Source organism: Cavia porcellus, unplaced genomic scaffold (assembly GCF_034190915.1).
Source record: "Cavia porcellus strain 051 isolate PalLab524CR breed Dunkin Hartley unplaced genomic scaffold, mCavPor4.1 scaffold_27, whole genome shotgun sequence".
Classification (NCBI taxonomy): domain Eukaryota; kingdom Metazoa; phylum Chordata; class Mammalia; order Rodentia; family Caviidae; genus Cavia; species Cavia porcellus.
The window spans coordinates 20876866-21115636 of record NW_026947510.1 but is presented as its reverse complement, the minus strand read 5'-3'; the positions used below and the strand labels follow the sequence as shown (position 1 = coordinate 21115636).

The following is a 238771-nucleotide window of genomic DNA, read 5'->3' as shown; positions in this document are numbered from 1 at the left end:
GGACAGAGAGAGCAATAGCATAAAGTGCGGGGTCCCCTGAGGTGAGGCTGTTACACTCCTAGCTTTTGGAAAAGCCCTTTGGGAATCCCCTGTCCTTGGAACTGATAGAAATTCCACCAGAGCTGCTTGTCGTGAGAGTTACTGGGCAAGGTCGCAGGCTGAACAGGGCTCTGCAATCCTGGTGTGGCCAGCAGAGTGATGGCCCCAAGATGTCCACACACTCATCTCCAGATGCTGTGAATATATTGCCATACCAGGCAGCAGGTGTAATTAAATGTAGGCCCTCAAGGTGGAGAGACTGTCCTGGATCATCCAGGCAGGCTCAGTGTAACCACAGTGATCCATGGAAGGAGGAAGTTAGTAGGTGAAAATCAGAGCAGCAGGACGGATGATGAAGAGTGGTCATCACTACTGGCCTTCAAGCTGGGGAGAGAGAATGGACACCAAGAAATCTAAGGGGTCACCAGCAACTGGAGAAGGCCAGGAAACAGTCTGCCCTTGAGTCTCTAACAGGAATGCAATTCTGCTGATATTTTGACTTTTGCTTAATGAAAGTTATTTGGGATTTCTGATTCCCATAACTATTAAATAATAAGTATGACCTATTCTAAATCACTAAATGTGTGGTAATGTACAGCAAATAAATAGGAAGTGAATACCTAAAGATGCCAATGAGTCAAAGAGGAAAAGACACATTTCTCCTTTGGGCATTTATTCCACAAATTCTTCTTGGGTGGCTGGAAGTCACACAGCTAGTGCTCATTAGTTGGCCACTCTGTCAGGCACTATCCTAAGTGTTTGGCATGCATTTCTCAAATCTTCAAACCCATCTTTTTAATATAGATTGCTGACATCTATTGAACACCATGGGCTAGGCACTGTCCCAAGCATTTAACATGCACTACTGTATTTAATTCTTATGACTCTTTGAGGTAGAGAACAATCATGCTCTCATTTTACATAAGAGCAAATAAGCTTTGAAGGATGTAAAGTGGTTTTTCAGGGTCAAATTGCTAGGAAGGGATGCAAATTTTAACTTGTCTTCCTCCAGAGCCTGCTCTGATGTCATGCATTTTCTAAATAAGTAAATTAAAACTTGGGTAAGTTAAATACCTAGCTGAAGTCAAAACTGATGTTTTATTCACTGCTTGACAGACACTTCCCCCTGGCCCACCCTGCATGCTCTCCCCACTCGTGCAAAGCCTTCTGATTCTGGTCTGCAACTTGTTAGAAACCTTTGTGTTCTGCAGAGACCAGATCTCTCTTTGTACAGAAATTTGCATTTAGGCTGCCCATGGCTGGATGGTTTGAGTCCTTTAGCTCTCTCAAACTTGTACTAACTCTGGTATCTTCACAATTCCTTTTTTTTCTGAGGAGCAGCCACTATTCCCAAAACTCTCTTCTTTCTTCCTCCACTCTTGCCATAATCTTTTGGGATCAAAAGCTTTCCATATGGAAATATCCTGGAGATCCTGAAACACAATGGTTTGTAGACCTTGACTCCAATCCCCAGGCTAACACAAGCCTATACTGTGAACTTGCACACTGCCACAGAGACTGCTCAGAGGAGACATGCCATGAAGGCATGTTTGCAGCATGTAAAACATGTATTCAAATATATATTAGTATGTGTCTGAGCCACTTATGGTATCTTTGCAGGATCTCACTATTCTTCTAAAATGTGTTTTTTACCATCAGACATCTGAAATTTGAAAATTGATGTATGTATTTAGAAGCCAATATATGTTTTCAATGTCCTTTTCCTTTCTTTATTATTTTCTTCTTCTTTATTTCTATCCCCTAATGTTCCTTTCTTTTTTCTTACTTGTTTGTTTGTTTGTTTTTTCAGATTCAGGTTGGCTTTGAATTCACTACATAAACCAGACTAGCCTTAAACTTGCTGCAATTCTCCTGTCTTGGCCTCTAGAGTGCTGGAATTACAGGTGTGCACCCCCATGTCTGGGCCCTAGTTTTTCATTAACTTTGTTTTCTTCCAGTGTTGGTTTGGCTGTGCTGCGGGAAGGGATGGCTTGTGTCGAGGACACACCATGTGCTGTCAGTACCAACCAACAGCCCGTGGAACATTTAGACTGCTGTCAGCCGGAGGGCTTGGAGGCGGTGGGGCAGCTGGGATCCTCCTGCCTCTTTTTCTCCTCTGAGCAGGCTCTGTGGCAGTGTGCAAGTTCACAGGGTAGGCTTGTGTTAACCTGGGGAGCAGGGTCACAGTTCTATAAACCATTGCTTTCTGGGACCTGCAGGAGACTTCTGTGTGGAGAGCTCTTGATTCTAAAAGGATTATGGCAAGAGTGGAAGAAGAAATCAAATAATAACAAATGCTGGTGAGATTGGAAGGGAAAAGGAACACTTTCGTGTTGTTGGTTGGAGTGTAAACTAGGACAACCACTCCGGAGATCATTATGGAGATGCCTCAAAACACTCAATTCCCTTTGGGTCAGCTATTCCCCTTCTAGATAACTTTCTGAAAGAGTTAAAGTCATCATATTATACTGTTATATGTGTACTCATGTTTATAGCAGCACAATTTATAGTAGCTGAATCTTTCAAACAGTCCATATGACCATCAACAGATGAACAGATAAAGAAAATGTGGTATTTATACACAATACAATACTACTCTGCCATAAGGAAGGATAAACTCAGGCATTTGTAGGTACATGGATGCCCCTTGACACCTTACTGTTAAGTGAAATAAATCAGGTACACAAATTTAAATATTGCATGATTTTTCTTCTATGAGAAACCTAAAAAATAGATAAAGAAGAAAATAAAAGATATTAAGAAGTAGGAAGATCTTTCAAAAGGGAAGAAGGCCAAGAGATGGAGAGAGAGGGAGAGAAGGGAAAGGAGATGGAAAAAGGAATTGAAGAAAAAATGGTGTTAGAGATTTTGTAAATGGGAAGGGAACAAGTAGAAATGGCAGAGAAAGGGGACCAAAACCAGTTAAGATGTGTTACAGACATGCCCAAACTCTCCAAGATAAATGCAATTATCTTGTACTGCAAACACGTACAAAGAAAGAAGGAAGGAAGGAAGGAAGGAAGGAAGGAAGGAAGGAAGGAAGGAAGGAAGGAAGGAGAGGCGGGGCCTGCAGAGGGAAGGTTACAGGTGTGCCCTTGCAGGAGATACTGGTAACAGGCCTCTTCCACTCTCTCTTCCTTTTACTTCCCAGTCTCCATGAGGTGAGCTCACTACCTCCACTTCCATGCCTGCCTGCCATGATGGACTGTGTTGCCGAGGCCCAAAGGTAACAGGACCCGGGGAATATGGACTGAAACTCCTGAAACCCTGAACCAAAGTATTCTTCTCCTCCACTGAAGAGGATGTTCTCAGGTATTTTGTCACAGCGACAGAAAGGGGACTAACAACACTTACATGAGGATAAAGCAGCCAATGTGGACAGCAGAGCAGCAACAGCAGTAATGAGTGTGTTTCTCTGCGTGAGTCAGTGACCAAGTAGAATAAGCTCAGTAATTTCATTCAAGCATTTAAAATCCATGAAACAAACATTGGTCATTTACTGCTTCTAAGAGTTCCTAGCCTTTTTACTTTTCAATGCTGGAGTGATCACATTTGTGTACAAACACATTCTTAATGTCCTTGAGCTCACCCTCTTCCCTAGTCTGTAGTAAAAGGCTCCAACACCGTTCTGCACCGATTTATGGCGCCCAGTTAACAACACTGTGATCATCAATGGTTGCAAATGCGATCTTCTGGGAAACCATCTAGGTCATTTCATTGTTTTGCATGTAGCTGGTTTTGTCTTTTAGGACAGGGCAGATTCTCGAGGGTCTCAGATGTCAGAAGGTTAGCTACCTTGAGCTATGACAGGAATGTCTTAGGTTTCTTTTCCTGAGCTCATTTTTCATTACCTGTTGCTACACAGATTCTGGCTCAGCCAAACAAACCTCTTTGTTGCTTATGATCACAGCTCTCACTCATTTGGGCTTTGTTCTTTGGCAAAAGTGGTGTTCCCCGACTGAATGCTTTTTGCTTTCTTGCTCCTGATTCACCATCCTTTCATCTCGCTCCCTCTGGGTTTACCACCATCCCACCCAGCTAACCCTTGAGTCAGGTTGTCCTTCTTCTCATATGTATACTGACTTTGTGAGGTAAAAGTTTACCTTTTTGTGTCCTTGGGGAAATTATAAGCCTCAGAATGGTAAGAATAAGATCTTCTATTTCTTTCCCATCACTTCCCTGCTGGGATGTTTTCAATCTTTACTTAGCAAATGGCACTAACTGGGTTTGTTCTATTATATAGGTGCAGAAAGGAGACCTTGAATTTAATCTTGGGTCTGCCTTGAACCCCCAGAGTGGTACGAGTTGGGCTGCTTCACTTCCTGCTCCTCAGCCTCGCAGCGATAATGCAAGGAGGTGGATGTTTGACCTCTAACAGTATCACGTGTCCTGTAGTATGCACACATGCCATTTCTATTTCTTCAACCCTCTCTCCAGCCTGCCCTCTCCTGCCACTGCTACTATGGACTCCTCCAAGATGCCCAGCATCTTGCACATTCTCTGCTCAGTAGATGCTCAGGAGATGACCAAGCACCTGTGATGACCAAGACCATTAGTGACACCCTCAGTGCACATGGTGTGGCTCTCTGAGCAGAGCTCCCAAGGGTCTCCTTATGTGCCTGTCACCCCTAGAGGTGAGCAGTGTGTTTTCGGGATGTATTCCCTTCTCAGACTAGCACTCAAAAGAACACAAAGTGCTAACAAGAACCATCAGAAGCTTCTTTTCAGTCCTTTATTTCATCCTCCTGCAATGCTCCCTACCCTAGAAGCCCTTTCAAGGGCCTGCCTAGGGCAGAGCTGTAGGTGCTACTTCATCACATCACAGTGTGCCCCCCTCACAGAGGTGGAGGGGGCAGTGGCTTGTGCTGGTGGCTGCAATGCTACTCAGCCAAGTGCCATCTTGGGAGACCCTGGGTGTGTATTTGACAAGACTCAACAGGTGTGGGCTTGGTGTGTTATTGGACTGTATTAATTTGATTGGCTTGGAAGCCACTGAAAGGATTAATAAAGCATGCTTCCGGGTATATCTGAGGGGGTCCTGGAGGAGTGACCTTGGGCTCTATATCTGGTTCCTCACCCCTTCCTATCTACCACTGGTTCCCTGCTCTGCTTCCTGGATGCCAAGACTCAAACATCCCTGTGCCTCCATAATCTTCCATCATAATGTTTCAGCCTTGGAGCCAGCTAAATATGGAGCAAATCCCCTGAAACCATGAGCCAAGATAAACCTCTCCTTTCAATTGTGGCTATGCAGTATCGTATCCAGCAACAGGAAAACTCACTAATACATTGGGCAACTTTCTTTGAGCTCTTGCTGCCTTAGTTCTTCATATGGGGCAACTGTGGGACTCACCTCATAGAGTTCTTATAAAGATTTCTGCAATTAGGACTTGAAGCTATACAGCACACACTTCGCAGACTTAGTTATTCTCATTGGCATTCTTATGCCTCTCTTAAATCAATTCCCAAAAGGACAGAAGCTCAGCCAGTGCAGGCAAGTGAGCTCGAGTGAGAGTCAGGAGCTTGCTAAGTAGCAGAGAAGCCTGGGCCATCCTATGTTAGCATTTTTTTAGCAGTGATGGTGAGTCGTGAGCATTTAGTGTCAGAAAGACACAAAATTAAAGCTTTGAACATCTCTACAGTATTTTTACCACACTGTTTTATCTGGGTATAAAAAGCATAGTTTTAATTAAATCTTGCTCTGCAGGAGTAGAAAAGGAACCAATCACTTGCTATTTTTCTTCTCTCTGTTTGTCTTTCATTTGTAATGATGGAATCCCATGGAAGGCTGCCATGGTCAGGTAGAGCCGGCCCACAGGGCTTCATGAAGCCCAGGGTTAGTACAGGAAATGAGTGCCTTGTGCTGAAGGCTCTTTGTCACCCATTGTTCCGAAGCCCAAGCCGTGTGGGACTGTTTGTACTCCGGCACACACAGCAGCCATTGTGAACCCTGCAACATCCGACATGCAGCTGTGAACAGTTGTGCCAGAGCCAGTTTATCAGTGGCGGAATTCACTCAGAAAGCAATTGCAAACAACATGCAAAGTCAGGGCTCTGCTTTTCTCTGGGAACGTCCCACACTCTTGAACATTCCTCTCCCACTTAGCCAAGAAAAACAAGCAAACAGAGGCTTCCTTTGATGTATGTGGCCCTGGGCTATTCAGAGGTGAGATTTAGGGAGCAACAATTTCCAATCTCTGCAAGAAATCTCCATTCACAACTTTCTGACCCAGAGCAGAGGTGATGTGGCCAGATGTGACTTTCCTAAGGCAGTAGAGTTTAAAATACTAAGCACTGTTGAACTAAGGGGTGCCCCTCTCTCAAAATATAAAAATAAAGGACTGGGGATGAACCTCAGTGAGAAGGCCCTGAGTTCTGTCTCCAGTGCTGGGGGAAAACTTTGTGTATACTTTTCAGGATCAACATATAATAAATGCAGTTTATCAATATTCACCAATAAATTTTGAAGTAAGGTAACTTCTGAACAGGACTTAAGTATAAATATGTAGATGCAAGTTTTTCTGACCAAGTCTCTGTTAAATGTGACCAGGACAGAGGAGCAAATGACCTTAATTCACTCCAATGTTTTCTTCAGACTCTAAAGCTTTCTAAAGGGTTTATGCTTGACTTCAATGCACAGCTTCGGCATTAAAAACTCCCTGTTTGGGCTAGGGATATAGCTCAACAGCACAAGCGACTGCCTGGCAAGAGCAAGTTTCTGAGTTCAATTTCCAGTACAGGAAAAAGAAAGAAAGAGAGAGAGAGAGAGAGAGAGAGAGAGAGAGAGAGAGAGAGAGAGAGAGAAAAGCCCAGCTCCTAGTTTTCTCTGCCACTGGCATCAGTTGATCTTCTACTTATGTAACTGCCCTAACAAAAGAATGTTATCTCTTTGATCGGTGGTCCCAAGGACCCCACTTCTCTGTAGTTCCCTTGCGTAAGAAAGTACCCATTGATAGGTTTTTCAGCACAGCTAGGAGACAGAAAATATAAAGTAAAAGTGGCTTTTATGTAAGGATGTGGAGAGAAGCTCCATGACCGCGGGGTCTGGCTTTCTCTGCGGGACACGCGGTATGGGGGACATACACATAGCTGTGATCTGGGGTGCACCTAGAGGGGCACTGCTGATGTGTCAGCAGCCCGTCGGAACTCATTTCAGCTACAGGTAAGTTGCCTGGGGGCAGGGCGGCCTCAAGGTAAAGCTCCTTGGTTTGCCTCCCACTGCTCTAGAGTCCTATTTAGGACAAAATCCTTTCACCCATCTGCTCTCCATTTCCAGACTCTGAATGCTGTTTCTTTTGCAACCAACAGAGTGTAAAGATATTCAGGAAAAGTGTGTCCCTGTGAGCCACTTTTTCTTGGTCAGGTATTCTTTTTCCAATTAGGAAATTATTCTCTTGATAATCCAGTTACTCTCTCAACTCTTCACTCTCAATTCATAATTTGAAGCCTAAAATGGCAATAAAAAATAACTTTACTTAGAAGGCTAATTATATTCCTTTCCCACTCATCCTCCTGGCCAAGTAATTTTAGGTTTTGCCACTTTTTTTTTTAACACTAACGAACAATTCAAAAGAAAGAAGAGGTAACAGAATGAGAACAGAGTGGTTTTTAAAAATACAGGCTGTAAGGTGATTCCCGGCAGGGCGCTGCTTCTTAAGCCAGGAAGCTGAAGTCTCTCTGCTCTCTAGAGTCCTAAGCAGCAGTGAAGCAAGCACTGCACAAAGGGGAGGCAAGTGAGCTAATTTAACACGCTCCTCTAACATAATTAATGTCTTTCGGGATTTCCAGTGAAAAAACAAATTTATATGAGTTTCTAACAAAATATAGATGGACAACATATGAAACAAATTCATGGAAATTAGTCAGAGCCTATTTGCCACACTTTCTGAAGAGGAGATCCTCAGTTTCTCTGATCTGCCCTTAAAAAATTATGAAAAATTGCACCTTTTTCATCCATTTTAAGTAACATTCAGCAGATTTTAGTGTAAGCTTAAATAGCTACTAAAGATGTAATTTATAGCAGATAGCAAAAATCTGAAAATTTGAAACTAAAACTGCATATCACATTTACATGTCTGATGGAATCTAAACATCTAGACAATTTAAAATCCATTTTCATTCACTGAAATGTATATGAAGACTGTTGTTTAATATTTGGAAATGACATGCCCTTTTTATTCTTCTTGAGTTTATCATTCTATTTCTCCACATAATTTTGTTCTTTGCTTTGTTGGTTTGTTTTGTTTTGGTACCAGAGATGGAACTCACACCCTTTCTCTTGCCAGGCAAGCACTGCTGCACTGAGCTATATCCCCAGCCCTATTTCTGTCCTTAAAAATCCTTTATTAATCATAGCACCATACTTCTCTGAAACAAAGTAGTTATATAATGCTTGTAGCTGGAATTTGGAAGAAGGGATTGGAGGTGGATTGATGCTCTGAGGGATTGTCTGAAAGCATAAAGTAATACTGCTTCAGCTAGAAATCTAAAAGTGTGTAAGGTTCAGAAAAGCTTATGCCTGCTCCTGCTGGACTGTTCCAGCATGAGGAGATATGGACCTTTTAAGACTGCAGCTCCACAAAACGCTGCAAAATATTAGCATTTGTAGCCTGCAGGCCAGGACTCATTCTGGGGAAGGTGAAGAATGGTAAGGAGGCAGATTAGAGGGGCAAACTGGCTGGACAAGTAGGCCTGACCTGCCAGTCACAGAGAGGCAGTACAGAGAAGCAGAGCACAGTTTCCAAGTTCTCCTTCTGGAACCAAGCAGAAAGTGCCATCTTCAGTTCTTTTGGTCTGAAATCCAGTAGTTTTTTGATAGGACAAGCTAAATCTGGGCTGAAGAATGAGATAAGAAAGACTTCCATCAGTAGCCTTGGGCCACTGTGAGCTTCTAGCTCGATGTCACTCTGCCAAAAATATTTCTTTTCCCACCTTTAATAAATGTAAATCTTTGCCACCTTTCTCCATATCTCTCGTTCAATTCTTTGATCAGGACCCCATGAAACTGAAAAGGGTCCTTGAAAAGAATCTACAGGTCTCAAAATCCAGTACAGTAGAACATACCCCCACATGCAAATCTTGAGCAGTAACTGTGGGGAACAGAGCCTTGTTGGGTCCAGCAGATTGGTACTGGCTGTCCTGGTTCAGTGTTGGCAGTGATACCTCAGTATTGGGCACAGCAGTCCTGGAGAAACAGTGTCTGCAGTGGTTGCCAGTGGCTTCAGCAGCAGTTGGCAGCAGCTCATGAGAATACTCTTGACCAAGTATCAGCACTTCGCTCAGACAAGGTGCTTTGCTGCAGCTTCCATGGTAACATCCTCTAAGGGAGCCACATAGGGAGCAAACAAACAGCCCACCCTTGAGAAACTTATTTGGAACCCCATATGACATACCAGCTAGTCAATTTTCATGAAAGAAAGAAAGAAAGAAAGAAAGAAAGAAAGAAAGAAAGAAAGAAAGAAAGAAAGAAAGAAAGAAAATATCAGCGTTGACTTTCAAGAGTTCTAGATGTACTGTAATAGAATGGAAACCAAGAACCAAGAAAGTATTGTTTTTCTACATGGGTTTGCTTAGTAAGACACAAACTAGGAATTTTCCAGAATGGAAGACTACCAAATCAAACTAAGGAGAAGCACAGTATTATTACAGTCGGTCAAAAGAGGATCAAGGCAGAGGTGGTAAGAAAAGCAGAAGTGTATTATCCAGCACAGAAAAACCTGTCTACAAACAGAGAGGGGAAAGAAGAGGCATGTACTGCTAATTAACTTCTAGTTCCAATAGCAATAACCTTGTTTGAAGGGTGTTTGGCTTGAAATTATATAAATAAGAAGTAATATTGATGTAGCAAATTTTTTCTAATGCCTGAAACAAGTCTCTCCTTCTTTCTAAGCAAAATACAGTTGGGTGGGGCAGGCAGGAAGGGAATCCATGCTCTAGAAATGACTTCATGCTGTAAAACTGAGGCCCTACTTCTAGAAAATTGCCAAAATTAAAAATGAGTAGGCACTTAAGTCTGGGAGAGAATATGCTGTGAAAAGAGTTTGCTGTGCTTATGAGCATGCACCTATCAGGCCCTTTACTTCAAGAATATGGAGAAGGGGCCAGAGATTTAGCTCGATAGCATAACTGCCTGCCTGGCAAATGTAAAGCCGTGAGTTCAATCCCCAAAACCACACACACACACACACACACACACACACACACACACACACACACACAAAGAATATGAAAAAATAATTGAAATAACATGGAGATTCAAAAGCAGCTTTTGCTCCTAAAAAAAGTCAGCATATGCACATTCTCAAAAGCCCCAGCCCCACTCAACATGGAAACATGGCTTCCCAATCCCAATTAGCTCTGAAAGGGTAAAATCAGGTCAGCTGAACCCTTAGGCTCTTTGCACAGGTGGATGAAAAAGATCCTCAAAGCTCAGTCTCTCTTCTGAACTTCACCACATCTCTGGACTTGTCCACAGTCTATGAGTTGGTATTGTTTATAAAATGATAAGCTCTTTTCTTCCTTCTTTACATCCTCTAAACTATATAGGACGCTGTCAATGGTTTAACAAATTCTGTTAAATTATTTAGGTACACATGATTCAACTGCTGAGTACCACAAGCCAGCCATCGACAGAGATGATTTAGGACACTCCTGAAAGACTCATCCTCTGCAGAGCCCACACAAGCACAGTCTCCAAGGGCCCTGCACACACCAGTGCTGCCTGGGACCAGGTCCCCTCTTGCGAGGAGAAGCCAGAAGATATATTTGTGAACTGGTGGTCATGTTTCAAGGGAAACGGAGTCAAAGGAATTGTAGAATATGATTACATGTGCCAACTTATTCATTTATATGATAGCACAGAGTTGAACTCGTTTTGTAAGTGAAGAAAACAAAGTTTAGCTATGAGACACTGAATTGAATTAGGGATCCAAGTGGAACACAGATCAGACAGACGCAGGATCCCGGACTCCTCCCGGAACAACATGGATGGTCCTTTAAGAGGGAAGTCACAGCTGGTGCTTGCGGGTCTCAGAGCAGGTCCTGGCTCTGCCCGCCCAGGCCCTGCCTTCCCTCAGGGCGGGGCTGGAGCTGCACCGCACCGCTTCCCTCCAAATGGGAAGCTGGTTATGCCCTTCCAGGCACGTGGCATCTACTTATAGAAAAGGAACCAGGTGAAAAAGAAGACTTCCTAATGAAAATAGGAGAAGAGAGGCCGGAATGTCACATGTGCCCCTGAGGAATTCCTGAAGGGAGTGAGTGCTTTATTAGGCAAACTTGAACTTCCACCTTGCAAATTCTGACAACTAATATAAAAGGGCGATGTGGCAAGTCTGTTTTGTTTTATTTTATTTTATTTTACAGAACTGGAGGTTGAACCCAGGGCCATGGCACTGAGCTACATCCTAACCCTGATTTTATTTCTTATTTTGATAAAGGGTTTCACTAAGTCACTAAATTTCCCAGACTAGGCTTAAATTTGTGATCCTCCTACTTCAGTCTCCAAAAGTGCTGGGATTATAGGCATATGCCACCACACCTATCATTTTAGCCCCATTGCTAAGGAATTAGCTCCATGTCTTGCATTTGATCAACAACTGCCCTCCGGACCATTCTACTTTTGTTTTTTGAGTTCCATTGAAAATCAAAATAATACCCATCCTGTCATTTGAAATAACAACAGCAGTAATATCAGCACACATTATTACTGAAAGGATATGAGGTATCATTTTAATTTTACTTTCTCAGTGCTCCCTAGGAACTAGTTTCCATCGTAGCCCTATCTCACAGATGAGGAGACTGAAGCAGGGGAGATTCGGGCTCTTGCACGGGTCGAATGAGTGGGAAAGACAGGATCAGACCTGGGTGCCCAGGCTGCTCCTGACAGGAGAGAGAGAGAGAGAGAGACAGAGACAGAGACAGAGACAGAGACAGAGACAGAGAGAAATCAGAGAGAGAGACAGAGACAGAGACAGAGAGAAATCAGAGAGAGAGAGAGAGACAGACAGAGAGAGAGAGACAGAGACAGAGACAGAGACAGAGACAGAGAGAAATCAGAGAGAGAGACAGACAGAGAGAGAGAGACAGAGACAGAGATAGAGACTCTTTATCAGAAGGACATTCACTGCAGAAAGTATGTCAAGAGCTTTAACTGAGATACAGCTAAGCTTGTGGTGGCAAGAATTTTATTTTCTTTTTGCCATTGCTAAGGGTCAAAAAAGAAGAAAAAGAGAAACTCAGGGTCTGGCATCCTGAGAATGAGATAATATTGGGTTCTGATCTCCTGTTCCTGCTGTTGACTGGCACTCAGAACAGCTCCCAGCTTCATGTGCCTGAATCGGCCCAAGAATGGGAGGCAATGGATCCTCGACTCATCAGCAACCAAGGAAAGGGTTGGCAAGGAAATAGCAGACAAGACCTCAGGCCAGAGAGAAAGAAAGGCGAAGTCAGCTGATGTCACCTGCACCATTTGCTGCCAGGAAACGAGAAAAACCATGTATGCTTCTTCCATGTCCTATTAGGAAACACATTCTCATAACTCCACAGACAGCAAACTGATCATTTCTAGCCTCAAAGGCCTGCCCAAAAAGCACTTCAGTCTTCCAGTTAAATGTAACAGGTATAACACAAGCTGAATAAAGCCATTAAAATGTCAGAAATTTAAAAAGTGAAAAACTCAATGTTGTGGTACACACCTGTAATCCCAGCACTTGGGAGGCTGAGGCAGGAGGATTGCTGTGAGTTCAAGGCCAGCCTGGGCTACATGTTGAGTTCAAGGCCAGCGTGAACTGCATAGCAAGACCCTGTCTCAAAAAAGCAGAAACAAAGACAAAAAACAAAGAAAAGAAAAGTTAAAAGATCAAACAGATGATTTGTAGAAAACCAAAACAAAAGGGGAATAAGGGGTAAGACAGTATCCAGAAGGAAGAAGCCAACCATCTAAGCGCCTGTAGAGAGGAGCAATAAACAAAGGCAGTCAGTCACTTTGTCACCTCCTGCTCTGCACAGATCCCTGGAATGCCTCAGGCTTTGGAATCTCCGAGTGAAATGGAAGATTATATGAGACCACTGAAAAGACAGATAGGGGAACCCTTCCCCATCTTATCCACAGTTCTTTCTCCTGTGGTTTCAGTTATTCTCAATCAATTTGTGGTCAGAAAATACCAGTATTAAACGGAAAAGTCTAGAAATAATAACAATTCATAAGCTTAAAATGTTACTAGAGAATATTTCTCTATTTCATTTTTGCAATTGTTTCTGAGTCTAATTTATAAATTACTTTATCATAGCTATGTATTTATCATAGGAAAACTATACACAGGGTTAAATGCTATCCATAGTTTCAGGCATCCATGGAATATCTTGGAACATATTCCCCATAGATGAGTACAGCTACAACACTGAAAGTCCACATACACCAGGAAGTCTCTCTGCTCCTCCCCATAGAGCCAAACAAGCTATACATACCACCCACCCACCAAGCCACCCACCCACACAAGAAGTCATTTGCAATCTAAGACCCTAAGTTTAAAAGATTATGCTGCCCAGCATGGTCCCACATCTGTTATCCCAGCATTCAGGAGGCTGAGGCAGGAGGATCAGTGAGTTTGAGGCCAGCCTGGGCTACAAAGTAAGTTCAAAGCCAGTCTGAACTTCACAGTGAGACCTTGTCTAAAATAAAAATAACAACGTAAAAGATATGTTGAGTACTTATCACAGAAAACTAAAACTAAAACATCCCTGAGAAATCTTACCATATAAAAAGCAAAGAGGGGCAGGGATATAGTTCAGCAGCACAGCACCTGCCTGGCAAGAACAGATCTTGAGTTCAATTTCTGGCACCAAAAAAAAAAAAAAAAAAAAGAGGAGATTCTAAAAATGTTCAGAGAGGAAAAATTTACATGAAAAGTATCAAGAATCAAAATGGCATTGAATTTTTTTTCTTAAAAATAATAGAAATTTTAGGTCAATGTATCGTTTTGTGATCTTCAGAAAAATCTGAGGACCAGGGAATTAGCTCAGCAGCATAAGTGCCTACCTGGCAAGTGCAAGGTCCTGTATTTGATTCTCAGTACAAAACAAAAACAGGGAAACAAACAAACAAAAAAAGGAAAAATCTGAGAACATTTTTCAAAATTTTATTCTAAAGAGAATAAAACCAAATAAAATAAAACAGAACAAAGCCAATCAAAACAAAACAGTGAAAGTGATACAAGATTTCAAAACAGGATAATAGGAAATCAACAAAGGCTACCATAATGCCTCTGGTTCAAAACAGCTGCCCTTATCTACAGACATAGTAAAATCAAACGGGACAGAATAGGCCCACCTGCTTCTGCACAGGCCATGCCTCCAGCCTGGCTGGGATCATTAAGAAGCAAATCCTCAAACACTGTCCCAATCGGGCTCCCAACTAGGCCCTGGGACACAGCAGGGAAGAAATATAAATGTCAGTGCTGACAGAAGACCTGCCAGCTGGGGAGAAGCAGCAAGGAGACTCTGCAGCCTCTTACCCCTCCCCTGCTTCATGCCTCCCATACCCAGGCAACCAGACACGACACAGGCTGAGAGGACAATAAGTGAAGTGGGAAAACAACCTGGCATGTGTGTTGTCTGACTGACTGTACAGGCATGGGGCCAGTAGTCTGAGCAACTATTTAGAGGACAACAATATGCAATATAGTAAAGATTGTAGATTTCCTACTGTCCTATCAATGTTTGTTTTGTCTCATTTATTGTTCTGTTTTACTCCCTTTAAAATAAAAAAGAGCACAATAAAATCAATCAAAACAAAACACTGAATAAAACAAAAACAAAATGGAGCAAAACAAAACAGTGGGAACAATATTGGATTTCAAAAACAAGATAGAAGGGCCACGCCTGGCCACAGGTCTGCAGAGGAGGAGCTGGGCAGATCTGGGGTGCCCTCACTGGCCTCTCTGCGTGTCTGGAGGACTCTGGATTTCTGCGCCCAGACTGCTGGAGTTCCCTCAGGCTTCCAGGTGCAGTGAAGGAGAGAGGTGGGTTTAAGGCTTCCACATCAGCCTCCCCATTCCCGGCTTCATTTGGAGACCTGCTGAGCTCCCAATAGGTGGGCTGGCCCACACTACCAGCCTAGCCCAGCCTGTTTAGCTGCCGCGCCTGGCCACAGGTCTGCAGAGGAGGAGCTGGGCAGATCTGGGGTGCCCTCACTGGCCTCTCTGCGTGTCTGGAGGACTCTGGATTTCTGCGCCCAGACTGCTGGAGTTCCCTCAGGCTTCCAGGTGCAGTGAAGGCGAGAGGTGGGTTTGAGGCTTCCACATCAGCCTCCCCATTCCCGGCTTCATTTGGAGACCTGCTGAGCTCCCAATAGGTGGGCTGGCCCACACTACCAGCCTAGCCCAGCCTGTTTAGCTGCCGCGCCTGGCCACAGGTCTGCAGAGGAGGAGCTGGGCAGATCTGGGGTGCCCTCACTGGCCTCTCTGCGTGTCTGGAGGACTCTGGATTTCTGCGCCCAGACTGCTGGAGTTCCCTCAGGCTTCCAGGTGCAGTGAAGGCGAGAGGTGGGTTTGAGGCTTCCACATCAGCCTCCCCATTCCCGGCTTCATTTGGAGACCTGCTGAGCTCCCGATAGGTGGGCTGGCCCACACAACCAGCCTAGCCCAGCCTGTTTAGCAGCCGCGCCTGGCCATAGGTCTGCAGAGGAGGAGCTGGGCAGATCTGGGGTGCCCTCACTGGCCTCTCTGCGTGTCTGGAGGACTCTGGATTTCTGCGCCCAGACTGCTGGAGTTCCCTCAGGCTTCCAGGTGCAGTGAAGGAGAGAGGTGGGTTTAAGGCTTCCACATCAGCCTCCCCATTCCCGGCTTCATTTGGAGACCTGCTGAGCTCCCAATAGGTGGGCTGGCCCACACTACCAGCCTAGCCCAGCCTGTTTAGCTGCCGCGCCTGGCCACAGGTCTGCAGAGGAGGAGCTGGGCAGATCTGGGGTGCCCTCACTGGCCTCTCTGTGTGTCTGGAGGACTCTGGATTTCTGCGCCCAGACTGCTGGAGTTCCCTCAGGCTTCCAGGTGCAGTGAAGGAGAGAGGTGGGCTTAAGGCTTCCACATCAGCCTCCCCATTCCCGGCTTCATTTGGAGACCTGCTGAGCTCCCAATAGGTGGGCTGGCCCACACTACCAACCTAGCCCAGCCTGTTTAGCTGCCGCGCCTGGCCACAGGTCTGCAGAGGAGGAGCTGGGCAGATCTGGGGTGCCCTCACTGGCCTCTCTGCGTGTCTGGAGGACTCTGGATTTCTCTGCAACCAGGGAGGGTCCACAGGTTCCTGAAGCACTGCGGCCTGTGGTGAGTACCCTAACCCGGCTGCGATTGAAGAACTGTGGAGCTTCCAAGGGGCAGGTGGGCGCACAGTGTCCCTGAGGCCCAGCTTGTCTGGAACTGCGGAGTTCTGAGCAGGCAGAGGAGGGCCACTGGTTCTGTAGGCCTAATGGCTTGGAGTAGCGCGGCGCCAGAGTCCCAGTAGCTCCAAACATAGAAGGGGATTTTCAACAGATCCTGAGGAAGCTTTCAAGTAACACTTGAAACACAGAAATATAGGAAAATGACAAAACAAAAGACCAAATTACAACCTCAAACCTCCAGCCCATCTCAAGAAACCCTAGGAGCGATGTATATAGAAGAAAATATATCCCATCCACCTCATATATCGGACACAATAGCCACTGAAATTGACAAGCAACTCCAGGAAGCTTTAAAGAAATTCAAACTCGAAATAATCTCCCAGATAAAAGAAGAAATGATAAAAGAAATGAAAGAGATTCTAAATATATCTAAAGAAAACACAGATAAAAAATTGGAGGAACTAAACAAAAAGATAGAATCCCTAGACGAGCAATATAAGAAACAAACAGAATACATAATGCAGATGCACAGAGATATACAGGAAATAAAAAACTCCACTGAAAGTTGTAAAAACCGCCTTAATGAAAGTGAAGATAGAATTTCAGACCTTGAAGACAGGATTGCAGCTAGTGAACAGGAAAGGAAAGATCTTTTGAAAATAACAAGGAACCAGGAAACAACAATTCAACAACTGCAAGACGATGCAAAGAAGAATAACATAAGAATGATAGGGATTAATGAAAGAGAGGGAGACAACATGAAGGATGTCAGGAGGATATTTAGAGAAGTAATAGCTGAAAATTTCCCAAGCATGAGATCAGAAACTGACATCAGGATCAGTGAAGCATATAGAACTCCAAACAGTCATAACCAAAATAAAACTACACCCAGACATATAATAGTCACCATCCCAGAAATCCAACACAAGAATAGATTATTAAAAGCTGTCAGAGAGAAAAGACAAATCACTTATAAAGGAAAACCTATCAGAATAACAGCAGACTTCTCAGCACAAACGATAAAGTCAAGAAGAGCATGGAGTGAAGTATTCCAGATCCTAAAGCAAAATGATTTCCAACCAAGACTGATATATCCTGCAAAACTATCATTCAAAATAGATGGTGCAATACGATACTTCCATGACAAAGAACAGCTGAAGAACTTCATGAACACCAAACCAACCCTGCAAAAAATATTGAAAGACAGTTTAGATACACAAAGGAAAAAACCACTAAGCAAAGCAAATAATTAAACAGAACCGAAAGATAAAGATGCAACAGCAGAGAGATAACATTCCTACAATTAACCAGCATTTAACAGTAATAACCATTAATGTAAATGGTCTCAATGCACCAATCAAAAGAAACAGACTAGCAGAATGGATCAAGAAACAAAATCCAACCATATGCTGTTTACAGGAAACCCATCTAACCCAGAAAGATACCCACAGACTGAAAGTCAAAGGATGGAAAACAATTCTTCATGCAGCAGGAATCCAAAAAAAGGCAGGAGTAGCCATTCTGTTTGCAGACAACGTGAACTTTAAACCAACAATGACCATAAAGGACAAAGAAGGTCACTACATACTCGTAAGGGGAAAACTCCAAGAGGAAGAGATAACTATCTTAAATATATACGCACCAAACTCCAGAGCACCCAGTTATATAAAACAATTATTAACAGAAATGAAAACTCAAATTATCAGTAACACAATTGTAACAGGAGACCTTAATACACCACTGACACCAAGGGACAGATCAACCAGACAGAAAATGAGCAAAGAAATAACAGAACTGAATCACACCTGTGAACAAATGGGTTTGATAGACATATACAGAATGTTCCACCCAACAACATCAAAATACACATTCTTCTCAGCAGTACATGGATCATTTTCTAAAATAGACCATATATTAGCTCACAGAACATATTTAAGCAAATGCAAAAGAGTTGAAATCATCCCTTGCATATTATCGGATCATAGCGCTCTGAAATTAGAAATTAATGACAAAGGATACTGCAAAAATTCCGCAAACACATGGAAACTAAATAACACACTCTTGAGTAATCAGTGGGTCACAGAAGAAATTAAAGAAGAAATTAAACAATACCTAAAAGAAAATGAAAATGCAGATACAACTTACCGGAATCTGTGGGATGCAATGAAAGCCGTTCTGAGAGGAAAATTTATTGCACTGAGTTCCCACATCAGGAAAACAGAACGAATACAAGTAAATAACTTGATGCTACACCTCAAACAGCTAGAAAAAGAAGAGCAAGTCAAGCCCAAAGCCAAAAGAAGAGAGGAAATTATAAGAATCAGAGCAGAAATCAATGCAATAGAGACTAAGAAAACAATCCAAAGAATCAACGAATCAAAGAGTTGGTTCTTTGAAAGAATAAATAAAATCGATAAGCCCCTAGGCAACCTTATTAAAAAAAGGAAAGAAAAAGCTCAAATTCATGCAATAAGAAATGAAAAAGGTGAAATCACTACAGACCCAATAGAAATACAGAGGATCATCAACACCTATTTCGAAAACCTCTACTCTCAAAAGTTTGATAACACAGAAGAAATAGACAGATTCTTAGAAGCATATGAAGTACCAAAGCTAGATCAAGAGGATATAAAACTGTTGAATAACCCAATCTCTGCTAATGAAATTGAGAATGTAATTGGGTCCTTGCCCACCAAGAAGAGCCCAGGCCCAGATGGATTCACTGCAGAATTCTACAAGAAATATAAAGAAGACCTAATGCCGACACTCCTCAAACTATTCAATGAAATTGAAAGGGAAGCAATCCTTCCTAAGTCATTCCTGGAAGCAAATATTACTCTAGTACCAAAACCTGAGAAAGACCCAACTATAAAAGAGAACTATAGACCGATCTCCCTAATGAACACAGATGCAAAAATCCTCAATAAAATATTGGCAAATAGGATCCAGCAAATCATCAAGAAGATTATACACCATGACCAGGTGGGATTCATCCCAGGAATGGAAGGATGGTTCAACATACGCAAATCAATAAATGTAATCCACCATATCAATAAAGCCAAAAATAAGAATCACATGATCATCTCTATAGATGCAGAAAAAGCCTTCGATAAGGTCCAACACTTATTCATGATAAGAACTTTACAGAAAATTGGAATAAATGGTCTTTACCTCAATATAATAAAGGCCATTTATGACAAACCAACAGCCAGCATCATACTAAATGGCCAAAAATTGAAAGCCTTTACTTTAAAATCGGGTACAAGACAAGGATGTCCTTTATCACCACTCCTATTTAATATAGTACTGGAAGTACTAGCCAGAGCAATTAGGCAAGAAAGAGAAATAAAAGGGGTAAAGATAGGAAAAGAAGAAGTTAAATTATCATTGTTTGCAGATGACATGATACTCTACATAGAAGACCCCCTAAACTCCATTGAAATACTCTTAGATACAATAAATAAATTCAGTAATGTGGCTGGATACAAAATCAATACTCAGAAATCAATAGCATTCCTATACACGAACAACAAAATTACAGAGAGGGAAATAAGAGAAACTGGACTATTCACATTAGCAAGCAAAAAAATGAAATATTTAGGAATTACTCTTACGAAAGAAGTGAAAGACTTATACAGTGAAAATTATAATACACTGAAAAAGGAAATTGAAGATGATCTCAGAAAATGGAAAGACATCCCTTGCTCATGGATAGGAAGAACAAACATTGTGAAGATGGCCATTCTCCCAAAACTGTTATACAGATTCAATGCAATCCCAATAGAAATACCATCAACATACCTTATAGATCTAGAGAAATCACTCCTAAATTTCATCTGGAACCAGAAGAGACCTAGAATCGCAAAGGCAATTCTAAGCAGCAAAGACAAAGCAGGAGGCATCACAATCCCTGACTTGAAGTTATACTACAAAGCAACAGTAGTAAAATCAACATGGTATTGGAATCAAAACAGAGCTGAAGATCAGTGGAATAGATTAGAAGATACAACCACAACTACGAACACACTCAACCACCTTATTTTTGATAAAGGAGCCAAGCAGGTTCACTGGAAGAACGACAGTCTCTTTAATAAATGGTGCTGGAAAAACTGGCTCCCCATTTGCCGAAAACTAAAGCTAGACCCATGTCTATCACCATGTACTAAATTAAAATGTAAATGGGTCAAAGATCTGAATATTAAAACAGAAACACTAAATCTATTGGAAGACAAAATAGGTAGAAACCTTGGAGACATAGGAGTAGGTAAAGAATTCATGAACAGGACTCAAACCGCACGGGAAATACTTCCCAGAATCAATAACTGGGACCACTTCTTATTAAAAAGTTTCTGCATGTCAAAAGAAATCTCCAGCATAGTGAAAAGAAAACCCACAAACTGGGAAAAGATTTTAGTGAACTCTCTCTCAGACAAGGGCCTCTTGTCTAAAACATATAAAGAATTAAAGAAACTCAGACCTCCGAAATTCAAAGATCCAATCCAAAAATGGGCATCTGAGATGAATATGCAATTCTCAGATGAAGAAATGCAAATGGCAAATAAATACATGAAAAAATGCTCATCATCATTGGTCATTAGAGAAATGCAAATTAAAACCACACTGAGATACCATCTCACTCCTGAAAGAATGGCCAGGATCAAGAAAACCGACAACAAATGCTGGAGAGGCTGTGGGGAAAAAGGAACTCTCCTGCACTGCTGGTGGGAGTGTAGACTGGTACAGCCTTTGTGGAGATCTGTCTGGAGATTTCTCAAAAAGTTGGGACTGGAAATCCCATTTATTCCAGCTATTCCACTTCTAGGCATATTCCCAGAAGAACTGAAAGCATCATACCACAGTGATATATGTGCACCTATGTTTATAGCAGCACAATTTGTAATCGCCAGATCTTGGAAACAACCCAAGTGCCCATCAACTGAGGAATGGATAAAAAAGTTGTGGTATTTCTATACAATGGAGTATTATTCAGCTATAAAGAAGGATCACATTGAGATATTTATCAATAAATGGGCACAGCTTGAGACCATACTCATAAGTGAAATAAATCAATCTCGCATGTGTGAATACCGAATAGTTTCCCTAATGTAAGTAATGATTCAAATATATAAAAATATGTGGTAATCATGATTCCCCATTAGGTGGCCTTGAAGCCTTATAAAGTTTTCACTCATTAATTAGAAAGGCTTTATTCTGGGCTTCTTGATATGAAAATATTTGAAGCTAGAGTATATGAAGTTTTACCCAAATATTTCAAGGAAAAAGACACTATGGTAACTACTATTAAGTCAGGTTATAAGGTGGTGAAGTACTAGGTTATTGAAACAGTCATGCTGTGACCTCTATTGTTATATTGTTATGTCCTGTTTTATCTCAATCTCCCCCTTATTGTTTCAAAAAAAAATTATTTAGTCATTTCTTATGTTTGTCTTAATTAAAGAAAAAATTCAAAAAAATTAGGATATATAAATAGTAACTCTTTTCGATTTCCTATTAACTTGTTTTGAAGTCCTGTAGTACTCCCACGATCTTGTTTTGACTGATTAGACTCTGTTCCATTCTATATGATAGTATCAAGTTTGAAGACATAGGCAACTACTTTGAAGACAATAAGATTCACTAAGATACCCATTCTGGTTTGACTATTGTCTTCTTTGGAAGTCCTGTAATGTTTACAACGCCTAAGTTTTATTGGTCTTGTTCTCTACTGTTTTGTCCAACTTTATAATATCTAATAAGATAGACAATTCTTTTTAAGGAAACAAGGGACAACGTTGATAACCATTGTTGATAAACTTGTACTCTGTTCTACACCATGTGCTATGTCTATCCTTGGTATTGACTGACAGCTTTGTTTTGCCATATTTGACTGTATTCTCCCCCCCCCCAAAGAAAGTAATAAGCACTAAGGAGTAATAAAATCCAAGATGTGTAAATTTTGTTGTAAAAAAGAGAGGGGAAAAAAAAAAAAAAGAAAAGGAGCTCTAACGGATATAACAGCAAGTGTGTTTGGGGGTGTTAAATAGCTGACTTTATCAATGTTTTTGGAACATTGAACACAGCTGTTTGCAGTCTCCCTGTTTGAATGTCTACCTTGTGTTCTTTGATACTGTGATTTGAGGAACTATTTTCAAGAAAATAGTGTGTAATCTACTAGCAGGTAATTTCTTACTGTTATGGTTTTTTGTTTTGTTTTGTTTTGTTTTGTAGTTCTGTATTGCGTGTACCCTTACGCCGCTTTGGTTTGTTTTGTGTTTTTCTCTTTTTCCTCTTAAATTAAAAAAAAAAAAAAACAAAAAAAAAAAAACAAGATAGAAGGAAATCCCCCATAGTTGCTGTATTGCATACTGTCATCCTCTAAATAGATGCTCAGACTACCAGCGTTAGGCCTGCAAAGTCAGTCAAACAATACAAACATTAACTTGTTTTTGTACCTCATTTGCTATCAACTCAGCTGGTCCTCGAAATTAGCCAATTGTTTATGGCAGGGATAGGTTGTTTATGGCAGCCTCCATGCTGGCTGGCTCACAGAAAGGGCAAACTGGCTTCTTGTTTCTCTTTATTTCTTTCTTTCAGTTTAAGTATTAGTTAATTGTCCTTTATTCTCTCCACTCATCACCTTTTTTTTTTTTTTTTTGGTACCAGGGATTGAACTCACAACCATGTGCTTGCAAGGCAGGTGCCTCTTGTTTCTCTCTCTGGCCTACTGGCTCATGGGAAGGGTGAATTAGCTTCCTGTTTCTCCTCCCAACCCACAGTTACCACTGGCTCATAGGAGGAGCAAATTGGCTTCTTGTTTCTCTTTCTGGCCCACAGTTTCTACTGGCTCACAAGAAGGGTGAACGGGCTTCCTGTTTCTCGTTCTGGTCCAAGGCTGCTGCTGGTTGATGGGCCTGAGAACTTTGTGTAAAACCTAGACTTCCATATCTAGCAAAATTATTGACCAAAATAGAATAAAAGAGGCTGGCCTTGGATTCATGTTGTAGCACAGGCTGGCCTCAAATACACAGCAATCCTGCCTCAGCTCTCAGAGTGCTGGAGTTACGGGTGTACGCCACCACACCTGGCTCAAAAGACCTTTTGGAGATATTTAAATCCTCGAAAGCCTTATTGTTTTTGGTTGGTTTTATTTGTTCTTTGTTTGTTTTGTACCAAGGACCACACAACCTCACATTTGCCAGGCAGGCACTTATGCCACTGAGCTAAATCCCCGGCCCACAGACTTTTCTTTTTCCAGAAAAAAAAAATTACAAAATGTGCTTTGGAAAAATCAGAGACAAAATCGAGAGACTGAATTTACAGGAATCACAAAAGATGATAATTGCAAAAGATGTGATAGTAAGAAGCAAGCAGTTCAGGTTGAACTATGAGGTAGGAAGACTCCAGTGAGAAAATCTCCCAGATTAAAACAAAAACCAAACCAAATCAATCAAACAAGCAAATGTGCTTCATTGTGTAGAAAACAGAATCAAGTGCACACTCCAGAGCTATTGCAGCACTTAAAACTGATTGCACAAATTTAGAAAAGATATGAAAGAGTTAATAACTCCAAGAACATCTTTAACATTTGAATAAGGACAGAAACATGGTCATGTTCTACTTATCTCCACAAAACATACTTTACATAGTCATAATATTGTAAGCTGAGTATTGGGCTATCCAAAAATTATGATATAAACTAAGAAGAATGAGAAGTAGTAAAGCAGAGCTGTGCAAATGCCAAATCCTCATCTATGATAACAAACAATCGCATTTCAAAATTAAGCCCAGAACTGGAGGTAAAATAAACATATTGTTTAGAATCATGGAAGAAAACAACACAGGAAATCTTGTTGGTATAGATCTCTGACAGCAAAACTAGGACTGGAGAGTCATTTTCTGCTTTTAAAATTTTCATGTTTATCTTTTGTGTGATGGGCACTTCCTGTGTTGCCCAGGCAGGCCTTGAATGCCAGCTCAGGGGTCCTCCTGCATTGACCTTCCAAGTAGCTGGGAGCACAGCTGCACCTGAGGTTGCGCCAGCCTCCTGCTCTTAAAAAAGCATCTTGCTACTACTATGAGATTTACAAAAATTCACTCAGGGACTACCTTGATAAAAAATTAAAATTAATGCACTTTAAAAGGCAGCATTCGTGTGTTATTCCAGCCTCCTCGGTGGCAAATGTGTTGTTTTCTCATTTGTTATGCCTTGGAGGGGTCGTGACACACAGTTAAGGAAATAAAGATGTCTGAGAAACAAGCATCTTATGATTCACTACTAAGGGAGTAACTGAATTAATTGTAAGATAATACACAAAAATAATTCAAAGAAGAAAAAAAGTAACCAGCAGTGTATGCTTGGCTTGATTACTAAAATAATCACCTCCATTTAAGAGAGAACTCAAGGCATAGTCATCAGTTTGAAGAGTTTATTCTCATTCCAAGTATCTATATTCATAGCAGTAGCATGCCATGTAGGCATATGTTTATAATGTTATATAAATTTGTATTGTACACATGTACGTGTGTATTTTATACATATTTCAAAATATTGGCAGTGATAGATGCAGATGATAATTGGTGTCGATACTGTTAATGATATTGGATTTGATCTTTGTGCTATTATTGTTATAATTAGGGGAGAAAAACCCACAGCTTTGAAAGTCCTTTTTATGACTATATCTTTTCTGTTTACTTTTCCTTTTGGATTTATAAAATTATAATATTTAGAACTGAAAGAGACAGGAGATTAGATTAAGATGGTTAACCAAGCCCAGATGCCTAAAAATGACATAAAAGCAATTACATGTTTAAAATCATAAACCCATAATATAACAGGAGAACAGGAAGGGGGATGCTTGGTGAACTAGGAAGAAGGAATTTCCTAAATGAGAGAGCCGGAGGGATTCGGTCCACACAAGAAGCTATTTTTCAAAAAGCAAAAGGCTGTTATAGGAGGAAATCTAGAATTCTTTGAGGTCCAAAGCCAAGCTGGGAGGTGACAGCCATGGGGCACAAGAAGGGGACCTAGAGACAAAGCAACTGGCTCCAAAAATGCATGAGGAACATCAGAAAGACAGGCTTTGATCACAGCTTTCCAAGTAGAAGTGTCTGCCTCAGGGAGAAGTGAGGAAGGCAAGCGGAGGAAAAAAATACCTTGGAAACAGGTAGAAATACTGGGTCCTCATGCCCAGAGGACAGAACTGCGGGCTCCACCTGACAGCCTCCCACCCCTGCTTGAAGATGTGAGGAAGCAAAGAAAGAAATCACAGACAGGCTGCAAGAGGTTCCAGCAAGAATATGAGCTCACAGCTAAGGGTAAATCATTCAAGGAAAATGAATGTCCTGAAGAGTGATTCTGAACTCAGTAGGCAGGAGCTCTTTTCTTCTGAGAGCATAGGGTTAATATCCTCAGACAGATAAGAGAAGCTATTTCATCCTTTCAACTGAACAGAACATTTTTTAAAGGACAATTAAAGACTTAGAAATAAAAAACTATGATGGTCAAGAGAAGAATTGATGGGATCCAGTGTGCATTTCCTTTTGTACTGCATTCCTGGCTGTCTCTGCGTCCACAGGAGCTCACTATCTTATCAGTCTACTTCATTGTTGGAAAGATCAAATTTAAAACACTAACTGTTCTGTCTTACATTGAAACTTGTGTCCTTGCTCTTAAACCCATGAGTCCTAGAACTGCCTCTCAGGCAAAACCAACTCTGCTTCTTCCACAAGAAAGCTTTTCAAATATTTGCATTTACAATGCCTTTCTCCTTGTCCCCGAGCTAAACAGTTAGGTCATTTGGCTGTTTCTCACCTGACAGCTTTCAGTGTCTTTATTCTTCCATTGGCCTTTCCCCTGAACTCTTTCTAGATTATCCCCCTTGTCTACAATGCAGACTACTTGTAGCAAGCCTGGAATTACACATTTAAGAGATTTTGCCTAATTTTCTTCGAGTGGTATTATTACTTGCCCCAGTTACTCAGCTACTATTAATAACTGACATGAGAGTGGTGCTTTCCTTGAAGAACTCCAGGAAGCGAGTAAGCAGGTCTGTTTCTCTAATGTTTAAAATTAGGTTCATCTCCTTAATACACTTTTATTGACCCCAATCTCTGCTCCAGAGACTGGACTAGGCACGCCAAGAGCTTCCAGGATGGATGAAGCAGAGTTGCTGCCCTGGGAAAGTTTACAGTTTTAGAGGAAATGTAAGCCTCATATATGAATAACCTTCACTGTGGTACAGATGGTAGAACAGAACAGGTACAGGGCCATGGGGTCCTCAGGCAATGCAGAAGCGCTTCCTGCCAAAAATATTCAGAAAGCTGGGAATGGAATTCCTATTGCTTGCCTGGACTTGGATTCTTGTTTGCCCAGCTTCCTTTCCTGGTTCTTCCTCAGTTCCAGTGTTCAGTGTGTCTCGGTTCTAGCAGATGGGCTGGAAGGCCAGGCTTGCAGTATCAGCCCATTTAGCAATCCCATTTCTTATTGTAACAACTTGGAATCAGAGACTTGAAGGAACATGTTTACATCTGTGTTCACAGGAGAAGTATTCACAATAGCCAGGACATGAGAGTCCCCCAGCTGCCCACTAATGAACAGATGGATATGCAAGATGTGGTTCATACAAACAGCTGAATATTGTTTAATCTTAGAAAAGATGGAAATTGGGACCCATGCTCCAACAAAGATATTGTAAACCATGAAGACATTGTGCTAAGTGAAATAAGCCAGTCACAAAAGGGCAAATATTAGATGTTTCCACTTAGATGAGGGAGGTAGGGTAAGATAGTCAAATTTACAGAGTCAGAAAGCAGAATAGGTGACTGCATGTCAATGCAGGACTGAAGGACAGGAAAATAGTGTTTAATGGTACTGAGCTAGCGGAAGCAGAAAAGAGTTGTGCAGGATGGCAGTGAAGGTACTGATGCTATCAGGTTGTACATTTAAATGGTTAAATGGCAAAATTTTTATGCATGTTTTACCACTGTGAAAAATCCTTCCATCCTTGGCTCTTAAATATTACAAACTTTAATTTCATACCTCTTTTTCTGCATCTGATCCTTAACCATGATCTTTTTTCCCAAGTACCATGTGGACCTAGCAGCACTCATAACGGAAGATGATCCTGCAGTTGCTGTGACAATGACAAAATATTAGCCAAGGAAAAGTGTGTTCCCAGGGAAAGGGCTTGATTTTAGTGGCCACCGCCGCCCACAGACTGTTCCCAGAATCCTTGGGGCAGGACTCACACACTGCCCAGGACTTTGGTTTCTCACAGTCTTTCAGGAGACTGGCCGTTCACTCCCTGGGAGGCTTGCGCTGCTGTGGCTGCACTGGGCTTGAAATGAAACCCCATCGCCACCTTTGCCAACCTTCCAGGTCCCACGGAAGCTGGGGCTGGCTCAAGGCTTGCTCCATCCCCTGGAAGGAACCTCAGTTTTAGGGCTGGTAGCCTCAGCCTCTAAACCGGCAAACAAGCCAACAGACTTGAGGAACCCTAAGTAACCATATCATAAAGAGAGATATTTTTGTTTATTTTGACAAGTATTATTTGATTTAAATCTTTTATGATGCTTTATAGTCCAATAGGAGGCAGTTCCAAATGTAAAATCTTCTTTGCAAACAAATGTGTCTTTTTTAAGATTTATTCATTCATCCAACTAATGTTCACTGATATGGATATTACAATTAAGTGGCATAGTACAGTGATGGGCCTGTGGTTGCTGAAGTGAAAATTGACTAGTTACAGGTCCCCAGAAGTTCTGTTTGTATGTGAAGTCCAGTCCACCACAATCTCTCAGACCACAAAGCAATGGTATCCCTAGGGTACCTAGGGAGGCTGCCCTGTGGTATGATGTGACAGAGGCCAAATTAGGTCCTCCACTCCAAAGTTTCATGTTGAAATACTAAACTTCAGTACCTCAGAATGTCCATTTGGAGACAGGGTTCTTAAAGAGGTAACTAAGCGGGAGGATTGTTGTGAGTTTAAGACCAGCCTGGGCTACATAGTGAGTTCAAGGCCAGGCTGGACTGAATAGTGAGATCCTGTCTCTAAGTAAGTAAATAAAAATAAAGAAAGCAGTAAATGTTGTAGTCTATTGGAATTAGAATAATAAAATCACCTATACCAAGTGCTTGGAAACATGAGAAATTTATTCGTCATAGTTCTAGAAGCTGGGAAGCACCCCATCAAGGTGCAGATGGGGCTTAGTGTCTGAATGGGGACACACTTCCTTGTTCACAGATGACACCTGCTTCCTGTGTCATCACATGACAGAGGGGAAGGTGCTCTCTGGGTCTCTTATATGAAGGCACTAATACCTTTGAAGGCTCCATCTTCTGATCTAATCACCCTTTGTATTAGGCTATTTTTTCATTACTGTAATGAAATACCTGAGGTCAGATAAGTTAGTTGTTTTCAGTGCTGGGGGTTGAAACTGGGGTCTTCTTGGTAAGCTATATCACAAGTTGTTTTTATTTTTTTATTTAGAAACAGGGCCTAAAATTACTAAGTTGGCCGGGCTGGGCTCAGACTTATGGTCCTCCTGCCTCTCACGTTGCTGGGATTGTTCAAGAGCATTGGCACCAAGGCAAGCTTGGCTGTCTTGGCAGATGACACAGGAATGTCAGGAGCACAGGCGAGTGAGTGAGATCATGCCACCGCCAAGCAGGAAGCTGAGGAAAGAGAACATTCACGAGGACTAGCTCAGGGCCCCCCAAATACCTGAACTCCTTCTGTGGGCTCTCTCTAGTGACCTGAGACCTCCTGCTAGGCCACCCCTCCTAGAGTTGCCATCACTTCCTAACCTTGCCACACCAGGACTAACTTTTCACCACACAGACCACTGGGAGACATTCTCAAACTATCAATCCATCACACCTCCCAAAGCTCCAGGCTCCAATCTCCATGCCTCTGAGGGCTAGAATTAGCCCAAGCAAGCAAATACTCAATCACTGCCTAACCCACTTTTCTTAGAAATGAACAAACCGATTTCCTTCAGTGACATTTGTAGACAGAAACCATGTCCAACACCTCAGGACTGAACCAATTGTATTCATGAGGGAACTGAAGAAACACACAGCTAACAAACTTCCTTAGCCACACAATGTGCTTAAGGAAAGAAAAACAGTATGGTGAGGAGAGTGTGGGATGTGCTGGGTCACAACTCAGCAAGCTGTGGCACTACTGAGAAAGCATATTTGTTATGAGCACATTTCCTCCCTTTCGTGTAGGAAGGCTCTCCAGAGCTGGCATTGCTGTGTCTGTGCTCCACTCCCGGGCATCTATTTACCACTCTCAGTGGCAGTTTGTTCAAATCATGCACTCTTCAAATAAGACCTCACCTGGATTGCAACTCACATGAACATGAAAACTCCCCACTTTAATCCCTGAAGAAAGACCATCACCAGCAGTCAGAGAATGCAGCGCAGTGCTAGCAAACCTTTTTGAGCTTTCAACTATGCAAACACCTGGGCATAGCAGGTGTGCTGTAAGTTTGCCACCACTGATGTAGTCATCACCATAATTTGCACTCCTGCACATCTACTGTGTCCCATCACCATCACCCCTGTGACCATACAGGAGTCAGGGGTCTCTTCACTTGGGCATACTGAGGTTCAGGTTTGCTTCTTCATGGAACATTATAGCTTTGAGGCTGAAGGAATTTACTGGCTTGGGCATGCTTCTGGACTTACGAGCTCTACCTGTTGTCCAAATTTTCTGCCAAGAGTTTGAAGCATTTCCCAAGCTTTCCCTCAATCCAGTGTGCCTCTTAATTCACAGCTCCCGCCATGCCTGGCTTGCCCACGGCTAATCTGCCTAGCTAGGGCCTTCGGCTGTTTCCCAGGCACTGTCATCCAATTCTCACCTGCTCAGTGGAGCCAGTTGCATGAGTTGAACCTGTTCCTCACACCCTGACCAAATGCTGATACTGCCTCTGTAGATTGCGTAGAAACTGTCCACGCTAGGCAAATGCTCCAGGAGTTAAGGTTACCTTTTTACTCCCCGAGGCTGACCAACATTCAAATACTTCTCCTTTCTTCTTTTAAAAGGAATCTTTAAGGCCAACTCAGTGACAAAATTTCAATATTTGATAAAAGCTGGGCAAGAGATGTGTCCCTAATGATCTCTTTTATCAGCATAAGGGATAGTAAACCTGTCTGGAGAACCCAGGAACAGAGCTTTATTTCATTGGAATAGATGTCAGATGCAGCAGAGACACCATTCACAAAATGTTACTAAGATATGGTATGTGGCTTCCCACCATTGTGAGAACTTTCTTTACAGACTCCCCTTCTTGTGTTTTGCTTTGCCCCTTCCTCTTTTTCTTTCTTTCTCTTTCTTTCTTTCTTTCTTTCTTTCTTTCTTTCTTTCTTTCTTTTCTCTTTTCTAAGAGATAGGACCTCACTATGTTACCCAGGCTGGCCTTAGTCTCCTAAGCTCAAGTGACCATCCTGACCTCAGCCTCTCTACTAGCTGGGACTACAAATTTGTACCCCTGTGCTCCAGGCTCCTCTTTCTGTTTGAGAGGATTACATCAGTGAAGTAACTCAACCACCTTCTTTTGCATTCACCGAATCTTTCCCTGGCTCAGAAGGGATGACTGTTTCCCAGAGTCATCTGGCACCCATTTCTTCCCTCCTCGTCTAGTCCGCGCCATTCCTGCTGTATCACCTTGAGTTTGGGATCCCTTCGTGCTGTTTTCTCTGTATTTTCCAGCCTTGCTGTTGGTCTGTTCAAAGGCTGCACATTGTATGTGCAGAGCTGCTTCCGCCCAGGGCTGTGTTGGGCAGGCTGGGAGCAGAGCACACTGTGCTGCATAGCTCTGCACTAAGGAATATTAATTGCCTTTCTGATAAATTGAGAAGGAGGAAGAAAGCCTCAGGAACAAATCCAGGCCTATTTAGAGCAAAACCCTGCAAGTACATCTGCAGGAATATCAGTATAGATATAGACGTAAAGGAAGGACCTTTTCCTCTTTCCCCAATTTTTATTTTCTTCAGCCTCACCCTTTTCTTTCTCTTAGGCCAGGGAAGGCAAATCTTTCAGAAGTTTCAGTGGTAACAAACAGCCTAGGCGATTCATGTGTGCCATAGGTTTGCTGCACTGCCTTAGGCCATCCAGGCAGGAACATCATTTTCAAGACTCAATCAGGGAGAGCCAGCCAAAGCACAAAAACAAAAACCCAGAATCAAGGTCTCTGCTCTATTGTCAAGTTTAAGGTCTGCTGAAAAAGCCCTGCCTTTCTGGTGTTATCCTCCTCTATCGTCAAATGCCATTTTCCCAAGACATTCTTGTAATATGTCATCGTCCACCAATCAGAGAGTCCAGTGGGATGATATTTAATTCATGTCTGTCAATCACGACACAAAGAAAAGGCCTTCAGCTGGCCACTGAATGAATCCTCTGCCGACCAAACAAAGAATCTTTGGGGATCTCTGGTCCCAGCCGCAGACCACTCTTCAGGCTACCAGCACTTGCCTGGTTTCAGAATAATGTGGCTTGGGAAGGGGCAAGGCAAATGAAAGAGATTCAATCAGCAGAGCATCTCTGCAACGCTCTGAGAACCAAATTGGGATGCTTGTGCTTGAGCACCTCAGTCGCAGCTCAGCGTGTCCTTGGCATTAGATGACTTGGTCAAATTTAAATGTTTGAGTTTTAGTGGCAGCCAGTGCAACCTCCCATCTTGACTGGTGGTTATATCAGATCCATGGTTTTTAAATGGCCCTATCAGCAAAACCAGCAAAACAGGAGTACAGATAAGAATCTAGTGTGTGAGAATTCAAAGAGCTTCACTTCCAGGGCTGGCATTGATCGTTGTAAGTTGGAGGGATATGAATAATAAATAGATGAAATTAAACACTTCCATGGCAATTGTGAGTAACACAAACACCGGATTCAAAGGCAGCAGCTGGGCAACAAAGGAACTGTTTGGAACGTTCAAGATTAGTTCACCAAGGATTTTTCCCCCCTAAAAACAGTCGCTGTGAAGTATAACACATTTTCTCATCTCCCTGCCTCACTCCTATTAGTATCAGAATCAAAATGCTTCTCTTTCCCCCTCTTCCATTTCTTCAAAGTAACAATAAGTCCTTTATGAGAATAAACTCTCAGTGAACAAGATATTAAAGCAACCCTACCCGACCGACCGCTCTGTGAGCTGACATTAAGTGTGGGACCTGAGCAGGTGTTTCTCGGTGCTTCTCAGCGGGACAGAATCTCATCTCATTGTTGCTTTTTACCCCAGGAACTCTTTGTTTGTGTGTTTTCCTTTTTGTTTGTGTTTTCAAACACTTTTGAATCTGCTCCCTCCATTCTACTGCTGCAGGTCTGGGAGGCTTTGCTAGCCCTTCTGTTGGCCTTTTTTACAAATGAAAAAACCATGAAGGGCAGGAGTAAAGACAGAAGAGAAGTGTGGGGGTGGAAAACAAATTCCAAAAGCAAACGGGCATAGGGTCGGGAAAGACCTAGTTTTGAATCAGAACCGTTCAAATTTCTCTGCTGGGACCTTGGCAGGAGCTGAGCCTCCTCTCCAGCATTCTCTCCTGTGAAGTGGGGAGAATGTGTCTCTCTCAGAATTCTTGAATCAAGTCACACAGGGAGAATTTCTGACACCTGCTGTACTTTTAGAAAGTGATGATGCATCATGAAATCCCAGCACTCTGGAAGGTTGAGGCAAAAGAACAGAAATTCCAAACCCCACCTGGGCAACTTAGTGAGACGCAGTCTCCAAAAATCAAATAATAATAATAATAATTTAAAATAAATAAATAAATAAATAAATAAATAAATAAAATGAGGGAACTATGGTGTAGCTCAGTGTGAAGGCCTTGGCTTCACCCCCCAGTATCACAGACTAAAAAGTAATTTCTTCCTTATGCCCAAAGAAGGTTTCTAACAGCAAAGGAATCTGCCTCCAACCTGGATGCCCCCTAGACACAGCCTGCTCAGTGCACTGCCACACTGATACGTCTGGCTAGCACCCTTCCTTGGGTTCTACCTTGTGTCAGCAGCAGCAGCAGTCTTTCTAGAAGTTTCCATCTCTCTTTTTATCTGCTGTACCTCTTATGGCAAACTTGAGGCAGAAGAAATGTCAGGAAGAGGTTAACTTTGCTAGACTCAGGCAAAGACTTCTGTGCCCTCAATGTTCATATCATCTTGAGCCACAATTAAAATTTTAAGCAGCTGTAGTCCTAGCCACCTGGTAAGCTGATGCAGGAGGACTGCTTGAGCCCAGATTTTTAGGGCCAACCTGGGCAGCAGATCAAGACCTGGTTTCTTATTAAAAAAAAAAAAAAAAAAGCAAAAAGCAACATGTGTCTGGGGGGTGTAGCTGGGAGGTAGAGCTTCTCTGGGAAATTTTCTTTTTAAGTGTGCCTGCCTCCTAAAAGAGGAAGCCATGAGAGAGTTAAAAAGTGCCAGGTAGGCTGTGTTGAGGAAAGACCTTGGTGGTAGAGTACCCAGTGGCCACGAGGCCCTGGCCTTGATTCCCAGCACTGGAAAAAAGAATATTTGGTATCCTCAACCTTTTAGCTTGGTTTCACATATAAGCCCAAAAATTCAGTTCGATTTTCCAAAACTTTCCTTCTTCAGCTTGTAACTTGGGTTTGGTTTTGTTTCAGTTTGTTAGTTTTGCAGTACTGGAAACTGACCTCAGACCTTTCACACTAATCTAAATCCCCAACTCTTTTTATGCATTTATTTATTTTATTTGCAAGCAGAATCTTGCTCAATTGTCCAGGCTAGTTTAAATTTGCCATCTTCCTGCCTCAGCCTCCAAGAGTGCTGGGATTATATGTGTGAACCACTGTGTCCAGCTAAAATGAGATGTTTAAATGAGAATAGCTCTTTGTTATTTTCTCATTCTTTATGTAATTTTCATATTTAATTACTATTGGAGAAAGTAATACTTTATATGCAAGATTATTATGAGGCCTAAGTGAGATGATAAATTTAACAGGTATAAATTTCAACATATAAATTCTGATGTAAGAGAATATCATATTTATGCATACATACAAATTCACATATATATAATTTTTTTTAACAATCACAAATTCTCTGACTGTAACCCTCTGGGTTATCTCTGGGTCTGGGTTAACTTCAGACCCACTTGGACTGGTCTGACCTATATCTCCAGATGTAACTCCAGGGTCTTATATAATAAATCAGCACTTGATGTCCATGAGCAATTGATTCTGTAACTCCCTGTGGATACCAAAATCCTAATATGAAAGGATTTCATATAAATCCTTTTATAAAGTGGGGTTGTATTTTATACAACCAACATATATATCATCCCACATATGTCCAGGCACCTCTAGATTACTTATCATACCTAACAAAACATAAATGTTACATAAGTAGTTGTCATGCTATATTTAATGGATAATAATGACAAGAAACAAGTCTACATTTTCAGAATTGGTTTTTCAAATCCATTTTATTTCAAGGAGAAAAAGAAAAAAACTTAAAACTAAATTTCAAAACATGTCAATCGGGGGGCAACAATGGTACATACATTGTGCATTGTCATCCCCAAATCATTCACATTTTCAGAATTAAAAAAAATTAATTTCAATTCACAGTGATTGAATCCACAGATGCAGAGCTCAAGGGTACAGGGGGTGATGGTATTAGGTTGGGCACAGCTGGGGACAAAGGGCAAGGGACTCGCCTCTGTCCTCGAGATGTCCACTGCTCAGTCCCATGGACATTTCAACCACACTCCTGCAGCGGGTGAGATAAGCAAACCCTTGATGAGGCTGGGAAGCCCAGTGCCAGGGTCTCTCGTCTTCCTTGAGGTCTCCAGGTCACCTCCAGGAAACAGTCTTTGTCCCCATGGCAAGAAGTCTATTAATAGTCCAGGCATGTGATTCTTCAGCTATCGCCCTGTCCTGCTTTCACATAGCTTCTCCAAGGCATCCAGACCAAGGAGCTACTGTATGTCACCTGGTCTGCCGCAATCCCACTTTATGGCTTACTTGTGCAGTTGGGGGATATCTTCCCATGCCCTCCTCCCAATTTCATTCACTGCAATCCATTGTCAGACATAAGCTGATTCATCACCCTCTTCAGGGAGTCTTTTGTGCTGCCCCCTTCTTCTCGGAGCCACCTGCACAGCTCATGAGGACTGTGGCATAGATTCCTCCGCAGAGTAATGGCTCCAGTACATGGTTGCTTTCACCACCCAACTGAAAAGCGATCTCAGGTTCATCATTGTGGTTTTGGCTACTTCTTGATACATGGTAAAGTGCCCTGTTTAGGTTTGTTAAATTGACACTCTTTAACAGTAGCCCTAAGCCGTCTTTTCTCCTAATAACCAGTGCCCTCTGTATTTGAATTCATAGGCACACATTTAAGCCATTTAGGTATTAATGTGACCTCCAGGTGACCACAGGCTTGAATGAATTACACACTTCCACTACCAACCCATTCATTACAGTTGCAGGGAGTCTTATTTATCGGTCAGTTCAAGACTCACCTTATGAACGGTTACTCATCTCTGCCTAAATCATTCCTGGGACTTTTATATTAAGTGGATCTAGTGGAAACATATAAAAGCACTAGTGTGTGAATACATGTTAACAAGGATACATTCCAATGTAGAGGACCTGATTTACTCTGTCAATCAGGACAGGACTGTCTAAAGAAAAAACCAGGGCATTCTATCTTCCATGGAGCTTATTTTCCTTTAAGATTATGTTCTAGGCAAAAGGGAGACTTGACTGTCCTAATCTTGTGAGTTGTGCCCTGTGGGCTGGTTTTGGCTGCAGTTCTCCGGGTAAAGTGACTGGAGACTTCTACTCGTCTTCCAGGAACTTGTGTGATCTCCACAGTGAGTTTCAGGCTCTAACAGTGTTGGAGGTAAAAAAGAGAGGTAAGGACAGTGGCTCTTTGTGTTTCCTCAAAGGCAGCACTGTTCCCCAGGGTTGGCACAGCCCACTGACAACGTGCTGCCCTTCATACGGGATTGTTCTACCGCCCTGGCACACAGGCTGCACCACGCCATCTTTCACACAGGAGACAAAGCTGAGTATCCCCTGCAGTGCAAGGACAACTTACAGAGTGACAAGTGGCAATAACCTCCAAGGATGACTGTCAACAATCCACTGTCTCCTCTTCATCTCTGTGATGCAAGCATAGGGGATCCCTTCTGTTCTTAGTATATTATTTCCGATCTTTCTTACCTAGCAGCTGATAGTGGTCTTGAACTTAGCAGAAAAGGAGTTTCGAAGCCCTGGTTCACTTTTCTCCTTTAAACTGACTTAGCTCAGGTATTCTTTGTCATAGCAAAGGAATCAGAGCAAGACATAAATCAAGGACACAGTGCTGCCACAAAATATCCAAATCTCAGGAGGCTAGACCGTACAGTGCTCTTTTCCTAACCTGCACTTCTCAGGGCAAGGAAAGTAGCCATTTCTCTGTACTCCTAGAATCTCTGGCCTAATAGATCTATGGGAGTCCTCAGCACACATTTGTTGAATTAATGAACAGTCTGCGCTCTGAGAGTAAAGACATACATTTCTTTCATAGATTTTGTAATAGACCAAAGTGTTAGGGTGATACTTCTTTCATAGGTTTTGTAATAGACCAAAGTATTAGGCTAATATCAAAATATTAGGCTACTATTTCTTTAGATGTATATTTTCAAGCTCTGCATCTTCAGGTCCTTCATCTCGTGTGATGTGATTCTTCTCCACCATCCTTACTGAATTTGTTCTCATTTTCCACTCCTCCTTCCATTAAAATATAGTCCCAAAACCTACATAAAACTCCAGCTAAGCACAGAGAAGCTCTTTGATTGTTTTTCAATTCAGTTTTACCTGATTATTTTGGTAAAACTTAACACTGATGATTCACATTGTGCCTATAGTAAAGTCCTGAAATATATTCTACCTTTAAGGCACATCTGTCTCTACAAAAATAAAATAAAATTTTAAATATTTCCTCTGTTTACTATCCATAGTTTGTATCTTTTTTTTCTTTCTTTCTTTCTTTTTTTTTTTTTTTTTTTTTTTTTTTTTTGGTACCGGGTTGAACTCATGACTTCATGCTTGCTGAGGAGGCACTTACACCACCGAGCTAAATCCCGGCCCAGTAGTTTATATCTTTTAGACTTAAGAATACTTCTTGTAGCAACTTTAAATCTCAGCTTATTTTTTGGGCTCACTATTGCAGCCCAGGATGGCCATGTTGGCTACATCTTTCAGTTTCATGTCACCTGCAGACATGACTGGTGTTCAAGCAATGCCCTAAAAATGCCACCTGCAGAAAGACCTGCAGGTCTTAACTGTCTAGACCTCTGTACTGCACCCAAATGCACATGTCTTTCAGGTCACTGATTTTCAAACTATGGTGGTGATCCTGTGGTAGGTCACAAAACAATTTTGTAGGTTGAATTCTGCATTCTTAGTAAACAGCATAGAGTCAAATACATTATACTAGAGCTGACTGTGTGTAGTAAGGGCAGGTTTTACTTTGTAAAATTCTATTTGAGTCATATGCACACATTACTAAGGTCTGCATGACACAACCACTGACAGAAGCTAATAATGTCACTTTAATTGCATTGATTAATTTGGAGAATAAATATTGTACTACTTCTTTAACATTAAATAATTAGCACAGAAGTGAACTGAGAACCTCTATTATCAAACTTCTAACTTTTGGCCTCTCCAAACCAAAATTCCCATTGTTTAACAATCAGACAAACTTCTCCACTGAGAAGTGGTTCTTAAAACTGTAATGTAGCATATTCCAGTGTCTCAGGACCAGTCTGGGGTCCTTGGGCCACCCAGCACAGTCGCAGGTGCAAAGCTCAGCCCCGCTATACTGTTTTCCAAGGCTGTGATGCTATACAACATTCTATTTCTGAGTCAAATAGGCATAGAGAGTTTTCCCTGGTTTGAAAAAATAAGACATTGAAATATAGTAAAAAAAAAAAAAAAAAAGCTCATGCTTCCTAATAAAACAGATTAGGAATGTTTATTTTCTTGGTACAAATGCAAAAGGCACAGTGTAGAAAAATTTTCCTGAAATTTACGTTTGGACTATTCATGATTATTTGTGTCTTACTGTTCAATCTAAGAAATACTTTCTTTATATTCTGCTGCATTGATTGGCAGGAAATTTTAAAGGTTTCTTTTGCAGTTTACATATACTTTCCAGTTGTTATTTTTAATTCTTCTCTTGAACCATCTTTGCACTCGTGTTATTCATCTACTTGGTTTTGGTCAAATATGAATAACATCACAGATATGATGTTTATTCTCAGATATTTTAATTTGTCTCTTTTTCTAGGAATATAGTAGGATTAGACTCTATTAAAGCTGATCATGCCAAAGTAGAGGGGAAATGAATTAGAAAAGAAAGAGATAGAGGAGGAGGAGGAGAGGGCATAAAAGGAAAAGAAGAAGTAAAAGAGGGTGAAATGATCAAATTAGGTTACATGATGTACAAATATGCCAAAATAAAAACCACTAATCTGCAAAAAAGTACACACTAATAATTTATTTAAAAATAAAGTGAAGAGCCAGGCATGGTGTACATGCCTATAATCCCAGCACTTGGGAGGGTGAGGCTGGGGGATCATTGCCAATTTGAGACCAGCCTGAGTTACAAAGTGAGTTCAAGGCCCGCCTGAACTGCATAGTGAGATCCTGTCTCAAAAAGAACAAATGAATAAATAAATAAAAATAAAGTAATCATGGCTACATGTTCTGCTTTGGCTGATGACATACAACTGAAGATACTGTGAGGCTCATCTAGGGGAAGGCATCTCATGTGCGTGCTAGGTCCTGCAGTGTTCTTCCACCTCCCGTGTGGATTACGGAACTACTGTGAATAAGCATGGGACAGCTTCCGTGCACAACTATGTGGGACGTATAACACAGTGAAAAAATAAACGTTTGTTATCTTAGGCTCTGAAATATGGATTTATCCATAAGTAAAACACTGTCTAGTCCATCGTGACTAATATGTGGCTTATGAAACAGTTTCTTATTCTTTAATTCACAATTATTCTGTTTTAATTTGTGTCTTTGTTTATATAGTTGAATCTTCTGATGGCTCTGTGCTGCTTATTGAGCTCTAATAAATCTTTTCTGTTTTCCAGTGGCTTTTTTTTCCCCTGTGAAACAGTCACATTATAAGAATCTTTCTTGAATGACTATCAATAGCGGGATAATTGGAACTCATACTTTTTTCATTATATTTGGCAAAGAAAAAACATACTTCTTTGTCAAGGATCTCCACCCTTCAGCTGCAACTCATTACTGTCTACCTAAATGCACTAAACTAGCCAGAAAGCAAATGTTTCCCATTACGAATGACATTTATCAGCTAGTCTCAGAATAGGTTTCCTTCAAAATTGATCTAGTTTGGAAATAACAACTATGAGTCACTACTGGATCTCTCAGTACTTTCAAAGTGAAAAAGTACAATGGATGATGTGATTAACCTTGACACACTGCATCTTCTGTATGTATGTATCAACCATAACATTTATTTCTCCATTAAGATACTACTTTTGGCTACCAGTATCAGAATGTCTTCCTGAATATGCCTGACAGTTTTCATTTCCATAATATTTTGCATTTTGAGGGTTTTTATCATACTTTTAATACTTTTTAATCAGTAATTTTATTTTGCACTGATCTCCATAAATCAAATTGTACTGCCAAAAAACACTACCCAGGTCTTACAGCTGCTTAAAAGATAGGAAACCCCAATTTCCTCATGAGTTATGTTCTAAAGATTTATCTCCTGCTTTTCAGAACTTGGGTCATATTTCCTAGAAATAATTCTGAAATCTGTTGTTAGTTCCCATCCTAGCCACTGAAAGCCAAGGTAACTCCTAAAGTAGTTGAAATACTTTTTGGATGAGTTATCTTAGAAGTAAAATCATCCTTTGTAACAGTATTTGTTGGAGCCAATCCTTTGGTAGAAAAACATGCACACTGATTTGGAGAAACTGTTTGACCTCCTAAACTCTCTTAGGAATAGCGAAGAAATGAGGCAGACCTAGGAATACATTCTTCTTCCTCTCACAGCCATAAAAAAACCTGACTGCTGATATGTCTTTTTCAGAAAGAGTGTGTAAGTATAGAAACTTCTTCATATAGTTGAGGTGAGTCTCTTAGAACAGCTGGTATAGTAAGTCAAAAGTTTTGATTAATCAGATATTTCTAGTTGCAAATTTAATTTCATACAGTAGTTCAAAAAATGCTTGAAATTATGTTGAAGCAACATAATGCAAAATTAACTGAAATGGAAATTGACCTTATCATTCTGCTTTTCTACTTATAAAGTATGAATCACAACATAATAGGAAAATTAGTCTAACAATCCTTTTAATAAAATGATTCCCACCAGCCCATTCCTTCAGCATCCTGTGAAAAAGGATTGAGATGACACTGAAATGTCTGAATTTGAAGATGTGGGACAGATAGTCTCTGTGTATTTAGTGTTAAGTTGTAAGTGTGCTGGTGTCCTCTCAGCCTGGCCCAAAGATGAACTACCTGAAGACAGAGTCAGGAGAGATGCTTGTTTTGGGTGTCGTTTGCACCATTTTTGAAAACTGTAATGCTAGCTCATGGACAAGAGAGGGATATAGGAAAATACATAACTCCCATGAAGAATTTCTATGATTCTATCTTTCACCATAATAATTCAGTAATATAAGCTCAAGAAAAAGGGTTTTTTTTCCCCGCCACAAGAATTTTCCCCTATAGGAAAGGGAGAATGAGATCAAAATAAGTATTTTACATCATACCACAGTGACATATGTGCACCCATGTTTATAGCAGCACAATTTGTAATAGCCAGATCTTAGGAACAGCCTAAATGCCCATCAACTAAGGAATGGATAAGGAAAACTAAGGAAAGGAAAGTACCACATCTTTTGATGTGGTACTTTTATACAATGGAATACTACTCAGCCATAAAGAAGGATAAACTGGAAGCTTTTATAGTTAGATGGATGCAACTTGAGACCATACGCATTAGTGAAATAAATAAGACACATATATATTTAAACATCATATTGTCTCTCTAGAGTGAGAAGCTGAAAGCAACAACATATGTATATGTGTATATATATGTATATAAAAATACCTAAGATAGTTATAGTACTGATTTCTCTGAGTTCAATGAAGAGAAAGATTTATGTTCATATTGTTCAGACAACTGAACACAGATGCCTCGAGCTCTGAGTGGATAATTTGGGGATGACAATGAGCAATATACGTACCACTGTTGCCCCCTGACTGACATGTTTTGAAATTCAATTTTAGCTGTTTTCCCTTGAAATAAAATGGATTTGAAATAAATAAATACAGATAAATGTTTTAAAATAAGTGCTTTAATTTTTGAACTCTTTTAGAAACAGCTATAACTCAGATATTTAATTAGTATGATTGTTAAAGTTCTCGCTTCACTTCTTAAAGAGGGAAACTAGAGCAAGCAGGAGGACTTCAGAGGATTACCCTGTTGTTATAAAGCAGGAGACAAACGGAGTTTTCTTAGAGTTTTCTGTAAGTTGCAGTATTGGCCTGTTTGTTTGTTTGCTTTTTTTTTTTTTTTTTTTGAGACAGGGTCTCACTATGCAGCTCAGGCCGGCTCTGTGCTCACTTGTGTAGCCCACAACGGCCTCAAACTCAGGGCCATCCTCCTACCCCAGCTTCCTGAGTGCTGGGATTGTAGGCATCTGGCACCATGCTTGGCTGACCTATTTTCTAAATTGAATAAAGAATGCCAGAAAGTTTGAAAAAGTAAAACAAAATGAAAAGCATTGTAAGAGAGTACACAGTGTTATAAATTTTTAACCAAGAGGTCTTATTTCTATTTTCTCTCTTATATAAATTTCCTGATAATTTTGATGAAAGAGACTTTGTTTATCCCTCTGCAATCATATTTTGTTTGATTTCTTGCTCTATAATTGTATTCTAACTTTTGTATATCCATATCTCAATAATCTATCACTGATGTAAATAGTCAGAGGTAGATAAGATCCTAAAGGGCATACATTATCATATTAGTCTTAAATAGCAGTAGTAAGAGCAGATTCAACTACCATTCATTGAAAATTTACTGTGTGCAAGATTCTATGTTGAATAGACAAGGAAATCCTCAATAAGATACTGGCAAATGGAATGCAACAAATCATCTAAAAGATCATACACCGTGACCAAGTAGGCTTCATCTTAAGGATGCAAGGATGGCTTGCAAGGGTGGCATCTTAAGGATGGCTCAAATCAATAAATGATAATATACTATATAAACAGAAGCAAAGATAAAATCACATGATCATTTCAATAGATGCAGAAAAAACCTTTGACAAAATTTAACATCCATTCAAGAAAAACCATGAAGGAAATAGGTACAGAAGGACAGTAGCTCAATCTGATAAAAGCCATTTGTGACAAACCTTACTGCCAACATCATATTAAATGGGTAAAGACTGAATGAAAGCTTTTTCTCTAAAATCAGGGAAAAGCCAGGCATATAGCTCAGTGGTTCAGTGCCTGCCTGGCAAGTGCAAGGTCCCGAGTTTGATTCCCGGCAAAAATAAAATCAGGAAAAGAACAATGATGCCCACTATCAACACTCCCATTCAGTACAGGAGTTGAATCATTAGCCAGAGCAATCAGGCAAGAATAAGAAATGAAAGAGATATGTATAAGAAGAAGAGGTCAAATTATTTTTATTTGTAGATGGCATCATCCTCTACATAGAAGACTCAAAAATTTCACCAAAAGTCTAGAAATAATAACCAAATTTGGTAGTGTACCAGGATACAAAAGTAAACACAAGATTCACAAATGTCAGGGGGGAGAGAACCAGGCCTCACAAGGACGTGATCCCTGCCTAGAAACCAGTGCCATGTGCGGGCCGCTCCCAGAGTGGGGACAGCCACACACAGCACCATTCACAGACTGCAGGAGGAGAGAACCAGGCCTCACCAGGAGGTGATCCTCACCTGGAAACCGTATCATTCTCATTGTTTTCTTGGGTTGGGTTTCGTTCTCTTTTGTTTTGTTAAGTATATTAAATCTGATGGCATGGGCAGCTATTTAAAAGATAGCAAGACATATTATGGTAGCCATTTTGGATTTATTTTTAACTTGTTTTGAAATCTTTTATTGCATGCATTGTTTTGTTTTTATTGTTTCTGCTCTATTCTGTTCTGTTCGACTTTTATTATGTCTGAAAATATCTGCAGCTATTTTGAAGACAACAAAATGCATTGTGCTAACTATTGCTGATTTCATAAGGTTTTGAAGTCCTGCATCACTTATACTAGTTTATTTTGATTGGTTTTATTCTGTTTTATTTTCCTTGGTTTAATCCTGTTCAAAATTTAAAAATAGTAAACACAAAAACCAACAGTGTTACTGTACATTAATAAGTGCACTGAGAAAAAATTATAGAATACCATTCATAATAGCATCAAAAAATTAAATACTTAAGAATTAACCTAAACAGTGAAGTAAAAGACTTCTGCAAAAACCTACAGTACTCTGAAAAAGGAGATTAAAAAATACATCAGAAAATGGAAAGACATTTTTTCATTAGATAGGTAGAGTCAATCTAGTAAAAACACTTGCAAAACTGATATGCAGATTTAACACAATCCTAATCAAAATATAAATATTATTCCTCACAAAACTAGAAAAAGTCCTAAAATTCATATGGAATCAAAAATATCAAAAATAATTCTAGGCAACAAGAAAAAAGCGAGAACCATCACAATCTGGGTCTTTAATTTATACTACAAAGATACAATGATAAAAACAGTATAGTATTGGCACAAATACTACAGACCAATGGAACAGAACAAAAAATGAAAAAAGCAATTCGAAGCACATTCAGCTATCTGATCTTTGATAAGGGGCTAAAAACATAGTCTGAAGGAAAGACAGCCTCTTTTTAAAATGTACTGGGAGCAGAATTTATACCCTCTAAAGACTGAACTGAGATGCATACCTCCTACCATGTACTAAAGTAAAATCAAAATATATCAAAACTCTAAATACTAAAACAGAACTTATTTAAGTAAAACTCTTAAAAACATAGGCACAGACAAGAATTTTCTGAGCAGGACCCAAATTGCACAAGATGTCATATCAAGAACCAATAAATGAGATTATGACAAATTAAAAAGCTCTGACTAGCAAAGAAAACAATCAACAAAGTGAAGAGAAAATCTACAGAATGAAGAAAAGATTTCTGCTACACCTCACTCAGACAGAGGACTAACACCTACAATATAAAAGCAGCTTTCAAAAAAATTAGACTTCTAAAATAAAAGACTTCATCAGAAATGAGCTACTGAAATGAATAGACATCTCAAAAATGCAAATGGCTAAAAAACACATGAGAAAAACAATCAACATCTCTGGCCACTAGAAAAATTAAAACAACACTGAGATTCCATCTCAATCTAGAAATAATAATTGCCATGAAGAACGCAAATAAAAGAAACAGATCACTTACAAGGGAACACCCATCAGAATTACAGCAGACTTCTCGGCACAAACCATCAAATCATGAAGAGCATGGGGGGGAATAATTCAAGCTTTGAAAGATAATAACCTCCAGCCAAGATTGATATATCCTGCACAACTGTCCCTAGAAATTGATGGAAAAACAGGGTGCTTCCAGGATAAAGAGGAATAGGGGAATTTGCAACCACCAATTCAACTCTACAGAGATTACTGCAGGATATTCTAAAAATGAAAAATACCAAGATTCCAGAAACAGTGGCATAGTGGCCACAATGAATGGAACAGAAAGTGAAATGAAGAAGACAAACTGACAACTAATGACAGAAAAAGAGCTCAACAGAAATGAGGCAGAGAAGGTTGGATGGTAGGAACAGCCATTTTGGAGAAAACAAGACATCATAATAGGTAGTGCTGATTTAATATCATCTTGTTTTGAAGTCCCATCAAGCTTTTGTTCTTCTGTCTCCATCGGTTTTAACCTGTTGTATCTTATTGGATTTTATTATATGTGATAATATAAACAAAAACTTTTATAGACAAGGAGATTATACAGAAACCATTGTTCATTTTCTGTGAGTTGATTCTAAATACCCTGTAATTCTGTCATTCTCTTGAACGGTTTTACATTGTCTTGATATGTTTGATGCTACAGTATACGAAGTTATTTCCAAAGATTTTAAGGGAAGAGACACTATGGTAACTACTTTTATGTCGAGATTATCTTGTGGTGATACACTATTTTGCTTAAATGGCTATGTTTTGACCTGTGCTGTTTTGTTGTTATGCCCTCTTTTATCTCAATCTCCTTTTTATTATCTACTTTTTTATTTTTATCCTTTTAATTAAGGGAAAAATAAATAAAAAATAGCAGGATATATTATAGTAACCCACTCTGGTTTCCTATTAACTTGATTTGAAACCCTGTATTGCTCTCACCATCTTGTTTTGACTGATTTTCGTCTATTCTGTTATGTTTGATAGTACCAAGTTTGAAAGTATAGGCAACAACTATGAAGACAATAAGATTCATTATGATGCCTATTCTGGTTGACTATTATCTTCTTTTGAAGTCCTCTAATGTCTCCAATGTTTTGGTTTTATTGGTCTTATTCTTTACTGTTTTGTTCAGTTTTATTATAACTGATGATATAGGCAATTCTTTTCAAGATAACAAGAGGCATTATGGTAACCATTGTTGATCACCTTGCATTTTGTTTTTTATATTATGTATTATGTCCATCCTTTTGATTTGACTGACTCTGTCCTATTATGTCACATTTGGTTTTACTTTCTTCAAAGAAAAAATGTAATAAGAACTGTGGGAGTAATAAAACCCAAAATGTGTAATTGTCATTGCACAAAAGAAAGGAAAAGAAAGTGCTCTAAAGGATATAACTGCATATATATTTAAGTGCATAAGATAGATAACCATATTACTGAGTTTTGTTGGATCATTGAACAAAACTGTTTGCAGTCTCACTGTTTGAAAGTCCCCTCTATATGCTTTAATTTTGTAACTTGAACAACTATTTCTAAGATGACAATATGTAATTAACTAGTGATTTCCTACTGTTTATTTTTTCTGAAATTCTGTATAACTTATACCTTTTTTCTGTTTTTTTTTCTTTTTTCTCCTTAAATAAAATTTAAAAAAAAAGAACGCAAATAAAACAAGTGCTGGTGGGGCTGCAGAAATAAAGGGGCACTTCTACACTACTGGTGGGAATTAGACTGGTGCAACCACTGTGGAAATCAGCATGAAGATTCCTCAGAAACTAGGTTTAGGGGGCTGGGGATTTAGCTCAGCAGCATAAGCCCCTGCCTTGCAAGCAGGCAGTCGTGAGTTCAATCCCCAGTACCGATTAAAAAAAGAAAGAAAGAAAGAAAGAAACTGAGAGAATGAAACTAGGATTAGAGGTCGCATTTGGCCCAGCTATTCCTCTTCTGTATACCTTCCCAAAAGACTTCAAAATACCATTTTATGGGTTAAGAATGGTGCACATACCTATAATCCCAGCATTTAGGAGGCTGGGGCTAAAGAGGATCACCACAAGTTCAGAGCCAGCCTAGAGCACATTGTAAGATTTGTCTAAAAAAGAAAAAGAAAAAAGTATCACATTACATATGTCACATTCAGTGACATATGTGTACCTCTGTTTAGAACAGCACAATACTAGCTAAATCTTGGAAGCAGCCAATATGACCATCAACAGATGAATAAATAATGAAAATGTATTTATACACAATGAAGTACTTCTCTGTCATAAAGAAAGATAAAATTGAGCCATTTGTAGGCAAATGAATACACCTTGAGACCATCATGTTAAAGTGAAGTAACTCAGATACACAAGCTTAAACATTGCATTGCATTCTCGTAAAAGAAAAACTATAAATAAATTAAGGAGTAAAATAAAAGAGAGGTCATAGAAAACAGGGAATAGCTCTTTTGCATGAAGAAGGGGACCAAGAAATGGAGAGGAGGACAGGAAGGGGAAAGCAATAAAATAAAGGAACCAAGATGCCAACTCCCTAGTATGAATGTAATCTTTATGTGCTGCAATCATGCACTAATAAACATTTTTTTAAGATTCTATGTTGAATATTTACATATCATCTTAAAAATATCATTAGTGATTTTATTTTATTTATCCAAATCTTACCAGCTATAAAATGCCTACTGTGGAAAGGAATAATGGATGAAATATTGCTCTTTGATCATCTGCTCAGAAATGAATACCATGCTAGTTTAGAATGAAACCATACATGTGGTATATCCATTCTTACTGGAAACCTGCTGTCTATATGTTCCCAACAAATTTCAGTTTAGATATGGACCCGTGTGTGGGTATTATGTACACTGAAGCATACTCATAAAATCTCTTTCTGTGGGGGTGGAGGAGTGCTGGAAATCAAACCCAAGACTTCATGCTTGCCAGGAAGGTGCTGTGCCACTAAGCTATATCCCCGGCTATTCATAAAATCTTACCATGTAGAACTATTAGAGATCTTAAAGACTACCTCATGTTGTATTGTTCAATAAAGTATCCATAGCTATATGTGCTATTTAAATTTTAATTAATCAAATTAAGTTTAATAACATACTCCCTCCATAACTAACTACAACCCAACACTTAATGATAATATGTGACTGGTGGTTTTTACACAGGACAGCCCTGATAGAGAAAATTTCCATTACCATAGACATTCTTATTAGTGTGTCTATGGCAATTATATTCTAATGCAACTCCCCTGGAACAATTAAAATACTTTTGGTAACCTGGCTGAAATAGACCTAACAAGAATAAAAAGGTGGGGGATTTATTGAGTCACTCAATTGGATGGTCCAGCTCTTGACCTAGAGGATGCCAAGACCATATGGCTGCCCAATCCTGCTATCTGCTTACCTCATTTTTGTCTTCTACCTGTTCCCACTCAGCGCCTCAGCTCTTCTTACACCAAGTCACTTGCGGTCACTTGTGGTGACAACAATGGCTATATAGCTATTGTGGCCCTAAATTTACTCACCCTATCTAGATGAAGAAGAATTTCCTTTAGAGGCAGTTAGAAGAGTAAAGAAATGTTTTTCTCAGATGCTTCAGTCAATCTCATCTACTCACATTTGATAGTGGCCTATAAAAGGAAATATCCTGATTGGTTTAAGCCAACCAAGCCTCTGCCCAGGTGAGTCACAGTAATTACTGTGATTTCACAGCTGTTTACACTGGGAATGCGAAGATTCTTTCCCCAACTCCTCGGATACTTTAAGCAGAAGAAGAGAAGATAGATTTTAGTAGGCATCCTAACTATATCCACCGTACCCTTGATTTTTACTGTCTTTTCCTCAAATAAAGTACCATGTTGAATGTCAAGGAACTCAAATACTGCAAGAGCCTAAGTTTGTAAATACTCAGGAATATGCATCTCACAATATCACAGAGGCTCCCCCAAACTATTTTATTTGATTCCTATACAGTCAAAATCCATAATTTATTTTGAATGTAGTCTATAGGCACATGTACGTGTGCACGCACACATATGTACACAGAGGTAAATATAAGTTTAAAATTTATTAGAAGTTTAAAATTGTTAGACTCACCACAGTAATGGAAATTCAATCTCAAGAGGCCCCAATGAATGGGCGACTTCAAAGCCATGACTCTGTATAATCTCGGTAATTCAGAAAACCTTCACTAGTTAGGCTTTTATAGTACATATCTCCCCCTCAGATACCTATAAGGAAAGTCAAACTAACAACCACCAAATCTGAGTCTCTGGGTTGATATTTACATTTTCTAAAGCTCTTTGACATTCTAAACAAGAGTATACTACGTAGAATGAAGACTACTTTTATTCAATTTCACTTAAATGAGAGGGAAATGGTGACAATAGTGAATAAATACAGTTTCTTCAGGTCTTTAGTCTTAGTTTTAATAAATATGAAATTTGGGTCTTATATTAAAAGTTTTAAAGGTTACCTAAATTTATACCCTGTCAGGAATACTCTCAACCTGGTTTTGCTTCAATATAAATATACAAATAAAGAATCTGCACAAGTCTGTTTACAGTTTAGAAAGAAAAAAAAACATTAAAAGTCATGGTGATCAGTCCAGAATGCTCAAGCCAGTTTTCAGTGAGCCAGCCTTTGGGTTGCTATGTTTATTTTCTCCTCTGAAACCATAGTTGCTACAAAAATCTCAGAAACCCCAACTGCACTGAATCTACAGATTACTTTATTCCATCGAACTCCAGTCACCAAACTGTGATTAAATGGGTGTGAAGACTAAAGCAGCCCACAATTCACAAAATGTCACATATTTGCAATTTGACCAAAATGGAACAGAGCCTGTTAGCCTGTCTCATTACTCTTTGGAAAGACAAAATGGAATATCCATGGAAATGCTCCTCAAAGTGTCCTTGTTTTCTTCTGAAATGGTATCAATTTATGAAATAAATTTTAATCCCAGCAAATGATGATCACAGAACAGTCTCTCAAGGAAGAACCAAGCCACCCAAAACTCTGGTGTTCACTTTGTGCTTGGAGCAGCAGGCAATTGACACACACAGGTAAAATGTGTTCACCTTGATTAATGCAGGATTAATCACCCCTCCAGAGTGACACTAGGTGTTCAAAACTAGCACTAAAAACTGCACTTCTCTCTGAACTAATGAACCGGTTCCTTCAGACTAATAGCATTTTAATAACCCATGTTTATGATGAGATCAGTTTTCTATGTAAAAAAGCCCATTAATTAGTAGACTTATTAGACTACTCAAATATTTCAACAGACTCTATAAGCAGGACATAATAGTCTTGTTTGTTTCTCTTTTTATTTATTCTGGAAGTTTTTGAAGATGGAAATAGTACATATCCTATCTAAGCTCTCCATTTATAACAGCAATCCAGACTATCAGCTCAGTTCTCCCCAGTGCATTCTTTCTCAAGGATAAAACTGCAGATCAAAAAAAAAAAAAACAAAAAAAAACTGCAGATCAGTGATATAAAACCCCCTGAATCTGTTCTGCAGTCCTGGCTGCAACCTGTGAAGTTCAGGGCAAATATCTGACAACCCCAAGATGACAAACACACCTGGGCCTTAGGATATTATCATATATTCATGAAATATCACTGATCTTAAGCATTCTTGTATAACTTTCTTCTTTTCTTCTTGTATAACTTTTGTGTAATACTAGTGACTCATTAAGGAGAAAAAGTAACTAAAAACATATGTGAATATTTGATAAATTTAAATCTAAAGAAATATAGAGCATGCTTAATTTGTTCATAAAATTGGTGAGGAAAACAGATGTTTGCTTGAAAAGTCCATACTACTCAGTCCTATACTGGATTTTATAACACACGCCAGCGGTAAAAAGGCTGGCGTTTCAGACAGGAAAAGGACCCACGAAGCCGCCTTCACTAATAGGTGATGGGGTAGTCTATGTAGAAAATCCTGTGGGATTTATAAAACATGATTGAGATCATAAAGCAGGCCAAACACATCCAATAAGTTACTTTTCACAAAAGCCCCAATATGGAGAAAAGAAAGTCTTCTCAGCAAATACCTCGGCAATGTCTAAATAAGCATATAGAAAAAATGTGACTTTGTTACTTCAAGCAACACAGAAAAATTCATTGAACTTGGATGGTAGAGCTAAACACAAAGATAGAACTAAAAGCTTACAAAAGAAAACACTGTACAGGAGAATAATTGGACTTAAAAAATTAAAAACATTTATCAAAAAGTAGCTCCCCGCCCTCAGGGAAGCTGCAGAGGAAGATAGCAGGTTCCAGCCCAGCTTTGGCAACTTAGTTACTTAGTGAGATCCTGTATCAAACTTTACAAGGAGTTGGCAGGGTGGTGTTACTGGGAATGTAGCTCACTGAGAGAGTCCTGGCTTCTCTGCACACACAAAAGCATTTAGAAGATGTACACAGAAGTCACAAAATGGAAAAAATATATACATATAAGTACAGCATGGGTGGTCAGCAAATATATCGAATGTTTAAATTTGAAAATTTTATTACAGTAAAAGACACATTGTCAATAGTTTAATTCACCTCAAGATACTCTTCTTCAATTTTGAATGTGCTTGTCCTATTGATCTTGACACTTTTGGGAACAATTCTGAAAATACTGTCTTTACTTGTACTGCAATGACTGCCTTAATGTCCTGAACTGATTCAAAACATTTATCTTCCATGGTCATTTTGGTTTGTAGAAGAGTTAAAGGTTTCCAAATTCAGTGAATAAAGTGAATGAGGACACAGCATGTGTTTGACAGAAATTCTTGCAGCAGATGTAATATATGACATAAAGTATTGTTATGATTGGGAATGAAACCACTTGCCCATTTTCCAGGCTGTTCTCTCTACATATCATTTCTTGAATACTCTGATAAACCCTTGCAGTATTCAAAGTCCACCATAGTATTCCTGGATACAAACTCAGCTCACACAATTCCATTAAGGTCAAAAGACACAATCAATGTTATCTTGATATTGGATCTTAATTACATATGTCTTAGTTACTTTTCTCTTGTCGCTAAGATGCCCGACATGAAGGAAGGAAAAATTTATTTCTTATAATTTTTTGGAGGTTTCAGTCCATGTTCAGCTGGCTCCAAGGCAGGGTGGCGTGGCTGAGGGGCAACCATTCATGGTGGCCACAAAGCAAGAGTAAAAAAGTGAAAATCATGCCTCTTTGTCTCCCTTACACCATATGCTGGCTCCACTCCTGGGCAGGTTCAGCACTCACACCACTAATCCCAGCACTAGACAATGAATCAGTCACAAATGCTAGATTCAGCCACCTCCATGATTGCATGAGCCTTCAGGGGGCCTCTAGACACAAACAATAAGAACATGCTTTTTCATATGAAGAGAAATAACTCTTAGTATTCTCTAAAGTTTCTATATGGAAGGGCATGCCACTCTTTCCTATCAACAACCAAGCAACAATCATTACAAAATTACTAGAATTGTACACCTTCTTCATGTTCACTGTGACATCAGCATCAACTAATTTTAACATGTTATGTGTTTCTTTAGCACATTTTTGCAATTTAAAACAAAACATCATGCTAATATGTTCTCAACTTATGACTTCTGATATAATTTAAAATATACCTTCTTTCAACTGTAGCTCATATAACCAACAGATTGTACCAAACAAACTGAAATTTGTCACATGCCAATACTAAGGTTTGATGCACCATTTTTCACGTGAAAGACCCCTGCTTTTCATTGGATGACACTCAGCAGCAGTACCCACCATATTTTAGAAATCACATCTCATACACAACATATATACAACAAATATATACACACATGCACATTATATGTGTGCAAAATACATATGTGTAACAAATGTAAAATGACTTCTAAAATAATTTCTAAAGAAAAAGGACAAATAAATATTAAAGATAACTCTTTTTTTCCTTCTTTTTTGAGATGAGGTCTCGCTATGCAATTCAGGCTGGCCTTGGGTTCACTTTGTAGCCCGCTCTGGTTTCAAATTTGCGACAGTCCTCCTGCCTCAGTCTCCTGAGTGCTGTGACTACAGGAATGCACCACCACGCCTGACAAAGACGACTTGTTTTATAAAATGACAAAAGCCTGAAAAAGACATTTCTTAAGAAAGACCCAGGAAAGATAAATAAAACGTAAAAAGATGAGCAATAATATTAGTTATCAAGGAAGTGCAAGTTAAAATCAAAATGATTAAACTTAAATGACTAACAGCAACAAATGTTGGTAAAAAGGTAGACCCAGTAGAACTCTCCTAGGAGTGTAAAATAATATAACACCCTGGAAAAAAAGGTAAGTGTTAAAATAAAGCTAAACTTATACATAGGCTATTATTCAGGAATTCTTCTCCTAAGTATATACCCAAGAGAAATAAAACATATTCATAGAATTTATCCATAAGGAAGTATCTACTAGTATTCAGCCATAATAATCTACAATGTAAAAGAAACATAATGTGTATCAACACTTGAATATATGAATTGAATATATAGTGGAATATGCCTATAATGGACAACTACTCAGTAATAAAAAATGAAAGAACTACAAAAATACACACTTTCTCAAAAATCAGTATATCCTATTGATTTCTCTGAGTTCACTGAAGAAAAGAATTGTGCTGGCATTGTTCAGACAATTAAATGCAGATGTCTTATGTTCTGGGTGAATAATTTGGGAATGATAATGAGCAATTTATGTGCCATTGTTTGCCCCCTGATTGGCATGCTTTGAAATCATGTTTTATTTTTTTTCTTTCTTTTCTCTTTGAAATAAATGTATTTGGAAAAAAAATCAGTATATTAAGTGAAAGAAAACCATCACCAAAGTGTCAAACTGTTTCTGTGCATACATGAAGTTCAAACACAGTCAATCTAGTGCATAGTGATAGGTATCAGGGCATTTTATTCTCATGGGTGTTGAGAATTAACTGTAAAAATGTCCGAGGAAACTTTCTGAATTGATACAAATGTTAGTCTTAATTGGGATGGTGGTTTTATGATTTACTGTATTTATCAAAATGTATCAAACTGTATACTCCAGGTTTCCACCTTTTAATCTGTATGCATCTTACTTTGAAAACAAGATAATATTAACCTCATTAGGTGACAGATGATAACTGATAGTTTGTATATCTTGTTTATAATTCATACAAGTATGTAAAATTTTTAAAAGTAGGCTTCAAACTTCTCTGTAAAACATTAAATGCAACTGTCCATTCAGACTTAAAAGGCAGATGTTTATAAAAATTTTATATATTTCTGAATCTTTGTTTCATCTAAGAATTAAATATTTTCTTTAAAAAAAGTTAAACTTTTGAGTCATGTGTAAAGACCAGGAAAAAATAAAATAAATGCTATGGAAAGGTTGAATTAGATCCAATGGACTCAAAACTAAGATGAAATTTCACAGTGATAACGGTAGAGAATAATGAAGCAAGGAAAAAACAATAAAAATGACAAGGATAATTAAGCATTCCAGGAGTCATCCAATCCCAGGAATGTATGTGAAGGACCAACAAGTTGGGATCTTGTGGAAGAACACAACTCGCCAAATATGCGTGGCAACGGGAGCCCTGCAGTGACCTCGGGTCTGTCCTCATACCACACATACCTCTCATTCCAGGGGACACAAATATGCCTTTCATATGAGAAAGCAGACTCTTTCCTATATGTCCAGTCTCTCCAGTGGCCACCAAGGCATGACACAGGCAGCTGGACAGAAGCTGCTTATATTTTCCAAAATTATGATTTCTTTCCAGACAGCTATATATTATTCTCTAGCAGTGTGCTCACAGGACTGACAAGTGCTCTCTTTGAGGAAGGATTTCAGTGTGTGCTTATGGTAAAATAGATCATTGGAGAAATACAATGTGTTAAATATAAATGATAATTACAAGATCTGTTAGAACGTGGGGTATTGTGAGAGCTATTGCCACTTTATTATGGTTTGCTTCCTCATTCTATTTTCTCTTTTCAGCTCTGAACTCTAAGCTCCCTAAGGACTGAGACTATGTTTTACACTTCTTCTTCTCCCCTAGAGTTGTGAGCAAGTCTGAACTTTAAAATTATTCACTTCTTTTGAATTAATCAAGCAGCTGGGTGTGGTGGCGCACACCTATAAGCCCAGCATTTGGTAGGCTGAGGCAGGATTGCCATAAATTTGAGGCCAGCCTGGGTACATAGCAAGACTCTGTCTCAAGAAAACAAACTGAAAATACCAAATGAATTGAACTACCTTTTATTTTTCCCTCTGTATTTCCAGGAGCTCCAACTGGCAAATGTCTCTCTGCTCTAGCTCTTTCTTTGCTCTTTTTAGTACATTTTGAGGGTAGATTTCTTTTTCACCCATTTATGCACCTCTTTACTGATTTCTCACTTCTTTCCTGAGTTCAATGGCTAACTAGATTAACTGTTTCCATTTTGTGGTAGGAGTCCTGCTTTCTCTATGATTTCCTCTAACAGAAAGAGCAATAAATAAAACAGAGCAAACATGAGCTGTGTCAACAAGGCAAAGCACCTGCAGAACAGCAGCTCAACAAAGCTCAAAGACTTACGTAAAATGGTTTGTCCCAAATCCAACAGCAAGAGTTCCCTGGCAGTAACTCCTTCTCCGCCGTAAGGTTATACCCTAGAATCTGGTAGAGAAACTGAGTACATACTGTACTATTTGTTACTTCTGGAAATGACCAAATGAGGTCTGTGCTTGCAGCCAGTCTCCAAAAGATGTTATATCTATTAGCAGATAGGACAGAAAATGATAACGATAGCACCAAAACATCCAGTACATAGATACAGATATATAGACAGATTAGATATATAGATAGCAATAGACATATGTATATGTGTAACTTACTGCTTGCAAGACAGTTTTGCATACATATACACCTTCTATTAGTCCTCACTGCCACACATATAGGCACAGTAAACATAGGAATGGCTCTAATTTGCTTCATAATACACATGATAAAAAGGGCCCTGAGAATTGTTCATTCAGGCTCACAAAATCATAGTCCTCTTTAACATTTCTGACACTTGGGTGTTATTAATCTAACTTAATTTATGAAATACGAGATATTAATGAGCTGTACTAGAGTCATTCCTAGGCTTTGATGCAGTGTTGTTTAAAATTCATCAAAATGGCTTCTGGCCTACGAATATATATTTTTCCCAATTGTACACTAAAATAGCTATGAAGCTACAGAAAAAAGGAAGACATATTAACATAAGGAAAACTATGACATATGCAACTTATATGCATATCAGAATCCTGGTGATTCTTCGCTAACTAAAAAGTACACTAGATAAATATTAACAAGAAAGCAACCAGGCATGGTGGCACACACCTGTAATCCCAGCACTCAGGTGGCTGAAGCAGGAGAGTTGCTGCAAATTCCAAGCCATTCTGGGCTACAAAATGAGTTAAAGGCCAGGCAGAACTTCATAGTGAAACTGTCTCAAAAAGACAACAAAAACAAAAACAAACAAACAAACCAAGGAATATTAAGCACTTATTCTATGCCAGGCACTATCCTAGATCCTGGGAATACACTGTGAACAAATAAAATCAGATTTCTGATCATTATAGAGCTTACAAAACTCACCCATACAGTGCTTCGAAACACACACCAGATATGCTAGCACACACCTATAATTCCAGTACTCAGGAGGCTGAGGCAGGAGTATCACCATGAGTTCAAGGACAGCCCAGGCTGCACAGAGATTTATTGTAAAGATTTATTATAAGGAATTGCACAAGCAATTATAGATTTGGTTTCAAGGCCTGAGATCAGCAAGCCAGCAAAATAGGAGAACTGATGGCATAGTTCTAGTCCCAAGGCCAGCAGGCCTAAGACACAGAAGAGCTCATGTTTCAGTTTTAGGGCAGAGGCCTGTAAAACCAATGTCTCCATGCAAATGCAATCAGAGGCCATCACTTCTCACCCAATCTTTTCATTCTACTTAGGCCTTCCAAGGGTTGCATAAGGCTACCCACACTGAGGAGGACCATCTCCCTTACTCAGTCTGCAGCATGCTAATCTTATTCAGAAACATCTCATGAACACACCAAGAACTATGTCTGACCAATATGTGTATGTATCATATCTTAGTTACACTGACACATAAAATTAACATCACAAGTAAATACATGAAGTTTCACGCATTGCACAACTGCAAAATGTAAAGAATAATATAAAATGTCATGAGTAGAACCTCAATAATTGGAAACACTGTAAAAACTGACAATTGGACTAATAGTATTTTTAACTTGCTCTCAGAGAAGACATCCAAGAAAGGAATCCCGTGAGTATGCAAAAAGTAGGGCCAGCACAGTCTGCTTTATCTGCTGATACATGCACACGCACACACGCACACGCACACACAATATAAATATAAATATGATCAGATTGTAACTTCTTTAAGAGTAAGCAAAAGGAACTGGAGATGTAGCTTGATGATAGTGCATTTGCTTGGGTTTGATCTCTAGTACAAAAGAAGAAAGAAGGAAAGAAAGAAACAAACAAACAAAGAGGAGACAGACAAAAAATAATGGTATGTGAAAATGTAGTGTAACACTACAGGAAAAAAAAGATCATCAAATTCTGAAGAATTTCAGGAATTTGTTGACAAGCTGGAAAATGCTATCTCAATGAATCAGAGGAGGAAGACAACAGAGGAAAGAAGATGATGGGAAGAAGACAGGATGGGAGTTTTTAAATAACGATTTGAAAAGCAAACTGAGCAAAGTAAGAAAAAACCAAGCAATAAAAAGCAGTTACAAGTATTTTTCATTTATGAAGAAGACATAACTTTCCTAGATATGCAAGGATTAAGAAAATTTAATAGCCATGTTTTTACCTGCAGCAATTCATTCAGAATTACTCTGGGTCTTCTGATCACGAAATAACAGAAGAAAAGTAATAGATACAAATATCAGAAAAGAGGAGAAGAGGCTTAGAAACAGAAACCAACAGAGCTAATGAGAATTCAATACATACAAAACAACCATATATATACTCCTATATATCAACTAACAGTTTAACAATATACAGGCAAAAGTTCTAATAAAAAACTACAAATTATAAAACACGGAGGAATGAATTTAATAAAAAAATAGAAACAATACAGGAACAAATTATAAGACTGCAATGTGGCTAGTAAAAGAAGAAAAACAGCTGAAAAGACTATATTCATAGGTAGAAGAGCAAAATAGCCTACCTTTATTTATTATTCTCACCCTTGTTAATCCTAAAAGTGAATTCTTCCCTAACTAACTCATCTATTTAATGTAATGTCATTTAAAATTTTAATGGAATTCTTTGAAATGATTAATCAAAGAAGACTAGCCCAGAATCAAATGCAGAGAAATATTACTAAAAAGGAGGCCTGTTTTAACAGACGCACCCTAATGGGGAGTTAGAGTGAAATATTTTATTCTAATCCTGATCTTCCTCTGTCATCCATTCTCAGCTTTTCCATTACCTGGCAGACCTTGAAGTCTAGCAAGAGTTTCAAAATCAACACAGAGAACGCCCCTCCCACAACTGCTCTCTTGTTACCAGACAGCACACAAGTCAGATGGTCTTTGAGACCATCCGTGGAAGATGCCGCTTCCATCCCACGGCAAGCTGGCTGGGACCTGGCCTCAGGCCTCTGGACTCCTCACTTCACACCCAGGCCCCGGCAGCAGGCCTCCTCCCACACGGTGCTTCCCACAACTCTGGTCACATCACTCCTTTAATCCCATGCTCCAAAACCTTTGAAGGCACTAAATTGTCTACTACATGTAGTCTAAACTCTTCAGCACAGCATTTACAAAAGGACAGCGTCCTTTGTGCCTCCTACCTGTCTTCTCAGCTTTCTTTCTCATTAACCTCTTTTTCTTGGAAATTAAAAGGTCATGGTTATTTTGGCAAGAGCAGTTTTAATGGTGTTATAGACAAATTAATGAAAAGAAAAGGTAGGGTCTGTGCAGACTACTAGGAGACCTAACATGAAGGAAAGGAGACTGGAATGGCTCCTTCAGGGTAAATACGTGATGTGCTACGCGACCTGCATCCCATTTTATCCCCATCCAATCAATCTCACCTAAGCCACTAGACTTGTAATCTTGTCAATTGATTATAGTTTTGTCCCACCTTGAACCCACATCACCTTGTGGCTCTGCCAATAAAACACCTTTGAGAAGTGGGTTGGCAGGCAACCCACTTTCTGGACCCCCTTCTGTCACTCTAAGACCAAAGCTATCTTTCTCTCAATAAATTTTTCCTGGTCTTAAAAAAATTAATAAACAAATACTAAAGTGTATATGCAAAACAAGCATTTATATAAATTAAAATAATTTAGGATAGTCAAAGCAATTTTTGTGAGGTTGTTTTATTTATTTATTTATTTTGGTACCGGGATTGAACTTAAGATCTCGCACTTGCCAAGTAAGCAACACACTTGCCAAGCAGGCATTTATGCCACTGAGCTAAACTCTCAGCCCCATCTTTTTTTTTGAGACAGAGTGTCACAATGTAGTTTAGGCTGGGCTTGAACTCATCGTGCCTCAAACTCAGGGTGTTCTCCTGCCTCATCCTCCCAAGCGGTAGGATTACAGACATGCACCACCACACACAGCTCTTTCAAAGGAATTTGGAAAGGAAACAGTCTGAAGAACTACCACTATCTGATTTCAAGACTCCTTATAAAACTACCATAATCAAAATAGCATGGTCCTGTTATCTCCACACAAACTGATCCACAGAACAAAATCTGCAGGCCAGACTTCTGGGAAGATGGTAGAGTGGTGAGCAGCAGAGAAAGCGCCTCTCCAAAACTTGGTGTCCAGACACTGGAATACAGCACATGAGGAAGAGAAGGAGCCGCCTGAGCCCTTGGAATGCAGCAAGGACCCCAAGTGAGAAGTGACGCCCACGGGCAGGGGCGGGAGGCTGGGGAGACATCTCAGTGGGGAAGAAGGAGGTGACAGACCCTGCTCTCTCCCTGAGCTGGGGCTCACTGTGCGGGAGGGTAGGCTGCAGCCTACAGACACATAGTGCCTGCTGGCGACCTCAGAGGCCTCCACGGAGAAATGTGCCAGTGGAACAGAACAGTGGAGGCAGTGGACTACAGTGGCTGGTGAGTTGTTCCGGTTCAGACTACTGTAATGAAAACAGCGTGGTACTGGAAAATAAAACAGATCTGAGGACCAATAGAACAGATTAGAAGCTGCAAAAACAACTCCAGAACACTTAGCAGCCTTGTCTTTGCCAAAGAGACCAAATACCTTTGTTGGAAGAAAGATAGCCTCTTTACTATATGGTAATGGAAAAACTGGCTTTCCATGGGCTAAAGATTAAAACTAGATCCATATCTCTCACCATGTACTAAACTAAAATCAATGAAAATATTAAAACAGAAACTCTAAATCTGCTGGAAGATGAATAGGTAGAACTCTTGAAAACATTGGTGTAGGCAAAGACTTCATGAACAAAACCCTTATTACACAGGAACTATCACAAGAAAAAATCAACAACTGGGATCTCGTCTTATTAAAAAATTTTTGTGCAACAAAATAAACCACCAACAGAGTGAAGTGACAACCCACAATGTGGGGGAAAAAAAATTGCCAGCAGTTCCTCAAAGGACTAATCTAGAATATATAAAGAATTCAAAAAAACAGACCCACCCAAATTTAAAGACCTAACCCTAAAATGGGCATCTGAAATGAATAGATACTTCTCAGATAAAGAAGGAGAAATGGCAAATAAATACATGAAAAAATGTTCAACATTATTGGTCAGATGAGAGTTGCAAATTAAAACAACACTGAGATTCCATCTCACTCCAGAAAGAAAGGGGATTATCAAGAAATCAACCAATAACAAATGCTACAGGGGTTGTGGGGAAAAAAGGGCCCTTCTCCATTGTTGGTGGGAGTGCAGACAGGTGCAACCACTGTGAAGATCAGTGTGGCATTTCTTCAGAAAACTAAAATTAGAGGTCCCATTTGACCCAGCTATTCCCTTTCTTGGCATCTTCCCAAAAGAGTTAAAAGCACTGTACCACAATGATATAGGCATACCCATGTCAATAGTGGCACAGTTTACAATAGCCAAATTTTAGAAATAGCCCAAAAGCCCATCAACTGGTGAATAAAGAGGATGTGAGAGGATGTGAGTTGTTTTTTTTTTTTTTTTAATGCAGTGGAGCCACAAAGGATAAAGTTGACACATTTTGAGCTAAATGAATGCACCTAGAGGTCATACTGTTAAGTGAAATAAATCAGTACACATGTTTAAATGCCACTTTCTCTGGTATGACAAATCAAAAATGTAAGTAAGGATGAAAATGTGTAATAGATTTTGGCAAATGGAAAGAACATTCAAAAGGGGAGGGGAATGAAACAGAAGAGAGAGGGAAAGGAAGGAAGGGACAATAAATAAAAAGGAGAATAGAAGGAAAAAAGGAAAGAAAGTTTTTGTAAATAAGCAGGGGAAGAAGGGTCAAAGGGGTGTGGGAATGGGAAAAAAAGAAGAATCAACATGTATTGTATACAGGTACAAATTTTCATGTATATCTAAATGATAGCAGCAAAATAGCTTCGTTGTGGAGCTGGGTATGGCGGTACATGACTGTAATCCTACTACCTGGGAGACTGAGGCAAAAGGCTTCAAGTTTGAGGACACTATAGGTTACAAAGTGAGACTTTGTCTCAAAAAAACAAATGAACAAACCTTCATTCAGTAGTCTTCACTTTCTAAGCGCCAAACTCAAGAGCAATATGAACTGTTACATTTTATGAAATAGTTCAATATCCTATTGTATCAATCCTGACTTCTTCATTTTGTAAAATTAGTTTACTCAACTATGCAGTTCAGGTTGGCCTTGAACTTATTTTGTAGCCCAGGCTGGATTTCCTGCCTCAGCCTCCTGAGTGATGGAATTAGAGGCGTGTGCCACCATGCCCAGCATTCCCTGACCTTGTAGATGCTATAAATAATTTTCTATGGAACAGAGCATTTTTTTAGTCTCAAAAGGCTGCTTTGAGCCCTTATAGGAGCTGCATAGCAATATTTTAAAATTTCGGTTCATTTCCTCTGACAAATGTGTTTAGGTAGCACAGAAGGAATTTTAAATGGTTTTTATTTCCCAGATCTGCCATTGTTTTTAGTTTATTTGTATGCGATGTGGGCACATTTGCAATAATGTATGTCTACTTTTAAATATTACTTGTTTTAACAGGTACAGCGTTTTTCTTGAAAAACATCACCCTTAATGAATTGTAACTTTAAAAGTTTTTATATATAGAAATAATGCTATAATTTCATGTATTATTATACATCATGCTTAAAGTTAATTATTATGACAAACAGACATCCAAAGGGACTAAGGGATTATATTCCATGCCATCTGAGTGTCATGCACTACTCTAAATAGCTCAGAAAAACAGACTTTGACCATTTGCCAAAAATTAAGATAACATAAATTCCTTCCCAAATGAGTACAACAGATAATAATTGTGTTTTCCATCATTTGATGCATAGCTGTGTTTGGGCCATAAAGCTGTGACATTACATGACATTTTATGTTAAATATTAAAAGAAAATTAGCAGATGTTTATATTGGTTCTACATGCTAGCACTTGTGAATGTAAATTCAAAAAGTTTTGACTACATAAGAGCCCGAAGATTATATAAGTGCAAGCTCATGGTCACCTCAGTGGAGAACTTGCTGTTACCCTGAAAGCTTTTGTAATGTGCTGGATGGTGATTTCTTGCCTATGTGATATACCAGGAATATTCTTCCTGAATAGTCCAAATATTATAACCCTGAAGCCTTTCTCGTTGTTTGTTTTCTGTTGTTGACTCTTTCCCTTTTATTAATGCATCTGTAAGCTTTTCTTCCTTCTCATCCAAGAAGCCTACACTCCTTTTAAAATCAATATCTATTAGGTACTTCACAGATAGCTACATAAATGTATTAAAGGTGGTACGAGTTCATTATTCTATTGCAAAAAGAGCCAAGATTGTTCTTCCTTTTACTTATTCTTCAAATTGACTTTTTTAAAAAGAGCTCAAGCAAATAGAGCACACGATGAAATTCACAGAATAAATACAACAGTATTGCTGAATGTGATAGTAATGCCTCTAGTCCCAGCACTTATGAGGCTGAGGCAAGAGGATAACTACAAGATGGAGGCCAGCCTGGCGCCACACAGACTTCAAGGCCAACTTGAACTACATAGTGAAATCCTGTCTCAAAAATATATATACATATGTATTGTTTTTGAGACATATATATATATATCAGTTTTAAGACTAAGTAGTTGATATTATGATGATGAAATAACACAAATATTGAAACCAGTTCTTTAAGAATTACATGGTAAAAAAATGTATTTATTTCTAAGAGTATATTATTATACAGTATGTATTACACGTTATATTATAATATTATACTATAATTATATTATTCTATAATATATATTGTTATATAACTAAGAATATATATATTCTTAGAGGAAGAAGATAATTTCTGTGAATAGCACTGAGGTAGAAGACTACAGTGACGATTACCAACAGATTTGTTTAGACATATTCAATACTTCTGCACATCCAGTCTATCATAAATAAAACAAAAGAAAACTATATTACATAAAAATTGGAGGAGGAATCACACCTGTAATCCAGCACTCAGGAAGCTCAGGCAGAAGAGTTTGACACCAGCATGGGCTATAAAGTGAGCTCAAGGCCAGCCTGAACTCAAAAGACAAAGAAAAAAGAAAAAAAAATATTAGAGGAAAAAAATAACAAAATGTTGGTATTTTCAGCAGGTGAACAGATCTTACACATCAGTGAGAGGGCCATAGGGAGAAGCTCAAGGGGAAAAGTCTCAGTGATCATGTGACACATGTGTCTTTGGACCTTCCAAACTTCAAGAAACCATGAACCCTCGTAAAATCACAGTTATTAAGCAGCATATGCAGTATTTAGCCTGATAAAAGAACCTGGGGGGGAAGACCATATAGAAGCTATAGGTTTCCGCATTAGGATATGTCATCCTGAGTGATTTCTGTAAGTGATGGTAACAGCTGGGACTTATCAGGCAAATAGAATCAACTTTGCTCTAATACAGTACTTTTCCTTTAAAAGTATTATTTATAATTTTTTATTGTTATAAAACGTATGCACTGTAAAAGTTACCACTTTAACTGCTTTTAAATATATACTTCAAGGCCATGTGTACATACTCATTTTTGTCAACCATCCCTACCATCCATCTTCATAACTTTCCATCTTGTACAGCTGAACCCATGAAACAGTACCTTGTCATTCCCACCCCCACCCAACACCCCCAACTGGGAGTCACTATTCTGCCTTCTGCCTCTATGAATTTTATCACTCTAGCAGCCTCAAAAGTGAAATCGTGCAGCATTTGTCCTTTTGGGACTGGCTTATTTCACTTATCAATGTCTTTAAGATTCATCTAGGTTGTAGGATGTGTCTGAATTTACTCCTCCTCCATAAACGCCCACTCAGGCTGGGTATGATGGTGCACACGTGTAATCCCAGCACTCCCAGAGGCTAAGGTAAGAGGATCACAAGTTCCAGCCCGGGCAACTCAACAATTTAGAGTCCTTGTCTCAAAACAAAAAAGCCTCCTGAGTGCTGGGATTACATGCCTGCACCACCACGGCCAGCTACCGTTACTTTAAAATGATGGTACACTAGGGTGCAACTGGCATATAGGGAGGCCCCTCATGGAGTGAACAGGTAAGAAAAGACTACCTGGGAGGGAAAGGAGGAGAGAGTTATCTACAATGAGAAAAAAGAGCTATTACTCAGGTGGACTCCAGAGCGCTTTTTCAAGAGAGGAAATGGAACTGAATGCATCAAAAACCTGTGTCCTCCGCATCAGGTGTGAGTGAGATTTCATGTGGCCTTCAATCTCCTTTGGTAATGAACCGTCGGCTCCGCCCTCTCCTCCTCCCCTACTCCTCCAGGTTGCCCTGTGCAGCAAGCAAGCAACCTAGCTGTGACGAAAGCTGGTGGACACCTGAGCTGCTTCTGCGATTTTTTTTCTCACATCTACAAATGTTCCTCCTGGATGGACCATTTTTATCTGTGAGAGTTTGCAGCTCAAATGCTCATAAGTTGGGGACATTCTACATATTAGACATGAATAAAGGATATGTAAAGGAGTGAAAAGATGTTGTAAGGGAAAAATCACACCATTGTAGAAGTAACAAATTGGAAAAAAGAAGTAACAAATACCTGTCGGAAGACAGAGCAGTGGGTGGAAGGCTATTTAAAAGCACGTCTACTACAAAGGAAAAGGAGATGAGTTTAAAATGAATAGACTGGGTGAGGTGGCATGTGCCTGTAATCCTAGCACTCAAGAGGCTGGGGCAGGAAGATCATAATGAGTTTGAGGTTATGCAGTGAGTTCAGGACCAGCCTGAATCATGTACCGAGACCCTGTCTGAGAAAAAAACAAAATGTATTTTTAAAAAATGAAGACTAGAAATGAAAAATATGGAAAACACATAACAATCTGATTCAGGCAAATTGAAGTCTCTGACAAAGGGCTTAGAAATAATGAAAAACACTTCAAAGATAAAATGTGCAGACTGCTGGTTCCCACACATCTTGCTCTCCTTTTATACTAAGAGCATTTTATCTGGGCACCTGATTAGCCAGCCTGGCTTTATTTCCCAGACGTCTTTCTTACTAGGTGTTGCTGTCTGACTAAGTGGTAGGCCTTGAATGTGAGCCATATGACTGTGGGTAACTCCTAGGGTTTTTCCTTAAAAGGACTTGGCCTGTGTCTTCTCAGGCCCCTTCCACATCACGGTGGCAGATAAGGTTGCCAGGTTCAGCAAATAAAAATAAAGAGGGCCCATTTCAAATTGAATTTCAGAGATGGGAAAAAAATGTTCAAATGGGAAGGGGAACTAGAGAGAGGAAGGGGAAAGGAAGGAAGGGAAAAGAAAAAAGTGATGAGACAGGAAGAAAAAAATGGAAACAAAACTTTTGTAAATAAGGAGGGGAAGAGGCTTTGAAGAGAGGGGAGGTGAATGAGAAAAAAAAATCAAGTTATATCATGTACAGGCACAATTCCTTACAATGAATGCAATCATTATGTGTACTAAAATATACTAACAAACTTCATTAAAAAACAAATTGAATTTTAGAGAAACAAATTAATTTGTAGTTTGTATCTCAATAAGTAATTTTTATTACAAGTCTCATGGGTTAATTGAGGTGTATCAAATTTTGTTTCTCTAAAACTCAATTTACCGGGTGTGGTGAGGCAGGTCTGCAATCCCAGCACTTGGGAAGTTGAGGCAGAAAGTTTCTCTGTAAATTTGAGGCCAGGCTGGGGTACAAAGTGAGTTCAAGGCCAGCCTGAACTGCATATGAAACCCTGTCTCAAAAAGACAAAAACCAACCAAACAAATAATAATACAACTAAATTTGAGTTAGGAGTCCCAAATCTGGGAGCCCTGTAGTAAGAATATCTAGCTGAGCATGGTGGTGCATACCTGTAATCCCAGCTTTCAGGAGACGGAGGCAGGATTGCTGCATCTTTGAGGCCAACCTGGGGTACATAATGAGTTCAACGCCTGTGAGTTCAACGCCTTGTCTCAAAAAACAAACAAACAAAAATAAAACAAAATAAATCTTCCTTTCACCCAGAAATGAGGCTGTGGAAGAAAACAGAACTATTGCATGGGACTAAATGGCCTCCCTTTGGACAGTTATCTGAAAAAGACAAAACATTCCTTGTGGCCATTTCTTAGTTTGTTTGGAGTTGAGCTTTTACGGATTTTTGTTTTGTTGTCTTCAAATCAGGGTCTTGTCCTAGTTCCGGCTGGCCTTGAATTCTGACTCCTTTTGCAGGGATCACAGGCGAGCACTGCCACGCCCCATAGCCACTTCTTTAAATAAGTACTATGATATTTGAAAGGTATTTGGCATAGGAATTTAGCCTTTGTCCTAAATGTTTTGTGAAAACTGTCTTGCAGTTCTGAGGAGTAAAGGGATTTTCTATGTTAAAAGAGAAGAATTATTTAGGGAAAGTGATTAAACTTGGGGCATAAGGAAAGAGATCCTACAAGCACACCAGAATGAGCTACCTAAAACAGGGCAAACTTCCACATTCAAACTTCCACATTCAAAGCAAACAGGGCAAACTTCCACATTCAAAGCAAATCCTGGCTGCCACCTGTTTTTGTAAATAAAGTTTTATTTATATTCATGTGCTGTCATTATGTTAGCCCTAGAGTGGGAAAGCTGTGGACTAAATAGCTATAACAGACATGGAACAGAAGGAAAAGCCTGACTTATACAGTACGTTCCACCCGACAGGAAGAGAAGACATTGCTGGCCTCAGACTTTTTCATAGAATTAATTGATATGAAAAGAGTTTTGAAGGAAAGAGAGAGCAAGAGACTTAACAGATCGATGCCATGTTGCTTTTTTTTCTTTTTCTTTTTTTTTTTTTTTTTTTTGAGACAGGGTCTCGCTGTGTAGTTCAGGCTGGACTTGAAATCAATGTGGAGCCCAGGCTGGCCTCAAACTCATGATGAGCTCTCCTGCCTCTGCCTCCTGAATACTGGCATTACAAGTGCATACTACCATGGCCTAGCTTTGCCTAAAAGCAGCTGAAAGATATTTCCAAACATTTAATGATTCGGGAAAATTATCACCTTTCTCCCAAACAACGATAGTCTACTGAGACGATTCAAAATAAATATAAAAGACTAGTAATGAAATTGAAACAATTGTGATTATTATTGTAATAATACAGAAAGCAAATATCACAAATCATGACCGAAAAGCACTATCAAGAAAGATGATAATACTATAATAGGCTATAATAAAAATGAGAATACAAATTGGAAGGGGAGAAGAGAGATGAGGAAAATGTTAACTACTCTCCTTACTGGATTATGGAAATAATATTCTTATGTCATTTAAACTGCTTTATATAATGGCCAAGTGCCTAAATAATTAGAAATGAAATGAAAAGATATGTTGCAGACTATCAGATGATACACGCAGCTAATATAACCCACTGAAGATTAGATACAGATTTATAACAATCCCCTCTAGAGAAGATAAATAGGCAATCCACAAAAGAAAAAAAAAATACATCAAACCACTAACCAGGGCTGAGGATTTAGCTCAGCGGCATAAGCACCTGCCTTGCAAGCAGGTGGTCGTGAGTTCGATCCCCGGTACAGATAAAAATGAAAAAAGAAAAAAAAACAAAACAAACAAACAAAAAAACCACTAACCAGAATAAAGATGCCTAGTGTCATTGGAATTGTGACAATACACATTAAAGGGGCAATATCACTTATAACCCATCAGACTGGCAAAAATAAATCTGATAGCATCAAGTGTTGAAGTACTGGTGAAACAGAAGTTCATACACTGCAGGTACACAAAGCTCTTACCCCACTGCCAGTGGAAAATAGAAATTTGTAAAGCCAGTAACTGGGACCTATTAGCTCACAACCGAAGTTCGGACTATCTACAAAATGTGAACTATTATTATCTCCACCTCTGCATCCATGAAGGAGTCTAAAATTTAAATTGCATTTATCTGGGACCATAAGTGGCAATTCTATTTATCTAGTTGCTCAAAACCAAAAATCTTCAGGTATCCTTGACTCCTTTTCCTCTTATAGCCCGCAGTACCACCTCAGTCAATTCCATCAACCTTAACATCAAATTATGTGTTCTCAGCCACCTCCAGAGATGTCACCCATCGCCTGGGTTAAAAGGACAGCCTCCCATTAGTCCTCTAGCTGCTGCCTTTGCTGCACTAGTGTCTAATGTCCTACACAGGGACCAGGGAGATTCTCTCAGGTATTTAACCAGAGCCTGTCACTTCTTTGCTTACAATCTTGTAATGGCTTCCCAATTTACTCAGTTAAAAGCCAAGTCCTTATGATAGCTGACATATTCCTATTGATCCCCCTCTGGGGTACACCATCTGCTGTTGCTATCCTTCATATACCCCTCAGTTTGCTCCCCTGCTCCTTCCCACACACACCTGCAGCTAACGTGCTACTTACCCCTGCTGTTTCCCCGCTGGAGCACTGCTCCACATACCCGCCTGGGCTGCCTTCACTTCACCTGGCTTTTGCTTAAACCTCACATTCTCAAACGGATCTTCCTGACCACTCTACTTAAAGCAGAACAGTATACACCCTTTGCCAACAGTTCTCTGCCTACCCGTGTTAGCTCCCAATAGCTGTAACAAGTACCTAAAATAGTCAACTGACAAAGAGCAAATGCTTTATTTTGTTTCGTGATTTTGAAGTTTCCTTCCATGGCCCCTTGGTTCTGTTGCTTTAGTCTTGTGGACACAGTGTGTCATGGTGGGGAGCACATGGTAGAGGCAACTTGTCAGGGTAGCCTGGAAGGGAGAGAGAGGAGGGAGACAAGCATCCTAGGACCTTCTGCCTGTGTCACCTCCAAAGTTTCCCCACCTCCCAGCAGTGCCACAGCCCCACAGCAGAGGCTTTAGCGCATGGATCTTAGTGGAACTTTTAAGACCCAAACCACAACACCCATTCCATACTTTAATTTTCAAAGCACTTACTGCTACTTGGTGTTTTATATTTGTTTATTTTTTTATTGCCCATTTTCCCAACCTAGAATGTAAACCTCAGAAAAATAGAAAATAAATCTCTTTCATTTATTGTTATATCTCCAGTGCCTGGAATATCCGACATATATTAAACACCTAATGAAGCATGTGCTGAAAAGTGAATGAATAATCACTTTGCAAATCACATCTTTAAATATAGTAGCCAAAAAAGTTAAAGACTTCCATATCCCACCATTAAAATAGTCTATGCTTGGGTGTCCATCCAAAGAAATGATTCCTTTAGTCTACAAGAAGATGTGTATAAACTATCTCCTTCTGGAAAGTAGAAATAACCTGTACTTCTGTACATAAGTGAATATAATTGGCTCAATTTATGCATGGTACATTTATTTTCCAGTTACCATGAATAAATGTATCAACTTACAGCAAAAGGATGCTAAGTCAAAAAGCACATGGCAAGGTGAGTAGTTTGATAATGCATACAGAAATATATGTATCCACATGTTAAAATATTTTTATGAATACATGTATGCATTAAGGGTATAAAAATCATGGAATGTTTTATATCAGTTTCAGGATGAAAGAAGAAAGAAAAATGGGGTGAGGTTACAGCTATAAAATTTTAGTTATTTAAAATTAAAGGTAATAGTAAAAAAATTACATTAAAAGTAAGTCATGAATCATATGCATATTCTGTAATTTGCATATAATTTGTATTTATAATATACTATATGCAATAATCTATTTCCATGATACTAAAACCAGAAACTATTAGTGACACTTGTCTTTGGGGCATGGAATTGACAAAGGAGAAGAGATAAGAAGTACAATGACCATCATTTGGAGGTTTAATTATTTATGAGAAAGCTTACTTTTATTTTACTTTATTGTTTATTTTATTTTGGTACGAGGTATTTTATTTTGAACTCACAACCTTGCACTTGCCAGGCAGGCGCTTATGCCACTGAGCTAAATCCCCAGCATATTACTTTTATTTTAAAATGGCAAATTTAAAATGTTTTTCTTCAGGCCTTGTTTTGTCAGGTAAAGCAGATAGAAAAGTGAAAATACTGAAGGCATAAATAACTTCATTAATGAGCTTGAAATAATAATCTATTAAAGTCTTCCTCTGAAAATAAGATTACGTTCTACACAGGCTTCCATGAAAGTTTGATGAGTTGACAACTCAGCAAGCCAGGTAAAAGAATTAAGCAAACACACTTCAATACTGTGTGGACGTTGCAATTAAAAGTAGGAGAAAAAAAGTAGAAATTACAAAAACAATTTTTCCATGTAGAACTAGAAATTTTTGATAAAAATAGAAGCAAAGCCACCAACCCCTTGGAAATGATCATATTTTCTTCTAAACAATTTTTGCGTTATATAGGTGAGTAAACCCAGAATGTCAGAAACTTAGCAAAGGAAAGATAATGAGAATGGGAATTACCAAAAGCTGAGGAGCACCTCCTCTTGACTGGGCTGGTGGTAGACTCCTGGGTCCCCCCATTCCAACTTCTCTTCCTCATCCATCCGATTGTGCATCGGGGCAGCACCAGCACCAAAATCCAACCTAATTGGTCTGCCAGCCTCTCATAATTGTGATCTTTCTGTCTTAAACTTGCAAGAGGCTGGGATTGTGGGTGTGTGTCACTGTACCTGGCCTTTCCATTCATTTTTGATCAAGATTTTGTTAACTAGACTTTTTATTTAAACATTAAAAAAAAAAAAAAAACCAGAGTGAGTGAATTACCTTTGAGTGCTTTAGGGTTTCTGTTAGCTTTCATCAGTGAGGTAGTCTATTTATTTATTTTTGGTCTTTTTTGAGACAAGTTCTCACTATGGAGTTCAGGCTGGACTTGAATTCACTTTGTAGCCCAGGCTGGCCTCAAACTCACAGCAATCTTCCTGCCTCAGCCTCCCAAGGTATGTGCCACCATGTCTAGCTTAGTGAAGTACTATGGAGACGAGCTAGAAGAAGGCAAGAGTGTGGGTCCGTACAATATAATGAGACCTGGCCCTTGCAGGATGTTTATTATTTTTTTATGTGGTGGGATTTTGTTCGTTTGTTTTGGTAAGCCAGGGCCTTTTAAAATATTTTAATGTTGAGACAGGGTCTTGCTAAATCATTATGTTTTCCCCCTTCTCAGCTCAAACTTGTGGTTCTTTTGTCTCAGCTGCCTAGGGGAATGGAATTTTGGAGTATGCCAGCATACCTGGTTTACAATTTTAAAAAATTAAAATATGATTGAAATAATCTTTTAGAAGTTATACAAGCCTGCATCTATTTTTCTTAAGTCCAGATGTGATTTACTCCATATTCTGCAGCAGTATTTTCCTATCTGAATAAGCTGTGGTTAGCTGGCTTTGGATTAGTAAAGAATGCAGGCAATGATAGGAATAGAGGAATGTGATCCACATGCTAGGGAACACTGAGAGACTCAATCCCACTGATTCAAGGAATAGAGATGTCTGGAGACATCTTTCCTACTTCTGCCTAACAAAGATGAAAAGGAAGACAGGGTTTGTTTTTTTAAAAAAAATTATGATGAAATAGATTTCAGAACTCTGGATTAGGCTTTTAATATTGAAAATCAACTGCTAGCATCATTTCCTAATTAGAATGGTTGGCATTTAGCATTCTATTTCAAGATAACAAAAACATCCTTCAGTTCCCTGGGTATACTGTGTGTTTTTTACCCAGATTGCACAGTATTTTCACAGGATGTTCTAGTTCATATTTAGTTAGGTGGGTGGAAACATTGTAAAAACTAGTCTCCTATTTTTAACAAAAATTAGAATAGTTATGGATGAAAGTCACAATTCCCAAGATAAAATAAAAAATTGTATGTGAGTTGTTTAGTCTTATTTTTTCCTTAAAATATAGAAGTAAGCTTTGTAGTGATGAATATAGCCATTATACCAATTGGGTTTTTGTTATGCAAATTCTAATGCTAAAAATAATTAGAATCCTAAAGAAAATATTGGGTATATGATTATGGTTAAGGCATGGGCCAAAACTTTGTAATTACTGCAAAAATGTAAATTATAAGGAGCCAGGGGTTTAGCCTAGCAGTGAAGTGCCTCCCTGGCAAAGTGAGGTCATGAGTTCAATCCCTGGTACAAAAAAAAAAAAGTAAATTATATTACTTTTTCCCGTGTGTGTGTGTGTGTGTGTGTGTGTGTGTGTGTGTGTGTGTTTAGTGTTTTGGTATTTTTGACATAGGATCTCTCTATGTAGCCCAAGTTGGTCTCAAACTCACAGCGGTCCTCCTGCCTCTGCCTCCCGAGTGGTGGAATTACAGGTGTGCACCTCCATGCTGTGCAAATGACATTAATTTTAAGGATGGTGTTATGGCCAAAACACCAGCTCTGTCACCAGATATAAGCAAGGAGCTACAACATAGCATTTCTGGAGACTGAGGCACATACCCACTTTTTTCTCCATGGATACTTCTTATAATTTAAACCTCCTGTCCAGGCATATTCCACAGGAATATGTAACCTGGAAAGTACTGGTCAACCAGGAATTTCTCGAGGTATAAAACTTATATCAGTAAGAATGACATAGGAGGATTTGAAATTGTAGTACATGCCGATAACCCTAGCTACTTGGGAAATTGGCAAAAACATGGAGTTTGAGGCCAGCCTAGGCAACTTCCCATCTCAAAATAAAAAAGGTTGGGGTTGTAGCTCAGTGGCAGAGTGCTTGAGCAGCATGTATGAAGCTGTGGGCTTTATCTTCAATACTATAAGAAAAAGAAAAGTAACAGCAGTTGAATGTAGCTCAATGGTAGAGCACTTGCCTGATACATGTGAGGTCCTGAGTTCAATCCCCAGCCTGGCAAGTAATAAGTAATTACAGTGACACAATTATCATTTATTTCTCAAATAACTTGGAGGTGATTTTTATGTGTAAAAGGTGTTGTAGGTATTATGGTGATCTAAAAAGAGGTAAAAGCCTAAAGAATCTGCCTTAGAAAAATTTATAATTTAGACAGAAAAGGAGATAATTTTCAGTTAAGGAATAATACAAGATTGCTTATGATCAAGTAACTTATTAGTGACACCCAATAAATAAACAAATGAAAACCAAAAATAAATACTAACATTCTAGTTCCAAGGTTAAGAAAGAGCATATACTAAGGGCAAACAAATTACTCAAAAATATTTATTGTGTGTGGCACTTTCTAATGCATTGTATTTCATAAATAAATAGTGTCATTACTTTTAAGGTCAAAAATTAATAATCAAAGGTAATCTTTTGAATAGGCATAGCAAATCATATAGTTAGCAAACACAGAGTATTAGATTAGTAAATAATTTACATTATTTGCTCAAAAGAGGTGACGCAGGAAGAAGAATCTTGGAACTTGTTCATCCCGGAGAATCACTCTCATCTCTTAAGAACAACATTTCAATGCCTTGCAAGCAAGGTAGGACTTCTGTAGTTATTCAGTTCCACATGAAACTGTTTTTGACAAAACATTAATAGATAGTGCATCTATTTTAGGAATTGTAAGGATAAAAAAAAGTCCATGTTTTTCTAAAGCTGTAATTGCTTGTTCCTCCAAAGACCGTTGGTCTTATTTAACTTGGACACATAGTTTTACAAATGCTTCATCCCAAATTGCAAATTTCATTTGTGGAATTTACTGGCAAACACTTGTGCCTCTTAGAATTGTCAGCTTGTATATTCATAGGAGAAACCATCCATAGATTATCACAGAATGACCTTAGACTTGGGTCTTGGACACTGTGATTCTGATTTTGACTGTGATATTATTTTTCAATAATAGTTTTCCAAAACTGTGTCATTATGTCATTAACAAAGGGAAAACTTATGTTTTGAGGATGTAATTCCCATCTTTAAAAAATGTCCTGCCTGCAAGAATTACAGTGTACAGGTTGGTCTGGTAGTTGTTCTTAATATAGCTATGTTAATTTCTGAGATTTTTTTCAAGGGACCCTCCAAGAAGAAATTAGATGATAGGAAATTGCATTTATTATCTATGCTCTGAGGCTGTCGAGGTAAACAAAACAAGCATTACTCTTAGCTCTCACTTATCCATGATATTTGGGATAAAGAAAATTGTTGAGATATCAACCATGAAACCCATAGTCAGTTCCAGTCTCCTTTCAGTTACGATGACCCTAAACCCTTGCTCCAAGAAATCTCTCATTGAAGTTGTTAACAAGTAGCCACAGGATTTAAGCTTGGCTCCTTTTCCTTTCCCTTGCCCTCCCTCTGGTGGAGGTGTCAATGAGTGAAACACCCAAGATGGGCAGCTGAGAATTCCAAGGGCTTGAACCTTCCACCAGTCACACCATTGGCTTTTGAAGCCGGTAAGGGCGGTTGGTGGTGGCCACTTTAGAGGTGACTAGGGGGTGCCCTACTCACTTTGCCTTCCTCTGATTCTAAATGGGAGTTCAAATGTTTATTAAAATAATATTACTGTTCATGCTTCCAAAAGGAATATGCATTTTTTCTGGATTAATATGTTCCTAATAAAATGTTGTAAAGACTATGGTCCCTGTTGGTAAAATGGAACAAATTCCTTCTTCCTAATAATTTAATAGTTTAGTAAATGATATTCGATAACTTGATAACCTAATATTTTATTTTAATTTTATTTGGGGGGGTACTAGGGATCGAACTTACAACCTTGCACTTGCCAGGCAGGCACATGTGTCACTGAGCTAAATCCCTAGCCCCAAATCTAATATTTTAATAATAAAAATTGGAGCTCTTTTACATTCATTACCCCAACTGATGCTGCCAATAGTTCAGCAAGAGAAGATGCAGTCACATTTAGAGGATGCAGTGGTGGACCAGGACGTTTGCCAAATGTTAACAATTTGATTTTTGTACTTCTCTAAATAGCTTACTGAAAAAGACATAGGATAGTAATTTATAGTGGGTCTCAAACATTTTTTTGTTTTTTGAGACAGAGTCTCACTATGAAGTTCAGGTCATTCTTGAGCTCACTATGTAGCCCAGGTTGGTCTCAGACTCACTGTAATCCTCAGACTCACTGTAATCCTCCTGCCTCAGCCTTCCAAGTACTGGGATTACAGGTAGGAGCCACCACACCTAGCTCAAACATTCTCAGATTTTGGAATATGATCATATTTATCCCATGGGTAAGATTACACTGGTATTTATATACCATAAAAATTATGCCTTAATTTAGTTATCAAAGACCATATTAGAAGTAGCAGTGAGTTGTAGACAAAAGAATGAGTTCCATAGCCAGATCCCTTGGGCTTGAATACTGGCTCCACTACATGTGTAAGTAACCCTCAGAGGACCACCTAGCAGGAGGCAATACTATCTCCAAGACAGTCACTGTCAATACTTAGTAGCTCTAGCATTTATAAAGCTAGTAATATGGCCCAAAGTACATGGTATATGATGAAACTGGACTGTAATCTTGACCCACCAGTTTATTGCCTCTTAAAGAAATGTCTTTCTAGGTTATGCTATTTCCTCATAACTCCTAAACTTATGTTTTGAGAATGTAAGTCCCCCACAGCTCCTTCCACAATATTTTATTCTTTTGTACCAAAATGACAAAACTTTTTCGAAATTAACATTTACAAAACACTCCATTACAGAAACTTTACCCCAGATATCACTGGTTCACACACTGATTATTCCAGGCATGCACACTGGCTCCTGCAGTGGTTTTGTGCTTTCTAGACACATTCTCAAAGCTGTCCAGAGTTAAGCTACTCGCATTTCTACTACACTTCTATTCAGTTTGTTAATTTAGCCAGCAATGCCTAGAACTGGACAAGCTATTAAGTAAATTACCAACGGACTGGCAGGTCCTCCCTGTGTTTCATTCTCTTTTCCCTCTTTCTTGGTTTTTGGCTGACTGATCTGGCAGGGGGTGTGTGAGGAACATGCAAACTCCCCGGCCATATCAAAAGAATCTAGTGAACATCTTCCCTGAAATTGTGCATGAGGATTAAGCGCTCTGCTTAGCACTCTCCACTCCAAGGAAGATGTAAAAACTTAGGCGCACGTATTGGGCTCCGGGAAAGAATTTGTTTTCCTCGTCAAGAAACAGGACCCTAGGCGGTGCGCAGGGAGCGGAGGGAGAGGCGTCTGAGAGTCTATAGAAGACAGTGTAGTAAGAAAGAAGGAAAAGGTAAGACACCATGCAACTTCTGGGATTTGTTTCTCCTTTTTTTCCCCCAGGGTGGTTGGTGGCAGCTGGCCCAACACAATAGCTAGCCAGCAGTCCCCAGCCTAAGTGGGCTAGAAATGACTCTCAACAGAGCCAGGAGGCTGGGAACGGAGAGGGGTGTTTATGGGAGGGGCAAAAGATGAGGGTGACCGGGAGACAAATGTCTTGGCGGTAGCGGGATACTAAAGCCCGAAGCAGCCCGGAGCCAAGAGAGCCACTTCCCGGAGGGCTGTGGGCTGGGGGTCCGGACGAGGACAGGGGCCTTTCCCCCTTGAGGCGGGGCAAAGGGTGGAGAGAAGCATGAGTCAGCAGCCCTTGATTGGCTCATGCTCTCACACCGCGGCTCTCGATTGGGCAATTTGCAGCGGGAGATGTTGTGAGCGCGGCGGGGCTGGGCCAGCCGCCGGGGCTGTGCAGCAGGCCTGGGACTGGCCGGGGCGGGGCCGCGGGGCTGTGTTCCTGGATCCTCTGGGGCTCGGAGCGCCGAGTCGCGCATCTTTCACCCTCTGCTCCACCAGCCGCGCTGTATTCCTTCAGATTACAGATTTAAAAAACGAAAAAAAAAAAAAAAAAAAAAAAAAACAAAAACCACCCGAATGAACGAGGCTCCTGCACCAGCTCCCCCTTCCCACCGTGGGAGGCTAGTGGACTGTCGGGCGTGAGAGGACACTCCCTTATCTGGGAGTCCCACATCTCGCTGCCGCGGGCTCTTCCCGCTGCAAAGCCGAGGCCGCACTCTAGCAGCGCGACCCTGCAGTTTGGGCTCGTGGTCCCCCACCGGACGCAGCTCGCAGCCGGAGCGTCCCGCCCGCCGCAGGTCTCTCCTCACAGAAGCCCCCCACCCCCACCCCCGCCGCTGTCGCCCCGCGCTCTGGCGGCCGCAGAGGGCGGGAGGGGTTCCTGCTCCCGCTTAGGGGCGCCGCGGGGTAAGGGCCAAGGTCCCTGCTGTCGCTGAGGGCTGGTGGGTGGCGCGCGCCCCTCCAGCCCTCTTCCATCCCAGTCCTGTAGGGTCGGACCCGCTCCGGGGACCGCGTTATTCCAGACAGAAAGTACTAGCCGGAGCCTCCCCGGGGAGGGGAGGGGAAGGAGGTGGGGTGGGAGGAGGCGGCTCCGGAGGAAGAAGCGAGGAATCCGCCCCCGGGACGCAGCTCGCGCGGCCGCCGAGCCGGGCGTTCCTGTCACTGGGCGCTCGCGGGCGCCGCAGCGGGGCCCCGGCCCGGCCCGGCAGCGAGGCAGAGTCCGGCGGCCACCGCCCCGCCCCAGCTTCCTGCGGCCGAGAGCCCGGGTCGGCCTGGCCTGGTGGCAGCAGAGTCGGGAGAGGTCGGCGGCGGCGGGTCGTCCTCCCGCGGAGGTGGCACGGGCAGGGCCGCTGGCCGCGCTTCCTCTGGTGCGTGCGTGCGTCCCCCCTCCTCAGCCGCGGCTGGGGAGCGCGCGGCGTGGCGGGCTGCTCCTTCCCGCCACCCCGAGGCCGCGCGGGGAGCCCGCGGCGGGGCGCAGGGGCCGGGGCCGCGCGTGCGGAGCGAGGGCGGCGCGCGGGACGAGAGAGGGCACAAAGGCCGGCGGCGGGCGCCGGGTCTGGCCAGCCGCGGAGGAGGGGCGCGGCCCTCATGAATATTAACCGCGCCTGCGGCCTAGCGTCCCGGCGGGCCCGGCCCGCCCGCGTCCTTCCTTGCGTCCGCGCTGTGCCGCCGCCGTGGAACCCGGAGCGAGGGAGCGGGCTGGCGGCTGCCACGGTTCCCGCACCTCTCCGGAGCACGCACACGGACCGCTCTTCCCGGGCCGGCTCCTGACCCGCCTCAGGAAGGGGCGGAGGAAATAGTGGTGGGTGGGTGGGTGGTTTTCTTTTTTTTTCTCCTCTCCTTTTTCTGTCACGTTTTCACCCTTCTCCTGGGGTGGCCGCAGGGGCAGAGCGCGGAGCCGGAGCCGGAGTCGCGGCTCGGCAATCATGCCCCCGAGCGGGAGCGGCAGCGGCCTCTGTCCTCCGGCCTCGCGCCTCCCGGCCCGACCCGTCCCCACCCGCCGCCGTAGGCCGGGGAGCGCCGCCTCCGCGGACCCGCGACCCCTCCCGGCCTGGCCAGCTTTTTTGTGCGTGGGGGAGGCGAACGGGAGCGGAGAGGTGTCCGGGAGTATCGGCCCCCTTTTCAGCGGCGGCGGGGACTTCCTCAGGTGTGCGTGTCGGGGACGCGGGGGAACCTCGCTGTCTTGCGCCCGCCGCCGGGGATCCGCGTTGGTAGAGTGCTTGCACTGGGGCGGGGAAGGGTTTTTCTGAAAGGCTGCGCGGGCAGCCGAGTGCGTTTGGCACTGTCCCGGGGCTGTTCTCTCTCTCTCTCTCTGTAGATTTTTTTCTTTCTTTCTTTTCTTTTTTTTAGTTTGTTGATTGGGTAGAGTGTGCTGCTTGTTTCATCTGTGGGGTGCTCGATCTCCCCCCCATGTGTGCTTTTGAGTGTAGGACGCGCAGACTTGGCGTCAGCGTGTGGCGAGCCTGGATATCAGCGTCGGGAAGAAAGTTCATGCCCTGTAACTTCTCCGGTTCCAGGTGGAGCGCCGCGGGAGCCGGACCTGGAGCCACCCACCCGAGTCCGCCTGCCTGGGAGGAGCGCCGCTGGGGAGAGGATCCTGGCTGCGGTCGGCCTGGACGGTAGCTCGCAAGGAGACCTGTCGCCTTTGTTTTTAAAGTCTCTGGAAATGGAGGAGGAGGGCGAAGTCGCCTGAAGTGGGCATTGGCAGGGGCTTACAGAAACACGCAGATCAGTTTCATCCCCAGCACGTTGTGTATTTCCCTGGCCCTGCACCTTCTCGGAGCCTGGTGTGGAATTCTTCCCTTTTTGGTGTGTGTGGCATTTCCTCCCCACGCCCAATGTGGACCCCAAAGGATTTGTCCTTTTGCAATTTGGAATGAAATGATGGCCACACGTCAGACTGGTCTGCCTGACGGAGATGGTGGTGACAAGCTCAAGGCCAGCGCGGTCCCCGCCGGTGAGGTAAGCCAGAGGGGCGGTGGCTTGTGTCTTTGAGTGTCCTGCAAGTGTGGGATGGCTGCCACTTTGCCTCGCATGGGGCATGGAGCTGGTTGGCTAGAGCACCTGAGTGGTTCAGGAATGAGATGTGGTCCATGCTTGTTTCCAGGAACTTGGGTGACCAGTTTTGTTCAGTCCCCATGCTGAAGTCTCTGGGGGTATCGTTGTACATGTGTGTGTAGCCCGGGGCATCCTCCAATGCTGAGAGCCTGGCGAGCTTGTTTGTTGCCCATGGAACCATCTCTTGTCTCTTACTGACGGGTGGCCGAGGGCCTGCTTCTGGTCACTGTTGGTACAGATGGATGCCTTTTTGTTTTCTTTTAAAAAAAGTACCCCCATACCAGGACAGTTTGGGCCCATCTTTGGAAAATGCCTCACAGTGCAATTACAATTCCAACTCCCAGAAAAATCTGCCTTTACTGTCCTTTTATTTATGTCTTCCCATTTACAGTTTTCAGTTCTGCAGACTGCTCAGGGGAGTCAGGTGGCTTGCATTGCTCTTCAGCCTGACATCTTGAGAAAGCCTAACATCAGAGAATTTTACTCTAGGCTTTCTCTGAATTTTGTTTTGATTAGCCAGAACCGGAACCACAGAAATTCCATTAATTTATGGTGTCCACAAACTCTGCTGCCTTCTCATATCTTTTTTTTCTCTTTGCATATTCAGTTTGTTTCTGTAATAGATTTTGTGATTACTTTGTTGAGCGTGGCTTCTGTAGTTTGTTAAAGGTACTGCGTATTATTATCCTTCAGAGTTTTTTTTTTAGACTCCCAGATTTTTACTGGAATGCTGAAGATTGCAATAATATCCCCAAATGAGCCTTTACTATCTCACAGTCTCACTTCTTTGGCATCTTCTGTTGAATGTTTTGACCTTGATACAGTGTAGTTCTAAGTGTGTTAGTTGGGGCATTTTAGTAAAAGTGACTCAAGTTAAATTTTGGCCCACAAAGCACGGAGAGAAACTTGGTTTGTGCAGCTTACTTCATGTTGGAACTGAAAGTAGTGCAGGCAGTACAGGGTACAGTGTGCTGTTACCACACAATTTATCAGACAGACCCGAAAGTTTACATTTAGAATCAGTCCTTTACTCTTTGACAACTGTAAACACCTGCTTGCAGGTAAAATGGTGATTAAATAGAACACCACAGGCTTCTGATCAAGGTAAACCATAATAACTCCTTCTGGAAGGCCTACCTACAATCTGGTGATTGCTTAATGTGTATTGCAGTTACATAATGTGTACTGTAGTTCTAAAGCCTTATTTGTCATTGTCTTGTAAATACTTTAATTAGCAGATTGTTTGCATTACATTTGCAAAAACTAATGTTTATTTAATTTTTTGTCATTGAAGGGATATCCCAAACCAAGAATTTGGCCACATTTGTCCTTGACTGGGAAGCACTTGCCATTCCTTGCACACTTGGCTTTTATTAACAGTGACAGTTCTGTATTTTTTTTAAGGGCTGTGAAATTTGCTTTCACTTGGACCTTGCTGCTAGCTTGGCTATTTTGTTTCTAGTTTCAAAATGAAGAAACAATATTGTTTGTATTTTGCTCATTTAAAGAGTTTAAGCACTTCTTGAATTTGCTATTAAGCTGTAACATTGTTTGGGTTTTTATTTTGCTTATATCCTTTGTGGAAATGGAAATAAAGGGGTTGCACACTCTCTAAAAACATTTTAAAACCAGGTAGGGCATAAGGGCAAGTTGTACAATTGTGGCCTCTGTTTGCTTGTGATACAGATTTATCTCCAATTGATGCCTCTGACGCACATCACATATTGTGATTATTTTTTAGTAAAGGAAAGGGAGTTGTCACTGAAATACTTCACACTGATACTTTAGGTCATCGAACACTGCATTTACTTTTATTAGAAGTATTTTATTCTATATACTGTTATTCTTTAAAAAATTTTAAAAACAAATAATTACATTCCTGAGTGTGTCTGAATAATAAAATTATGATTTTTAACCAAGAGACAAACATGAATGATTTAATAGTAATGTTATTAATTGGTCAGAAACTTGACTTTGTTGGGCAGAGAAATCAATGAGGTAAATTAATAGGGTGTCTGTTTCATGTCTTACCTAATGAAAAATTACTTCCACCTATGATAAAGCCTGTTTATTGAAAAAAATCACAAATTTCATTTTAAGTGTTATCATTTAATTGTGTTGATAAATACATTTGACCCCACCAAATAATAGAAGACCTATAATTTGAAGCCCTCCTTTAAAAAGGAATTATAAAGCCAGGTGTAGTGGTACTGTAATCCCAGCACTTGAAAGACTGAGGCCAGAGGATCTCAGAGACAGGAGACTGAGGCAGGAAGGTTCACTGAGTTCAAGGCCAGCCTGAATTACATAGCAAGACCCTGTCTCAAAATTTTTTTAAAAAAAAATCAAATAAGGAATTGGAATAGTTCAGTAGCATGTGTGTTGGTATTATGCAGTAAGGATGGCACAGGTGATATTCACACAAATTTATAGACTTTATATATCTACAACTGTTTTTAAAAAGCAAATTGTATTTACTCACTCTGAGCACATATCTCTGAGTGTTTGTGTACAGTCTGTTTTGTGAGGTGTGCTGGCAGCAGTGAGTAACTTTGCTCACAAAGTCACTTTATACAGACTTCTCTGACTCCTCTGTATTATGATATCCCTTCCATATCATACAGTGTCATCCTTCAAGGTTCAACTTGCTATTTTTTTTAAATTAAAAAACACAAAAACTTTGCTTCAGCTTTCTAGACTATGTAGTATTTTCTATATTTATCACTGAGTTCACTTTTTATCTGTAGTCCATAATATTTATAGTTTCACGCTGTGTTACTTTTAAAACTTAGTTACTGGTTTTTTTTGTGTGTGTTTTTACTTCATTTTTGCATTTTTTTTCACTTAGGATAAGATTATCCTTTGGTGATTTTCTGGAGCATTATATATTTTGCTTTTGTTCTTTCTCATGCCCCGCCCCTATCTATCTGCCTCTCTATTCCTCTGCCCCTCCATCTCTCTTTGTCTACTTTTTTGAGGGTCTTCTTCTACTACTTGCTTATTTAAGGTTGATTTTAACCAGAGCCGAGCCCTTCTTATTCCTTTCTCTCACTGTCTGTTTATTTTAGTCTTTCCTATGGCATTAGTCTGTGTGTTGGTAATGCCCAATCTGTGACAGTCTCCCAGATTTTACAGTTGATCTAGGTACTTATATAATCAATTTCATGAGCAGTGTTTTGGGATAGCCCACCACATTGCAGACTACAGTTTCTACCACTGCTACCAAACTTTCCCTTCCAGCTGTGCGCTTTCAGTGGGTAGTGCTACTTACTGTCTACTTACTAGGTCATCATCCTCGAGTCTCCTTTCCTATTTCTCATGTCCAAAGTCCTACTGAGTTTATATTCCAAATCCCTGATGTCAGATCTGAGTTCAGGTCAGCTGCATCTTGCTGGTGACCCATGGAAACAGGTTCCTCAGGAGTGCCCAGTGACCCACCCTTGTCCCCTTCTACAGCTCCGTACCTTCCTGTCATCAGAGCAACCCTCCTGAAATAGAAAGTCATCACATTCTCCCATGAACAGTTTTTGGGTTTCTTTTGCTTTTGAAATAAAGTTCAGACTCCTTGGAATGTATATCAGCCATCTGCACCTCTTATCTCACCTGTTACCTACTTTGTACACATCATATACTAAATGACGGGGCAACATATCAATTTTAGGTCTTCTATTCTTCCTTTCCTCTCTTCTATTCTTCCTGACCTCTCCCCCAGTGGCTGGTTTTTACTTATCTTCCTGTATTTTTTTTTCTTCTATATCTTCCTCATGAACATTTTCCTTTACTCTCCCTAGCATATGATCCTAAAATACCATTACTTTATTGGAAACTGCACTTGTATTTGTCTCTGTGCACCTTGGATTGCACTCCCTGGAAGAAGAGACAACATGTTTGTTTCCACAGTGCCTGACATGCAGATCCAGTTGCCTGGTCCCTCAGCTTCAAGTCCATGTCAATCCTGAGTAGTCTGCATACACTATTCAGAACAGGCCGTTTATACCTAGGTTATTCCTTTGCTCAAATTTCTCTCATGGCATCTCATTTCTCTGAAGTTGTAAAAATGACTTGAAAAGTTCCATGCAACTTACCTCCCCACCTTCCTGACCTTATTTCCCTGTTACTCTCATCATGCTCAGCTGGCCATTGTGGACTTCTGCTGTTCTGCATAAGCACCAGGCACGGTGGACCCCAAAGCCTTCTCATTTCCTAAACCCTCTCAGAACACTTTCTCTAGGTCTCTGCAAGGCTCGCCTTCTGATCTCCTGGTTTTTGCTTACAGGCCACCTTCTGAAGGAAGCTTTGCCATCCAGTCCACTAACTGAACTCCCTTCCCCTGCTCCTCACGGTTCACCCACTCCCTGCTTTGCTGACTTGTCTTGCTTTGACCCTCAGTATCCATCTGACCTATTTATTCATATGGTTTTGCTTATTTGAGGCAGATATTACATATGTAATGTAAATGTTAAGTTTGTAGAGTTCTATTCTTGTTCAACAAGGACTGATAAAAAAATATGGTGTGATTATATAAAAATGTATTGCAGTAGAGACACATTGCCATTAACCCTCCTCAGCATTCTCTCTTTGCCAACTTTCCTTTCCTGTTGCTTTTGCCACTTTCTGAAGCAGTTCTGGAAGTCCTCTTTCATGAGTGTCATTTTTGCACTGTTGTGGCTGCCTTGATGTCTGCACATTAAACATTAAGGTACATTGTCATTCACTTTTATTTACTGGATCTGGTACTGTGTGACTTTGAACTCTTCCCCAAAGTTAAGATGACTATGAACAATGTACATTTTTAATCAGTTGAGGATATCAAGATAGCCATGACAATGCAATTTAAGGCACCTGAGAAAGGGATTTCCAGCAGTGCTTCCAAAAGTAGCAAGAATGATTGGGTAAGTGTGTTTTCTGGGGATTGAACTCAGGACCTTGCACTTGCCAGGCAGGCGCTTGCACTGACCTAAATCCCTAGCCCCAAAGGGTAAGTAGTGTGTTTTGAGTGAGAAGAGGAATAAATAGAGAGGATTAAAGGCAATGGGTCTTTCATTGTAATTTTTTAAAGTCACCATATGTTTCAGTCAACCTAGGATGTCTTATGCTAGGATATACCAGGTCCTTAATAAATAAATGTATTTTAAAAATAAATATAGACTAGAAAAATTTTAGAGTGTTACCAAATTTACATTTAGGCAAGTAATTTATGAATAGTTATTTTAGATGATTATGTGGAATATGAAGTACATATCCTTCCTTAGACTTTCTGTCCACCTTAAAATTCATCCATTTCCATTACAATTGCTGTTAAAACTTTGAGATTTTTTTTCTGCATCTTTTTTTTTTATATTATATTATTTTATTTTTTTGAAACAAGGTTTTGCTAGGAAGTACAGGCTGGCCTTGAACTTGCTTATATAGCGCAGGCTGCCTTCAACTCATGATGATCTTGCTGCCCCAGTCTCCCAAGTGCTGGGGTTACAGGTGTGCACCATCAGGTCTGACCTGTGTCTGTCTTCTCTTGAGAAGCTAGTTCCAAAATAGTTACCAAGACAGTGTGTAGGACAAATGTATGAAATAATTTGCACAGGGAGGTAGGATTATAATAGACTAGTAGAAATACAACCAGACTGGTGGGTAGGAAACACTGCAAGCGCATGTCTCTATTACCAGTGTTTTATTTCTTAAAATGAATTTCAATATATGATTATTCCTTGTATGTTTTCATTGCTTTGTATATTTTTATTAATGCCATGAATATTTCATAATCAGTTCAAAAATGGTGGCACTGACAAAATTTTAACAATTGTTGATTCTGGATGATGAAAATGTTGAAATTGTTATCTTGTGTTTTTGAATTTTTTAAATTTAATTCCATAACTACAATAAAAAGCAGCTGTTTCTAGGATAGAACTCGGGGCCTTTTCACATTTTAGGCAAGGGCTCTTCCAGTGATCTATACTTCCAGCCTTGATTTTTAAAATAGGTTATGTGTGGTCATTCTTGTGAAAAACTGCTTTCTACCATACCTACATTGCTTAAATAGCTTTTAAGAAATATGTTTTCTTCTTTGGGGACCTAGGAGTCTTTCTAAGCTAATTCTAGTATGATAGGAAGTTAGTGTTCAATTTTTAAAGTATGTATTGTTTCATATATCTGAATCTAAATTTCAGGATGTGTACTGCTGCATGCCACAAGGCTCATGCTGCAAGTTAGTGGGAAAGCTTACTGAACTGAGAATAGTGGCAATAGCAGCAGTAAGTATTATTAGGTGGAACTTTGCGGAAGTATGGATTTGAACGTATTGAGTTGAACCAGTCATTAGATAAAAGTCATCAACAAAATGTGGACTCAAATTTAAAGAAAAAATACCCATAAATTATGTGTTCCTTCACGTTCATTTTTTTCTAGATTAAGCATTTTTTTTTGAAGTCCACTGTGCCTCAAGTTCATGTTCATTTCTTAGTTACTGTGAAGTTAAATAATGTAGAACAGAAGTAACATTCAGCATCTTTTGTTCTTGAGGCTTGTCATCTTATTATATTTAACAATATGCAGATTTAAGTATGGGCAGTGCTAGTGTTGATAAGATGCACAGATGCTGTTACTGAATGCAGCTATTTTCTGTTACAGAAGGACCATATGCTAGGCACTTGTTTTTCTTTCTGGTTGATGTGATTAGATTACTAAAATGAAAGGTTATTAGAATTAAATATGTTACAGTAGTATATAACCCTTCCATTATCTTCCATTGTTTTGAAGTGTAAAGATATCTTCATTCAAAACTCCATTTTGGGTTGCTTTATGTAGTTTGTACTTTATGTAGTATGGTTTTATGTAGTTTAAGTTGCCATAGTCTTACAATTTTGAGTATTGTGCAAAGGGTTTATTTCACAATAAAATCTGGAAAATGACATTTTGTGCTTTTAAAATAATCTGAAAACCATATGTAGTGTGTCAAGTTTTAAACAATTTGACATGATAGAAACTTGTCTCTTCCCTAATAGTTATCTATTAATATGCAAGAAATTTCCTAGCACAGAGTTGTGCATTAAAGAACAGATTAGAACTCAGTTTGATATTTATGAGTATTCATCTGTTTTTGGGAAAGTAAGACAAACCAGAACAAACTTAACTCATTACTATAAAAAAAGGCCAGTTGAAGACTACTTACTTTTCCCTAGGACTTACTGTCATATATTTGAGTATATCCATTTGATATTTGGTGTGTTTTTGATTCAGAATTGGTTACTTACTGCCTTTTTCCCCTGTAGCTTATCTCTGTTCCAAATAGACATCTGTTGTGCCACGTATGCGGAGCTTCTTTTAATCCTCTGCTTCTTTGTTCCTAGAACCTAATCAGTCTCCTGTCAATTTTTTTGTTTACTTGCTCTCATCTTTTTTTTTTAATTTTATTTAAGGATAAAAAGAAAAAAAAAAGAAAAAGGTACAAGTTATACAGAATTTCAGAAAGAATAAATAGTAGGGAATCACTAGTTAATAGATTACATATTGTTATCTTAGAAATAGTTATTCAAGTTACAAAATTAAAGCATATAAAGTGGACTTTCAAACAGTGAGACTGCAAACAGTTTTGTTCAATGATCCAACAAAACTCAGTAATATGGTTATCTATCTTATACACTTAAATATATATGCAGTTATATCCTTTAGAGCACTTTCTTTTCCTCTCTTTTGTACAATGACAATTACACATTTTGGGTTTTATTACTCCCACAGTTCTTATTGCTTTTTTTTTTTTTTTTGAAGACAGCAAAACCAAATGTGACATAACCGAACAGAGTCAGTCAAATCAAAAGGATGGACATAATAGATAATGTAAAAACAAAACCAGGTGATCAACAATGGTTACCATCCTGCCTCTTGCTATCTTAAAAAGAATTGCCTATATCATCAGTTATAATAAAATTGAACAAAATAGTAAAGAATAAAACCAAATCATTGGAGACATTACAGGACTTTAAAAGAAGATAATAGTCAACCAGAATGGGCGTCATAATGAATCTTACTGTCTTCACAGTTGTTGCCTATACTTTCGAACTTGGTACTATCAAGCAAAACAGAATAGACGAAAATCAGTCAAAACAAGATGGTGAGGGCAATACAGGGTTTCAAATCAAGTTAATGGGAAATCAAAGTGGTTTACTATAATGTATCCTGCTATTTTTTATTTTTCCCTTAATTAAAAAGATAATCAAAAAGTAAATAATTAAAAAAAGGAGATTGAGATAAAAGAGGGCATAACAACAAAACAGCGCAGGTCAAAGCATAACCATTTAAGCAAAATATAGTGTTTCACCACAAAATATCCTGACATGAAAGTAGTTACCATAGTGTCTCTTTCCTTGAAATTTTTGAGTATAACTTCGTATACTGTAGCACCAAACATATCAAGACAATGTAAAACCCTTCAAGAGAATGACCATATTACAGGGTATTTAGAACCAACGATCAGAAAATGAACGATGGTTTTTGTATAATCTTGTCTAAAAAAGTTTTTGCTTATATTATCACATATAATAAAATCCAATAAGATACAACCTGTTAAGACTGATGGAGACAGAAGAATAAAAGCTTGATGGGACTTCAAAACAAGATGATATTAAATCAGTACTAGCTATTATGATGTCTTGTTTTCTCCAAAATAGTTGTTCCTACCATCCAACCTTCTCTGCCTCATTTCTGTTGAGATCTTTTTCTGTCGTTTGTTGTCAGTTTGTCTTCTTCATTTCACTTTCTGCTCCATTCATTGTGGCCTCTCTGCCACTGTTTCTGGGATTTTGGTATTTTCCTTTTTTAGACTATCTTTCTGCAGTATTCTCTGTAGAGTTGAATTGGTGGTTGCAAATTCCCCTAGTTCCTCTTTATCCTGGAAGCACCTTGTTTTTCAATCAATTTCTAGGGACAGTTGTGTAGGATATATCAATCTTGGCTGGAGGTTATTATCTTTCAAAGCTTGAATTATTTCCCCCCATGCTCTTCGTGATTTGATGGTTTGTGCCGAGAAATCTGCTGTAATTCTGATGGGTATTCCCTTGTAAGTGACTTGTTTCTTGTCTCTGACGGCTTTTAATATTCTGTTCTTATATTGGATTTCTGGAATTTTGATTATTATATGCCTGGGTGCAGTTCGGTTTGGGTTGTAGGTGGCTGGAATCTTGTATGCCTCATACATCTGAGTATCTTTACCTTTTGCTAAATTAGGGAAATTCTCTTGGATTATTTCTGTGAATAGCTTTTGTAGTCCATTTGTTTGTGTCCCTACTTCTTCTTTTATGTTCTTAATTCTTAAGTTATAGATCCTCTTATTATCTTCTAGCCTTTGTATTATTGCTGTTTGTTTTCTTGTTATTTTTAAGAAGTTTTTCATTTCATGCTCCCGCATTACAAATCTGCCCTCCAGTTCAGATAATCTATCCTTAGTTTCTTTCAAGCTGTTATGTCAACTTTCGATAGAGTTTTTCGTTTCCTGGTAATCTCTTTGAACCTGCTTCACATATTCTATGTTTTCTCTATTTTCTCCATGAAACAATTCTCCCCTTTTTTTCTGTTCTTCTATTCCACCATCTGTTTTTTCTTGGGCGGTGCTTAGCATTTCTCTAACCATTCTACTTACATCTTGCTTTATTTTGTTAAATACTTCGCTTTTGAACTTGTCTATGAGGCTCCCAAGGTATCGCTTTATGTCTATTGGTGCTGTGTCTGATATTGCATGTTTTCTGTCTTCATTCTCTTTTGCATTTACCTTTCCTGGATCAGTGTTCTCAGGATTGGGGACTGAGGACCCTTTCTTGTTGCTTCCTCTTCCCATACTTTTTGTTCCTTTCATACAAGCGAGTATAGGAGGCCCATTTTTTTTTCCATTTGTCTGTTACAGTTTGTTTGAATTGCGCCGGCAAGGTGTTCCCGCCCACTGCAGTGTACTAGGGAGACACAGACCTCGGCAGCCTCTGCTGGGCCCGCCCCTCCAGGTCAACCTACCAAAGGCTTCACTGTTAGGGTGCACCTCCAGGCGCTGGGACCTGGTTTGGGCTAGCTTACTGGGACTTAGTCAGTGGCATCACCCAGGCCAGGCACTCCCCACCAATCCCGCTTGAGAGGGGAATATGCGACTAAAGTCACTGCAGCATCCTTTTCCGGCAAATCTGCCTGGTCCCAGTATGTCCTTTGCTGAAGCCTCCTACTCTATGGAAGGGTCTCTGTTCTGCTCACTCACTGCAGGTCGATGCAGGGCTCCCTGCCAGTCTTGCTCTCCACTCCATTCGCTGATTCCCATGCGTCTCTTTCTCGATTCAGACGCAGCAGCGGTAGCAGGAAATTCAAATCGCAGCTTCCAGTGGCGCGGGCTCCAGCTTCTGTGCTGAGACCTTATCTGTTCCTGTTATAGCACCGGGATTGCGTTTCTAGTTGGTTTCTCATAGCTTAGTTCATTCCTGGGTCGGCAGGGTACATCTTCCCCTACTTAGGACTCCTCGCACTGCAGCATTCCTGGACTCTAAGCAGGGTATCTCAGAGAGCCTCCGTAGCTGCTGCTATCTATCTGCCATGTTCTCCCGGAAGTACTTGCTCTCATCTTTAATACTGTTTTTAAAAAAACTTACATTCTTAAAACCATTTCTGTTTCTTTCTGCTTATACTGTAGCAATGTCAGCAGATCCAAAGGTGGATTTGTGATTGCATTTTGACCTTTTTTCTGGATATGGGCTAGCTAAGGATAACCTGGATATAACCAAGATAGTATGATTTTAAACCTGGAGGTATCTAGATAGTCTTAGTGCTCAGTGTCTTCCTAGTAAACAAAAATTCTACAATGCACAGTGCAAAGCTTTTTTCAAAGACTGATGTAGAAGAGAAATTAGATTTATTTCATGTATCTACAAGGGATAGATGTAGGATCACTGGCTATGTAGATGGGCCAATTTATTTAGTGCACAGTTTGGGATAGTTGTTTCATACATTAGAATTGTTCTGAATTTGAATGTGTTCTTGGCAGAGGAAGAAAGACCTTTAGCTATAAGTATTCTAGAGAGTATTCTTTGGTAGGCATTGAATCAGGCAAATGTGGTGATCATTAGTGTTACTTGGACAACTTAAAAATTTGGATTTTTGGTCCCATCACTGATTTGATAAATCAGCATCTCTAAGTGACCTTCTGAAACCTTAACTTTTGAGCGGGTCTCCTGGTGAATCTAGTGTTCATCCGAGTTTGAGAACAAGAAGACTAGACGACATTCATCAGTTCTGAATTCTTATGGTACTCTGACTTTAGAGTTGTTATGGGCAAACTGAAGTCACTGTAAAGAAAATAGGCAAAAATATGAAGGGAAATTTTAAATGACTATAAGCCAGTGATAATTTCAAGGTCACAGTAAAACTGCTCTGTTTGTGATCAGACATATTTTTATATGCCATTATTAATGATTCCTCATTTAACAGCAGTTCTTCTGTCACTGCCCGTTGAATCCCTTGTCTTTCAGTCCAATTGATGGAAACATGCATGGATAATAGGAAGCAAATATAATGCAGGCCAATTGCAGCATCCAGTTGCCACTGCTGTAAAGTAGTGGGATTTATTGAAGATAGTGAAAGGGATAGACGGTGCAAAGCCACAAATGAAAAGAGGATCTTGTAGAGTGAGACCCGATAACTAATGAACAAAATGTACTGAAGGTTGATGGGCTTCCCAAAGGAGAGCACGTTGAAGTCCAAGGGAAGCTTCAGAGAAAACTGCCTTTGATGTGATGGCATAGAGAAGGATACGTATCTTTTCTTCTAAGAAGTAAAACTTGATTTGGCCACAAGACTTTCAGCTCTGCTAAGAGATAATAAAAAGTAGGTAGAAATGTTTTGATAGAAGAAGGAATAATAGTAGTGAGCAGTTTTCTTTTTCTTTTTTTTCTGGGTAGTACTGCTGAGACTAAATAGAAAAACTTAGCTTTTCAGTTGACTGAAATGAACAGGATCTGGGATAGCTTTTAAACTTTTAAAGTAATTTTAAAACTATTTTTATTAGGGCATATTTGCAGCATATAATGATTACATTCAGTGTACATAGTTGGTGCATATATATACCACATCTTAATTCTTTTTACTTCCTTTCCTCTCCCTACCTCCTTCCTCCTGGTCCTCCTTCCTTTGGTCTACTGACAAAAGATTTAGCTCCTGTATTATTTTGCTCTTTTATTTTACACTTTGGGTTTCTCATATAAGAGAAACCATGTAATACTTAAGCTTGCATGTCTGGTTTATTTCACTTAACATTCTGGTCTCAAGATGCATCCATTTCTTATAAATAAATTTATTCTCCTTTATAGCAGAGTATAGCAGATGCATCCTTTTTCTTATAAATAAATTTATCCTCTTTTATAGCAGAGTGTCCTCCTTTATCTATTCATCTGTCAATGGATAAATAGGAATAAAGTAATTCTTCAGTGCCAAAATTGTTCATGGTTCTGAAATCTTAGCTGCCATTATTTCTGACCTTCTGGGTTTTTACTGTCTACAAGCACCAGTGACACAATACATAATTTTTACAGCTGAATACATTCCCTATTAGTAGGAACACCTGCAGTGTAGAAATTGCAGGGTCATTTTTGGAGAAACTAGGTACCACTTTGGCATCATTATGAGGTGAGCCAAACCAGAATCTCTAGCTAAAGATACTACAGAACCATTGTTTATAGCAGTTGGAGGTGCATCTGTTCTGAACTTGCAGTTATACACATTCTCCCCAGTTCAGGAGAGGAATGTAGAAGAAGAATTTTTCTTTGTTAAATTCTTGAATGCTGTTGTTACTCTTAATTGCCTTTTGATTTGATCGGCATAATCTTTATTTTTAACTTTGACTTTCAGTTTATTCATAACAGTGTGTCTAGATCAACTGAATCACTGGGGAAAAGGCAGACAGATATTTAAAGGGATGACATAGACATGTACACTGAGGAGCACATTGATTACAAGAAAGCGCATTGCATAGAAGGTGGTGCTGCTTGATTTCTCCAAACTGGGGTGAAGTATTTTGTTTTCATTTTAGGAGACAGAGTGGTGCAGTATTTGGCATATTTTTGATAGGAAACTATGTCTTTTCTAGCTGTACTAACTGGCTCTGAATTGACTTTAGGTTAAGATCCAAATTTCTTATAACTCTTTTTTGTTTTGTTTTGGTACTGGGGATTGAACTCACAACCTTGAGCTTGTCTGACAGACACTTATGCCACTGAGCTAAACCCCTAGCTCCCTAGCTCCAAGTTTCTTAAGGGGATTTCGAACTTTAGAAATCAGTTGATGATGTGAACTAAGTCGCAAAATACACAATACCACTGTGAGGAAGAAATCGGGTACATCACTGAGAATCTGTAGACAGTGAAAGGGCAAAGAGGGAGTTTAGTGAACAGCTTCACACCAGTGAATTTGATAGCTTAGATCAAACAGGCTATACTTTGTGAGATACAAGTTACTAAAACTGGCACAAAGAAAAAAAACTTGAATTGTGCCATAAGTGTTAAAGATACTGCATTTGAAATTAAGAATGTCCCACAAAGAAGACTCTAGATCCAATTAGTATAGCTTATCACATATTTAAGGAAGAAGTGATACCAGTTCTGTGTAAACCCAGAAAATAGAGGCAGAGAGAACACTTCTGTTTTCCTTTTGTGAGACTAGCACGAGCTTAGCGACAGTCAGAACAGGACATTATAAGAAAAAGAATTTAGACCAATAAATTTCATGTTTGTAGATGTAAAATCCTTAAGAAATGTTTAGCAGTCAAATCTTATCAATATATTGAAAAAGATAACGTATTCCTAAGTGAGATTTATCCTAACAATGAAAAATGAGTGTATCATTAAAAATTCAGTTTATTTACCATAGTAACAGAATAAAGGAGAGTTCATGTAATCATCTCAGTAGATGCAGAAAAAGTATCTGACTAAGATATAAAAGTCATTTATCATAAAACCACTCTGAAAATTGGGAAATGATGAAATTTTCTCTATTTGAAAAAGAGCAGCTACAGCTGTGATACTTTCTGGTAAAATATCGAACATTTCCCTACAAAAGTCACAAATAGGCAAACATGTCTGCTGTCAGCATTTCAGTATCACACTGGAGGCCTTACTTAGTGTAAAAGGAAAGAATAAATAAAAAGGAAAAAAATCACTTTTCAGACATGATTGTGCACACAGAAAAATTGTAAGGGATCTTTAAAAAAACCAAATCAGCACTAATAAGTGAGATTTTCAGTGATGAGAGATGCAAGATTACTGTGCAGTATGTTTTATTTCTTTATTCCAGGAGCAAGCAATTAGTAAAATTTTAAAAATTATTACTCTTATATTTTAAAGAGGATCTGTGTTGAAACTTAACCACAATTGCTTCTTTCAATCTCAATTGAAATGCCAGTAGATCTTTTGTAAAGAGTAGACATTCTCAAATTTATGTGGACATGCAAAGGACATAGAACAGACAATAATTTTGAAAAAGAATGAAATTGGAGAACTTTAGTACCATTTTGTTAATACTAAAAGCCACAAAAATATAATATACAATTGGTATAATTATTAACATATAGGAGAATGGAAGACAGTAGAGATGGAAGACCCATAATATATAAAATTTTCTTATGAATTTATAAGAATATTAAATCATTGGTAAAGTATAATTTTTCAGCAAGTGGTATAGAACGAGTGAATATTCATTCATAGAAAGAATGCACCTCCATCCTTACGTTACATCACAGAGAAAATTTAACCCAAAATAAATCTCACGTAAAATCTGACTGTACAACTCCCATTACAAAAGAGAAATATGCATGACTTTGGTGAAAACAAAGATTTCTGACATAAAAAGCTTTACCCAGAAAAAAGAAGGATAAATTAGATGTCATCAAAATTAAAAACTCTCACATTTTGTTAAAACACCATTAAGAAAATAAAAAGTCAAGCAAGCCACAGCTTTACTTACTTCCAGAATATTCAGGTATAAAGAACTCTTAAGATTCAATAATAAGAAAATAACCCAATTTTTTAAGTGAGCAGAAGTTGAACTCAGTGAAGATAGGTATCTGAATGGCAGATAAGCACACAGAAATAGGTTCAACAACATCAGTAATTAGGGAAAAATCCCAACTAAAACAGTGAGTTTCCCCCATTGGAAAAGGTAAAATTAAAAAGAATAAGCATACCAAGTCAAGTGTTGATGGAGTTGTGAAATAACCGAATCATCACACTCTGTACCAGGGTTGTTAAGTGACATAGTCATGTAGAAAGCATTCTGGCAGCTTCTCGGAGTCAAGCATGCATGCATTCAGTGAATGCCTCCCTCTATTAGATACTTATAGTCATAACAAATAACTAACATCCCAGGTTTGAAATAGCAGAGATGTCTACCAATAATGATCAGATAAATTAGAGTTTATTTATGTAATGGAGTCTGCTCACCGAGTAGGTATAGAATAAACTAGTTCAGTGTGGTGATACATGCCTATAACCAGCATTCTAGAGGCCAGGCTGAGATAGGAAGGCCAGCGGGGGATACTTGGCTAGTTCAAGGCAGCAGGGACTGTGTAGCAGAGCTCTCTCAGAAACAGAGTAAAAGAAGCCAGTTTGTGATGTATGATTCCACTTATATAAAATTCTAGAATTAGTGAAATAACCTATAGTGATAGAAAGCAGGTTAGTGGTGGTCTGGGATTGAGGAAGGCTTTGATTGCAGAGACATGAAGGAAAGGTGGTAGAAATACTGTGTTTCTTAGTTGGGTGGTGCTTGTGCTTACATGAGTACATTTTTCAGAATTCATTGAACTGTATGTTTAAAGTGTGTATGTTTTATTGTTTAAATCTTAGCAAAATTGATTTAAAAAGAAAAAAATGGTAGCACCAAATTTTAGTGTGGATATGGAACGGCTGATACTTGATGTATTGCTGACAGAAGTTTAAAATGATATACTACTTTAAAAAACTTTGGCAGTTTCTTATAAATTTCACTATCTACTCCATGACCCAGAATTTCTATTCCTAGATAGTATCCCAAGAGAAATAAAACACATGTTTACACAGCAGATTTATACAGCAACGATCATAAGGATTTGCTCATGATAGCCTAAGTTGAAAACAACTCAGATTTGCGTTAATAGGAACATGAATAAAAGACTGGCATATTCATGTAGTAGAATATTTTTCAATAATAAAAGTCAGTTGAGTATATAGTCATAAATCACTGAATATCAGAAACATGCTAACCAAAAGGAGGTAGACAAAACTACCACATGATTTCATTCATAATAAATTTTAGGACAGGTAGAATGTATTTATTTTTTCACATCCATTTTATTCAAAGATAGAAAAAGAAGAAAAAAATAACAAAAGTTCAAAGCACGTCAGTCAGGATCAAACAATGGTACATACATTGCACATCGTCATCCCATTGCACATCATTTACCCAGAGCACAAGACATCCGCTTTCAGTTGTCGGAACAATACCAGTACAAACCTCTCTCTCCAGATAACTCAAAGAAATCAGTATTATACTATCGTAATTAGTTTTTCATATACATACACAGTTTTTCTTTCAGCTTGTCACACTAATGAAACAATATGATAGAACAGGTAGAATTTATGTATGATGATAGAAACCAGAATAGGAGTTGCCCCTCTGGGTGGGAAACGAGGGGATGACTAGACCAAAGTGCAGACAAATTACTGGGGTTGACAGAAGTGCTTTGTATCTAGGTGGTGGGGGTGTAACTGACTTAGGTACAGGGGCTTGTAAGCTTTATCACTTAAGATCTGTGTTACACTGAACAAACACAAATATTCCTCAGTTAAAACATATAAAAGATGAAATTAAAAATGCAAAATGATAAAAACTAAAAGTATTGTGAAGTTGAAGAGTAAAAATGTTAAACACCTCGTCCAGTTCTGAAAGTATTACATCTGTCCCCTTTTACTTTCCTATCTTCCCTGTGTATTTTTCTAAAAAGAGGGAACCCAAGATACTTTTAGCTTCTATGATTCTTAAGATATAATTTCAAAATTAAAAAAGAATAGTTAGAGAGTTACTGTAGCTTTCAGAAAGTTGGGACTAATCCTAAGCCTTGAACTTGATTTGTATCTGCTTAAATGTCCATTTTCTTATTCTCCTAAGTAGTTAGCCAGAATCTAACAGTTTTAATTTTCTCTAGAGAAAAGGTTTTAAATTTTTTCTTATTTCCTTAGTTGTAAGTCACATAAAAACAGAAGTGAACTAAAAAAAAATTGAAAATTATATATGTGATAAGACTATTAGGTTACAAAAGTTGATACGTATTTAGATGTAGTGAGACTAGTGTGCTATTCCTAGGCATTTAATATGAGACAGTCACATCTTGGTACTTGACTTCTTGTCAAATGTGGTACTCTGCATTTTGACATAAAAACTTTATTCTGGTACCCATCCTTTGTTTAGTACTGGAGGTACAAGCTAGAACTTACTGATGTTGATTGCCCTCAGTCAGTTTGTTTTGTCATTCATTGTTTCGGGTCCTTGTCAACCAATTGACGCTGAGTAACAAACTGAATTTTTTTTTTTTTTTAATTTTTAGTCAACCTGTAGAATATGTTCATTTTCAAGAACAAACTGGCTTGAGGAACCTGAGAAATGATAGTGATAATTGCGATTTTGTTTCTGTTTGTTTGTTTTTCAGACAGGATCTCATTATGTCATACAGGCTGGCCTTGAATTAACTAGTCCAGGCTGGTCTAGAACTCAGTGATCCTCTTGCCTCAGCCTCGCAATTGCTGGGATTACAAGTGTGAGCCACCATCCCTGGAGAATGTGTGTGTGTGTGTATATATATATATATATATATATATATATATATTTCTTTTTTAAAGAGTTTAGTTAGAATTTTCCCATTTAAAATATCTTAATAAATTCTGGTTTCATAGGCATCATTTATTTAATTTTTGCTCTAGCAGATTTTGTTACCATTACATAACTTGTAAACTGGTGGAGAGTGTAGGGTCATTGTGTTTTGTTTTTCTATCAATAATTTGACAGGCAAGATTATAAAGCCTGATGTGTTTCTGATAGATTAATTGCATATTTTTAGAAAAATTTGGTTACCATGGTAGCCTAAAACTTTCTATAAATAATCTGAGCAGGCAAGTTTATAAAAACTGATGTGTTTCTGTTAGATTAACTGCATATTTTTAGAAAAATTTGGTTACCGTGGTAGTCTAAAACTTTTAGTAAGCATAAAATACCAGTAGGCTGGTTTTTTTTTTTTTTTTTTTGTCTCATGATTAAAATACACATAAGAAGATTTTCAGTAGCTGGGCCATCAGAGTGCCACCATGAAGGGTGTTGTGGTTGTTAAAAAGCCACTTAGTTATATTCTTAGTTTTACCTATAAACACAAAAGTCAGAAACATTTATTAGTTGTTTGCCTCTAGTGCACAGTGTATAATTATGCCTATTTGTCTTCAGTTTAGAGTGTTTAAGCTTTTAATATTTTTATTTTATTTTATTTTAAAGAAAAATGATACAGAATTTCAAAACAGGATAATAGGAAAGTAACATTGGTTATATATTGTGTATTATCTTCAGAGTAGATACTCAGATTACAAGACACAGGCATGCAAAATTGGTCAGTATAAGCACAAACCATTCTTTTCAATGAACTAAAGGAAATTAGTAGGATAATTATCTTAGCTGTTTAACCTTTTAATATTTTTAATTCCTATTACACTTTAGGCATATGCTGTTGGCATTTATTAGCCTGAATATTTATTTAGCCTTAAAGTACTGTTCAGTTCTTTGTAAGAGATAGACAGTAATGTCTGTTTCCTGGAAATATACAGTGAGACAAAGTAGATTTTAGGTAATTTATTGGTGTTTAAGAGAGAACATTTGGCTCATTATGTAACTCAACACTTATTTACTATATTTAATCCTCACAACCCTATGCGATATGTGCTCTTGTATGCATTTTAGAGAATTGGAAAATAGTGTTGAAAAGTTTAATTAGCTTAACAAGATCACATAGCTGTACTTATGGGTGTCTGCTATCTGCCTGTCATTTCTTCAGAGTAGTAATTGGTTATATACAAAAATGTTTTTTTCTGAAGAAAGCATGGAATAAAGCTGAGTTATTGTAACCTTGAGATGTAGGCAGAAAGGAGCAGCAGAAGGGATTTAGATAGAGCAGTCATATCATTCATTAGCTTTTGGCTTAAAGTATTCTTTTGTTAATCCTACAAAGGAAGATTATAGACAAGCACAAGACAGAATGTGTGGGAGATCACCCAGAGGCTTCTGTGGTACATAGGAGCAAAAGTTCTGAATTCAGGCACCAAGGAAGGAGTAGAGAAAGGGCAATTCAGTAAGCCTTTGTGAGAAGTGAAGGGACTAAAGCTGAGATGGAGATAAGGAAGGAGTCAAGGATGACTTGTTTCTGTTTAGGGGATGAAAGGGATGAGCTGTGCTGTCTTGAGATGAGGGGATTTTAGAGGTTGGTGACGTGAGAAAGAAGACAGTTGTTTTGGACATGTCTAGTTGTATGTGTTTAGCAAAAATTTAGTCATGCAGATTTGGAGTTTGGGAGAAAGGGCGGCGTTGGCTAATGATGTGGAAGTAATTCATAGTTAAAATCATGAGCTGGAGGATGACTTCAGTTAGGAGTAGCATAAGGAGAAAGTGAGTCAAGGGTAGAATTCTAGTTTAGATAAGAAGAGTCAGTATTAAGAATATTGATCACAGATGTTACTTTGTTTTGTATTAAAACTCTGCCAGGGTAGGTGTTGCTATTCCTATTTTACAAATAATGGTTTTCTCAAGAAAGGGTAAGCCATTAGCACCTTGCCCTATAACTGGTAAGAAGCAATTGAGGAACAGGATAGGGGTGGGGGTGATGGTGTGTGTGACTTACTGAATCTCACTTTGCTATACTAGTTTTTGCAAAGGAGAGAAGTAGTTGGAAGAACAGAGGAGAATAATACTGTATTCTGGTTGCGGACACTGGAGGAGTTGCTAGCAGTGTGAAATGCTACTGCAAGGTTATGAAAGGAGTGAGATCTTCACACCCTCTGGGCCATTTCAGAGGGAGGGTCATTGAGGATACCTTGGCCTTGCCTTGGAGTTTGTTTGTTATGAAATGTAGCTGGTGTGCTTTGCTTCTTAAGCCACTTTGCCCAGTTAGATTTTCACTAGGTAAGTACATGCTAGCCTATGATACTGAGAAAGAAGAAAAGCAGTCTTTTTAAAATTAAATCCTAAGTAAGACTTTGATAAGAAGGCCTCTCCTTCATGGTGCTGTGATGTGAAGGTGCTTGGGAAGATGCTGTTAGCTCTGCCAGTGAGCTGGTGCTGCCTGGACAGGAAAGGGAGGGGAAATGACTCGCATCACTGCAGAGCTCAGGCATCGCTGCTGCTCCCTGACAAAAGCTGAGTCAGAAGAGACGAAGACAGAGCTCTCGGCAGTCATGGCCCAGTTCAGGCTTCTCGACTGCATGATCAACCACAATTGGAGTATATTGTGCAATCTGTATTGTGCCTGGAGTGGTCAGGTTTGTTGGATAAATACATTTTTGCTTTTTAATTCAAAACAGCTAAAATGTATATAGAGCAAAGTGAAAATCCTAGATATAAAAATATGGTCTTTTTTGTAAGAATAAAAAAGTGATCTTTCAGATTATTGCTATTTGTTGAACTACTGTAATTAGACATGTTGTAAATGTTGTAATCTGAATTACTTTCTAAGAATTAACGAAATGACACAGATGAGACAGTTTGTAAAGCATTGAGTTATGGGGGAGGGGAAGAATGGATTATTTAAAAATAAAACTAGCAAATAGTAAAGCCAGACACATATTTTTGGAGGTATTTAATATTGTAAGCTTATAAGAAGGCAGGCAAGATTTTATAGTGAGTTGCTTTTCAGCTTATTTTTCATTTATAATGAACAACAGTTCTTGATTTCTTTCTCAGTGGGACCAAATAGTAGTAGTTCTATGAACTTTTTCTGTTACCAGCCAGATTTTTGAGAAGATAATCATTTTGCAATAGAGAGTATTTGCTGGTTCTTTTATGACTTGTATGTTTTTGAGTGTTCTTCCTTAAGAAGCAAAACTTTTATGTCTCCTTTTAGCTTTGATCAGCACTGTTTTTGTCAGTCATGCATAACATTATGTATATATAGCATAATGGACTTTATCACTTAATGCAAAGAGCTTGAATTATAGCTTTTGTTTTAGTTATCAGTATGAATTTTTTACATCGTGGATCCTGAACCATTTTGCAGGTATTGTCTTTCTTATTAAAAACAAATATTTTATATTTCTCAAAATTCAGAAAGCAAACTGAATTTAAAATACTGTTAGAGGCAATGATGATAAACAAAATGTGCTATCCATCACTTACACTCCTTCCCCTTGCACCTGTTTCTCAGTTCTTCCACAACCCTGACAAGAACTTCTTAGTTTATGAGACTTGAAATTATGCTTAAGTGTGACCTTTGGGGCTCTAGTACTTTTCTGTAGATCCTATTCTTTTCTTTTCTGAAATTGTGAAAAAGTAGTCTCATGGTTTGGGGGAATATGGTAGACTAATGTATCAAAGAAATTAGAGGTAAGTAAGTCTATATATCTTCCAGTGGAAGATCAATCTCTTGATGCACTTTCTAGTTCTTAATGGCTTTACATTGCCATAAAAATACGAATTTTGAATGGCTACTAGATAACTGCAATTATTTTAATATTTAAAATTCATGGTATCAGGAGCCTTAACAAAGATGAAATGTAAAAAAAATTTCATGTTTTGTAATGTTTTGCAACTGTTATTAAACCTACTAATCTAGTCGTTAGAAAACTTTCCAGTTTGAGGTCTGAACCTTCTTCATTCTGGCTAGTCCCCAAGAAATATTTGAGTTCTGGTAGGTTCTAGAGATGGATTGATCCATTAAGCAGCCAGAAGAAGTGCTTTAGTTGAACTCTGGCCTGAGGTGGTTGTGTCTGCTGGTGCCTCCTTCCTTGTGGTTTAGATCTGACAATAGGCCATTTAGAATGTAATATAAAGTAAGAAAGGCATGTGACAGCATCTCCCATGACTTCTGTGCCGTTACTGACAGGATTTGGTGAAGGCCCAGATCCGTCACGTTGGGGGCCAAGAAGTTGAAGAGTAAAGGGAGTTGTAAAAAGTGAAGAAAATGAAAGAGTTAGGATTTGGAGAAATGAGAGCTGGTGGAGACTGTAACGGACATTAAGTTTTAGGAGATTGTTGCCATGTTTTGCCTACTGTTGTCAGATATTTTTTGTTTAATGAGAAGCTAAAAATCAAATAGTTCACGTATTTCAAACTAATACAATGTAAAGCAAAACATCTGGTGGTCAGATGTGACTCGAGGCTTCCAGTGTGTAGTACATGATTTACAGAAACACTTAAGGCCAGCAATGAGTTTCACCACTGGAGCCAAACAATGCTGAAGCACGTTGCTGGATTAAACCTTATGGGGTAGGCAGGGAAGGAATGTGGGAGAGAAAGAAGATGAGTGAATGAAAAGATAGATGGCTGACGAAGACTAGAGGAGACAAATGACAGAAAGCAGGCTCTGGAGAATTTTGATCTAGGTTATACATTATATCTATTTAGTATCTCTGCACTGTTGTAGGAATGCAGGAAGCGATTGTAGTTGAGTATTAATTTTTAAAATTGTAAATAAGGTATATGATTACTCAGAAATATATTTCATTCAAAATATAACTTCCATTAATATTTTGATATGCATACTACCAGGTTTTTCCTGGTGCCTTTTTTCCTAGGGTTGTGTGTGTGTGTGTTTGTATTTCTGTAATTTGGATTCACACTGTGTACTTTTTTCTGCTTTTGAGACATCATTTTTAGTGGCTGTATAATATAACTAGAAAACCTTTATGTTTTATTATGTATCTGTTGGACATTTCAGTTGCTTCAAGTTTTTTCTTGGAAATTTCTTTTGTTTGGTGTTTTGTATACCTCACTTATCTATATATCAGATTTTTTCCCCCATGTTTGGGAAATTTTCTGCTATTATTTCTGTGAATAGTTTACCAATGTCATTCATGTTGACTCCTGCATCTTCATTGATGCCTATTAGTCTTATATTGTTTCTTTTGGTGTCATCTTGAAGCTGCTGAATTGTCATTTCATGCTGCTTTGTTATTGTGATAGAATTTTTGGTACAGAAGGGAACCATCTGATAGAATTTTTGGCGTGGCTAAGGAAGAAGTATGAAATAAAAGTGACCTTTATTTTAAGAATGTGGAGAGAGACTCCATGACCCTCCGGGGTCTGGCATTCTCTCTGCCAGACACGTGGTGTGGGGGCATACATGTAGCTTAGGTTTGGGGTGGTGCGTGAGGGGCATTAGTGATGCACAGGTCGCCCATTGGTATTCATTTCGCGCTACAGTATCTTTTGGCTACAGTGTCCCATCTGGGGCAAAATCCTTTCAGTTATTTTTAAAATTTCTATCCTTTCATGATCGCTAGCTGCAATCCTGTCTTCAAGGTTCGAAACTGTATCCTTAGCTTCATTTAAATGGTTTTGCCAGCTTTCAATAGAATTTTTTTATTTCTTCAAGTTTTTTGCTGTCACTAATACAATATGGTAAACATTTTTGTAATAAAAATTATTTCCTGTTTTAAAACTATTATTACAGAATATAGCGCCAGAGGTAAAACTACTGAGTCAGAGTTAGAACACTTTTAGGAGTTAAACACTATTAGTTTAAAAATACACTTCTGCAAAAACTAAGGAAATCTTCTTGTAATCTCAGCATTTGGGAAGCTGAAGTAGGAGGATTTCAGTGAGTTTGAGGCCAGCCTGGGCTACATGGTGAGTTCAAGGTCAGTCTAAACTATAGAGTGAGATCCTTTCTCCCAAAGGGGGGGGGGAGGAAAAGAAAAGAAAAGAAAAAAAGATATCTTAAGAGAATATTCTTTGGGGCTGGGAATTTAGCTCAGTGGCATAAGCGCCTGCCTTGCAAGCAGGCAGTCGTGAGTTCAATCCCCGGTACCGATAAGAGAGTATTCTTGAAGTTTGTGAAATGAGTGGGTTTACAAATTTTATAGTTTGTAATATTATTAATTCCCATCACGCCATTAGGAGAGTACCCTACGTTTCTCTTTTTTCCCACCTCAGCCAGTGGTTCGTTTGGTGATAATGGAGTCAGATACAAGAACTTGGGCTTTAAGGTCTTGTGTATAAGGGACAGCCTGCTTATTGGCTCTTGGTTTTCTTTGGAATCAGATGACAGTTGTTACTGTGTAACTGCTTTTATGGGGGGCTCATAAAGAATACCCAACTTGTCAGTGTGGGAGACTCTGTCATTGTCACTCAGTGTATACTGCCTTCAGGTTAGCAGCTGGTGTGACTTTTTCATTTATTTGTTTACTTGTTGTATTGGGGATTGAACCCAAGAACTTTATCCCCAGCCCCTTTTTATTTTGTATTTTGAAACAGAGTCTTCTCATGTTGCTAAATTGCGCAAGCTGAGCTCCACTGTGTGATCCTCCTTCCTATGAAGAAGTTAAGTCTATTCAGGCCCTCCCCCAAAGGCCACCTGTATCACTTACTTATCTGTTCCTTAACTCTACTGCCTGCTTGGTCTTCTCTAGCATGCTGGCCTTCTTGTTTCAGTCTCCAGGTCTTTGTTCTTCTCTTGAAATGTTTTCCTGAGACCTTGACTTGGCATGCTTCTGTATCTCTTTGGGTTTTACCCACATGTCACATCGTCACATCCTTGTCGAGATGTGACATGTGTTTGCTTCAAAATGTTGAGACAGGACCATCTCACAGAAGGGAGTAAATTTAATTATTTAAGAGACGTGGTCATCCTGTAGAAGTCTATTTTAGGGAAGAAGCGCCACAAGAGTCCTGGATTGGGTCTTTCAATGGGAAATCACAGTAGACTGCTATACTGAAGAGCCAACCTTAAAATTTCCCCAAGTTCTTTGCAGCATTTATGTATTTCTTTAATTGCTTCCACCTAGAAACTGCTTTCTTTTCTTCTTCCCTGGCCTTCTTTGTTACTGTTGCTACTGACTGCTGGTAGTTTGCAGAAGAACTCATTTTTTCCAGTGGGAGGAAGAGATAGGAGCCTGTGAGAAAGGCTTGTGACTGCAGGCCCTGCGTCTAACCCCACCATTGAACCAGCTCCTTCTCAGGAGACCTCAGTACATTAAACCTAGCCTTCCATCTGGCAGGAAGCCTTATATGTTCTTTTGAAAGGAGATACTATACTTCATTTTACTGTTTTGTTGTAAATATTACCTCCCATTGTATCCTTTAAAAATTAAGGGAAGCACTGAAGTATCTTTTTGCTTATCATGTTACTTAAAATTCTTCTTTTCTCTAGTTTTCAATTCACTCGGAAAGAACCCAACTTAATCCAGAATACCTGAACATGAGAAAAAGATCTCAATTTGTCAACTTCTATATTTCATTATTAATTTAGGGAGTGTTTAATTATTATCTTTTTAAAAAATTAAATTTTTTTTGTGCATTTGTTTTGTTTTTGTCTTTTTGAGACTGGGGTTTCATTGTGCATTTGAGGCTGGCCTTGAACTCAAAACTATCCTCCTGCCTCAGCCTCCCCAGTGCTGGGATTATAGGTACAAACAGCACTACACCAGGCAAAAATTTCCTTAAGACTTCCTTTTTTTCTTTTTGATTTTGAAGAGGATAAAACAGGACAATAAGATGAATAGAAACAGTGATAAAGCAGTAGGAAATCTACAATAGTCACTATATTGCATATTGTTGTCCTGTAAATAGTTGCTTGGCTTTATTGTAAATAGTTGCTTGGCTTTAGGCTTGCAAAGTTAAACAATACAGTTCTTCCAGATGAGCTGGTTGCTGGGGTGGGGAGTGGAGGCTGTTCTTTTCTCCTCAGCCTATGTGCCTGGCTGGCTCACAGACAGGGGGCTTACCTTCCTTCCTGATTCTCCCTGTTCACACTCTGGCTAACTATGTAGTTCAGGCTAACTTTCAATCACTCTGTAACCCAGAATAACATCTACTTTCAGGGATCTACCTGCCTCAGACTCCCCAGTGCTGGGGTCACAGGCCTATACCACTGCTAGACACACTTGGCTAGTTATTATCATTTTAATCGGTTAAGGGAGCCTGTGAAGAACTTCAGACTAGGACCCTGTAGGTTTTGCCTTTTTAGGCATAACATTGTGCCTATGTGCCTGGCTGGCTCACAGACAGGGGGCTTACCTTCCTTCCTGATTCTCCCTGTTCACACTCTGGCTAAATACAAAATACAAAAAAGCGGGGGTTTTTTTGGCTTGGCTTAGTCTCTAGGGCAGTCCTTTCTGAAGAAGTGTGCTTCTCAATCTTGTCTGTGCTTCTGTGCTCTGCTCACTTCTGCACTGATGGCCTTGTGTTGGATGGATAGGGAGGTGGCATCAGCTAAAAGTGGCTGGTGCTGGAAGAACTTACTGGTGGGCCAGGTGAATATGTATTAACAGAAGCACTTAATTTTCTTCAGGGAGGTTTTACAGGCAAGAGGAGGGATCATGGAGGTTAAAAAACAGAAGCTCCCTCAGATTGTGAAGAACCCATCTTGGGGTCCTCACCAGCGGCATCCAAAAACTGTGAACCTACAGTTTCAGAATTTTAGCTGTCACAGCTGTTGGCCTTAGCATAGAGGGAAAAGACACCCCTCTGTCTTGCGATTGGCCCCTCATAGCACGCTTCTGAAATGATGACAAATGCCACAAGGATCTGGAGTTCAGTATATAATGAGACTGTAAAAATAGTTCATGTTAGTGACTACTTACTGTGTGTCAGGCATTTTTACATATTTGACCTGTGACTCCTAAGTGCTGTGGAAGCAGAAATTACCCATTACATTTTAGAGTGACACAGGGAAACTTAGGAACAGGATTAAGTCCCTTACCTAGGGTCACACAGCTGAAAAGTCTCAGAACAGGATGCAAACCCAGCGTATCAAACTTGAGTCCTAGTCCTATCGATAGCCCATACTCTAGTGGTTCTATACTGAAGGACAGATGCTCAAACTGTCAACTTCTACAAATAGTATGAAAAATGAGCAGTAAATAGTAACAATAATACACATAGAATGTGTAATTATTTATACACAAACACACACATTATCATCTTTCCTCCCAGTTGACAGCCAGTTTAGGGAATAGTCAAGAAAAATGGACCACAAAAGGGAAAATAACAGGAAAGGGGTAAGAAAAGGTTTGTAATGATAGAGTCATAGTACTAAAAAAGAGATAAAATGTTGAAAACTGGGTGTGGTGGCACACACCTGAGATCCCTGCACTCAGAAGGTTGAGGCCAGCCTGGGCTGCATAGTTAGTTCAGGGTCAGCTTGAATTACATACCAAGATGTGTCTCAAAAAATAACTACAAAAACAATAAAACAAAATAAAAGAGAGAAAGCATTGAAGAGTAAGCTAAGAAAGATAAGAAATCTTTTGTTCCATAACTGGTAATAGCTGTGAATTTTAGCTGTGTTTTGTAATGTTTGTTAATGAGCTTAGTTCTTCCTTGGGTGTATATGGTGCTATGGTATATATGCACACAAAAACATGGTGTGCAATATAAGCAATACATTTATAAATATTGAGCCCACATGAGTAGGTCAGGTTTTTTGTTTGTTTGGTTGGTTTTTCTGGTGTCGGGGATTGAACTCAGGCAGGACCTTTTGCTTGCCAGGCAGGCACTGTTGCCACTGAGCTATATCCTCAGCTCTCCAGTTTTAAATAGTGGCATCATTAATGTTAGTTTAACAATATGTGTAATTGCTTTTGATGGGTAAAGCGATTATTTGAATTATAGGCAATTTGCTTCAGAATCTGACTTTTATATTGATGATTACTATCAAGCCAGCTGCCCCTGCATCTGTCTCAAGGAAGACCCAGTAGCTGCCTATCCATTAGGGTTGTGCTTGTCCTGTGCGTGTTCCCTGAGAGCTCTGGCTGAGGGATGAGATAAGGTCTGAATACATGAGAATGATAAAAATGGAAATCTGAAGGAAAAGCCAGACTATAAGGAGACAGTCTAGACCCCATCTGGTATGTGGATGAGTGGAATGGCAGATGTCTGTTTTGGCTTCTTGTTGATAGCTGGACTTGATTACAAAGAGAAGCACTCTCCTACCCAGCTGTGGGGAAAGCAGTTTGTTTAGGAAGTTACAAGTCAAGTGGGGAAAGCCTTGGAGTTTGCATACTAGTAACTCCTGCCATTACTTGTTTATCTGATTCAGAGCAAGTCTTACATTTGTGGTGTGTGTGTGTGTGTGTGTGTGTGTGTGTGTGTGTGTGTGTGTATTAATGGGGTGATTTTCACAGCCTTTTTTCCCTACAGTTTTTTTGAGACATGGTCTCACTGTGTAATTCAGGCTGGCCTCAAACTTGGGACAGTCTTCCTGAGTGCTGAGATTTCAGGCATGCACCTCCATGGTGCGTTTTGATATCTGGGGTTTCTTATGTCCAATTCTAACAAAAAGAATGTTTCTTTAAAAAGCGAGATTGGAGCTGGGGATTTAGCTCAGTGGTGCAAGTACCTGCCTGGCAAGCGCGAGGTCATGAGTTCAATCCCCCGTAGCGCCCCCCCCCCCAAGCAAGATATATTTTATATGTTATTATATAGTTGAAGAGTGAAATTGTAGCTGTATATATTACACCAAGTGTAAATGATGACTGATGTGGTTGCTTACGTAGTGCCCCATTTCATAGGAACTTTCAAGGGATGAATGGGATAATCCTGCATTCAATACCAGCTTCACAATAGAGACATTATTAAAGAATTCAGTGTTTGATTTTTCTCAGGGTGTGTAAACATAAGCAAGTTTAGAAGCTACAGACTTTACTTTACTTCTTTTATCACTTAAAATTCCTCCAGACCCCTAAATGTGATACATATTATTCTTATACTATCGCACCTCCTGATTGGAAAAGATGCAGCTCAACTCATCAGGCTTTATAATGCTGTGTTGGAAATGTAATTAAAAAGCATCGTCCAGATTAATGATCAGTTTCAGGAAGATGCAGGCTAAATGGGAATAATGAAAACAGGAAGAAAACAGAAATGGGAATAATGAAAACAGGAAGAAAACAGCAAATGGCATAGAAAATGAGAGTAGACTAGGCAAAAAAGGTAAGATAAAATGGAAACAAGGTAGCTCTCATGTTCCTTTTCTTCTTGGTAGAAAACATTCCTTTATTGTCACATTGTCCCCACACCTCACCCTTACTCTTACCCCTTTACCTCTTTACCAAACCATTTGGCTACCTCTCAGTAGCTAATAGCTCCCATTGCCCCTCCCCCGGACAGTTTCTTTGGACTTAATTAGATCGACCTCTTTTTCCCAGGTAAGTAGATGAGGGCTAACAGTGAGTTGCCCCTAGGAACAGCATGTTTTATTGTTCTCCCCTATAGTTTTCAGGTCAGTTCCCTGGATATTATTCAGATTTTGATATTCCTGAATTTCACTCTGACACTAAAGGTTAGAAGCCGCTGCTTGGCTTTCTGTTCTATAGTTCTGACATCCTTATCACTCCTTAATGAGGCTGTATCTGTAGCAGTACCATCCACTTCCCATGGTGACCAAAGGATCAGACAGCACAGTGCATCTCAGAAAAACAGGTACCACTTTGATAGTCTGCCATCATAGGTCTGGCATTTCTATGGAGTATGGATCTCAGTTTTTCCAAGCTTGTTAGAGCCATCCCATCAGTGTATTTGGGCCTCCACCAAACTCTTATCTTAGTGTTAAATCCTGTGTCAGATAAGCATGCCTCATTTTTACCTTAATTCAGTTTTATCCATCTTAGTTATTTTTCTTTTATTGCTGAGACAAAATACCCCACACTCAAAGTTAAAGGGGAAAAGGTTTATTTGGCCTACAGTTTGTAGTCCATAATTGACTGGCTCCAAGGCAGAGTGGCACAAAGGAGAAATAGTTCAAGATAGCAAAGCAACAAGAGGAGCAAGACAAGGCTCTTTCTGTCCTTTGTATTTTATCTAGACAAACCAATCAGTGAACTGATTTAATAATCACCCATGCACAATCTCAGCATCACACACTATAGATCCAGCCACTTCTGAAAAAGTCCCACCTGTGACCAAATGAGGTTTTGCAGAGGACCTCTAGACACTGCCACTGGTTCCCCAAAGACTCATGCACATCCTTTATGCACAAGGCATTTAGTCCATCTCTAAGAGTGGCTACAGTCCTAATGGTTTCAGCATTGCTGAAAAATACTTTGAGATTTCAGGCAAACTCATAGCTGTAAATCCCTATACAAATGAAAAAAAAGTTAAACACTTCAGCATCCAGTATCACAAGATAGGTATTTCTATTCAAAAAGATACAAAGGGGGATAATAAGGAATGGGAACAAAGCAAGACCAAAATCCAGCACAGCAGGCATTAAAGCACACAGTTCCTTTTCCAGCATCTCTGGCAATTGGTGGCAAGTTGTGAACTCCAAAAGATTTGGATGGCTCCATCTCTATTGTTGTTCTGATGCTTGTAGCTCCTATGGATTCTTTGGCTGGCTTTGCTCACTCCTTGCAACCTTCCTTGGACAATCCACTTTCCTGGTTTCTTCAAGTTTCTCAAATCTTCACTGCACCTTTGACTTCACGCTCACAGTTTCACACACTGCCCTCTCAGAAGGATACTTCATGGCCTTCTAGGTCTTCTTCTGAAATCTGGGTAGAAGCCTTCATGACCCGACAACTCTTACATTCTGTGTGCCTGTAAAACCAGCACCATATAGATGATGCCAAGGTTTACTGACAGTTGGAGCAGTAGCCAAGTTTCCTTCTCTCTTGGCTATAGGAGACAAATGGCTGTGAACTAAATCCCAAGTAACATCTTCCCTAGGTCATGACTATTCTGGAACATGGGGCTCTCTTCTCAGAGCAAACCCTTTTACTTTTACATTTTTCAGACTGCAAAGCCTGGAGTCCTACTTCTCATGATGCCCTCAGTCCATCTTTTCTATTCTGCTGATTCTTCTTAGCAATCAAGATCTCTGCTCTTTGCAGTACATAACTTTAATGAACTTTCTGGCCAAACTCAAAACATTTTAAATCATTCTTCTGGGCTGTTTGCTCTTGATTCTAAATATAAATCTGGCTAAAACCCACCAACAATAGCCATGTCACAGCCTCAACTTTTGACTGCCATGAAATTTCTTCTAAAAGATAAATTAGTCTGCTGTCCTGAATCTCAGTCTCAGGCAGTCTCTGGACATGAGCAAAATGCAGGCAAACTTTTTGCCAAGCTATAACGCACATTTTCTAGAGTCCAGCAGCCAATGCAGTCCTTCTTCCCAGCAGAAACCTCCCGAGCCTGGCCTTTACTGGCAGGATTTCTATCAGCCTTCTGGTCTGAGCTCTGACCAGAATCTCCCATCAAGTACAATTTAAGATGTTCCAGGAATGCTCTTTCAGCCAGCATCTCTGAACCTTTCCAAATTTCCCACAAGCCATTCCCAAAGGTTCTTGAACAGGTGCAGTCACAGCAACAACTCTACTTCTGTGGTACCAATTCTTAGTTGCTTTTCTCATTGTTGAGACAACACAGTTTGTAGAGGTTTTGGTCCATAATCAGCTGACTCCAAGATGGGGTGACTCAGCTGACAGGGATCACAGAAGAGAAATGGCTCATGGCAAGGAGAAGATAGCAAAGCAACAAGGGGGCAGGACAGATCTGTTTCTATCCCTGTGAAGGGTTAGTGCCGTGCCAAGTCAGTCACACACCCTTCATCCCAACATCACACACTAAAGATTCATGCATCTTGGAAAAAGCCCCACATGTGACCACATGAGGCGTTGGGGGGACATCTAGACTCAAGCCATACCAGGACCCTTGCTCTGCCATCCTCAGAACATTCCTCAGGCATGTTCCTAAATACCAGTGTGTGTTAGCCAGGCCTTGCCACTCTTTTGTAATAGAATCCTGCTCTCTCTTTTTTGGTCTTGTTTTTAAGTGTTAGGTGGGACCAGGTCAACTTTAGTGTAGCTCTAATTTTGCCACACTGTTGAGGCAATATTTTGCTGAGTACTTTATTGATGTCCCATGAATTTGATGAGATTCTCATGCTCATTGGTAAGAACAGACACACAGTTCCTAGCTCTGTATGAGTTTCAGGGATTGGTTCTTCTCATCCTTTTAGGTTCTTCCTTTCCTCTCAGCCTGTTTGAATATAGGCTTCTTAGTAATTCTAATAAAAACTGGGGTGAGGAAGACCCTTGCAGGTTCCTAGAGCATGCTGTCTCTGTCTCTGTCTCTTTACCTGCCTGGGGTCCTTTCCCTACACCAGGCCATTCAGCTTTCTAGCAGTAAACTAGGGTGGTCCTGGGGCTCATTTCCTTTCTTTCAGCTATCATATCCTTTGTGACCTGACATCCACAGTCTGGAAGCCTTGCTTCATAGATACTTGAGCTGTTTTACATGTTTCACATGTGTTGAGCTGTTTTACATGGTGGAGTATGTTACCCTTCAAGCTTAGCCCCTAAAAGAACAACCTTGTTATCCACAGATCAGAAATCTGGGTGTGTCTCTATGGCTCTCTCTGGCCCAGGAGTATCTTCAGGGTTGTGATCTAGGGTCAGCCAAGCTGCAGTCTCAGGACTTGCTCTGGGAGGCAGCTGCTTTCATGCTCTGTGCTAGGTAAAATTTACTTCTTAGTGGCTGTTGAGCACTTAAGCTGCAGGAAAGACTGCCCTTTCAGTTTGTTGTCCTATGGGTCTCTCCCGAGGGCAGCTCACAGCATGAAAAATTGTTCCATAAAAAGTAAACAAAAAGAACCAGCAAGTAGTAAGATAAAGGTTGCAATGTTTTGGAGCCTAACCTTGGAAGGGGTGTATCATTTCTTTTATGGAACTCATTTCATTAGAAGCAAATCATTAGGTCCAGCCGACACTCCAGAAGGGGATTTCACATGGACATGAATAAACAGGGACCTGTGTTGTCTTTTTTTGTTTTTCTGTCTTTGTAGTTGATTATAATTCTTGTCAGCATTGGAAAATGTATTGGGACTCTTCCCCAGACACTCCTGATTCATCGATTTGCTAGGATGCTTACAGAATTCAACATATACAGTATGAAGCAGTTCCCAGCTATGATTTATTACAGTGAAGGAGCACAAAGCAAATCAGCAAAGTAAGAAAGAAAATGTGGATGGGACAGAAGTCAGAGAAGACCACACACAAGCTTTCCGGAGTCCTGACCCAGTCCAGTCACACAGGATGTGCTGAAATTCCTCTACCTACAAACTGTCACAGTATGTGTGAAGTGTTCATTCAAGGGAAGCTCATTCAAGACAAGATTTTTATTCAGGGCTGGCTACAGAGATGCCTTTTACCTAGCACATGCCAAAATTCTAGACACGCAGGAAACCAGGGGTTCAGCATTAACCACATTGTTTATACAAGCAATTTAGGCAAATTGAGCCAGTTTTATCAGTTAGTGAATAGTGAGAGCATTCTTAAGATGCAGGCAGCATGATACCAGTTGAGGGCCAGTTTGCAAGTCAGGCTTGCTATGGTAACACTTCTGCACAGGAGGGAATGGGAATTTATATTGAACTTACAAATAGTGATCAGTAAAAATATTTTGTTAAAATGTTCATTCTAGACTTAAGGATGTGAGGGTAGGGGAACATTGTCTAGGGCCTAGAAAGCAAAGACCTTAATTCTGGGAGTAATCATTGTGTTTAGATCCTAGCGTCAGTGTTACAGCACATATTTATAGTGAACTTGTGGAAAAAGCATTCCAGTCATGTAGTACATGCAATATTTGCTTCTGCAAATATTTTTTCTAGTGTTTGGGTTGGGCCTAGCTACTGTGCTGAGTATAGGCTATGGAACAGTTAGTAGGGCAAATATTAAAAACATGAACAAAGAAATATTTGTAAAAGTTTAGATATAAAATTTCTTTTGCAGGAAGGAAAAGTATTTTTTGCTACTCATCCAATACAGTTTTTCACATACCTGCTTTTTGCACTTGTTCTGTCTGAACAAAGCATCATGCTTGCTCTTTGGGACCCTCCACCTCAGTTAGGGCCAAATTGGGGTCTAGATGATAAATTAACAAGTAATAAATACGTAATATTTCAGATTGGGTAAGTGCTGTAAGGAAAATAAAGCAGGATGAAATGATAGACAAACTAGAGAAGGTAGGGGAAAAGGCACTCCTCTGAAGTGAGGAATAAGAGAACCCTTAAGCAGTGTGGGCTGTAAACTTAAGACATGTGCTTTCCAGGTATAGAGACTTACAGGCAGGAAGTTCCTGAGATGGGACAGCGTTGTTTGATGAGATTTGAGATAGCGGAACGTCATGTGGCAAGGCTGTGAAGATGGGAGAGGAAGGAGGGAATGAGGACAGGGCCAGTCCAGGACCAGGCCCTAGAGGTCTGGAGAAGAAGGGTTTTTGATTTCTTTCCCAGTGTGGTGGGAAGCCTGTTGAAGTTTTAGCATAACAGTGAAAATTAGATTCATGTTTGATTTTGTTAATGTCTTAAGTGGAACTATAGCACTGTATAAATATATGCATAAATTATAAATATATGGCTTGGGAAACTTTACAGAGTGATCACACCCTCGGTGTCTGTGGTCCAGAATATTAAACATTCAGAATATTAACAGCCCCTCAAAACCTTTGTTGTGTCCTTTCTGGTCATTATCTTGTTCTCCAAAGGTGGTAATTACTATCTAAAATTTATCACCTAATTGTTTTTTGAGACAGGGTCTCACAATACAGTTTACCCTTGTCTTGAACTTACTAGACTATCCAAGTTACCCTCAAATTCAGTGATCCTCCAGCCTTAGCTTGCTAGTGCTAAGATTATAGGCATGCACCATCATGCCTACACTCTTTAATCTAAAGATTATCATACTGTATGTACCTTGTTTTGAAACTTTTTTCATTTTTCATTCAACATTATCTTTGAAATTCATCTTGTTGTGTTGACTGTAATTAAAAAAATATTTCTGGTAGTTCATTGCAAGATGGTACTACATTTTGGTCAGCCACCAAGCCTATAATCCCTAAGCATTGCGGGAAGCTGAGAGAGCAGGATCTCAAGTTTGAGTCCACATTTTTGGCATCCATTGCAGCCATAATACTTGCACTGTTACAAAAGAAAAGCAATGTATGATATTCCCTGGATAAACTACAGCTTGTATATTTACATTTAATTTACAGCTTGTCTTTGTAAATAATTTTAGCAATTTTAATTGCTAAGTCTTTGCTTCTTTACTATTGTTGGGTGATTTTGTGTTAGCCAATTAAAACATTTTTCCATGTAAAAATAATTACATACTCCATTGATACATTTTATTTTGAATTTATAGAACCATATTGTATTGGAAGGTACTTGTATTTATAAAACATAAATCATAAAATTATTAAAATAATTTACTGCTCTCCAAAAGACGTGCATTAAGATTAATTTAAATATTAACCTCTACCATTTAAAATGTGTTTGATATATAATTATAATTTTTTGTGAACAAATTATAAAATGAATACTTCCTGCATTTGGAATTTTTTTACTTAACTTGCTTTTGAAATAAATAAAGTACAATTGAACTTGACTTCAAAATGAAGGGACATTTGAAGGAGCTAAAGGAACTATGAATTAACTATGCTGAAAACTGGATGGCAGCCCAGGCGCTCGATCTCCGAAGGCTGTCTTTCTCCAGGAAACAGTCAGTGCTGTGGCTCAGCTTCATGTCCTTTGCCTTTGCTGGGCTTGAAGCTAGGTTCCCTCTGTTTTCACACAAAATTATCTCCCAGTGCTCAGACTAATCACTTTATTATTATTATTATTATTATTATTATTATGCAACCAGTTCTGTTTAACTATTCAACAAAAACTTAGAAATATGGTTATCAATTCTATACACTTAAACATACATGAGGTTATCCATATCTTCAATTATGTTGAGATTGAACAAACCCAAGCAGTCTAATATCACTCTGAACAAAGAATAGTACTATTGCTGGGTGTCACATTATAACACTCCAGGATCAGCATGGGTATTTTAGTGTCTCTTTTTCTTCAAAGTATCTGTTCATTTCATCATGTGTCATAAGATTAGTTCTCATAAACTGTTTAAAGATTCTACACATGCATGAGTCCTAACATGTATTTCTATCCTTTCTATATTAGGGAAACAAAACAAAGCAAGGCAAAACAAAACATGTTCCTATAAACACATCAAACGAAAAAGACATATAAGACCATTGTACAAAGAGTTCTATCATAGTTCCTGTGTTGTGTCTTGTTATCTTCAATAGAATTGGCTATAATGTGTTTTGTAGAGTCTTATCTTCAGTGTTGTTGCCTATACTCTCAGACTTGATACTATCAATCATATCAATTTTGAATAAAATCTGTTGATACCAAACAGCAATCAAACAAACCAGATTTAACTAAGATCAGTCATGATAAAACAGTATAAGTCATACAGGGCTCCAGATTAAAGATAATAGGAAATTAAAGATGATTATTGTGCTATATCCTGATGTTTTTGGGATAGCTGTGCCCTCAAATCTAATGCAAGTAGACAACTGAGATAGAATAAAATATCAAAAAAAAAAAGGAATAAAATGTATCTAGGCAGAGTGGTGGGAGTAATGTGGATTTTAAATCCTGATACACTATTAACAATATCTTATGCCATCTTTTTTTAAAACTCTCCCTCCCTTTTCACTTCCCCAGGGTACACTGTGCATTTTTGGGTCTGACCAACACCCTTGGTTTTAAATGGGGTGGGGGACGCAACCTGCTATTTACCTAAGTAGTTTTGAACCTTCTCTCTCCTGGACTTGATCTCTATTTGTATTCCTTTACCTATTAAAGCCTGTCTTTCCAACCTATCCACCAATACTGGTCTAGTTGCCCCTATTACTCTCTGGTTCTCTGTCACATAGAGCATTGTTTTCTCATATTTGATTTTCAGTCCATGTACTCTTTTTCATGTTAATTATATTTCCTATAAATAGCATCTCGGTGGACCCTGCCTCCTGATCTACTCCACATGTGGTTCTTTATTTTTTTTAATTTAGTGTATCAAGGCCATCTATATTAGAGATTATAATCAACTTCTCTGACTTATTTCTGTTATGCTCTTTTTTTGCCATCAGTTGTGTTTATCTTCTTCAGTCTGTTTTCTGCTCCATTCATTGAGGCTTCTCTGCCACTGTTCCTGGAGTCCTAGTAGTTTTCTCTGTCTTCTAGAATGCCCTGCAGTATTCTCTGTAGAGCTGGATTGGTGGTTGTGAATTTCCCAAGTTCCTCTTTGTCTTGAAAGCATCTTGTTTCTCCATTAATTTCTAGAGACAGTTTATCAGGTTATATCAATCTGGGTTGGAGGTTATTTTCTTTCAGGGCTTGGAATATTTTGCTCCAGGCTCTCTTCTTGGTTTGTGTCAAGAAGTCTGCCATTATTCTGATGGGCTTTCCTTTATAGGTTATGTTTCTTGTCTCTAACAGCTTTTAGTGTTCTGTTCTTATATAGAATTTCTGGGATCTTGATTATTGTATGCCTGGGTATAGCTCTGTTTTGGTTGTAGGTGGCTGGAGTTCTGTATGCCTCATACATCAGAATATCATTTCCTTTTCCTATATTTGGGAAGTTTTCCTTAATTATCTCTGTGAATAGCCTTTGTAGTTCCTTTGTTCGTACCCCTGCTTCTTCATTCACATTCTTTATTCTCAAGTTGTAGATCCTCTTGTTGTCTTCTAGCCTTTGTATTGTTATTGATTGTTTCCTTGTTATTTTTAAAAAGTTTTTCCTTTCATAATCCCACATTGCAAAACTGTCCTCCAGTTTGGATAATCTATCCTTAGTTTCTTTCAAGCAGATTTGCCATTTTTCATAGAGTTTTTAATTTCCTGATAATCTTTTTGAATCTGCTTCATGTATTCTTTGTTTATATTCTTCATCAAATGGTTCTCTCCTTTGTTTGAATTCCTCCCTTCTTCCATCTGTGTCTGCTTGAGGGGTGGTTAGCATCTCTTTTATTAATGTTCTTATATCTTGCTTCCCTTGGCTAAATATTTCACTTTTGAACTCGTCTATGGTGCTGTGTCTGATATTGCATGTTTGCTGTTCTCATTCTTCTTTGTATTTACCTGTCCTGGGTCAATGTTCTCAGAGTTGGGGTCTGGCGACTTTTTGTTGTTGTTTCCTCTTCCCATCTTTTTTTTTTTTTTTTTTTTGTTTGTTTGTTTCTTCCAGGAGGCCCCAGTTTCTTTCTTTATTGGTTACAATTCTGAAGCAGCTGGCTAGGTGACCCTTCCCACTAACCATTTTATGAGACTGTTTGCTCAGCCTGCTTTGCTGGGTGGGTTACATCCCTTCTCACAGGAGCTGTTTGTTACCTCTGGTGATAACTTGGGTTTCTGTGTATTTTAGTCTCCTTTCCAGTCCTCAGGGATTTTGCTTTGATTTCTGCTACAACATTTTAAGACATTTTTGTCACCCTCATTCATAATTGTGCATGGAAACTGTTTGAATTCTAGTGGTACCACAAACTAATGTGATTTTAAGCTAGAGATATTTTTTGCTTTATCATGTATATTACAGGACCTTAAGAGTACAGTATTACAGGCAAAGATATTCAGCCTCGCTGATAATTAAGAAATAAATTTAAACAGTTGTTTTAACTTTAGTACATTTGTATAAAATTTAAAAATATGCAGTATTAACGAATATGGTTATAACAATTTTATGTTGATAGTAAATTTTGATTTCATTCTGCTTTATGGATTCCACTTTGATATTTTGTATTCAATATTAGAAATAAACCCGTAACTTTTCATTGACAGTGGTCTAGGAAGTGGTTGTGGTGAAAATAATATAAGAGTAGCATGAAAGAATAATAAACAGCATATAACTGTAACTGCAAAGATAAGATTGAATATGTAAAACACGATTTGTTCATGTGATGCAATACCACATAGTATTTAAAAACAATGATGTAGGCATATATTTTTAAATATGGATAGTCATAAAATATTAAAGAAAAATAGATTATAAACAAATTTGTGTGCATATGTATATTTTTACAAATGAAAAATTCTGTAATAATATATAGCTATAAACAGATACTGATTTGGATGAATTTTAGTTTCCTGTTTATCCCATAAATAAGGTATACAAGAAAGAAACTGGTATGTTATCCATTAGCTACTACAGATTGCTAAGACAATGTTAGTGTGGTGTAGTGGAAAAGCTCCAGATTGAGACTGGGAACTTTGGTTATAGTCCAAGCCGTGCTATTAATTGGCTGTGAGACCATCAGCAAGTCTCTCTAGGCCTCAGTATCTGTATTTGAAAAATAAATTGGTTGAAGTAGGTCTATGCTTTTAAATCTCTTTATCAGACTGTTTGAGTTTCCAAGGAATTAGCAGGATACAACAGATTTCTCTGTAAACTTTCCCCATTTCCCTTCCCAAACAGGTCAGTTCTGTAAGGTTGGTATTTTGTATATTGTTTTCATTTTAGTCACCTATCATAGATTTGGATTGAGATAAGGAAAAGAAATATCTTTAAGATTCAGCAATTCTAGGTATGTCTGCTACTCTTCTATTTTAACTTCTTTCTTGGTGGAGCTTACCTTAGGTATCAGCATGCCCTTGCTCTTCAGAAAATATCAAACTATGACAGTCTACATCCAATGAGAACTGATTAGTAAATGAATAGTTAGGAAAGTAGCTTTACACTAGCAGGCTTACAGAGAGGCATGTATTATACAAAAGTGAACACCATGTCAGCATTTATATGATTTTTTTTTCATTTAATCTTGATCCATTGAAATAACGCTTTTCCTGTTGTACCACTCCTCAGTTTGCGCTGCAGTAAATAATTGGGTCACCAGAACTTGTGTAGCTTGAAGCAGTTACTTAACCTCTTCAGTTTCAGTGTTATGTTTTCTAAGAACACAAATGATTTAGTTGGATTATATAATCTCCAAGTTTACTTTAGCTATAAATTGCTCTGAGATTATGCAGTTACTAAAGTGATAGCTGATGAAATTTGAGTTCACTGTTAACTTTGGTTACTGATATAGTATCATTTATACTGTATTTGGAATTAATTTACATTGGGAAATTTATGTACATTTAACAAGATAAATCTTTGTTATTGTATATCATCATGGTGCTTTAGATCTAAATAGTGAAGCTACTTGATTTGCATTTGTATTTGTATTTTGATATTATGCCTCTTTGGAGGAGACTGCATTATTGCATTGTTGCCTCAGATGAATCAAAACTTAATGTCAACTTTCAGTTTGATGATTCTTGTCTACTCAAGAAGTAAGGAGATAATTAAGGATATAGTCTATTTTCTGGCCCATAGTAAAGCAGTTTTACTCATATTACAAATATCCTTTGAAAGTATCTGTAATATATTATCTAATGGTATGAGATATGATCAAAATAATGTATGTTGAATATTTAAAAATTTTAAAAAATATACAGTAAAAAATACATTGCCATTAATTCCCCTTAAAACACTCCCTTTTCATTTTGAACTCAGTTATCCCAGCATGCTTGCCATTTTCTGAAACAGTTGTGGAAGTTGTTTGTGTCTTAAGGGATGTGATAAAAAAAAAAAAACAGTGAAATTTTTTTTGTTTTGTCCTTTTGAGACAAGTTCTCACTATGCAGTACAGGCTGGCTTTGAGCTCACTATGCTCACTGTGTCGCCCAGACTGATCTTGAACTTAGTGCTGGGATTACAGGCATGTGCCACCACGCCCGGCTACAAAGTGAACCTTCTTGCCAAATGCTATCCATAAAAAAGGCAGACTCATAAAAATACTACAGTGTTTCCTTAGCCACTATACTCACCAGATCTGACACCATGAAACTTCTGGTTCTTCCTCAAAGTCAAAATGACCAGGAAAAGTAAGTGTTCTGAATGAATTCAGGACATTGAAGCAGACTTGACAGGATAACTGAAGATACCAAAAAACGACTTTCGGAGCCGCTTCATTAAGTGGCAAAAATGATAGGATAAGTGTCTTAGAAGCGATGGGGAGGTATTTCAAGAGGGTTAGTGGCAGTGTGTCTTCTTATAATAAAAATTTTGAGAAATTAAACATCCACTATATTTTTTAATAACAACTCGTGTCATCTTTAACAAAATGTGTCAAAAATATTTACCAATTTCTAAGTTTCTTCGATGTGAAATAATGCTATATGCAACTTACTAGCTGAAATGGGAAAAATGGGGAAATATATAAATAGGAGTAATTCAGTGAAAGTTTTAAAGTAATATTTTATATTATCTTTTTTTTTTTACATAAAACTTGTGTATTAGTATAAATTTGGTTCCGTTTTTAAGCCCATACTTTTCTGTTAAAATTTTGTATGGGGCACTTGAATAACAACAAACACATTGACCTGCCTTGTGATTAAGATAGATGTATAAACAAATAATTACAATATGATAGAAAAGTCCTGCAATGATAGTATTCTCTATCCCTATTAATGGTCTAGGAAAGTGTTTCTAAGTATGTAATTCGTTGATTAAGAAGTTCTGCAGTAAGGTACTTTGCCACTGAAAAGCAAAATATTATTCAGTTAGCACAGAAAGAAATTTCAAAATTGATACAATTTATTAGCAGGGGTGTTTTGTACAGCCTTGCATTTTGTACTGCACTGCAGCCTGAGTGCAAAGTTACCATTGCTTGTGTGCATGTTCCTTAAAATCCAGGAACTGTTAACCAAAGTAAAATGCTTCCTAATTCCAGACTGTTGGGTGTGTGTAGTTAAAATAATTTTGATCATATCATAAAGCATTATATATTTTTCCTTAACATATTTTGGACACTTTCATGTCAACTGAATATTTTTACACTTGCTGAGTTTAATGCTGTAATGCACAGTAATAAAACATTCCTCTTTGTAACTGTATCATATGAAATCTTCCCTTGTTCTTATTTCATTATTTCCTTTCCTAAAAGAAACAAAATTAAGTCTGCATAGATACTATCAAATAGATTTATAGAAAAATGGCACTCCTAGTAGAAGCATATGAGAATTCTCATTTGATTTCATTGTATGTAACACTGTAGAACCATATTTTTTTCTATTAATTTTAGTGTACTATTTTCTTCAGTATCCTTTACTGATAAAGAGCATTGTTCATGAGAGGATTAATTTCTGCAGAAATCCTTGACAAAAAACTATTTTGAAAATTCAGTCCTTTCCTTTATAAAATTTAAAAATCTCACAGAATGATGTTTTAGGAACTGATTAACTCCGTACTGAAGAAGATAGTTCTATCAATAAAGTATCATTACACTTAGAAAAGATTTTTTTGTACTGAATGATCTTTCTATCATTACATCTTTACAATTGATAAGATACTTTTTGGCAAATTAGCTGCAGATAAAGAATATTAACCAAAACTTTGTTCCCTTATTTTTTAGATACACTTAAAAGATATTCAAATTGCTTGGATCATTACAAATTGTATTAAACTACAAGTATCTACAGTCATCTGCTTCTGTAATGTTTCTGACATATGCTGTGTTTACTATCATGATACTTTTACAAATGTTTAGCAAATTATTTTCTTTTATGACTAGTTCTGTTCCTGCTTCAGAAGGTTACATGTTGACTAAAAGAGAAAAGGAAACACAACTGAACAAAAATTTTAATGCTTATTAAAATACTATTGCTGAATGATTTGTTGAGGTAAAAGGTCTTGAATGACTAAAATGACATGATTATATTTTTCTATTTTAAATATATATTGAATTTAATCATTGTAGTCTGTGTTCTATCACTGAATTAAGAGCCTAGCACTGGCCTTTACAAAACAACCAAAAAAAAAATATACATAAAAGCAATTGCAAGTAATATTGGCAACCCAAGTGTAGTCAGCTACTCATTGTAAAGCTCTTCCTGTTGTGCTCAGATGTTCAGCCGCCAAAGTGATAAACTTCAGGAAAATGTTGTTTTTGACAGGTATTCTGCAGGCATTTCTATCTGTAACTTACTTAAGTCTTCATTGAAAAAGCCAGTGAAGTATAATTTTCTCTGAGATTTACTGATTCATATGTCAAAGTTTGCCTAAAGTCATAATAGTAGTTTAAATGACAGTTGTGAGTTTGATTTTTTTTGTATCATGTAGCAGCGTTAAAATTTGAGAAGTTTTTGTTGGCATGATCTATCTTCAAGTAGATATTTTTGTCCTTTGTTACATTGAGTTTAGACTTTCTATTCTTTGAGAAATAATCCTTTGACTGTACTTAGTGTTTATAAAACATCTTATAAAATATTTTCATTTTTTTCTTTAAAGCCAAAGCCATAAAACAGTATTTAAAAATAAGAGCAGACAATTCTAATTTCTTTAAGAATAATTCTAAAGGAGTATGATTGAAATTTTAAGGGTAAAGTAGTGAGCAAAGCCTGTGCCTGTCTAAAAAGCAGGTGATTTCTCCTCACCTGTGTTTCTCTTGGTGGTAGACAACAGAGGTAGACTTATCTATTTACCTAGTCATGGCCATTGTCCAGATCTCACATTTTAAACTTACTGTATATTAACAAGGCATATTGTTAATTGTGGCATTATATTATAAAGACATATCCTAATACCAGCTAAGTATCTTTAAATCACATAAATACTCTGTAAATATATGTTAATTCCTTAAAGTATGTCTTCACAATCAAAAGATATTCTTAGCAACATTTTAAAATTGTGTAACAGCAAAATATGTGAAGAAATCTCTTATTTCTTTTTGTAGGAACATAGCTAAATAAGATGTGGTATGTTCACAATGAAATTATATATACCAGTGAAAATAAATGAACCAAAGTACAAACTTGCTAGCTGTCTGTGCAACCCTTTGTTTTCTTTCTTCAGGTACCTAGGTCTCACATGTCCCAGCATTCATTCATTTCTTTCTTTCTTTCTTTCTTTCTTTCTTTCTTTTGAAGGTAGTAGAAATACTACAGAACATGACAGAACAAAGCCAATTTAGACTATGTGATGAAATCGGTACAGAACTTCAGAGCAGTTTACCAGGATAACAGTAATAGGCACCATAGTATATCTCATTATCTTCACAATAGTTGTCTAGCCAATTAGCTATAGTGAAATCAAACCAGAGACAGAACATTATAAAACCAATCAAGAGAAAATATTAGAGTACAAAAATTAATCATTATGAGCCAAAACAGTGAAAACATTTGCTTTGAAACATAAGATAAAAGGAAATCCCCCATATTTGCTATAGTGCATACAGTCATCCTCTCAAGAGATGCTCAGACCTCTGTCCCCAGTTGCTGACAGGATGGGGACAGGGTTTGGGATGTTTGATTTCCAGTCTGGCTCACAGGAGACGAAATACTATAGGCAAAAGTCACCTAGATCTTTCATCTCAAGTTGTGAAAGTGTTACAGTTTCTTTAGTTATATTAAATATGCATTGAAAACCAGAATTACTTTTTGGAAAAATATTTGTAGGTGGATAGTGCAATTCCAATTGGTTTTATTTTAATCTATTTTATTTTGGTATCGGGAATCAAACCCAGGATCTCATGCTTACCAGGAATTCCAATTGTTTTCAACCTGAATTGGCCAACATAGCGGAAAATCAAGAGAGATCACAAACTACATGTTAAGACTTGCCAGGCATACTTAGCATCTACAAAATTATATTCAGTAGTACTTTAGCTAAATTGGAATTTTAACAAGAAGCATTTAATTCTAAATATCAGATTCCTGAACATATTGGACTGTTACAGAGAAATATCCTATCAATTAATCTCAATATATGAGGAATAATTTGCTATATGATTAATTCTCTCTGAGATTAGGACTGTGGAGTATTTTAAAGATAAGCAGTATCTAATTAAAACCATAATATTTCTTCCTATGTCACTTATGTCATATAGTGAAACAAGTGGGCGGACTATGTCACTTGATAGCTACTTTTAATTTTTTATTTTAAAGATAGTAAAATCCAGCAAAACAAGACAGAACAAAGCCAGTCAGAGCAACACAGCAAAACTGGTGTGGAACTTCAAGGCAAGATACCAGGGAGATAATAGCTACTATACTATAGTATGTCGTATTATCTTCACAAAATTGTACATTCCATCAGGTATGGCAAAATCAAATGAAAAACAGAACACTATTAAAGCAATTAAAACAATATTTAATAAAACAAAACAATGAAAATAATATTGTCCTTCAAAGACAAGATAGAAGGAAATTCCCCTATTTGCTATATTGCACGCTGTCATCCTCCCAAGAGATGCTCAGACTGCTGGCCCCAGGTCAGCATAATCAATCCAACACTACAAGCATTTAGTTGCTTTATATACCTTACTTGCTATCAACTCAGGCTATTCTCTCAAACCAACAGATTGCTAATGGTGGGGGTATATGGACATTAGGTTTCAACCTGCTTGGTAGGCTCGTGGGAGACACTGACTTTTCTCTCCCTGGGCAGCAGCCTGTGCAGCTTACTAAAAATACAGATCTTACTAGGAAGACTGGCTGATTGCTTTTTTGGTTGGTTCCCCAAGTTCTAGCATGGTGGATTCTTGGAAAATGCTGACTTTTCTCTTCCTGGTGTGCATGTGGCTTGCACAGCTTACCAGGAAGGCTCGCTAATTGATTTCTTGGTTGGTCCCACATTTGCTAGGTAATTTTGACTAAGTACTCATTTACTGTAAACTCATTTCTTTATCAAACTTATGGTATTCATAAAAACTTAGTGAAAATTTGAACTGGGGTCAAACTAAGCAGTTAGGTGATTACGTGGCATGCATTGGAGTCCCATGTACGATAAACATCTGATGAGATTCTGTTTAGACAAACTATATTTTTTACAATGGTTTCCTTGTCTGAAAAGTAATATAATAGATTTTTGAAATACCTTTTCATGTGTTAGTAATCTCTGTAATTTTTTAAAGAGTTAAATACCATTTGTTTTATGCAAGGGCTCAAAAAAGTTTCAAGTTTTGATGTACTTAGGACTTGGGACTTTTTCATTAAGATTACTCAAACTGTGTTACCATCCTCATGTTAATACCAGGGAATCAACGCTAAGAAACCTGCCTGCTGTAGTCTGCAGGTGGTAAGCGAGGTGTCCAGGTTAGGTGCCTCATTATAAGGTCTGCTGTGCTTGTCCTTCCATGCGTGCCATTTCCCAGCATTATAGAATAAACATGCAGCCGGATGATAGAACACAGTAGGTCCAGAATTCAGCCATACAGAAGAGCAAAAAAAAAAAAAAATATGAGCATACACACTGACGTTCAGTCTTATATTTTTGCAGCAACTGACATCCTAAAAAGTTACTGCATCACTATGAAAAAAGAAAATCTGTCCTGAAAATACAGCTCTTACTATTAAGTGCCTTATATCGGTAATACAATTGGTAATAGTATTAAAAAAGAACAACATATTTTCATTGGCATAGGACTCCTAATCTTAGATGTATCATGAAATTATGTCTTTTATGGTAAATATAGTATGAAATGCTTTTAATACTTTATCACAAGTAATTTCTGGAATCTAGTAAGAAACTGACCTCAGGGGCTGGGGATTTAGCTCAGCGGCATAAGCACCTGCCTTGCAAGCAGGCGGTCTTGAGTTCGATCCCTGGTACCGATAAAAATGAAAAAGACAAAAAAAAAAAAAAAAAAAAAAAAAAAAAAAAAAAAGAAACTGACCTCATTCTTAAGTAATTAGAGATGATGGCTTAAGTCATGGTATTTATTGTGCGTATAGATCTTTTATAACTCTTATTATGTGTACTTCTGTGGCAACCATGTCTTTTTCACTTCAGACAAAAATTAGGCTTGCACCTCCCTCCGCCCCATATGTATGTTTTTTCCATAAAAACCATCTCTACTCAGGTATAATTTACTACCAGAAAATTCACTCATTGTAAGTGTACATTTTAATGGTTTGTGGCAAATTTATAGTTTGAAGTTTACCACAGTGTCTTAGAACATTTTCATTATCCTAAAAAGTTAAGTCTGTCAGTTTGTGTTCCCTGGAGTATGGTTGTTACTTTCCTTGTTTTATGATGGGTGTTTTCCCTTACACCTTCCCTATCACTCTTCTTTTAGTTTGCTTTGTCTAGTTGTTGTATCTAATTTTCATAGAGTTAGTTTTTCTTTTTTTACTTTGATTTCTTTTGACCTTGAGTTATTGTTCATCAGATGACCTTGTTATGAAGTCTTGTGAGGGAATCAAATCACAGTGCTCATTCCAAAGGAATTTACTTGCTCTTAGCCCAGTCCCCTCTTAGCTTTCCCACTCGGCTGCTGCTGTTGCATAGCTCGGTGCTCATGTTGGGAAGGTGATGTGCGTAGAAAGGAGCTTAATGGAGGTCTTAGGTGAAGAAACCTGTAACTGTGAGGTCCTTCACTGTGTGTGCCTGCAGTTTTCCCTTGTAGCAAAACAGATCAAAGGCACTGCAGATTTGTAGGCATGAAGAAGGCATGTGGGTGTATTTCTTTTCATCTTCTCTTTGTGTATAAAGTCATGAAATGTAATCTCTGTTTTCCTACAGAGGAAAGATAGATGTGTAGAGAGGTTTCAGTGTGACAGTCTAGATGGATGCAATAATTGAAACAACTGAGCTATGTCACATTCAAAAATTTTAACTTTCAGAAAGCAAAAATCAAATTGCTTACTGTATCCCATCTTTTTGTGTAGAAAAGGTCGCTTATACAATATCCTGCAAGCTTGGTTTGGAAACTTGAAGCACAAAATGGCAAATCACCAAGAGAGTTTCTCATGTTACTTAAAAGTGAAAAAAATGTGAAATATATTTGGGAGCTGTGAGGCCAAAGTAGAAATAAATTCAATACATGAACAGTTTTTAAAGAATTAAAATTAGATCTCTAAAGAAAAATGAAAAATTTAAAGATATAAGTTAGATCAGCGATGTATTAGAAGCAAGAATCTATAGAGATTATTGCTGGGCATGGTGGTGTGCGCCTGTAATCCCAGCACTAGACAGGTGGAGGCAGGAGGATCACTGTGAGTTCAAGGCCAGCCTGAGCTACATAGTGAGACCCTGTCTTAAAAAAAAAAAAAAAAATCTATGCAGACTATAAAATAGAAGAAAAGATGGAGAATAACGTGGCAGAGAATGTATTCTAGCTTCATGTTGTAGAAAATAATTCTTGCTCTGATTCTAGCCAGCCACAATCTTGGATAACTCACTTTCAGATCTGGAGTATAATTTCCCTATGTATAACATGAACAGGTTCATATGTGTAGGTTAAATTTTAAGGCCTTTGTACTTTAAAATTACATAATGAGGTGACAACGAAGATCATGAAAGGATGTTCATCACCAGCTGTTAGAACATGCATATTAAGATCACTATAAGGTATCAAGTCTGTACTTATCACAAGGACTAAAATAAAAAGTAGTGGCAATACCAAATGCTGTAGAGAAACCAGATCACTAGTACACTGCTGGTAGGCATGTAAAATTGTACAGCCACTCTGGAAAAGAATTTGGCAGTTGCTTATAAAATTAAAGTGCATTACTATATGCTGTGATCTGAATATGTGTCTTCCCAAAATTAATGTGTTAGAATCCTGTACCTCAGAGTGAGCCTTATAGGAGGTAAAGATGTGGGAGGTCATGTAGGTTTAGAGGATGGAGCATTATAGCTGCGCATGTTGGTTCATGCCTGTAATCTCAGCACTCAGAGGAGTCTGAGGCAGGAGGATCACTGCGAGTTCAAGACCAGCCTGGGCTACAAAGTGAGCCTGAACTGCATAGTGAGACCTTGTCTCAAAAATTAAAAAAAAAAAAAAAGAGTAGAGGATAGAGCACTAATAAATAGGATATGCACCCTTATAAAAGCAGCCCTCAAAACTACCATGCCCTTCCTCCCTGTCAGGACACCATAGGAGGAGCCAACTGTGAGGAGGAAGGTCCTCTGCTGGTACCTGGATATTGGACTTCCCAGTTCTCAAGACCATAAAAAAATAAATCTTTGTTGTTTATGAGACACTTAATCTATGACACTTTGATAAAAGACAAATTCAATACAAATTTAAAGGTATTAGTAATTTGTTTTACTTGTGATTATAGAATTAGGCAACACTGTATTCCATAAAATAGAGTATTCACATAAGTGAACAGAAAGGGATTTTTTGTTTGTTTTGTTTTTGTTTTTTGAGACAGGGTCTCACTATACAGTTCAGGCTGGCCTTGAAATCACTTTGTAGCTCATGCTGGCTTTGAACTTGCAGTGATTCTCTTGCCTCAGAGTCCTCAGTCCTGGGATTACAGTTGGACACCACCATGCCCGGCCAGGGATTGGTTTTATAGGGATAAGTAGAGAAAGTCTGAAGAAAGCAGAAGAAACTAGTGGATTAGTAATTTCAAAGTTACATGTCTTTCCAGGTGTGTTGGTGCACAACTGTAGTACACTCCAGAGGCTGAGGCAAGAGGGTTGCTTGTGAGCTCCAGGCCAGCCTGGGCAACGTAGTGAGTTCAAAGTCAGCCTGAACTAACTGTCTCAAAAAAAAAAAAGTATAAAGCAGTGACAAAGATAGAAGAGCAGCAACATAACTAGCAAACTTTAAGTTGATTACTTCATAAGGGTTAAAGTATAGGGAAGCTCACTGTTTCACTGATGGAAGAAACTGTCTTTGCTGAAAAATTTTAGTGATCCTTCTCCCTGGATTTCTCAGACTGTCAGATAACACCTCAGTTTCACTTCAGTGAGTGGATCTTCAATGTGAGTTACTACATTTTGATTTTTCACCTGTTGTTCTGGAGCTGGTACAGGAGCTTAGTTTATTTAGACAGTAGCCTTCTATAACTTTTATTTGACAGTGTTATGATCCCCTGCTCTCTAAAAGCACCCAAATCTGGGAAAGGGAGAGAAACTATGGTAAATTTTCCAGTAATTAATATCTAATATGCACAGTCTTTGTCGATGACTTCAAAGTTTTGGTTCACTCGGATGGCTAAAAAATGAGGAAAAACTTAGCTGGTTATTGAAAACTTAGTCCCTTCTTGCATTATTGATTACTAACCCAATTTTTTGTCCCTCACCAGGGCTCCATTATTCATTTTAATGCATCTTTTCACCTACATCTTACATATGAATATGTTAAAATAATGTGAAACATTGTGAGTTAAAGAATTACCAGATATAGATGTAATAGTGCATGCCTGCAGTCCCAGCTACTCAGGAGGCTGAGGCGGGAGGATTTCAAGTCCAAGGCCAACCTAGGGAATTCAGTGAGAACCTGTCACAAAAATTTTTAAAAATCAAAAAAAGGAATGGGAATGCAGTGCAGTGGCATGTGTGAAGCGCCAGGTTTGATCCCTAGTACAGGGAAAGAGGGGAAGAATTGCCATAAGAAATAAATTTGAAGAGAATTAGAGAAGATAGTGTATGTGCTTACAGAGGAAGAACAAGAAGCTAAGATTTATTAAATGTTATACATGCTCAGTTTTATACACATTTCTTATTTAATACACTTTAATTCTTTGAGAGAAGTGTTTTTACTCTTATTTTTTAGATGAGAAAACTGAAGCTTTGTGAGGTTAAGTAATTGTCCACTGTTATGCAGTCAGCCAGTGGCAGAGCCAAGACTAGCACTTGATTCAGCTGACTTCAAATTCCATATTCTTAACTCAGTGCTAAAATGAAAATAAAAGTGAAAATGAAAATTCTGAGTTAGATGAAAACAGAACCCTAAAAAACAAGGGTAAACAGAAAAAAAAAGATTAGTAAGTTATTTTTCAGTGTTAAATTATAGAATTACTTTTTATGTTTATATTTGATACAGATAAAATACTATATGAATACATATTGCTGTTACATGGCATAATATGAAATACACTTTTCGGAATTCTTCACATTTCTTGTGTCACCAGTGCACGTGGAAGAAGCATGCATTTTCCAGATTTGAGCCCTTTGCTTCCTTGTTATTGGGCATTCTTTTTTGTCTCCTCAGAATAACTACTGTCTTGGGTTTTGTGGAAATCGTTCTATTGTGTTTTTGTCGTTGCTGTTGTTTCAATATTTTAATTGTGGCATATTTGGCATATAATCAGCTGTAGATATCTGAAGCTTACAGTTTGCACATGTGCATCCAGGAAACATTGTCACAGTCAAGGGAATGTGAATGTAGCATTACCCTCCAGAATTTTCTCATTCTGCCTCTGATCCAAGCAACCAACCACTAATCCGATTTCAGTTAGTACAGATTAGGTGTTGGGATTTTTCTAGGAATTTATATAAGTGGAAACATACAATGTGTATTCTTTTTGGTCTGGCTTCTTAACTCGGCTTAATTAACATATGGCTATCGGTATCAGTAGTTTATTTCATTTTATTGCTAAGTAATATTGTATTGTTTGGCTGCATCAGAGTTTATGTATTCATCTATTGCTAAATACTTGGAGTATTTTCAAGTTCATGATCATAACTGCTATGAATATTTCTGTGTAAGTTTTTATATTGATAAATACTGTATTTTGCAAGTATTTACCTAGCATCAGAATGGCTTTGTCATACGATAAACATGTATGACTTTTAAAGAAATTATCAGACTTTTTTTGTTGTTACTGTTTTTGTTTTCTTTGACGTAGGATTCCCCTACATAGTTCAGTCTGGCCTTGGACTCACCAAGTAGGTTTATAGTGAGTTTTAGGAAAATGTCACAATTTTTACACACAAACTCAAAAGCAGTCCTCCTGCCTCAGCTTCCCAGGTACTGCAATTACAGTTGTGCGCCACCATGCATGGCTTCTGATTGTTTTATGAAGTGTTCATACCATTTTATTTTATCTTACTGGGTTTTTTTTTGAAGAAAGTAAAACTATTTCATAACAAAAAATGGGTGAATAACAATAGTTAATACATTACATGTTGTTATCTTTAAAGTAGTTGCTCCGGGTTCATACCATTTTAGATTTATACCTACAGTGTCTGAGAGTTTCAGTTAGTTCACATCTTGTCCTACAGGTGGTGTGGTTGGTCTTCATAACTTTAGTACTTCTCGTAGGTGTAGATAGGTATCTCATAGTGGGTTTTTTCATTTACACATATAGTTTCCTCTTCCGTTGTTTGCCTTTTCATTTTCTTGTGTGTCTTTCCAAGATCAGAAGTTCGTAATTTTGATGATACACCATGTATCTTTTGATATCATACCCAAGAAACCTGAGCCTGTTTGTAAGATTTTTGCTTTAGTTAAAGCTGTGATCTTTTGTGTTAATTTTTGCTTGTAATATGAGTTAGAAGTCACTGTTTTCTTTTTCAGTCAGCTGGCTATGGATAGCCAGTTGTTCCAGTACTATTTGTGATTCAGGATTTGTATTGTACTTGTACCAAATTGATGTGTTCACACTTCTCCTGGATAAATACTGAAGGGCTGAATTGTTCTGTCATATGGCTGTGAGTTTACGACTAGACCGCGCTGTGGTCTGTGAATCTTATCTTAATGCTAGCACTGTACCATCTTGATTATTGTAGCTTTGTAGTCTTTTTTTTTTTTTTTTGTAGCTTTATAAGTCTCTAGGACCTATAAGTATACTTATTTTGTTCTTTCTCAAGGTTTTGGATATTTTAGCTTCTTTGCATTTTAAAGTGAGTTTAGGAAAATGTGACAACTTTTACACACAAGTGTCCTGAGATTTTGATTAGGATTGTATTGAATCTCTAGATAATATTTTGGGGAAGTTAACATTGTGACAATACTGAGTCTTAACATGAACTTGATATATTTCTCACTAATTATTCTTTAATATATCCCAAAAGTGTTTTAGGATTTCAATTTGTAGTTTTTGCACATCTTTCTTAAACTTACACTAAAGCATTTCATACTTTTACTCCTGCTTTGAATGGTGTATTTTTAAATTTCAATTTTCAGTTGTTTACTGCTAGTGTGAGTAGAAATAATGTTTTTATATATTACCCAGTACTTTCATTTATTTTTCAATCACTTGGTTACATAGCTAGTCTTACTTGTTTGGGTAATTTTTTTCTAGCCATCTTCTCACTTTTATATGACACAAATCATTGTCATCCCTCGATAGGTAGGTCAATAAGATTACTCACAATTTGATGAGGTCTGCACTTCTTTTTAAGTAAGAGATTCAAGTCTTTTATTTATATTCAGGTGTTACATTTTTATAGATAATTTTTATTGGAAGTATATTTTGTTATATAGCTAACTTTCAAATACTTTTTTGGACTTTAGGTATCAAAAAATAAAGATGGAAAAGAACAAAGTGAAACTGTATCACCATCCGAAGAGGAAACATTCTCCTGGCCAGGTCCCAAAACAGTGATGTTGAAAAGAACATCTCAAGGGTTTGGTTTCACATTAAGGCATTTTATTGTTTATCCTCCGGAGTCTGCAATTCAGTTTTCCTATAAGGTAAGAGAAATAATTAATAATTTGAAAAAATAAGTCAGTTCCTATTTTGTCTTTTCTTTCTCTCCTTCCTTTTTTTGTCTTAAAAGAATTAGATATTTTTACATTTTGTGTTCTTTTAGATATTTTTCTCTATTCTAGAACAAAAACTGTGAAAGATTATAGTCCTAAATTCCAGTTTTTCAAGGATTTCTAGACTTCTAGGCTTCCTTCAGGTTTTCCTAATATGGACATAACTATTTCCTTACTAGCTAGAAAGTTTGTAAGTTTTCTGGGAAGAGTATACAAAGGAACTCACTCATTAAAATATTCTACTAGTTACAGAAAATGCATCTGATTATAGCAATACTTCCATATATATAATGGTGGAGTCAGAATTTTCAAACAGCTGCTTTCAATGAATTATGTGAATCTGCTTCAGAGGGTAACAGTAAGCTCTAAAAAGGGGAGTATATAATAATTATAATTGTAGTTGACACACCCAGGACTTGCTGTGTTCTTACAACTCTTTATGAAAGTTAATCTTGCTTTGTCTTCTCCAACATCCTTGCAGCAAGTGTTATTGTTAGCCTTGCATAATACAGAGAACTGTTCTGGCCCTGCTTCTTGAACTTGGTCAGCGTATCTGAATGTACAGGTCTCATCGTATTTAGAGAATATACTCTTTTATTACAGTTTTGTTAAGTGCATCTTTTTGATAAAATGTCTCTTGCAGAATAGTCTTTTTTTTTAAGGGTCCCTAATAGCCTTCAAAGATTATGAATAACTACTACTTTTATAATTAAAATTTACCAATTTGGGATTTGTACATTGTCTGTAAAACTGTTGGCTAGATGCCTTGATAGACTAGTTTATCTTGAAAGGTTTAAAATAGTATTAATTATGTGTTAAATCACATATCATAGCATTTGATAATTACATTTTAGGATTGAGGACTTTTTTGTTTTAGTTTTATTTTGAATAAGAGCTTTGGTACACTTTTATAAGATAATTAAACACAGATTAAAAATATATTCTTGGACCAGGGATGCAATTCAGCAGCATAAGTGCCTGCCTGGCAAGTGCAAGGTCCTGTGTTCAGTTCCCGATATCTGGATCTACATCTGTGTCTATACACATATATATTCTTATTATATATATTTCTAGAAATTTTTAGTAGAGCAGTGTGATTGTTGATCCCATTACTGCCTGTTGTTTTGCCATGATAAGGCACCTAAAGGGACAATAGGACCACCTTTCTCATGAGCTGTGTGATAATTACAAAATATAGTACATATAAGGCATGGTGGTGATATGTGTTGTTTAGTACAGATGTCCTTGCAACAGGTCTCAGACTTTTTTTAGATGGAATATATGTATTGAAATCTTTTTCATTTTAATTGTGACATTTTATCAACCTCAAAGATGTTGTTGCTGTTGTTTTGTTTTGGTTGTGCTAGGGATTAAACCCAGGGCTTTGCATATACTCAATAAGCATTCTATCACTGAGCTACATCCCCCGCCCCAAAGGAATTTAAAAACAGTTTTGGTATGGTTTCAAAGATGTGCAGTTTATTCAACAGCGTTTTCATTATGTCAGTTAGCTGGCAACCTTTCTAGCGTCAGAACAGAACTTGTAAGCAGCAGTAACAGAACAACGTTTCACCAGCCAAAATAAAGGTCAAAAATTGTGTAAGAAATTATCAAATGTCTGTTTTTCTTTTTACAATACGTGTAGCTTCCATATGGTTGAAATTCAGCAAATCTTTGAATAAATGTATTTTTATATGATTTTTTAAAAGGTTTTTCTAATTTCTTAGCTAGATATACATAGCATAGCTGCAAGACAGCTTGGTAGCAAAGAAAGATCAAATAAAACTTCCATATTGAGTAAGAGAACTGAAATATGCGCTGTTTGGAATCAGTCTGTTTACATAGATAATTCCAGGTGCTGTAATAGGCCTAAACATTCTGCTGAGGTCAGTATAGTACAGTAACTGGTGACTGGACTTCATCCCAAAATATGAGCTCCATCGGTCCCAAAGGTTTGCTTGACAATCCTGTTGGTTAACTGTTAAGACACAGACATTTAACGTGTCAGAAACTGAACTCCTGATACCTTCTGTCAAATTGGCTTTCCCTGTAGTTTTCACATCTCTATTTGTGGAAACTTCACCTTTCTGGCAAAAGGCCCTGTTAGTAAGATCTTAATTAGATTAAATTGGGAAGGGCAATTTGGATTAAATCAATTCTTGCCATAATTTGTCACGAGTTTATAAATACTCATAAATATTCATAAATGAATTTTGTTTTTATTTTGTAGGATGAAGAAAATGGAAACAGAGGAGGTATGCCATAAAAGTTTTAATTTTTGAATGAATATATTTCTTATCCATGTGTTTCTGTTAAGTATTATTACTAAGATGCCACAGGTTATGAAGTTCAGAGACATATCCATTCTTATGTGTGAGAGTAATAGATACTAGATTTTTTTTGTACTATAGACTTAAACATTTCATGAATTCTGTTGTCTTATAGCAACTTAAATATGAAATTGTTTTATTATTTATATCATTGTGATTCTAAGAAAAGTATCTGAAGTTTTTATATTAAAAAGTAACCTAAATTTTAGTGATTCGTTAGATAGGGAATGCTTAATGTTTTATCATCTAGGCTTAATTGACTGACGTACTGAAGAGGATTTGAGTTCCTTTTTATATTTAATCTCATTTAAACATTATTTAAAGAGCTTAAAAGGGGAATTGAGCTGAGAATAGGATTATTTCTTAATGGGTTTATTTTTCTTTTAATTTTAAAATAACACTAATGAGTTAAAATTTATATACAACAAAATACACTCTAGAAAATTTTAGACTTTAAAAAGTTATATACATAGTACAGTGAAGTTCTGCATATGCTTCATTCAACTTCTCCTGTGTTTAAAAACTTACATAACCATGATACAATTACCAAAACCAGTTAGCATTGGTGTGATATTATTGCTTTAGATGCTATAAAGAGTTGTACCAGTTTTTCTGTTAGTGTCCTTTTTCTCTCCCAGAGTTCTGTGTTGTATTCAGTCATCATGTTTACTTTATCTATTTTGTGAGAGTTTCAAAGCCTTTTTTAAAATTAATTTATTTATTTTAGTTTATGACTTTGGTATTTTTGAAAACTGCTCAATTTTTATTTTGTAGAATATCCTTCAATTTAGATTTATGTAGTTTCTCATTAGTTTATACATTTTACCAAGAATGCCATATTTTTAACCTATTTTAAGTGTATAGTGAGGAGTTTTCATAAATATATAACGTGTAAAACCACTGTCCAAATCAAGATATGCTGTGAGAAACATTTCCATAGTTATTGCATAAAGTTCCCTAGTACTCTTTTCTTACTCTTCCGGTTTTAAGAAATCACTAATCTGCTTTCTGTCACCATAGATTAGTTTTACCTCTTCTAGAATTCCTTATAAGTGAAACAATGCAATATATGTCTTTGTGTCTTTTGCCTGGAATATTTTTGAAGGCTACCATATTGTATGTTAATATACCAAAAATACTTTTCCTCTGCTCTGCTCTGCTCTGCTCTGCTCTGCTCTTCTCTCTCTCTCTCTCTCTCTCTCTCTCCCTCTCTCTCTCTTTCCTTCCTTCCTTCTTTCCTTCTTTCTTTTCCTTTTGTGAAGTTAAGGGTTAAAATGAAATCAAGATGGTTTATTTTGGTACTGTCAAAAGTAATAAAAATGTAGGGCCAGGCATAACTCTACATAGTTGTTACTTGGATGAGATGGGCCGTGTTTTTTAGCATCTATCATGTAGAAGGGTTCACAATAAATTCCAAGTACTGCTTGACCTGCATTAGAAATTGGCTGTAGTGGAAAAAGCCCAGCCTCACTGATAAAAAAGAGAATGTGAGTTCTTTGTCTACTTTTTGCTCTTTAAACTGATTTAGGATACCTGGGCACTCACTGGATAAACAGTATCTGCAATTTCATGCCTGTCATGGGGGAAATACATGTCTAGTAAATGTAGAAGGACATAGTCATAAAACATGCAGACCATGATGTATGTGACGTAACTTACTGAAATGATTGGATTTAATATACTGCAATAGGGAAGGATAAATGTAAACATTTGCAGGATCTAACCTGAGCAGAAAGAGATTTGAGTGGAATGGTAAAATGGGATTATAAACAGTGTGATCTGCTGGGAACAATTACAACTTATTTATTAAATTATGTTTACTATTATTCAACAAAGATTTCTTGTGTACATACTGAACTATAGTTAAGATTTAAAAAGAAAGTTAAAAGTTTAGGGTAGAAAAGATAAGTTGATGTTCAAGAGATCAATAAATTAATGCAGTAAATTCTACAACATTGTGAAAGGTGGGCTATGAATCTTATATTGAGCTTTTCAGGGCCAAAGGAAAGGAGAGACTACGATCGGTAACAGGGATACACATTACCCATAAGAAAGCAGCACTCTCCTTACACCAGCTCTAACACAGGTTTCTCCTATGAGTTACCATAATGGAAAACAAAGAGTAATACAGTAGATAATGTCTTCAACACGAACTTTCATGTGAGTGTTTTTCCAGGTATTCCTCAGTGTAAGGTGACTTCAGAACCACAAGATTAAATTGAGTGTTAAGTACTTCTTAGTTGGAGACAGTATTGTTCCCCAGGGAATGTAATGGAAATGTCTATGGGCATTTTTTGTCATCACAGTTGGGCAGGGCACTGTGCATGCAGAGGCCAGAGGAGCTGTTGAACTTCCTATAAGTAAGAAATGTTAAAAAAAAAAAAAAAAGAAGAAGAAAGAAATGTACAAAAGTCAAAGATAGCTATTTTTTAAAAGAAGAATATGAAAAGATCTGAAAGTACCTGAAGAAATTAGTTTATAATATACTTGGAAAAAGAACTGCCTGAAGTTTTTGGGAAGGGGAGAAGGGTGGTATATCAATAGCATATCATTGAGACCATAATCTTACCAGATATATTCTGTTTACCCCTCACTGTAGTCCTATGAAACATGAGATACAATCCCAGTGTCTACCTGAAGGAATGGAAAGTGAGAAAGAGAAAATAGTATGCCCATAAAATGGAATACACAGCAAGCAACATAAGATGAACTGCAAAAACCTTTTTTTAACTGAGGTGAAATTAGCAAAATAAAATCATTTTAAAGTGAACAGTTCAGGGACAATTAATATAGAATTAAGGAACATGTATGAAATTTTATACATCTAACATTTTTATCACCCCTGAAAGAAACTGTTCTTTCATCCCCTCAGTCCCTGGCGACCACTAGTCTGTTTTTGGTTGTTTAAGATACACAGAATCATACAATGTCTAACATTTTCATGTGGCATCTTTCACTTAGTATAGTGCTTTAAAGGGCTGGGATTTTAGCTTAGTGGCATAAGCACCTGCCTGGCAAACGTGAGGTCATGAGTTTGATCCCCAGTAACAAAAGAGAAAAAATGCTTTAAAGGATCAGATATGTGTAATATGTATTAGTACTTTGTTCCTTTTTATGGCTGAAAGAAATGTCGTTGTGTGTATACCATGATTCATTGGCATCTGGGCTGTTTCCAGCTTCTAGATGTTGTGAATGGTACTGTTATGAGCATGCATGTACAAGTATTTGTTTGAGTCCTTTATTTTCATTTCTTTGGGGTGTATACCTGGGAGTGTAGTTGTTGAATCATATGGTATTCTGCATAGCATTTTGAAAACTTCAAATCTTTTCCACAGCAGCTAGTTGGGGGGTAGGCAGTGATATTTCATTGTAGTTGTGATTTGTATTTTCCTGATTGTTCTTTCTGTTTGGTTCTTTTTCTGTGCTTGTTAGCCATTTGGGTAACTTTTCTAGAGAATATCCAATCAAGTCCCTTGCCCTTTTTGTTTGTTTTTATGGTTCTGGATTAAACCCAGGGCCTTAAACATGAAAGGCAAGAAGTTTACTACTGAGCTAGACTTGTTGCTGTGTTTTTTTGTTTTTTAGTTTTTTTGGGGGGGGGCGGTGATGGGATTGGGAATTACACTTACAACCTCACACTACCAGGCAGGTGCTATGCCAGTGGCCCCTGTTGCCTGTTTTTAAATTAGATTGCTCATCTTTTTGTTTTTGGGTTAATATATTCTGGATAAGACTCTTATTGGATAAATGATATGTTGTCTGTTTTATCTTCTGTCCATAGACTGCTTTTTCACTTTAGTCATAGTACCTTTGGTATACAAAAGTTTTTTAATTTTGGTGATATCTCCTTTTGTTTATTTACTTTTTATTTTGTTGAGCATGATTTTGCTGTTAGAAAACAATTATGATCAGCTAACTTAGTGGCACATTCTTGTAACCCAACACTTGGGAGGCTGAGGCAGGAAAATTGCTGAGAGTTCAAAGCCCAGGTACATAGTGAGTTAAAAGCCAGCTTGAAGTATATAGCAAGATCCTGTCTCAAACAAAACAAATAAATAGCAACAACAACAAAAAACCAAAAGACAGCAACAACAAAAACTCAAAACAAAAAACATTGTGATGAGTGAAAGAAGTCAAACACAAAAGAGTATGTATCATCTGATTTAATTTATATGAAATTTAGTTTAAAAATCTAAACAAGTATATGATTTGTTGAGTTGATTGGAAAGAAGCACTGGGAAGCTTTTGGGCATGAAGGAAATGTCTTATGTCTGGTTTTTGTGTGGGTTACATGAATATATACATTTTCAAAACCTGTTGGACAGTATACTTAAAATGAGTATATATTATATGAGTTACACTTCAATAAAGGTTGATTTAAAATAAAGAATTATATATATAACTTATCCAGTTTACTTTTGACAAACATTGAAATAGTACTTAGCTACTTTAAACCATGCAGCTATGATTCTTTGTAAATATAATTTAGAAGGTACTACCCAAGAGTTTTTTGGATTGTTACAATTCACATGCTCACCAACAATGTGTGAGAGTTCCAGTTGCTCTGTATCCTTGCTAACGCTTGGTATTTGTTAGTCTTTTAAATTGTAGTCATTCTAGTGATATACAGTGATATGGATTATAGCTTTAATTTAGATGTTCCTAAAGAGAAATGAAACTGAATACCTTCCGTTTGTTTTGTTGTTGTTGTTTTGCTGTGGGTGCTTTTTGAAAACTATTAATTTGTAGGTATCTTTAAATATTCTCAATGAGAATTTTATTGTCTATGTATGGAAAATATCCAATCTATGACTTTTCAGTTTCTTTGTGATTTTTGTTTTTTTGAGGCAGGGTCTTGCTATGTAAACCAGGCTGAACTTGAATGTACAGTGATCCTCCTGCCTCACCTTCCTGAGTAATGGGATTACAAGTGTGTACCAATTCCTGGCTTCATTTTCTTAGTGGTAACTCTCTTTAGCAGAGTTCCTATTTTAATGTCTAAATGGGTGGGTTGTTTTGTTGTTGTTGTTTATGGTTAATACGATGAATTCTAAGCAATTTTTTCTACTTTTAATAGAAAAAAGTTTACTAATCCTCGTTCTGTTGTACTGATCATGTCCTTTGCACCAGGTATGCACTATCTTAATGTAGCTTTTTACTTAGAGTTACTCTTGGGTAGAGGTGGGCCTCCAATTCTTTCTCAAGATTACCTGGGCTATTTTTGTTCATATATAGTCTCATAAAAATTTTAGGATTGGATTTTTAGTTTACATACCAACAAAAAAATTCTGCTGGAATTTTCATTGGGGTTTTTTTTATGTTTATAGTATTTGAAAATACATGAAAATTGAATCTTCCAGTCTGTAAATGTGGTATAAGTTAGTCTATATTTTTTTTTTGATAATCATTTGATTTTTCTCATTCTCCTAATATGGTGAACTATATTGATTTAGTTTTTAAATGTTTAACCTTGCATTGCAGGACTAAACCAATCTTGCTCATGATGTATGATGTTTTTATATATCGCCAAATTAGGTTTTCTATTTTGTTTTGGATTTTGTCATCTCCATTTAATGATTATTTTCACCTAAATATGGTCCTTGGTGTTTTGGTAATTGGTGTGTTAGTTTGGGTCCCCTGATTAGCAGACATTGAAAAGAAACAGTTGTCCAACTGTTTCTAAGATGACAATGTGTGATCTATTAACTGGTGAATTCTTACTGTATATTTTTTCTCTTGAAATTCTGTATTACTTCTAGCCTCTGACTGTTTTGCTTCGTTTAGTTTTGTTTTTCTCTTTAAATAAAAAAAAAAAGAAAGAAAGAAAGAAACAGTTGTCCAGACAGAATGATCAGTCCCCACCTTGTGGGAGTCAAGTACAGTGCTTCATGTCGCGTCTGTGATTGGCACAGAGCCTCAGATGGGAGGGTGACAAGCTTGAGGCCAGCTGGGGCAACTTGGCCAGACCTTGCCTGTGAGAGAGGGGAGAGAGGGAGAGAGGCAGGGATTAGTTGAATGATTGGGAGAAATGCTTTTAAAGGATAAAGAGCAGCAGGAGAGGACAGGGGGAGACAGCTAAGTCTGCTAGGCCCATAAGGAACCTTAAGCCAACAATGTGTTTTGGAGAGACAGCATGAATGTGGCAGTGTGTCCAAAGGTAGCAGCTGAGACTGTCAGCCGCTGGGTTCCCTGCAAAAGTCTCTAGAAGAAAATCAGAACAGCGTATCTTCAGGCTGGTGAGAGTTGGCCTCTCACTCACACATTGTGGTCCATTGGGAGCACAATCAAAAGCCTTCATTTTCTGGGACCCTCCTCTTTGGATAGCTTTGAATACTACTTAACACTCAGTTGATGAATGTTAATATTTACTTCCATTTTGAGATTTCCTTTTGTTCATACTTTTCTTTTTGAGGTTAAAAGTTTTTTCTTTATACTTTCTACTTAAGGATTATACATTGATTTTTTTTCCCATTTATTTATTTATTTATTTTAAAGATAGTAAAATACAACAAAACAAAACAGAACAAAGCCAATCAAGACAATGCAGTGAAATTAGCTACCATAGTATATCTTGTTATCATCGCAGTAGTTGTCCATTCCATCAAGTATAGCAAAATCAAACAAAAAACAAAACACAATAAAATCAATCAAAACAGCATATTGAATACAGCAAAATAATTAATCAGAACAAAGCAAAACAGTGAAAACAATATTTGCCTTCAAAGACAAGGTAGAAGGAAATCCCCATATTTGCTATGTTGCATACTGTCATCCTTCCAAGAGATGCTCAGACCTCTGGCCCGGGGTGAGCATAATCAACAGCAATACAAGCATTTAGTTGCGTTGTATACCTTAGTTGCTATCAACTCAGGCTGTCCGTGGAACCCTCCAGTTACTAATGGGGAGTAGGGGCCACAACACACGGTTGATTCTCAGCCTGTCACTCGTAGTCTCACAGGAGACACTGACTTTTTCTGTTCCTGGGGCACATGGCTTACTCTGTTTACCAGGAAGGCTGGCTGGTTGCTTTCTTGGTTGGTCCCTCAAGTCCCAGCATGGCAGATTCTTAGGAGATGCTGGCTTTTATCTCTCTCTCTCTCTCTCTCTCTCTCTCTCTCTCTCTCTCTCTCTCTTTTTTCTTTGAAACAGTCTCACTATGTAGTTCAGTCTGGCCTTTAACTCAGTATGAGGCTCCAGATGGCCTCAAACTTATAGGATCTTCCTGCCTCAGCCTCCTGAGTGCTAGGATTAAAAGTGTGTGCCATACATTGACATTCTTTTAGTGGTTATCATAGAAATAAGAATGTTTTGACCTCATGAAAGTCTTATGCTGTTAAAATTTAATTATTTTCTGAAACAATGTGAGGAGCTTAGAACATGTTAACGCCACATATTTTCCTAGTACTTTTGGTTACAGTACAGTTCCATGTGTTGTTTGCTTTTGTTTTAAATAATGCATCTTCATTTTGCTTTCATTTTGGAACTGTATTTTTGAATTCTTTAGTAATCTCAAAGATTTTTTTTTTACTTTCTTTTGTTTCTGTTATTACCAGTAAGAAGTCACATTTTTATTTATTCCTTCTTAGAAGGTATCCTTTTAATATATCTATGATTTTTCTCTGTCTTTAGCATTCAGTCCTTTCATAACAATGATACTGGGTGAGAATTTCTAACTGTGAATGGGATTCATAGAGTTTTTATGACTGTAGATTGATGTCTTTCAAAGTCTAGTAGAAAAACTTCAACGACTGTGAAATTATCTGTGTGCTAATACTTTCTTTTTTTCTGAGGCCCAAATGAAACATGTGCTAGACTTTTTTCTTTTTTAGTTGAAAGAAATATTTAGGGGAATAAGTGATAGTTGTTTTATGTTTGAAGCCAAACTTTTTACAGAATGGTATAAATTATCTGCTGTTTCACAATTAGTAAGAGATACAGATAGACATGTTTGTAATTCTCCACTGGAAAATCTCCTGCTTATATTTTGTAGACAATCTGATGAGTGTTCTTATATATGGTAAATAAGTTGAGGATTCCTGCATCTTGATTGATCTGTTTAAGAAAGTGGTGGCATCAGCATAAATTAGATAGAGGACACAAAACAAACAAATAAATAAGAGGCAAAAATATATAGATAAAAATTTTCTACATACTTGAACTGTTCAGTGTTTGATTTTTTCTTTGTTTTTGTTTTTTGCAGTACTGTGGTCAAATCCAGTATCTCGTGTATTAGGCAGTATAGTTTACTGGTTTTTTCAATATTCTTTTCTTTCTAATGAGACACAATCTCACTTTGCTGCCCGAACTAGCTTCCAGCTCCTAGGCTCAAGCAGTCCTTCTTGCATGACGCTTCCTAGTAGTTGGAATGCAGTATATGCTGTTGTACCCAGATGTTAGTATGTGTATCTTTGTGTGTGATGCAGGGAATCAAACCCAGGGCCTTGTGCATGCAAAGCAAGAGCTCTACCACTGAGCCACATCCTCAGATAATGTTAGTATGTTATTTTCAAGCAGTGATCACTAAGGATGGAAATTGTCTCATGGCTGATTTTTCTCTGCCTAGTTGGTACATGGTGCATTGTGGGTGTTGCACACAATTGGGGTGTGAATGTGTTCTGTGAAGGACTGAAGCCTATGGTGTCTGCTGTGGTGAGCACCACCTTTCCCTGGCATTCTTCCTAAGTGACAGTACTAGAGCTGTGGTTCAGCTCGTCTGTGTTTAGGTCTCTGACGCTGAGGGAGAAACCTGTTTCTCCCACCTTCTGGTTTACTCCGCATTAGACCCTGCAGCACAAATGTCAGTGATACTTTTTAAACTTAGAAATCATATTTCATATAATTAATGTGCAAGCTGGAACCTTAATAACAAAATTATGGTAATCCTAGTCTCACGTAGGAATTTGAACATCCTCTATAAAATAAACTGAGAAGATGGCCAAGTGTCGTCAAGTTAGATAAGGGATTGTTGCTTCTTTATCTTTCCACTCTGTTTAGTTGTCTGCTTTGCTTAGTGGTTTTTTCCTATGTCCATTTAGAATGTCTTTCAGTATTCTTTGCAGGGTTGGTTTGGTGATCATGAAATTTTGCAGCTGTTCTTTGTCGTAGAAGTATCTTATTTCTTCATCCATTTTGAAGGACAGTTTTTCAGGATACATCAGTCTGGGTTGGAAGTCATTTTCGTTTAGGAAATGACTGAAATACTTTACTCCATGATCTTCTTGACTTCATTGTTTGTGTTGAGAAATCTACTTGTGATTGTGATAAGTTTTCCTTTGTAGGTGATCTGTCTCTTCTCTCTAACAGCTCTTAATATTCTGTTCTTAGATTTCTGGGATGTTGATTATTATATGTCTGGGTGTAGTTTTATTTTGGTTATGGCTATTTGGAGTTCTATATGCTTCACTAATCCATATGTCAGTTTCCATTCTCATGTTTGGGAAATTTTCAGCTATTCTGTAAATAGCCTCTTAATATCATTTGTGTTGTCCCCTTCTTTTTCTTTATCCCTATCAATCTTATGTTGTTTTTCTTTGCATCATCTTGCAGCTGTCGAATTGTAATCCTGATTCCTTGTTATTTTAAAAGATCTTTCCTTTCCTGTTCACTAGTTCCAATCTTGTCTTCGAGGTCTGAAATTCTATCTTCACTTTCACTGTGGCAGTTTTGGCAACTTTTAATGTCCTTTCCTGTTCACTAGTTCCAATCTTGTCTTCGAGGTCTGAAATTCTATCTTCACTTTCACTGTGGCAGTTTTGGCAACTTTTAATGTAATTTTTGATTTCCTATATATCTCTTTGAATCTGCTTCATGTATTCTGTTGTTTCTTATATTGTTCATTCAGGGTTTCCATCTTTTTGCATTGTTCCTCTAATTAACTATGTCTTCTTTAAATGTGTTTAGCATTTCTTTCATTTCATTTATTATTTCTTGTTTTACTTGGGAGATTATTTCTGATTTGAGTTCTTTTATAGCTTCCTGGAGTTGTTTCTTTATTTCAGTTGCTATCATTTCAGGCATTTCAGGTATATAGCTTATATTTTCTTCTATGTACATGGCTCCTAGGCTTGCTTGGGTTGGGATAGAGGTTTGGGACTGCATTTTGGTCTTTCATTTTGTCATTTTCCTATTATTTCCGGGTTTCAAGTGATATTCTAAAGTTTCCCACAGGCATGATGGAAATCACCTCACACGCCCACAGCTCCCCAGGACTGATTGGAAGTCACTGGGTGTGACCCAGTCAGGCCTGCAGGACCTCCCATGCATCCTCTGGTGGTCTAGACACTCTGCAGGTCCTTACCTCTGGGAGCAATGGGCCAAAGCACTTTCTGAGTGAGTACAAGCATGCTGGAAATCACCTAGCACGCCCTCAGCTCCCAGGGCTCAACAGAGGTGGCTAAATGTGGCCTAGTTAGGCCATGGGATCTCTCGTGCCTCCTTATGGTTGTTCAGAAATCTGGGCGGGGTCATGACTTCTTTTTTCTTAATATTTTCTGTCAATTAGAATGCAGAGCAGAGACTTTTCAAACCTAGAAGTTTGTAGAATATAAACATTTAATTTATAAAATAGACACACATGATACAACCTCAGACGTCAAGAAGTCCTTAGTCTGAAGAGTGAAAGTGTGAAATAATTACGTAAGTGCAGAAATAAAGTGTACATGTGTTAAAGGATCATGGAACCAGAAGTCATTTTCTAACAGGGAAAAGCTCTTGAGGTGAGGTGTCCAGTTAGACTGTTAACGGTTCAAGAGAACGTTAATAGCAGTAGGAAGAAAAAAACAGCACCTCAGGACAGATTTTAGAATCATTTAGAAGTTGTATTTGCCCAGAATTGGTGGAGGAACTTGGGGATGGATTTTATGTTGTCAGCTATTGCTGATTTGTGGGGGATCATGCCTACCTTTCTAGCTTGAGGGAGTGGAAAGATGGAAATGCCATTAAGTGAAAGATAATGGAGGGGAAGTATATTTCTCCTGTCCACAGAAGAATGAAGTTAGTGTGGGATAAGTTCCATTTCTGATGCCAATATGCCATATCTTGCTGAAACTTTGAAAGGTAACAGAGAGTAGTTGAAAATAGCTTTGGAAGTAATCGTTGAATATGTTCTAATTTGGGCCTTATACATATTGAAACCATATACAGGAAGCATGAGGACATAGGATAAAGATAGGACTCTAAAGAAGAAAACTAAGAGATGGTCAGAGAGTAAGAGAGAGAAGAATCAGAAAGACAATCAGAATAATTAGTAGAAAGGTATGTGGACAACCAAGAGAGTTGATGATTTGTTAATCAAGAGGTGATTCTTTTAAGGGGCTAGTGGAGGGCTTGTCATTTATCATAGAGAATCCTTTAGGACGGAAACCAAAAGGATACTCTTAGACCACACCTGGCAAATAGCAAATTGGTCAGGTTGCTGAGAACACCTTTCATCACACTGGTCAGAAGGGATGAGGAGAGCAAGTAATATCAGTGGTTGCAACGTAACTGAAGTAGGACAGGTCCAGGTGGTGTGAGCAGTGGTTCTTAGGGGATTTTTGTTAATGTCTGAGGAACCCTGCAGTAGAGGTAGATGAAGGTAAGTATGAACTACACTTGTAAGAGGTGTGAAAATGAAGGGGTAGAAACGAGCTATGGAGAAGGGTGTAGAGAACCTTTTAAGTTTGAGATAACTTGTTTCTGTCCACAAGGCTTATAAAGAAGATTAGGGATTAAGAAGAGCTGATAATGGGAGCAAGTCTTGAAGAAGGAAGACTGATGACTGAATCTTCACTGAGATTCAGAAAAAGAAAACAGTTACAGATTATAAACAAATTGCCAGGGAAATGTTTTTGTAATGACCTGTCAGGTTAGCTTAGGACCTGCCCTCAGACTTAGGGTTTATCTTTATTTTGGTACAGTTTTGTGCATCTTATATATGTATATAGAGCATCATTGTCTGTTTTGGTACAGTACACCTTGTTTCCATAATACTGTAATAGTTGCTGCTTGTACTGTACAATAGTGTAGTGCTGTAGCTTTATGTTGTTATATGTTACAATACTGCATTTAGGAGTTATGCATATAAAAGTAAAGTCATCAAGTTGGAGCTTCCTTTTACCATTTCTTGGTCCTAAATATATAATGTACATACTATACACAGTTCCTCATTTGGGGGCCATTTCACTTAATGACCTAATCTAGTCACAGAACAAGACCTTGGTTATTAAATGAAGAGTGCGTGTATGCAGCAACTGAGATACAGCGAAGAAAGGTGAAAAGGATATCCAAAGACTGAGGGTATCAAAATGGAACACCATGTAAAGAAAGTTACTGAAAATTTGAAACAACAAACCTTTAAGGGACAAGAATTAAAATATAAGAGATCTTTCTGAGTAGCTTCAGGAGCTCAGTTGAACTTGAGAAACTGTCGTTCAGTGGTGTCATGCAGTTTAATTCAGCTGTTAATAGACCACGAACAAGAGCAGAGCCAGCTGTTTCTGGAGGTCTCCATCGTAAGAGATTGACAGATTGAGTGGTTGAGGGAAAGAAGTTGAGATTTCCAGTGACTTTAGTTGAAATGCTGACCAATGGGTAATTTTATTAAGAAAGAAAGTGATTTCTGAGGAGAGGCTAATAGTCTTGAAGAACAGAGAGGGTACAAGGGAATTGGCAGATCTAGATGAATCTGAGGAGCAAGTTTAACTGGATAAGGCCCTGGGAGTTGATAAAATCAGAGATGGAAGCACAGTTGTTTGTGGTTAGAGTACTGTAACAAAATTTTTTTCTGAATTTCCTAAGAAATTGAAGCCAGTACAAGAGGAATTACAGGGTTATGAGTTTAGTTAGCATAATAGATGGTTTGTGAAATTTCTAAAACTGGAAAAAAACAACTACAATGTTGCATGAACTTTAGGTATTGTAGAATGCAAATCACACTACTGTTTCATTCATTACAGGAGAATCAGTGCCTGGCAGAGTACTAACAGCTCAGTAAATATTTGTTGAATGAGGAACACACTTTTCTAGTCTGTTTTGACTAGTTTATAAAACCAGGAAATTTGATTCATGTCTGACCCCTAGTGGTATTGTACTTAAATTACTGTTGACTAGAAAATTCTGTCAATCCCGGGAGGGAATTAGTACAGAACAGTTGTAGTGTAACAATGCTTTTTGTTCCTGAAACAAATCTCCAAAATCTTTTGGAGCATTTCAGTTATGGAAATTTTCTATGATGGCGATGTGAGTCAGTCACTAATATTTGTTGAGTATGCCACACATTGTTTTGTGTGCTGGAAATTTTCATATATGTGCATCATACATATGTACACCTTCTTGCTTGTATAAATTCAACAAATTTGAATATCTAGCTAGAGTAGTTTCACTGGGAATGGGTAACATATTTAGAAACTTAATTTGGGGTTTTGCTGGGATTTTTATGTGAGAACTTTGTAAATTTATTTCATAGCTTTGGAGGTTGTCATGCTGTTATGGCACACTGCTTTTCATTAATATTAGATAGATATTTTTGGATAGGTGAAAGAAGAAAAACTAGGTGTGTTTTCAACTTATACTAGAAACCTACATCATGTGAAATGCCATGTGCTATGGACAATCTTTTCAGTAGAAACATTCAAATTTTTTCTTGTTTTTAAAAATAATACAGTACATTATATTATCTGTAATGACACATTGTGCTGTAGCACACCAAAACTTGTAGCTCCTGTTGAATGGTAATTTAGTGCCTGTTAGTCAACCTTTTCCTGTATCCATGTTCCCTCCCTCTTCCCAGAAATCACCTTCTACTCTCAAGTTTTACAAGACCAGCTTCTGTAGATACACAAAGATCACAAGATACTTATCTTTCTACATCTGATTTATTTCACTTGACATAATGATCTCCAGTTCTGTCCATATTGTTACAAATGACAGGAATTCTCTCTTTTATGGCTGAAGAGCATTGGCTTACATATATTTATCACATTTTCTTTACTCTTTAATCAGTTGATGGTCACTTTGGTGGTTTTTACTTCTCAGTGATTGTAAATAGTGCTACAGTGAACAGGAGAGTACAGGTTGTCTCTGACATAATCGATTTAAAAATCTTTTGGCTAAGGTGATAGTTCATTGTGGTTTTGATTTGACTATATCTGATAATTAGTGATGTTGAGTGTATTTCCCTAAACTTGTAGGCCGTTTGTTTTCTTTTGAGAAATATTTGTGTAGGTCTGCCATTTCAAAATTAATTTTCTTTATTACTGAATTTTTGGATTTCTGTCATATATACTGGCTTTTAATCGCCTATTATCTGGATAGTTTGCAAATATTTTCTCCATTCTGTGGATTGTATCTTTTATACTGATGACTTTCTTCCTTTGCTGTTTATATACCAGTTGATTTGTTGTAGTTCATTTTGTCTGTTTTTTTCTGTTTTCTTGGCTTTTGGTGCCTTGACTAAAAGAATCCTTGCCCTTTTCAATATCTTCAAATATTTCCATAAGTTTTCTTCTGTTAGTTTCGTGTCTTATAGTCAAGTCTGTGGTACATTTTGAGTTGATTTTTTAATTGGTGAGAGATAATGTCTAGCTTTATCTTTTGCATATGTATACCCAGTTTTCCCATACCTTTTGTGGAAAAACCTGTTCTTTCTCCAGTGCATGTTCTTAGCACTTACGTTGAAAATCAGTTGACTGTATATGCATGGGTTTGTTTGTAAGTTCTCTATTCTGTTTCATTGCTTGTGTGCCTATTTTTATATCAATTCCATAATTTTTGATTATTACACCTTTGTTTAGTAAATTTTGGAGACAGGTAATATAATGCCTCCCACTTTGCTCTTTTTACTCAAAGTAGCTTTGGTTACTTAGAGTGTGTGTGTGTGTGTGTGTGTGTGTGTAGAATGCCATTGCATCTGATTGCATTTGCATCTGTAGCTTGTTTTGAGTAGTGTGGACATTGTAAACCATATTCTTTGAGTCCATAAACATGAGATATCATGTGTGGCGACTGTCTTTCAGCAGTGACTTATAATTTTGTTGTAGAGATTTGTCACTTATGCTTAGATTTATTCCTGAGCATTTTATGTTTTGCAGCTATCATAAATGGAATTGCCTTCTTAATTTCTATTTCAGAATATTTGCTATTGGAATATAGTAATAGTATTGATTTTTGTATATTGGTTTTATACCTGACAAAATTTTGCTGAATTTATTAGTTCTAATTTTTGGTAGCGATTAGGAGGTTTTCTACATATAAGGCGTATGATCTGCAGACAGTAACAATGTGACTTTGCCAATTAGATGTCTTTTATTTCTTTCTGTTGCTGGGCTATTAGCTAGAGCCCCTAGTACTGTGTTCAATAATAACAATGAAAGGGGAGTATGCTTGTCTTATTTCTGATCTTAGGAAACTTTCAGTTTTTTCACATTCAATTAATGTTAACTGTTGGCTTCATAGATAGCTTTTATTGTGTTGAGGTACATTCCTCCTATACCTGATTTGCTTTTTATTATGAAAGGATGATGAATTTTATCAAATGCCTGTTTTGACAATATCGAAGTGTTTGGAGGGTTTTTGTTCTCTTGGTGTGGTACATCCTGGTTATTGATAGCTGAACCATCCTTGCATCTTCTATCCATGGGCATATTCCACTTGACCATGTAAATAATATGCTGTTGGATGTGATTTGCTAGTTGTGTTGTTTTGTTTTGTTTGAGGATTTTGGCATCTAAGTCTATCAAAGATAATTGTTGCTGTGTAATTTTCTTTTTTTGTTTTGTCCTTGTTTAGTTTTAGTAGGGCAGTGCTGACTTGGTAAAATGTTTGGGAGAATTTCTTTCTTTCAGCTTTTCTGGAATAATTTGAGAAGAATAGGTTTTTTTTTTTTTTTCTTTCTTTAAAATGCTCCGTAGAATTTAGCAGTGAAGCCATCTGCCCCATTCCCTTTGACACCAGTGATGGCAGATATAATTAAGACCTTTTGTACCACTCCACTTCCTCCAGAAATAACCACTAGACTGACTTTGATATCAGTGAATTCTAATACATGCACTATCTACATGTCCCCCATATGTGGTAAATTTATTCTCCATAAAGAGAAGTAGAGATTTTTTTAAAATCATTCATACTTAATTTTGTGTCTATTTTAGTTGACACTGGGGTTTTGATTATTTTTTATTATTAGCTTTTGCCATGCTGAGAATGGAACCCAAGGCCTTGCTCATGCTAGGCAAACATTCTATCACTGATTTGCACCCCTAGCCCTGCAGGTTTTTAATCTGAAAAAATAGATACCAATTTTAATAAGTATTTATTTTCCTTAGTCAATGTTTGATATTCATTAGGTGAGTTATCTCTTTAAATTGTAACCTTTGTGAAGGTTGCATTTTCTTCATTTATCTAACTTAACATTGTAGTACATTTTACTGTATCAATCTTTTTAAATGTAGAAATAGAGGATTTTTTAAAAAGCTACAAAGAAACCAGGTATGGTAGCCCATACCTGTAATGCCAGCACTTGGGAGGCTGAGGCAAGTTCACTGCCAGCCTGAGCTAAAAGTGAGTTCAGGCCAGCCTAAACTGCAGGGTAAAATCTTGTCTCAAAAAGAAAAAACAAAAAACCTGCAACAACAAAGAATTCAAAGGAGAAAATACTTTTAAAAAAAAAACTGTCATTAAATAGGCAGGAAAGATTTAGATTTTATCAAGTTCTATTTCATTTAGTTTGTGGACTCAGAAGAAAACCTCCAGGACAACCAGTCATTATTTTCTATTATTTTGCTTCTGTTTGATGCAGTGGGACATTTTTCCTGTGTAAAGTAGGCCTGCGTTTTCAGTCTGTTAAAAAAAGCACTGCATTTGTCTGTGGTCTCCATTTCATTAGCCTTTTGTAACTGGCATAGTTCAGACTTTGTTCTTTGTAAAATTACTGTGTTTGCTTTGTGTACTTAATACTTTAATTACAAATAATTTATATGTTGCAAATGATTTTGACTTTAGCTTTGTTCAAAGAAGGAAGTCATTAGAAATTTAAACCATCTTGGGTCAGGTCCTAAAGATGAACTAGAAATGGAGCATTTTGGTTTTAAACACCAGTTTCTTGGAAGGTATATAGTTCATAATAGAGGTACTGGTAATTTTCTTTTTAGCACAGTCTCTGTTACTGTTTTACTTTCTTTTGTGTTCTTCCTTTGATTTATATTCACAGCTTCTTCATAATAGGAATATTCCTTTAACTACTGTTTGTTGATGACTTTCAGTGTGACCAGTTCTGTACTACCTAGCCTAACTGATCCCTGATCAATATATAAACCTTTAGAAGGTTTATAATCAGGCCAGCATAATAATATATAATAATGTACATTAAATACCTGCTTGTACTAGATATTATATAGCACTTTGGTGGATTATTTCTCTTACTGCTCGCAGCAGACTTGCCAGGGAAAAATAATTATTGTCATCCCCATTTTTCAGTTGAGTAGACTAGGGCATTTATAAATAATTTGTGTAAAATCACTTGGATATAGCTAGATAAAATAAAGAATGCCCAGTTAAATTTGAATTTCAGATCAGTGAACAATAATCCTTAGTTTAAGTATCAAATGTTGCAAAATATGGAAAATAAATGATAGATCTGGGATTTTAAACTATACAGTGTCACTATTGGGCATGAGATCTTAACTACTGAGTTATATTGGACACAGAGAATAAAACTCCATGGTGGGGGGGGGGACTCTGTTGGGACATTCAGTATTTGGATGACAGCTACTACCTATATAGTATTAATTTTTTTATTCAACTTGTTTCCCTCAATTAATTGTATTACTGCAGTGTATAATTGTGTGCATTCTTTTTGTTTTGAAATGCAATATACAACTTCAGCTAAATCATTTTAACCTTTCTCATCCCCATAAGATCATTCATTTTTTTGTCTTAGCTTTTCTAAAAATAAAGTTTTAATAACATGTACATGCTGAAAAGATGCGTTTTCTTTGTACATAATTTGGTGATATAAAGGAAATGACACTTGAATAAGTTACATAACAATATCTTATTTGAAACATGCTTTATATGTTTTTTAAAAATTGAGAAATTGTGAAGTATAGGTGTGAAACTGAAAGAGGTTTTTACTAGAGATTACCAGGGAAGCTGTTTTTATCTGCTAAATAATGATACATGAAAGTAAAGGAATCAGTTTTCCTGTTAAATTATAATTCATTGCAAATCAGAGTGGGCTACTTTTATATATGATACTCAAAAATAAACACCCAGGAGAATGAATGATACCCATTTAATGTTTGATTTTTAGTTTGAATAAAATTGCAGACCACATAAATTAAAAAGAAGACACTTAAAATTAATGATCCCAGTATTTAAGACTCAGAGTCAAAGAGTGTGGAAACAATATTGAGGTAGAATTTAAGACAGAGTTCAAAACAGACAGCAAATGAGATCAAAAGTACAATTCCCAGCAGATGTAATGGTGCTTTAGTGTCGGACTGGCCTCTTTTTTAACCTGTTCCATCTTTGTATGTTTTCAGGAATAGTGCATGACAGGTTTGTCAATCGCAAAATATCTCTGACTTTACAATGGCAGTCATTGCAAAATTAGTATTTCCTTTATAGATATTATAACCAAATTATTTTGAACCAACTCTATTCTGTGTAAGTGAACTTTTCTTTCAGAATTTTCAGAAGTCACTGTATTGCTATCCAACCAGCTTTTTATTTCTAGAATTCATGATTGGCATTTGCATTTTGTATTTTTAAATATAAGTATGGTATAATTACGTTTGAGACACACCAGAGTAGAAGATAGCAATAAGAAAAATGTCTCTTCTCTTTCATTATCTAAATCTTACCATAAAAGCAATGTTTTAATTCAACAAAACTGATTGAATCTTGAATTCTCTAGCCAAACAGATAGTTTTCCTTGAATGCCAACTATTATAAATGTTGGGTTGGCTACAGTAGGACCCATACTCATTACCAACTTGATTGGAATTCAGTTTGCATTTGAGTGACTAAAATTGAAAAAAACGTTTTTTTTCTTTTAAAGTATTGTCATGTGTTGCTTAGTGGCAGTCTTTTCTGTAAAATGTGTTGTTAGGAAGTTTTGTTGCTGTGCAAATGTCATGTTGTGTACTTACCCAGACCTGGATGGGATAGCCTGCTTTACAAACCTAGGCTATCACCACCATTGCATATTCAATCTGTCACTGATCAAAATATCATTATGTGATTCATGACTGTAATTGTACATGGATAATGTTTATTCAGTGAGCAAAGCTTGACAAATGAATTTCTGTCAGCTGCTTTAGAAACACCTGGTAATGCCACATTTGAATTCAGACTGGGGCTCAGATTCCTACGCTGTTTGTTGCAAGTTGCTTAGTCTCTATTTCTTCCTCAGTTGGCAATTTTAGGATCATAAAGTCCATCTTGGAGACTTTCGTGAATTAACACTACTAATTTATTTAATAACTGTACACCAAATGCCTGATTGATTCTAGACACTATGAATATTAGGGAGCGTGATAAGCTTCCCATTCGTCCATGTTACTGGGAGAAACATATCACACCTGTAAGAAAATAAAAATGTAATTTTAGGTACCAAGTCATAGTTTCTGTGAAGAAAAACTCTGGCACATATAAAGAATTTAAAATGGAAAAACAAGGAATTGAACCTATGACTCCTTGCTTCTGAAATGATTTCTACTGTAATTTGTTAAGTAATTGAGTTAGCCATTTGTTGCTTTAAAGGAAAATAGCTAAGTGTGTAAGGGAGCTGCTGATAGGTATTCCATTATTAAGAAACTTATTGTGAGCCACCTTTGTGTAAATACTTTAATTAAAAATTGTTTTGTATTGCAATAATGATGAGTGTTTTATACTTGACACTCATTTTCTGCCCAGTATTTCTTTTTAACAAGTGCTGTTATATTACTGTACACCTGTGTATGTCTCAGTTATATTCTTGTCAGTTGTCTGGAATATGTCTTCTACTTCAGTGGTTCTCAAACTTGAGTGTGCACACACCACCTCAGAGTGTCCAATTTGGGGTGGTGTGGGGGTCCTGGAGCAGGGCCCACAGTTTGCATTCCTTACATTCCCAAGTGATACTGATGCTGCTACCCTAGGTACAACTAATCACCTTCTTGTCTCCCCACAGTACTTAAGATGTATTTATCACTTAGCTGAAATTTCACTCCTTGACTTCTATTGTATTTGCTGAAACTGTTACATGAAATTTTAGTGGGTATTAGGATCACCTGGGAATTATTTGGACCACAGAACATTCATTTTTAGCAAACACCTTAGATGTTAATGTAGATGATCCATGGACAACAACTTGTGCAATATGGGCTATATTACTGAGTTGATTTTGTTCTCCTCATCCCAAGAATATGTTTCATTTTTTATCTGATTTTTTAAGTATTTCATTTATTTGTCTTTCTTTTGCCAGTGTCCCTGAAGGGAAGAAAAATATCTTGCCAATTATTATATCTTAATGCTTAGCACCTCACCTATGCATTGAATTTTGCCAAATTTGTTAGGTCACCTTGGAGAGTTTACTTAATTTCTTTAAGCTTCATTTTCTTTTTGTACAGTGGTGGGCAGTAATAATTGTTTGCTATGGAACTCAACTGTTCTAAGGCATGTGTATAACATGTAGTGTAGTAACATACATAGGATAAATCAATAAATGGAAACCATCACAGTTTTGTGATTGCTGTTGTATTATTGCAGAACTTCCAGGATTATGATTTTAGCATCCTTTTCAGTTATATATGCTTAATACTTTAATGATCTCTCAATTAAGTGAATTGTTTCAATTAAAAGTCATTTTATATTTTGGTATTTTGATAAAATATTGTGAAATAAAATTTTGTCTTGGGCTTTTTATCCCATAGGAAAACAAAGAAACCGCTTGGAACCAATGGATACTATATTTGTTAAACAAGTTAAAGAAGGGGGACCTGCATTTGAAGCGGGATTATGCACAGGTGCTGATAGTTTTTTAACAATGCCTTTAATTTTCACGCTTCCTACATTGTATTTTGTACTTTTTCCTTTTCTATCCTTTTATGTATTTATTCCTTTTTTCTCACATCTGTTATTACTGATTTGAAACCTAATGACATTTTTTGATACTCAAGTTGGTGAATTTGAACAGAAAAAATATAAATTGATGAATCGTGGAACTGTCCCACAGAGGACAGATATGGAGACCTTTTTGAAGAGGTATTTTTTAATATACCACATTTTTCCCAGATGATTTCAAAATGGCAAAGTGATGGGTATTGATTTGATACAATTGAAATAATCTGGATCTCTACTTCTAGAAGGGTTTGGTCAGGCAAAGGCATGTTGATTTGGAGCACAGAGTGGCTTAGGTTTCCAGTGGATCTGTAAGCTCCCTTCATCTGCAAGCATCATTGGATGCACTCTGATTAGCTGAATGTAATTGCTGTTTGGTAGTATTAGTATTACTGTGCATTGATAACTTTAATGATCTTTTCCGTCTTATGTAAAATAAGCCTAATTTAAATATCACCAATGTGATGCACATTAGTGTGCATGTGGGAGTTCATTAAATATAATGTCTCAGTTTTCATAATTAAATGTTGCAAAATTGAGATATAGTAGGGATCCTGTAAACACATAAAAATTCTATTCTTTGCCATTTTCCTCTATCCTTTCTCTCTATGCTGTTTCCTCTGAGTTTTTCTGAATAACTGGATTTATTTTCCCCTTTAATTTATTCATTAACATGTATAAAGACAAAAGCATGTATAGAGTAGTCAATAGACAAATACGTAGATTGGAAGAATACTACAAGAAAATAAGCTGGAAGACTTGGGCAAAATCAAATACTTTAAATCCATTGAGTAATATTCTGAACAGAAGTGACAACAGAGGAAAAACTAGCAGTGCTTGTATAATGCAGAAAACAGCTGGGTTATAACCAGTGTAGTTGTGGTCCCTTGGTGAGTGTACCTTTTGAAGTCTATAAATCCATTAACTTCTAGAATTCTTATTTAGAACATGGCTGTATTTCATCAGAAACTGTATATATTAAAATTTACATTCATTTTATGAAAAGGAGTCACTTTTCAAAATTAATAAGGAAAGGTTATTAGAAACAGGCACCTCCTGGGGCTGAGGTGTGTGCAGTGCTACAGCACTTGACTGCATGCATGAGGCTCTGGTCTCATCTCCAGCACTGTACACATTTCACAGAAGGACATTTTCAAAAATAGTTCCAAAAGTTATTTTATTTCATACTTCTTCATGTGTTTTGGGTTTTTTTTTTTTTTCCTCCTCATTGAAGGCGACCGAATCATTAAAGTCAACGGAGAAAGTGTCATCGGAAAAACCTATTCCCAAGTAATTGCTCTAATTCAGAACAGGTAAGACGCTTGAAACACAATTAATTTTGGCCAAAGACAGGCTTTATTAGTCAATACAGTGAATAGATTTTATATAATATTCTTATAAGGAATGGAGGTGTTGTGGAGATGTGGAACTTACTTTATAGTGGCATTTGAGGCTTGCCAATAATAATCTACCTAAGGATAACTTAGTTGATGACTTTGCTTGGGCGGATTTGGCAGATTTATGATTAAAATACTTCAGTCTGAAAGGCACACATTTTACATTTCCAAATATATAATGTTTAAGGTAAATGCAAACATAGTTTAAAACCTCTTTCGGTACATCACTTTTAATGTATCAGATATTCTTATTGAATATTCTTGTTGAATAAACTTTCTGTTATAAATTCATTTGTTTTAACCGACATAGCAGGGCATTTCTTTTCATTTGTCTACCTACAATCTGTAGAATAATAGAATACAATCTGTAGAATAATAGAATTTTGAGCTCTAAATATAAAAAACATTTTATAGAATGACTTGTGTATAGAGCCTTAAAGATAATTTAGTCCAACTGTGTCTGTTTTATACATACACTTGAAGAATTTCAAGAAATCATAAATCATATCCAAAGGGGTCATCATACTGGATTTTTGTCAAAAATAGGCCAGCAATCTGGATCTGATTTCCAGATCATAATTGTTACAAGGTGTTCTTTTCAGATTTAAATACCGTAACTGTGATGTTAGCTAATGTTTTCTATTAGCTTTACTCACCTTCTTATAATTGATGAAATTGTTTTCTAAGATTATTGTCATGCTCTTTTAGACTTAATCTAAAGCAGTTTGTGTTATAGTCTAAATTAGTTATACTAATGTGTTAATTATTTTGTACAGTTAAATGACATGGCCATGAGTATTCTTTTAAATGTTTTAATATTTAATAAAATTTTTAAAGAAAACAACTTTTCCCCTTTTTTAGTGTTATTAGAGATAAAATATTGAGGGACTTATTCTGAGATATATCCCTAGCCCTTTTTTATTTTGAGATAGAATCTCAGTAAGTTGATAAACTGCTCAAGCTGAGCCCGAATTTGGAATCCTGCTGCCTTATAGACTCCCAAATAGCTGGGATTGCAGGCTTGCACACCATGCCAGGCAAAGGAAACAACTTTACAATCTTGCCTGTAACATTGGCAAGGAATTTAAAGCCTCTTCATGACGCAGCAGCAGATGGAACAGCATTTTAGTTTCTTCACAACAATTGTAATCTTCATATACACACCAATAGTTTTGTCAGCCTATCACTTAAGGATTTTTCATGTTTATTAGTATATCTTCTTTTAGAATATTCTTAGTGATCACAATTTGATCTTTATTTTCTTCAAACTATATAACTTTTTTTGTTACTGGTATAGGTCTTCCAGTTTCAAAGTAAATAATACTTTGTAATATTTTCAATTTTCAGCCAGTAAAAGCAATTTGAAAATTAGAGAAATTCTGTTTTTCCAGTATCTTTTTTTCTTTTTAAAAATTATGTTCCTTTTGTCTGTGGTTGGTAGAAGTGGTTAATGCAGCACAGTTACCGTGATTCTGCAGTATACTAATGTAAAAATGTATTCTTGCAGAAGAATTTTTCTAAATGCCAACATGCATTTTCCAACAAGTCTACTGAAATGCAAATGCCCCTTCTTTTACTGGTTATTTATTTCAATCTGTTATTCTCCCTGGTTTGCCATTTTCTTAGCATTTATGAACCTAAAATATAGTTCATATCTACCATGGAGAAACACCAGTAAATTACTAGATGTTAAAGTTTTGGCTTTTTGCTTCTTAATTTGATTTATATTGGAAGACAAAGAGGATATTGTTAAAAAGAGCTGTTGATGCACTTGATGGAGATAACAGCACTACCTTCGCTATATCTATATCTAAATGTAACTCTGGATCACAAGATTCAGTTTAGTCTCTTCCTTTTACTTTTTTTTTTTTGGTATGAAGTTCTAGAGGTGGAACCTAAGGCCTTGCCAATGTTAGACAAGCCCTCTTATTATGACCTGTCCTCCAAGCCTCCCTTTTAAACTAGAGACTTCTCTGTTGTGTTTAACAGAAAATATACAGCATGAAAATAAAACAAAATTTTGAGCTGTTCCTGAAAGGCTCTAAAATTAGATCACTGGGCTGAAAGCAAATAGTTGAGTTGATATTGTCATTGTTGTTAAAAATAAATCATTTCAGTAGTTGTGATAGTGAACTGATTTCCTTTACTCTGAGCTGAAATAATATTTCAAAATTAGGATGTTTAGTAATGCATCAGACATTAAATTTGAAGGTCTCAGTGGTTCATGACTTAGCCATGTATAAGGCCGTGGATTTAATCCTTAGGAATACCAAATTTTAAAAAGGCTAAATTTGAGGGTTCTTTTGTTGTTTATAACTTGATAGACAATGTGATAAAAATCTCTTTTGTGTTTTGAACAAAACCATAAATAGTATATTGGCATTACTGAGTTTTGTCCTAGAACTATTTAATATAAATGTAACATACTTTATATTTCTAATTTGAAGCACATTGAAGTGACTTGACCGATTATAAATAGCACAAACATATGGCAGGATGCCCTCTTCACATTTTGACTTACCTGTATAAAAGTACTTCTTTTTGTTCTAATGATTGGTTCTTGAAAACTAAAATTTTAAAAACCCCAAATTAAATTATTTTATTTTAAAAATATTTGAGTGAACTACTTTTCCTGTAAGTCTTCATTAAATACTTTTGCCTCTCCTAAAGTAGTGTAATATATTTAATTCCAGTGGTACAACATTGGAACTTAGTGTGATGCCAAAAGATGAAGACATTCTCCAAGTGGTAAGTTTTAAGAATTAATTATTTTATAGCCATGAATGTTAACAAAATAGGTTTGAGATAGAAAGTGGATTGTATCAAAAAAGAGTCTAGGAAAAACACCCTTCTGGTTCATTTAGTAGAATCTGGAATTCTGTTTACAAAAAAAAAAATGATTGTTAGTTGTTTGGAATTAAGTGAAAATGTTTTGATTCGACAGTGAATCAATGTTTTCCTTTAGGATGAAATTCTAACAAGTTTGACCTTGTATTGCATTGTGAGTAGTGATTTGACCCAAAGCCAAAGCTCAGAGCCAAGTATATGATGTTAGGATTGAGAATCTTTTTTTTTTTTTTTTTTTTTTTTAAGCTTGAGGATAGAAGTTTTAGGAAAGCCATCCCTAATTTTTGATCAGTATTGCTATTTTTAGTTAACAAAGCAATTTTGTTAACACTATTAATTCATTCCATTAGAAGTAGTGTTTACAAGTGAATGAAATCTGCCATCTGAGAAAATCTGTTAGAAGAAATGAAACTACACAGGTGAAAAGTAACATTTAGTCTAAAATGTTTTTCTGATATTTTTAGAAAGAAATTTTGTTGAACACTTAACTCTTATTAAGCTTGAATATTGCTAAAAGTAAAAAAATTAAAAATAAAAATTTTATTGAAGAAAATCATATACTTTTCTTCATTTCACTTTGTAGGCTCAGTAGAATGAAAGGATTGAGCAAAATTCTTTAACTGATACACTGTTAACAGTGTTAGGAAGAGGCTGTGACCACTAAATTATTTTTTAAAATTCCTTTTAGTAAATGTTGACTTTTTCCTTATTGTTTAATCTGAATTCAGAAAAAACAGGGAACTTAAAATTTGAATTTAGCTCAACAAAAGTCTTAAGTAAACTTTGGTGAACATTGTTTTGAAAAATTTACTAATGCAAATCCTAATGATTTATCTTATTTATTCACTTGTGAAATATAATTAAATCCATGGGTATCAACCCAGTGTTTTCAAAATATGCTAATTTCACATAGGACTGGCTTATTACTGATAACAGATGACCTGGTTCTGTAGGGTTCGGGATATTCATCGAGGCAGGTTCATACAATTTTAATTTTCTCAGGCACACAAAGAAATAATTATTTCCTATCCATATAATTTAGTATAGGGCTTGAGTAGTCGACACAGCCACTGATTTCATTGGAATCTTTAGACATGAAGACAGGTTGACTTCCAAAACCAAACTGTTCTCTAAATTCAGTACATGCTTTCCTGGCCAAGGTAAAGGAACTAGTTGGATGCTTTTTAGAAAAAACAGTGCTCATTGCACAGAATGCCTCATATTTTCCTAAATTGCCAAGGAAGAAATTAAGTGCAGAATTATTCTGGTAGCTTATTGTGTGATATATGAAGAGCAGCAAATCACTTAAGGCAATGAAGGGATTAATTTTCTAATATAATCAATGAGAAGTTAAGATAATCTTTCTGGTTATATTTTACTTAACAATTAGTAAAGCAAAATTCAAAGTATAGCAAACACAGAAAAATTAGTTTAGTAGCTAACATAAGCATACCAGACTTCAAGGTTCATTAATAATGGATTTTAGTATACTGTAAGATAAAATGTATTTAAAACATATCATTTGAATTACTTAAATCATAAAGTACATGTCTTTAATATAAAAGGAAAACTCTACTTTTAAGCTTAGTCATAATTCATATTTTAATATATGTTCTGCCAAAGTGAGCACAGTAATTCACATTTTAACATACTATATTTCATGAGAAAATCAAACGAATATATATATATATATATAATATATTTATTGGTCTATAAAAGACATTAGGATATTTTAACTTCTTGTCTGCATAAAGTATTTTTCACTAGTATATCTGCAGTGTCCTTGTTTTTTGGAGCTAACATTAAGAAAATCTGGGATTGGGGCTGGGGATTTAGCTCAGCCGCATAAGTGCCTGCCTTGCAAGCAGGCAGTCGTGAGTTTGATCCCCGGTACCGATAAAAACGAAAAAGACAAAAAAAAAAGGGTAAATAAATGGATAATACAGAAGAATATCAAAAAAAAAAAAGAAAATCTGGGATTTTAAAGACCACATGTAGAAATGTTGTCTGTAGCAGACAGAGCTAGAATGTTCTGCAAGGGATCTTTAGAAAAGTACTTAAACCAATCTAAATTTATTACTTAAATGATATTCTATTAAATATTTATCTCTGTGAGATTGAATATCTATTTTAAAGAAAAGTAACAAGGACACTCTTCACAGCCACTGTGAAAATCATTTACCTATGGAAAAGCCATGATAATTCTTCTATGTCTGCATGGGCAATAGCAGGCTTGGAAGAGTTTGTGAGGCTTGAGCCAAACTGTTCTAAAACAGTTTCATTTCAGAGCAGTGGCGTAGAAAGTTCAACTTGGTTCAAAATCTAACTTACAGAATGATAGGTAAATAATGATAGAGTTAATAATTTATGAATGACAGTGGCATAACATTGAAAGGCAGGAAGTATAAAATTCATTTTGTTTTGAAACTATTGTCGGTAGTAATCCTTCTGTGCTTGACAGCCTTTTTAAGACAACATAATGTTTATAGTTTTATAGTGTTCATAAGAATATGTTAAGAAAGTCAGTAATGCCCTTGAATGAATTCATATTGTATTATGTCAGTTATCTCTGCTTACATTAGACAGTAGTACCTTATGTGTGAAACACTGTTTAGTGAGTCCATTGTTGATGCATGAACTATGTATATGAACTTGAGGATCTCTTGTCATAATTTACTTAAAAGTGAGGACCTGTAACTGCAGGCTATTTAATATTTAAAATTGCTATATAGGAATCTTAGAATATCTGAAGCATATAAAAATCTTAAAAACAATAGTTTGAGTTATATATTTCTGTTACTAAAAGATAATATATCTCCCTTAATTTGCAAAAAGGAGTTAATCTGTAAATTGTCAGTTCTAGACAGCATTTCCAAAGCAGATGTTCCATTAGTAGTGTTAAACCTCTGAGAAAATCAAAGTGTTCTATAAAGATTTTGTTTGCACTTTGAGTTTCGCAGTGTAAGCTGATGTCATGGTGGTTTTAAGATGTCCAGAAGCTTGCCAGCTTCCTGTACATCACTGGCTATGAGGAGGGACCTGCCCTCCTTTGGTGGTACATCATGTGATGTCACAAAACTGACAGTACAGGTGCTCTCATCCTTTCACAGAACAGCAGGGATGTGAATTTAAGAAGCATGAAAAAGAGCAGCTTGTTATGTCTGTGTCCATACCCAAGATGCAGGTGCTTGTTTGGATGCATTTATACTGTAAAAATATTATGATATGCACATTTTTTTCTACTTATTTAGCTTTAATTTCTCACTGTATTCTAGTCTCTTTTATAATATTAATTATATTCACAAATTTTACTCCAGAAGTAATATTTTTATGTATTTAGTAGTTTTTTCATAAAGAAGAACGAAAGGTAAAGTGTTGAAAGATCTTAATTTTCGAGAGAAATCTGTTTAACAAGGCAGTTTCTTTTCCCTGTGATTGTAGTGTATAGGTGACTGCATCAGCTGACAGCTCATGGTTATGCTCTGATTTACCAAGAAGGAGGAGGTTGTACTGTTTTAAATGCATAATAGAGCATTCATTTTGTCATCTGGAAGCAGGAATGGAAGAAGCTAAGGGGAAATGAGAGACAGCAGTGTTGCTCCTGTAGAAAGAAAGCTCTGTAGCAATTTATCAGACAGTGGTGCCTGTTGAAAAAAATCTCTCCTAGGGATGGATGCATGTCACCAAATGTATTTTGCCTGCAAGAGTGGTAGACAGATCAAATAAGAACCAAATGAAAGCCTGAGAAAAGATGCTCAGAAGAATACTGAACTTAATCTTTATATTTCACTACCCTTACCTCTGTTAGTACCTTCCAGAGAACTCCGTATAAATGTGTTTTTAGTTTGCCATTTCCAAATCAGTATGACAACATGATTCTGTCTTTGTATCAGTAAGCAGCCTCTACTATGTTTCCCTATTTTCTGCTAGCTACAGTTTACAAAGGATGTCACAGCACTGGTAAGAAATGCACAGTAGCCATTTCCTTGTTTCTTAAGTCATGTTTTATAGATATTTGTAATAAGCCAACCTATTAAAACTGTAAGTTTGCTTAGATAAATTCCTTTATAGTGTTAATCTTCCTAATTTGCAACAAGTGTGATGTGTGGTTTTCCTTTTTTGCCTTTGTTTTTTGTATCTGGTACATAACTGGAATTAAAGCATGGTATTATTTGCATCTGTGTATTTTAAAGTATCTCTCCCTTTCCCTGGTACTTGGCTGTTATGTTTGTGGCTGCACTTGAGCTTTCCTCTGTAAGTTGTCTCATGCAAAGACAGGATCTGATGATAGTCTTGAATTAAACTTGTTTTGATGAGGGAAAGCTATGTTACCACACTTAACATAGTCCTGTGTGGTATTTATGAGCTCTGTTTTGTAGAGTCACTGTAATTTCAGTTTCTACACTTTTAAAGTACATTATTCCAGATTCGTACATTATTCCAGATAAAAGTATTTATAAAAAATAATTCGAACTGCATGCCTGCCTGTTAGTAATACAGAAATGTCTTCTTAAAATAAGTATAAGGACCAAATAAGTTTATATAGTTTTGCATTAACTTAAAATATAATATACAGAAAAAGGAATTACCTTTTTCATGTTTATGCCTTTAATAGATATGCCTAATTTATTGTTTGCTTATTCTGTTTTGAATATTAAAATATGAAACATGACTGTTAAAGGGCTTAATTTATCAAAATGGATTTTTTTTTGTCTTTTTTTTTCGTTTTTATCGGTACCAGGGATCGAACTCACGACTGCCTGCTTGTAAGGCAGGCGCTTATGCCACTGAGCTAAATCCCCAGCCCCCTCAAAATGGATTATTAACAAGTTAATTGGCAAGACATTTCAGTCCATTATATTTATAAGATAGTAGTTAAAATTATTTGACTAAGATTTATAATATTTTTACCTTCTTTCTGGCAAAAGATAAGAATCTTTTGCTGAGATTTATTAGGCAGCATTTAACCTGTCGACTGCTCAAAAAAATAATCATAAAGTTCCAACAGGTAGGATTTTAGAAGAAACATAGCTTTATCTATTTCATTGTTAGAAAACTTGATATATTTCATATCTTTTAAGAAAACAAGTGATTGTAATTTGTATTTGTTGCAAACTGCAATTTATTCATCCTCTGAGAGACTATCTCTTTCCTAGATTTATAAATTACCCTTATGTTATGTTTGCATGCATGCTATAGTGACTGTCATTCTGGAATAAGGCAAGCCATTAAAATAAGGCAGTGACCTGAAGACATGGAAATTACTGTTCTTTTTATGAATTTGAAGTGACATTTTCTCTCATTTCTATACAGGCATATTCTCAAGATGCTTACCTGAAAGGCAACGAAGCCTACAGTGGTAATGCCCAGAACATACCTGAGCCACCACCAGTTTGCTATCCCTGGTTGCCACCTACTCCTTCAGCCATGGCACAACCAGCTGAAGTATCTCCTCCAGAATCATCCCTGAATAAACAACAAACCACTACACCAGTCCTGACACAACCTGGCAGGGCCTATCGAGTGGAAATACAAGTGCCTCCATCACCAACAGATGTTGCAAAATCAAACACAGCAGTGTGTGTTTGCAATGAAAGTATAAGAACTGTCATTGTGCCTTCTGAGAAGGTTGTCGACTTGTTACCCAATAGAAACAACCATGCAGGTCCTTCACATAGAACTGAAGAAGTGAGGTATAGCATAAATGAGCAGACCTCTTTAAAAACAGTATCAAGAACCATATCACCATCATCATTTCCTACTGCCCATCTAATTCATCAGACTGCAGGCTCTCGATCATTAGAACCTTCTGGAATTTTACTTAAGTCTGGAAATTACAGTGGACATGCAGAAGGAATCTCAAGCAGTAGATCTCAAGCTGTGGATTCTCCTGTATCTGTTAATCACTATTCCCCAAATTCCCATCAGCACATAGACTGGAAAAATTATAAAACTTACAAAGAGTATATTGATGACAGACGATTACACATAGGTTGTCGGACAATTCAAGAAAGGTTGGATAGTTTAAGAGCGGCATCTCAGAACACAACAGAGTATAACCAAGTGGTACCCACCCGCACTGCGTTGCAGGTACGACGTCGAAGCACCTCCCACGATAGAGTGCCCCAGTCTGTTCAGATCAGACAACGCAGTGTGTCCCAAGAGAGACTGGAGGACTCTGTGCTAATGAAGTATTGTCCCAGAAGTGCATCTCAAGGAGCCCTGACATCCCCACCTGTTAGTTTCAGTAATCACAGAACTCGTTCCTGGGACTACATGGAGGGGCAGGGTGAAACTGTAGAAAATGTTAATTCTGAAAATAAAATACCTGATTCAAATGGAGAACGGAAACAGACTTACAAGTGGAGTGGATTTACTGAACAGGATGATAGACGAGGTATTTATGAAAGATCCAGGCAGCAGGAAATTCATAAATCTTTTCGAGGTTCAAATTTGACTGTGGCCCCAAGTGTTGTTAATGCTGATAATAGGCGAGTCAGTAGTAGAGGAGTGGGGTCTGTGTCACAGTTTAAAAAAATTCCACCAGATTTAAAACCACTGCCATCCAATAGAACTTTCCCAACTGCTGGTGGCATGCCACTGCCTCGGGGGATCTCACAGGACAGGTCTCCTCTTGTGAAAGCCCGAAGTAATTCTCTGAAAGCGCCTTCTACACACGTTGCAAAACCATCATTTAGCCAGAATTCATTGGTTTCTGTTAAAGACCAAAGACCAGTAAATCATTTGCATCAAAACAGTGTTTTGAACCAGCAGAGCTGGTTCAGAACTGAAAGTGCTCTTGATCACCAAAGGGAGACTGGGAAGTCTGCACCTTCATCTGGAGCTTCTACAAAGCCTGGCCCTCAGACAAGTGAGAATGTGGGTGCTACGGATTTAGAATTATCTGCCAGTCAAAGAAGCCAAGATGTAAATTTACAAGAGGCTGATACACAGCAGTCAAACACTTCAGATAATAAAGAAACTGTCATCCTAAGAGAAAAGCCTCCATCTGGCCGCCAAACGCCACAGCCTCTAAGACACCAGTCGTACATCCTGGCCATGAGTGACCAGGAGACTGGGTCTGACACCACCTGCTGGCTGCCAAATGATGCCCGCAGAGAGGTCCACATAAAAAGGATGGAGGAAAGAAAGGCCTCGAGTGCCAGTCCACCTGGTGATTCCTTGGCTTCCATCCCATTTATAGGTGAGTTTGATAGAGTCACAGGCTGATTTGTTGCCTATAAGAAATTGCTTCCTAGTTTCACAGGCACAGAAATTTAAAACATTTTGAAATTCTTAAGTTGTGCTTCTTCCAGCCTATCATCTTTATCTTTAAAATTATTTCCAGTATCAATTTTTCTTTTCTTTTTTTAACTTTATTATCTAGCACTCATTTTTAATTTTAATTTTGATGAAACAATATTCCCACCATCTGGCATCTGGAACCAAAAGAACCAATTATACCTACTTACCAATTCACTTGAATCAAAGCCAAGTAGGATAGTTTTGATAATTAGTAATCCTCAACTTTTTATTTAAACAGTGCCTTTTCACAACTTACTCGCTTTCTTTCTTCCTACATTTATTTCTTTCGTCGTAAATTTGACTTGCACTGAGAGAAAAGACTTCTTGTTGCTTAGTTTGTCTGAGAATAATTCTTGGAGAAGACTTGGGAGAGTTAAATTACCAGTGTGAACCATAGCTGTTAACATTGTTCTGCTTACAGACTCATCAGTGTGAGGTCTTCAAAGCATCCAACATGTCACACCACTCCTCCAGTCAGAGCCCTCTGCCTTCTTCCCATGCCACCTAAAATAAAGTTGAACTCAGAATCCTGCAGGGGCCTCTAGAACTTACCTCCCCTGCACACAGCACCATCCACATCTCTGATCCTATCTGCCTTTTCAGTCATCATTGTGCATCCACCTGCTGCCACCTCAGCCCCCTTGCTGTCCTGCAAAGTGCCAGGTACCCTACCGCAGGCCTGGCACTGCTAGCGCCAGGCCTTGAGAGGCTGTCTCCCTCACTGTGCCTGGATCTCTCTTCTAATACTGCGTTAGCCAAGCATGCTCTCCTGTCCAGCCTAGCCATTGAAGGTGCCCAAACATGCCAAAAGCTGTTTCGTAGTTTTTATTACCCTTCTCTGTAGAATTAAATGTAAACTACCTAAGTGCAAAGATTTAAAATCTTCAATCCATTGTTGATTTCCTATTGTCTTGTTTTGAAGTCCTGTATCACCTTCATTGTTTTATTTTCATCGACTTTATTCTGTTTTATTTTGTTTGGTTTTATTCTCTTTAAAATAAAAAAATAAATGAATACATAAAATTAAATCTTGATGATCAAGTTAGAATCCCTAATGCCTAAAACACTGCCTGGAATGCCAAAGCCACTCAATAAATATTTGTTGAAATAATGGCTGAATAATTTCAAGACGTTGGGTAAATATACTGTATAGCAAAACCAGTATAGAAGAACTCATCATAATTACTGTGCCACTCTAAGACATACTCTACAGAGTTATGCTGCATGTTCATACTATTATCTTTATTTTGTAGATATAGAAAGATTAACTTCTCTAAAAGCACACAGTTAATTAGTGGTAAAGACAGGAAGCCTAGGTCACCACTCCCAAGGCACCATCACCCTGGAATTGTGTACTTGGAGGCCTTGGTCAGAGTAAGGAAGATGCACTTTTACCTTGGTACTCATAGTTTATTAAGAGTGTGCCATAGTTTTGTGATACAATGTGTTGTTGTTTTGAATGATGTTTGACCTTTTTAAAGGAATTTGAAGTTATTGAGCTGTTACACTATCCAAATCAACTTTAAAAGAAAAATTTCACATAGCTTAAATGTGATATATTCTTTTTGAAAATATTCTGGGGAATTTCTGCCAAAATTGTACTCTATTGCTAGCTGTATCCGTAAGGCCAAGCTTAGTGAATAGTAGAATCTTATAAATGGAACATAATATATCATCTAGAATATACTGTAGGGAAAACGGCTGAAATTAATAACTGTTTTATATTTTTTTAAAACATTAGAAACCCTACAACCTGAAACTGTGTTTCACAACCTGTGAATTCTTAAAATAATAGTGTATTTTCTTTCTACACTTCAATAAGATCATTATAATCAAATGACATCTTTTTTGTTGTTGTTACCTGGGATTAAACTCATGACCGCACACTTGCCAGGCAGGTACTTGTGCTGCTGAGCTATATCCCCAACTCAAATGACATTAGAATAGTTAAAAATTTGTTGGTTATTATCTATTATATTATCTATTATATCTATTATAACATATTTATATAATATTGTCTTAGTTACTTTTTACTCGTTGCTGAGACAAAATACCTGATGCCCAAATTGGGAAAGGAAAGGTTTATTTCTTACAGTTTTTGGAGGTTTCAGTCCACACTCAGTTGGCTCCAAGGCAGGCGGGCATGGCTGGGCAGCAGTTCATGGTGGCTGCAAAACAGCAAGCAGGAACCAGCAAAGAGCAAGACACACCTTCTTCCTGTCATTACATCACATCCTGGCTCCACCCTTTTGTGGGTGGAGCACTGACACCATCAATCCAAGCACTAGACAGTGAACGAATAACAAATGCACAGTTCAAACTCATGAGGCCTGGGGGCCACAGCATTAAACCATGACAAATATATATGTATTATAAATACAAGCATTAAAAAGCATTAATTATGTCATTAAAGAATTTTGGCTATAATGTAAAATAAAGGTGTATATAATTCTGTATACAGACAGATTAAAGAAAAACATTTTGTTTATTCATTAGGAATAAAAGTGCACACTTTCTGATTTTTATTCAACTTTATTTACTAACGTCTTTTTTGTGGTTTGTAGTGAAAAATATTATTTTATAAGGCACTGTTTTTCAAAAGTTGTCTAGCATAAAAAATACCTTTATAAAAGCCCCGTTATTTCATGTTTGCCTCCTACAACGTTAGTATACAGCTCATGACTGCTATGTACCTGTTTGATGATGCTAGCAGAACAGGGTGGAATGCAGATCTGAGATGCTGATGCAGAATTTACTTCGCTGCATTTCTGTGTGTAATATTGTCTATGATGTAGGAATCTGGAAAATGTCTGATGTGAGGTGGAATGACATCATACAGCCTACGTTTTTATAGCATTTTCATGGCTCTTACACAGTAGAGTAATGTTTAAAGTAAAGGTATTACAAATAATTTTAGTATTTGCCCAGTGTTTAGAACATAACAAGAAAAGTATAATTTCTTTTGGTTAATATAGTTGTTTGGTTAATATAGTTCTCTGTGAAAAGCTTTTAACTTTTTTATTTAAAAAAAAATCTTGATACTGAAAGGATTGAAGTGAAAAACTCATTTGTCAGCCCTAAAGATTTTGTTGTTAACCTGGATGTGCATGCATGATGTGTGTGAAAGAACTTTCAGCATTTCATTAGGTAGAAATTTTAATAGTGTGTTTATTTAGAAAATCCCAACATACTGCGAGGGCTTTCGCTCAGCAGCATAGTGCCTGCCCGGCAAGTGCAAGGTCATGAGTTCAATCCCTGGTACAAAAAAAAAAGAAAAGAAAAGAAAAGAAAAATCCTAATATACATTATTGAATTTAAAAACTTTGAGTTTAAATGGTTAAATAAATTTTCATTTTTGTCTTTAAAATTTTTTGACTCAATTCATTATTATAAATTATAAAATTTCCAGGAAGAATTACAACTTTCTAATAAAAATTTTGACCAGGAATCCTTTTATTTAGAGTATCTCATGGGATTAGTGATCATAAAACACAGTATAGGGAATTCTGTTTTGTTTTGGTCCTAGGGATTGAATTTATGACCTCCCACTTGCCAGATAGGCACTTATGCTGTTGAGCTAAATCTCTGGCCCAAAATTTTGTTGGTTTTTGTTTGTTTGTTTATTTCTTTTGTTTTTTTATTTTTTGGTACCAAAGATTAGACTCACGACCTTGTGCTTGCCAGGCAGGTGCTTATGCTGTTGAGCTAAATCTCCAGCCCTTTTTCCCCTGTATTATTTTTATGTAATATTTAAATTGAAAGAAGTAAACTGAAATTTGCTTTTGTATTGATATACCCGGAATTTCACACTTTATTATTTTTAATAATTTTCTTAAAACAGCACAAACTAATATGCAAAAGTAATTGCTGTGGCTTATCTCACAATATTAGAGAATGGTGCCGAGTCATTTATGATGCAGAATTAATAATGTTTTCTTTTCTTTTTTTTTTTTTTTTTGAGACAGAGTCTTGCTGTGTAGTTCAGACTGGCCTTGAACTCACTCTGTAGCCCAGGTTGGCCTTGAAATTGCAGCAATCCTCCTGCTTCAGCCTTCCCGATGCTGGGCTTACAGGCATTTGCCACCATGCCAAGGCCCACATGAGAAGGATTAAACGTGTAACAAAATGGAAGGAAAAATGTCTTATTGTGAGATTTATTAGCCAGGCATAGTGGTACATGCCTGTAATCCCAGCACTTAGGAGGCTGAACAGGAGGATTGCTACTAATTTGAGGCCAGCCTGGGCTATAAGTAAGTTCAAGGCCAGCCTGAATAATAGAGCAAGACCCTGTCTCAAAAAATAAAAAAAAATAATTAATAATTTTTCCTCATATGCCACAAATGTAGAAATATGAAAACAATATATTTTAAATTGAAGAATACTAGTTATCAACATAGCATTGGATGTACTTAAAAATAAATCTTAAGTTTTGTGTAAGTAGAGACTAAATGAGTAACTATAAATAATTTGAGAATGTAATCTCAGTACTTGACACACAGTTTGACCCTGCAAGCCCCAAGCCTGCCTGGGTAACACCACCGTGGGTAACACCATCTCCATCTCACTCTCATACTCGCTCTCCTCCTCTTGGTAATTTGTGTCTGCTGTTGATCTCCTGTGACTTAAAGTGAACAGAAGAGACATCAAAAGAAAGTGTACTTCTCAGATTTGAATTTATGTGTGAAATGGGTTTGTTAGAAGTGTTTATTCTCCTTTTACGGATACAGAAAAGTCTCAGGTTTTAGACATCCAGGTCTATGAGAGACAGACTGGCTTTGCAGGCCATTTGCTCAGTGTCCTTCTGGCTCAATCAATCTGTTGAGTTTCTATAGATTTACTAAAAAATGATATGTGCAAGTGGCTGATAATATTTTAGATCTACATATATAATTTTATGTTACTGTTTTTCAGATTTATCCCTCTTATATAACAATGCACAATTTACTGTAGTTGAAATAATATTAATATTCTAATGTTAACATACTTTAAGTTAGAAAAGGGTAAGATTAATTTGTTCTAGCAAGAGTGAAATAAGCAATATTATTTCAAGAAACTGATTATTTTGCAAATAATTACATGTGCCAAAAATTGTGATACTTTTACTGAACTATGAATTTTCAGCTATAATTATAAAATTGAAACTACATTGGTTATATGCTTCTTCCTATAGTGTCATCTCTGAGAAGTAATCCTTATTATTTAGCTTATTTTAGAAAACTAGCTAGCTTGCTTGCTCACTCTCTCTCTCTGCCTCTCTTTCTCTCTCTGCCTCTCTCTCTCTCTCTCTGCCTCTCTCTCTCTCTCTCTCTGTCTCTCTGTCTCTCTCTCTCTCTCTCTCTCTCTCTCTCTCTCTTTCTTTCTCTTTTCCTGTGTCCTAACCTACAACATTTCTGTTGAGTAATTTCAGGAATGATGTGTGTTAGTTAAGGGGTGCTAACACTGTGTTTTTTTCCATTGATTGTGTTACTCAGGATCAGAGCATCCCTAGCCCTTTTTATATTCTATCTTTAAAAAGGGTCTCACTAAATTGTCCAAATAGGTTTTACACTTAGCCATTCTCCTGCATCAGCCTCTCAGGGCTGGGATAGTTTTATTTTTAGTTGCTACATAATATACTACATACATATGGGGAACAATGTGATCTTTTGATGCATGTCTGCATGTTCAAATGAGAATGATGAGCATAAGCACATCTTCATACATATATCATTTCTTTGTGGTAAGTTCATTAAAAAACTTATTTTTTAGAAACTTTGATACACATAATGTGTTACTGTCATTCTGATGTTCTGTGGGACACCAGTACTTATTACTCCTGTGTAAGTATACCCTTGTGCCAGCCCCTGCTTGTCTGCTTACATCCCTTCCCTTCTTCGGCCTCTGATAACTGCTGTCTGCTGTCTTCTGTGGGGCGTGCACATGTGAGGGAGATCACAGTACTGTATTTGTCTTCCTCTTCCTGCTTTATTTCACTTAATATAGTACCCTCCCACATTCACTTGTGTTACTTCTCATTATCTGTTCATCTGATGTTGGACACTTAGGATGATCTTGTATATTAGCTATTGAAGATGGTGCTGCAGTATAAACATAGGCATATGGATGGTTCTGATTGCACTTCTGTGCACTATAATGGCATTGTTGCTACATCATTGAGTAGCCCTGCTTTTTAGTGTCTTGGGAGCCTCCATCCTGTTTTGCATAATAACTTTACTAATTTACCACTAACTGTGGGTAAATGTTATCTTTCTTTCACATTCTCACCAGCACTCGGTATCTTTTGTCTTTGCAGTAATAGCTCCTCAGATGTGAAGTAGTATCTCACTGATACTGTGATTTGCATTTTCCTGATGATTAGTGACGATAACTAATCTTTTATACTTCTGCTGGCAATTAGTATGTTTTTCAGAGAAATGCATTTTCAGGTCTTCTGCCCATTTTTTAATCAGGATTTTGGTGGGAGGGATACTGAGTTCCTAGTATATTTTGGATACTAATTCCTTATCAGATATATAGTTTGCCAACACCTTTCTCCATTCTATAGGTCTCCTTTCTGTGTAGAAACCTTTAAATTTGATGTGATCCTATTGATCTATTTTTGCTTTTGGGGTCTTGTTAAAAAAAATCCTTGCCCAAACTAATGTTTTCTTCTAGTAGTTTAATACATAGTGGTTTCAGATCAATGCCTTTGGAGTTGATTTTTTTATATGGTCAGAGAAAAAGCAGTATTTTTTTCTTCCACCTGTTGAAATAATTTCCCAGTATCATGTCTTTAAGAAATTATCTTCTCACCTGTTTTGCATTCTTGACCCCTTTCTCAAAGATCATTGGCTGTAAAATGTATGGATCTTTCAAAACAAGATGGGCTTTCAAAACAAGATGATAGGAATTTAACAATGATTGTTATATCGCATATTGTTATCTTCAGGAGTTGCTTAGATTACTAGAGACATGCAAAATTAAACTGTATGACTATTAACTGTTCTTTCTCATAAACTAATAGAACTAGTAGTGTAGAGATTACATTGAATCTATGGATCACTTCGAGTAGTATGAACATTTTAACTATTTGTTATAATCCACTAATGTGGAATATCTTCACATTATTTTATCAATATTGTATGGTTTTAGCCTAAATACCTTTCACGTCATTCTATTTGTTGCTAGAATTTAGGGGATAATTTGTGACTATTCTAAATAGGATTTTTTTCCCTGACTTCAGCCACGTATCCCCCTCTCAAGCGGGATTGGTGAGAAGTGCCTGGCCTACGTGATGCTGCTGGCTAAGACCCAGTAGGCTAGCACAACCCAGATCCCAGCGCCTGAGGGTGACCTGGAGGGCAGGCCCCACATAGGCTGCCTGGTCTGCAACTTCTTGGTGTGCTGCGGTGGGCGGGAACACCTAGCCGGTGCAATTCAATCAGACTGTGGCTGACAGGGAAGGAAGCTGGACCTCCTATATACGCTTGCATATATAAGGAACAAAGAATATGGGAAGAGGGAGCAACAAGAAAGGCCCTTCGGCCCCCAATCCTGAGAAACAGGCAATAGCGGACACCGCACCAATAGACATAAAGCGCTATCTCCAGAGCCTCATAGACGAGTTCAGGAATGAAGTTACTAATGACCTGAAGCTAGAAATAAGCAGAATAGTTAGAGAAATGCTAAGCACCACCCAGGAAAAAACAGATGGTGGAATGGAAGAACAGAAAAAGAGGGGAGAATTGTTTGATGGAGAAAATAGAGAAAGCATAGAATACGTGAAGCAGGTTCAAAGAGACTACCAGGAAACTAAAAACTCTATCAAAAACTGGCATAACAGCTTGAAAGAAACTAAGGACAGACTATCTGAACTGAAGGGCAGATTGTAATATGGGAGAATGAAATGAAAAACTTCTTAAAAGTAACAAAGAAACAAACAGCAATAATACAAAGACTAGAAGATGATAAGAGGGTCCATAACTTAAGAATTAAGAACATAAAAGAAGAAGTAGGGACACAAACAAATGAGCTACAAAAGCTACTCACAGAAATAATCCAGGAGAATTTTCCTAATTTAGCAAAAGGTAAAGATACTCAGTTGTATGAAGCATACAGGACCCCAGCCTACAACCCAAACAGAGCAACACCCAGGCATATAATAATTAAAATTCCAGAAATTCAATACAAGAACAGAATATTAAAAGCAGTCAGAGACAAGAAACAGATCACTTACAAGGGAACACCCATCAGAGTTACAGCAGATTTCTCTGCACAGACCATCAAATCACAAAGAGCGTGGGGGGAAATAATTCAAGCTTTGAAAGATAATAATCTCCAGCCAAGATTGATATATCCTGCACAACTATCCCTGGAAATTGATGGAAAAACAAGGTGCTTCCAGGATAAAGAGGAACTAGGGGAATATGCAACCACCAATTCAACTCTACAGAGAATACTGCAGGATATTCTAAAAAAGTAAAATATGAAGAATCCAGAAATAGTGGCAGAGAGGCCACAATGAATGGAGCAGAAAACAAAATGAAGAAGACAAACTGACAACTAATGACAGAAAAAGAGCTCAACAGAAATGAGGCAGAGAAGATGGGATGATAGGAACAGCTATTTTGGAGAAAATGACGTCTTATAGGTAGTACTGATTTAGTATCATCTTGTTTTGAAGTCTCATCAAGCTTTTGTTCTTCTGTCTCCATTGGTCTAAACAGGTTGTATCTTATTGGATTTTATTATGTATAATAGTATGTGCAAAAACTTTTATAGACAAGGAGATTATACAGAAACCATTGTTCATTTTCTGTTAGTTGATTCTAAATACCCTGTAATGCTGTCATTCTCTTAAATGGTTTTACATTGTTTTGATATATTTGATGCTACAGTATACGAAGTTATACTCAAAGATTTCAAGGAAAGAGACAATATGGTAACTACTTTTATGTCAGGATTATCTTGTGGTGAAACACTATTTTGCTTAAATGGTTATGTTTTGATCTGCGCTGTTTTGCTGTTATGCCCTCTTTTATCTCAGTCTCCTCTTCATTATTTACTTTTTATTTTTATCCTTTTAATTAAGGGAAAAATAAATAAAAAATAGCAGGGTATATTATAGTAACCCACTTTGACTTTCCATTATCTTGATTTAAAGCCCTGTATTACGCTCACCATCTTGTTTTGACTGATGTCCCCCTATTCTGTTTTGCTTGATAGTACCAGGTTCGAAAGTTTAGGCAACAGCTGTGAAGATAGTGTGATTCATTATGATGCCCATTCTGGTTGACTATTATCTACTTTTGAAGACCTATAATGTCTCCAATGTTTTGGTTTTGTCGGTTTTGTTCTTTACTGTTTTGTTCAATTGTATTATAACTGATGATATAGGCAATTCTATTAGAGATGGAGGGAGGCATTATGTAACCATTGTTGATCACCTTGTATTATGCTTTTACATTATCTATTTTGTCCACCCTTTTGATTTGATTGATTCTGTTCTGCTATGTCATATTTGGTTCTACTCCCTTCCAAAAAAGTAATAAGAACTGTGGGAGCAACAAAACCCAAAATGTGTAATTGTCATTGTACAAAAGAGAGGAAAAGAAAGTGCTCTAAACAATATAACTGCATGTATATTTAAGTGTATAAGATAGATAATGATATCACTGAGTTTTGTTGGATCATTGAACAGAACTGTTTGCAGTCTCACTTTTGGAATGTCCACTTTACAAGCTTTAATTTTGTAACTTGAATAATTATTTCTAAGATGACAATATGTAATCCATTAACTAGTGATTTCCTACTGTTTATTTTTTTCTGTAAATCTGTATAACTTGTACCCTTTCTCTGCTTTTTTTCTCCTTAAATAAAATTTAAAAAAAAAAGAAATAATGATGACACAGAATTTTAGTATGTAACAAATTTGATGTTCTCTACCTTCTCTTTATTATGAAGCACTTTAGGGCCCAGGTTCTTGTGTTCATGGTGTTGGGGATTCCACACGGCTTCACACGTGCCTTGCAAATGCTCTATTGCAGACTTATCTCACCAGCCTGTTTTTAAATTAAGTTTATTTGTACATTTTAAATAAACATAATGGTCACATTCATCATAGAGAACTTTATACCTGTGTGTGATACATATATCTCGTTTCTTTATTCCCCCATCCCCTACCCTCCTCCCTTCTTATTTACAAAAGCTTTGTTTCCATTTTTCCTTTTATTTTTTTCCTGTCCTTCCTTTCTCCTTTTCTCTTCTTCCCCCTCCCTAGTTTCCTTTCCCATTTGAACATTTTCTTCCTATTTCACAGTATCCACTATACATTGTGGTCCTTATTTACACATCGTTCTCTCACACCAGAGAAACTATGCCATATTTACACACGTGCAAGACTTAATTTCATTTGAGTATGTTCACAAGGTGCATTCATTTACCTAGAGTTTATCGCTAATTCATTTACCTAGAATTTATCGCTAATGGATGAATAGTCTTCTACTGTAAAAGGATCACATCATCTTTATCCATTCATTGTTTGATGGACATTTGGGCTGTTTCCAAGATTTGACTGTGACAGACTGCACTGTAAACATGGGTGCATATATCGCTGTGGTATGATGTTTTTAATTATTTCAGGAGGATACCCAGAAAGGGAATAGCTTGGTCCGGTGGGACCCGCAGACCTACTTTTTTGAGGAATCTCTGCACTAATTTCCACAGTGGTTGCACCAGTCTACAGTCTCACCAACAGTGGAGAAGGGTCTCTTTTTCCCCCTGCAGCCCCACCAACATTTGTTATTGATTTTTTGATAATAGCCATTTTTTTCAGGAATGAGATAGACTCTCACCATTGTTTTAATTTGCATGTCTTAAATTACCAGTGATGTTTATTGAACATATTATATTTATTTGCCGATTCTACTTCTTATCTGAGAATTATCTGTTCATTTCAAATGCCTGTTTTTATATGTGGTCTTTCAATTTGGGGGAGATCTGATTTTTTAAAATTCTTTATATATTCCTTTCAGGAACCAGTGGCAAAAGTATTTTCCCACATCATAGATTGTCTCTTCACTTTGTTGATGGTTTCTCTTGTAAAAAAAGCTTTCTAAGATGAAATCTCCATTATTATTTTTGACAGTTCTATGCAGTTGGGGTTTTATTCATGAAGTCTTTGCCCCACATACATCTTCAGCAATTCTACCTGTTCTGTCTTCCAGAAGATTTGGTGTTTTCCTGTTTTAATATTCAGATCTTTGATCCATTTCAATTTTAGTTGAGGGCATAGTGAGAGATGTGGACCTACTTTTATTCTTTGGCATGTAGAAAGCCAGTTTTCCCAGCACCATTTATAAAGAGTCTGTCTTTCTTCCAGTGAAGATATTTGGCTCCTTTATCAGAGATAGAGTGGTTGAGTATGTCTGGGGTTGTTTATGTGTCTTCTAATCTGTTCCATTGACCCTCAGGTCTTTTATTTGCCAGTGCCATCCTGTTTTAATTGCAGTAGTTTTTAGTAGAGTTTCAAGTCAGAGCTTGTAATGCTCCCTGTTTTGCCTTTGTTGACCAGAGATGCTTTTGCTATTCTAGGTCTCTTCTGTTTCCAAAAGAATTTTTAAAATATTTTCTCTAATCCTATGAGAGATACTGTTGGAATTTTGATGGGGATTTCATTAAATCTGTAATAACAATTTTGGGAGTATGGCCATTTTCACCATACTGATTCATCATACCAAAGAACAAGGAACATCTTTCCCTTTTCTGATATTCTTTTTGACCTCCTTTTTCAAAGTGCTGTAGTTTTCAATACAGAGATCTTTGATTTTCTTCATTAGATTGATTCATAGGTATTTAATTTGGGGGGATGCTATTGGCAAAGATGTTATTTCACTACCTTCTCTTTCAATAAATTTGTTGTTTGTATACAGCAAAAATCAAGTCCATGCAATTAGGAATGAAAAGGGGAAATCACTATAGATGCTGCAGAAATCCAGAGATTACCAGTATCTACTTTGAGAACCAGTACTCTTAATAAAATGGAAAATGCAGAGGAAATGGACAAATTCTGAGATACACATAAATTATCAAAGCTGAATCAAGACATAAAAAATCTTGATTTTTGAGTGTTGACATTATGTCCAACTATTCTACCGAATTTGGTTATTAAATCTAGAACTATTTTGGTAGAGGTTTGGGGGGTCTTCTAGTAAAATATTTGTCATCTGCAAGTAATTATATTTAACTTCTTCCTTTCCTATAGTTATTCCTTTTATTTCCTTCATATAGTTCGCTGTATTTAATAAGAATGACGATAGTGGATATCCTTGTCTTGTTCATGATTTTACAGTGAAAGCATTTAGTTCTGATCCATTTAATATGATGTTGGTTGTTGGTTTGTTATAGATGGCTTTTATCAGATTGAGACAAAGATCATCTTTTCCAATTTTCTTTAGGGCTTTCAGCATGAATAGGTGTTGGATTTTGTCACATGCTTTATTTTTAGATCTGTTGAGATGGTCGTATGGTTCTGTTAATATAGTATATTACATTTATTGATTTACATATAGTGAGCCATACCTGCCTTCCTGGGATGAACCCTGCTTGGTCATAGTATATAATCTTTTTGATGATTTGCAGCATTCTGTTTGCCAGTATCTTATTGAGGATTTTTTGTGTGTATGTTTATGTTCATTGGGGAGATTGACCTATAGTTCTTTTTTGTTGTTGTTGAATCCTTCTCTGGTTTTGGTATCAGAGTAATGCTTGCTTCCAGGAATGAATTTGGGAGTGTTACTTCCCTTTTAGTTTCATTAAAAAGGTTGAGAAGTGGCCCATTAAGTCTTCTCTAAATTTCTTATAGAATTCAACTGCGAATCCATTAGGACTTGGACTTTTCTTTGTTGGTTGAGTTTTAAGTATATCTAAAATTTCATTGACTGATAGTGTTTATTTAGAATTTTTCTGTCTTCTTGATTCAGCTTTGATAATTCATGTGTATCTCAGAATCTGTCCATTTCCTCTGTATTTTCCATCTTATTAGAGTACTGGTTCTCGAAGTAGATATTGGTGATCTCTGGATTTCTGCAACATCTATAGTGATTTCCCCTTTTCATCCCTAATTGCATGGACTTGAGTCTTTTATTTCCTTTTTTGATAAGGTTATCAGCCTTTTTTGTAATTTTACCTAAGACCGAATCTCACTAAATTGCCTAATCTGGCTTCCAACTTGTTGTCCTCTTTCCTCACTCTGGAGTATATGGGATTATAATCACACCTCACCACTCCAGGGTTAAAACCTCATTTCTTTTTCTTTTCTTTTCTTTTCTTTTTTTTTTTTTTTTTTTAGCCTCATTTCTTTTTTGGTGGCGGGGGGGGGGGGGGCTCTTTTTCCTTTTTATCGGTACCGGGGATCGAACTCACGACTGCCTGCTTGCAAGGCAGACGCTTACACCACTGAGCTAAATCCCCAGCCCCCTAGCTTCATTTCTTAAGTCAGTTCTTTGGATATATAATTCAGTTTAACATAGAATATTATGCCAATTGATAATAAAATTATTACCTCAGTATATAAACATGTATTTTTTATCTATTAATGCATCAGTGTAGTATAGGATATGCCTAGAATAGAGATGATTCATTGTTTTTATGTGATAGGATGTTTGTTTCATTATTTAAAAATCTAATTGAAAATGTGATAGCACAATGGTTTTGAATATATTTATATATGAGTTGAATTTTTACCCTGTAAGCAACTGAAGTATCTTATTATTTTAAAAGTTAGAGAAAGCTGAATTACTGTTTTTACATAATCTAACATTGGTGTTATAAAGCTTGGATTAATCATAACAAACAGCATTTTGGGGCTGGAGGTTTAGCTCAGCGGCATAAGTGCCTGCCTTACAAGTAGGCAGTCATGAGTTCGATCCCTGTTACCAATAAAAAGGAAAAAGACAAAAAAAAAAAAAAAAAAAAAAAAAAACCCAGCATTTTTAGCTCAAAAGTTTGCATTTTTTCAAACAGATTGAGAAATTGGTTTTATCAGTATAATTAATACTGATAAACACAAGGTAACATAGTTGCATGTATTTTAATATATCTTAAGATTTTTGTTCTCTTAACATTAATAAAAGAAATTTATTGTAAAGAATTTGAACAGTACAGAAATGAGTAAAGCCAACGATAATCTCTTCTCCCACATCTCTTCCATACAGTCCTATTCTCTGGAGCAGATGGGTATCTGTCCTTCTACCTCTTTTTTGAGACGTATACTTAAAAACAAGTTACTATGTTTATGGTACTTAAGTTTGAGCTCAGTACATTTGCTCTGAGCTACATCCTCAGCCTTTTCATATGTTTTCATTTTGAGACAGGATTTCACCAACTTTCCCAGGCTGGGCTTAATTTGGAGTCCTATTGCCTCAGGCCTCCAGAGTTCTAAGATGATAGGAGTGTGTCATTCAAACCAAGATTATTTAAGTCTATCCTGTTTCAGAGATTTCCTCTATATTATATTTGTCGTTCTGTGTCTGGTTTATTTCCTAAACACAGCATCATCCAGGTCCATCCATGTCATCAAAAATGAGGAAGTTTTGTGCTTTTCATGACTGAATAGTACTGTTTCGTATGTGCGTTCATGAATACAAATACATACACAGTTCTTTTTTATCTGTTCATCAGTAATAACATTTAAGTTGATTCTGAAACTTGGCCATTGTGAATAATGTTGTAATACACATGGAAATACAGATATCTTTCTGACATACAAATTTTGTTTCCTTTAGATTTGTGTCCAGTAGTGGAATTGCTGAGTTATATGTTAATTCTCTGCTTAGTTTTTTGAGAAACCCCTATACTATTTTCCACAATGGCTGTAGTCATTTTTATTTTCACCAGTAGTATGTAAGAGTTCCTCTGGTTCTCGATAGCCTTGCCAGCATTTTTTGTCTTTTTGACACTAGGCATTCTAAGTGATACTAGATAAAAGTCAGACACAGAATGACAAATACTATTTCTGTATGAAATCTTAAAAAGTTGACTTTGCAGAAGAGAGTAAAAGAATGCTTAACTAGAAACCAGGGGATTTTAAGGGGAAGGTTCTCAGTGGTTACAAAATTACATCTATACAGACTACATTCTGGTGTTGAATTTTGTAGTAGAGTGACTATAGTTAAGAATAATGAACTGTATATTTCAAAATAGCTGTAAGAGAGGCTTTTGAATGCTCTCACTGGAAACAATGATAAATGCATGAAATGATAGACTAGTCATCTTGATTTTATTATTACACAGTGTAGACATAATGCTAACATCACTTCCTACCCCATAAATATGTGCACCTATGTATCAGTTTAAAAAATTCCCTTTAAAATGTAAAATGAATACTACTGGAAAACCAGAGTTACTTCTAAAAAAATTTTACCTTTGAAGCTGTATGTGGTGGTACATGCCTATAATTCCAGTATTTTGGGATGCTGAGGCAAGAGAATGGCAAATTCAAGTCCAGCCTGCACAATTTAGTAATCTAGAGAGGCCCTATCTCTAAATGTGAAGGAATGAATGGAGGGATGGGATGTAGCTCAGTGCAAAGTCCTACATTCAATCCCATCTTACCCCATGATAGTTTATTTTAAATAAATACATAGTTTTTAAAATGTACTTTGCAAGGTATAAAATTACTCTTTTCAAAGATTAATTCTGCATTTCACATACACTCTTTAACAAAATAATAACCGCATATTCTTGTGGGTAGTTGCCTTTAAGAAACATTATCCTGTAGGAGTGTCATCTAAGTTTTTAAAAAAGTTTAATGTCTTTTTCTCAATCAGCTTGCATAGTAGATATCATAATGGATGTTTTTGCTTCAAAAATATCTTTGGGTGATTTATAGTATTAATACTGCTTAAACCAGATAATTTCTAAAGCACATGGTATTTTCTGTTCACATCAGTATTTATGAATTATTGAATGATAAATAGCAGACTCCATAAAACCAGCTTTACTTTTTTAACTTTAAAAGAGAATAAAACCAAACAAAACAAAACAGAATAAAGCCAATCAAAACAAAACAATGAAAGTGATAGGGGACTTAAAAACAAGATAAAAGGATATCAACAGTGGCTACCATAATGTCTCTTGTTCAAAATAGCTGCCTATATCATCAGATATAACAAAATCAAAACAGAGCAGAATAAAACCAATCAGAACAAAGCAATGAAAGTGATATAAAACTTCAGAATAAGATAATAGGAAGTCAATAATGGCTACCATAATATATCTTGTTATCTTCAAAATAACTGCCCCTACCACCAGACACAGTAATAGCAAACAGAAAAAAACAAAATGATACTTCAAAACAAGATAGTAAGAAATTAACTCCTTCATTTTTTTTCTACTAGGGAGACATGATGTTCATCCATGTGAGACCGAATCATTGCATCCATAAGCATGATCTCAAGTTGTATCCATTTACCTAAAGGAGTCTCAAGATTATCTTTCTTTATAGCTGAGTAGCGTTCCCATTGTATAAAAGTACCATATTTTTCTTAACCATTCTGTAATTGATGGGCAAGGTACCCTATAGGTCCCTGTTGCATGAAGCATTGTCTTTTCTCCTCTGACCTTCAGTCCATGAATTTCCTTTTGATTCAGATTTGTTTGTTGTATACAACATACTGATGGATCCTATGTCTCAGTCCACGCTCCCTGTGTTTCCTTTTATTGGTGAATTAAGGCCATCTACATTAATGGTTATGTCCAACATACACTGGCTCATGTCTATCATGCTATCCTCTTGCTGTAGGCCCCACAATTTTTCCCTCTATACTGTTGCCTGCTCTGCTCTGTGATCCCCCGCTGCCGCTGTTCCTGGACCTGTGGTCATCTTTATCTTTGTAGAATGTCCTTCAGCACTCTTTGTAGGGTTGGTTTGGTGGTGATGGTTGTTCTTTATCATGGAAGTATCTTATTTCTCCATTAATTGTGAAATGTAGTTTTACAGAGTACATCAACCTAGGTTGGATATTGTTTTCTTTCAGGTCTTGAAACACTTCACTCTAAGCTCTTCTTGACCTTCTCTTGATGGTATAGGCAGCTATTTTCAAGAAGAGACATATGGTAGCTACTGTTGATTTCCTTTTATCTTGTTTTTAAGTAACATATCACTTTCAATGTTTTTGTTAAGAAGTCTGCCATGATTGTGATGGGTTTTCCTTTATAAGAGATGTGTTTCTGTTCTTGAACAGCCTTTAATAGTCTGCTGAATTTCTGGGATCTTGATTCTTTTATGTTTGGATATAGATTTATTTTGGTTGTGGCTAGTTGAAGTTCTATAGGCTCACTTATGTGTATGTCAAGTCATTTTCCCATGCTTGGCAAGTTTTCTGCTATTCTTTTGTACATAGTCTTTTTATGTCATTTGTGTTGACCCCTGCTTTTTCACGGACACCTGTCACTCTTAAATTATCTTTCTTTGTGTTGTCTTGCAGCTGTTGAACTTTTATTTCCTGGTTCCTTATTATTTTTAAGAGACCTTTCCTTTCACAACGTTAACTGTAATCCTCTCTTCAGGGTCTGAAAATCTGTCTCCATTTTCTTTCAAGTGGTTTTACCAGCTTTCAGTAGAGATTTCAATTTCCTTTGAATCTGTTTCATGAACTCTATTTCTTTCCCATATTGTTTATTCAAGGTTTCCATCATTTTCCTGTGCTCCTTTTTAAAAATCTGTCTTCTTTGGATATGCTCAGCAATTTTTTCATTGTTTGTGATTTCTTCTTTTACCTGAGATATTAGTTGTCATCCTATTACTTTTACAGCTCCATGCATTTGTTTCTACAGTTGGCTGTCCTCTCCAAAATTTCAGGTGTGCAACTTCCAATTTGTTCTGTCTGTGTCTCCTAGACTTGTTCTATATGGACTGGAGGCCTAAGATTGCCTTTTGCTCCTTCCTCTTGATGTTTTCCTGGGTTCCTGAGGAGCTGGTTGTGCAGTCTTAAGCACTTCCCATGTTGGCTGTCCATCTGCAGTGTAGGGGAGTGGGCCAAGCATCTGGGTTTCTTCTGACCTAGGTTCCCGGAGATGTGCTGGGGTATGGGGTGGGCTTCTACAGACACACCACTACACCAGGTATACCAAGACTCCCCCGATGCTGGCAGGCATGAAGGGACTTAGCTGGCTGCCTCTTCCAGCCCATACTGGTTACTGTACTGTCCCTAATGCCAGCTGGTGGACGGACAACCACATATATATATGGCTAAGTTTCTGATAATTTAAATCCTAATGATAGTTTTAAGTACTATTAATTTTAATAAAATTAAATTTTTATCTTCACCAAATTAAATACCTCATTTATCTCCTTGCATTTAGGTGGTTTATTACTAGATTTTTCACTGTCTTAAGGGTTAACAATTATACACTTGGTAAAAGTGTCTCATAGATAAATTGTTTTTGCTAAAATGTAAGGAATCACTTCAAATGAAAAATTTGAAGACCAGAAAATAAACTTAAGACAGAATTTACTTATTTTAGTCATAAAATTGAAATTTTTTGATTTTGAAATGTGAGTCTTTATTGAAATCCTGATCATTAAGATGATACAGATAAAATAGTTTGACACAATCAAGGAATGAAAGCATTTTGTTACATTTTTAAAGGATTTCATTATGAAACATTTAACTTTAAGAATTATAGTTCTAGCATCCTATTACAGTCTTTTCACCTAAAATATTAGAATTTAAATCACTGATTTTTTATAAGAGGAAGAATTTTGTACAAATTCACCAATGAGAAAACAGTAACAGAGCAGGCTTCAGGTGTCAGACTGGGTTCACATTCCATCTAAACATTTGCAGCTCTATACAGATTACTTGATCTGTCTATTCTGATGTCTCCATTTGTAAAATAACACCTATTTCTTTCTTTCTTTTTTTTTTTTTTTGTCTTTTTCATTTTTTATCGGTACCAGGGATTGAACTCACGACCACCTGCTTGCAAGGCAGGTGCTTATGCCACTGAGCTAAATCCCCAGCCCAATAACACCTATTTCTCAGGAACTCATAAGTATCACAGGAAGTACTATATTACTTAGACTGTGCTAATATTTAGCAAGCACTATTAATGTGTTAGCTGATATGTATGGATATGAATTTGTTTATGACAGATAGTGATAGACTTTGGAGAAGCTTAAAAATTATAGTGCCTAAAATATATTTTTACAAAGGTCTTAAGGAATTGAATGAGGTGAATCAAAACCAGCATCTACCTGGGAAAGAGGGCACCTTTTTGTGACTTATACAAAAGTACCAGGGGTCTCATTAGTGTGCAAGTTCTTCCGACAGCTATAGAGTGAGCATTGTTGTCTTTCTAAAAAATTAAAGATAACATTTGTGTGGGAATTGAGAGAGAAGAGAAAGTTTGAGAACCTGATACTTCAAAAGGTAAGCCTTAGCCAGATCACTTTGCTTAGCTTCCTGAAGTGATAATCTGTGCTACATTTAAAATTTAAAAAGTAATTTTTTCGGTGATAAATACTCTGCTTTGATTGTTTTGTTTTCTGAATGGTTGTAAACTTTGGCACATTTGTTACAGTTATTAGTAGGTAGAAGCAGCAACTCATTTACTTGTTTATATCTCAATCCTAGAAATATTTGGACTTACTAGAGTAATACTTAATGCAAGTAGATTGGACATACCAAATATGTTGCTATTTATTGTCACTTTTGTGGTTAGTAATAAAAATTTCATCCGGACCCTTTCATACTGATGATTGACTATTGGTTGTATTGTTAATAGTAAGTCATTTAATATTCTAATATATATGCCCCTTTTTCTTATAGATGAACCAACTAGCCCTAGCATCGACCATGATATTGCACATATTCCTGCCTCTGCTGTCATTTCTGCCTCTACCTCTCAAGTCCCCTCAATAGCGACAGTCCCTCCCAGCCTCACCACTTCAGCTCCTTTAATTCGACGCCAGCTCTCCCATGACCAAGGTATGTTTTAAGAGTGGTTATGTAAATCCTCACAACAGTATGACCTGCTGGATTTCTCACCATTAAAAGAATCTGAGGGGCTGGAGATTTAGCTCAGCGGCATAAGCACCTGCCTTGCAAGCAGGTGGTCGTGAGTTCGATCCCCAGTACCAATAAAAAAGAAAAAGAAAAAAAGAGAAAAAGACAAAAGAATCGGAAAACCACTTATGAACAGATGGATGTTGGATTTCAATTACAGAATCTCTGGGACCTCCCAGCCTGGACGCTCAGCCCAGCTCGAAGACAGAGAGATCAAAATCATATGATGAAGGTCTAGATGACTATAGAGAAGATGCAAAGTTGTAAGTTTTAATTATAAAATATTTATAAGATTATGTATATTTGCATGTAGGCGGGTGTTTAGCATAAATTTGGCTTATAAATACTGAATTTCATAGGTTCTTATATTTTCTAAGTTTATATTAGATATTAGATAAAAATAAATTGTTACTTGGCAACACCCAATTGAATTTTAAAAATCAATAACACAGCGGCTGGGGGTATAGCTTAGTGGCACATTGCCTACCAGACATGCATAATGTCCTGAGTTCAATTCCAGAACTTGGGAGGCTGAGCAGGAGAATCACTGCAAATTCAAACCCAGCCTGGGCTGTGTAAGTGAGTTTAGTGCCAGCCTGAACTACATAGTGAGACCCTCCCGTTCCCCCCAAAATTTCTTTCACTGTCACTGATGCTTATATTATTTAACTTCTGATTTTTTTTTCAAATCTAATTCTATCATACTGTACTTGTAATTTGAAACCAGCTGAACATCATTTACTATATAACAGATTTTTTTTGTTTGTTTTTTGGTTTTGGTTTTTGAGACAGTGATATTTGTCCTCTGCCTCCCAAGTGCTAGGATTACAGAGGTGTATCACCATGCCTGGCTAGATATTTATAGTCTTTTTTGTGTGCGATATTTTTTCATATCATTTGTCTTTCCCGCTGGATTTTCTGTTGACGACTGCACGCTTTTTATGTAAAGGAAGCTATCACTTTTATGTAATATGAGTTGCACGTCTTTTTTCCAATTCAGTGTTTTTTATTTGTTCTTTTTTTTAACAATGCAAAAATGTTTAAAGTTTTTCTGTAAATTTTTTAAAACCACTTTTATGACTTGGACTTTGAATCATACTAAAAAATCTATTTCTTTTCCAGAAGTATAACAAAATCTTGCCATGTTTACTTCTCAAATGTGTATATTTTTCTTTGATGTCTACAACTGATTTTTCTGCAGCAGATTTCTCCTCTCATCCTCTGTGGTGACAAATGAGGCACCTCTGACCAGTCTACCAGCCTATTTACCATTGTTCCAAACCAGAGAAGATTGCTTTTTATCTCTCAAAGAGTGAACTTCAGTACTTAAACTAATGGTGTCCTCTTTTCCTGTACTCATTTTTCATGTAATGGGTTTAGCCACACTTCTTGTGAATATTGGTTTTTGAGAGAAGGCAGTGATATTAAAACTCTAAGTTCTTTAAGTGGATTTTCAATTTAAAAAATGTTTCACCCTCTAGCAGTTAAATCGTAAATACTTTATGTGAATATGCATCCTGAAGCCCCAAACCTTTTCAAATGGCAGTATTTGTCATTTGTCTTCCTGAAGCTTCTCAGAATGTGGACAGTGAGCACATTGTTGGGTTGGGACCCCTCAAGGTGCTTGCTGTCATGTTTATGGACAAGGTATCCTCCAGCTGCATGTAGAAAGGTGTGCCAGTCTCTCTGAAGCTAGCTGCTGCTGACAACTACTAACTGATCATAACTGGGATTGTGGAAATCCTTAACAGTCTCATGGTTTTGGTTAACTAAAATATAGAAATCTAGTGTTTAGTCTGAGTAGTTTTTTCCTTTGGTCTAAAAAAATTATAAGAAAATCTTACACTTTAAGTAGAGACACTTTTAATTTGCCAGATAGCTAAGAAAGGTTCTGTCATTGAAAGTTTAAGTATTTTTAAAATTAGCTATTTTTACACCTGTACTTAAAAGAAAGCATTAAACCTAATAATAATGAAATATTGACTCGTTAATGAAAGGTTAATTTTAATATTTAAATTGTTTTATGCCATTAAGGTATTATTTTACGTATTATAAACATTTATATACTTTTCCCCAACAGGTCCTTCAAGCATGTATCTAGCCTGAAAGGAATCAAGGTTAGTATTCAATACTTTAAAAATACCATGTAAATAATAATATTTCTATTTATCTTAATTTACTTAAGCACACAATGAAAAAGTATTTGTTTTATTCATTGTATACTAAATATTTCAGCATCACGGCCTTTTATTCTGTATTAACTGTATTCGGAAAGTACTTTACATAAGTGTTTCTACTTTCTAAATGTATCTGTCAATTAGTACTTTATATACACATTGTGATGAATTTTCTCAATCCAAGGCCAAAAATCTACCTGTCTAGCAATTCATATATATATATATATATATATATATATATATATATATATACTCTGTAGCCCCAGCTGTCCTTGAACTTGTGGCAGTTCTCCCACCTCAGCCTCCCAAGTGCTGGGATTATAGGCCTGCACCACCACATTGGGCTTGCTGTGCACTTTTATATCCTTAAAATTAGTGCAGACCTTCCCTCCACATTCCACTTGCTGCCCTTACTTGCCTTTGTTCTGCTATCTTTCTCTTATTCTTCACTGAAAAAGCAGTAATGCCTTAAGAGTTTTCTTATGTCCTATCTCCAAAAATACCTATCAGCTGCATTTTCTGACTTTGTCACTCTTGTCTTGATACCTTTGTACATCACCCTCCTGAAAATCATGCCCACACCCACACCTCTTTGCCTTGATCACTGCTGTTTCCGTCAAGCCGCCTTTTTCTTCTACAAAAGCCATTCTTTCCAGGCTCACTCACCATCATATATAGTTAAGTTCTGCTGTTCCTAGCATTAAGAGGAATCTTCCTGGAATTTATCCCTTCTATGAACTACTCTTATTTTCTCTTTTACAGTGAAACTCCCTGAAACATTGTTCCCAGTCTCTACTCTCTTCAGTCCACACACATCAGAATGGTCCTATTCATACCACAGTTGCCAGTGGCACACAGGTCCAAAGCTAATATTGGCTTTCACTTTTAGCTTATTTGACCAATTATGTGACTTGTCCAGTACAATTTCTCAATCCCTTCCTAAAATACTTCCACATGCCAACTTCTGTTTTACTATTTTTTTTTTTTTTTGCCTTTTCTTCTACCTCTAAAACTGCTTCACTGCCTCCTTCGCTGGCCCTCTTGCCTCTGTCTTAATATGCACAATGTTGGCATGTCCAACTCTTTATTAACCCTAGTTTTGTCTGGCATCTTAACAGAACTCTCCCCTAGTTTGTATAGCTAACCTTGATGGCTTCCCTAAATTGCAGCTGATAGGACCTACTGCCAGTTGGGCACTTTGACTTGGGTATTTGATGAGCAATTCAGGGTTTACATGGCCAGCAGACCTTAGTTTCCCCCAGACAGGTTTATCCCGTAGAAATTTCTGTCTTACTACTTAAGTTCCATTCATCCACTTATTCAAGCCAAATTCTAGACTTTACCATTGTTTCTTGTTTCATTTTTCCCCATTCTACATCCTGTGTACTCCGATATACTCTGAATATTTACAATCCTTCTGTTTTGTTTTACAGTGCTTTAGTCAGTGCCACCTTCCTCTCCCCTAGAGCAGTCTTTGATTGTGATCAGTGTTGCTCACTGATTCAACACTCAAAGGCTTCCTTTACTCTTCCCTACTGTATCCTAAATACCCTAAACAATCTATAGTTAGTTGTTTCCCTCACACTGAATAATGGATATTTAAAATGCTAATGATAGATATGCATCCATTAAATGTACATTCTCCTTGAAATGTTAATTGCTCAGAACATCTGAAATAAACAGTGCCTTTCATAACTGGCCCCTTTTTAGAGATGCCACCTGGCGTTATTTTTCAGAAAGGCTTTGCCTCAACACCATCAGTTTATAGTTGCTACTCACTCCATTGTATCTCACTGTTTTCATTCTCCAAATGGCACAGATCAAAGGTTCATTATTTTCTTGCTCTCTTAAAATTGTTTATTTCCTACTAAGATGTGACCTCATGAGAAAAGAAAGAGCATACTACAGCATTTGTATTTTTAAAAAATTGTTAAATATTCTCATATAATTGTTAAAAATGTTAAAAATGTTGGTGCTTTCTCGGCCTTCTCTGTAGATTATGGACAGCCAGAAGTCATCAGAAGACTCAGGGTCCAGAAAAGGCTCATCCTTGGAAGTTTTCAGTGATGCTGCCAAAGAAGGGTGGCTCCAGTTCCGACCCCTCGTCGCTGAGAAGGGAAAGGTAGTGCAGCTCCTCAGCCCCTGTGAACTGTCAGAAGAACAGGCCTTGGAAAATTGTGTTCAGAAAATTGGAAAATACCCAGAGTAAAGTGAAAAAAAAATCACTTCCCTATAAAGGCAAAAAAAGAAAGGAAAGAAAGAAAATTTTAATCATTGATTTAGCTTTATACTTTTCATTTCATCTTGTGCATCAGCTACATATGGAATGGATTATACTTTGGCAATGTGGAAAAGAAATCTGAGTATTTAAAAGGCACTCTTTCCTTGACTCTTTATTAGCCATAGGTTATCACAGGTAGGCCTTTGTGAAGTGATAATCTCCATATTAATAATTTAAAAAGTTACTCATCTCAGTTTGTTCTTTTCAATTCCCTTTATAATTTTCTTTTGTATTTTATTTACAAATACTGAATTATATAAATAGATATAAAAATATTAGTGTACATTTCACTAAAGGTAGATTCTCAAAAACTAGGATTGAAGTCTCATTCAATCCAGCTATTCCCTTTCTGGGTATTTTCCTAGATGAATTGAAAACATCATAGTATAGTGATATATGTACATCCTTGTTTATAACAGCACAATTTGTGATAGCTAAATCTTGGAACAACCCAAATGATCCATCAGCCACAGAATGAATAAAAAAATGTGGTATTTTTATACAATGGAAGATTACTCAGCTGTTAAGAAGGATATACTTGAGGCTTTTATAGATAAATAGATGCAACTTGAGACCATACTCCTAAGTGAAATAAATCAGACTCACATGTGTAAACATCATAGTGTCCCCCCCTACCATGTAAAAAACTGAAAGAGTAAATAAAGTCCAAAATGTACAATAGGTATTGTGAAAGTGAAAGGGGAAGAAATTGCTCAAAAGGAAAACTGGGATGGGGGAAAAGAGAAAAGAAAGAAGGGAAAAGATTATATGTCTGTATAGATAATTGTCCTACTAATCTCTGTTAGTTCACAAAAAGAACAGTTTGTGCCTTCATTGTTTGATCATTTTCATGCGTATATCTATCTTGTAATCTGAACAGCTACTTTGAAGATAACAATACATAATATATTAACCAGTGCTAATCTATTATTTTGTTTGGAAATTCTGTGTCATTGTTGTTATCCTTTGGTTTTAAAATAAAAAACAATTTCAAGAAGTAGATTTCAGTACAATACATTTTTACCATAAGAATTTTCTGTAATATTTAGACATTATAAGAATATTTTAATACTGCCAGAAATAATTTTAAAATTTTAAGGAAAACTGCCTTGGATATGGTTATTGTTGATTTACCATATAAAGTTGATTGAATCACTATGTGTACATGTGGACCTTTCAGTGTTCATTTTCATGCTCTTAGACTTGTCTTAGGTCTTAGACATTTTTTTCTTTTTTGTCTTTTTGAGACAGAGTTTCACTGTGCAGTTCAGCTGGCCTTAAACTCACTTTGTAGCCCAGGCTGACCTCTCTCAGCAGTCATCCTGCTCAGCCTCCCAAGTGCTGGGTTTATAGATGTGTGCCATCACACCTGGTCTGAGTTTTAATCTTACTCAGAAAGGTTTTTAATTTTTTTCTTGTTTCCTATTCTCTTAGACTTTTTAAAAAAATGTTACAACTCTTATTTTAGTTTCGTTTATTTTATCTTCCCAATTGAATTAAAGTTGGGATTTTCCTATCTTTAGTTTTGATATGAATACTTCACTTTACTTGGTTTCACTCTAGTTTTTCCTTCCACACGCACACATATGCTAAGGGTGTTGCTGCGTTGAGTTACATATTACTTACTGTGAATCACTTCCTGTTTTCTAGCGAGTTGGTGGAAGTATTCGGCCCTGGAAACAGATGTATGTTGTACTTCGAGGCCACTCACTCTACTTGTACAAAGATAAAAGAGAGCAAACAACTCCGTCTGAGGAAGAACAGCCCATCAGTGTCAATGCTTGCCTCATAGACATCTCTTACAGTGAGACCAAGAGGAAAAACGTGTTTAGGCTTACCACATCCGACTGTGAGTGCTTGTTCCAGGCCGAGGACAGAGATGACATGTTAGCGTGGATCAAGACTATTCAGGAAAGCAGCAACCTGAACGAGGAGGTATGTGTTAAGAGGAAGATGGTAAAAGCTGGCACTTCCTCAGCATCTTCCCTAAAATGGAGAGAAAGGGTAAAAATTCTGTAAAAAAATTATAATATGCTGTTTTCATTTACAAATCAAAAGGAAAATTCAGCTGTACTTATGTTGGATCACTTACTGAAAATCACCAGTACTGAACTAGCAAAGTAGGCTATTTGTACTCTGCTACCTTCTAAGATACAGGAGTCAGATAACAGACCCAGGTTCCTAGTCCTGGTCATTGTTAGTTATCCCTGTGTCTCTATTGAGAATTGGTCCTAGGATCCTTCACAGATAGCAAAATCTGGCTGGACTCAGTTTCTGGAATAAAATGACATAGTATTTGTGTATAACCCTCCTGTGTACTTGAACTCATCTCTAGATTACAATACCTAATACAGTGTTAATGCTAAACGATAATTATTACACTGTGCTGTTTAGGAAAGGGTAACAGAAAAAAATGGTTTATACATGCTCAGTACATGTGTAAATTTTTTGCAGATATTTTAGTTCCAGGTTGGTTGAATCAAGTGCAGGTGCAGGACTTGCAAATAGAAATGATCTGCTGTACCTTTGTAACCAAATTTTCTTTTCTTCTTTCTTTTGGTTTTCTTTTTGTTATTTTTTGAGACAGGATCTGACTATATAGTCCAGGCTGGTCTTCAGGTTCACTTTGTAACCCAGGCTATCCTTGAACTCAAAACAATCCTCCTGCTTCGGCCTTTTTTTTTTTTTTTTTTTTTTTTTTTTTTTTTTTTGAGATAGGATCTCACTGTGTAGTTCAGGCCATCTTTGAACTCAGTAGGTAGCCCAGGCTGGCCTTGAACTTGAAGTGATTCTCTTGCCTCAGCCTCCTGAGTGCTGGGATTATAGGTGTAACTACCACACCTGGGTGCGCTTTAAATTTCTGAGTGCTGGATTACAAGCCATATACCGCTATGCCTGGCAGATCTGTTTCGTGATCTTAAAAAACAAGATTATTGTGAATTTAAAATATATTAAAAGTACTTAGCAAAACAAGTTACTATAAAGGCAAGAAATACTGATGATTTTTATTAATGGAATTATATAGGCAAAAATATCGCTTGCTATATGATTGTTCTCTAAGAACATATGCATGATCAAGAATCCTGGTTAAAGAGTTGAGAATTTCTGACTTACAGCCATCAAGAAAATATTTCTATGGCAGGAATTTCAACAGGAAGAGTAGTTTATAATTTATATATAACTGTGAATTTTTTGAGATACTCTAGCAATTATGAAATGAAGTTTTTATTCAGAGTATTTCCTTGTCTTCGTATTATTAATATTATTTTCCTTATATAACCTTTTCACGCCTTTTATAACCAAAATAAGAGCACAAAATTCTTTTCTCCTGCTTACAATACTCAGAAATACCTACATTAACTGTAAAGCCATACAGATTATATTCTCTGTTATCCCAATTCAAATATGAAAATGTATATACCGCAAGAAAAATAACTGCTTTTTCTCCTCTGGTGGGTTATATCCTGCCTTGTTTATGGTTAAGAATTAACATCAGATCCTTATAAATTATAACCTTCATTCTATAACTGTTCCCCACCAGACCTGAATTTTGTAAATTAAACAGAGTAAGACTGCAAATGAAGATTTTAAAACTCATGTGAGTTCCTGTTTTATAAGTACTGCTATGTGCTAGTCCTTCTGGTAGGCAGTGTCCCTGTGAAAATTCCTACTGATGGTACCAGGAGCCGGTGAGGCACACCTGTAATCTCAGCACTCAGGAGGCTAAGGCAGGAAAATCTCAGTTCAAGGCCAACCTGCATGATGACACCTTATCTCAAAAAACAAAAACTTCCTCAAATATTGAATCTGTGAAACATAAGACTGTTTTGAGGATTGAATGAGATATATTGTATGTGAGATATATTTTATATGAAAAATATAGTGTGGTGCCTGGTGTATAATAAGCATTTATTTAATGTTAGCCATTATTACTATCTAATTTTAAAAGTTATTTTCCCTAGATTTATAGATGAAGAGAATAGTTTATTGAACATATACCATATGGAAGGCTCTATTTTAAATATTTTACATGAATTAATCTCAGTAACCCATAAGAATATTTGTATTATTATCACCATTTTATAAACAAGGAAACTGTTTCAAAGTAGCAGCTAAGTAATTTCCCCAAGGTCACATACAATAAATGTCAAAGCTAGGATTTAAATCTAATTCTTATTCTGGATTTGGTCATGTAATCTTTCGCCTGGAAAAGTTAATCCCCAGTAACAGGCTGCAAGAGCCTTGTATGTGCTAGGCAAGCACTCCACCACTGAGCCGCATTCGCTGCCCTGGAAGGGTAGTAAGTTTAAATTCAATACTATTTTCCTCCAAAACCTATTTTTTTTATAAATTGTCTTTCATTTTAATGAAAATGAGACAAGTTTTTAAAAATTTGGAGACACGTGTCAGTATATTATTAAGCTCAGTACCTAAAAAAAATCCCTTCTTGTATATTATAAGCATTGACTTGCTGGAATTGAAAAAAAAAAACAAATTTTGAGCTTTTCTCTTAATAATCTAATTGCAATTTATGATATGACTTGACTCCCATCCCTTGACTTCCTACAAATTAATCATTAACAAATTCTGGCTATGTTTTTCTATCTTTTATCCAAAGATTAATGCTGACCATTCTTCCCATTGTTAGAGAAAAAAATGGGCTCTCTGCTTCCAAGTCATGAAAAATGGCAGATCATTCGATATTGAACACTTGTTTCTTGCTGTACTGTTCTAAGTATTGCACAAATACAGAAAATAATCAGACAGCTCTTGGCAATGGAAGGAGTCTCTTAGAACACTTATCACACAATGTTCAATAGAGGTTTTGCAATAGCTTCACTGAGAATAAACCAGAGGTTTGTATTGAACAAGCATATTAGTACAATGGAAAGGTTCAAGAAAAACATCGAGTCTTTTTTTTTTTTTTTTTTTTTGTCTTTTTGAGACAGGATTTCTCTATGCAGTTCAGGCTGGCCTTGAGCTCACTTTGTAGCCCAGGCTGGTCTCAAACTCTCAATGAGGAATCATCCTGCCTCAGCCTCCCGAGTGCAGGAATTACAGGCTTGAGCCACCACACCCCGCTAAAACGTCTTATCTTTATATTTAAAACTGACTTTCTAACAATACCTTCTGTTTCTTCTATAGGACACTGGAGTTACTAACAGAGATCTCATTAGCCGAAGAATAAAAGAATATAACAGTCTGATGAGGTAAGAATCACATTGTGCCTTTAGTTCATTTGGATGTCAATAGGAAAGTGTTAATGAATGTTCATTTCTCTCAGCAGCAAAGCAGAACAGTTGCCAAAAACACCTCGCCAGAGTCTCAGCATCAGACAGACTTTGCGCGGAAAATCAGAGGTGAAGACTCAAAGCCCACACTCTCCGAAGGAAGAGTCTGAAAGGAAACTTCTCAGTAAAGGTACTGCTGTCAGCTGCGGGCAAATCTTCCAAATAAAAAATGGGATTTGAGGTGAGATCCAAGACCCCAGTTTCTATAATCAAGACAAAGGGAGGAGAATATAATACTTACATAAGAGACACCGCAGATTCAGATGACTCAGAGGACACAGGTACTATCATTTTTTAGAAAAACAAGTATTTTTCCCTTTGCTAAAATCAAACACACTGAGTATGCTTTCTTGTTGATTTAAAGAATCACTGTGCATATGAAAGTTAAGTAGTGTGGAAAGTTATAATGAGTGACATAGTAGGAAGAAAATATTTTTCATAAATGTGGGATATTTTATAGGATTTCAGTTTTTGTAAATGTTGATAAAGAGGGCCAGGTATTTAACTTAGTGGCTCAAGCACTTGCCTGGTAAGTATGAGGTTTTGAGTTTGATCACCAGTACTAAAAAAAAATGCTGACAAAAGATTTTTAAATTCATGAGTTAAACACTTTTCATTTTCTTTGTGTCATTTTGTGTTCAATAACAATCAAAAGATGATACCAGTCCCCCAAAAGACAAAGGCACGTGGAGAAAGGGCATTCCAAGTATCATGAGGAAGACATTTGAAAAAAAGCCTGCTGCTACAGGAACGTTTGGTGTCAGACTGGATGACTGCCCCCCAGCTCACACTAATCGGGTAGGAGACACCAGCCACTTGGGTTTCCCAAATTCACGAATTCAGCTGTAAATATAACAGGATCTGAGTAAACAGCCTTTCATATGACAGGGACTGCCTATCTATCTGTTTTCTTCTTCGTAGCAAACCTTAGTTTCCCTGAGTACTTGTTGTAATTTTATCTGTTTTTTTTCTAATGGACTGACCTGGAAGGGATAATGAGTCAGTCTTTAGGGATATATCTGAAAAGGTCAGTAAGCATTCAGTTTAAAATCATGTGTATTTCTGCTTATCGCATCTTATGGATGAAAACAACAAAGACTTGATTAAGAAAATATAGTAAATAGGACTGGTGGTGTAGTTTGGTGGTAGAACATGTGAGTAGCACATGGGAAGCCTTGTGTTCAACCCCCAGTACCACCCACAAACATTGTAGCACATGTGAATGCACATGTGTATGTGTTAACTACAGCCATGTTAGGATTCGTATCGAAAGTTGATTGATGGTACTCTACCGCATTCTTTTAACTCGAATTTATTCATCTAAAAAATGGTTTCTACCTTCTTACTTGCTCCTGTGTTCTTTTGTCTCCTTGAGGGCCCTTTCTTGTTCCGTCTTGACCTTTACCTTCTCTTCCCATTTCCTCAAATAGCTCTTGCTGGTTGTATATATTCCTAATTCTCCAATGGTTATATGTCCTTTATTTTCTCTACACATACTCCTTTTTGAATGAAAAAGGCCTTTTAAAAGCTGTTATACACAACTACTAATTGAATATAAACCTTTGCTGTATGTTAAATAAAATGTTTATGTCTTATTTTGCAGTATATTCCATTAATAGTTGACATATGTTGCAAATTAGTTGAAGAACGAGGTCTTGAATATACAGGTATTTACAGAGTTCCTGGAAATAATGCAGCAATTTCAAGTATGCAGGAAGAACTGAACAAGGGAATGGCTGATATTGATATACAGGATGATGTAAGTTTATTTTAATAACTGATACAGTTTATTTTACCCTTTGGTAATACTGACTATAAAAATGCTGTATTTCTATTTTGCATACCTAGAAATGGCGAGATTTGAATGTGATAAGCAGTTTACTAAAATCCTTCTTCAGAAAACTCCCTGAGCCTCTTTTCACAAATGGTAAGTAAATTCCTAGGAAAGAAGCCAAAGGAAACAGTTCATATTACAACTGTTGGAAAACTATAGAATATTAATAATTATATTGAACCGGGCAGAGAACTTTTTTTTCTCAAAAGAATTTCTAATTGTAATTTATATATGAAAGGCATACTTCTGTGATTTGGATTTTTCTTTTGATACATTTCAATGAAACAAAATATATCTAGAATATATGAAGAATTCAAAAGACCCAGTCACAATATGGGCAATAAAATGAATAGACACTTCACAGAAATACAATTGGCTAGTAAGCCGGTGAAGAAATGTTCGATCTTGCTGGCCAGTAGAGAGATGCAGATGAACACGACACAGATTCCATCTCACTCCAGAAAGAATAGCCACATCCAGAAATCAATATCAATTGCTGGAAGACTGGAGGTAGGGAGGACCCTTCTACACTGTTGGTGGGATTATAAACTAGTACAACCACTGTGGAAATCAGTGTGGATATTTGACTCAGCTATTTCCCTTCTAGGAATCTTCCCAAAGAGTTAAAGCTATTGTATCATAGTGATACATTTATAGTCTTAAAAAAAGAGCAAAATAAAAGGTAGTAGGAAGTAGGCAGATAGATCTTTCTCAAACAGAAAGGAGACTTAAGAGGTAGAGGAGGGAAGGGAAGGAGATTAAAAAAGGAATTGAGATGTGTTACACACATGGACCTCATGGCCTCATGGCCTCACAAGAAGTGTAAACATGTAGAAATAGGTAGTATAAAAATTTTTTCAAATTATCTTAACATACTAAAAAATTGTTTCAGATCAGTAAAATATACTTTATCTGGTTTATCAGTGTAGAAATACATTGTTTTCATTGAAAAGTCCTCAGACATAATGAAGTATAGTTACTAGAAAAACATTTTTTCGGGGGCTGGGGATTTAGCTCAGCGGCATAAGCGCCTGCCTTGCAAGCAGGCAGTCATGAGTTCGATCCCCAGTATCGATAAAAAGGAAAAAGACAAAAAAATTTTTTTCAATCAAGCCAAATAATCGAATGCTATAGTAGGTGTTGCTGGGAGTAGAGGCAAATAGACAGGCCATCTAAATATGGGGTAGTACCTTCAAGGATCTCACATTTTTGTGAATTTTCTATTTGTTGATAAGACTTGGAGAATGTTAAAAATAGTATTTTAGAAATGTACATTTATTATTTGAGATCTTCCATGGCTTTTTTTAAAATTGTGGCTTTAAATTTTCCTAAAGGAAAACTAGATTACAGTTCATGCAAGCAATTTAAGATAAATTTGTTTTATTGTTCTTACTGTTATCAGATAAGTATGCTGATTTTATTGAAGCCAATCGTAAAGAAGATCCTCTTGATCGGCTGAAAACATTAAAGAGACTAGTACGTATTGTTTTTTATTGCTAGAGGTATAGCTAAAATGCAGCACTTAAACCCACCGTGAGAATACTGTGTTTCAGATTCACGATCTGCCTGAACATCATTATGAAACACTCAAGTTTCTCTCAGCTCATCTGAAGACAGTAGCTGAAAATTCAGAAAAAAATAAGGTATGTAAGGTGTCTATTGAAAAAATGGACTTTTAGGGGCTTTGGTCTAAAACCTCATTGTTGTGTGCTAAAAGTCAAAAATAGGTATATAATTCAACAAAAGCTCTAAAATTACATCAAATCAACTGAGTCCCTCTGAAGATCATTCTTAAAAGGGAAAGATCCACAGATAAACAGCTATCACTATTTTCAAAATATATTGTGTTTTATATTTATTGACCAAGAAAAGTGAAAAAGTCAGAAATTATACTCTGAATTTTCAGCTGTTTTATCACTATTGTGAAAAGGCAAGTTAATGTACATCAGTTAAAAAGAATACCATGTGGTCCCTAGAGAGCCTTTAGTTTTAAACAAGTTCTCTCTTTTAAGGCTGCTATATTCATTTATCAAATAAAATTTGCTATAAATATTATCTAACACTCAGTTCATATTGGATTTTTGACAGGGTTCACTTATGTAGTGTAGGTTGGCCTTGAGACTCACTGTATATCCCAGGCTGACCTTGAACTCATAATAATCCTTGTATCTCAGTCTCCCAAGTGCTGGCATTATAGGCGTGTACCAACATGCCTTGCATATTTTTGTTTTTTTTACAAGTATTTGTTTTATTATATACAGACAAGATCCAAACATTAATTTTGGTTGATACATTTAGTGTTAAGTTTTCATCTTTTTCCTCAGTCACTGATGATTATTAGCTGAATCAATTTTATCAGAAATTTAAAAATGATTTTTTGAAGGTTGACTATCCAACTACACTGTTGAATTTGCTTATTAAATATAGCAGTCTTTTAGTGAAAGTTTTGGGGTCTTCTATGTAGAGTATCATATCATCTGCAAATAAAAATTTAACTTCTTCTTTTCCTATTGTTATTCCTTTTATTTCTTTTTCTTGTCTAATTGCTCTGGCTAAAGTTTCCAGTACTATGTTGAATAAGAGTGGAGACAGTGGACTTCCTTTTCTTGTTCATGATTTTAGAGTGAAAATGTTCAGTTTTTGTCCATTTTAGTATGATGTTGGCTGTTGGTTTGTCATTGAGATAAAGACCATCTATTCCAATTATTTTAGAGTTGTTATCATGAAGTATTGCTGGACTTGGTCAAATGCTTTTTCTGCATGTATTGAGATGATCGTGTTTTTTGTCCTTAGCTCTGTTAATATGATGTGTTAGTTTTATTGATTTATATATGTTGAACCATCCCTGCATCTCTGGGATGAATCAATCTTGGTCATGGTGTATACTCTTCTTGATAATTTGCTGCAGTCTGTTTGACAGTATCTTACTGAACATCTGTGTTCATTAGGGAGATTGGCCTATAGATCTTGTTCTTAATTGGATCTTTCTCTGGTTTTGGTAACAGGGTAATGTTTCTTTCCAGAAATGAATTTGGGAGTATTGCTTCCTTTTCAATTTCATTAAAGAGTTTGAGAAGTAATAGTATTAGATTAGAAGTTTAAAAATGATCACTTTCTAATTCTAGAGCATTTCTTAAGGTACTGAAATAGTTACATTGCTTTCTGGAGAAGAAAATAAACACAAATAACATTCCCTTTTCAAAGAGTGATTCTTGCAGATCAGTGAGTGCCTGTGCATGTTCTGGAAAATAGGAAGCACTCAGTTAGGAGACGCTTAGATGATGAGAGTAGAGTCGGCCCCATACTTATGGATCCAGAAGATGAGAGCAGCTTTGATTTCCTTTAGGTTCTTCAGTGCCCTCAATGGTGAAGGGATTTAAAAAAAAAAAAAAGGAAATGAAGACTTATCATGTTTCATACAGTCGATGCCAGGATTTATCAGTTTACTTCTAGGTGAAATATTTTATAGTTATTTCAGTTTTCTTGTAGTGTATATCATTCATTAATTTTGTTGGATGTTAAAGTTACTGGAAAAAGACTGTGTAATTTTCTAATGAGTCTAGAAAGCACTGGATTAAACTGTAACAGATTCCTTAACTGCAGAATTTTTTAGCGGTAAAGCAACACAATCTTGAAGGAACTATGATTTTATATCCTTTTTTAAAACCACATTTTATGGAACATCTTTGAATAAATACAGAATTTAAGGGCTGGGGACTTAGTTCAGTGGCATAAACACCTGCCTGACAAATGTGAGGTGATGAATTCAATCCCTGGTACCAAAAAAACAAAACAAAAAATAAACAAGTAAATAAGTGCCCAAACCAAAAAAGAAGTAACCAAAGAGTCAGTATCAAATCCTTTAAATCCCTGGTACCAAAACAAAACAAAACGGAATTTAATAATTCGAATTACTTAGTTTAATGTAGGAACTAGCTAAAACAGTGTGCTCAATTATATCTGTATGTAATTATCATTAGTTTAAAAACTTGAATCTAATAGAAAATTTGACATAAAACCTTTGAAATGGTGCACTGAAGTTTTTTTTGAGCCACTATTACTAGTCCCGGTATAAGAGTAAGGCACCTACCTACCTAGAAGGAGACTGGAAACGTGCTTTATGTGCCAGTGTAACCAAACCCATCCCTCCTCCTAGTCCTATGTGGATTCTGCCAAATCAGCATTCTAGGAAATTTATGATTCCAGTCACAGTTTCTAATCTCTCAGTAGTGAGCATTTTGTAATAATGCATGTGTTACACATGACATCTGCTTCAGATGGGATGGGTGGCTTGCCGTTTTTTATCACTCCTAAAAGTACTAGCATCCCACAAAATAGTGTAAATCCTCAGCTTATTTTGGTTATTTATAAGATTAACAAAAGATGTGTATATACTGTAATCTTATAATTAAATAAGGAATTTAAAATACCATGGAAATGATATAAGTATGTAAAATTGAGGTATTTAAATTGGAGCAAAGAACTTCGATTTGGTTGAAATAAAAATTGGTTTTAAAAAAAGATTTCTAGATTGTCATGAATATAATACTGGATCAAATCTGGAACTCTTTTATGTATCTTTACACTCTTTTTCCATTTCCATTTTTTGAGGGTCAGGGGTCTCCCCGTTACCCATTTTAAAAAATTTGTCAGTTAATCCATTTCTGGTAGCTAGTTTATAACCAAATCAGTTGCTTTTAATCACAGACTTACTGAGAAAAATGAAGCCAATTAGGCATTGCACATTTTCCTTAAAGCATTTAGTTTTTACCTATATTAGTCAACTCTTGTTTTTTCATCAAAAAAACTTTTCAGAAATAAAATACCAAACCTGTAATAGGAATTTAAGTTTAATTCTTTAAGAAAAGTTCTGATATTTTCCAATTCTTCCAGATGGAACCAAGAAACCTTGCCATTGTTTTTGGTCCAACTCTCGTTCGCACGTCAGAAGACAACATGACACACATGGTCACGCATATGCCGGACCAGTACAAGATCGTGGAGACACTCATCCAGCACGTAAGTACACCCTCGCCTCTGCCAGACTGCTCGTTTTCAGAGCAGCCGAAACTTGGTAGGACAAAAGTTGGCTGTCATGTTTTTGTTCTAAGAAGTGCCTTTCTATATTGTCTTCCAAGATAGAAATATATTTAGGAGGTTATTGTATTTTTCTTTTCACCTTCTTTATTTTAAATTTTAGCATGACTGGTTTTTCACAGAAGAAGGTGCTGAAGAGCCTCTCGTAAGTATCGTTCACCTGTCTTTCTGCTCACTCATTTTCATTTGGGACACAGATCCTGACACTACAACAGAGCCCAACCTCCTGCTTTTTATGCTATTGTCTGCTTTACACCCTAGAAGCAGGTCTCTACCTCCTCAGTTTCTGACCTAATGAAAATACAAGTATGATGTTTATTTCTCAGTTAATTATATGTAACTAATGTAAGAAAATTAAGACAGGTGCTGTGTTCAGTAATGTCTTGTATTAAATGTTTGAATTTTTTAAAAGTGTCTTTGAAGCGATAATGAAGAGATCTTTGTTTGTTAACCACAGACAGCAGTGCAGGAGGAAAACACAGTAGATTCCCAGCCAGTGCCAAACATAGATCATTTACTCACCAACATTGGAAGAACAGGCGCATCCCCTGGAGATGTATCAGGTAACTCTCACCTGGTGGTTTCAATTCCTAGGTTCCACATTGCATTCTTCTGACATAAAAAAACAAATCAGTCCCGTGTAATAATTCACTATGATTTTAGTTTCTTTTCCTTTTGTGCCTTTTGACTAATAGAAGTCTTCTGATTGATCTTGGTTATCTTCCAGTGACTATAATGCCATTGACAGTGCATGGAGTTGTAATGTTTGTCAAAATGGAAATATGAGAGAAATGAGCATGCAAACCACTGTTTCGTTCTTTTTTTTTAATCCACAGTTTCCATGTAATAGTCATCACAAGGTAAAACAGATACATGCTACTGAATATGTGGTTGCTGTGATGGCAGAAAATATGGTTGAGACTGTATAAATAGTTCTTCATGAGCTACAAGTTCTGTTAAAAGCAGCCAGTTAAATGTAAAACTGCTAATGGACACCATTCTCATAAATAATAGTACATTATCTGTCACTATAAATGTCACAGTAAAAGTCAATCTATTTGACCTTTATTCTCTTCTTTTCCTATTGCCACCCTAATGCTTGGTTAAGTATTAGTTTTTATAGGCTCTTTTGATAAAATCTTTTCCTGCCAAACTGTTGCACTAATCTAGCATGTTTCACACAATGTTCTCCCTTTGTCTCTAGTTCTTGTTTTAGTCCTAAAGGGTTTTTTTCAGCACTTACTGACACAGGCAAATCTATACTGATGTTGAACAGGCGAAGTGGGAGGAGTCTATCACACGGTAATGTCACTAGTGGATTCTGTGATGTCCCTGATGGACAGCTGGAACTGTAGGAAGAAGGAGGATTGTTGTCCACACTGTAGCTGCCTTGTCTGCAGAAACCCCCGATTCTTGTAAATTCACAGTTAATCTGTGGTGTAAAGTTTCTCTTAAGAATATTGTAAACAGATCAGTACTACTCTCTTAAAAGTTTTTCTGCTGTTTCTTGTCATTTCTGAAGCAGACCCTGAGGAGAAATAGCATGGTATGGTCTACCAGTTCTTAAAGTCATAAAGCATTTAGTCATGTGTTAAAAGGGGCGTGGCACGGGGCTCAGCTCATTAATTTTGAAGATCAATTTCCCTAAAGTTGTAAGATAAAAATATCTAAATTGGTATTATTTTGAATAGTGCTAGCCCCTTCCTACCCTCTTTATAATTGTATAATCTGAGTTTTTGCCAGACAGTAAAATTATGGTCTCCATTTTCCATTTCCATAATAGCATCTGTTAGTAGATAAATTATATAGATAAATTATAAAACTGGTAGCATCTTAACCAAACAGTCAAAAGGATCCCTGACTACACCAATATGGAACTGGGGTCTGAAACACAAAAATCAGCTTTGTCTAAAATAAAACCAAGATGACCTGGAAGCAGGATTATTCTGGGGCCTCTTTTGTCTCCATACACATACAGTATATACTTTTAAAATTTCAGTCTGACAAAAATAAACAAAGTACACCAGTATGAGTGTCTCAATTTCTAACTAGGGCAGCCAACAATCTGGAAGTTCTACATTGTGTATCAATTTGAGATACAGGATGTGGTACATAATACAATTCTTGAAAGATTTCAAGCTTCTTTATTGCTAGATTTAATATTTGAAAATAAACACTAGTATTTCTGTTTTTGTTTAGTACAGGGCTCCTTTGCCATTCCTATCATTGAGCTGGTTCTGCCTACAATTCACAGCATCCTTTCATGGCGGTGGCTTTCTGTGGTGCAGCTTGCATCTTTGTGAGCTCTGACTATCCACTGTGTTCTAGTGTTTTGAGTTTTGCTTTCGTATTTTGTTCAGTGCCTGTCTTCTCCATAAGTTTTGCATTGTTTGTTAAAAGTAATAGAGATTGGCTAATAGTGATCATGTTTTATTTACTTCCACACAGATTCAGCTACTAGTGATTCAACAAAATCTAAGGTAAATTGTCATATGCAGTTTGGAAGTACTTTAGAGAGGAATTGCTTCTTGACTGATTGCTGTGATTAGTACACAAGTGCATCCTTGTCCACAACCTGATGAGTCAAAATGGTAAAGTCTAATAGATGGGAAAATTAATTCTTCAAATAGGTTAGAGGAATGCTGGAATTCGAGTTGGATTGTGAGGTTTCTGATACAATAGTTATTAAATGCAAATAGCTGGGCTTCTTCCTCTTTGTTCTTGAAAATTTTCTCACATACATAAAAATAGGGAGAATGGTATAATCAGTCTCCATGAAATTGTTATTCATCTTCAACAATTTTCAGCACATAGCCAATCCTGTTTCATCTGCATTCTGCCCAATTTCCTTCTTCTGTAACTATTTCCAAAAAAGTCCCAAACATATCGTTTTATCTACACATATTTCAGCATATAGACTTATTATACATTGTTTTAAATATATGTCTTTTCAGAAAAATTACTAATTTTTTATATTTTTAATGTAATTTATATTTGACAGCAGTACCAAATCACAATTTGTTAGGTAATATTTTACAATTAAGCATAAATGTTATAGGCTGTGTTTAAATATCACATCACATAGGATTATTTCCAACTTTTTATTGTGAAAAATGTTAAGCCTACAGCAAAGCTGCTAGAATAATAGCACCCCAACCTTTTACCCTAAATCCTCCATTGACAAATTCTAATATATTTAAATATAGTAAGTCCTCAACTTAAGAATGAGTTCTATTCTTTGTCATTCATAAGCTGACAAAGTGAGTCTTGAGTTGTAAATGTTCACAACTCAAATGTTTGTTAGTCAGGGACCTATACCTAATATTTTTTCCCTGAGTTACTTGAGTTAGTTACACATAACTGTAACCCTAAATATTTTAGCATGTTTCTCCTGAGAACAAAGCCATTACCTATATAATCACTGTGTAATTATACTCAGGATACTGATATAAATGCATTATTATCTAATGTGTAATTGTTTTACAGATGTCTGCAATTATACCACAGTAGCATGCAAAAATCATACACTTAGTTGTCAAGTCTCTTCAGACTTTAGAACAGTTTCCCAACCTCTTTTACCACAAGGTACAAAATAATCAAAAAGACGTGTATTAAATCCCTGCCTTTCACCGTAGATGCATATTCCTGAACCTGTCTCTTCATCTTAATTATGGTGGTATTGTGTGATAATAATGCAGCTGTCCAAATGGTGTAACCATTCCTAACAGTTTCTCAGTTCTGGGCAACTCATTTGCTCCATCACATACATCATCACAGAACTGTTTAAAAGTAAATCAGTAACATGCTAGGCATTCCACCTTTCAAGGGCAGTGTAAGGAGCATCAGGTCTACAAGTTCCAAGCCCAGTCATAGCTGTTATCCCTTGTAGTCTTCAGCAGAATGTGAAAACATACAAATAACCATTCAAAATCCCTTGCAACTTAGGAAAACAAAATCTTACTAATCTATTATTTCATCCTCACAGCCTTTTGAAAGACCTTGGTATAACTGTTTTAGCTTAAGATTTTTATAGTAAGAGAAATACACTTACTGATCTATTACCCAGCATACTTCCTATCTGCTTCTGCATCTTAGATGATAATGTGCTAAAACAAGTATTTATTGACCACCTCATCCAGTTAACATAAAAACATTATGAACAAACTAATCAACAATGCTTTGTATGTTGCAAGCAACTTTACCAATTACAGTGCACTAAAGTACTTCTGAGGTGAAGATTTTCATACTTTGTATTATTTGAATTTTCCAACTCTTTTTTACTTTGAGGCTGAAGATGTTACTATTGATCAAATTATCTGAAACAAATCCCTAAAGACCCAGTCATGCTGAACTGCTAGGAGTACTGATTTCATCTGAATGACCTTTCCTGACACAGTGTCTATATCGTATGTTGTCTGAAGACATCCCTAAGGTTTTAATAACCTATGTGAGAATGTTGTTTAGCTTTTAAGCTTGTGTTGCATATGAAGGAAACTGAAGAGTGTCAGAGCTTGAGGAGGCAGGAAAGTCAGTAGTTTCAGAGAAATTAGAAAGAATCAGGAGAGCTGGAGGACACTAAACACAAAGTATCACCCTGGAAGAGTCAATGGAAATGGCTTGGCAAAATAATTGGAAGGGAGTGTAAATGAAAATATATTTTTAGTACTAGTTTAAAAGGAGGTATAAGAAAACAAATGATAGTCTTTCTGTGCTTCTAGAGCTTTAGTAGATTTAATTCTTTAAGAAACATATTTAGGGGGAAAACCTCAGACTCAGTAGTGTTACACTCACAGTCTCATTTCTCTGGTTGCCCCCCAGGGTTCTTGGGGATCTGGGAAGGATCAATATAGCAGGGAACTGCTTGTATCCTCCATCTTTGCAGCTGCTAGCCGCAAGAGGAAAAAGCCAAAAGAAAAAGCACAACCCAGCAGCTCAGAAGATGAATTGGACAGTGTATTTTTTAAGAAGGAGAGTGTGGAACAGTGTCACAGTGATACTAAAGAAGAGTCCAAAAAAGAAAGCGAGACATTGGTCAGAAACCAGAGAATCCTCATCGCCAAAGAAAGTAGTGCTAAGAAAGATACCAGCATATCACAAGACGAGAAGACAGCACTGCGAAAAGAGAGCACAACATCCGAAGAGCCATCACCCCCCCGCAGCTCAAAGCAAAACAGCTCGCCCACTCTGAGCTGTCGCTTCACCATCCTGAAGGAGAGCCCCAGATCCCTCCTGACCCCAGCGTCCTCCCACTTGGAAGAGACTGGGTCCAACTCCAGCACTTTGCTCAGCATCTCTTCCCAGGCTTCTCTGGCAGAATTTTCCACTAAGAAATCAACCAGTCCAGACATTAAACATAGTGAGTTTTTGGTGAATGTTGGCAGCATCACCTCAGACTATTCCATGACATCATCTGCAGCATACATGGCAAGCCTGGACTCCAGCCACCTCAACCCCGAGGTACGGTCTGTGGCGGAAAGCAAGGGAGATGAGGCTGATGACGAGAGAAGTGAGTTGATAAGTGAAGGGCGACCCGTGGAGACAGACAGTGAGAGCGAGTTTCCTCTTTTCCCCACAGCTTTGACTTCTGGGGAGCTTTTCCAAGGAAAACTACCAGAGGTTACCAAAAGGAGCCCGAGAAACTCAGAAGGAAGCGAAGTGAGCTGTACCGAGGGGAGTTTAACACCCAGTTTAGATAGCCGGAGGCAGTTTTTTAGTTCACACAAACTTATTGAATGTGATACACTGTCCAGAAAAAAGTCTACTAGATTCAAATCAGACAGTGGAAGTCTAGGAGATGCCAAGAGTGAAAAAGAAACACCTTCAATAACTAAAGTGTTTGATGTCATGAAGAAAGGGAAATCAACTGGGAGTCTGCTGCCACCAACTAGAAATGAATCTGAAAAGCAGGAACCCACGTGGAAAACAAAAATAGCAGATCGGTTAAAACTGAGACCCAGAGCTCCTGTTGATGATATGTTTGGAGTTGGAAATCAAAAACTAAACCCTGAGACTGCAAAAAGGAAAAACATCAAACGTAGACACACACTCGGAGGGCATAGAGATGCTGCTGAAATCAGTGTTCTAAATTTCTGGAAAGCGCGGGAGCAGAGTGGGGAGCGAGAATCTGAACTTTCAGCTGTGACTAGGTTAAAACCAAAATGCTCAGCCCAGGACCTCTCAATTTCAGACTGGCTGGCCCGGGAGCGCTTGCGCACCAGTGCATCCAACCTCAGCCAAGGAGAGACTAGAGAGGGCCCCCCAGAGAATCCTGGCACAGTGGAAACGAGCACAACCGACACACCTTTGTCTTTTCAGTGTGATGCCAGCAGTTCTTCTGATACCTTGGCTTCAACCAATCAGCCCCTTCTTTCCCACACCACTACAGTCACCTGACCAGATCAATGGAGAAAGCTTCCAGAACGTGAGCCAGAATGCCAGTTCTGCAGCTGATGTCCATCCTCATAAACTGCCTGAAACCCATGGCGGTAAGGCACAGCTTCGCCCCTGTCTCTAACCTGGGGTATGTCCACTCTAGCAAATATAAAGCTACTGTTACACGTTCCATTAACTCTGTAAATATTTTCTTGTACCAGAATTGTTATTATGCAGCCTTCATTTGGGCTCATTTCATCATTTTGCACTGTGGAATAGCTTTACGGTGCATTACTACAGCCAGAAGAAAACACACACACACACACACACACACACACACATTTAAAAGCATATTGGATAGTTGTATACAAATGAACAAGGTCTTTGTTACAACTTACTACGTAGAATATTCCCCAACTTACTGAAAAAAATTGCTGGCATTAGTGTGCAGCAAATTTGTTCTTTTGGTTTCATCGCTAACAAAAGTGCCTCATCATGAAAGTACATTTGATTTTTAGGGTGCCATATTGTTGAAATTAGATAACTTACATTGAATAAGCAAATGCATTTTATTGGTAACAAATTCATTACATTTACCAGTTTTAACAAAGATGGATACAGAACTTCCATTCTTTAGTCATTCCAGGTGGATATAAGTTTTATATTCAAACTTTTAATACAGTTTTTGAGTTTTATGTGACTTGAATTTTTAATCTTCCTGTAAAATACGTAACTTAAATGAACATATTATTTGTGTATCTTTTCTTCAGATATCAGGTTTGATATAAATGTTGTAACATAGGTGTGTAGATAGTAGACCCTGGATGGAACTGGCTTCTTTATAAGAATATAATTCTGCATGAGGACTTAATGAACCCAAACTTGTGTCATGCCTGTGTGCATACCCAATTAAACACTGGAAATAAAAATTGTTTTGGTGAACTTTGCATGGCTTGAAACTTTGTTGTTTTTAACCATTACCCATTCCTATGACTAATTGGTCCTAACTTCCATATCTCTAGTTGTGGCTAGCAGGAATCTCTTATAGATGCTTACATTAGCTTAGCTTTACTTCTGTACGCAGACACTTAACTTTTCTAGTAAAAAGGTATTCTTTATCTTTTCATAAGATAATGTTCATTATCCAAGCCTATCCTCAAGTTTCCCTGCAGTGCTGCTCCACATCTTAAGCCAGGTGAGAGCTCTGACATATAAAAACAAGGGAATTAAAGTACATGATCCTCAAGTAATTTCCAGTCTACCATTCTATGGTTCTTCCGTAGATTACAATTTAAATTGGGGAAAAATATAAGAAAAAAATCCTGAAAACCAGAGAATGACAACCTTGTTATATTGCTCAGTTAAAAGTTTTTAGTGTAACATACAGTGTACACTGGGTATGAAGCTACTCATCTAACATCCTTTGAAACACTAGGCATTGTCAGAGTTTTACATTTTTATTTTGTTAAGACAAAATGAATGCATATAAGATATCCACTATTTTGTATTTCCTATATTACCATGCAAAAGAGCACTTTTCAGATGTTTACTGACTATTCCAGTTTTCCTAAGTAAATTTTGTTAATTTTTGACTGTCTCTTACTTGCCTTCTCCTTCATAGATCTTTACATAATCTATTAGTCCTGATTTGAAATACTTTCTCTCATTTTCTCCACCGTTAGTGTTTTGCATTAATTTTTCTTTTTACTTAACCAGATTTTTCAGCTTTTATGTGTACCTTTAGACCCACTTAGAAAGACTTCTGTATCCACCAGCAGAAGTGTTTTCTAATAGACTTGAAATAATGCTTTTCATGTGTCTGGAATTTACTATGTGAAGTATGTGAGCTAGTATGGCAGAGAGTTTCTTAATCATAGTTATTCATGAGCTCTTAAAGAAATTTCAGATCCATGAATTTTTATGCAACAAAATAAGCTGTCCCTCACTTGCCACTTCACTGTACCAAGATTAAGTAATTAACAGCAGGGCAGGTGTAATAGGCTATCAGATATAATGGGACAATTGGAGCTGGTCATAATGCAGACATTTCAACTAGCTATGCAGAAGAGGAGAGTTTGTACCAAGGGAAGAATACCTGTTATATGGTCTCTCCATGTCCCTGCTATGAAAACTACACTGACAGCTACAACAACATCTTGGGAGAGAGTGCAAAGAAACATAAAGCAGGAGAAAGCTTAATTTTTCCCAGCCAGGAAGAAGATTGAGTTGCAGGATATGCATATACCTAAACCTGACTGTAGAGCAGTTACAGAAGGGAAATACTGGGAACTGGGGATAGAGACTTGTCAGTTGTCAAGTTTATTGGCTGTGGAGTTCTGAAGGCTCTTTGTAGTAATATGAGGGCAGTTTTTGTCTTTTTGATTTAAAACATTCCAGCTGCTTTAATACATTCCCCACCCCAGCAGTGTGAACTCAGAGACTGTATATCACTAAAATATGGTTCAAGGGTGTTTGCTGTATTAAATTGTCCTTGATTATGGTTCCAGTTTTAGACTGTCAAAAGAAAATAGAAAGTTGATTTAGAAATACATCTGGATAGGCTCTCACAAGAACTTGTCTTCAGTACTGGGTGTTATTTCCAGAGGATCTGAGACTCTAGGACTTTGACTTTCTATACTCTGTGTAAATCTTACCAAAGCAACTTAGCAAGCTTAAATACTGAGCACCACCTAAAAAGATGGTTCATTTAAAGAAACAGGCAAATTCATATGCCCTAAAACCAATCTAGACTACTATTGCCTATAGTTTATTAGGGCTTTCCAGCCATACAAAATGATTTTCTCCATGATGCTTAAATATTTGACAGCTACTGCCATGGCAACAAATATTACCACTTAGGAAAGAATGTAATGGACAGATTCCAAATGGAGATTTGACTCGGCAACACTGCTGTAACGGCCGCTGTGGTACGTCTGTGGCATTTATCAGGCTTTCTCTTTTGGAACCACGTAAGTGTTCTCTAAATTGTCCCACGGACAGATGGTATGTGTCCATTTTAGATCTATACAAGAGACGTTAGCACTGAGTTACATTGAGTTTCTTACGGTCATCACATGCAAAACATTTCACAGCACCTCAGTAAGGCCACAGCTCTGGGGAGATGGGTGGAACAGGGAGATTTTGAGGGCTAACAGACTGACTTCTGCCACCAATGACAACATTCAGCAAGGGTCAGTTTAATTCATGTTAAGAATTAGAAGCTGTGCAATACGTCATAAGTGCTAGTGTGTTGTCCACAGGCATGCAAACCCAAGAGTAGAGGTCTTTGTCTGGTTTACTGTTCTGTCTGAAATGCAAGTGTACTATTCACATATGAGACACCCCACCCGTGTATTTCTGTTTCGAATCTTTGCCCTTTGAGGTTTGGAACTCCAGCAATTACTGAGAAAGGCTGCCCTCTGAGATGAGATGTCACTTTCTTTTACAAGTTTAAGATTGCTATAACTTCCTGCTTTTCATAAAGCTACTTGTGATTACATAATGCTTAAAGTTATATCATTTTCTAGTGATTCTTTTATTGCTATTTTTACTTAAAAGTATTTTATATTAATTTAACTATATTAGCCTTGTTTTGGTTTGTATATTTTTTATCTTTTGTGTTTTTTTCTTGCCTTTGAACTTTCCCCTTTCTGTTAAGTTCTTTATAAATATCATATAGCTAAGTTTTTCTTTTTCTTCTGGCTGTTAAAAAATTGGCCTGACAAGCTATCATTTAACTCCCATGATTAGTTTTTTTCCGCTGAAAGTAAGTATTTAACTAATTCATTTCCATCTGTTCAACTGCATCTTCAAAAATGTTTCCTTTTTCATGCTTAATTTGGATTGATATTTTCCACTCTTTCCATTTTTTGCTCAGTTTTTTTCTTTTTTGAACATTGATTTTTATGTTTTGTAGTGCATGTTTGCAGTACATACTGGATACATTTCTTGGGGAAAGTTGGTACATGTACATAACACTTCCTGGTTCATTTTATGTTCCTTCCCTTCTACTTTCTCCATCTTTCAGTCTCCTTTTCATTTGCCAAAGATCTGGTTCCCTATTCTGTATTATCTTTAATGTTGCTCTTTATTTATACTTTGGGTTTCTCATATAAGAGAAACCATATTTAAGCTTGTTTGTCTGATTTATTTCATTTAACATACCTTTTTTCAAGGGATATGCTAGAAACTTCAATATGCACCCTAACAAATTTAATAGCTATACTTTTCCAGGAAATGCAAAAAACAAAGCATATTGTAATTCCAGTTTTGCCCCAAAAGAAATACTAACATTTTTAAGAATTTTTGCCCCACAAATTGGACAGTATTGTTATATACAGTCAATAACAATACTTTGATCTATACTCACCTTTACCATTCTCATTGATCTTGATCCTTGCATCCTGGGCCTACCTTCCGTGATCGTTTTCCTTTTTCAGTCCTTGGGGATAAATAATCTTAGCTTTTATTTTCAAATGTAATTATTTTTCTTTCATCCCTGAAAGAATGTGTTGCTGAACACACCATTATAGGTTGATAGCAATATTTTCTCTCAAAATTGGGAGATACTAATTCCCTCTCTTGATTCTGTTTTGACTCAGCAGTCTGTGTAATTAATCTACTTTTAAAATGCTCAGAGAAGGCCTGGGGATATAGCTCAGCAGCACAAGCAGTGCAAGGTCCTGAGTTTGATTCCTGGTCCCACTCCCACCCCCCAAAAAAGAACACATGAAATGTGTTCAGATGGTTTTAAGATCCTTTGTGTTTAGTCTCGTGGGGCTTTGGGAGAGTATGTCTAGGCATGGTCTGCTTATGCTTGGGATTTGTTCAGTATTTGGAACTTGGGGTTACCATTTTCTGAGTTCTGTAAAATGTGCCAGTCACTTGTTAGAATTGACAGCCTCCCTCACTATTCTATCATCTCTTTCATAAGTGTCTGTTCAATATATAGTGAAGAAACTCAATTTACTCTCCATGCCCTTGACCTTATTGTTCATATTTTACTTCTCATTTTTTCTTATGCTGCATCATTGGTGAGTTCTGAGTTACTTTTAGCTGGGTCTAGTTTAATCTGTTCCATAAGTTTTTAAATGTACATATTTTATTTCTCATTTCTAGAAATTTTATGTAATTATTTTTCAAAGCAGCCTAGTTTTGAGATTTTGCTTGCACCCCAATATATTGTAAAAATACTAAAACATATACTTAGCGTAAACTCTAGAACCAAACTACCTGGCTTCATATCTGTACTGCACTTTACAAAGTGGGTGAGTTTGGACAAGTTCTCTAGTTTCTCAGTTTCCTCACATGTAAAATGAAAGAAAAAGTAATCCCTGTCATATATGTGTTTTCTGTTATATTTTGGACCAAGTAGTTACTGTGATTCAATTTTAGCAGGTCTGATTTTTTAATCTGAGATTTCTACTGACACTTGATAGTGATTGACTTTTTCCATAAAACACGCATCTTATTTCTAGTCATACAAGTCAGAACAGTAGACTTACAATTTTACTATTATCATCTTTGATCTGTAAAGGTAAACATTTGTCATGGGATACATAGTTCAGCAAACCCAAGTGATGTGTTTGTTCTTCAGTTTTTGAGAATATCTAAAGGCTGGTTTTTGAAGGCTAAGGGAAAGAGGAATCATACCACCACTGTCTGTTCACTCTGTAACTTTGAAAGTCAGTGTAGGATTTGTAGTAGAGCTTATAGAGTTATACAGGAGTCTGGCAAGAGTTTTGGTTTTTTTTTTTTTTTTTTTTTTAAGGAGCCTTTATCTTAATTGACAGAAAGCCTTGAGTTCAGTCGCCAGTACCATTTTAAAAAAATCATAATAAAAGTCTCCCAATAACCCAAGCCAGACAGAACCACTATAAAGCAAGGTGACCAGAAGGTACCAGAAGTCGGGTGGCATTCTCTAGAAGCAGCAGGCAGGGTGGACGTACCCAGTTTGGTAGTTCCTCAGGAATGCTGGGAACTAGTCTTTTCAAAACTTTGATCTCCAAAGCTATGAAGATGCTGTTGACTTTGTGTGGTTTATATCAGTCACCAAGAAACTGTTCACCAAGGTCATAAGCCATGGCAATTTTAAACTATATCTTTGTTCCCTCTCCCACAAGAAGAAAAAAAAATCAGTTTTCCTCATTTGTATTTTAAGCAATCAGAAACATTCTTAAATTTTCATTTTGGCCACAAGGCCTTATTTGAAGAATCCTATTATTTTTCCTTATGTTGTGTAGACACTCTTAAAATATTCTAAATTTTCCCATATGAGACTTTAAGATGAGAAATCTTATTTCCTCCCCATTTTCTATAAGCAAATCATTCTGAAGAACCTGAGGATAGCCTCAGATGACTCTTTAGCAATCACTAATTAGTGGAGCCAGAGCTTTGATTACAGCCATATGACTTATAACAATTGATTATTATTGATTGGCAGACATTTCCCTTCCCTGGCTTGGGACCATCAAGCATAGAGGGATTTATCCTCAGTCAAAGGAGAGATGAGCAAAGCAACCTTGAGCTAATTGATTTCTCATTGGTGGGGACTGGGCAACAGAACAAAACTCAAACCAGATAGCTTTATATGAACCAACCATAAAAACAGGAGTGAATGTACCTTTGTTCTATTTTAAGAAATGCCATGTTATATTTGTAGAATAGCAGATTTTCCATTCTCCAGTGTACTTTAGCAGATACCATGTAAACAGAACTCTTAAAATCATAAAGCTAATGTTAGCTTTCTTTCCTTGGGCTCCTTGCCTGGCTGATAAGAGGCTGCAGGCTAAGGATAACTAGCCCCCTCCATACATATACCTTAGCAAGGTCATGTCCTATACCTGCAGCTTCTGATTGCTTTTTCCAGCCTACCTTTTAATTTGTTATTTTCATCTGTGATTTTAGTAGACTGCTAGCCTAGGACCATAAGAGGGTTCTAGGTAAACAAAAAAATGTCACATAAAAATAAGGAAGGTCCAGCACTCTCTCAGGGCAGCAGCTAGGTAGCACTTGCCTCTTAGAGAAAGCACATGTGCTTTCCAGTTCAGTTAACCCCATCAGCTGGCTTCACCCATCTGCCTGCCTTTGGTTCATACCACTGCAGTATCTGCTTTATGCTCCAATTACTCCCATAATTCCTGGCATGAATGAAACATGAATGTGAAGAGAGTACCGCCTTTGGCCACCCTACCTAGTCCTAATCTCAGTGTGAAAGTCATGGATAACAATAGAAAGGGACCACTGAGGATGGAGTTATTTTGATACCTGTGTCCCCTTTAGTGCCAGATTGCACAACTCTTACCACTTCCTGTCTGATAACAGCAGCCCACACAGAGTGAGTATCTGGAGTGTGCCAAACACCACTCTAAGTATTTGATCTGTGTCAGCCTGAGTGCTCACAGTGAGGCAACTGTGGCACAGCGTCCTCGTTATTTCCTAGTAACTGTTCTTACAGACTGCTTTCCAGCTACATGTGATGCTATTACTTACTTCTGGCCATTTTCTAGAAATGCTTTCTGCAAGTCTCAGGCAGCATCCTAAAAGGCAGGTGACGTGGGCTCCTGCTTGCTTTCCTCTGCATAGAGTGGGCCATCTTGAGCCATGAGGCAGCCTCAGAATGGGAGTCTTACACAATGGGCCCCAGGAACAGGTCACCATGAATTGTCATAATACCTCAACCTAAATTTGAGCCTAGTCAGATCCAGAGTATGTGTTCTTTGAATGTGAATACTAGGATATTTTTAAAAGATTTCTGTTAAAATATAAAGGTAACAAACATTAAGAGAAAACAAAGCTAGCAACTTTCTCCATATTCTTTCTTTTCTTTCTGGTTTTGTTACTGATAAAATGTCTGTAGACATTGATAGATACTCTGTTGAGGTAGAACTGTAAAATGGACCTCTTCATACTTGGAAATGATATGATTTTAGAATCTAAAAAGAAAACCTGAATATAAAACCATTTCTGCAAACTAGTAGGGTCTGAGAAAAAAAGCTGCAAATAAACTACTAAAATTAAAAAATTCAATTCAGTTGTTTGGCACCTAAGACACAAACATGATATCTCTAAAGAAAATTGAAGTATTGAACACAAGAAGGGAAGGATGCAACAGTCAAGAGGGATAAGGAATAAGAAAAGAATGAGCAGAGCAGAAAGAACCAGTGTTCCCCAAAGTATAAATTATTTTAAAATCTCAGTTATTTTGGAAATTTAGGATATTATCATATACTACAAAATATTATTGTGCAATGTTTGGTGCTCACTAAATGGTAACATTGCATTTGGACAATGAAGAATATCTTTTTGTGTTTAATTTTGTTTTCAGATTATCATACTGACTATGAAGCCTAACTGGTGTTTACTTATCTGTATTAGAGTGATTTCATAAATATGTAAATATGTGTTTTTTCTTTCACACCATAGACCATTGTCCGGCAACTTCTTTTATATAATAGGATAAAACTTAATACCAGTATGTTCTATGAAATAGACGTCTAAACTTCATTAAAGGAATTGTGCTAGCATTTCAGACGTGTTTGACTCAGTTAACTATTCTCAGTATAGTATATTAAAAAATTACTGTAGACTATACCTATTCAGTCAGGATAATCAAAGAGTAGAGGAGACAAAGTCATCAAACGAATCCTGTGATACAACAGGTAGAGTGATAAAAGTACATCAAGATATTATAGCATGCGAAGTAACACTCAAATAATTTAAGAGGCACTATGGCGACTACTATTATGTTAGATTATCTGGTGGTGAAACACAATGATGCTTGAATTGCTCGGTTCTGCCCTGCGTTGTTCTGTTACAATGTCCTCTCTTATCTCAATCTCCCCCCTATTTTAAAATTAATCTATTTTCTCTCATTTTTTTAATTAAGGGAAAAGTAAATTAAAAAATAACAGGACATACTATAGTAACATTTTTGTTATCCTATTAACCTGACTTGAACCCCAGTATTGCTCTCCCCATCTTGTTCTGTCTGATTATTATATATTCTATTTTGTTTGATAGTATCAAGTTTGAGGATATAGGCAATCACTTTGAAGGCAATAAGATATACTATGATGCCCAATATGAATTGACTATTATCCTTTTTTTTGAAGTCCTGTAAGGTCCTCAGTGTAGGTTTTATTGGTTTTGTTCTGTTCTGTTTTGATCAATTCTATTATATCTGATGATATAGACAATTTAAAAATAGCAAAAGGCACAATGGTAACCACTTTTGATTACCGGGTATTCTATTTTTGCATCACGTGCTATGCCCACCCTTCTGTTCTGACTCTGTTTTGCTTAGTCACATTTGGTTTTATTCTCTTCAAAAAAGGAATAAGAACCGTGAGAGTAATAAAACTCAAAAAGTCTAATTGTTACTGTAAAAAAGAAAGGAAAGTAAGGTGGACTAAGGGATATAACCGCAGGTATGTTCTAGTGTGTAGGATGGAAAACCATATAACTGAGCTTTTGTTGGATCACTGAACAGAACTGTCTCCAATTTCACTGTGTGAATGTTCACTTTATATGCTTTAATTCAGTGATATGGACAGCTGTTTCTAGGAAGATAATATGTAACCTATTAACTGGTGATTTCATACTGTATATATTTTTTCTAGAAATACTGTTATTATTTGTACCCTTTTACTGCATTGTTTTTTTATGTCCTTTTTGTCTTCTGTCTTTAAATTTTAAAAAAAGTACATCAAGATGTTACAGATGATATTACAACATTCAATAAAATTAATAAGCATTAAATTATTGCAGAAGCATGACAGCTGGGAACTGAGCATGTCATTGTACATATGCTAAATTCTAGGAATTGAGCACTAAGGGTAGTAAGAGACATAAAATTCTCTTTTGGCTTTCTGCTTTTACGTATTTGTTTATTCTTTATCTTTCTTAACATAATTCCACTGTCTCCCATATTCACACACACACTATATTTTTTTGATGATCTCTGAAATATTGTTTAAAATAAGAAAACAATTTTTTCTTTGCTTGTATTTGAGAAGTCTACGTAGGGCAAGACTTGATTCATTAGTGAAAAAACTTTACTCACTTCTTTTTTGTGCTATCTGAAATTAAGAGTAGTCAGTGCACGAGGAAATAAAAAGTAGAAGTCTTGAATACTTACTTTAAGGAGACAAAGTTACCTGAACATCTCTGACCCTTTTCTCACTGCTTCCTTTCTCACTGGACAAAATATCCTTTGTTTGCCTATAAAGCCCGAGAAGTTCTTCCTACTATTAAAGGTTTAGATTGTCTCAGTTTTATCCATTTATTCTCTACATTCCCATACGCTAGAATCAAAATTTTAGACAAAGTGAAAAACTCAATTTTTGATTAACTGAATTAGGAAAATGAGCAGGACATTCACATTTAACAAGCTAGCAAGGTTATCAAATCATAGACGTAACTATACAGTTTATTGATTCCAGCTACTACCAGATTAGAGTGCCATGATTTTTTTGGCAGCTCCCAATTAAAACACTGAAATGATAAAACCTTTCTCTCATTAAATTGCTGATTGTTTTGGCTAAGTACTGAAGCTTTCCTAGGTTAACAGTCTTAAGATAAATTTTCCATTTTAAGTTGTGTTATAGTCAACACATTTATATTATTTTGTGATATAGTTTATACTGTTTATATTTTGTCCTGTGTTGAGAAGTCATTATTTTTCAGAGTGGCAGATTTATTTTTCAGAGTTTTTGTAGGAGCTTCCTAGTATACCAAACTTTGCATCACATTGTTCAAATTTGGGTGTCTATGCCTCCCTAAAGATATTATTGGAAAGGAATATGGAATTTCCACCGTTGCCTTAGACTCATCCTGTGAGGCAGAATAGTGATTAAAAAGTCAATATTCAGTTGATCTTCCTAAATAGTAATATTACTTGGTGGTGCCTAATAATTAGTATCTACTAATTTTTTTATGAAATACTGCTTTATTTTATAACCTTAATGAATATTCTGCTATCAGAATCAATAGGCTCTATAAACAAAAAGTTTAACTTTTAACTCTTTTATGTATCCTTATTAATGGTTTAACAAAATGTAAAGCACAACTACAATTAGATTTACAACCATTTTAACTACTGATTGGTAGATAAATGCCAATTTGCATGCTATAATAGATTGTATTCTATCAAAAACACATTCATTAAACCTACAGAAATGAGAAATTTTTGTTAATGTGTTACTGACTCAAAATAGTAATAACTATGCAAAACTATGCATTTTACATGAGAATTTCAAGTGTCATGCTCTCTCTCTAGATAGGTTCAAAAACACACTTATGAACTTAAAAATGTATCCATATTCTCAGCTCCTTTATGTAGACAGAGTTCTTTCTCTTCTTAATTTATGTACATATAAGTTCATATCCACTAGATAGTTAATATATATATTTTTCATACATAACACAAGGTCAGTCATCAAACTTGGCTTACATAATAAAAGATACACTGAAATAAATGATTATATTGTATTAATTATTTTAAACTTTAATTCTTAATTATCAGGGAAATACATTTATTTAAAGTTTATAGATAACTAATTTTCAAATTAATTACACAAAATGTTTTGCTTTTCAAAAATAGTTTTGCCATAAATTTAAAATCATTAATAATAAATGTCACTCTGTTGATCAGGATTGCATTATATAACACACTAAATGGTAGAGTTCTAAAAATTAAGCACCAATTAACAGTGTGTTTGCCAATATTATAAATAGTAAATTTTTATTAACTTGTAAATTTTGGTTTCTATGAAATTCACTCAGCTATTATAAAATTTTGTTTTATTCATAAAGTATAGTTACATATTCTAACTTTATTGTTTCTCAGTTGCAACTTTTTCAATATAATTTGATATTCACATTAATTTAAGAATTTGAATTTTTAAAAGTCAAGTTAATGTGTTTCATGTGAAAAGTATCTTGAATTTTTAAAAATCTAATTAATTATTCAGTTTGAATGCAAGAAGCTTGCAATGACCTAAGGCCTAGTGTATAACTATTTCCAATAGAAGCAGTATACTCAGGAAAAATCTCTATAGGAGAACTAAGGTAAGCTAAATTTTAAGTATTTTATTCAAGTCAGTTTATAAACTAAAAATTTCTGTAATGCATATAATGTCTAGTAATGTCAATGAAGATTATTAAAACTAGAAACATTATTTTCTAGCTATTATAGCAATCTTTGTAACATTACTGAAAAAAATATCTTGAGTTTATTAAATAAAAACATGGATATAAAGAATATATTGAAGAATATAAAAATAAGCTATAACATTCAAAACCCTGGTAAAATATGTATTGTAATATATTGGTAATTCGCTTAAGTTTTAATTGACAAATTTGAAGTTTACCTAATTATTGAAATAATGATATAAGACTACCATATATACTCAAGGTACATAATTCTGTTTCACAGCTAATTCTGTTTATTAAGTCAATTCTATGCAAAGAAGTAGGTGTAAGATCTCAAAACCATTTTTGTTCTTACTTAAAGCAAATGAAGTGACTTCTGCAAACATCCTGTTTATTTTCTGTCTGCAAAGTTATATTCCAGTAAAATTTTTTAAATGAAAACAATAAAAACATTTTTCCTGTGTTTTCGATTGAGTTACCAGTGTACAATTACCTAAGAGCCACAGTGGTAGGACTGTGATCATTGAGATCAATAAGATAATGTGTCAAAAGCACCAAAACCTATTGTCACTCTTATTTATGATTTTATCAGAGAAAACAAGTTATGTGTGAAGACAGAAACAAAAAACAAGGGACACATATCAAATTAAGGACACTTTAAGAAGTCTACCACCAAACCAACTCCACCATTTCTAAAAATAGTTTTTTACCCTTTAAACTTAGCTATTTAAGTTGACAAATAACTACCTTGGACCTTTTCAAACAATTATAATTAAATGAATTATCTATATTTGCTGATAAAATTGATTGTTCATAAATTTTAAGGTAAAAGAATAATATAAATCATTTATGAGTGCAGTTAGAAGTTATTCATAGGCCATGGTAGGACTCAGGCAGCTTATTCACCCACCCTCTTGGTAAGAGCCTGCAGCGTGACCCTGGAGGAGAACCATTACCTGTATCCTGAAAATCAAGCACCCTTTCCCTACCTGCCTCCCCCCCATAGCTACTGGGGATAGATGTATCAGCATCTCTTGGGAGGATGACCATATGCAGTATAGCAAATATGGAGGATTTCCTTCTATCTTCTGTTTGAATGCATAGGTTGTTTTCACTGTTTCATTTCTTTTGCTCTATTCAGTATTCTCAATTGGTTTTATAATGTTCTATTTTTGGTTTGATTTTGCTATACCTAATTGACTGGACAACTATTGTGAAGTTAAAGAGATACACCATAGTACCTATCACTACTATCCCAGTACCCTACTGTGAAATCCTGTACCAATTTCACTGCATTGTCTCGATTGGCTTTGTTCTGTCTTGTGCTGTTGCATTTTTACTACTTTCAAAATAAAATTAAAAAAAGAAGTTACTCATAGTAATCTTCAACTGAATAAAAGAAAATAGTTATACATAAGTCACCTCTGACTTTCAGCTTCATGCAAGCTACTTTGATATTTTTAACTCTCTTTTGTACCTAAAATAGATTTGTGAAAATTAAAGAATTATAGAAAACAAAGAATGCTTAGTGAAAACTTAATAAATAATTGGTTTTCTATATTGGTCAGTTATTTTCATAAATAAGGAGTGTATTTTAACACAAGGCTTGAAACCCAAAGTTAGATAGCTTTTGACTTTGATTTACCAGGAATGGTCCAGAATTTTTCCTTCAGTGACATTTTTTCTTAGATTTGTTGCTTCATGGTCACTGGATTACATGTAGCTTAAAGCACCTAGAGTTCACTTAAAAATAGATGCAAGAAGGTAAAAGAACAAAGTTCCTTTTCTACAAAGCTGTTTTATCAATAAAAGGAAACATTTCTAGGAAGCTTTGGGCAGACTATATGTTTTGTGTTTTATTAGCAGATACAGACATGCCTTATTTGTATGGAACCCAGGGAAAACATATCATTCAAAACGGAACAGAGTAGCTTTTATTTACTTAAAACAGTGGTGGTACTGGCACACTCCCAAAGGAAAGACATATTGCTGTCTAAAAATTAAATGATGTATTAACCAAAAAATAAGAGAATTTGACTCGGAGAGGCCATACACAGCTTGTGCTACACTCTTTTAAGTAATAGGAATATAGGCATAAAAAAGAAGGGCTTATTCCAGTTAGAGGCTGAGCACAAGCATCATCGGACAGTGACACTTGGCATGGATTTTAAGTAGCAAAATCCTGAATAATGGGGAACTTAGCAGTTGCAACAGTGCTAACCTGTTACTAAAACTTAGTGAAAATATAGTGTTAACAAGATCATGCTCTACACATCCAGCAGAGTTCAATCCATTATTTCACACAGTAACATTTTTCTTACTCAGTGTCTGTATGATTTCAGAATTGTTTGGCTACAAATAAGAGAAATTGGCAAAGTAAGTGGCTTAAGAACAATGACGTTACATTTTTCTTATGTGTAGGAACTTTTGGAAAGTGCAGTCCAAGCCTGCTGTTGTAGTTCTGTTATGTCATCAGGAGCCTTTCTCATATTAATTTCCCACTTTCCTGTGTTTAAAGAGTAGTGTGATTCTCCACACTTACAACTGGGCTTTGCGATCTCAGCCATGATACAAAGCACAAGTCTATTTCTGTTTGCTCTACCAGGCCTCCTGTAATCCACTCATTAGTGACTTGTACGTTTATCTCTTTATCTTTTTTCTTTTTTTATTGAAAAAGTCATAAAAAAAAGAGATAAACAACAAGCCCAAAACAATAACAATATAGGTTTTCAAAACAGAATGAAAGAAATTTAACAATGGTTGTTATATTGCATATTTGTTAACCTTTTTCAAAAAAAAGAAAAGAAAATTTAAAAATAGAAAAAAAAGAACAATACAGAATTCAAAAAATACTAACATCATAAAATCACTAGTTGATACATTACATGTTGCTATCTTAAAAATAGTTGCCAAAGTTACAAAATCAAAGCATAAAAAGTGGCTAGAAACTCAAACATTAACAGTGCAAGCTCTTCTGTTCAATGATCCAACAGAAATTCAGTCATATGGTCATCTATCTTATACACTATACATACTGTTATACCCTTTAGAGCACTTTCCTTCCCTTTCACTGTTACAATATCTGTTACACTTTTTGGATCCCATTATTCTGTCAGTTTTTATTATTTTTTACACTAGAGAGACAATATGATGTTTACTACAGTGAGTCTGTTTATTTCACTAATGACAATATTCTCAAGTTACCTCCATTTACCTATAAAGGCCTCAAGATCATCCTTTTTATAGCTGAGTAGTATTCCACTGTATAAAGATACCACATTTTTTCATCCACTCTGCAGTTGATGGGCATCTTGGTTTTTTTTCAAGATTTAGCTATTACAAATTGTGCTGCTATGAACATAGGTGCACGTACATCTCTGTGACATGACCTTTTCAATTTTTCTGGGAAAATACCCAGGAGGGGAGTAGCTGGATTGAATGGAACCTCCAATCCTACTTTTTTGAGGAGTTTTTTGATTTCCACAGTGGTTGCACCACCTGAACTCCTTCCAACAGTGGAGCAGTGTTCCTTTTTCCCTGCATTGGTTATCAGTTGTTTTCTTGATGGCAGCCATTCTTCCTGGAGTGAGATGAAATCTAAATGCTGTTTTAATTTGCATTTCTCAAATGACCAGTGATGGTGAACATTACTTCATTTTTTATTTGCCATTTATATATTTCATCTGAGAACTGTATGTTCATCTCCAATCCCCATTTTTGGAGAGAGTCTTTGAATTTGGGGAGTTTGATGTTTTTCAATTCTTTATATGTTCTGGATATAAGTCCTTTGAAGGATTGTTGGCTAAAATTCATTAACATTCTGTGGATTTTCTTTTCACTTTGTTGGTGATTTCTTTTGAAGTGCAGAAAGTTTTTAGTAATATGAGATCCCAGTTGTTGATTCTTTGAAGTATTTCCTGTGCAGTTTGCATTTTATTCATGAATTCTCTGTCTACTCCTATGTCTCCAAGATTTCTGTCTACCTTGTCCTCTAGTAGATTTAGTGTTTCTGTTTTAATATTTAGATTCTTGATCCATTTTGACTTTTGTATATGGTAATAGTCCTGGGTCTATTTTCAGTCTTCAGCATGTGGCAAGCCAGTTTTTCCAACACCATTTATTAAAGAGGCTATCTTTTTTTCTAGTGAACATGTTTAGCCCTTTGTCAAATATAAGGTGGCTCAGTGTCTTTGCAGTAGGTTTTGTGTCTTCTAATCTGTTCCATTAACCCTCAGGTCTATTTCTTTGTCAATACCATGCTTATTTTATCACTGTGGCTTTGTAGTATAGTTTCAAGTCAATAATTGAGATGCCTCCTGTCTGGCCTTTGTTGCCCAAAATCACCTTTGCTATTCTAGGTTTCTTCTGTTTCCAGATGAATTTTAGGAATATTTTCTTTAGATCTGTAAGGTATGTTAATGGTATTTTCATTGGGATTGTAGTGAATCTGTATAACAGTTTTGGGAGTATGGCCATTTTCACAGTGTTGGTTCTTCCTTACCAAGAGCAAGGAATATCATTCCATTTTCTAATATCCTGTTTAATCTCCTTTTTAAGAGTAGTATAATTTTCAGCATATAGATCTTTTACATTTTTGGTTAGGTTGATTCTAAGTATCTGATTTTTTAGATGCTATTGTGAAAGGCAATATTTCCATAATTTGTCTCTCAGAGAGTTTTTTGTGTACAGGAGTGCTATTGTTTTTTGAGGGTTGACTTTGTATCCAGCTATGCTGCTGAATTTGTTTATTACCTTTAGTAGTCTTTTCATGGAGTTTTTGGGGTCTTCTATGTAGAGTATCATGTCATCTGCAAATAATGATAATTTCACTTCATCTTTTCCTATTTTTATTCCTTATTTCTCCCTCTTGTCTGGTTGCTTTGGCTAATATTTCTAGAACTATATTGAATAGGAATGGTGATAGTGGACATCCTTGTCTTGTTCCTGATTTTAGAGTGAAGGCTTTCAGTTTTTGTCCATTTAGTATAATGTTGGCTGTTTGTCATAATTGGCTTTTATGAGATTGAGGTATATACCATCTATTCTGAGTTTCTGTAGGATTTTTATCATGAACAGCTGTTAGACTTTATCAAAAGCTTTTTCTGTGTCTATTGAGATGATCATATGATTTTTATTTTTGGCTATGTTTATGTGGTGTATTACATTTATTGATTTGCATATGTTGAACCATCCCTGCACTCCTGAAATAAATCCCACTTGGCATGGTGTATAATCTTCTTGATGATTTGATGAATTCTGTTTGCCAGTACCTTATTGAGAATCTTTCCATCAGTGTTCGTTAGTGAGGTTGGCCTATAGTTCTCCTTTTTGGTTGGGTCTTTCTCTGATTTTGGTATCATAGTGATACTTGTCTCCACGAATGATTTAGGGAAGAGTGCTTCTCTTTCAATTTCATTAAAGAGTTTAAGGAATATTGGCCTTAAATCTTCTCTAAATTTCTTATAGAATTCAGCCATGAATCCATCAGGATCTAGGCTTTTCTTTGATGGTAAGTTTTTAATCACATTTTTTATTTTAGTAGCTGATACTGGGTTATTCAAAATTGTTATATCTTCTTTACTGAGCTTTGGTAGTTCATATGTTTCTAGAAATCTGTCCATTTCCTCTGTGTTTTCCACTGTATGTGAGTAGAGATTTTCAAAGTAGTTGTTCATGATCTTTGGAATCTCCGTGGGATCTGTAGTAATTTTCCTTTTTTCAGTCTTTATTGCATGGATTTGAGTTTTTTTCTTCATAAGATTGGCTAGAGGTTTATTAATTTTGTTTATTCTCTCAACCAACTCTTTGATTCATTAATTCTTTGTATTGTGTTTTTTGTTTCAATTGCATTAATTTCTGCTCTAATCTTTACAATTTCCTCTCTTCTATGAGCTTTGGATTTGACTTCCTCTTCCTTTTTTAGAAGCTTGAGATGTAGCATCAGGTTATTTATTTGTGCTTGTTCCATTTTCTTGATGTGACTATTTATTGCTATATATTTCCCTCTTAGGATTACTTTCATTGCATCCCATAGTTTACAGTATGTTATGTCTGCATTTTCATTGTATTGTAGGTAATGTTTTATTTTTTCTTTAATTTCATCTGGAACCCACTGGTTGTTCAGAAGGTTGTTATTTAATGTATTTATGCAGGTTTTGCAGAGGGTTTTGCCATTGATTTCCAATTTTAGTGCACTAGGATCAGATATTTCACATAGGATAATTTCACTCCTTTTGCATTTACTTAAGAATGTTATGAGTTAATATGGTCTATTTTGGAGACTATCCCATATGCAGGTGAGAAGAATGTATCTTCTGATGTGGTTGGGTGGAACACTCTGTAAACACCCACTAAGTCCATTTGTTTATAGGTATGATTCAGTTCTCTTATTTCTTTGCTAAATTTTTGTCTAGTTTATCTTTTTGTGACAGTGGGGTCTTAAGGTCTCCTATTACAATCGTGTTCTTGTGTATTTGGTTTTTCATGTCCATTTGTATTTGTCTTATATAATTGGGTGCTCCTATATTTGGTGCATATATATTTATAATTGTTCTTCCTCTTGTAGTTTTCCACTTGCAAGTATGTAGTAGCCTTCTTTATCTCTTTTAATCATTTTAGGTTTGAAGTTCACTTTGTCTGCAAACAGAATAGCTACCCCTGCTTTTTTGGGGGTTCCTGTTGCATGGAATACTGTTTTCCATCCTTTGACTTTTAGTCTGTCAGTTTCTTTTTGAGTCAGATATTTTTCTTGTATACAGCATATTGTGAGGTCTTGTTTCTTAATCCATTCTGTCAACCTGTTTTTTCCTTGACAGGTGAATTGAGCCCATTTACATTTATGGATATCACTGATATGTACTGGCTTGACTTTGCCATGTTGTGTTCCTGTTGTTGGTTTCCCACTTTCCTCCTTTGTTTAATTTCTTGTCCAGCCTGGTGGTTTCTTTCTGTTGTTGTTCTGGAGATTGTGGTCATTTTTATCTCTTTCTAGCATGTCTTTCAGTACTCTTTCTAGGGTTGATTTGGTGGACATGAATTCCCCAAGTTGTTCTTTGTCATGGAAGTATCTTATTTTTCCATTAAATTTGAAAGACAGTTTTGCTGGATACATCAGTCTGAATTTAAAGTTATTTTCTTTTAGGGCTTGAAATACTTCACTCCAAGCTCATCTTAACCTGAAGGTTTGTGCTAAAAAGTCTGCCATAATTCTAATAGGCTCACCTTGATAGGTGAGTTGTGTCTTTTCTCTAACAGCTTTTAGCATTCTTTTTTTATGCTGTATGTGTGGGGTCTTAATTATTATATGTCTGGGTATAGATTTATGTTGGTTTTGACTGTTGTTCTATATGCCTCACTTATTTGTATATCAGATTTTTCCCCATGTTTGGGAAATTTTCTCCTATTACTTCTGTGAATAGCTTAGTTATGCCCTTTGTGTTATCTCTTGCATCCTCACTGATGCCTATTAACCTTACATTGTTTCTCTTGGCATCATCTTGAAGCTACTGGATTGTCATTTCATGCCTCTTTGTTGTTTTTATGAGTTCTACACTTTCATGGTTGTTCTCTGCGATCCTGTCTTCAAGGTCTGAAAGTCTATCCACAGCTTCATTTAAAACAGTTTTTCCAGCTTACAATAGAATTTTTTGTTTCTTTGATGTTTCTTTGAATTTGTTTCATGGATTTTTCTTATTTTCTACATTGTTCATTCAAAGTTTGAATCAGTTTCCCATGATCCTATATTTTTTATCTATTTCTTCCATAGCTATATTGAGCAAATCGTTGTTATTTCTGTCTTTACATAAGACATCACTTCTAACTTGATTTCCTCTATAGCCTCGTGGATTTGTTTCTTTACTTCATTTTCCATCTTTTCAGAGATTTCTGGTGTATGACTTTCAATGTCCTCTATTTCTCTGTCTCCTGTTCTTGCCCCTGATGGACTGGATGTTTGAGATTGCATTTTGGTTTTTCATTTTGTTATTTTCACCTTTTGGGCCAGTATCTGGTTATTCAATCCCAATAGTCACAGCTGTTGTCAGTGTGTCTCCTAGGGGCCTACTGTGTGGTTGATGTCCGCCTGATTGTTGGGTATATAGTGACCAGAATCTGCCAGGGTCCTCTATATGAGTGAGGGGCCACCAAGTGTCCTCTCAAACCAGCACTGCCAGTCCACTGCAGTTCAAGATTCTGGGAGGGAGAGTGGGAGCCAAACGTTCACAGCAGTGCTTGGTCTAAGAGATGGGAAGGGTAGCAGGCTGAGCCAGGGTGGGTGTGGTGGTCCTCTGGGTCAGTATACAGGATGAGCGTGCTCGGCCTCAGGCGCGGCAGTGGTCAGAGCCAGGGTGCAGTGCGGCAGTCGTCCTCCGGGCCTGCGCATGTTGAAGGTGCGCAGGCACAGTTCAGAAACCCAAGCCAGGGTGGAACATACCTTTATCTTTTTATACAGGACTTTGTCATTTTATTATCGTTGAGTATTAAAAAAAGCAAAGAAATGTCTTTCCTTAACAGGCTTCTCTGAAAAAAAAAAAAAACTGAGGTTCTGTTGGTAAGAAAGGAACAGTAAGGGACTAAGGATATAGCTCAGCAGCACAGTGCCTGCCTGGCAAGTGCAAGGTCCTGAGTTCGACTCCCAATACCAAAAAACAGAAAACAAAAAAATGAAAGAAACAGTAAGCATTGTGTACTCTCTTTAACAGTGTATGCACAAAACATTGAAAATATTCATTGATTTATTCAAACACTTGTAATGAAACAGCTTTTTCACATTTCTATGTATAACTTCCAAGCTTTTTTTGAAATGAATTTTAGTAATGAATTTTTAGTCACCTCACGAATTATTCCAGATCCCATTGACATAGGATAAAAAGGATGGGGCCTTGTCCTTAATGGTGCTTGCCTCTTAATCTTTCTTTTCTGTATCCAGTGTGTCCATTTCTGATACGTCCCCAGGTTTACAGCTTTTTCATCTGATGCACAGATATGATTAACTGGAAGTCTTGTTCCCAGGAATTCTTGCCATTAAAATATTATTTATCTTAAGAAATTAGCTAACTAACATTCCATCTTGGAGAATTAAACTCGTATTTATCAGCCAGAGATCATCTTTCGTCCATATGTGCTAAATTGGTGTGTTAGTATGTAACTTTTAGTCTCTTTAAAAATTATTTTGCCTTAAAATAGGTTGTTTATGTCATGTCCCTCACTGTATTTTGAATTCCTTAGGTAACATTATATATCCTATCTATCTTTGTGCCTTTGCCAGTGCTTCAAAGTAAATGGTCCATAAACATGTGTGTTCTTGAAATCTGTAGTTACCTCTGTCATCACTAGATGGCAAGTCTTTGAGGTTGGAGTGTGAGACGAATTACATTCACCTTCCATTGGATCTGAGGAATTAGCAGTGATAAATGATGAATAGGAGTTCAGAACAGTAAAAGTGTAATATATGTCGAGCTAGAAACACCTACTGAAGGATTTCAGACAAGTTCAGAGTTAAACCTGTACACTCATCGGTACCAGCACAACAGAAACAAAATGAAACACACAGACTAGACTGGATAATGGAACAGAGATACTGGTATACTTTCACCTCAGATATAGCCAGTGTTGTCTGCAGGACACCTATGGTCATTGAATGTACAAACAAAAAAAGGATAACATATACCTAAAGGAAGTTTTCCCATATTAAGGTCAAAAGATAATATTTCTTAAATGATAAGTTTTCCAAGATTGGCACAGAAAGTGAAACAAATGGCCTACATGGATTTTATTTGTTAATTAGGCAAATTATCTCAGCATGTTCTGAAACATTAGCAAGGAAGATGTTCATCTTTTTTTATTTAAAGAGGAAAAAAACAAAGCAGTAAAAGGGTACAAGTAATACAGAATTTCAAGAAAAAAAATACACAGTAAGAAATCACTAGTTAATAGATTACATATTGTCATCTTAGAAATAGTTGCTCAAATCACAGTATCAAAGATTACAGAGTGGACATTCAAACAGAGAGACTGCAAACAGTTCTGTTCAACGATCCAACAAAAACTCAGTAATATGGTTCTCCATCCTACACACTTAAATATACATGCATTTATATCCTTTAGAGCACTTTCTTTTCCTCTCTTTTTTACAATAACACTTACACTTTTTGGGTTTTATTACTCTCACAGTTCTTATAACTTCTTTTTTCTCTGAAGAGAAAAAAAAAACAAATGTGGCAAAGCAAAACAGTCAAAACAGAAGAATGGACATAGTACATGATGCAAAAACAGTACCAAGTGATCAAAAATGGTTACCATTATGCCTCTTGCTATCTTAAAAAGAGTTCCTATATCTTCAGGTATAATAGAATTGAACAAAATAGTACAAAACAAGACCAATAAAACCTACACTGGAGACCTTACAGGACTTCAAAAGAAGATAATAGTCAAACCATAATGGGCATCAGAGTAAATCTTATTGCTTTCAAAGTGGATGCCAATACCCTGTAACTTGATACTATCAAACAAAACAGAATATAGTAAAATCAGAACAAGATAGGGAGAGCAATACTGGGGTTCAAATCAGGTTAATAGGAAAACAAGTTACTATAATATATCCCACTATTTTTTTATTTAGTTTTCCCTTAATTAAAAAAAATAAGAAAAAATAACCTAATTTTAAAAAAAAGGGGAAAAAGGGGGCGGTTGAGATAAAAGAGGACATAGTAACAGAACAACACAAGTCAGAACCAAACAATTTTAGCATCATTTGTGTTTCACCACCAGATAATCTGACATAATAGCAGTCACCATAGTGTCTCTTTCCTTGAATTATTTGAGTATAACTTCATATACTATAGTATCAAACATAGCAAGACATTCAAGAGAATGAAACATATGAAGCCATTCAAGAGAATGAAAAAATTATAGAGTATTTAGAACCAGCTAACAAAACGAACAACGGTTTCTATATTATCTCTTTGCCTATAAAAAATTTCATTTATACTATCTCATATAGTAAAATATAATAAGATACAACATGTTAAAAACCAATGGAAACAGACAAACAACAGCTTGATGGGACTTCAAAACAAGATGATACTAAATCAGCAGTAGCTATTATGATGTCTTGTTTTCTTCAAAATAGCTATTTGTACTATCACAATAAAATCGAACAACCCAGATTAAAACCATTCCAATTAATGAGTGAAAACATTATATGGCAATATGATTGGGAATCATGATTACCACATACTTTTATGTATTATCATTTCTTACACTAGGGAAACTATTCGGTATTTGTACATGTGAATTTGATTTGTTTCACTTATAAGTATGGTCTCAAGCTGCGTCCATTTATTTATAAATATCTCAATGTGATCATTCTTTATAGCTGAGTAGTACTCCATTGTATAAAAATACAACAACTTTTGTATCCATTCCTCAGTTGATGGACACTTAGGTTGTTTCCAGGATCTGGCTATTACAAATTGTGCTGCTATAAACATGGGTGCACATATATCACTGTGGTATGATGCTTTCAGTTCTTCTGGGAATATGCCTAGAAGTGGAATAGCTGGGTCAAATGGGGCTTCCAATCCCAGCTTTCTGAGAAATCTACAGACTGACCTCCACAATGGTTGCACCAGTCTATACTCCCACCAGCAATGCAGGAGAGTTCCTTTTTCACCACAGCCTCTGCAGCATTTGTAGGTGGTGGTTTTCTTGATCTTGGCCATTCTTTCAGGAGTGAGATGAAATCTCAGTGTGGTTTTAATTTGCATTTCTCTAATGACTAATGATGATGGACATTTTTTCATGTATTTATTTGCCATTTGTATTTCTTCATCTGAGAATTGTGTATTTAAGGAAGATGTTCATCTTGATATAAAAATAAAGTTTTTCCTATATCATAATTTTAATGTCGTATTTAATGGTGTAAATGCTCTTAATAAATTTTGTCTCATCAAAACCAAACTATTTTTGTTTTGTTCTTTTATGCTCTGTGGGTCCAAGACACAAGCTGGTGTATAAGTGGAAGATTAATAAGTATTATTGAATTTCAAGTCATTTTAAAATACAAAATTTTTTGAAAAAAATTAATGTAGTTTCTTTCTTAGTTTTATTACCTTATAGAACAGACCACATTAAACTATTAAAGAACTTTGAGCAACTAGAAACAAAAATGAATTGTGGTAAAATAGACACTGTAGTCAAGTTTTCCTCAATACATTAATATAGCTAGTTCATTAGTTAAGTTTAATTTATTATTGTGTTTTATCTATAAAATATGGAAAAAGTAATGAAATTTTTAATTTAAAAGTGGGCTTTCAAGGGGCTGGGGATTTAGCTCAGTGGCATAAGTGCCTGCCTTGCAAACAGGCAGTCGTGAGTTTGATCCCTGGTACCGATAAAAATGAAAAAGAAAAAAAAAAAGTGGGCTTTCAGTTACAGTTTCCAGAAATTAAATGTTACATATGCTTGATTGTATCAAATGTATTTCTTTTCAGATGGATTAGTAAAAGGTTTGGAAATGATAGTCGTACTCAATCAAAATATATACTAGTACTTATATATTCATAAACACTTACAAACTGTGTCCAAGTTAAACCTAAGCTTTTTTTTTTCTGAGCAGGATTTAAAATTAAAAACCTAAGCTTTTTAGAATATTTGCATGTGTTAAAATTCACTAAATGTCACACTACATAAAAAAAAGTTCGTAAGTATTATCCAATGTAATACTAAAAAGTTGTTAATATTATTTCCATATGATGCAAGAAAAGTTATGTCTAAATCACTTAAATTTTTATTTCAGTGAATGGACAGGGATCAATTTTGTAAATTCCAGTAATGATACAGCTATCACACCTGAAGTAAAACTGGAAAAAGGAAAATAAATTCTACAAAATAATATTCAGTTTTTATTGTTTTAATATCCAATATATTTATAATTCATTGAGAGTCTAACTGCTATCATTGTTCTTTTACATAATTTTTATATGAAATAGCTATTCATGGAATATAATTTTTCAGATATACAAGATAGTATTTCAAAGATTTCTACAGAGGAGCATTTTCTTATTTCCACAGCTTTATATTTAGGTGTTTTTTACATCTTTAGAAAATGTCATCTTAAAGATAAGGCTAGATTTGTTCTCCTACTCAATAAAATGTTCATAACTACAGAGCAAGATTTTCTAAGAGACTTGAAGTTGCCTTTATTTTCAAATTGTAAAAATATTTTACATGCTGTGATTTCCACTGATATACATGAAGTCAAATCAGTAAAAAATTTAAGAATGTCAAAATCAATGACAATTTAGGACATAGATATTTTAGCAATAACAACAACAGGAAATAGAGATACACTAAATACAAACAAAGATATGACAGAAGAGTAAGAAAGTTAAGACCTGGGTGAGGAGGTGGGCTGAAGAACTCTAGAGCTAGAAAGTTGTAGATATACAAGGCAAGAACACTTTAGGAGAGTGTTTGCAAAAACCTGAAGTTCTGACTCTTCCTACAGGAGCATCATGTACTAAGAAAGAAATGGAGAAGTGCAGGTTCAGGAATATTAACCACACAATTTTGAGCATATTAACTGTTATCAAGAAACAAGATATCAAAGTAGAGAGCAAAGTTTGTACATAATTCTGACATTAATGGCCCAAATATTTTTCTTTAAAGTTGGATCAATTTCTTTCACGTGCATTGTCTGGATATATTATCTTACTTTGATCAAGGACAGTAAGATCATTAATAGATAATAGAGAAGTGATTGATGAAATGCTTTGAAAGCTTTCCCTAGCATCTCAATCTTGCAAATTTCCACTGCTTTTGCTCCTGTTTTGTACTATAGAGACATCACATACATACTGAGTTTCATAATTATTTATATCAGTGTCTGCTTGGCTGTGGTATTGTGAAGCTAATAATTTCTGTTTGTGTTTTCTTTGATATCTTCTATGTTTAGAAGTTAGCAAGTAGTAAGGGACAATTTTAGAGAAGTGCTATATTCTTTAAGCCAATCATATCAATATAGTCAAAGACATACAAGGTGAAATAATACAGAAGTATAGACTTTTTTTTACTAATTTATGGATGTCAATATTTTTTATAAAAATGCATGTTCCAAATATGTAAAACCAATTTTTCAGATTTAGTTGGTTGATCCTTTACTATACCTAAGGAATTAATATCTGGTATGTTTTATAACCTAAAATACTAAAGATTACTTCATCCTTCCAAAGTTCTGATGAAATCTTTTTGAAAAAAAATTATAAATAACAAAGTCAGCCAGCAAGTTATGTCAAGGTATATACTAGACGAGATAGAGGATACCTCATCGTAATTTAAAATGTTTTAGTATGTTTTATTTTCTAGGATTTCTAGAATCCTACTTTCCAGGTCAGAAATATTTTTATCAAAATAACATTTTTAAAATTTCTGTTCTATATATTTACGTGCTTTAATACATGGTATTACCATATAATTTATTGCTTTTTGCTTTTCATATGTGTATATGAAAACTGGAGCTCAAAAGGAAAAAGATAGGTAAATACAGCAATCTGTACTAATAAAGTTTGTTGTAGAGGTTTTAAAAGCTTCTAAATTGCTGGAAAATAAGGAAATAGAAATATTGATTTTTTCACAGAAGTATATATAAAAGTCAATTTTATAGGCAGGGGATTTAGCTCAGCAGCATAAGTGCCTGACTTGCAAGTGCATGGTCGTGAGTTCAATACCCAGTACCAAAAAAAAGTCAATTTTATAAAAGGTTTTACCTTACCAAAATAAATGTGATAAATAAGGACACTGTAACAAGGTTACTAAAAGTGTAAAAAGTATTTTTTAAAATTCTGCTGCAAATATATTTCTTTGTCTTGAAAATTTTCCAAATTAAAGCAGCAAAACACCATTGGCATACAAAATGTTTTCATCTATAGGATACTATAATCCAATGACTATTAAACCATAAGAATAACATTGTTACAAAAATATTCATTGATTTCAATTTTTAATGTATTACTCAAGAGTTCCAGATATCATTATTCCTGTTTTACAAATGAGGACACACAGAAAAAAATTTCTATATCCATATCATATCTATATCTAAACATTTCTGTATCATGACTATTATTATCAATAGTGATCTGATTCTGCCTTCAGTGCTACTCTACACACAGCTCCATTAGCCACTATTCAAACACAGCAGTTTGATTCTGATATTTGGGAAGGAGATCTGGTAAAG

The 238771-nt window shown here is 37.0% G+C and overlaps 1 protein-coding gene across 1 annotated transcript; it reads left to right on the top strand.

Moving 5' to 3' along the window:
- Window positions 1–78631: 78631 nt before the first annotated feature.
- On the top strand, window positions 78632–212333 carry Arhgap21 (Rho GTPase activating protein 21). Its single transcript, XM_063238023.1, is given in 27 exon segments — window positions 78632–78916; window positions 79287–79731; window positions 133084–133263; window positions 135563–135587; window positions 156551–156643; window positions 157972–158050; window positions 160828–160882; window positions 164912–164941; window positions 166295–168185; window positions 188098–188256; window positions 188495–188597; window positions 190415–190451; window positions 192508–192633; window positions 194443–194727; window positions 197938–198002; window positions 198080–198213; window positions 198739–198881; window positions 199687–199842; window positions 199932–200010; window positions 201320–201393; window positions 201471–201560; window positions 204811–204936; window positions 205118–205159; window positions 205472–205577; window positions 207463–207494; window positions 209833–211373; window positions 211375–212333. Coding segments are annotated over 26 exon segments (5886 nt in total). The 5' UTR covers window positions 78632–78916; window positions 79287–79650; the 3' UTR covers window positions 211529–212333.
- Window positions 212334–238771: the final 26438 nt, after the last annotated feature.